The sequence below is a fragment of the Urocitellus parryii genome, assembly GCF_045843805.1.
Source record: "Urocitellus parryii isolate mUroPar1 chromosome 10 unlocalized genomic scaffold, mUroPar1.hap1 SUPER_10_unloc_2, whole genome shotgun sequence".
In the NCBI taxonomy this organism is placed as follows: domain Eukaryota; kingdom Metazoa; phylum Chordata; class Mammalia; order Rodentia; family Sciuridae; genus Urocitellus; species Urocitellus parryii.
In genome coordinates, this window is record NW_027551755.1 from 74,672 (window position 1) to 363,029 (window position 288,358).

The window sequence follows — 288,358 nt, forward strand, 5'->3', positions numbered from 1 at the left end:
AGTCTTACTTGAGAAAATGATGTATACTTCTCACATTTAAATTTAAAATGTAGTATTAACATTCAAATAACTTTTAAGACTCCTACTCCAAGCATTCATCAAGCATTTTCTCCAAAAGTGAAAAATATTAACCAAGATCATATTATTCCAATTTAACTTTGATTCTTACTAACAACTAAAGGCATATTTGAGTGAGCATCTTAATTAAAAGCTACATGCTGTTTCCCAAGATGGAGACGTGAATTCTCTCATTGAAGATTTACAGCCTCCCTAATTACCTCATCATGTAAGCAATCCCTCCCTGTACTAAATTCTGTTTCAGGATTTTGTTTTAAAAAATTATTTAACTGGGTATATTTTTGAGTTAAAGGAACAGCCATAAAACAAGGAAGTCCTCAGTATAAAAAAAAAGGAATAATTCATTGTTAGTTGTACCTTCAAGAAAGCATTATCAGAGTTTTAGATATAGTTAAAAATGTATAAAACTAGAATCAGAAATCAACTCTAAGATGTGTAGATAGGCACTGATACCAGAGTAGGAAAGGAGATGTTAAATATCAATATTCTGACATTTATGTGTGGATATCCTCCTATGTGATACCTTTGATAAGTGCCACAATGATATATATTTATGAAGACTCCACTAATGAGTAATTTAGAGACCTTAAAATGCCTTGACCAAAGGCAAGATGATAATTAGCATGCTGAATTTGTGAGTCTTGTAAGCTGTTTCTTAGACATGTGTTTAGTAGGGTAACATGTACTTTGAGTTTGTAAAGTAAGGAATTAAGTAATTCAAATTAATACTTCCATATTCTTTGTCTTTATATTTGTTGTTTTATGGCACATATTCACATTCCCTAAGTTTCTAGTAATCATATGCTCTCTATTTTCATAAGAACATTTCTCTAATCTTCAGTGCAATATAACTTGCATACACAGTCATAATTTGTTCCTCTTAAAAAGAGAAAAATATATATAAGCAAAATATTTCTCATCTCATTGAAGTTTTGGCTCCAGTTTTTAATTTTAATCAATTAATACAGCATTAAATACCTAAATGAAAGAAACCTTTATTTCCAGTGTACATTAGAAATTTAGGCAATTGATAGTTCGATAAAAAGAAAATAACATTGAATTTAGACTCAGTTGTACCCATACCCATGATGATTTAACTGTAGGTATTTAAAAAAAAAAATATATATATATATATATATTTTTTTTTAAATCACATCTTCTTTTTATGTCAGCAGTTCTTTCTGCTACAACTTTATTCGTAAGAATCTAAACCTCCAAATTTCTTTCACAAGAAAGGAATTAGTGAAGCTCATAATTTTTGTTTGCTGTATGGGTGGCTTTATAATGGTACCAAGTGCTGCATTGTTTTTTATTGATTCACAAATCTTCCTCAGTGAATGTCATCAAATCATATGTTTCTTCTGTCAATATCGAAGAAAAACATTATGCAAACAGGACTTTACCTTTGATCACCTTTAACATATTAGTAAGATGAATCTATTTGGCATTTATTGCTAGACACAACAATTAGAATCATGTGGGTGCATTGTTGTAGCAGTCAATAATGGAGGTAAATAGCCATAATTAACTGATGAATACCAGCGTGGGCAAGAAGAAAAGACACGGATTGAATGCACAATGAAAATAGCTTTCTCAAAGTCCGATGGCACTTTGAAGATTCTACATATTAAATTTACATATACATCTCTCATTAATAAAAAGTTCATGCTAAAGCAGACAAGCTATCAAAGAAATCTCCTGAAATGAAGAACAGGTATCTGACTCTGCCAAGGTGCATATATTTATAACATAGCTAGCAAGATTGTAAAATCTGGGATTTCTATCTAAAAAAAATTTAGATTAGTTTGAAATATGTGATTTAGAAATAAAACAACATGGTTAGAAAGGCAAGTTTGCTTTAAATTCACTAGAAGTAAGATTTCTAAAAAAAAAAAAATGAATTTACTTGGAAAGCTTCCATTAACTATGGCAAAACCACAACTTTGTATGATGTGAGAATTCTTTGAACCAATAAGTAAAAGAAGTTGGGATTTAAGAAAGGTTAAGATTTAGATTTTGACAGAGAAAGTGCTATTATTGTTGCTAAATAAAATAAAATAAAATTAGATTAAAGCCACTTCTTTCTTTGCCCCAGACTTTGAGCCATGGCTAAAGTCTCAATGCAGTTGGTCATATTGCAATGCTGGAAAATGACAAACAGATAAGGAAGAGGCAAAGGGAACCATTTACTACAAACACAGTATAGGTAATATACAACACTGGGGATTGCATATTGACCTTCAGGCATTTGATCTCCATCAGCATGCCATGCTACAGCACAGGGACACAGAGTCATGTTTACAACACAGAGCTGAATTTAAGAGACTCACATAACTGCCTAAGAGAAGATACAGGAGCACTTCCATAAGCCGGGCCCTATAAATAAAACACATTTTTTTTCCAGCAAATGATGTCAGCATTTGTAACAGTAGGAAGTGGTGGAAAATTTAATAAAAATGAATAGAAATATGAAATCAATGAAGTTTTGGGGGCTACTTTAATGAAAGAAGGTCATGAGTTATTATATTTGACAGACAAATATATATTAAGGTAGTACTGGTAAGAAATGAAGTAAAAAGAATACACCAAAATAAGGAAGTAAAATTAAAAAATGTGACAAAAGATAGAATCATTTAACTTTGACAGGAAAGAAGTTTGTGAAAAATAGAACACACGTGATATTTATGATGTGGCCTCCTTACAAAGTAGGTTCCCTTGCACCAAATTCTTAGCTGATACAAACATTGTTTTTTTTCAAAGCCTTTTATACTGAGCTGTGCATGGTTATTGCTCTTTTCTTTTTCTATCTCAAATGTTATACAAAGGAAAAAAATAGACTTCAATAAAATTGTCCTAATCTTTATACCAACAAAAATTGATCATAGAGAAGCAGTATAATTTAACAGGAAAAGTTATCAAATGAAAACATTAATTGTGTATGATACCAAAGTTAGAATGACCACATAATGAGTACATGCATTATCCCTCTTGTTAACAATGTTCTTTACAAACACACATTGCAAATTAAGTTGTATGTTTTTATTGCTACCACTGATCTATGACACAAAATTATGTTATTACTGTAACTCTAAGAGGTGTTTTCCACATAGTAAGTAAATAAGAATCTCTGTAAAAATCAATAGTTCATTGTAAATATAATTCACAAAAGAAATACTTTTCGACAAAGAGTAGTATTTATTAAATATTTTCTCTGTAGAGTCCCTATACTCTGCACAAGAAAAACATTATCTCCACAAGTTCCCACAACAGTCTCTGAGGTAGTTACCATTTTTTACTTTTACTTATTTATTCCCATTTTGCTGGTGAAAAGGTCTTTTAAGATTGGTCAAGTAACGTTAGACTCAGTTTAGAATCAGTTAGAAAATAATACAAGTATTTCAGACTAATTAAGTAGTTCTGTCACATGATCCCTCTTGCTGGAATTTAATGAATTTTGCTTCTGATAAAGGATAGTAAAAAGGAAACAGGACATATAAATGTCTTATTTAATTTTCCTTTGTCCAAGAGTATGTTGGTATCTCTGATGGGTTTGGGGAGAGGCATGTCCTTTTGAATATATTCAATTGGGATTTGCCTGGGAAAAGCTTAAATAAATTTTACTTTACATAGCAATTTTGTGAGGAAATTCGATCAAAGATTTGCCACCTCCACTTGGAAGAAATCATAGTATTCCAAAAACTTGCTACAGAAGCACTGGGTAGAATTAGAATATTTATTAGTACCATACCCATCAGTCACTCACCTGCAAAAATATTGAACAATTCAAGATGGAATTTTGAATACACTGATAGTTACTAAAAATTATTTCCAAGGCCTGAAGTCTGTTAGGGCTCATATTTATTAGAGATTTTACTAGAGAAAGATGAACAAGTTCATTGCTGAAATAAACCAGAAACAAACTTGATACTATAGTAAAACGTAAAACATGGGAATGTAATATCTTTATAAAGCCCTGAGAGAAGCTAGTCAGTCTCCTAATTTCTAAACTTCAAGTTTAGGATAATTCACAATTAGGTAAACCCACAAGAGCTCAATAGAAATATGACAAAGAAAAACTTGGCTTTAAATTTTTATATAAGGTCTCCAAACAATTTTATGCATGATACTTTTTCCTAAACTATAAAAACAGATGTCTCATGATCTAGGTCCTCCAGATTTCTCCCCATATTACAATTCTCCCTTCCAGTTACCTATTTCTGCATTAATTAAGATTCTTTTTGACTGTGCCCTGTGCAGGTAGTAGCTTTGTATTTGTGTTTTTCATTACATTTTCAGAATAATTTAATTAATTTTATGTTTATATCAGTGGAATGTTTTGCGATTAAAAATGTCATCCACATAGCACCATAGAAATTGAAATTTCCATTTCCAAAATTTTCACTTATTAGATACAGACTTTATAAACTAATACATTTACGTCAGTTAAGAATAAAGGGGAGAAAATATGACTTTTTTCCAAGTGAAATGCATTAAATTGATTGGAGACTTTATATAAAAATTTAAAGCCAAGTTTTTCTTTGTCAGATTTCTATTGAGCTCTTGTGGATTTACCTAAAGGAGACATTACCAAAAGGAGATTAATAATTGCTAGAAAAAGAATTGTGCTTGAGAAACTGCTTAACATAACAAATTAAGAAGATACTTAAAGGAGATGTGATGACTAAGCCTACTTTCTCCAGGTTATTCATGGTTTTTTTCCCTAAATTATTTTATTTCTGAACAGTTGATTTTTAAAAACCCATCTATAATTTGAAAGTGTCAATTGAAACAAAATTTAGTGATATTTATTGTATTAATGAATCCAAATTAAGGCATAGAACTACATCATCCAACCATGGTAAAGAACAAGACAGTGTTCACTTGCAGGGGCTTAATAAATTCAGCAGAGGAATACTCTACCAATAGAGTTGTTTTCCTTTACATATATATTTTTAACAAGAATAGTATAGTTCATTGGTATCATTATCCTTATTTAAATAATAACTTCACAGTGCTTTACAATATTCTGGGAGCTTATTGCTTATGTATTACTGTATTAACATATGCCATTATTTCCATAAGATATAATGTCATTCCAATTCTCACAAACGGGAAAGATGAAGAATCAAAATATATTTCCCTGGCTACAAAACCAGGACATGGCATTGACAGGCATAGAGCTGAGTTCCTTGGGCTCCTAAGATCCTGGAGCTTACCTACCAGATGCTAAGCCTTTAATACTTTAATAGATCACCTGAATACAAGGACAGAACCACAAAATGAGAAGCTATTCTGGGAATTATGTGCATGTGGTATTTTTGTTTTTAAACTATCTTAGTTGTAAACAATACCAGAAATTAACCCAAGATTCTGGAGCAAAACAAATATGAAAACCAGAAAGAAGGCAATAATCACCTTCTCTCTCTCTCTCTCTCTCTCTCTCTCTCTCTCTCTCTCTCTCTCTCTCTCTCTCTCTCACACACACACACACACACACACACACACACACACAAATTTGACAAAACTCCTTAATACCTTCTTAATCCTCTGGAAGCATTTCATAAAAATAGGTTTTAGGCATAGCTCAGAATATAAATATAGAAAAGAAGAATGTACAGTCTGGTAGGGATAAGAGTCAATACCATTTTTTACCTGGGAAAAACATTAAAATAAAATCTCAACCATGATTTTTAAATGAGCACCCATTCACTGTCTTGAGGCACACATACAAGCAAAAAATGCTTTACATGGAATATAAATATTAATATAAGAAAACTTCTAAATCCAAATATCCAAAAGCCTTTGGGCCAAGTGTTTTTCAGAATTCAGAAGTATTTAGAATTTATAAAATAATACCCCTAGCTAAATGTGGAGTGGAAATAATCAGACATTAACATTTCTAGAGCAAAAATATAACCCCATTATGATAAAAAACTGTAAACAACTTCTTGTCAATTCAGATCAAGTCAGATTTGGCCACCAAATAGTTCATAAAAGAACTTCAAGTTTTCAAGGGATTTTGTTTACTTTTTCTTTTGAATCTCAGACTTGTAGATAAGATATTAAAGGGCTATCTTTTATTAAAAATTACATAATTATAACCAAAGAGGAGCATGAAAGTATTAGAGTTTTAATTACATTACATTAAACCCTCGTAAAGCTAAAATTCTCTTGACAGTGAAGTAGTTTAGAAACCATTTATTAGTTCAAAAATATAGTTGTTTAAGATTGTTTAAGCATTGAGAAGAGTAATTGACTTCTGAAATGATTACTCATGAATAAAAGGAAAACTTGGCCTTGGTACCTTCATGATGTGTGTTATGTGTGTGTGTGTGTGTGTGTGTGTGTGTGTGTGCGCGTGTGCACGAGCGCGCGCCCGCACACTCACACATGCATAGTAGGATTTAGTTAATATAGTTAATATCACTATTTTAGATGTTGAGAATGATATGACTTTTAATAATGACAAGACATTTATGATAAATATATTGACATTCTTATGTTCTTTCATGCTCTTTGGTACAATTTATATTCAAACTTATAAGAATAATGTTTCAAGATTGAAGTCTCTTCAAAGCTAATTAAGATACATGGGTTAATAATTCAGGAAATACGTCATTTGTAAAATAATTGCCAGTTCCTTGCAATTGCAAACTACTTGAGTGTGGGTATTTTAGTTACCTGGGTTACATAAGAAATGACTACTAATTTTGTGCTTATTTATATTATTGCTCTGATATTTATTTTAACCCTTAAAATAAAACACATAAAAATATTATTTCTCTTGAAATCCCTGTTGAGACATAGACCTGCCTAGGCATGGCTTTCATTTGCCACATTGGTTGACATAAATTGATAAAGTCATTTGCTCATTAATCAGACCAGGCAGTGTACAGAACTTGCAAGGCAAAATGCTTTAAATAGACTGCATGTTTTGTACTCAAAACGTTATCTTTATAAGACCAAAAATAGTGTTAATCAGGCTGAATTTCTACTGTTAGCATTTCAGAGCTCATTTCAACAATAATTCCTTCACCATGTTTAAAGGTACTGTATTAATACTTGAGATGATATAGTGAGTAGGATTTGGTGTTAGATCTCTTAATTACCAGAAAGGGAGAAAAATGAAATGAATAAAGAAAAAAATATATAACATGGATACTTTTCTTTATTTTTTCAACAGTCTCATAGAAACACAGAAACAAAAAGTTGTAAGAATAACGATGAATCACATCTTTTCAGCCCCCCAATAATGCTGTTATGTCTAACTACTTCTATTTCTATTAAGAAAAAAAAAACCCACAATGAAATGAATAAAATTGAAAGCATACCCTTTTTTTATCTGCCTCTAATGGTATTTAGCACAATCACACACATAGAAAATAAAAATTCACTACAAATATTTTAACATTCTCCTACAAATTTTCATATCATTAATTTTGAACAGTGATAGTTTTATGAGATCCATATAATTGAGCTATGTAAAATATATAAATTTTCTTATATGAACTTAGTTTTAAATTCTTTTTTCTTTTCTAAAATAGCCTCTTCAAAATGATGATTCTTCTGCAATTTTAAAAAACACATCTTCAACTATTTCTTCAGTAAGGAACCCTGGAAAGAGGGAAGGAACTCTGATGGTACACTGAGAATTGAAATGCAGTATCACCCATAAGGAAAATATAAATTCCTCCTCGTACTTTAGATCATTTTAACTTATAATAGTAATCACAACTTACTGTATTTCCTGGGGATTTCCCAAGGCACAGCCAAAGGCAATCAGTTTCTCCTAGCTAGTCATAAATGTCCTGTGTTTCTTTCATTGCTTAAATATTGCCCTAAGCCCTTTTCTTTTATTATATCCCTTTGAAATGGAGCGAACCATTTCCCAACAGACACTTATCAAGGAGAAGTTTGACATTTGCAACAATAAGAAGCAGCATGCACTGTGTGTAAATATGAGGGCCTGAAAGACTTGACATGCATCCCTCTAATTATTTTAGATTTCTCTTCTCTGGTTCTGAGTTCATTTAGTATCAATAGAAATTAAAGTCCATTAAATGTCAGTGTTTTTCACACTACACTAGGAGGGAAAATAAGTTAATGCTGAGGACAATATATTGAGGTTTTATGTTCTTTGTAGAAACAAACATTCACTTGAAACTTATTTTTTCTGCAAAATTAAATACACGCACATATGTGTGTGTTTATGTATGTATGTGTATATATACATACATACAACAAGATTCACACATATATATAGGTGTATGTGTGTACACACACACACATATATATATATTTGTCCTTCTAAAAACACACCTGACATATGCAAATGCATCCAAAAACCTTTAGTGACTCACCAGGAATGGTAGAATTCCAAAAACTTTGCTTGACTCTCAGCTTTTTATGTAAGCTTACCTTTATCTGCTCTTTAAATTTATCTATCACTTTCTAAATAACATTCAAACTGGTTGTTAAATAAAATAGGAAATGGGGAAATCTATAGACTGTTGCAGATAGAGAGGAAGGAGATCATTCTGCCAAGTTTGTTTTGAGAGGCTAAATTTGACTCTATCTGATTAATTTCATATATTGAGGATACAGTAATACTCCGATTATCAAGACTCTGGTATCCAAAATATTCAGAAGCTTGAGAGAAATGTGGGAAATGGTCCATAAGTAGAAGTATGAAAAAAAAAATCTCATCATTGCACTATTTCATGGCCAAAGAATAAACTTTCTTCCGGTTATAACATTACATAAAATACATTAAATCAGTGCCCTCTCATTTGACAAGATGAGAACCAGCCGGCCACTAGAGAAAGACTATAAAATCAGGCATCATAAACCTTCATTTCCATATGTTAAAACATTTTAATTTAAAATACATAGAAGTACTTTCCTTCATCTATATTCTAACATGGGACTGAGAGCTTTTCTGAGTGAGGGCTTTCTTCATGACTCTTTCCTCTTTCTTGCATAGTGACAGAGTAATATATCTCCCTCAAATTTCAGTTTAAGTTAAAGAGGTCCTAGAGCTTTAATTTCCTTGAAAAGCAATGTGGATATTGATTCTTTTTATGCATTTAATTATTTTACCCTGATTTTTCCATGTTTTAAATACTTTCTAAAACATTTGACTTGACTTTGTTTTTTCTTTTTACTTGTTTATTTCATGTATATCTAATATTGATCTATTTTACCTAATAACAATAATATTTAAAATTACAATTAAAACTAGAATAAACACATATTGGAAAAGATCTCAAGAGACAGACATAAGCAAACCAACAGGGAGAGGTGGGCTTATTGCTTCAGTGTGGTGACCTTACAGAGGAATCATGGCATTCAATCAACCTAGTAAGTAGATTAAGTGGAGAACCCCAATGCTCTGGAATGATCAAACAAGGGTTAACTTTGCTCAATGATTTGGTTCCTTTTTTTCCCCTGTGGTACCATGACTGAATCTAGGAGTGCTTAACCACTGAGCCAGGTCCCCAGCCCTTTTTAGCTTTTATTTGGAGTCAGGATCTCAGTAAGTTGCTTAGGATCTTACTAAATTGCTGAGGCCACTTTGAATTTGTAATCCTCCTGCCTCAGTCTCCAAATCTTAGTTCCCTCATTTTTTAACATCAGTATAAGTTAATGTGGGAATATATTTGATCAAAATTGATTTTCCAATACTTGTATGATAATTTTAAGTTACCTGGAAATTTCCCGTAATGCATAGTACCTCAACCCTTGTGATGGTAGATATTAGTATATTTTATGGTTGTATAAATCACAGTTAATTTAATGTTAATTTTAATTTTCAAATCAGTTTTTAAGTAAAATATTCAATAATATATTCAATAGCTTATGATTCATTTTTACAGAGTAGTTCTAAATTAATAACAATTTCAAAGAATGACATTAAAGACCAATATCCAAGTTTAGTATTAGTAAGTGAAATTAGTTTGTCATTTCTCTCAGTGACTAAAAATTTAAATCAGTGGCTATTGAAAATTCAAATACAATTTTGAAAGAAATGTCATTAAATTACTTCTGATATTTCTTTCTTATGACTATTCATATCAATAACAAGAAAAACAATTCAAACACAACTAAAGCTAATCATAAGATGTCATTATAACCAAACCCCAGAAAAATAAACACATGTAGTAAAGAAATATTAGAAATATATATATTAGGTATGCTTACTTTCATATTGATGCTATCATCTATAAAATTTCAGGGAAATTCTTTATGAATCAGGAAGTTGCCCTCTTAGTCATAATCAGACTTTACTTTCCATAGCCACAATCATGTGGATAGTAGCTAAACTAGTGAACAATCTTTTCAATATTCTCCTTAACAAACAATGATATAATTTTAATAATGATCCTGTTAAAAAGATATAGGTCTCACGATTTTACTAAGAGAGTTTCATGGGGAAAAAATTCAGGATTGCATAAAGGAATAAAGGAAATTTTAAGCATTAGAGAACAGTGGCACAGTTCTTTTCAGAAAATGCTCTATTCATTGAAGGACAAGCTAGTTTGGAATTACTCTATGTAAACAATAAGGCATAGTCACTTATTACTAAAACAAAGCCATATATCTTTAAAATGTTAGAAAGTAGAAAGATGACAAACTTTATATCCAATGTTAACTACAATGATGTATTTATTGTGCAAGCAACTATTCTTTACTCATTATGTTTTAAAATGATAAAACTGCAGGAGGCATTTAAATTCTCAAAATGAAAAGAAAGAGCAGCACTTTTTTTTTTTTTTACAGTTCTTGGGTAATAAAAAGTAATTTGTGCTCTCCTGAGAAAGACATTCTATAAATGCAATATAAATGTGCTTTAGGAAAATTACCAGACACTCTAGCTCACCTATCATTAGTTTTTCATCCTGGCGGTTTGTTAAAGCAGCAGGGAGCATATTTATGGTTATGGTACATGGTAGTGTAATTATTTCACTCTTTTCCTCATTTGTCCATGCTAATACACACACACACACGCACACACACACACACACACACACACACACACACATGTCTATGTATTCTTCATTGGAAATAAGCAACATCCCTGTGAAATTGATGACATTAACAGGAATATCAAGTTGTCATTTTATTTTAACAATATAGATTTTAAAATATATACCACCATGCTCCAATTTTATACATACTAAGGTGAAGGTTAAAAAAAGGTGGGGAGTTTTCATTTCTAGAATTTTCCAATAATTGAACTAGGAGAATTGTTCCAGTATTTATTTTAGAAAGGTTTTACAATTTTAAAGATTATCATCATTATTTTTCTATTAGACTTTGCTTTTCAGACTAAACTACCCTAGATATTCTACTTTCTTTTTATGGATATGAGCTTTCAAATCTTCTAATGCATAATATTTAACTCTGTTCCAATATATATCAAATGTCATCTTGGCTCTTAAAGTAGAAAAGTAGAAGCAAATTTAGACTTAGATAGCTAAAAGACTCTGCCAGAGATGTGCATTAGGGTAATAGCTATAAAAATGTGGGTCAGTTATTTTACAGAACTCAGGGTCCTCTGAATTTGCAGTCTGTGTGCTCATTTTATAATATAACTTTCAAGTGATATATATATATTTAGGAAAATCAATAGTTTGAGATTGTACTGTAGGCAGATGAAGCAAAATGAATATACTTGAATTTTTAAAATTGGCAGTAGGCTATAAAAACTTAAGGGCAGAGTGTCATAATTAAAATTAACCTCTTCTGACCCATAACAAGGAGGAAATGCAGATACTTTTTTTCTCATATTAGTTATATTTGAAGCAAATAAGCATTCTAAAACAGTCACTATCATAACGTTCAATCAAGTTTATTGAGGCTATTCTTTAAACATTGGACAAAGCCACTTTAACTAGCTTTTGTCTAGGATATGCTTAGACATGCAGTAATTCTCACATAGTTTATCATGTATGCATGTATATTTCAGGACATTTTCACATTTGCAACTTCATTTGCTTCTTAAAAAATCCCCATGAGCTAGATAATATTACCCCCATTTTTCAGATAATGACATAAGACCCAGAATAATCAAATGAGTTGGGGAAAGTTCATGAGTTAATAGTAGAGTGAGTTTGATGGTAAAGGGATTTGGACTATGCTAAACTGAGTTAAGTTGAGCAATTAAGTGAAATTTTTTTTTCATGTGATAAGAGCCTCAAGCTTAAATCATAAAGATTAAAGTTTAATTATCATACTCTTCTATAATTTTCAGTGAGTTTAGAAATGTTTTTGAAAATTTTGCCCCACAGTATTGTCCTTATTCAGGCATAGTAAGAATACTTCAAGTGTGGCTTGATACTCATAAAAAGAGAGTAATGAGATTTCTAATTTTTTAAAACTTTGTAATTCAATTGGAATTTAGTTTGAAATTTGGAGTGAGAATCAAATACAAACATGGTTTCATGTTATACTCATTAGCACTATGAAATAATACCAATATGGAAAAAAAGTAAATTTTAGTTGAGGGAAGTTACACACTTTTACATCCATTCACTCATTCATTCAACTTATCTTCTTAAGCACTTAAAATCCACAGGTACTATTTGATATTTTAGTTATGTGTTCAACTATGGGCACCCTCCCCTAAAACGCAATATATGCTGCCATACCTTGAATGCCTACCAAGTGCCAGACGTCTGCATGTCCACTAAAAACTGTTATAATGTAATAATAAAGATAGGTGTTACCGTTCATTGAGATAATTATTTTTCACTAACTATATTAAGAGAATTATTTTAAACTCACAACACACTTAATATATACATATATAAACATATATATATATATATATATATATGTTTTTTGCATCCCTATCTTCCAGTAAGGAAATACACAGAAAGATATTGAATAATTTGCCAAAGTTTCCTCAGAGCCACAAACTACAAGTTGAGATTTGAAACCAAATAGTTCAACATCAGATCCATGTTCTTAACCACCATACTCTGTGAGTTTTGATCATTTACAATAAAATCACATTTTATAATATTTATTTTAATCTTCACAATAATCCTCTGAGGCAAATATTACCTTCATTTTACAGCTTATGAAAAGAAGCTTAAGTAAGAGTTGAAATAAACAACTTTCATGAAGTCTTACTAACCCATCCTGCTCTCAAGTCTACCATACACATTTACATTAGGACTATTTATTCTAATATCACACAGGAGCATATTAATCATATTTTGGGGGCATAGGCAAGATAAAGGTACAAAAAAGGCCATATACATTTTAAATATTGTATTCTTGCTGTTTAAAACTTCAAAAATCATCATTATCATCAATGGAGAAAAAGACTATAACTTAATTGGATTTCTTGGCTGTCATTGTCTGGCTTAGTATCATTTTGATTTGAATTATATTTGTAAGGGGTGGAGTAAGCAAAAATGAAACACTAGAATTTTCAGTGCTTAGACCTTTCAAAAGTCTTACTCATATTCTGTTTATCTCATTTAATAGTTACAGTCATCAAAAATGAGATAGTATTACTTGTGGAAGAGAGGAAACAGAAAATTCAACAGCATTATTCAAGTTCACAAGATTAGATAGCAGTAGGTATGGAATTTCAGGGGATTATGACTCCAAAATCTAAATTATTTCCTATATATCATACTAATAACTAGTTTACTCAAAAGAAAATTAGTGGGATAATGTGGAAACATAAAATCATGTCATAAGAGACACAGTTAAGAGAAATAAAAATATTATTTTAGAGAAGAGAAAACTCAGGTACTATAAAACTGACTTATTATCCCAAATAAGACAGGGTAAGCAACAAAAGATGGATGAGAACAGTACCAGATTTTGAATTAACCTAAAATAAGAAATTTATTGACTGTCTAAGCTATTATCAGTTAGTTGTATGGGGTAAAGACTCTAAAATCACATTGGTGCTGTAAAAAGACTATAAGAACAATTATGGAAGGAAGGACAAGGCTTCTAGAAAACTGGCTTTCAAAACATGATTATATTTTGGAATCATCTGGAAAAAAAAAAGAAAATACTCACACCTACATACCACCTCCTGTTATTTTGACTTAGTTGGAATGGGGTATGCCCTAGCCATCAGGATTTGAAAAAACTTCCCAAGTATTCAGTTCTAATGTTTGACAACCACTAGACTAGAAGTCCTGTGAAGTGTTTATAACCATAGGGAGTCTTCTGCCATAAGATAACTCAAATCTAAGTAGAACTTGGTGAAACAGCACTTTTGAAAATTGTTTTTTTTTTTTTTTTTTTTTATTGTTGGTCATTCAAAACATTACATAGTTCTTAATACATCATATTTCACAGTTTGATTCAAGTGGGTTATGAACTCCCAATTTTACCCCGTATACAGATTGCTGTATCACATCAGTTACCCTTCCATTGATTGACATATTGCCTTTCTCTTGTCTGATGTATTCTGCTGTCTGTCCTATTCTCTACTATCCCCCCTCCCCTCCCCTCCCCTCCCCTCCCCTCCCCTCCCCTTTTCTCTCTCTACCCCTTCTACTGTAGATCATTTCTTCCATTTGTATTATCTTGTCTTACCCCTCCTTTCCTCTTATATGTCATTTTTGTATAACCCTGAGGATCGCCTTCCATTACCATGCGATTTCCCTTTTCACTCCCTTTCCCTCCCACCTCTCATCCCTGTTTAATGTAAATATTCTTCTCAAGCTCTTCGTCCCTACCCTGTCCTTGTTTACTCCCCTTATATCAAAGGAGTCATTTGGTATTTGTTTTTTAAAGATTGACTAGCTTCACTTAGCATAATCTGCTCTAATGCCATCCATTTCCCTCCAAATTCTATGATTTTGTCATTTTTTAATGCAGAATAATACTCCATAGTATATAAATGCCACATTTTTTTTATCCATTCATCTATTGAAGGGCATCTAGGCTGGTTCCACAGTCTTGCTATCGTGAATTGAGCTGCTATGAACATCGATGTTGCAGTGTCCCTGTAGCATGCTCTTGTTAGGGCTTTAGGGAATAGACCGAGAAGGGGAATAGCTGGGTCGAATGGCGGTTCCATTCCCAGCTTTCCGAGAAATCTCCATACTGCTTTCCAAATTGGCTGCACCAATTTGCAGTCCCACCAGCAATGAACAAGAGTGCCCTTTTCCCCGCATCCTCTCCAGCACTTATTGTTGTTTGACTTCCTAATGGCTGCCAGTCTTACTGGAGTGAGATGGTATCTTAGGGTAGTTTTGATTTGCATTTCTCTGACTGCTAGCGATGGTGAGCATTTTTTCATGTACTTGTTGATTGATTGTATGTCCTCCTCTGAGAAGTGTCTGTTCAGGTCCTTGGCCCATTTATTGATTGGGTTATTTGTTATCTTATTGTCTAATTTTTTGAGTTCTTTGTATATTCTGGTTATTAGGGCTCTATCTGAAGTGTGTGGAGTAAAGATTTGTTCCCAGGATGTAGGTTCCCTGTTTATCTCTCTTATTGTTTCTTTTGCTGAGAAAAAACTTTTTAGTTTGAGTAAGTCCCATTTGTTGATTCTATTTGTTAACTCTAGCGCTATGGGTGTCCTATTGAGGAATTTGGAGCCCGATCCCACAGCGTGTAGATCATAACCAACTTTTTCTTCTATCAGATGCCATGTCTCTGATTTAATATCAAGCTCCTTGATCCATTTTGAGTTAACTTTTGTGCGCGGCGAGAGATAGGGATTCAGATTCATTTTGGTGCAAATGGATTTCCAGTTTTCCCAGCACCATTTGTTGAAGATGCTATCCTTCCTCCATTGCATGCTTTTAGCCCCTTTATCAAAAATAAGATAGTTGTAGTTTTGTGGATTGGTTACTGAGTCCTCTATTCTGTACCATTGGTCCACCCGCCTGTTTTGGTACCAGTACCATGCTGTTTTTGTTACTATTGCTCTGTAGTATAGTTTGAAGTCTGGTATCGCTATACCGCCTGATTCACACTTCCTGCTTAGTATTGTTTTTGCTATTCTGGGTCTTTTATTATTCCATATGAATTTCATGATTCTTTTATCGATTTCTACAAGATATGCTGTTGGGATTTTGATTGGCATTGCATTGAACTTATATAGGACTTTTGGTAATATCGCCATTTTGATGATGTTAGTTCTGCCTATCCATGAGCAGGGTATATTTTTCCATCTTCTAAGGTCTTCTTCTATGTCTTTCTTTAGGGTTCTGTAATTTTCATTGTATAAATCTTTCACCTCTTTTGTTAGGTTGATTCCCAAGTATTTTATTTTTTTGGGGGATATTGTGAATGGAGTAGTTGTCCTCATTTCCGTTTCAGAGGATTTGTCGCTGATATACAGGAATGCCTTTGATTTATGCGTGTTGATCTTATATCCTGCCACTTTGCTGAATTCATTTATTAGCTCTAATAGCTTCTTTGTAGACCCTTTTGGGTCTGCTAGGTATAGAATCATATCATCTGCAAATAGTGATAATTTAAGTTCTTCTTTTCCTATTTTTATGCCTTTAATTTCTTTCGTCTGCCTGATTGCTCTGGCCAGTGTTTCGAGGACTATGTTGAACAGAAGTGGTGAGAGAGGGCATCCCTGTCTTGTACCAGATCTTAGAGGGAATGCCTTCAATTTTTCTCCATTCAGAATGATGCTGGCCTGTGGCTTATCATAGATTGCTTTTACAATGTTGAGGTATGATCCAGTTATCCCTAATTTTTCTAGAGTTTTGAACATAAAGGGATGCTGTACTTTGTCGAAAGCTTTTTCTGCATCTATCGAGATGATCATATGGTTCTTATTTTTAAGTCTATTGATGTGGTGGATAACATTTATTGATTTCCGTATATTGAACCAACCTTGCATACCAGGGATGAATCCTACTTGGTCATGGTGTATAATTTTTTTGATATGTATTTGAATCCGATTCGCCAGAATTTTATTGAGGATTTTTGCATCAAGGTTCATTAGAGATATTGGTCTGTAGTTTTCTTTCTTTGAAGTGTCTTTGTCTGGTTTCGGAATCAGGGTGATGTTGGCCTCGTAGAATGAATTTGGAAGTTCTCCCTCTTTTTCTATTTCCTGAAATAGCTTGAAAAGTATTGGTGTTAGTTCCTCTTTAAAGGTTTTGTAAAACTCTGCTGTATACCCATCCGGTCCTGGGCTTTTCTTAGATGGTAGTCTTTTGATGGTTTCTTCTATTTCCTCTATTGTTATTGGTCTGTTTAGGTTGTCTATATCCTCCTGGCTCAATCTGGGCAGATCATAAGACTCAAGGAATTTATCTATGCCTTCATTATCTTCTATTTTATTGGAGTATAAGGATTCAAAGTAATTTCTGATTATCTTCTGTATTTCTGAAGTGTCTGTTGTGATATTGCCTTTTTCATCCCGTATGCTAGTAATTTGGGTTCTCTCTCTTTTTCTCTTCGTTAGCATGGCTAAGGGTCTGTCAATTTTATTTATTTTTTCAAAGAACCAGCTTTTAGTTTTGTCAATTTTGAAAATTGGTTTTTAACAAGGAATAATTTTCCTAGTATAATAGTTTAGACCCCATATTTGGAACCATACTGAGCAGAATTCCGCCTCTGCCAACAGTCTCTCGGAGGCTCACTTGTTTCATCTACACAGGGGATACCAGTATTTCTCCCCTTACGGACTAGTTAAGAGGATTAATGTAAGATCTAGCACAACACCTATAAAATAGTTGTTATTACTTACATGATTAATTCCAGTGAGGTAGAAAGTACTACTGAGGACCTTTTACTCCTCTTTCAGTGCCCAAGTATGAGGGTGCACGTGTATCCTGGGGAAGTGATGAGAACCCTGGGGGATGCTGTTGGATAATTAGTGATTTTTTTTCTCCTCAGCACTCTATTGCATATTTTTCATGCCCCTCAAGCTTGTAGAGTGTGCTATTATTTTTAAAGTGACAATGTAAAGCTCATTCAGGTGAGCTATTAAAAGTAATAGTATATAGGATCTGAGGTCATAAGTACCAGGCTGTATATCCACATCAACCCTAGAAGTTAATTCTGCTATGAATTGTATTAATTTGGAAGTTTATGCTCCTGTGACTCTAACACATAATAATATATGTGAAAGCATAAACATATTTGAACATTTATCTATCCTTACTTATATTTTGGAATCCTCTGGAAATTAAAAAAAAAAAAAAACAACTCATGCCTACATACCACCTCCTATCATTTGGACTTAATTGGTGTGGGATGTGTCCTAGCCATCAGGATTTGAAGAAACTTCCCAAATAATCAGTTCTAATGTTTGAAAACCACTAGACTTGAAGTCCTGTGAAGTGTCTATGATTATAGGGAGTCCTTGGCCATGACATAATTCAAACCTTAGTAGAATTTGGTGAAGTGCTTTGTTTTTATTCTTTTTTGCAACTTCTTCCTTTTCCAAATGCTTCTAAGTTGAGAAAATTCTCTTCTGTAAGAATATCAAAGTCTTCTTCAAGTTTGTAAAGCTCAAGTCCTTTAAAAAAATGGGCCCACATAAATGCTGTGAGAGCAAATATCCATCCCATTTCATCTAAGTTATTTAATTAAAACAAAATTATGAAACTGATGTTTTTGTTTTCAAAGAAAGGAACATGGCAATTGATTTGCCAGGTAGCTCAAATGTGTGTCTTTACTATGACAATCATGCAGAGCATTTCATTTCTCTCATGATACTTTGGAAATTTGCTTCCATGTATTTTAACTTTCATTTATCTTCATATTATTTATTATTTCTTTATAAATGCTTTTTTCTTTATTTTCCCAAACCTCTCTCTCATTATTGTTTTTGTAGCAGGTTTAATTTAGATTGTATTTGCATATTATTTTCATAATCTAAAACCATTTTAAGTTATGGTTTTAATAAGGTTCTTATTTCATGTCTTATGGAATGAAGGAGAGAAGTATTGTGTTACAACACATCAGTTCTGCTGACTCTACCTGTGCTATGTTGGTGACCTTTGTCTAGTTACATTCTTGCTTAAGTTTCCACTTGTAAATTAATTAAATGAATAGTGCTTGTAAAGTACTTAAATTATTGTTCAGAATTTAGTAAGACCGTATAAATAAGCACGATGGTTTTATTTCTGTACAGAGGTGCAGGCCCTGACGTGTAATACACGTCTATGGATAAATACGAGGTCAGTCACTTATATCTACAGTTAATTATTTATATGTGATCCTCAATTATCACAATCTCTTTGAGCTTCAATAATCTTACCCTAACCACAAAGATAATAACACCTGCTTTATCACAGGATTTCTATGATCATTGGTCAAATATTGAAACTATAAGTGAGACCAGTTTTTTAAAAACTAAAATGTTCTACATATGCAAGCTCTTATTAATATTAACATTAATTCAGTTTATCTGATAATGCATACAATGTGTTTTCATGTATCATGTAAAAAGACTTTGCTTAACTCAGGGGACACAGAATTGGGAACCACACAGTTCCCCTCGGGAGGTTATGCCTTATCAACAATACTGTCTGGAAATATTGCTGACTTTTATTTTTAAACTGCATCCTATTATATCTTACTGTGAACAAATATTAGCTACCCAAAGTTGTCAAACGTAATGTCATGCAATTTTGTGTGTTTTATAATTTTTTGTATGGTTTACCTTTTCACATTGTAATAAAATATATTTCTACTCAGCTGATTCTAAATGAGCATAAATTCTGAATTAGTGACATCTACAGTAGTAAAATTATTTGAATAATCACTGCATTTGTTTGCATAAAATGCATAAAGTGATAACTGATGTTTATATAAAAGTATTGTGTATCATATTTCACATCCCACTGAAAATCTCACCAATTTCTTTTTTCTCTTTTGGAAAATGATGTCTTACTAAGGCAAAATCATTAATCCTAAACAGCCTCCAGTTAAATGCTTAAATATTGAAATAAATCTTTTCTTTCTACAAATAATTCTCAGAGTAAAGTTACAGTGCAATAAGGAAGAATCTTAAGGTTAACATTAAATATATTTTAACATTAAATATTTTTCTTCTGGTCTCCTGGCACTGGCAATGCCTATAAAAGTAGCATTTGCATGCGTTTTTCTACAGTGGGATCTCAGAACTAAGGTGAATCATTCTAATTCAGAATAAGCCGAATTGTTTCTTTGCAAATACAAAAACCTAAATTTAAGTATACGGTGAAGTCACAACACACACAAAAAAGGATTATTTTGATTATGTACCATTTGTCCTTTTTATTCTTAGTAAGATCCTTTTTTTTTTTTGGAAAAAAAATTACTTGCTTAATTTTAGAAGGTCATTTAAACACTGTGTGATAAAAAGCCTGCTTCATGTTTTGCTTTACATTGGAATATGATTCTAGGCATGCAGAAACATTTGTGTGTATGCATGTGTGTATTTCAATGAGGTATGCAAATTAAAATGTGAATGTTAAAATCTATTTTTTCATGTTGAGCCTAGCTTGATGCTAAAAAATTTAGGATTAATAATTGGCTGAATTTTCTTTTTAATAAATAAAGCAAACATTGAAGTGTACCATGTGAATTTCACTTTATCAGCGGGATATTTAAGAACATGCCAACATTTATTAAGATAGTACAAAAGTTAGTGAAAATTTAATTATTTTTCTAGCATTTCCAATTACATGCTAATAACTCTTTGAGTTGCAAATTTTTACTCATGATGTCATTTTCTACTTTACCTAAGGTAAACAGTGTTAGTGTTTGGGGGCTACTGTGATACTTTCTAGCCACATATGAACTTGGAAAGAGTGGGGAAAGGTTTTACTCTTAAAATATATAAATAGACTGAAATAATGAAAAGTCTCCATAAAGTGACAAGATGATTTCTAGGCCTTTAGGACTATGTCATGATTGACTATATAAAAATATCTAAAGCAAAAATGTGACAGAAGGGAGTTTATTTTTTAGTCCAGGAAGCACAGCATTGTGAAAGACATGAAATCCTCCCAGGGATAGGGTCTTCTGTTTTTGATGTCACTGTCTTGCAGGTTTACTTTTAGCATAATTCTCCTTAAAACAAAAATCAAACAACTGAGTCCTTAATCAACATACACTTTAGGCCTCTTATACTCTAAGATGGCTTTCTCTATGCCACCTACAAGAAGACACATTTGAATAAATCAGCTGCTTTCCTAATTCAGTTAGTGTTCTAACAAAAAATGATTAAATCAGAATCTTGAATTTATACATCAGTCACATAAACTCAGTTTTTGTGAGTTTGCCTGTGAGTGATGGATTTGCTCCTGGAATGCTAAAAGTAGTTGATCATCCTGCAAGGTTGACAGACACTTCAACTTTGGAAAAAAACCCTTCTGACTATTACATTCACTCAGTAATAATAATACTAGTAGACACTTACGTAGGTCTAACTTGTGAAACACTGCTGTACTTCTAATATATTCTGTGGCCATTGGAGTCCTGTAAGTTAAATATTTTTTATTAAATCCTCTTTTTGGAGGAAGAAACTTAGTTGTAACAGTAAATAGTGGAGGTAGGCATGAAACCCAGGTACTCTGCTCCCCAAAACTGTGTCCCTGATGTTTGTGTACATAAGAACTTACAGAGTACTTGTTAAAAGAATCAATATTATTCAATGTCTATTAATATCACATTAATATTATTTCCTTTTTTATCTTTCATCCTGTGGTTGTTTTCAGAATTTTCATATAGCTAAATTTAGTTTTATAAGAAGGCTAATAAAACTTAAATTTTCTTTTTACTTTAATGGGTTCTAAAGATACTATGAGATTACACTTTCAATCAGATACTAAAATTATTAGAAAAAATAAAAATATTTTGAAATATTTTTAGAATAATTGGCTGGCAAGCATATTAAAGTTACAGAAATTTCAAGAATATAAACTTCCTGTATTTTGCTCAATTTTAAAAAAGTGTACTAAAGTATAACTGAAAAATTACCATCTTGAACTTTTTTGATTGCAGAGTTTAGTGGTATTAAATACATTCAAAATGGAAAGCAATCACCAGGGCCATGCATCTCCAGAACCTTTTCTATCTTGTGAACTGATCATCTGTACCCATTAAAGAATAGCTCCTCCTTCTCAGTCCCTAGAAACCACCACTCTACTTGCTATTTAACTACTTAAGTATCACATTCAGTGTAAGCACCTTTTATTTGTTATTTGTTACTGGTTTATTTTCACTTTCATATAATGTCCAAAAGGTGAATCTAGGTCATAGCATGTCAAAATTTCTTCCTTTTTTTCTTTTTTATTGTACATTGTAATTATACATAATAGTAGGATTTATTATGCCATATTCATGCATACACATAACATAATGTGATCAGTCTCATTCCCCAGAAAATTTACTTTTTTCCTAAGGCTGCCTAATAATACATTGTATGTGTATACATATATAATTCTGACTTAATTGTCAATTTGTTTTAATCCTATCATTTCATCATATAATTCTTTATAATATGGGTTTAGTGGTAATGAAATACCTCAGATTTTGTTTGTCTGGTAATGTTTTAATGTCACACACTTTTGAGGAAATATTTTCCCAGATGAAAAATTCTCAGTTGATAGGGTGGTTTTTTTTTGTTTTGTTTTGTTTTTCTGCCCTTAGTTCTTTGAATGTATTCATCCATTGCTCTTTGGCCTCCAAAACATGAGAAACTGCTGATCATCTTATTGCAGATCCCATATATGTAATATATTACTTCTTTCTTGCTGCTTTCAAGATTTTTTTTATTCTTTTGAAAATTTTATTCCAATGTGTCTCAGTGTGGGTCTCTGAGTTTATCTTTGTTGGAGTTCAATGAACTTCTTGAATGTTTATATTCACATCTTTTATCAAATTGGGGAAAATTTTAGCCATCATTCCTTCAAATATTTTCTCTGCCATACCCCTCTCAATTCTTCTTCTGTGATTTTCCTAATACATATGTTAATCCGCTTGATGGTTCTTTAGTTTATGTTCAGTTTTCTTCAGTTCTTGTATGTGTGTGTTTTCTTTGTGCTCAATAATATCCATTTTCCTATTTTTAATTACACAGATTCTTTTTTAAATCCTTGTAGTGAAACTTTCATTTTATTTATTGCATTCTGAGTTTCAAATATTTAATTTTTTAAATTTTAGCTTTTAGGAGTTTTTCAGGTTTTCCATTTCTTTCTTGATATTTCAGTTTATTCTTACATGATTTTCTTGAATATCTCCAAATGTTGCTGTATAACTTAAAAAACAGTTTTTTAAAATTGTGTCTAGTAAGTCAATCCATCAGGCCTTTCATAGGGAGTGTTTATGCTGGTTTATTTATTTCTTTGAATGGCTTATAGTTTCCTGTTTCTTTCTTTTTTAAATATTTTTTTTAGTTGTAGATGGACACAATACATTTATTTATTTATTTATTTATTTATTTATTTATCTATTTATTTATTTATTTTTAATGTGATGCCGGGGATGGAACCCAGTGCCTCATGCATGCTAAGTAAGCACTCTACCAATGAGTCACCTATGGCCCTCCTGTTTCTTTTTAAGCCTCATGATTTGTTGTTGTTGTTCAGAAATGGGCATTTGAATCTAATAATGTGGAAAATCTTGAAATCAGATTGTTTTTCTTCCCCAGGGATTTCTGGGTTTTGTTATTATCTATATTTCTATAAACTGTTTGTGTCAAGGATCAATCTGAGATATAAACTTAAGTCCTTATCAGATCTTTTCTGAATTCTCATTCTGGGAATGCATGGTCACTTTCTAATTTTCCCTGTATATATGGTTGCTTTTGAATGTCTCTCAAATAGTAGGTGTTTGGGTGGGTGGGGGATAAAAATGAAAATGTGGTTAAAAAAAAAGGTTTCTACCCTTTAAAGTGCTCTGACAGTCACTACAGATTTAGGGATAGGAATTTGCAGTTATAAGGAAGTGTAACTGTGATAGCCACTCACTTCTTTGCTAGCATGTCTTGGATGAGGAGCAATAATTGGTGACAGGGTCCTTTTAGCTCGCTCTGACTCCCAGAAGCTTCATGTAAGCTCCTCTAAAAACATGTGTATAGCTAACTGTCATGTGGCTGAGGATGGAGGATGGGTAGTTGCCATTGTGCTAAGAGCTGAAAATCAACTAAAATTAATCATATTTTATCATCAAAAAATTTCCTCTGGAAATTATAAGCTTTCAATAGACTACAAAATTCCAAAATAATTGCATTAGACAGACTCTGCAGGTGCAATGTTGTCTAGCCAGGGTGACAGATTCCTTCTGCTTCCTGCTCTACCATCTTCTCAGAATACTCTTAGTATTTTTAAAAGGATTTTAAAACCAAACCTTCACCCACTGTAATGTAGTAATTATATAAGCTAATATAGGAAATTAGAACTTATCTCCAATATGATGTTTTCTGGGGGTGAGACTTTGGGATATAATTAGTCATGAGAGAGGGGAACCCTTGTGCATGGAATCAATACCCACAGAATAAGGGACATAAGAATGATTTCATCTCTCCACCTTGTGAAGATGCAGCAAGAAGGTAGTAGGTTCAGGAACCACGAAGAGGACCTTCACCAGAATTCATCCATGCTGCATGCCTGGACTTCTAGCCTCCAGACCTGTGGGAAATGAATTTCTGGTGTTGAAGCTACCAGAGCGTATGGTAGTTTTATAGCAGCTGAACTGACAAAGACAGTGACTTTGACAATTTCTCTGTGCTTCAGCATTCTCATCTCTTTAATGAAAATAATGACTGCACCTAATTCAAAAGATTTGGGGGATAGCATCAGGGACAAATAATGCTTAAATGTTCAGCATTGTGCAAAGAACAAAGGTTTCTATAAATGTCACCATGTTTACAATTATGAATAAGATATTACATGCCTTTGTTTTGACCTTGACCAATTATAAATGCAAATTTGAAGTATCCCTTTGATAATCCATGTGATATTTCTTTTTTTTTTTTTTTTTGGCTTAACAACAATGGTTTAGAATTGCTTGAGGAGAAAAATAACAGTAAATTTTCCAGTACCACTTATAGGTTTGCATTGCTTTTCTTATTTCCTCAAGTTCAGTTTTATCACTTTGGAAGATACACTGACAACTGAACAACAAGAAAATATGATGTAATTAAAATATGGAAGATGCGAGCAGTGCCTAATTTCTCATTTGTTGGAAAAACCTGTTTCAAATCCAGACTACACAAAATATTAAGATTTGTTTTTAAATTTGCTTACATATTTAAATCACACTTCTGAATTTGGGGGAATTTAAATGAATGAAATGTTCCTATTTGCCTAATTATGTCTATATTTCACACACAAAATGATGTCTGTAAAATTAAACAGGAAAAAATAAGAAACCATATTGAGACTTTACTTCACTTTAATTTTAGTTCATAATTTTATTTAATTCTACTGAACTGAGTGAACAACAATAAACCCATACAAACCCACACTTCTATATTAGAAGTATACAAAGTAATCAAACGTAGAATAGTGTGTTTTGTAAACCACCAATATGAAACAAGAATACAACCTATTTATTAAAAGAAGGAGAAATTTTCGTTTTTTCTTAAGCCATTTGGATGGATGATAGGAGGAACCTGAATTTCAAACCAGTATTAGACCCATGTGAAAGGTTTGTGCCCTATTTTATTTTTTGATCATGTAAGACAAGTTCATCTCAAGGGCCTTCAGCAGCTGAAAACAGACAACTGAAAGGCCAAGAAGTTTAAGGAAAATCATACCCTGAGAGAAAAATATGTATCATGAAGCCAGGAAAATGAATAATCTTTGAAAATTTTTCAGTTTTGAACATTTGCATTTGGAAAAGAAACTCTTCTCTATTCAGGACCAAGAACTCATTTTTTTTTTTCCTTCTCAGAACACTTACTACATGCCAAGGATTCTTCCATGTCCTAGAGGCTAAGATGAATAAGAATGTTCTTCACCTTCAAGTAGCCTACAGTTCCTGCTGAGAAGCCTTGAGCAGATGCTCAGCATATTGAGTATCTGATGCCCAGGAGAAGCTCAATAAATATTTGCTTACTTAGTGCAGATTATACATAAGCTACCAAAAGATCAGAAGGTAGTATCATCCAAACTTAGGATGCAGAACTTTCTGACAAAGATGAAAACTGATTTGTGAAGGAAACAGATTTTGAGACTGAGGGAACAACTTAAGTAAAAGCCTAGAACATAAACTCTGGTATGTGCTGATCGAGCTGATTGATATTACAATGGTATTTTGTAGGGTAGGAAAAAGTCAAGTCTATCTTTGGAGACAGATAGTGAGGCAATATTGATGGACAGGTAGTCTAAAAATGCCAGTTAATCTACTAATGGTAATAGGAAGTGAACCTCAGAGCGCCACGGTTTCATTAAATTTTGTGTTTTGAGAATTACTTAGAGTGGGAGCATATGTTCTCATATGGCCACATTTCCCACAATTCCCCTTAGTAAGTAAAACTTAAATTATTGAGAAAAAGAAAAGAAAACCAGGGGCTAGGGTTGTGGCTCAGTGGTAGAGAGCTTGCCTAGCATCATGAGTTACTGGGATTGATCCTCAGCACCACATAAAAATAAATAAAGGAATTGTGTCCATCTAAAACTAAAAAATATTAAATAGAAAAAAGAAAGAAAAGAAAAACATTTCTTTCTCTTGTAAACAATACTAGTACTCTTACCATCTTCCAAAACCCATGACACTTGATGTCTTAAAAAAAGCCAACCAACTCAAAACTTCAAATTCTAGAAAACAATATAAAAACTATACCATGGGTTCTTTTTAAAAAAATGTTTTATTTTAGAATAGTTTTAGATTTAAGAAAATTTCAATCATAGTTTCTACTCTATTTACATGATTTATAACATAAAAATTGAGTTTTTAAAATTCTACAGTGTATTAAGACTAAAGAGCAAAATAGAAAATTCAATTTATAAGTAGATCTACTACCAAACCATATCAACCTAGAGTACATAAGGGAGTCTTTTCCATCTTCATCAGAAGTTGTAAAATTTTTCATTAATATTACCATAGATTTAGATTTACAAAAAATAAAAATAAACATGATGATAGTACAGAATTCCCAGGGACCCCACCTCAGTTTCCACAATTAACAACATCGTACATTTGTATATTTATAATGATTAATAATGAATATTGATATTCTATTTATTATCTAATATCCATATTCTATTCAGATGGTTTTTAGTTTTTACCTTGTGTCCTTTTTCTGCTCCAGGAGCACATTCAGATTATATTCAGTCATCAAATCTTTTAGGGTCCTCTGGCTGAGATAGTTTCTCTCAGACATTCTGTGATTTTGAATGACTTGATGATTTATAGGAGCTCTCTTCAGGCATTCTGTTGATTATACTCTCATTGGGATTTATCAGATGTTATTTTCATGATTGGATTGAAATTATCATTTTTTGGGGGGAAGAAAAACCATAGAGGTGAAGTGCCAATCTCACTATCTCATATCCAAGTATGCACACAACCAATATGACTCATTTCTGTTGATGTTGAGGCAGTGATTTCCTGGTTTCTCCATTGGAAAGTTAGTCTTTTTTACCTTTTCCATACTGTACTCTTTAGAAGGAATTCCTATGCATAGCTCATGTGTAAACATAAAGTGTGAGGTCATTGTTCCACCTCCTAAGGAAGAAATAGCTACATAAATTATTTGGAAATTTTCAGCACGGAAATTTTCCCTATTTGTTATTCTTTATTTATATGCATGTGGATTTATGAGTAATTATTATTTAGATTATAATCAATACCATTTTCTTTGTTCTGTAAATTGTTTCAGCATTGAGAGCTTTTTCCATTGGCTCTTGTGCCTGTTTAACATGCTTAAAAATGTGTGGTTTTATATTTGAATGCTCCCTGAGTATGGCCTTACTTTCTGGCTTCTACTCTATACAAGATGCTGCAAGGTCATCTTGTATTTTCCTGCCTAAGTTGTACCTAGAGTCAGCCATTTATCCAAGAATAGAATTAGAATCCAAGCTGTGCCCCTATTGGAGTATTGTTGCTTCTAAAAAGTAAGCTGAGAGATTAAAGAAATACATGTGTTTCTAGCATCCTATCTAGCTAAACATGAATCATAGTGATGTTTCCAGCCCTGATCCATTACTGGCATCCTTCCTCGCTTATTTATTTCCTCCTATTCTAAGTAAAAATCCTGGATTCTAAAACTTTATCCATTTATTTAATGGTTTGATGCCAGTATACATGTATCATGGTTTCAGAACTGTTAACCTTTACATCCTTGTCTGCAAATGATACTAACAGGTTTCAGACTCCAGCCATCCTAATTGGTAAATAACAGGTATGTCATTGTTGTTTAATTTTCATTCCCCTAATGTGAAATGACATTGTCTTTTGTGTGCTTACTTGACATCTGTATATCTTCTTTTGTGAGGAAACTTCAGATCTTTCTGTCCATTTTTTCAGTGGAATTTTTTCTAATTATTATTATTATTATTAAATTTAAGACTTCCAAGTAGAATTTGGATTTAATTACTTTCTCAAGTGTTATTTTGAAAATATTTCCCCTAGTCTGTGGCTTGTATTTTTATTAAAAATTATATTTCACAGAGAAGATTTTTTAAATTATTTAATAAAGTCAAAATTACCATTTTTTTATTTTATTGAATCATGCTTCTAGTTTTGTATTTAAACCTAAACTCTCTGTGATTTTCTCATAATTTCTTTGTAAAGTTTTAAAGTTTATCATTTAGATCTATGATTCATTCAGGAGAAGTTTTACCCCAAAGGTATAAGGTCTAACACTGAATTTTAAAAGTGAACCTATATGAAAGTAACCAGATAGTACAAGGCCAACCATTTATCATTTAATTTAAATTTGTTTTCCTCTTCTTATGTTTCATTCTTTTGGATCTTATTCCTTATATTTCTTATCAGGATATATAATTTGCAAATGTATATGCACACATGGAAAGACTTGGATATGTGTGCTTATATTAGTATAATTTGTGCAAATATAGATATACAGAGAAAAAAACTTTCTTTATGCTAAAGTATCCATGGTGCTGTGAATTATGATTTTTATTACAATATATGCACTGCCTAGTTAAAAACCCTAACATTTTCCAGAGCTTCAATATGTTTTTATATAATAATTAAGTCAATCTACACTTCACTTTAAAATGTAAAGGGAAGGTTTATATGTAAATAAAACTTAAAATGAAAAAAATGTAGACAAAAATTATAAAGAGCAAAGCCTATGAGAAAACAGTTATGAGAGTAATTACATAAAAATATATAAAAGATTATTTTATGAGTTGAGATTTAAATAGTCAAACTTTCTGAATCAGGCACATAGCATTAATCATTAGCAAAGAGTGAAAAAAATATATACTACAAATATTTGCTAACTTAGTGAGAAGGCCTCACTGCTTTAATCTAATAAATTGGCATATTATCCTGAAGATAATATTAATAAAAATTATTCTCTGTGTGTGTCCTGACTCTTTTGACAAATTGATTTTTTCCTTAGGCTCATTATTTTATAGTCAATGAAATCTACAGAATACCATGACAGATAATAATAGCTCATAATGACAGACTAGATAGTTCTAAAATAAGAACTATAATGAATCACATATGTATTAATGTTATATTTTACTCATAACAAAAATCTCCAATACTGAAAATCTTGTAACATGCCATTCCCTGTGAACCTTTAGTAATTTTCTGTCAATGTAATTTCTGATGATAGCCATTCAGCACATAAGGCCTTGTAATTTTTCATAAAGTTCCTCTATAAACATTCATGTTCAGAAGCAGTGATTTCTTTAACCCATATCTCTGAAACTTTGCTGATGAGAGCTGTCATTTTTGTTATAGGCACAGCATCTCAGAATTATTAATCATGAGAATTATGAAATATTTCTTAAGTAGTGTGAGAAAATTTCATACACTGATACCTCTACAACTTACCAGAGAACTAAGGAAGCTGCCTGACTTCACAATATGACATTTGAATATGTGACCAGAACTTACTTGTTCAATAACATTCTGCAAAGCTGTTTTGGGAGAGGCAATATATAAATGTTTCAACACACACACTTCAAAGCCAGACCTTGAGAATTCTCAAAACCTAGTGTGGCTCCCTAACTTTGTGATCTTCCACAATTTACCTTCAAGCACAGAGACCTTAGGGTAAGGTCTACGATGAATAGATAAGTTAATTTATGAAAATGCTTTAAATGGTATCTACCACTTAGTGCCCAGTAAATCCTAGCTATGATTATTATTCAATCTACCTAACTGGGGTACCAGATTTTGAAATGACTTGGTTAAAAAGGCCTATTTTTTTAAGAGAGAGAGAGAGAGAGAGAGAGAGAGAGAGAGAGAGAGAATTTTTTTAATATTTATTTTTTAGTTCTCGGCGGACACAACATCTTTGTTGGTATGTGGTGCTGAGGATCGAACCCAGGCCGCACGCATACCAGGTGAGCACGCTACTGCTTGAGCCACATCCCCAGCCCCAAAAAGGCCTATTAATGAGTACTCCATATCTGATAATTACTGGGCAACCAATTGGACTCTATTCATTAATGATTTTAAATTAAAACAATAACAACACAGAGAAAGCAAGTCACTGAGAAAAGATCATGGAATCTTCTTTAATTTCTGTGTATCCAATTATTGCAATTTCCTTGGCTTAAAAAGAAAAGATTTATCTCACAATTTCTATCTGGGTTCTTACTCATAGTCTAACAAAGCTAAAATCAAGGTATTGACTTGATGCATTGGCATCTTTTGAATTTTGAAGTAATGAATAATTTTGTCAGATTTTGGAAGAACTTATTTCCTTAGAGCCACATACCTGATGTTCCCAATCTTTCCTATCTCCTCCAAGGACTGCTGTCCATAATTACATGCCAATCTGAGGTTCCAGTAATGAGGCTCCTCTACTGACCTTATGCTCTGAATCTCTTTTTTAGGAAGGAATTTATCCCTTTTAACCATTATTCTGATTGGGTCAGGCCCATCCAGAACCACCTCCCTTTTGATCACCTTACAGTCCACTGATCATGGGCACAATATCCCATCATGCACTATTCTCAGGTCCTGCCCTCACTCAAGACCAAGGGCACAAGTCAGTTGGCTCTTGGGTGAATCCTGCACTACATGAGAGGAGCACTTTGCGCATTTTACTGCTCTCTCTATCCCCAGAAACTTCCTGCTACATAACACACACAAAGGAGATTTCTAGATTGTATGAAAATTAATTCAAATGTCAGTTGTTCTCTTTTGGAATGATTTTACTGCTCTTAAATAAGTTTACTGCTCTCAAATAAATTTTCAAACACTGGTCAAAAAATAGAATTTTCTAAAGATGTCTTGGGAGGGAATGAAAGGATTTTCTGTTTGTTTTTTCCATTAGTTCCTTTTAGCAATGCATACTATTAGGGTTCATTTTGTCATAATTATGCCAACATGGAATACAATTTTCTTAATTCAGCTCCTGGTATTTACTCTTACCCTCTCCTCCTCCCTTGCCTTATTCACTTCCCTCTACTGATCTTTCTGCTATTAACTTAAAGGTTTTTTTTTTTTTTTTTAATTAGTGCCTTGTAGATATACATGGTGGTGAGACTCACTGTGGTATATTTATATATGTACAAAGGAAAGTTAGGTCAGATTCATTGTACCATTCCTATTTTCCTGTGTGCCTCCCCTCCCCTTGATCTCCTTCTCATACTCCACTAACTGATCTCTCTTTGATTTTCATGGTGTCCCCCCACTCCATTTTCTTTTCTTTATTACTTTTTTCTTTCTTTCTTTTATCTTTGTTTTCTCAATTTTGGTCTAGCTTTTGTATATCAGAGAAAACATTCAACCTTTGATTTTCTGGATATGACTTATTTTCATTTAGCATGATGATCTTGTTTCATCCATTTACCAGAAAATGCCATGGTTTCATTCTTCTTTAAGACTGAGTAATATTCCATTGTGTGTATGCCACATCTGTTGATGGGCACCTAGGTTATTCCATTGTTTGGATATTGTGAATTGTGCTGCTATAAACATAGGTGTGGCTGTATACATATAATATGCCAATTTTAGATGTTTGGAATATATACAAAGGAGTGGGATAACTGGGTCATACGATAGTTTCATTCCTAGTTTTTTGAGGAATCTCCACACTGTTTTCCACAGTACTCATACTAATTTGTAGTTCCACCAACAATGTATGAGTGCACCTTTTCTCCCACATCCTTGCCATTTATTATTATTTTAAAATTAATTTTTATTTGTATATATTATTATTGGTATTCATTATTATTTCTATGATTATTTACATTCTTGATTCTGCCCAGAATGACATGAAATCTCAATGTAGTTTTGATTTGCATTTCCCTTGCTGTTGAGATGTTAAACGCTTGTCTCATATATTTATTATCCATTTGTATTTTTTCTTATGAAATATTTCTTTAGCTATTTTGACCATTTATTAATTGGGTTATTGGTGAGCTTGGGTGTTAAGTTTTTGGAGTTCTTAATATATTCTGAATATTAATCTCCTATCTGAGGAGCAGGTAGTAAAGATCTTCTCAATCTGTAGGCTCTCACTTCATGCTCTTGATTGTTTCTGCCATGCAGAAGCTCGTTAATTTGATGTCATCCCACATATTGATTCTGGTTTCATTTCTTGACCTTTAGGAGTCTTGTTAAGGAAGTCGGTGCCTGTGCTAATATGTTCAAGTGCTGGGGAAAGGCCTTTCTAGTGCACAGTTCAGATAACTTCTTTAAAACTCTTTCATATTTCCATTAGTGCTTCTCCCTTTCTCTATTACTCTGTCCCCTTCCCAGTTTTGTCAAAATCCTTCAATTGGGTTAATGGCAGTGCTCATTCCTGATCCTCTAAATGGAGCCTTGGCATCTATCTCCTTATAGTGTTGTCCCCCAGGATTTCCAAAGATCTTTAGTAAAGCTATGGATTTGCTCTATCTTGGCCTCTATGTTCAAAAGTTCAAATAAGAATAAAAAGAAACGAGTTAAGTGAAATAGGAAAGAAAACACAAAAGTGAGACAAATTAAATGTCATACACACTTACAGGGATGAAATAATGTCATATATACTTTCAGGAATGACAGGGCTTACCTTTGAAGTTGACACCTTGATTTGCTTACGTTCTCTTGTTCTTGAGTAAGGAGTGTTACAGTAAGTCAAGCTTATTTTTGTGATATGATATATAAAAGTAAGTTTTATTTTTGGTAATGTTTTCTCAAGTTGGTTTTCATAGATCAATTAGAAACAAATCAGTATTGTTTCTTTCACTAATTATAATAGATTTCTAAATATCTTGTCTTCGATTTCAGAAAAAGCATTTAATTTATATCAAAATATAAACAAATTGCCTTAAGCACAAAAATTGATGGGCATAAAAATAGTTAGGATGAAAAAGAATGAACATATGATATTCATTGATTATGATTAAAAATATTAATGACTGTATGATAAATATGATGGGCTTATAACCTAAAAAGAAAGTAAAAACCTTGAATTTAAAACAGATTCAGTGAGAGCGTTATATGATTGAATAGCAAGTAGAGGTCCAAATAAAAGTACTAAACAATAAAGTTAAAAATCCTCATCTAGAATTTAAAACTCCTGCAAAATTGGGCCTAAAGCATCTGGTATTGCTCCTGTCAGTGACTTTGCAGAGGTAAAACCAACCATTTGAGTCTTTGCTGCTTTATTTCAACACAGCCTAGATTTCAGTCTAGCATGTATACCCAACGTTTCACAAAACATTTCCAATTCTGGCCATTTGAAACCTTTCTATTACTTTTTGAACATTTTATATCAACTATTATCTACCCTTCTCAAAATATAAACAAATAATAAGCTCGGTAGGCTCCCATTTCTGTGAGAGAGAAATTTCAAGATCTCCTGTGGATGCCTGAAACTGTGGATAGCATGGAATTCCATACTTTATTAAATATTTTCCATCTTAGCTGAACACTTAAACACTCACTATAATCAAAACTTTTGTAATTTGAGATGTGACAGCAAAACAAGTGTGAATTTCTTTTTTCTTTTTCACAATTTCACAAATTACAGATTTGTTCTGATAGATAGATAGATCTTAGCAACCCTGACATATGCTTTTTTTATTTTTAACTTTTTTTCTTTGATTCTGGAACTTACAACTTTTCTCTTTAGAAAAGAACTTTACAGCTTCTTAGCATACCTGAATTGCCAACACCATTACTCTTACCCTTTGCAATTGTTAAGTAAAATAAGGGTGACTTAACTTAATAAGAACTGTGACAATCTACCTGACATTCTTGGCAGTGTGAAATACTGGACAATAGGCCCCATTCATCCCAGACCGAGCAGAGTGAGTTGTCACAATATTTCATTATGCTACTCAAATAGCATGCAACTTAAAATGTATGAACTATTGGTTACTGGGATTTTCCGTTTAGTATTTTAGAACACAGTTGACTGCAGGTAATTGAAGTCATGAAAATCAAAACGGTAGGGAAGGGGGAATTACTGTACCATATATAAACTTTTCTTTTTAAGTTGTAGATGGACACAATGCCTTTATTTTATTCATTCATTTTTATGTGGTGCTGAAGATTGAACCCACTACCTCACACATGCAAAGCAAGCACTCTACCACTGAGTGGACAACCCCAGCCCCTATATATAAACTTTTAAAATATAAATATGTTTATGAAACATATATAAATACATATGAATGTAAAATATTTTAATATATATATATATATATATATATATATATATAATATTTTTTTCAAAACTAGAGAATAAGTTCTGCAATTTTATTTATGAACTCATTAGATAAATATGCAGCATGGAGCCACTGTTTATTAGGTAGGGAAAAAAAATTCAAAACATAATAAGTATATCAGTTTCTTGGATTTAAAGTCCACCTCACCTATTCCCAAATTATGCATTATAATATTATGCAAACACTCAATAAATATTTTTGGTTATCAGATTTAATAAACATGAAACAAAAAGAAACGAGTACATATTTTATATTAAGTTCCCTAATGGTTTTAGATAAGAATGCAGTAAATATGCTTATTCCTATAACACTCAAATAACTCAATCTTTATATAATGATTTTAGTCTCATAGTATATTTTATCATTCATTCACCCATGTGATTTTTTTTTTGTCTTGGAGTACAATAAATTATGATTGCTTCAACAGACAAGTTTCTAAAACTCAAAATTCATTTATCATTGTCCATGCTGAAGTTATCTTAAGAAATGGGTCAATATAAAATCTATGATAATTGTGTCAGTTAAAAACTACATTTAGCTTTGAAAATAGCTTGGCATTTTATATATTTTTCCCTGTGGCACCTTAATGTGCCACATTTGAAAAATGACCGGACGAAACATCATGAGATTTGGTTTAAACTTGGCTGTGGAAATTGTGTCACTGTGGGCAAATCACTTAGTTTCCTCTCCTGTAAGAGATACATTTGAATTCAAGGTTATTACTCCCCAAATTATAAAACTGATTTAATGATGTTAAAACACTTCCTGGCTGAGAACTAAATACCAGCCTCTATTCATAATAAGAGAACAGCTCTTTGATTGACTTGGTCTTCTTACTTGTCTAGAGTGGAAATAATCACACAACTTGTTTAAACTTTAAAGTTCTGACTTCATTTAAGTCATTCTTATCCATGAGTAAATGTCATTTAAAAAAAATTCACTAGCAAGGCAGCCTTCAGAGGGATGATGACAAATCTGACTTCAACTTGTAAAATCACATATTGTGGATGAGATTAATTATCGAAAGAATTCCTTAGGGGCAGCATCTCTCAGAATGTTATCTCTGGTCTCTTTCCCGGAACAACAAAATCTGGGATAAACCCCCCTGGTGAATCCAATTTGAAGTCTGAGGAACAGTGTTCCAGGAGAAAGGTTTGCCTTTTAAACAATGGCAGAAGGGACAAACAATATAGCTTATTGTCTCATCAAATTCCTGAGGTTAATTCTGATCATTTAAATTTAAATATCAAAAACAATTTTTCAAAAATTGTCTGACTGAAAACTAGAAAAGGGAATCCAGAGGAGAACACTATTGACAGGGGAGAGCTTTATGTTATTTGACAAGGGATTCTATTTTGTTTTACAATTATACACCTGTATGAAAATGAAGCCATGAGGTTTTCTTAGCTCAGTGTCTTATCCTTTAAGTTCACTCAAGTGAACTTTACCCAATTACTTATACTCTGGAATCCAGTTATCACCAAATATGCTCTTAGATTTTTCTACTGATATGAATGTGCTAACATAGCACATTAGTGCCCTATTTTTCTTAGCAGTAATGTCCCCAAATCAGTACTTTATGAGCTATAATTACTTATGAGTTTGGTTATCATGAATTATTTACAACAAAGTGCCTGAGATTACTTACAAATTGGAAGAATTGAACGGGGACTATGAAAACCCATAAAGGAAATTCCCTCTAGGCTTTTCTTTTCTCTAATAATTTTAATCCTGATTAACTTAGCATACTTATTTTAACTTCACACACCTCTCAATATCCAGATACAGTGAAGCCTCCAAATATTACAGAAGAACGTCCTTATATTCTTTCTCACCCTTGCCCAAACTAAGGGTGAAATTATGGTTATTAGAACCATTGCTTTGTCCTGCAAAAACATGTTATTTCCTTTCATACACATGCAGGACAGGAAGTGAGCCCACTTGTTCATTTGTCCTTAAAGTTGAGGGGGAAAAAAGATTTTGGACAGAGTGTGTTACCGGGTCCCTTTCTGTATTCTAACTGCTGAATTTACAGTAATTTGACAGAAAGCTTCAGGAATGTACCATATCATCCCTTTGTCTTTTGCAAGAACTTAATTTATAGGCTGAAATATAAATACTTTAGTTTCATTATTGGTTCAATATCCATTGTTAATTCATCTCACCTCCTAAATGACACATTCTTACATGGTATGTATTTCCTGATGACTTGACGACTTGAGGAAATATATTCCGTGTATACGGAAGAAAAGATACCTAGAATCATGACAGAAAATGTGCTAAGATATTCAATTAATGAATATGTTCAGGATTTCACTACACTTGTCAAGTGGAATATATTTTTCATATGCTTTGTTGTTTTGTTGCAGGTCAATCTATTATTAAGAAGCAAATACTTACATAGTACCTAGAGCAAGACATTTAATCCCATTGGCCCCTTAACTTAGAAATACTTCAGCACATTCTGTGTAAAACAGACAAACTATGAAATCTATAAAGCAATTTACGGGAATACGATGACTTCTGCTTTCAACCCCTGACTCAAGTGCTGATTCCTTTCATTCAGTAAAGTTCCAAGAGTAGAAAGGATTAAAGGAGCCCTGCCATATGCCCAAAAGCCCTTCTCTAGCATCCACAGTAGCCACATTTCCTCAGTTGTCATGCTACATGATAGCCAGTTCATCAAGCCAGGGCTAATTTGAGGGCTTAGTTTGCTTGGATTGCTTTGCTTTAGAAAGGCCCAGAACTATTGTATGACAATAAAGTAATCTTGAAATTACCAACCCTCTCATATTCATGGCACCAACATCACCTAAAGCATGATAAATTGTGCATGCAATGAAACATGTTCTCCATGCAAACTCTAGGCACATCACAATGATTAAAATAAGTCTGGTACCAAATGCCAGAGTCTGATATTTCCATTTTAGACAATTATTTAACTTTGTTTTTTTTCATGGAGAACAATCCACATGTTCGTATTGCAGTCTAACTTCAAGACTGTGATGAAAAAAAAAAGGGGGGGTATCATTCAAGTGGCTTTTGTCTTTTCGTATAAATTTCCTGATTTAGAATTGACCAAACAGGAAATGAAAAAAATAGGAGAAGGGAAAAGATAATAGCAAGAAGTGATGATATCAAAAGACAGAAAAATGAGGAGATGTAGTCTATAATTTATACACATTTACTAAGTGAAAGTATTTTTATATATAGAACAAGGCTGAGATGGATGACAAGAAGCATGTGGTCAAAGTGGAACTTAGTGTGAAGTCTTCTTATTCGATTTGTGAGTTATTTAAGAGATGCATGAGTTTTTTGAGGGGGGGTACCTGCATCAATTCTTTTCACCTATACATATCATTTAGGAAAAAATATTTAGCCTACTTTAATAATTTTTATTCTTGGTTAAATAATGCCATGCAAAAATGTGACTAACTCAATTAAAGAGAACAATTGGTACCATGGCAACTGAAGTAATCAACTTATTAATAGTAATTATGATTCACTCACCATAAAATAAAGTTTTATTTTGATGCAGGAGCCCCAGAAATAACATTTTTTTCTAATAATTTCAATCATTCTATACTTATACAATGCATAACTATATATAGTTCTGATAGTTAATATTACTCAATCGCAAATGGAATGCATTGACACAAGTCAAAAAAAATGCTAATTGACCGGATTACTCCCAAATGACCTCAGTACAGTTTCTACACAAGGCCTGTCCCCTATTAATAAAAAACAAGGCTACCCTACTTTGAATAAGTAGAGGACATGAACCTTTATTTTAAACTATAAAAAGATACGTTGGTTTTCGTCCCAATTTAAATCTAATCTACCAGAAAGATACAACAGTGCTACACAAATAAGATCAAATAAAATAAACTCTCTGCACTGTTTTACTAAAATTCAAGAGTGAATAATTACCAAACCCAGGCTAGAGCAGAAATGCCTCAAAGACTTCAAATGAACATAGATTGGAAAGTTTCTTTCACTTCTTTCACACAAATTCAGTTTGTTTTCAATGGTTCTTATATAAAACACCTGAGAAAAGGATCCCGGGTGTACTAGAAATTCATGTTAAATATGCTACAAATTTTAGCTTCTGTTTTACAAGTATATCATCAGTCAATATGAATATGTTTACTTCCATTCCAATATAGGGAAAGATGTATTCTTATTTTAGCCTAGATTTAAGGTAGAATGTTTCAGACAAAAGATGAAAAGCAGAACTTGCATAGTGTGTTATGTACTGAACATGGCTGGATGTGCTTGGCTCATATTGATCATGAAGGTTTTCTTCCACTTTTCAGATTAAGAAAACACGGCTGGAAATAAATGATCCAAGATGCAAAGCCTGATTTGAGTTGGCAAGCTCTTAATCTCTAGACTATCTTGCCTATCAAAGGGTAGGCTAATGTCCTGAAATTGTGGGCTGATCATACCCCCAAAATGATTATGGAATGCCACATGTTATAATTTAACAGGGGCATTGACTATATGAGAGTTTCTAGGGACGGTAGGTAAAAATTCTAGAAACCATGCCACTGAGTATGAGGAACTGGCAATATTCACATTATTTTAGTCAATTTTTCTCACTGCTGTGACTAAAAGACCTAATCAGTGCACAATTGTAGAGGAGAATAATAGGTTTATTCTGGGGCTCACAGTTTCAGAGGTCTCCATCTAAAGACAGCAGGTTTCATTCCTTGAGGCTCCGGGTTAGACTGAATATCATGGTGGAATATGTGGCAGAGGGAAGCCGTTCACATGGTGATAAAGAAGCAGAGAGAGACTACACTTGCCAGATACAAATATATACCTAAAGCCAAATCCCGATTCCCAGCTCCTCTAGCTACATCCTTACCACTTTAGTTACCATTCAGTTAATCCCTAAAAGGGGATTAAATCACTGATTGGGTTAAGACTCTTGCAACCTAATAATTTCTCCTCTGAACTTTTTTGCATTGTCTCACATATGAGCTTTTGGGGGACATCTCCACATCCAAACCACAACACACATTTTGAAATGGAGGACATACAGCTTTCACATATTTGAAATTAGATTTACTCAAAATATAATGTGACTAAGATAAAATATTTTACTTTATTCCTATAAATTCTCAAAATTATATCTGGACATTTAAGTAGCAAAAACACAGTTATATAGTTATATAGATATATATATAGAGAGAGATATAATATATATATATATATATATATATATATATATATTTATATAACTGTGTATTATCATATCCCATAAATTATTTTATTGTGTTTAAATTTAGTTCCAATTACATAAAATCCAGCCTACAATCTGCAAAATATAACTATTTCTGTCTGTTAGGTTATTCTATAATCTCTGCTCTGGGGTTAAGAGTGTTTGCTTTTTGTTAGCAAATCTTTAATTGAACTATCTGCTCAGACCCTAGGATTTATTTTTAATTGAAACATCTATTAGAACCATAGCAGAATAAGAAAAATAAAGCAAATTGATGAGTATCTTAAGGAAATAAATTAGAATCAGGGTGAATGTTGAATGGCAAGATTGAATTTTAAATATTTACAGCTCTTGTTTATCAAAGCTAATGGAAGAAGAAGGATGACATTGCAATGAACACTGAGAACTGACTGGAAAACTAATAATGTTACACTGAAATTCTCATGGCATACTGACAGGTGGATTTTATACAATTAAAATTCAACATTATATCCTATTTTCTTTTGACTTTAATTCTGTTTTTGTCTTCTTATATAATGCCTCCAATGTTCATGTTTTTTTGTCTATTATTGAAAATATTTTTAAAAATCATAAAAGACGAAAACATACAAGTTAATACTGAAAGAGTTCATTGAATACCCTTTAAAAGAGCATATTACCTTCAAAATATAAGGAATTAACAGTTTATTTTGAATAGATTTGTAAATTTCACTAAATTATAAATTATTTTTGAAGACATATACTTTTATTCTTTTACAAATGCCAAATGTTGCATCTATAAAAGAAGGTGAAAAAATAACACCTCAAAATGTACTTCAAATGATGAATGTGGATCATTAAACTGAATTTATATCTTAAATAGGCCATCTGTTGAGACCAGAGATACATTTTTAGTGTTTTCTTTTGTTTAGCTTGTTGACTAGAGTTTGGTTTTAGTACTTAAGTGAAAAGCTTGGGTTTAAATTATCAACCTTTCTATAGGACAGTATTGTTCAATGTTTCAAATTAGTAAAAGGAAAAGTTAGCAAACAGAAAAACCTTAATAGCATTTTAATGGTGTATTTTGGTAATGACCTAATTAGCATTTTACACAAACTTATCCTTTAAATTAGGCATTAGGTGTTGTGCTTGAGAGAATTGAGGAATGCATTCCATTCAATAATTTAAATAAAATCCACACTCAGCGATTCTTCTTAAATCCCAAGGAGATGTTCTTTAGTAAGGGTACTTCTCTGTAAATTATTATTACATTCGGTCTTTCACTTTCGCTTCACTGTTCCAAAGTGGTATCTCTATTATGCATATTTATTTAAAAAATGATTACTTTAACAAAGACTGCCACTGACAAGAGAAACTGATCTATCAGTTACTTTCAGAAGTTTGGTCTCTTAGATAATAGTACTTTCTCATTGTTTTGGAGTAGAAGAATTCATTTTCTTTCTCCTCTTCCCTCCCTACCTTCCTACTTTCCTTTCTTTTTAATAAAATGAAAATATGGGCTGGGGATGTGGTTCAAGCGGTAGCGCGCCATGCCTGGCATGCGTGCGGCCCGGGTTCGATCCTCAGCACCACATACCAACAAAGATGTTGTGTCCGCCGAGAACTAAAAAATAAATATTAAAAATTCTCTCTCTCTCTCTCTCTCTCTCTCTCTCTCCTCTCTCACTCTCTCTTTAAAAAAAAAAATAAAATGAAAATATGGCTATATTTTAAAAATTCAATTGAAAATGATATGTAGTACCAATAAACCTCTCTCCCTCTAATCCCCTTAATCTCAAGTAGCTGAGTGCCACTCCCCAGAGATCACTACTTTTAAGACTTTCTTGAGTGCCCTAATTGAATTTTTTTAATGCTTATGTATACCAATATTGTTAGTCTATTTCCAATTATTGTACTGTTATCCCACATTATGCACATAGTTATATTTGAGCATGTAGTTTTTCTAAGTACATTTTATCTAGTATACTTACAGTAATAACATTTCATCTAATTAGTTATTTTCATTATAAAATAAGAACCCCCTTCACTTTCCTAATTCCCTTTTCTCCAAAATCTTGTAAGTAGTTCTATATTTTCACTATAGTATCTGTGTATATGAGTATTCTAGAATCACAGACTTGTAGTTCTTGTTCTCCTGTTAAATGGATTCAAACTCTATGTCATTCATTTGGCTATTGAATACAGTTTCTCTCTTCATCCCTTGATTGACTTAAGTTTATGCTCTAGAACTTTCTTATCAGCTCATGAGACGTTTTCCCTTCAATTTTTGAATGTTCAAAACTATCGCTTTAATGTTTGAATGAATGTGCTCTGGGTGCAAAAATCAGATCAACTTTAAAAAACTTTGTAAGAATTAGTTTTCTAAGTTATATAATGAAATTTCCCCCAGGAAGAATAATACAATTTTTATCACCTCAGGTCTCTAGAGAATTTTCCCTAAATACTATTTTATATTTTAAAATTTCTAGTACTCAACATATAGAAAGAAATTATGTATTTTTCATCATTTGAGTTCTGTTTATTTATTTATTTATTTTGATAGGGGTTCTGATACTGTTACCGCTGTTGACCGGTGATGAGTTCTTGCTCCCCGATGTTGAAGAATAACACCAAAGAAGCACACCGAGGCAAGGTCAGAGTAGAAATTAGAAATTTATTAAAGGACAGAAGAAAAGACTTCTCCCGGAGGAAGAAGGGGACCCAGAAGGTGGAATCCGTGGAAGTGCAGTTGTCTCCCCTTTTTATAGTTCTTTCAATGATGGAATGTAGGTTGGAAGGCCTGAGGGGTGGGACACAGGTGGGCCAAAGAAGTGGTCTGAGCAGGAAGGACTTCATTATCACTCCTTTGTGATGGGCTATCTTCAAATCGGCTGGGGGCTATTCATTAATACTTCTTCCAGGTGGACTTTGGCCTAGGGCCTCTTCAGGACTTCATTAACATTCCATGAATTGTCCTGTGTTTTCCCTGAGTCATTCCCAGCATGGCCTCCATTTTAGATTTCACTCGGTATTAGACCCGATTTACCTAACTACACTGACTACCTAACTTTAAATCTGGCTTCATTACCAGGGTCATATTTCTCACTAGCAGTCTTCCTTCTATTTAATTTAGAAGTTGCATGTAACACAGGCTCTGTGTGGGAATGTGTTCTTTTAGCCTTTTTTATCTTACTCAACAGAGATTGGCAGCCACCTGCTGCACAAACTTCCTGTGCCTTGCATTTGAACAACCAAAAATTCAAGGAAAATCTTCTCAATTGGGTTTTATCATCAGTCTATTCTGTTAAGATTGTTGTTTGCTAAATTAGTTCTAGAAAGCTCCCCAAGCTATCCTGTTCAGATTCCTGGCATTCCAAAATAAGGATTGCTTTCTTTCCAAGATTTGTAGCATACTTTAAAATATTATGCTTAGCTTGCTTTATCTAAGATAAGTACCCCAGGGCTATGTTAATGCTGTCCCTATAACCCTGTTAACATTCAAGATATTTGTCTGCTTTCTCTCTCATATTTCTTGCTTCACTGATACACACAGACTTTGTTTTATACATATTTGTACATAAATTTCCTTGTTCCTATTTTTTGGCTATCTTTTGTAAATAAAAGTTATTTGTAAAGATAAAAGCACTTTTTCTGGTATGAATGGAAATTAATATAAAAATGACCTTATCCTTTCTGCTTTGCAATGGGTTATGCATATAATTTATTTGAGGCATATAATGCCTTTAAATAAAATCTATTTAAAAGAAGTATAATGTAAAAATTGTTTTTGTTTATTAAAACATTGATATATTTGGGCTGGGGTTGTAGCTCAGTGGTAGACCACTTGCCTTGCATGTGTGAAGCACTGGGTTCAATTTTCAGCACCACATAAAAATAAATAAAATAAAGATCCATTAACAAGTAAAAAATATTTTTAAAAACCCATTAGTTTATTTGACTAATCTGTTCACATTATGTTTTTGTAAATCTTAATGGTGATAGAATTTACACAAGAAGATGAAAATTATGTTTAAATTTTCAGTATGTGTGTTTCCTTTGTAAATAATTTTAAAAATCTTTTTTAAAGCAAGAAATAGTTGTTTCTGCCAAAAATAGATAATATAATTTTTATAAAAACATGTTTACTAGTTTTCAAGAACACTGGATAATTACTGTATTTAAAATTCTATCTTACTTTAAGAAACTAGTAGGATTCCCCAGCATATGTTTATCTAAATTATGAAAATCTTTCAATTCTCTCAAAATATTTTTTGTTTATTGCTCTATTCAAACTATGGTTCCATGGTTCCTTTTATGATTGAAGAGGAGCAGGAAGTTCCCTGAGCAGGTGAATGGATCTGTCTAGGAGAGAAATGATTAAAAAAAAAAAAAAAGTCATAGGACTGCATGCCCAGAAAAAAATGCTCACTGGATGCAATTTTATATACTGAAAATGAAAAGCAATTACATGGTGAAACTACATTTCTTAATTTTAATTTTTTCTCTTTGCTTATGAATACAATCTCTACTTAATAGTGCACATCAGATTATAAAATACATAATCCTCAATCCCCTAAATTTAGAGTAGGAGTCAACTACAGAGTTACAGAGTTATAGAGTTATTTCCTCAAAACAGACAAGATTTCAACCATAAAACCCCAAAATGCATAATTCCAATTTTTAGAATCAGTAATTTAAATATTTTATGAAATGTTCTTCCTTTGCAAAACATTATTACAAATAAAAATATTTGGGCCTTTATAAATTCACGCATGTAATTAAATATTATTAGATCAGAATGCAAATTTAATGTTCTGAAGAACAAAAACTACAATAAAGAAAAACCACTACATGTTATTTTTGTACCCTATTTTCTGCTTGCTGGATTCTTTTATTTATTATTAAATATTGCTGTAATTTTAGATTATACCTATTTTTCAACTCCTTAATATTAAAATTTATTTCTGAACTGCTATGTAAACCTAGTATCATGTATTGTATGCTTTAGATAATTAAAATAAATCGTAGAATACAGTTTTTTAGTACGTTGGGGTCCCTTATACAACAGTCTTAAAAAGATAAACTAATGGGTATATGTTATGGTTTAGATATGAGGCTCTCCCAAAAGCTTATGTATGAGACAATTCAAGAAAGCTTAGAGGTGAAATGATTGGGTTCTGAGAGCCTAAACCTCATCAGTGCATTTAATCCTTTGATAGGAATTAACTGGCCTGTAATGGTAACTGCAAGTAAATAGGGTGTAGCTGGAGGAATGTGTCATTGGGGGAGTATGCTTTCGGCATATATTTTGTCCATGGAGAGGGAAGTACCATCTGTTTCCTGATCACTGTATCTTGAGCTGCTTTCCTCCCCCACATTCTTATGCCATGATGTTCTGCATCACTTTCAGCCTAGAGCAATGAGCCAATTCTCTATGGACTGAGATCTTTGAAACTCTGAGCCTCAAATACACTTTCCCTTTTCAAGTATTGTTCTAATCAGTTCTTTTGGTCAGAGTGTTGAAAAAATTTGACTAAAATGGTATATCAAATAACATTAGATGATAAGAATAGAGGACAAATTTGAGTATGCAGATACATTGAGGATGTGATTATTATGGCCATTTTATAGATGATGGAACTGAGACATTAATTTGCTCAAGGTTTTATGGCTAGTAACTTTTACAGTAATATTCCAACTGATAGAGTCTTAACTAAAAGTACATAGGGGGAATGGGGTTGTGCTTTGGTGGTAAAGCATTTGCCTAGCTAGTGCAAGGCCCTGAATTCAATCCTCAGCCCCACATAAAAATAAATAAAATAAAGGTATGGCATCCAACTACAAGTAAAAAAATAAATATTTAAAAAAGAAAGAAAAGTACATAGGACTCTATACCATTGGACCATACAATGTTTTTTATTTTTATTTTTTGTATTTAAACTGCAAATTCCATTGTGCATTTCAAAGGTACTTAGATTTTGCCAATAAACTCACCACAAGAAAAAAAAACAATACATGAATTTTATTCAAAATCACACAATATGTTGAAATCATGTTTGTACACAGTTGTACTCTGAAGTGCATCGTGCCTATATTCACTACACTATAAAACTATTGAATGTGGGTATCTGATTAGGAAACTCTTCCAATAGTCTAGTAAATGCTTATTTAGATTTATCCAAAAAACACAATGGAATTTTGATCTACTAGATTTTACATTTAAAGAAATAATCTTTCCTTTCATTCACTAGCATAATACTTTCTCTTTTACTTTAGTTTCAGATTTTAAAAACTTTTTATTTTTTGGCTTTTCAAAATTCCAAGGGTACACACTAACTATATTTTACAAATAACTGCATATAATAAATAAACGTCTCCAAATGAACCAATCCATCTTTTCTTATGTATTGTGAATCTATCTCTGAATCACTATCATGTATTATCTTAGTCTTTCCTTGAGCACTACTTTAACATATGTTTCAGTTTCTTCTTCATTTATTCTTTTTCTTCCTTTAGTGAGCACACAAGGATTAAATACTCATATTCTGCCTAAAGAATCATCTATGTTCCTGTTCTCCTCAGGTCCCTTTCCAAAGTTTTCTCTGAATTTTCAATGTTACACAATTTATTCAATATCACAAGATTGAAAGTAACATAGTCACATTTCAAATAAAAAATAATAATCACATGTGACTAGTGACTATTGATGGAAAATGTAGACATAAACTATTTCCATTACGGAACATAGACCTACCAGACAAGCATGAAAAGAACATGGAAAAGAATTAGGATTTAAAGCAAACTCTGACTATAAAACTTGAAAATACATATATTAGAGATAGAAAACTAATTCTGATAATGTTATAGCAACAAAACTCATATGTCAAGGCAGAAAGAATTAGACTATGGATCTTCCATTGTGGGTATTGACAGTATTTGATTACAAGGTTTAATATCTATGTTAAGAAGTATTCTAGAAACTAAATAATACTTTACAAATTATAGGCATTATGAATATACATGAATTTATAACTCATAGCATTGAAATATTATTAATTTCTTTTATATCTCTTGCTGCAAGATAAGATATTAATACCATTTGGGGGGGGTACTGAAGATTGAATCCAGGGATGCTTAACCACTGAGCCAAATTCAAAGCCCCTTTTTAAAATTTTGTATTCTGAGACAAGGGCTTGTCAAGTTGGTTAGGGGCTCACTAATTTGCTGAGGCTGGCTTCAAACTTGTGATTTTACTGACTCAACCTTCTGAGTCCCTGGGATTACAGACATATTACACCATGCCTGGCAAAGATCTTAATACCATTTTAAGAATTCATACTGGCATGAGCTGCAAAAAAACATTGCTATTTTTACAAATAAGATCAAGACAACAGAATATTATAAAATCGTTTGATCTGATATAAAAGATATTTCCAGGAGGGAAGCCATATTAAAGATGACTTCAATAGATAACTTTGCAGATATTTGAAATTGCCTCATCTAACATTAATCTCTTGTAAGCATGTTTCACTCTTAATCTCTGGGATTCAACATCAAGTCTATTGTTTAAATTTGCTTTCTCCTGTGGTCTCCCCCAAGGAGATAATTCATAGTTGAAATTTTATTTTACAGTGAGAAAAATGCATATGGACTTGAAAATACTCTCTCTATTTAATGCCTAAATCATTTTAACAGGGATTGAGCACATTTAAAGGTGGATATACTGCTGTTTATTAAGACTATTACATTACTAATTTCAAAATGTACACCTGATCCCTCAGATTTCCTAATTATTAATACTTTTATCTTATAAATATGAATGGATCCTCAACAAATACAATTTGATAGTATAGACAGTTTAAATTTAAATTAATTAAAATAAAATATTCAGTTAGCAATAGTAGTCACATTTTTAAAAAAGTAATCCCTTTTGACTAGTGACTCTTGATAGAAAATGTAGACCTAAAATATTTCCATTACTGAATATAGACCTACCAGACAAGTATAAGAAGAACATGGAAAAACTTTTTTGGTTTTTGCTATTTAGTCACAGAATTATTGTAAATGAACATTAACCACAGACTTATGTCTTTGCCTAAAGGTAATTTACAATTTTATTTTCTTTTTTCTTGTTGGGCTACTGCATACAATTGCATTAAAATACCAATTTATTAAATATATTTAAGCAGCATGGTACATAAAGGCAAATTGGGTTGAAGAGTAAATTTGCAAGCAATGTTAATAGGAAAAGTTTTAGTAAACTTGTTTTCTAAGCCAGGTAAAGTTTTTATTTGTTCTTTCACTCACATTTGTTGCAAGAGCTATTTTTAGGAATACCTCATTCACAGCACTGTATCTGCCAAAAAAAAAAAAAAAAGCCACTTGACCAACTTATGAAGTGGCTGCAGTTCAGGCTTCCTTCCAAATACAAAAATGTTTAGAAAGCATTTTTTAGTTATAAAAAAAGTAGTTTAACATTAATATTTTATACCTAATAAATATTTTATTTTTAACAGACAAACTTCATTGCTTAGACAGAGTAAGTCCCAGAAAGTATTAGAATTGACCAGTACCTCTAGAATTGACCATTTAACAGATCCAGGGCTTGTCAGAATCTCTATCATGGGTCACTTAAGAATGATTTCCTACAACTCAAGTCAAGTTTATTTTGTTTTACAAATAATGAAGTATAAATTCCTCAGTCGCCCTCAGTAAGTTCAGTATGTTTCCAGTCTTCCTTCTTTAGAATTTCCACAGCCTGTTCCTATGTAGTCCTATAGATTTTCTCAGTACCCATCCTTGGCTGTTTTCCCTTCCAAAAGTTCATTTTTCCACCTTGAAAATTTTCTAGGTCCTACCTAAATTTCTTTTGTGCTTTCTTAAGCCACTTGATCCCAGAGTGGTTTTTCCATTTTTTGAAATTATTGTAGCACTTACTGATTTTGCTAAATCATTCATTCTCTATCACATGGTTATAATTATTATTTGCTTATTCTAATCACTTTTTAAACCAACTTCTTGAGATGAGAATGATTGTCTAAAATGCTTCCCAGTTGTATTTAACAATGACGTATTTGACAAAATATCATGTGCTTTCAGACATATTTTCAATATTTGTTTTCTGAACAATTATATTTCTCTACAAAATAGAAAGCCCTTATCTTGGCTTACTGTTTGATAGTTTTTTTTTTTTTTTTCTGTGTGTATGTGCTTGATTTGTTTTGTTCTACCTTTTGTTTTTGTTTTTTTTCAGTAAAACTAATATGACTTGAGATTGGAAACCTACTTAGGGTTTCTTTGAAGTTTTTCCATACTTTTGAGTACATGATAAGCTAAGGAAAAAATGACATTGTTTTGTGATATCTGCTTTAAAAAAAAAATCTCATAAACCAGGGAGACATTCAATGCCCACAAGAAAATAAGAAAGAATTCTGATTTCTGACACTCAACATAGTAATGATTATATCACCACTTTTTGCAGGTATATTCTAAGTTTATGTTGTCTGTCATGAGCCCCAAGCCACATGAGGGTATTCAAATTCAGATTCAGGAAAATTAATTAAAGTTAAAAATGTAGTCACCTCATCACAATTAACTTCAAGTGTTCAAGAGTCACCTGTATCTAGTGGTCAGCACCCTGGACAGCATAGAATGAGTATTTTCATTATCATATAAAGTTCTATCAAACAGCAGTGCTCTTGGAAAATATTCTGCAATTCAAAGCAATTTCTTCTATCAGGTCAGCCTCCTCAGAGACTCAAATGCAGCAATCTAACTTTCAAGTTGAATTTAGAAATGTAGGTCTTACATTCAAAACCATTAAAATACTAGATGGGAAAGATGTTTGAGATTGCTAAGGAAGCTCATCTGTACTCTGTTATCAGGCAGCCAAAGGGACAGTACAAGGAATATATAGTTTGTAAAAAGTACTGATTTCTATTCTTTATTTATTGAAAATATTTACCTGTCTTAGTTAAAGCTCTTGGGGCTACAAGTAGTAGAAAATAAGTTGAACTAATGTAAATAGAAAAGTGGCAGATTAAAACTTCAGGAAGTTTTCTTTTAGACCCATACCAAGCCCTCAGCCTCCATTTCACTCCAGACTACACCACTCTTTGCCTCTGCTTTCTATCCTCTGTGTATTATTTTCTCTCAACTTGGAAGAGTATCCTGGATTACTTATTTCACAAGACATAACCAACCAGTGGGCAGTAAGAGCCCTGCCTTCCCTCACTTGCATCTCCTCTGCTTACCTTTATGTGTTTGTGTGTGTGTGTGTGCGAGCACACACGCGCACACGCACATGTATCTGAGAAATACAGAAATAAACGTGATTTTTCTGCTTATCTTTGCAACTCTTTTATTGTGTGTATTTTCTTCATAGTAAAAACTTAAGAAAACATATTTAATAGATCCAGAATATTTACATTAGAATGCAATTATTTATTATGATGTATTATTTAATAATTTTTCTATTGAACAAAGCTTTATTGCTATTTTTTTCTTATAAATAATGATCTACAATATACCATATATCTCTTAGCATACACTTATCACACTCTTATACACTCTAGTTGTTTAAAGATTGTTTCCAACATTATAATACGTATAATGAGTGCAGTCACAGTGTACAACTTGGTCATGTCTGAACCCACAATGTTTGTTAGTAAACCTGAACATCTTCTTATCTCTGTTTTAAATGTACAACTAAAATACCTGTGAAAGGCAGTAATTATTTTACTTACATATCAGTTCAAATACACGTATTTGGCCTAATGAATGAAATGTTATGGTAATAAGAAGTAAATGAAGTTATTATAATTTTATTACTGATAAACATTATTTTGCTTTCTAATGCATGTCTAGATACTTTTATTTCATTGACAATATACAAATCTTAATTTTATTCAAACAAGTGTAACTTTTTATTTGAAGCTTTCAATGTTATAAATCTGTTCAAAAAATATATGTGATTGGATCAATACTATCCATGTACTTTAAGAATGGAGATAACAAAATCAGAGATACTGACCAGGCTTTGCCAAACAAATGACTATATATCAATAATTTGACTATTTCAAAAAAAATTTGATCATTAATTAAGAACTATTAATTTATAGCAAATGGCATAAGATAATTTCTTATGTGTAAGTTGACTCTATTGTCTGATTACTGTGATATTTAGAAGAAAACAATTATATGACAAAAAATACAAATTAATACAAATTAAAAGCTGCTGTTAATTATTAAAGGCTGACATTAATTTGACAGATTACATAAAATGCTATGTATTCCAACATAAAATTCTCCCACCATATCTTTAATTATTTTTATCTCATAGAATACTAGAATGTCAAATTATAATAGGAGTAGTTTAATTCTGTAGAGATATAAGTTTACTTACCTAAATTAAAATATATCTGTATTAATTATGTTAGTCAACTTTTCAGCCACACTCAATCTTTTCTACATGCTTTATACATTTATTCAATAAAGGATGAGCAGCTGTTTCAGCAAGGGAAATAGCTTATCCACAATCTAAAGCACTACCTCTTCAAAAACCTGAAACAAAGGACTAGGTAGAAAAATATTTCCTATGGATAGAACTGTCAAGGTATACCATGAACAGTCCTTTTACTTCTCAACACTAATGTTATATTTTTGAAAAACAATAGATAGTCCATATCAGTTTTATTATCTGACTGTGTGTGTGTGTGTGTGTGTGTGTGTGTGTGTGTGTGTGTGTGTGTTTGGTGTGTAGATGTGAAGGAAACAAAGTTTATACCATCATGAGATCTGAACAATAGAGACAGCATTAAAATCTGTCTGGGTGACAGAGGAGGAGAAACAAAGTGTTCCAAGAGAAGAATCTTGAGGACACTGGAAAGAGAACTATATCATCTAGTTGGTAAATTGATTTAAGATTTTCTGTGAAGAATGGATTGTGATCCACTCAATAGATACCTATACTGTATGATGATAATTTTAGAGATGGATTGTTTTCTAAGTTGATTCATGTTGAGAACAGATGTTGCAAACCATTCCAACGACTATGATTATTCATGGATGGATAAAGTTTATCTGGTCAGCACTGGTGTGAATAACAAAAAGCCAAAGCAATACAAAAGCCCCAAGGTTTACATTTTGAAAAAATAAGTGAAGGTGGTTCTCAAAAGGAAGAATATATTGGACACACAGAGAAGTAGAAGAAAATAAAATACCAGGACTCTCTCCAAAGACAAATGTACCTAGGTTTTTATTTGTTACTTTCTATTTCCAGGTCCTGGTCCATGAAGCCTACTTCATTTCCTGTCCCAATTGTCCCTGAAACTTCCCACAGAATTATTACTATAAACTCATCTTATTGTCTGAGAAAATTTGAGTGGTTTTCTGATTTTTTTAAACTTGAGACTTGAAGAAAAAGAATATCATCAGGAAAAGATTAAGAAAATGAAGTTTGATTAGATATAAAAATGAATTTTCATATACCAAGTCTGGGAACTTCTTTATACCACCATATTCCTTGACATATCTTTCTTCCTTTATGATACAAACAAAAGATGCTTTATAAGATACACCCTAAATTTTGTCATGTCTCAGAGTCAGACAGTAACATAAGCTTTGTAAAAAAGACATTCATGATTAATATAATTCAGCAGCAGTTGTACTCCTTGGTATTAACCCAAAAGACTTGAACTTTTATCCACACTGAAATCTGCAAATGGATGTTTGCAGCAGTTTTATTAATAATTTTCATAATTTAGAAACAAACAAGAAGACCTCCAATAGTGGAATGGATAGATAAAGTGTGGTAAATCTACAAAGAAAATATTATTCAGTAATAAAATAAACGAGGTAACAACGCTCAAAAGACACGGAGTAAACATAAATGCATATACTAAGTGGAAAAAAGCAGTTTTATAGGTTAAATACTGGATAAATCCAAGAACACAACATTCTTGAAAAGGCAAAACTCTGGAAACAGTAAAAAGATAAGTGACTGATAAAGGTTCAAGTGAGGGAGAATGAATAAACATAGCTCACAGGATTTCAGGGCAGGGAAACTACTATGATACATGATTCTATAATTATGGAAACACAGCATTAAAAGCATGTTCGAATCCATAGTATGTATAACACAAATGGTGAACCTTCGTGTAAACTATGGATGTTGAATGATAATGATGTATTAAAGAAGGTTCATCAATCATTTATAATAAATGCACCACCCTAGTAGAGGGTGTTGATATTGAGAGAGGTTATATAGATGAAGGGGGTAAGCAGTATATGGGAAAACTTTATACTTTCTCATCAGTTTTACTCTGAACCTAAGAAAAGTACTATATTAAAATGTATTCAAGTATCTGTCATAAAAATGCCACACTATTATGTTATTGATAAAATATGTATAATAGATAATTTTTATCTAACTCAAACATGCTATTGCAAGGCTACTAAAAATCAACTTTATTTACATACTGTCAGAGTATTATCCCAGAAACTTAAACATGGTTCTTATTTTTAAATAATTTAGGTTTATTTAACAGTGAATACTGATTTTGATTTCTCATTTTAAATCAGACTCTTAAGAATAAAATACATTATTAATATGAAAGAAAAAGGAGGACTGAGTCAATGTTGACTCATGGGCTTAGATATTCACTGGTTTCCTTTGGTGTAGAGCTATAATCACCTGAATCATCTCCTCTAGATTAGCATACATTAAGAACACATTGATTATCCATAGAATACTAAAGCCAAAGAAAATTTTATAATGATAGATAGCATGCAGGTTGAGCACTTTAGGGAAAGGAATTATTTACCATATCAATGGTTCAAAAAAATCAAATATCAAAAATAATACAGCAAACACTGCCACTCCAAGAAAACTTCACTTGGATTAGAAAACATTTGTATTTTGGCATTATTTCTTAACAATTTTTTAACTCAAGAAGTAGAAAATAATAGGGAAAGCTTAATTTCATTTTTATTTTCATTCCCAGTATGAACAATCCCCTCCCTCACCTGAAAAAATATTATCAGAAATATGGATTGCTTCCTTCTGGTCTATGTTTCACTTTTTACCTCATCATTTCTCAAATATTTTGCTTCTAGAACTCCTTGACTCAAAATTATTAGGGAATTTTAAGTGTTTTTAGTCTATGCTGATTATATCAACATTTATAAACTAGATTGTATAAGTATATATGTATTAATTGATTTAATATAAAATAATAAACACATGACATTACCATACCTAGAATTTTTCTGAAAATAACTATTTAAAATATTTTGGAAACATTTTAAATATTTGCTTAAATATAAGAAAGCCTGCTTTCTTATATTTAAGAATCCTGTTCTTGTATCTGTTTATGCAACAAATCCGCTGTAGAATGTGGTTCTTGTCAAAATTTATGAAGAAAATCTGGCTCAGCATAGATGCATAATAGGGAAAAGAAAGATTTCTCAGACATCAAAATATCTTAAGAGCCCTAGAAGTTCTGTGACCATGCTTTGAGAATTTCTGATTTAATTATTTATACATCTCTTTTTGAGTAACATGAAAATATTTCTTTGTATAAACAGTAGTATAGTATATGAACCATTATGAGAAAAATTTGAGGTCTTTTCATTGATAAATTTCTGTATTCATTTATTTTAACTGTTCCATGATAACTCACACGCCATTTTATTTCTGGAAGGACAGATGTAGGGGTTAACGGAACAGAACACAGAGCCCTGAAGAAGGCCTAAGTTTATGTGGACACTTGGTGTATGATGGGAGAGTGATGGTCTTTCCAATTAGTATTTATAATACTTAGCACCCAGGTGCTCAATAGCTATCTGTGCTAATCATTAAGAAAGATCACAAGAGGTAGACTGCTATAAAAAAAACAAATCTAAAATATATCAGGTGCCTGGAACAGAAGAATGAAAATAAGAAGGGAAGAAGATGAAGCTTCTTGATAAGATTAGCATCTTTTATTGATCAAGGCACTACCAGACATCTAGCTCCTCAGGCAGTAAATAGTCTAACCTACACAAGTCACTGCACTTCAGCGTCTTTCTGGGATTTTTAAATTTGTTTTTTATTTGTTTTTATGTTTAAGGTGTCTTTCATGTTTTGATATACATATAGTCAATTGATTATTACAATTAAGCAAACTAACATATTCATAATCACAGAGTCCCCTCCTTTATCTTTTCTTGTCTTTTATTTATTTATTTTGTATGCTTATTTATTTTTGTATGTGGTAAGTGTACCTAAAATCTCTGATGGCATATTTATTTCTAGCTCTTCCTTTAGAGAGATTAACAGCAAAGTAATGTGGAGTAAGCCAGAAACAAGAAGGAAATACTGTTGCAGTTTTGGGACTAGTAAATTGCTTATGGAACAGTAAACTACTTACTAAAGTAAATTTTGTATGCCAATTCCCTCTAACCCACTCCATTTAGTTTAGATGTTTCTGAATTATCACTGTATTTTTGATGAAGACGACAGCTATTCCAAACCTCTATTGTATTCCAGCTTTTAGTAAACAATATTTTTAAGGAGTTATTCTCATTAGTCACCTAATCATAAAAATCAATTCTTAAATGTTTCATTAACTAGGTGATCATTCAGGCAGAATAAATTCTTTGTCCCATCTGTCAGATCATTGCCACCTTTTCAGTGAGCAGAGCAGCATGCAAGGAACTAGCATACATTTCCAGAGGCAATTATTACTAGAAAAACAAAACGAAAACCTGTTCTTCAATTTGTGACATTGAAAGAGATAATACCCAACCCCATGATGAGAGGGTGATAAAAATACACGACCTTGGTGCAACAATAATCTCTTTGACCCTTCCCTTTTATGCACATTTAAAAAAATCTCTGTGGATTTGAAACAGCTTCACTGAACTCTTGTGTCTTACCCTAAAGTGACTCAGCAGAGAAGGGTGAAAAGGGCAGAGCCATGGTTCTCCCTTTCTCACACCAACCAGACCAATGACAGGAACTTAACTGACTTATGTATGCACCTTTGGGAAAATTTAAACACTAAGAAAGGTTTTTTTTTTTTTTTTGCCAAAAGATAAAATAAAATTATTAAAGATGTTGGTCAAACAGATATAGGAAAATCATTCTATATATTAATTTCTACCTGCATGAATTTCTTCTCATAAGTCAGATATGAATGACAGTTACAAAGGCTCCTAATCATAGGCTTGTTACTAAAATTAGTGGATTCTTGTTGGTAAAAGTATATATTCTCCATGATTTTTATAAATAGATTATCTTAGAAGCAATAGTTCTGGTTAAAAAAAAAAAAAAAAAGACATGCTAAAAACAAGAATCTGTTCCCAAAGCTGTTGTGGCCTAAGGAAAGTTGTTGAGAATATTTTCCTACCTCTCCCTTCTGACAAAATCTAAATAAAAACATTACTATTTAAATGCAAAATGGGAACATACAGTCTTTACTCTTAATTGTTCAAATAAAATGGTCCATGTAGGGATCATATGTTAGGCTGGACATGCACTGTCTTTGAAGACAGTTATATTTGAAAATAGATTTTGAGCTATGTTTTGAACAATGATTGAAATAAATTTAAGAAACCATGTATTGTAGTTCAACAACTCCAAAGAATTTAGGCTAAGAAGACTCATAAAACTGAGATGTCCAGGAATGTTTGGACTGACAAGATTCAGGATGGGAAAGATGTTATTGGAACTTCTTTCTTCATATTCTGCCTGTCCTCCTTGCTTAATTTTTAATCAGATCTGTGGTGGTTTAGATATGAGGTGACTGCAAAAATCTGAAATGAGAGACAATGCAATAAAGTTTAGAAGTGAAATGTTCAGGTTTTGAGAACCTTAACCTAATCAGTGCACTAATCCACTTGAATGGATTAACTGGGTAATGGCTGTAGACAGGTAGGGTGTGGCTGGAAGAGGTGGGTCACTGGGGACATGCCTTTGGTTTATACTGTTTGTTCCTGGTGAGTGAAGTTTAGCCTGTGCTGCTTTATATCATGTTCTAAGCTGGTTTCCTCAGGCATTCCTTTGCCACAGTGTTCTGACTCACCTCCAACCCTGAGCAATGGAGTTAATTGCTCAGGACTGAGACCTCAGAAACCATAAGCCCCCAAATAAACTTTTCCATCTCTAAAATTGTTCTTGTCAGATTTTTTTTGGTTGCAGCAATGAAAAAGATAATAAGGTCTTCTCTTTGTGATTCCAAAATGGTCAGAGCAGCTATACTGTTGGCAAGATAATTATTGATTATGTAAGTTTATCACCAAGAGAGGGATTTCTAATTGGCTTTGCTTGGTGTACCTGTCAGTCCTAAATCCATCACAGTTGCTAAAGGTAATCTGTTGGGTCAGCATTGGTCATTTATGTTAATAAGGAGGACACTATTACTGAAATTCTTATCTTGGGGGAATTCAATGGTGTCCCAAAGAAAGAGAAGGGTTCTGTCTTCAGAAAGGGGGTAAAAGAAGGCTAACTCTCTAGGAAGAGATTAATCCAACAAGTCAATGAAATTGCTTCAAAGTATTCGAGTGTAATATATCATTAAGTTCTAATTATTAAGCTTTTATAAGAATCAGTTTTATCAAGGTTTAATCCCATTTAAATCCTGGTTCAATTTATTTATTTAGTATATGTGTATGTACATGTATATGTGTGGGGGGGGGGGTGAGAGAGAGAGAGAGAGACAGAGAGGCAGAGACAGAGAGCATTCCAAAGGACAATAGGCAGATAATTAAAAAGATGAAATCCAAGCATGTAGAATTTGTATATTTGCCCCTTTCACTTACTCATTCATTTATTCATTCATTGATGAGACAACAAATGAGTAAACCAACACATGCATATTTAATTATAGCTCATAAAAAGAGAATTATGAAAAAAGAAACAGGGCTAAATGATATAGGAAAGAATATATCCTATGCATAGTAATAAAGAAAGTTAAGTGAAAAACCTTTTTGAAACATAAAGAATGAAAACAGGACATCACAAGTCCAGATGGATAGATTAGTGTTTCCCTGCTCAATTGCACCATGTTACTTCCGTAAAATTATAAAAGTTTTTGCACACTGGTATACACTGTCATGAGGGAATCAGAGGCTGACTTTGAGGCTGCAGGTGGGAGAATTCCCTTCTCCTCTAAATCATATCTATCCAGAAGTTTAGGTTAGATGCCTCATTTGAAAAAATGTTACATTGTGGAAATATCTAAGAAGAAAATAAAGAATGAATTTAGGGGTCAAGCGAACATTTGTAACCCCAAGAAGCAAAATTCTTGAGAAGAAAAGAATAAATGGAATGTAGAACTGAGAACACTTTTCACAGAGAAAGAGGAACAACAAAAAGGAGTCTGATATTTGAAGTCTGATGGAGAAAAATAAGTCATTTTCAATCCTCAAGTTTAACTACTTCAAGAATCTTTAGGGTAATACAAACTACTGCTGTTTGAGAACTATCAGAGGATTTTAATAATTGCATTGATCTCTGTTGGGCTCTGTCCAATTAATAACTTTTAAAAATCTGTACAGTATTTTTTTAAAGGCACATATCTTTTATCCAGCCAGTGGAGTTTTTCAAGGGAAATCCAAGTGCAAACACTGTTTATCAATTGTTATTACCTCATTCAAAGTGGTCCTATGATTTAGTGTTTGAAAAACAACTTTAGAAACCAACATTTTTTTTTAACCAATGCTCACCAAGTGTAAGGTACTAAGGTATACCTGTGATAACATCGGTGATGTACAAAAAAAAGGTGAATGTTCTCTTAAACAAAACTGACATCCTGTATTTAAGAATGGATTACTGATAGACAAATATGTTAAATAGCTACATTAAAAACCTTAAGACTTTATCAAATCAATTTTCATTTTCTGTACACAATACATTTCAGAATCTTTCGATTTCTCAGTATGTTCATTGTGAATTTAAATTATATTATACATCTGGAGTTCCAGTTATCTGAATATATTTGGTTAATGAAATCTCAAATAAGAGGATTTCATTGAAATGACCACAAAAATTTACTTAAAAATTTGTGATTATTTTTGAGATATAAACAGCTTTTTCTAATCTTCCTTATAGCAAAAGAAGTGAAGAAATTTCTTTTTTTTTTACTTTTGAAAACAATCAGTTCTAGAACAGAAAATCTTACTCCATATAAAAGAAACTGATCTTTCTTTGTTTTTGTTTTTGGTACTGGGGATTGAACCCAGGGACACTTAACCTCTCAGCCCTTTTTTATTTTTTAAGTTCTCAGAGTCTCACTAAGTTGCTGAGGCTGGCCCCAAACTTGCAGTCTTCCTGTCTCAGCCTCCCGGAGTAACTGGAATTTCAGGAATGCATCACTGCCCCCAGCTGAGACTGGTGTTTTTATTCATTCAAAATAGTGAGCATGCTCTCCTCTAGGCACATTTTAAACAGTTGTTTAGATGTGAAATAGAGACAAAGTCTCTCATGAGTTTCTTCATTTCAGTCGAAGTGGAGAAATAAATACAAAAAAAAAAATAAGAAAAAAAGTAAGTTAAAAAATAAGACAATTGCAGCTAACACTAAGAGATGTGAAAATAATAAATTATCATAAGAGATGAACAGAGTGGTTTAGGAATCAGTTTAACTAGCTGGCAATCTCTTCATAGGGGCCAGTACAGAAATTGTGTTTGGATATGGAATGTTGCGCTGGGTTTTTTTTTAAATTAATCAATCTCTAATTGCAATCTATTACAAAAATGCATTGTGATTTCATTAAATACATAGGTGGGTAATCTTATTACTTGGTTAGGAATGTAGGATAATTCAAATCAGAATAAACTTGCATGAGATCCCTCACTGACTTCAATATTATAATATGTTCTTATATAACCTCTGGCAATATTTTGGTAAAGGAAGTGAGGCAAAATACCTAAGAGTGAAATTTATGTTCTCTTTTAGAACCCAAAACCCCCAGCAAACAATCTAGCTCTCTAGGTAGAGGAAAGGTTTGTTTATGATTCAAGTTGACAAAGCCTATCTGGCATCTCCATAGAAACAATAAGGTTGCTATGTGAGACAATATAACAAGCAAAATGGTAAACAGTTAAGGCTTCCCCAGGGAAGATTCCCTAACAAAGTGGTAATCCAGAAGTTGGAGATGGCATGATATACCAACCCATTAAGGATGAACAATTAGGGTAAAGCTACTAAGGTTTAGAGACTTGACTTTCCTAAATTTCTTAAAGGATCATATGGCATGTGCATGGACGAATATATAACAAACCCCACCATTATTTATAAATATTATTAACAAATAAAAATTGAGGAAGAAAAGGATCACAATGACTCCATTGTTGCAACAATATTGGTGTGGAAAAAACTGAGATTTATAAACTCAAGTTGCAAATACATCCCATTGTCTTTCTACTACCTTGATTATTCAGGTTAATCCCCAGATCAAAAGCATGAGCAGGGTAAGAGCCTTTTCTCACAAAAGACTTACACTTCTAGAAGTGTGCCACAAATCACAAATAAGAGATCCATTTTATAGAGGATGAGGATAATTTATTTTATATTTATCAAGCCTAAAATTCACAGATTAATTTATAAAAATCACATAATTAGGAAGAATTTCAAACAGAATTTTATCTGCTACATCACTATAAAACTACTAGGTATCCTTGAAGCTGGCAGACAGACTCTAGGCTTCATGAGAATGAAATGTAGCTCTATAGCTACATTTCCCCTGGTTCTAAGGTAAGTGCCTAGAATACATAATAAATAAATAAATAAATAAATAAATAAATATACATATATCTATATAAACATTTGAGACATTTGATTTTTTTTAAAAAAACATTCATAAAATATTTTAAATCTCTTTTTTGGTTACTTAAAAAGCTTGGGTAACTTCCACTGTTATTTCCTTTTACAATTACAGTTGCTGCAAAGTTAAGTATCAAAAGTTAATGGACAGAACTGAAATGATTCTTTCTATTTAATTCTACATGTTCCCTCTTGCTCTATTAAAATATACCATCCTGTTGGTTCTGAATTCTCAGACACAGGTGGCATTCCTGCTGATATATCAGGAGTGAGAACAACACATCAGTCATTAGGAAATTATATCAGACATACACTGGAACCACTTAGCAGCTGAAACACTGAAGGGACAGCATTAGAGAGGAAAGATAAAAAGGACTGGCAGAGAGAGAATGTGGATGCATCTCCACATTCCAAACCACCAAGGATCTCAAAAGCAGCTAGGCAAGAGCTTAATGGGGTGCAGTTCAATTTTACAATTAAGAACAACTGTTTTCAAACGAGCCCTAGCATAATGATTAGGCATACTAAACAGAGAATACAAAATTAGATTAGGAAGGAAGGCATTGAAAAATGTATGTTCTGTTCTAAGCAACAAGAACATTCACCTCTCTGGAGTGAATATTATACCAAACACTTGCATCAAAAATTTTGGAAACACAGAAGTAATTTAAAGCAATAATCCTGAGCCAATGTAGTATTGGAAGTTTTAAATATTTTCTTCCTTTCAATTCAAGAAAACTACAGGATATGTGCATAATTTATGAGATTTGAAAATGTTATTAGCTATTTCCAAAAAATTTCAAAGCTAATTCTTGAGAACAATTTACATATTTCTTCCATTTTTTTCCACATACTTTTAAAATTAAATAATTGCTTAAAACTTTAAGTAATTTCTTCAGTTTTTTTTTTTAAAGAGAGAGTGAGAGAGGAGAGAGAGAGAGAGAAAGAGAGTTTTTAATATTTATTTTTTAGTTCTTGGCGGACACAACATCTTTGTTGGTATGTGGTGCTGAGGATCGAACCCGGGCCGCACGCATGCCAGGCGAGCGCGCTACCGCTTGAGCCACATCCCCAGCCCATTTTTCTTCAGTTTAAAACAAAATCATCTATTAGAAGTTTGGGGTACTATCAAGCAAGGCTTCTTACACAACTACTTACTACTAAGGGCAAGTTCAACAATATGAATGTGTAGTTTAATATTGTACTTTGCATTTCCAATTAATTCTTATGCAATTCTGTGACGTGGATACTACCATTATCCCACATTTTGTTTATGAGGACACTGAATTATTAGAATTTGAGCACCTTGTCCAAAATTATAATTAGCCTAGCTAAATGTAAAATCATTTCTAATAACATAATATTTACTCCAACCACTGTGCTATTACTTCCCTCACTCTTACTTACAGAAACGATAAGCAATATCATTGTCAAAGTTTTTGTAAGAGACATAGTCCTATAATTTTTGACTCGTTTATTTCTCAGTAATTCTAATTATTTTTCAGAATATTGTTGCATTATCATTTCACGACCATTTAGTTGTGGAAGAAGTACTACCAAAAGGGGAAAATGCACACGTTAAAGACAGCCATTGAAATCAATGCCTGAGGACTAGAAAACCTTTGTAAAAGCTTGAAGTCATCTTTGATAACTTTCTGTCTTTTTTTCATACTTTTTATCTAGCAAGTTTTGTTGGTTATCACATTGAAGATTCATATCCAAATGATTCTTACTACCTCCTCCATTAAATAGCTAGAGCTCAAACCACCATTATCTTCCTCTGAATGGTTGCAATGGCATCTCAACTTCTTTCTCTTTTTTGACATTTGTCCACTCTTCATCCTCACTGAAAGCAGCCATCATGTTTATTTTCAAATACAGGAAAATCATTTAATCCCTGGAACAAATTCACTAATGGTTTCCCATCACAATTCTTTTTATTCAATTTGAAATAAGCTTAAATATACATAAAAGTGCCAAGTCTAATACTAAAAATATTACTTCTTCTAAACCATATTGCAAGCATCATGCTATCTCACACCTGAATATTTAGTTTGTCTTTCCTTAGAAAAATTTAAAAAAGGACATAACTACACACAATCATCAATATCAGGAACTTACATGACATTGACGTTACTGCAATCTAACCCCTAAGAACTCATTCAAATTTCACCAATAGTCTAAATAATGTTCTTTAAAGCAAAAGGTTTTGCCTGAGGAATCGTATTGCATTAATTAATTGTCATGTCTCTTTTGTCTTATTTGGTCAATTTAGTTCCTCAAGTTTTCTCAACTTTGATGTCCACAACATTTTCCAAAATTTTGAAGTTATTTTGTGAATGCCCCATTAGATGGTTTGAGTAATTTTTCTTTTGTTCATATTATGATTACTTGGGAGGAACATTTCAGAGAAGACCATGTATTGTCACCTGCATCCCTTTAGGTGATAAACAGTTTGATTTGTCCCATTAGCAATGCTGTCACCTTGATCATTTGATTAACTTTCTCCTGGTAATGCTACACTTTTATCCTTGAAATTAAGAAATGTTTTATGAGGAGATACTTTGAAACATTGTAAATATATCACCCTTCATCAAACTTTATTTTTCCCTTTCCTTCTACCAGTGTGGATTCCTGGTTTCCTATTTCTTCAGTGGACTATAATGTATTAATATCACTTATTAAGGGCTTGATTTGTCCCACATTAGGCAAGTTGGAGCTCTTTTGAGCAGGGTTCTATGTCATTTGCTATACCCCCACCATCATTTAAGTGTTTATTTGTTTAGTAATATTAGATATTCCAGGATCATCTTGTTCTTTCCATGTCCCAATTCTGGAATCAAACATTTCCCCAATAATTCCTTGTTTCAGTAAATAAATTTAGAAATTAAGATAATGGTGCTAGGTGTCCTCATTGCTACTGAGGTATTGCTATTCCCACTGTCCTCAATGGACAGAAACAGAAAATGTTTTCTACATTTGTTCTCTCCACACCACTTTGAGCTTTTATATCCCACACTGGGCCATCACTTCATATGGAAGCTCAGCTCAACCATTTGTGATTCTCACCTCATTATTATGGTTCCTGAATACTACCCATTTGTGTAGATTCCTTTCCTATCTCAATTGGACTATGATACCCACACATTATTCATTGCTTTTATGGGGACTTATACTTGTTTGAGCTCCTAGGCCTGATCTGATTCACCATAGCCTACTCTTCCAGGTGTGTGGGCCTACATCACTCTACTCCACATAATGATTTTGGAATAGAAAGGCTCAGGAAGGGAAGAAGAAGAAGACAATAAGCTTCAGATAGCAATTTGATTAAAAGACAACACTATTATTTGAATCTCTAAGATCTCTCACATACTGAATGATATATAACTTTCCAAATCATTTTTTTACCCTCTGGTCACAAAGTTCCTCTTGCTGTATACCTTGAACACAGTGAGCACAATTTTGCCTCAAGATTTTTGCAATTGCTATTGCATCTACCTAGAAAATGCTTCCAATATTCCTTTAAGTCCCATCACCTCGCCAGCTAACCCAAACACTCTTCATCAGCTTACCCTAATTTATGGAAAAATATTATACTTTTCATTCACTTTTATGCAATCTTTTAATTGTTCATCTCTTCCTTTGAACTAGAATATAAGTATGCACTGCGAGACATAGCTCCTGTTGTTCAATTTAGTGCAATATTTTTAGCATCTAGAAGAGGTCTGCTATAAAATATGTATGTCTCCAATACCATGTGTAAATAGGTAGGTGACATATGGGTTTTCAGCCCCTGCCCCTGCCCCTGCCCATTGAAGATTTTTATCTTTGAACTCTTACTATGTACTTATGGTTATTGTATCATTTTTCTATTCATTTACAGCTGTGAGATCTGCCTTTACTTCTATTTTTGCTTAAATTTGCTTAACTAATTTGTATGCCCAGACTGAAAACTCGAATATTTTTTTAGCATATTTATGGTCATCCTTGAACAGCCTTAAGTCATTTTTATCCCCAAGTAGTAAGCAAGTCAGGTACTGAGCTTTGGCCTGGAATAAATAGGTCAAATCATATCTACAGAAGTTTACTTTCATTTTCTTTCCATCATTGCATTAATTTATTTCAATATTTTGTTTAGAAAATTTCTATTTCCTTAAAAAGGAAAGCCTTAAAAAGGAAATTCTGACAATTAATACATCTTGGATCAACCTTGAGGATATTATGCTAAGTTAAATATGCCAATATAAAAATGACAATCAGTGAGACCCTGTCTGTGATTCTCCTTGGTGTGAGGTACTTCCAGTCAAAATAAGACAAAATAGAATTGTGGTTGCCAGGGAATAGGGAGTTAGTTAAATGGGTACATACAGATTTTTTGTTTTACAAAATGAGTTATGAAAATGAAATAGTGATGGTTTCACATTATGAATATGGTAAAACACCACCAAATGTATACTTAAAAATGGTTAAGTTTTATGTGTATTTTACCATAATAAAAATTGAAAAAAAAAAGAAAAAAAACTTCTATTTCCTTATTGTTTTAATCAGCTTATTCACTGCTATGACTAAAAGATCTGACCATAACAATTTTAAGGTAGGAAAAGTTTATTTGAGGTCTCATGGTTTCAGAGGTCTCAGTCCACCGAGAGCAGGCTCCTTTCCTTGGGGCTGGAGTTGAGGCTAAACATCATGGATAAAGAGTGTAGAAAAGAAAAGCAGCTCACATGATGATCAGAAAGAATAAGATCCACTCTCCAGATATAAAATATATACCCCAGAGCCATGCCCCCAATGAACCACTGCCTCCAGCTACACCCCACCTGCCTCCAGTTACCAGTCACTTAATCCCATGAGGGGTTAAGGCTATAACCCAATCATTTCTCCTCCAAACTTTCTTGCATTGTCTCACACATGAGATTTTTGGGGCCACCTCACACCCAAACCCTAACACTCATTTATGTGCAAAATAGAAGTGCTTGTCAGAAACACAAAGATTAGTTTATCAAAAATCTTATAATATCTTAGATTAAGAATGACTTCATTTTCCTCCCAGATAATCAGTTTGGGCTCAAATAGTAATATAAGAACAAAATGTTTGCATTAAACATCATTGTAATGAAGAAACACTGTTTCCCCACTTCCAATATTTCTCATTTTATGCAGGAATAACCTTTAGTGTAATTTCTGGCAAACTTCACCCATTGCTCTCTCAAGAGAAAGCAGACTGAGCACATGAGTGGAACTTGAGAAAAGTTAACCAATTGTGCTTATCTCAACAGTGTGTTTCTTTTTGAAGGATTTGATGGTCTTCCCATGGAAGGAAAGTCTTCTCTGACTGAGGATGCCAACTATTAGATGGCTGGTTTTCCTAGTTCAAAAAGTTAAGTATTAGGAAATTTAATTTTTACTAGTTAATGAAGGTACTATTCTGGCATTTAACACAGTTCCTTCATGTATCTCACATTGTTAAGACCTAGACCTGGAGCTCGCCATGAACTTTTCTTGTTCTAGTGGTTCTGATTCTTAGTTGAAAATGAAAATTAGGTAACTGCTCAGAATACAACCTGGTTTACGCTTAGAAAGAGACCTATCACACACAAAAAACCAACATATAGCAATTTCTTCCTGTGTGCATTTTGAGTGTGCTTCTTTTGTCTCTGCAAATATATTACTGTGGCAGGTGGCAGGATAATTTACTTACATTGTGATCTTCTTGCTACAAGGGATTTGAAATAATGAAAGCTATTTTTTTCTTCCTCAATAACACAAAGGTGGCTAGGCCTTGGTCTGATAAGCATGGAGATCCCTGCTTCAAAGGGTTACTAATGGCTTTTTTTTTTTCTTTTTAAAATCAGAGATAAAAAGTTACTAGGCACTTGACAGTAAGGGGCAAAACACTGACAGTGTAAGAAGAGAAGCCATAAGTGGCTGGTCTGAGGAGGATAAAGTGAATTCTATTGCTCAACAGGAAGAGTATAAAAATGTAAAGATTTCATCAAATGATGTGTGTGAGTGTATGTGCATGTATTTTCTTTTCTCTTTTGAGACAGGTCACTATGATGTCCAGGCTGTTATCAAACTTCTGGGTTAAACCATCCTCCTGGCTCATTCTCTCAAGTATTCAGGATGATAGCATATACTATTATAGTCTTGCATATTATATTATATTATATTATACAATCTTGCATATTGCATAAGCATATGGCAATTGCCAATCATATCTGGACTCATCTATGATCTCACTGAGGCAATGGCACCTCCAAAAAAGATAAAGGATTAGGTTTTATGCCAATCTGGTGACCAGAAAGAAATATCATAAATATGCAGGAATCTGAGCCCTCTCATTTTATTAATATCATGTGAATTCTATCAACATTGAAATTATCTTCAGGAATGGGGAAAACTTCAAAAAAAATTACATAATTTTTTTTTTCTTTTGCCAACAGAAGGAACTCAAATTGAATTTAAAACAAAATACAATAATATTCCTTCCATCCAAACACTGTAAAGAAAGTCTATCATTATTTTAAATCATTTTGTTTATAGTAATTTTTAAATTTTGAAGTAGAATTTATATATGATGGAATGTCTGTCAATAACCAATACTGTTGTCACAGGATCATTAGATGATATGATGTTGTTATCACCACTCCATGAGTTCTTCAGCCCATGCCCTGCCCCCATCCACAGGGACCACTATGGTTCATTTGTTTGTGAACAAAATTGATTAGTTCTACTTGTTCTAGAATTTAGTAGAAATGAAATACAACATATAATCTTCTGCATATGGCTACTCTCACTCAGAAATATGTTTTGACATTCATTTCTGTTGCCTCACACTCCAGGGTTTCATTATTCTTTATGCTGAGAAGTATCTCATTGTACAAATATTTCACCATTTATTTTCCATTGTCCTATTGATAGACACTTAGTCGACTTTCCATTTCCATGATGAATAAAACTGCTATAAATATTCTAAAATGTATTTGGAAATCTAAGGTTTCGGGGATTGTGTGTGGAAAATGTCTAAGATCAGATTTGCTTAGTAATAAGTTCTGTTTTATAAGAAACTATTTAATAATTTTGCAAAGAGATTGTGACATTTTACACTTCTCCCAACAATGTATGAGATTTCTGCTTGTTTACATTAACACCGGAATCTGGTGTCCTCAGTCTTTTTAATTTTAATCATTCTGTCAAGTATTTATATTGAATAATAATTTAATATAAGCAAATTAAAATAAACTAAAATTTTATAATAAAGCCTTATATGTTCTTATAAGAAAGAAACACATCTTTTTTTTCTTGTACTAGGGATTTAACCCAAAGGGACTTAACCATTGAGCAACATTCCCTTCCCTTTTTATTTTTTATTATGAAACAGGCTCTTACTAGGTTGCTTATAGGCTCACTAAGTTGCTAAGATTGTCTTTGAACCTGCAATCCTCCTGCCTCAGCCTCCTGAACTGCTGAGATTACAGGCATGTGCCACCATGCCCAGCATGGAACATACCTCTTTGGCTCACCATCAAGAAAGGTGTTGCCTGAATTGCTGTGCCTGTGCACAATAAATATTTATTGAAAAATAAAAGAAATATCCCTATGCCAGCTAAAGCCCCAGAAGTGAATTTTGACCAAAATTTGCTGTGTTGTTCACTTTACAAGAATCTTTAAAAATCTTTAAAAATCCTCCTTTGTTTTCCACACCTTCTAGGTATAGAAAGCTAACTGTATCTCATAAACACAAAGACAAATTTACTCATTAGAAGTAGGGATTTTCTTATGTATACAAGAGTGATTACTGACCTCTTTGGGTGAATATGATTTAAATCTGAATCTTGTCTTCTCAAAACCAAAAATATTCCATTGAATCTTCAAAGAGCATTGTTATAAAGCCTTGGTAAAATTCTTCTGTTTATTCAATGAGCAATGTCTTTTTTCATACTTTGAATTCTCTGTAACGTTTCTTATATATTTATCTATTTCTTCAGATTTCTCTTTAAACAACTTTTCCAAAGTTGATTTTGATAAGTGTATTAGTTTTTTTTTTTTTGATGAGTTTTCCTCTAATTCTCTATATTCTCATCTTGTAAAATGTTACTTTACTTTTATTTCTTTAAAGACTGTTTTTATTGTTAGGGTCTTACTGATCTTGTCCTTTGCTTTATTCCCAATACTTTTCTACAGTACCTGGTACAGAGCTATACTTTGATAAATGCTCATAGAAGGATTGAGTGAAATGCCAAATAATTCTTTAAACATATAAATTGTTATATCTTCAGCCCAGAAATTACATTATAGAACTAAAGGAGAATCAAAGAGGGGAATGTATAGGGTAAGAGAGAGAGAGGCAGGGAGGGTGGGAGGGAGAGAAGGAGGAAGAAAAGAATGAATGAAGGAAGGAGGAATAGAATGGGGCAAGAAGATAAAAGGAGGGAAAGAAAATAATCAAGGCACAGATTTTGAATAATAAAAGTGTCAGTGAAAATTTACAATTCAGATTGCATTTTTTCAGTTTTCATGAAAATGATAAAGATTCTTGTCACTGACTGTTTTCAATATCACTCCTATGGAATGTACTTAATTTTTCTGACCTCAAGTTAAAGAGGCATGGAATGTCTGTAATTAAAGATAATACTTATATTTCAAGCATCACTAGAAACACTTATATCAATAAATAAATTAATATTAGTAATAATTGAGGTCATGCATTTCCTCATAAAACAATGTGTGTGTACATTCCATAGATACTAGGCGACCTACATGCTTTTTAATGAGTAAAGTTGTCAGCTAAAGATTTTAATTCAATTTTAACTTATTATTTGAGAGAAACTTAATTACTAAATTTTGTCAAGTCTTTTCAGAATATCTCAATCACATGGTTAAGAGTATTTTCAGATTTCATTATCAGAAAATATTTTGATATTTGATTTCTAAGTAAATGATCTGATAAAACATTTTATATAAAATAATGAATACCATTTTCATTTATCTGTATGAAAAATTTAATGAAATAAGCATGCTGAATTAAGCAATATTGAAACTTTATATCCATGTGAGTTTTTAAGTGTTGTCCTTTATTTTTGTTAAAATGTCATACAAATGTTTAATTTAATTTGAAGCTAAACTAATTTCAGTATTTTTTATCAGGAATTATGTTAGAAGAAAACCCATGTTTTAATAAGTTTATTAAGAAAATATCTGGCAAACTAATGATGATGAACATTTTAGGAGAATACATGTTGTTCATAATATTCATAATGTGGACAAAAAGATAAATTCTGCAGAAAGAAAAGTGACTTATTTTCATGGGAACCTGTTCATGATCAAAATAGTTGCATTTTTTTCATGTAATTTACTTGTATACAATTGCATTATAAAGCAAAACATCCATATCTGGAAAAAAATAGTTTTAAAGAGCTGATTTTTAAAATTAGCCAGAACAGATGTTTTATATACTATGAATCTTTTATATTTGGTTTCAAATATAAATATTGTTAAAAAGACAGTAATAAAAATAGATTTTTGAAGTGTAGGGAAGGGTTTTCTGAAATGACACATTAACTGAGACCCTCAGAAAATTTACAGCAAAGCAGAATGAAGTTAAAGGTTTTTATGTTATTTTATGGTTTAAATCAATCTCATTTACTATTTATGCAAACTCCTTCAGGAGGTCAAAAGTCAGTTCAAAGGTCTCTGATGGATTGCTTCCCACAAACAGACTTGCATACTTCTCTGTTTTTTCTTGCTTTGAGCCCCGAACAGGTTTCTATTATTGCCAAGGTAATGTTTTACTGTACTAACTTCTTTAGAGTCACCCCCTTGAGGAAACAGATCATTCCTATGCTTTATACTCATACTGGCCAAATGACTAAAGTGTCTGAGGTTGTACAATGTGGTTATAATGAAGCTGGTAACCACATTATTTTCTGTCCAAATATTTAGTGATTTAATCATAGTTATAATAAGCTATATCCCACTCAATGTTTCAATGTATAGAACTACCTAAATATTAAATTCTTATAAAATGACCATAAAGCTTTTTATGAAGAGATGTCAAATTCTGTTTTTCCTCTTTATTAAACATTCCACTAATTAATTTTTAAATTAATATTTTAAAATATAAAATTTACACATAATAGTGGTGTGTCATGTGGTAATTCAATGCATATATATTTTGAATGATGTTTAAATCAGGTTAAAACACATGTATTTCCTTGAACATTTGCCATTTTTATATGGTGAAAACATTCAAAGTCTTTTCTTGTAGATTTTTGAAATACATGGTACTTTTGTGTCATCTATATTCATGCCATTATGTACCTATGAAGTTCTTAGGGCTATCCAGCTGTCACTGAGTAGCTACTGGTCACCCTTTTCTTATCCCTCCCTCTCTGCTCTGCCCCAGCCACTGCTAACTTCTACTCTACTCTCAACTTCTATAATATCAACATTTTTTTTGTTCCATATTTGACTGAGATTATGCAGTACTTTTACTTTTTCTTTTGACTTCTCGCACTGTGTTGTCACAAATGACAGGATTTCCATTTGTTTTTTATGGAGAATGGTGGAGATATATATTTGTGTGTGTATATAATACATGTATATAAACTCTTGCATATATTTTCCACATTTTCTTTTTTGTTTCATCTATTGATGGACACTTGTGTTGTTTTCATTTCTTGGTTATTGGACGCAGTGCTACAATAAAGATGTGAGTGCAGATGTCTTCTCAACATACTCATTTCACTTCCTTTGGATGTATGCTCAGTAGTGAAATTATTGAATCATATAGTAGATATATTTTAAATATTCTGGAAGAACCTCAATACCATAATCTATAATGGCTATATTAATACCCATTCCTACCAACAGTGTGCTAATTCCCTTTTCTCCACATCCTTGCTGCAGTGTTTTAATAATGGCCATTCTTGGTAGGATTAGAGTTACCATATTCCATCACTTTAGAAAATTCTGTTCTACGATTAGACAATGATGTTTAACTGCCAATCATTACTGAACTCTCAGTCTACTAAATTTCAGATTGAGTAAACAGTAATAACTATGGTCAAAACATCCCAGAATTTAGAAATGACTTAGTATCAATCCTTCAAAATCTGATCAGATCTTGTAGTTGATTCACAATGTTTCCATTTTCATCAGGTTTCATCTTAGAGGTTCATTTATCATCCCTTTATCACAGAGGTTTTTATTCTCCTACACAAGCCCGTGGTTTCCCACCTACTCTTTCTCTTAACATAGCGCATCTGCATGCATGTTTTAACATACAATATATCTGTTTGTACGCAATATGCATGTATACACACATCTCTGGAACAGAAAAATAGCACCAATCAATGGATATTTGTTTAATGAATACATAATAGTTACAATAATTTTTGAAAATTTCTTTCAACTGGAACAGTTCCTAACTACACTTATAAAACGCCTCTTAATTGAAAAAAAAATTCTTCTAATTTCATCAGTTAGTATTCTGTAGTAATAGCAAAAGTCTAGCAATAGAAAGTTAAAATAAACATTTGTACTGCTTTAGATATATGTATATGATAGCTATTTTCCAGGATCAAATGTTAAAATTAATTTATATTAAACTAACAAATGTATTGATAGGTAGTCACATAATATTGAAACAGTTAATCCAAAAGAACCATTTTAAAGCTCAATTGTCGGGTTTTTGCTTACTAAATCCAACAGCATGCAATTCTTAAAATATTTTTCAACAAATGCATACTGAAATCCTTTCATGGACATAATAACCAGATGGATTACATCTGCCCAAAGAATGTAGGGTATTTTTTGATGCTAAGAACAATTTAACAATCTATTATGATTTAGATAAAGATTTCTCCAAAAATAGCTCTATTGACATTTTGAGCCTGATATTCTTCATTGTGGGTTGTTGTGGGCAGTATAGGATGCTCAGCAGTATCCTTGGGTTCTCTACCTGTTATTTGCATGTAGTATCTCTGCCTCAGTTGAGATATTTGAAATTAAACATGTGTCCAGACATTATTGAATATTTCCAAGTGTGAAAAACCTCCCAAGTTGAGAATCAACGGTTAATGAAAATAATCTTTTTTTCAAGAACCTTTAAGCCACAAGTAATCTAGGATTACTTAGAAAATTCTATAAATTTGTCCCATATTATTATATCTTTTATAAAGTTCTAATTAAAAACAGTGCCTTCTAATATTTATTTCCTTATTCAGGAACCAAACCATTATTCTTGATCACCATTTGTACAGAGAAAAAGGTTTTTCTTCATAAATAAATGAAAACTATGAGGTAAAACATAACTATATATGAATGAAGGTATAAATGCATATGTGCATATACATATGGAACAAACATTACCTCCTACATATACATACACATGCATATATATATGTGATGAACATATGTATAATGGGCACTAAATTCCAGTTTACTTTGACTCTCACTTCAGTTTTACCCTTTATTTCCTGTGGATCCTTAATGACATCAGGGACTTCCAAGGCTATATAAGGGAGAGATGAAATTGAAGAAAATTGGCCTGTCATTCCTAGCTAGGTAAAATAACTTCATCTTTAATAGTAAATGTCTGTCAGTATATTAACAAGATAGTAAAGTGGATACAAATGCTGGTAAATTTTGTGAGGCATTATATAATAAGCACTAATCACCAATGAAAGAAGAATTTTAAAGGCATTAAAAAAAGAATAAATATACATATGTATTATGTATGTATATACATAGAGGCATATATGTATATACATATATATATATATGAACATTGTTATATTTTATGCAGTAAAAAATAAAATTATAGGTGTGTATTATACTCCAAGGTTTGCCACTCTAATGTGGTCAATGGATTCCAATATGAATTTAAGACCTGTATAAACCTTCGCATTGATAGTGACACCTTGCCTTTCCATGTGCAAGCAAGCACTTTATTGAATTCATCTCTCTTACTTAAATCTAAAACTGTTTTAGATTGTGTGACTGTGCCCATAAACTTCAACATGTTTTTTTTTTTTATTTGGAGAATATTTTATTTTCTCATTGTAATATAATGGTAAACAGTTCACCTCCAGCATACTCTCTCCCCCATCACACACATACCCACACACATGTACAAATGCAAATTTCACAGTTTGCTCCCAATAATAAACATAGCAGACTAGGTTAATTATGTGATCCATCCCTGTTATTCCCAACCTCTTCTTTCAAACTGCCTTTTTCTATATTGTCCTCAGATGACAAGTATCTCATTATCAAAGATCCCCACCCACTCTCAGTTATAGGAATATTAGCTTGTCACAGTTGTTTTGCCACGTGATACCAATAAATTGTCAACAGAGGTAAGAACAGGTAAACTTTGTCTTTTACGTACTAAGATGATCCTAATACACCAGTTGTCAAATGAATTTATTTTTCCATTAATTGTAACTCTCTTCTGGCAGGTGTATGGCAGATGAATGTCTGGGTAAAGGGAGGAAACTCCACCTAGGCAGTGGCTGCCAAAGACAGATGGAGAAGGAAGGGAGAGAGGAGAAAGATGGGAAGGAGAGGAAGCAAGAAACAGAAAGACAGAGAAAATTAGAATTTCCAGATCATTAGAAACTCCTTACATGGACATTAAAGCTTTTCTCCAGTCCCAAGGCCCTAAAAGGCCTCATATCTTTATGTACAATGAGCATTATTTCTCCAAGATCCATGGCAGTGATTTTCAACTAGATCCTGGACATGTAAACAAAGGCTGTTCTCATTTATTGGTCTAAATCCTTCATTACTAAAGATATATACAGGATAAAATCAAAAGAGATGTTAATTTTGAACAATAGCATACTCAAAGAAAATCTACAATATCAGTTCATTTTAACTATAAAACCACTTAGTAGCACACATATCTTTAGGAGTGGGGGAGTCTTAACATTCAACACTCATTCTGACTCCACTCCTAAATAAGCAATGTATAGAGATCTTTGTGATTTTCAAAGATTGCATGTTACCAAGAATAAAAGGCTGATAGTTTAAATCACTTTCTATAGACTCACAGTTTTAGATAAATATACATATCTGTATAAAATAAATACAAAAATAGAGTATGCCTTTGTCCAAATAACGACTTATAACATTGCAGAAAAAGTACTTCATTGGAGATATTTTGATGACAGTATCACTGGTAACTTAATATCCCTACTGTTATGCTTTCAATGAGGTGTTCCCCAAAAGCTCATTTGTAAGATGATGCAATGAAATTCAGAGGTGAAACTTCAACATGTTAACAGAATCTTTCATTCATTTATTCACAGAAGCTGAATTTTCAGGTCATGTCTACAAATAAAACGGATCGTCCATTCTCACTCTGCTGAGCTTCAAGGGGCAGGATTGAGCTAATCAGCTTCAGGCCTAGCAACTGGGTTAGCAGCTCCCTGGAAATACAGGTACATTGAATTCTTATAAAGTATGGCATGCAAAAGTATTTGGCAAGCATGTTATTTATGAGGATTCTAGAAGGTGCTACATAAACAGATTGTTGTAAACATGGACTGAAACTGATACACCCAGGGTTTAATCCAGTGTCAGGTGCACAGTAAGTGTCAATAAATATTAGTTGTAAATTGTTCTTACTATTTTTGTGTTCCACTTAGCCAACCAGGTTTTTAAAAAAAATATTTATTTTTTAGTTGTAGTTGTACACAATACCTTTATTTCACTTATTTATTTTTATATGGTGCTGAGGATCGAACCCAGTGTCTTGCACATGCTAGGCGAGTGCTCCACTGCTGAGCCACAACCCCAGACCCAACCAGGTACTTTTTAAATACCTGAGAGTTTTTAAATTAGAATTTTGAAATTGCAATAATAATTAATAACTGATAGGATTTTATGAACTATATGATGCCTATTAAACAGTTAAACACAATCTAACATTTTATACATTAATATATAACTCAAATATGAACCTGAGATTAAGAAGAATTTAATATATTCTATATTGACTACAGTTTTTTTTGGCATGTGGATAATCCAATTTTTATTCCTTGCTAATGTTCTATTCACTGTACTTATATCATGTCAGGGTAATAAAGTTTTTTCTCATATATTACATACTGATTACATAAAATCAATCTTTCTATGATTGGTTAGGGATTATTTTTATTATAATATTTTTATATAATAAAAATTATTTAGGGATTAAATTACAAAGTTCTCAGTAACAAATTTTCAATCTAACTCTAGCCTTTAAAGCTTTTATTTGTTGAGCTACAATGAGTTCTATGAAACTGTTGAAGACTTACTCCTTGAAGTTGCCTATCATTTATTCCAAAATGCATTCTTTCTTGCCTCCCAGATCTGAGAGAAATTTAAAGATGATTTGTATGCAAAGAGAAAGGCCTCTGGATTCTGCTTTAATTTGAGATATACCCAGGGCTGAAGCTGTAGCTCAGTGGTAAAGAGCGTACATAGCTCATGAATAGGCACGAGGCACTGGGATTGATACTCAGCACCACATATAAATAAATAAATAAATTAATTAATTAATTAATTAATCCATGTAAAACTTAAAAAAACTAAATTTTTAAAAAAGATATACTCAAATCCTGCAAGGTTTTCTTTTCAATCCCTGCCACCATACACTAAGTCTACTAAGAAGCAATGTGCTATTTGATGACTTCCTTTGTCATTTATAAATGACTCATCCTATCTGCAGTATTTATAGTATCATGTTTGACTAATACATCTTTACCCCATGCAGACATTTTAAAAGAAATATATTCTATTAGCTTCACAAAAATTCATTGACAAAACAATCCTTCAGAAGAAATATTGTAAAGTCAATTTAAATAATAATAGATATAAATGCCTTCATTAAATACAAAATAATTTTAAAATTATTTCTTTCAAAAATATAAGATTGACAGAAAACACACAGAACACAAAGAATGATGGCTGAGAAGTAATAAAACAGTAAGGAGTTCAATCACATGTATTTGTCAAAATATTTTGAAAATGTAACTTTGAGGAGGAAAAATGTGTATTGACCCAATAAATTAAGAAACTCTGCATCTAGGAACATTGATGCACTTGTTCACTGGAATGCAAAATCCTCAATTATTATTATTGACTCCATTTAGAGTTACTTCATGCAATATAGTTTTTTAAAATGAGTCACGATTAAAGAAAAAGGCAAATCAATGAGTCAGAAATAATTCTTTTTCAAAAAAAATCTTAGTATTTTTTTTAATTTTAGGTTTAGTTGAATATCATGGCAATTTATTAAATGGGAGAAAAATGTATCCAATTTCTAATTAAAAAACAAATAATTATTGTCATGTATCATTTCAGACATTTCAGATGAAGTGGGGTGATTTACTGTCTGCAACATTAAGAATGTTATTAAAATTCATATTGATCTTTAAATATGCTGTTTTTTCAAATGTATCATAATTAATATCCTACAATCTGTAGTAATGATTCTTAAAACTATTTCTGTAGGAGCATCCTTATAAATAGTACAGAGTAAAAACATTTTCCAGAAAACTGAAACTTGATCTCAAAACAAGCTCCAAATGGTTTGAAATTTTTTCTTATCAAAAAATTTTTAATTTTATTTTTATGTCAATCATATGTTCTTATAAATTTAGCAGAAAATAAAGGTTAAAAATACATTCAGCCCATTTTTGTTTATTCTAAGAATTAACAAGTACTTGAAATTAGAAACTAAAATAAGAAATATAGTCATATATAATAGATTAATTTTCCCAAGTAAGATACAGTCAAATATTTCTTCATTTATGTTTAAATTTTAATCCCTCTGCTATGGACACTTATTTTTGATTATTAACCTTCTATTAACCATGATTCTGTTAACAGCTCTCAGTTATTATTTTCAGAGAAAGGGAAATCTCTCCCAGTATAAATTTCTCTTTTCTGTGGGGCATGGCAAGTGGTCATTCTCACAAGTGTGCAGTATACAACAAGCTTTATACTTAGATTCTTCTGATCTCAATGACTGGTTCTGAGTTGGGCATGCTACCCAAAGGTAGAGTGAGTTCTAGAGGTTTTTTATTATTATTTTTTGACTTACATCATCTTGAAGATGGTGCAGCCATCCTGCCTTTTGGAGAGAAGAGCATACATGAGGATTGAGCCAACTTAGTGGAAAACAAGGTAGGGAATGAGAGAAGAGGGGAGAGAAAAACTTTTGGTGACATCATTTGAACCCTGAAGTCTATTCATTTCTTAAATCCTCATTGCCTCTTTTTTTATTATTAAATCAACCAATAAATAGCCTTTTGCTTAAATACACTTTTATTTTTTAAATAAATATATTTCTTGCTATATAATTTGAAATTTATCTCTAATTATCTCATCACCCTTCTAAATAACTTTGGGGAAAAATCATGTTCCTTTTAATATTACATTCATCCCCTAACTTCTGAAACTACCACCTTCCTGTTTCTTCCCTTGTCCCACACCTTTCTGTTCATATGATGTATAGGATGGCACAGATTCTACTCTATTGTTACTCTTACTAGAGCATCTAACAAATAGCCTCCTCCCCTACTTTCATAACAGCATAAAAATGTTGAAATATTTTCTACTACATTTCCTCATTAAACAAAACCAAACTTCCAATTTGAGTTAATTATTTTTCTCTTTGTTTTGCAACAGATATAAAATGAGGTTTTAATCTCTTATTTATTCTAAAATTAATAACACTAAACTTTCTCTCATATTGAAACAGAAAAATATAATCTTTAACTCCCTGAGAAATTTGTTGCTGTGATATTGTTGCATCTGTATGGAAAACTATTTTTAGAATTATTATGCTGTCATGGCACCTCTAATGAAAATTTTGGGAAGCTCTTGTTCTTATTTTCTGTCTCTACTTAAAAAAAGTAAACCAAAGAAAGTAATATAATGTGTAAAGGAAAGGTAAATTCAATTATCAGTCATTTGATATTTAAGCAATGGTTAAAATTAATAACAAAACTCTAACTTATTTAGAAGTAATGTATTGATTTAAAAAATAATAAAATCTCAACACAAGATTTACCTTAAGCTCCAAAAGTTTCTTGCCCTTTTTCATAAAATATATTTTTAGAATTAGTTATTCATTCATTCATTTAGCATAATTTTATTTCCTTTTCTATGGGTAATGTGCTAGGGAATCAATGGTAACAAAAACACAGCATTTCCACTCATCATTTTACAAGCTAGAGGACAAGACAAATATGAAAGTAATTATGACTAAAAGAACTATGTGAAAATGAAGATTAAGGAAATATCGACTACTATGTGAACATATATAATACGGTTTAGCCTAATATATGGGGTTAGGGTACCACTGTCTCATAAGAAATATAATATCTCATATTTATAGTTTTAAATTTTCCCATAAATTTTAAAAAGTAAAATGTAAATGCATGTTAGAATTAAGCTGTGATATTTTATATGTTGAAACACTTCAAGTGAAACAGTTTTCTAAAACAAAAAAGTTGTATTAAATAGGAAACAAACATTTTTACTGATTTATATTTAAAATTTAAATTAATTAAGATCAAACAAAGAGAATAATTCAATTCTTCAGGTATTCAACCCACATTTCAAGTACTCAGTAGTCAAATGTGACTCCAGACCAACATAGGACAGGCTTAGCAGATTATTTGAATTGACTCTCTCAAGCTGAACATAGAAAGCCTGAAACTCTATTTTCTTATCTCTCTAGAGGCTAGGATGGGTCCTTTCAATCAAAAGTACTTATATAATAATAATGCTTGCATGCAGAAATGAATTATGGGGATGAAAGCAAAGACATATGGCAGCTCTCTTGCTGGCATGGATCATGGTAGAGGCTGTGTAGTTCTGGGTCCAGATGCTTTGGTGGTGCTTCGTGATAATGAAGCTTTTTGACCTTGACAGAGGACACAGCTCCTTGGACAGCACAGTTCTCTGGTATGGTTCTGGGACTTGTTCAGGAAAGGTTAGTCCAGAGTCATCTACTTCAGTTAATCACATGTTTTCAAGGGTTATCAGTACTCAAATAAATCCTCTGATGTATAAGATTATTAGGGTGGATTACCCTTTCAGAATTAAGATCCCTGACCAATACAGGGGCTAAAGAAGGCCTCCCAGAGAACTGAATTTTAAATTTGTATCTGAAGAATAACAGCTCAGTCTATTGAACAGTAAGAAGAAGTGGATTTTAGCCAAAAGGAAACTTTTAGTAATGCTAAGTAAGAGTGAATACTAATTAGAAGAGCCAAAGAAATTGAATATGGTTAGATTTCTAAAGGAAAGGGTGAAATTGACATAAAAACTGGCTTTAGTTCAATGCACAGAAAGCCATTTCCCCAAATAGGCAATTCACTGAAAGCAGCATATCACCAAATGACCCGTTTCTTTCAGTTATTTACAAAGCTTATGTAATGTAAAGTAGATGGCTTAGTAGCATGTGGGCAGGTAGGTTGTGGTGACCCTTCAGACTTTTCTCAACAGAAGTGAATTACCTTCCTCCTGTTTTCCTTTCTTTTTGCAAAACTATGTTCATAAAGGAATGTTTTTTAAAGAAACAAATCTAATCTCTCTTCCTTGTTTTTATACAAATTGAGCATGTTTTCCTTCTTCCATGTTGAACAGATTATTGGTTATATAATCAAGAAGAATATTTCTAAGTTTTGAGTAAATGGGCAAATTTGGTGAATTTAGAAAATTGGTAAATTAACCCTGTAGCTACTTTAGCCTTGGGCAAGAAATGAGATAGAAGAGAATTATTTTTTTTTGAGGGGGGTAGGGGTTGTCTTTTTAAAGAACTGGTGCTCATCTTAAGATCAAGGTTGAGTTTTACAAGAGTCCCAGGAAGAGGAATGGTGTAGAACACTGCAGAGGAAAAGACTGAAGGGGGGCATCTGGGTATTTGATGAAGGTCACCTGGCTATGACCTCTGGCAATTCACAGGGTGGATTTGACAGGTAGATATAAAGTAGAGACAATATTTCAGTGTTTTCTCTTTAAGAAGGAATATGAAAATCACTAAAATTGAAACATTACAAAGACCTCAAGCTGTAGAATGCATGAAAGTAACAGAAAGTATAAGAATGTTAGGCATTTTCTAACTTCAGAAGATAGTTTCTTTGTGAAATCATTTTCTTCTACCTGTTACTCATAGGTTTTATTAATATTCTTTAGTAGACCTGGAGGAAGATTGTGTACTATCATAACACTCTCCCACAAAATTTCCCCTGAAGTTAGTAAAGGCTGATTATATCCTTAACTCCTGGCAGATCTCTAAAATACCAGCACTTTATATATTTGATTTCTATACTAGTGAGAATTTGAGCCATAACCACAGGGATCACTCAAATATTTTAAAAGCATTTTAACATTGGCCACCCTTGCTTTAAAAGAGCACATCCAATGATAGTCATCTCCCTACAAACACATTTTTTTAAATCTCTATTTCTACTAATTGGCATTGCAATGTTCTGAATTGCTTAAACATTTGCATCAGGGTTAAGTGTTAATAGCTCCCTCAGCACAGATAACCTATTTCTATTAGTGAGAATCATTATTACTGCTGGCTATTCACTGATGCTCAAAAACATGGACTTCAACATCTATTTTAAAATATTTCAAATTCTACAATTAGGCAAATAAACATACAGCAGCTTCAGTATCACTTTCTTCCTTTATTTAATTACATTCAAGTGAAAGTTTTTAACTAATCCTATTTTCTGTAGATATAGCCTGTGAGATATTTATTAAAAGTAACAAAAACAATCAGATTTCCCTCTGGTAAAGACTCCATTGAATTACATGAATATGTGCAAGCCATGCTTTCACAGAGGGTGAAATGATTTGTACATTTGTCATTACCTTATATGATGAAATCTTATAATAAGATGCATCATAAATTACATTTAACAATGAAATCCAACTAATGTGCAAAAAAAAAAAAAACACCTTCTAGGATGTGTATATGTGTGTGTGTGCACGAATTTATGTATTCAACTACACTTGTCTAAAGTTATTCTTGTTTCACATTCATGTGACATGATTCACTGTGCTAACAATGCTTATGACAACCAATAAATTTTCTTTTCAATTTTTACTATTCATCCCCAAATACCGCCTCTTTCATATGAAGACTTTTATTAATGTCACTATTTACCCAGATTTTATTTCCCTCTTTCTGAATTCTTATATCATTTTTACTTTTTATTCACATTTACTAAATTCTTTTTTGATGTGCTATTACATTTGGATTTGATGTATCCTTCATTCCTCTTAGGTGCCATCATCTACTGTGTCCAGACATTGTTAATTTAATATATAAATATTGGCTTAAACTGGTTTAGAATAAACATTGATTCAAAATAAGAATAGGAATTAAAGTTTGAGTTCCTTTTGACTCTGTGAAGAATGCTCTCAAACTAAAATACAATAGTAAAACCCCTACTTTAAAAAAAAACAAAAACCCTATTACAAAAAACAGCAATCATAAGGGTAGAATTAGGCCAGGAGCACCTAAAAAAAAATAATGAATCAAGCAGAAGATGATTCGAAGGTATAAGTGAAAATATATAACAAGCTGGCACTGCACTCCATCCAGGGGTCAGGACATCTGAAAAGTGACATAGAGTTCAGCATAGGGACTTCAATAGGAGCACAAATTTGGTGGCAAGGACAACACTGAATGGTAATCAGAACCACACTAAGTGTAATATTGTATGTCATAAAATATTTGTGGAACTTTTTGTAGTGCTTTTGCCTATAGTATCTTTTTGAACTTTATAGGAATTCTGGTGTATTTGCCTTTGTTATTACTGTAGATAAATTTATAATAAGTTACAACTAGGTACAGATGTAGAACTAGCCCAGGATTCCATCCTTCTATACTGGAAAGTAGAGCCCTTTATTAATCATTTCCTTCCCTTGTCATCCAGTCTGTGTGTGTGTGTGTGTGTGTGTGTGTGTGTGTGTGTGTGTGCGCGCGGGCGCATGCGTTCGTGTATTTGGGATCTAACAAAGACCTTTGGGCAATATAAGCAAGTGCACTGTATCACTGCGTTACATCCATAACCCAATATGTGATCATTATAATGTTCACAATATTAAGAAGAGAAACATAGTTCACTTTAATTTCCTATGAAGAAGTGATGTGAAACATGTCTTACTTCCAGAATTTAAGGAAGACTGTGTCATTGCAGATTTTTGTCCTGGATTATAATTTTGTGCCAAGATGGAGCATACAGAGAAAATAAGCATATGTTTCTCTGGACAGAAATTTACTTACATATAAAAATTAACAAATGACACAGTGGGAAAGGCTCTGTGTTTAGTATTATAGAAGAAATAAGGATAAGATGAAATACAGTTCAGAAAAAGATATAAGTATTGTAAATTCATTGACATGAACTTTACATGTATAATTAAGAGATGTCTCCAAGAAAGAGTTAAGTTCCAAGACAGAAATTTATACGTCCCTGAAAGGTTGATGAGGGAAATGAAATTCTAGTCTAGAAAAACAGCTTGAACAAAAGATGAAGGCTAGATAGCAAAACCATATTTTAGGGACATAAATTTTACCAACATAACAGAGACAGTAATCCATGATAAACAGAATTAGAAAGATTAAGACTATAATCCCAGGTATTTAGGAGGCTGAAGCAGAAGGATCATATGTTCAAGGCCAGCCTCAGTAACTTAGTCCCTAAACATCTTAGCAAGACCCTGTTTTCAAATAAAAAATAAAAAAGGGCTGTGGATATAGCTCAGTGATAAAGCACCCCTGGGTTCAATCCCCAGTATCAATAATGGTAAAGAAAATTAAGTTTTGAAAATTAAGAAACATTTTGTAAATATTTTTTGCTATATTCAGTTTTGAAAATATTAAGACTTCTTTTGTAAAAACAAATATTTTTTATTAGGAAAAAAATCATTACAACTGTATTTTAGGAGGTTAATGTTTGCCACAAGTGGATTCAATAAAAAATCAAAGTCAGTAGGGGATAAAATGGAAAGTGAAGGAAGCATTTCTCAGCTCTAAGTAACTGAGAATATACCATTAACTAAAATGGAATATCTCCTAGGAGGAGCAGGTTTAGAGGGCAGGCCCAGTTTGGACCACATTAGGTCTGAAATATATATGCTACATATGGAGTTAGTCAGTAAGCATTTTGAAATCTGGGTATGCTTTCCAATTAAAAAACAAACAATAAACATGGCTTATGAGATGGAATTGGAAACATCAAAGAGAAAACAAAATTTGTAGGAGCAGAATTCTTCTTCTAAGGAAAATTGTAATAATATGGTGAGAAAATTGGCAAAGGAAAAATCAGGGAACACAACCACAGTTAAAAGGCAGACCCATGGAAAGAAGAAAGAGGCATATTACTGGAAATCAGGAGTCAGAGGCAAGAAAAGACTCACAGAAGAAGCTAATATTTTGCTGGAAGAAATAACCAATGTTATTGTCCTGTGTTACAATGAGATCTGTATGATTAGAAGGGTGACTTTGTTATTTGGCATGGTGAGGTCACTTCACCATGCAAGAAAATAGCTTTGCTGCAAAGGAAACCTAGTTGCCATAGAGTGTAAGGTGGAACAGAGCGGGGAGGACATAAAGCCGAGAAAATATGCTGTTCTTTCTTATTTCAGTCAGAGTTCTTGGCTGTAAGCAATAGAAACTAACCTGACTGTTTGAAAATGAATTTATTAAAAGGATGTTGAATGGCGATCAGACTTGAAAGAAGGACTGGGAACCAATCAGGGCCATGCATGCCATGATAGGGATCCCTGGAGGCCACAGTGACATCATATATTAGCATTCAGTAGTAAAGTTTGCACTTTTAAGTCAATCAGCTCTACACAAACAATGGTACAGTTATACTGCTGCTACCACTGCCCAAAGCCTTAAACCTCCCTGAAACTGTGAAGACTCCTTTGTAAGTAGTTGCCTGTAACTGCATCACTAGAATATGTATATCAGGTTGAGGAAGCCTGGTCCTCTGCCCCCTCTCCAGTAGTAAAGGAAACTGGAGAAGTATCCAGCCTTTTCAGCTACAAGTGAAGTGAGAGACACTCACTTACCAAGATTCATAAACCATGGTAACTCTGCAGAGCTAGTAAGTGGTTCAAAGTCTGGGCAATAACAAAAGTACCTATGTTCAATGTATATTCATGAAGTTTGGCAGTAAGAAGAAGAAACCCTGAAGCAGAAATTGGCAATTTCTTTAGAACAGTGGAGATTTAAATAAAGGAGAGTCAGTGAAAAGAGAGTGTTATTTGAATATGAGCTGTCCTGCAAAACCTTCTGCTAATACAGGAATATTCAGAGGTGAAATGATTAGATCATTAGAACTGTACACCAATGGGTCCCTCCTAGGTTGCATGGACTGATTGGGCAGTAACTATAGGCAAGTGTTTTAGTTAGATTTTTTGTTTGTTTGTTTGTTTTGTTTTTGCTTTGACTAAAAGATCTGACCAGAACTGTTAGAGTCTGTAAACAAGTCTGGATGGCACCTGGCAAAATGCCAGAGGGAGTGGTTTGTGAAGTAATGCCAGCTAGCCATTAAGTGTGGAGATTCCTTATTGGTTGACTGATGTGTCTAGTTTATGCTAATTAGATAAGCTGTGTGGAATGTATAAATATTGCTCCTGTCCTACAATAAACGGCTCCTACTCCTGCTGTATCAATCTACACAAGTTGCTTGTCACTCCCCGGTTATTTTGCTGCAATTTTAGATGTCTTTTTTTTTTTTTTTTTTGACTACGGATTGAACCCAGAGGGGTTTAACCACGGAGCCACAATTCCAGCCCTTTTTATATTTTTATTTAGAGTCAAGGTCTCACTGAGTAGGGCCTTGCTAAGTTGCTGAGGCTGGCTTTGAATTTGCAATCCTTCTGTCTCAGCCTCCTGAGCTGCTGGGATTACAGGCATGCACCACTGTGTCCTTCTTTTTTTATTATTATTACTTACACTATACCAAACCTTTTTGTACTTATTTTTACTCGTAGTTGAACACAAATACCTTTACTTTATTTATTTATTTATTTATTTATTTTTAGGGAGAGAATTTTTTAATATTTTATTTTTTAGTTTTCGGTGAACACAATATCTTTATTTTATTTTTTAAGCGGCACTGGGGATCGAACCCAGCGCCTCACACATGCTAGGTGAATGCACTAACGCTGAGCCACAACCCCTGACCAGAACAATTTTAGAGGAAGAAAAGTTTATTTGGGGGCTCACAGTTTCAGAGGTCGACATCCATAGACGGCAAGCTCCATTCGTTGGGGCGCCAGGTGAGGCAGGACATCATGGCAGAAGAGTGTGGTAGCGGGAAGCAGCTCACATGATGTTTAGGAAGCAGAGAGAGAGAGATCTCCACTTGCCAGATACAAATATATACCCCAAAGCCATGCCCCAAGGCCCCACCTCCTCCAACCACACCCCACCTGTCTCCAGTCACCACTCAGTTAATCCCATCAGGGATTAATTCACTGACTGGTTTAAGGCTCTGACAACCTAATCAATTCCCCTCTGAACTTTCTCACATTGTTTCAATGTGAGCTTTTGGGGGCCACCTCACATACAAACCATAATAAATGGGTCACTGGGTACATGCCCTGAAAGGAGAGTTCTTCCTGTGACCCATTCCTGTCTCTGTCCTTCCTGACCCCTCCATGAGAGAAGCCCAGGAGTTTCTACCCCAGGAGTTTCTACCTCTCCTTAGGCCCAGAACAATGAAGTCAGCTGTCTATGGACCAAGATCTCTGAAACTGTGAACTCCAAATGAACTTTTCTTCCTCTAAATTGTTCTGTTGGTTATTTGGGTCACAGTAATGCAAAAGCTGATGAAAATAGGAAGAAATGGAAGACACAACAGAAACAGCAGAGGTTTAATGACACAGTCTATGTAGGAGTCAGGAAATCATGCTTCCTAGAGAAGAGGTAAGGAAGTTGGCTTTAAAAGGAAAGGAAAACAAGAGAGGTAAATAAACCCCTCTGGGAGAAATTTCTGAATGTAACTATGATGCTTGGGATTTACCTACATCTTAACCTTACTAATCAAACAGCATGATTAAGTATTACACATTAAATTCTCTCCCTATAGTAGTGTTAATAGCATATGTTGTAAAGTATCTCTTACTTTCAGATGGCATCCTAGCTAACTCATTTAATGCTAATAACAACCACGTAGCCATTGTTATTGACATTTACACAGGAGGAAACTGTAGTATCAGAGTCTTTCTGAGTATTCATGAAGTTAGAATTCAAACTAAATTTTATAGATTCTAAGACTTGGTTTAAGTGTAAAATAATAAGTAATACACATTTAGAGGGGACAAAAATTTGAAACCACGAAACAAATTGCTCTTTATTCATTGCAAATCATATTGGCCTATGGCACTTCCCTCCCTTCAGCTCACTGGTATTCATTTTTGAAGAAAAGGTATGTGAATACAGTTTCATACAGAAAGGTCATTGCACAGCTCTAGGTTTCAATTTAGATTCTTTTTTATGTCTTTAAAAGATTTCATCTTGAAAGTCAGGCTTTGTGGAAAAGAAAGAATTCTTATGTTCAAAAATTCCTTTTACATATCAAGAGCAAGGCTTAGATGTCTGCATTTCCAGTTTTGCTATAAGAAACAGCATTGAAAGGACAAAGGATAGGATATATAAGAAGATATGTAAGTTCTTGCCTCATTGAAGAGGAAATACTACTTTGGTATTCCAAGGAGCTTGCTGAAAATTGGGAGAGATCAGAGTAGGAAAAAGATGATGCTCAGGTCCCTGGGGGTAATAGCACTCAAGATAAACCTAGTAATTGGAGATAAAATCCAGTAGCATGATTCTAGCATGTATACAGTAATATGAAGCTGACTGGGCAAGTTTTCCCGAGAGTGTACATCTTATTCATCTTCATCACCTAAAAAATGCTGGCAGAGGAAGCAGGTGCACTATGTGAACCTGTGGACATGAAGCGAATACACTTAGGATCATGAAATTCTGAGTGCAGGTATCCATCCAGTCAACAAAGGCTATGAGGCAGGAGCCACAGTGAACGCCTGGGAGATGTCCACCAGACCTGCGGATATCTGGTGCAATAGCATGGACTCAGCTACATAGCTGCTCAGGGACCTGCCTATAGGACAGCAGAGGACACTCTTTTGTTGCCAACAGAATATTTCCAGTTTTAGTAATAAAAATAATTAAAATAGTTCAAAAATAAATAAAACCTCTCATTTAAATTTAAATGTTAATAAATTATTCACCACAACTTAAAATTCAAACAATGAATGTTGGAATTAAGTTTGACATTAATTTTTAAAATCCATACATCTATAAATGAACACATAATCTTTGGGGAAGTAAAAAATTATAAATTTAAAGAAATTAATTAATAAGTAACCAGAATTAACCAAATGGCATTTCACTGTGGTTATGAGATTTTTCATGTGGATTCACAGAACTATTGGGCCAAGGACATGGGGATTATTCAGACAGTTTCTAAATGTATTTAGAGAGGCTTGCTATTATCAATGACTATAATTCAAATGAGGTCATATAGAGAAATTTTCTCAAATATTCCCAAATTCAGGTTAGACAATGACTCCAGGCCACTGGAGACCAGATGCTACAGGAGGAGAATTATTAGCCTTATCACTAAGTAAGTTTTCAGCATCTCCTGTCCTAATTAAGCATGAACAGAGACGCATCAAAATAAGTACATCTATGTGCTCTGAATCTGATTTTTAAATCCAGGGCACAATACCTCGTGGAACACTTGGATTCTATCTAAATCTAATGAATAAAAAGAAACAATTACAACCATAAATAATTTTTTGTTCATAAAAACAAGATTGTAATAACTTGACTATTGAGCTAAAGATCTGGCAAGTTTATGTACCACCTTTTTTTTTAACCTGCTAAAGAGAGTTTCTAGAAAGGTGAAATTCTAAAAAATAATGATTCTAACAGTGTAGAATTCTCTCTATCCATAACTCTTTTGCCCTATTGCTTCAGCAATTCAATAATTTTTTTTAATTTTTGTTATAGTTAGAGACCGACCCATCTACCCTTGTGAAGCACATAAAACAAGTAGGCATTTGGCTCTAACATTTTCAATGTTAATAGCTATAGGATGTTAGTGTTGTTCCAAGGGATACACAATCCAGTTAACATTTTTCTGGGCTTATGTTTTCTCAGTATGTGTATAATGCTTGAATCACAAATGTATTATGCATACAAGTAGTTAGATCATTTGTTCAAGTAGTAGTTATTGAATATTTCCAGAATATGTACTCAATGTAAATTTACATCCTTGGATTCACCAGTGAAGAAAACTAAATCACTGCTCCTGTTCTATCTAAGTCCAGGGCTGAAAAAATATTTCTCACTAATTATGAAAAGTATAGTGACAAAATTTTACCAAGTGTTAGCTATTCTTATATATTAATAATACTTTTAACAGGTTCCCATTATCATATTTTCCCATAGGAGCTCTAAATAAAATCTTCCTTAATCTTTAAAGACTATCTTGAGAAAAGTGATAATAATAATCAAAGTGGTAGAATATTTATGATAAATTAGTTAGAAATACAATTAGGATACCATTATCCAAAAAAATCAAAACACCTTAACATCAACACTAAGAAATGATTATTACATAAAAATATATAAACATATATTCATAAAGTATATGAAATCAAGGAAATTATTTTTTCAGTACAACTCCAGCATGCAGAATACTGTCTGACATCCAGTAGGTACATAATAAATAATTGTTGAATGACTAATAATGATAACTATAACTATCAAATACTCTGCTAACCAGCTCATAGAAAATAATCCAATTAATAATCACACACAAAAATGAAATGACTCATACAACTAAACATACACAGTATTTTTTATAGATAATGATTTCTGAAAACTGAGAAGAGGATAAACATTTGGTAAGTGCTATAACTGAAGTATTAAAACAAAAGCATTTCCAACTTTCACAAAATACTCCAAATATGAGACAAGTTTCTACACAAAGGTCTATACAAGTCAATAGCTACAGATAATGAATCATAGTAAATGTTGTCTATGTTTATGATTTCTTTATGAATATACATGCACATATATTTGTTCCTTTTCTAGGATTGCTTAAATAATTTTCTTATAATTTTGACTCTCTTCAACTACATATTTATATTAAGATAGTTGTAATAGGAAATTATGAGGATAAGGATAAACATTGCACTCTTAAACAAATTAGGGGAAAATCTGTTCTCATGATTCAAAAACATGTATATTACATGAAATTTTCCTTCTCTTTTGCCAACCTGAGTAAAAATTTTGATTTTATAGATAAGGCTAAATTTCTTGATATCTATGTTCAAAATTCTTATTTTGGAGAATTTATCAATCAAATTTCTGAGGAAACTGCTTAAGATCTCAAGAATTTTGTTTTTATTATAATTCTTAATAAGCAAAATGGCTCACAATTTTGAAAATTCCTCCAAATTGAAATGTCTATGATTACTATTACATATGTACAAATAAATGACAGAAACATGTTAGAGAAGAAAATCAATTGAGCTTGGGGACCTATCTCAGAAGAGGTGCTTAATAAATGTTTGAAATAAGTAAATAGCTAAAGGAAGATAATACAAATCACACTCAGATGATCTGACTTTATCAATAGCATGACAACATTAAACATTAGATGGCAAGATAATAGTTTAAAAATGTTTATTTTTAGTAGTACAGACTATGAAAAACTTTTTAAAAAGTGTTTGGTTAAAATTTTTGTTCCACATACCATCAGAATATTTCTTTTCTTTCTTGGGGGTGAGGCTTTCTGTTAATTTTCTTTCACAGAAGAATTGTAGATCATAGCTCAATAATAAAGCATTAAAATTGTACTAAGTGAAGATCACAATGACAATATGAAATAAATGCCCTAAAAAATAAAGAGTATAATCTTCAAATATGTTTTAAAAAACGAAAGAAAGAAAGGAAAAACATCACTCAAAATACAGCACATTATTTAAAGGGTCAGATGGTTGAACTCCTTAATTTCAAAAAATTTTTAAAGTGAGGAGGTTTTAAAGTTCCAAATTCTCATTGGTATTATGAGAATTATATGACAACTATAACAAATTCTCTTTGGAATTCTTAGGTACCACAAGACTTTCATTTACTAGAGAATATACTTGGTATTAGAGGTAGTTTCTTTTTATTTCCTAATTCATCTTCAGTGGAAGAAAGTCTACTCAAATATACGAATAAAAACTGCAATTTTAAGTGTATTGAACAACTAACAAAATCAAATATATGTTCAACTTGTGTTTTGCCATGTAATACATTTTAATTCATTCAAAGTTTGTTGAGGAAATGGTTAGTTTAAATTTATTGGGTAGCTCTATATTAAATTATTTCCCCCCTCTTCCTTTTTTTTTCACCCTTTTTGAGTGAACAAGGAAAACAGAAAGTGAAGGTAGATGTGCCCTCAGGTGTGCTCAGGAAGGGAGCCATTAATAGCCTCTTCCCAGGCTTCAGAGAATACCTAGAGGTATACCCTCTTGTTCCCTCCAGAAAAGTCCAGGGAATATAGATGCCTCTGAAGTTCTCACCACTTGTCTATATTTCCGTCTGAATTTTTCCTTTGTTCATTTCTGTTTTCTACAGAGAAACAGACTAGAGTCATTTGGGTAAACATTCAATGAATTGCTTAAAAGTCACTTGGAATAACTTTATCCAAATCTTCATTTTAGACTCCTATTTACTTAGCATAGAGTTCTTTAAACACAGTCAGTAAATATATGTTGATTCCATGAACATTTCATTTTGAGGATCAACAACCGGATAAGGTAAAAGTAAATCCGGTGTTCTTTTTAATCCAATCTTTATGGCTTTCAATAACATAAATCTACTATTAACTTGTATAAAAATAGTAGTAAGTCAAATATTAAAAATAAGCAAAATACATTCTAGAGACAGAATTAAAATAATAATACTTGTATAATTCTGTATTATTATTTTATTTCCCTTTTGTATTATTGATATATATTTTGGAGATCAATATGCTTAATGTTTTAATTCATTAGAGTAGCAAAATTTGTATTTTTAAAAATTAACATAGTATATTTATTGACAGAATTGCGTAGACCCAAACAAACATAAGACATTGAATCACCTAAACATTTTATTTTCCAAGTTCTCTTTTAGGAACAACATCCCTAGATGAATTCAAAATAGCCTTAAAGTATAAAAACTGCTTCTGCTTCATGTGTGATGTCTATTCACATCAGAAGAGTCTGAGATGTTATGATCACTAAATAAAGCATTGGGTATAGAATGCTCAGCAAAGCATCTGGTACATGAGATAATGTTGAATTAATATTAGTTATTGCCTACAAGGTCAAGGAAAGCTAGCCTCAACCTGCCTTTAAAGCCTCAAGTTCTGATTTTCTTACCTATTCAACCACATAGACTGAGCAGCATTTCCCAGAACTTTCAGACTTTGGGGGCTCTACCCATGCAACTCCCTTCTCATAGAATGCCCTTCTACCAATGCATTCATTAGGAAAATCCATGAAGACCCAGCTTCAAAGTTGTTTTTCTTTACCTCCTCCAACACTCTGGTTACACTAAATTTGGTTCTCGAACTATGTTTATTATTTCATATTGATTCTTTAGGTAAATAAACAGTAAATTTAGATAATAGAACCTAGAATTCTGATTTCTAACCTCAATTCTATTAGTAACATGTGACAAGACTTTGTGAAGGTCATGGATTTTCTTACATCACTACTTTATTTCATATGACATTTAAAAATAATATCAATTTTTACTGATGGGCTGCTATAAAATTTGGTAAAAATTCAAGGTGCTTTTTAGTAGGAATATTATCAGAACCTAGAAATTTTTATTTTATTTGGATATAAAGAATATGAAAATATTTGGGGGGAGAAAATATGTACCAAGAATTGAAGATTAACCCTGATTTATTTTTTTAGAGACAGAGAAAGAGAATTTTTTTTTATATTTATTTTTTAGCTTTCAGCGGACACAACATCTTCGTTTGTATGTGTTGCTGAGGATCGAACCCGGGCCGCACACATGCCAGGTGAGCGTGCTACTGCTTGAGCCACATCCCCAGCCTCAACCCTGAATTTTTTTAAGGAGGAAGAGAACATCATAAAAATTTAAATGGAGTGAAATAATAAAATAATACTAAAATGCATTAAACCTACCCTATTCAAAATTATTTTTCATGGTGACAGTTTTATGATTCATAGGTTAACAAAATAATTATGTATATTAGATTATTTTATTACAGGCAATTGTCAGGTGAATATCACATTCAGATTTTGCCTAGATATTTCACTCTTTTATATGAGATATATAATTTAGATTAAAAAATCATACAGAGAAGTGTCATATTCCTTAGAATGAAAAATTGAGCTCAGTGGAATCAAATTATGCAAGGCCTCCAGTACTATGACTATTTAGAAAAAACTCTAAAACAGAAATTCCAGGATGCTGTGTGTGTTTATAAAGTTGACTAGGTAGAAAATAAGTTAAGCTGACAATTAGTTAAAGGCCCATTTCAGAAATATTTCTCTGACTTAATATTTCTGTGACTTCAGAATACACCAGTTTATTTTGCTTACTTTGTGACTCAGCCAAATTTCACCATTAATTTAGAAAGCTAGACCACTCAAGAGAAATCTCTCTAAAATTAAAGCAAACAGATGTTTGCTGATATAATTTGGTAAGTAATTATTTATACTAAACAATTAGCTGGACTTGTGTAAACAATAACTTAGACTTTTAGAGCTGTAGGCATAATTTTGTAGTGTAAACCTCCAGCTACATTATTTTATCAAATATTTAGAGATGAAATATATTTTATAAAATTTGTGTCCATATTCAGATTTTCTTTCTACTTGTAGAGTAGAAAGGAGTCCTGGTTTGAATGTGATAAAAACAATCACACTGATTACTTAGCAAAGATATTTTTCTTCTATTTTGGAAAAAGGTTATTCATCAAATAAATTTGAGACCTAAATTTGTACATGTGTTGTGTGGCAGCACTCAGAAATCCTTTATGAATCAGGAGAGGCCCTGTAGCCAGCAACTTCTCCTGTCACTTATGGATGGCACCCATGGTGCAGAAGTTGAGTGGTGCCTCGGAAAGATCATATAACTTTATCCTGTCCAGTCAATGGTATAGCATTAGCTGGTGCCTTAGAAAATGGTTATTAATTTCCTAGCCCAGGACACCATGGCTTGCTAGCAAGTTGGTAGGAACCAAGCTTGTGTTGTACAGTCGATGATATGAACTCTAACTCACCAATAAATATCAGTCATAGGAGATAGTGTGGATGCATGTGTGTATAATTTTTACAATAAGTACCTCTTAAAATCTTCCTAGGAAAAAAATGGTTTTGAGTGTACAAGGAGAAAACTTGGAAAATAACAACTTAAAATGTTGCAAACTTAGAACTGTCTTGAATCAAATTCTATTACAGGCAAAACTTCACACCCCAAGTATGAGAGATTTATCTCTTTCTTATAGGGGTTACCCACCATTCTTCTCATTTTAGTAAGATCAGTAAATATCACAGTGTTTCCAGGCACAAGTATGAATTCTTCTCCTTGTGTTTGTTTCTGTCCTTTTTTGTTGTTGTTACATTAGTATATACTTTTCTTGTTCTTTTTTTCTAAATTAATTTTTATACAGTATATGACCACCATGCACTATATAACTACATTTAAGTATTGGGTTTGTATTAATGTAACAAAATATCCAGATTATAGGATATCATACAAAATAGAGATACTTCTCTCTTTAACATAAACTGAAGTCTGGAAGTAGGCTTCAGATGTCAGGGGGAAAAATTCTTTTCAATTCTTCCATGACTGAGTGCACATGCCTGTAATCCCAGCTACTCAGGAGACTGAGACATGAGGATTGCAAGTTACAAGCCAGCCTGGGCACTGGAGAATTTAGCAAGACCCTGTCTCAAAACAAAATAAAAAGTGCTGGGTATAGCTAAATGGTAGCATGTTTAAGGCCCTGAGCTCAATCCCCAGTACCACAAAGGAAAAAACAAAATAAAACTTTTTTCTAGATGATAGGTGTACCTTTAACCATCATGACTACTTTTATGCAGAAAAAAATTTAAAAAGGTACAGACCAATCAATATGCCTCCATTTTAAAAGCAAGTTTCAACTTTTATTTAAGCACAGTGATGATAATAAGGGAACATGCTCATATTATCTGAAAGGGAAACTCAGATAGAAGTGTTTTTAGTTGAGGATTCAACTTTATCAACTCGACTGAGGTCGCTGGGCACAGTGGTGCACACCTACAGTCCCAGCGGCTTGGGAAGTTGAGACAGGAGAATCAAGAGTTCAAAGCCAGCCTCAGCAAAGGCAAGGCACTGAGCAACTCAGTGAGACCCAGTCTCTATATAAAATGCAAAATAAGGATTCGGATGTGCTTAGTGGTCCAGTGCCCCTGAGTTCAATCCTGTTACCAAAACAAAAACAATTGAGGTTTATCAAGTAAAAAAAAAAAAAAATGGGATAGGCAGCTAGCAATCTCTTTCCCAGCACTCACAGAAACAAGAAAGTTTGTGAGATGAGCAGTTATAAAGTAATTTGTTTATTAAAGCATACCATTTCTTATTTACATTGTGTCATTAGATACATAATAAAAAATATGGCAAAGTAGAAAGAGACCCAAATTCCAGTTTGGCTCCACTCTAAACTAGCTGTGTGAATTCAAAGAAAAAATACATATAAATTGAACCTTAATTCTTCAGGTATAGAATTTCACACTTCTATCTATAAATTTTAAACGAACATTTGAATAATTAAAAAGGTAATAAAGCTGTATACAAGATGCATATGTAATCACAATTCAATTTAAATATTTAGAGTAAATGAGTTGTGTTACAATTGCTTTGTATTTAATAAATAAAAATACAACATTGACAACTGTCATAATTTCCAAATCAATTAAAATGAATGGATGAAATATTGAAAGTATCAATTTTAAACCCATGAATTCTTATCATATAGTTAATTTATATAATTCTTTAATTCTGAAAATAATAATATCAACAAATAGAATTATTGGTAAAACTACAGTCATACATGGGACAGTTTATTTTATAGACATCTGTTATCTGTACTTCAGAGGGTAAAAACTACTTTAATATAAAACACTAGTATTTTCAGCAATGTTGCCTTTAATTTTCTTTATTATATGCACCACTACATATAAATATAAAGAAGTTAAGGCATGGAAAACTATATATCAATAATTATTTATAACATTATATTATGTAATCATATATAATTATGTATAGTATGTATTTTGGTCAGCTTTTTCACTCCTGTGTCTAAAAGACTTGACCAGAACAATTGGAGAGAAGGAATATTTATTTGGGAGCTCACGATTTCAGAATGTCTCAGGCCATAGATAGCTGACTACATTCCTCTGGGCTCAAGGTGAGACTGAACCTCATGGCAGAAGAGTGTGGTGGAGGGAAGCAGCTCACATGATGATCACAAGAGAGCCTCCACATGCCAGATACAAAATATATACCCCAAAGGTATCCCCACCCAATGCCAACCTCCCCCACCCACACCCTACTCAACTTTAGTCAACATAAATTAATCACATCACAGCAACAATTGACTGATTGGGTTAAGACTCTCATAATTCAATCATTTATCTTCTAAACCTTCTTGCGTTGCCCCACACATGAGCTTCTAGGGGACACCTCACATTCAAACTGTAACATTCTACCCCTGGCCCCCAAAAGCTCATGGTCATCTCACAATCCAAATACATTTTGTCCCCATAGTCTCAATAGTTCCAAGATTGCCCAAAAGTTCAACTCCAAAGTCTCCTCTGAGACTCAGGGCAAGCTTGCATTGTAAGCTCTTGTAAAATCAAACGTGATTTAAAAGGATCCAATATATAAAGGTACCTAGTAAACATTTTCTTTCACAAATATAGGGTCATAGAAAGAAGGGATGGGACCAAAAGCAAGACCAAAATCCAGCTGGGCAAACAAGTCCTATAGATCCACATACACATCTGGGCCATATTACAGGGTCCAAAGGGATTGTGTGGCTTTGCACCTGTGACTTTGTTGGTTGCAGCCCAAGTAGCTTTGCTCTTACTGTGTCTCTGTTCAATTCCTGCATCTTTCCTAAGACAATGTCCACATAACTGGCATTTCTTAATCTCAGAAATCTCCAATGAGGCTTCACCTTCCTCTTTGCACAGGGACTTTGACCCTGCTTGCACTTTGCCTAGCTTCCCAGGCCTTCCTTTGAAATATTAGTGGAAGCCTCCATGAATCCCTAACTCCAGAATCCTGCATTCCTGTAGAACCAGCACCATGTGGTTGACAACAATGTCTGCTGCCATCTCAAGCAGGTAGCCAATTCTCCAGAGACCCTGGCTGCAGCAGCCTGAGTGCCTGAGTAGCTGGGTACATTGTAAAAACTTCCTAGGCCCCCTTGTTCAAGACAGGTACCCCATGGTCTCAAGATAAATTTTTACTTTTACCCCCTGGAGTCTGAGGTGGATATGATCTTGCCAAATCCTGAGATGCCCTCAAGCCATCTTTCTTATTGTCTCTGAGCAAAATCTTTAGCATTTCTTCAGTGGCATTAATGTCTTTAACAACTGCAACTTTCTTAGCCCCAGTTTTACTTCCACTTTTCAAATCCAAATTTTTCAAATATTTCTGCTCAGCTTTCTACTCATGATCATCACAATAAATTTGCCAAAAACTGTCAGCAATACCTCTACCACTGCCTGAATTCTGTCTAGAAATTTCTTCTGCCAGATTAAAAAGTCCAACACTTTTAAAACAATCCTCACAGAAAAACTCAGGATATGGGCAATGCAGACAATTTCTCAGCAAAAACATAACACAATTAGCTTTTAGTCCGACTTCCAACAGAGTCCTTCTCTGAACACTCTTGAGCCCTGTCTTCACTGACCACACTCCTATTGGCATTCTGGTCTTCTGAGCTTCTACCAGAATCATCCATTAAGCTCCATTCACAACGGTCTAAAGCATCTCCAGTTTGCATTACTTAAGCATCTCAAAATTTCTCTCACCAATTCCAAAAAGCTCCAAAAGCTTCTGAAACACATGATCAGATTAGTCATAGCAACAACCCCACTTCTTGGTACCAACTTCTATTTTAGTCAGCATTTTTGCTGCTGTGATCAAAAGACCAAGAACAATTTTAGAGGAGGAAAAGTTTATTTAGAGGTGCAAGGTTTCAGAAGTCCTAGTCCATAGACAGCTGGTTCCATTCCTTATGGCTTGAGGTGAGGTAGAGCATTAAGGCAGAAGAGTGTGGCAGAGGGAAGCAACTTACATGATGATCATCAAGCAAAGAGAGCCTCTACTTACCAGTTACAAATATATATCCCAAAGGCATGCCCCCAATGCCTAAGTCATCCAGCCCTACCCTACCTGCCTTCAATTAGCACTCATTTAATCCCATAATGGATTTAATTCACTGATTGAGTTAAGACTCTCATAATTTAGTCATTTCTCCTCTAAATCTTCTTGCATTGTCTCACACATGAGCTTCTGGGAGACACCTCACATCCAAACCATAACAGTATGTAATTTAATAAATTCTACTCTCCTAAGTTTGAAGATGGCTGCTAAAGCTTCAACCATCATGTCTTTGTTCCATACAGAAAAGAGATGGACATATTGAAAGTCAAAAAGGTTCAGGTCAGTCAAATGTTATATAATTGTAATTATATAATAATTATATAATAATATAATATGAATTAATAATTATAAAGCAATAATATATAAACATATATATGTTTATATATTGGAATTTGTTATAAGGAAATGTTTTTCATGTTTTCTTAAAGTTATTCCTGTATAATAAGTGAAGAAGTGAACCAAAGTAAATGAAAGATTAAAGCAAAAATGAAAGCATTAAATTCATATTTCCATGCAAAAACATGAAAAGTTGTTTTTACAAAAGGCTAGCTTTTGCATTAATTATTTTTTCTTTTTCTTTTTTTCTCCCACAGAAAAGAAAATTGAACCCAAGAGTGCTTAATCACTGAGCCACCTCTCCATTTCTTTTTAATATTTTATTTAGAAACAGGATTTTGGTAAGTTGCTTAAGGCCTAGCTAAGTTGCTGAGGCAGGCTTTGAATTCGAGATCCTCTTGCATCAGCTTCCTGAGCTGCTGGAATTATGCATGCATTAAAGACATGCATCACAGCACCTGAAAAATTTAACCCCTTTTACTGATATTTTCTAACTATATATAACATTGTGATACATTTTGACATAATCACAAAAGCATGGAATGTAATTTTCTCTAATTCAGTTTCCAGCACCACCTTCCTCTTCACTCCTCCCTCCTCTATTCCCCTCCTTCTACTCTAATGATCTTTCTGTGATTTATTTCTATTTTTTTTTAAATTAGTGTCCTGTGGGCATACTTGATATCAGGATTTACCATGGTATATTCATGTATGTGCATATAAGAGTTCAAAAGTTCAGTCAAATTCGTTCCTCTGTTCTTTCCTTTCTGTCCCTCATGGCTCCCCCTCAATCATCTCATTGTCTACTCTACTGACCTTTCCTCTATTTTAATGGAACTTCCTTTTCCCCCACTTTCTCTCTTTCTTCCCCTCACTCCTCCCCATTGCAGAGAAAACATTCTACCTTTGACTTTTAGGGACTGCCTTATTTCACTTAGCATGATGATCTCCAGTTCCATCCATCTACTTACAAGTGCCATAACTTAATTCTTCTTTATAGTTGAGTGATACTAAAAATGTTTTAATGTACATTTCCACCAAACATGTTTTCTCACCCAAATTTGCAGTGTTAAAGACATGCCACAAAGTAGAAAACATGTTGTTACTCCAGGAGAAAATATAACTTATAAATCAAAATAACTTATAAATCAAAATGGTTACTAAATATGCTTTGGTGCATGGATATAAAAGCCTCATTTTAGATATAATTTTTTAAATTAGGTACACATAAGATATTACTATTCATTATTTACTTATGGTCCATTGAAAGCTCTTCAGACTTTCTGTCTGGGCCATATTCTTCCCAACAGCAATAACATCAGTTTAAAATGAATACTTGGTAACAGCAAAGAACATGTCTGTTTTTATCACCAATACATATCACAGTAGCTGGCACAGTTGAGGCTTGACAAATATTTTCTGAATTAATGAATAAATGAAAATTTATAGGATAGGAAAGATTTTGATTTTTAAATGTTATATTAATCTTTTTGTGAATTAATACATCCCTTGCCAAAATCACTAACAATTTAAATACAACAAATTTTTTTATTATTGTATTTAATTATTGAAGATTACCTCATTTTTTTGTATGAACTCAGTAATAAAATTGTAACTTTAAAAGCATCTCAAAATTTTAGCCTTCATGATTGTCTAAAACTCATGGTTATATAATCATAAAATTATTATAGTAAAATCTTTTTAAATTTGATTAAGTATGCTTATTTTTTTGCATTAAAATTATGTTGTCATCTTTGCAGAACAGAAAACTTCTAAACCTATTCATTGATTTCAATTTTTTGAAATTATTCTCTCCTATACACTTTTGCTGATAAATCACTAAAGAATGGTAGAAATACATGTGTGTGCGTGTGTGAACATATAAATAAATCCAATAATATCTTTACCCATATTAGTAATTAATATTTCAAATTTCCAAGTTTATTTTAAAAGGTAATATGCACTATTAATAGTCAATTATCATTTTATTTTTAAGATTGGCATCTCTCTAATTTTTTAAGTTATTTCCTATGAAGTGTACAATGACAAGAATGTAAGAGAGTGAGACAAGTTCCATGTGGAACATGAAATGAGCGTTAACCTGGTTTCCCATTTCTTTGGGGCCAAATGCTTATAGCATGGCAGTGATTTTACATGGACATTAGAGAGTGGTGGAGAATGTGACAAGCAGAATTCCAAAGAGACACATTCTAATTAGAGGAAAGGGGTATTGCCAAAGTAGGAAAGTGTGGGCTGCTGATGTCCATGGAATATATGGGAGAAAGAATTGTAAAGTATGGACCTACCTGTTAGTAATATCTCAAACCCTAAAATTCAGACAAACTCTTAATTGAACAGGCAGTAAGAAATCTTAAGGGAAGCAATATGGTCTGAGATATCTTACAAGAAGTTTAAATGGCATGAGAGCCCAGGATGAGAGGAAGAGGAGGCAACGAAAAAGTTAAAAGCTATTGTCTTGGTAAAAGTGTAAAGGACTTAATATTTCTGATGTAGCAAGCCATTGTGCTTCTGTTCTTAATAATGTGTAGGTCCTAATTGTTTTGTGGCTATCCTATTAATTGTTTTAATTACTTCATGAGAATCACAAGATTGAGCAAGGAATATGGAGTCACTATTCTACTTTGAGATGCAAATAGGAATTACTGAGACTCTTACTGAACAAAACTAAAGTCTTAAAGTCTGCATACTTGAGTGTGCTTGTGTGTGTGTGTGTGTGTGTGTGTGTGTGTGTGTGTGTGACAGAGAGTGTGAAGGGGGAGAGAGAGAGAGAGAGAGAGAGAGAGAGAGAGAGAGAGGGAGAGAGAGAGAGAGAAAGAGAGAGAGAAAGGGAAAAAAGGAGAGAAAGGAAGGGGAGGGAGGAGAGAGAGATTTTCTAAATTTCTAGTTTTTTCCCATTATAAATCATAAAAGAGTTTTGGTAAACTGTGCTCATGGGTTTGTTATGTGCCACTTGGTAGAGACAAATAAGTATATATCACCAAATTATAGCCAGATTTTTTGTTAATGATAAAAGAAAGTTTATTTAAAATTTAATAAATGTGAATATAATAGTTCTAGAGTGAAGATTATAGATTTTTCTGAGAAGGGACCACATTATTATCTCTTCCCATTCTTTCAAAAAGAAACTACCTTGCATAGTACTCTGTGCTAACAAGGGTAACACTTAAAGAGCAAAAAAAAGCATGATTAGGCAAAGAGAGAACATCAAATGGTACTATCGGTTTATTTTAACCATCAAGTAGCACATTTAATATTAACTGATAGATATTCCAATGATTTGAAAGTGCCAAGTGCTACTCCTTTCCTCCCTTAAGCAAAAAGCATTCAACCCTGGAGCCCCTAAATCTAACATTTTGATATTTCATCTAATCTAAAACAAATCCTTTTTTTTTCATTTCACAAAGACTATAGGCTCAGTAGATGCAAATATCAAAATGAATATTACATCTTACAAAATATGACCTTCTGAGACAAGGAATATATTGCTTTTATTCCCTGCTTTGTAATTTATTACAAATTCAAGCAGAAGCAAAGAATAAGATCCTCCTATTAGCTGGGGAAAAAATGCTTTAATAACTTTTAGAGATCTCTTTTGCCTGTTCTCCACTAAATATAAGAAGACTTTGAAAAAGGACATGGACAATTACAAAGGTTTCTGAGGGTTTATTATGCTACCTGCGAAGTACAGCTCGAACAAGCCAGGGAGATAGAGCTCCCAGACTGGGTGCTGTACTTAGACCATCAGGTTTGACATTTCATTTGCAATAAAAGTTACAAATGCTGGAAAGACAAGACTCAGCCAAGTGGGAGTAGGTTCTCTAAGTGCTATCCCTGACATTACCATATAGATGGAGATATAAATATAAATGAAGCATGCTATCACCTGTTGGATCACATTGTATGTGATGTTCAGACAGTTTTAAGATTTCGGCATAATGAATATCAAAGTATAATAAAAAGTATCTATTATACACATTTAAGTCAGAAGTGAAAATCATTATTGGAGAGATGATAATCCTAATAATTATACCAGGATAATATTTAATTAGATGAAGAGAAAATTCGTCATAATATAAAGCTGCTGGACTCATATGAAGCTAAAGAAAACCAAAGGTATTATCTTACTCATTAAATTCAACTTACAAAATTAAGCATTTTCTTTCTCAATATTTTCTCAAAATGACTATTAATATTCAAGTTCTACAAAATAAATCATGTTTTGAAAAAGAACATAGGGAAAACTTTTGACTGGTCAAGGACATTACCATGCACAGATAAGTTAGGACTACTCTGTCTACAGTTGTTTATTTTTCCATCAGTCAGCATTATGGATAAATTCAAGTGAGGCCAAAGATGCAGAAGGCCTGAGCTGGTGATGGGTCGACTGGACAATTCGTCTGTGCTGACTGAACTTTCTCGTAGGAGTTTACTTTCATAAAAGACTGAAATTGAAATAAGATCGATGTGATTAAAGGGTAAGTTGTATTTCATTGAAGTAATGTGTGGAAAAAGATACAGAGATGAGAAAGAACTTTTTTTTTCTTCTTTTTTAGCATTAGGGCTACAGTATTATGTACTATTAAGAAGAAATCAGAAAGAATAAAGTGAAGATGCAGAAGAAGAACCGGTAAAACAAAATACATCAGGGAAGAAGGCAGCAAATGAAACTTAGAGTTTAAGTGAAGAAGCAGGTGGAGGGGCACGCCTTGCATATTACAAAAGGGAAGAGAGAACTCCTGTACAGATGTAGGGAGATTTATGGATTTGGTTTCAGAAGGATGAATTTTCTATTCTACAGCTTTTATTTATGGTCAGTCATCTCAGCTGCATACGCATCATTACACAATATTTGAGAAAGTTTTAAAACATTCCTTAACTTTAAAATATATTATTTAAAAGACTCTAAAAATGCCATGAAAAAAATGAAGAATACATAGGTGAAATTTTAGTGAGACAGCATTCATAATAACATAAAAATAAGTTTTCAAGCATCAGAAAAGTTGTAAGATTTTTTTCAAAAGTAATAAATGTTATTCTTAGAGAAAGTGAAAACTAGAGTGAGTGAAGATGTAGCAATGACTTTGCAGAGCAGAAATAAATATCCTATGTTGATCAGACAAGATAACAACCCAGGACTATTTCATTTATTATATTTTAATGTTTTATATTATACTGTAATCTGTTTTTAATTCTTTTATTGGAAAACTCCATGCATATGCATTAGTAGAATAATATAATGAACCCCTATTTGTTCATCACCCAGTTTCAACAATTACCAATTCGTGAACAATATTATTTATCTCTGTCTCCAACTTCTTACTCACTGTATTATTTGAGATACATCCCAGACACTGCATTTACTTATCCTTAAGTATTCAAAATTATTTCTAAAAGATAAAGATCTTTAAATTTGGTTCTTATATCTTTAAAATATTAAATTTAATATTAAAATATCAATTTTTTGTAATATCAGTATTCCATTTTTAAAAGTACTTTTAAAGAGAAGTTTCTATGATTCTAATGAGAAGGATTATTGGTATTTAATATTTTACTAGAAAACTGTCAGCAGTCCCAAATTCTATAAGGTAATATCTCTATAATTGGAGTAGTTTTTCCTTCTCTTCAATGTCCTGTTCCCCTTTATACCCTACTAATTTTTATCTTTTGATAGCTCCATCAGGAGACTACTAGAATAAAGGAAGATATGATTAAGGATTTTCAAATATATAAAGACATAGCAAGTAGAAGAGAGATAATTTGTTCTATGTCACCCAAAAAGACAAAATTAGGATCATTAGATGGAATTGACCAGGAAAGCTAACTTTTCTGTATGCTTCTGACTTCCAAATTGGACCCTTATCTCTGACAATTCAACAGAACTAAACACTCATATTTTAAAACTTCTTGACATCTCCAAAAGTAGTCATCTCAAATATATCATGACCAACCCTCAGGAGTATGGGATATTGTTTAAAATCTCTATGCTTTAGAATTTTTTTAATGCCACAAAAGTACATACTGCCTTAGTAATATACATGTGCTTTGGAGGAAAAAAAACTGCTTAGGGTCAACTGAATTCTGGCCTTGCTACTTGACAGCTGTGTAATTTCAACAGGTTATATGCCTCTCTGTGCCCCTATTTCTTCATCTGTAAATTGGGGATTGTGTTAACAGAGTGCCAACAGATGAACTCTTTGAACTTTAACTGACACCAAACAATACTTTAAAAAATAATAAAAATCAGGCAACAATAATTTTTATATGACCTGATTTCAATTTGCTAGAAAGCTTTTATCATAATCTGGTATTTGTCTTATGCGTATAGTTCTTTATTTATTAAAATTTATGTATGTACAATGGTTGACACCATATGCTTTCAAGAAATACTGGTGAAAATGAATGATTTAAAAATAAGCTCTATGGGGTGCTAGGGCTGTGATTCACCAGTAGTGCACTTCCCTGTCATGTGTGAGACACTGGGTTCGATTCTCAGAACCATTTATAAATAAATAAAACAAAGATATACCAACAACTAAAAAACATAAATAAATAAGCTCTATGGTATGGAGATTCCTTAGGAAACTTGGAATAGAACCACCATTTGACCCAGCTATCCCACTCCTCAGTCTATACCCAAGGGATTTAAAAACAGCTTACTACAGTGACACAGCCACATCAATGTTTATAGCAGCACAATTCACAATAGCTAAGTTGTGAAACCAACCTAGATGCTCTTCAGTAGATGAATGGATAAAGAAACTGTATGTATGTATGTATACACACACACACATACATACATATACACACACACACACACATACATACATACATACATACACACACACAATGGAATATTATTCAGCATTAAAAGACAACAAAATTATGGCATTTGCAGGTAAATGGATGGAATTAGAGATTATCATGCTAAATGAAGTAAGCCAATCCCAAAAAACCAAAGGCCAAATGTTTTCTCTGATTAGTGGATGCTAATTCATAATGTGGGTTGGGGAGGGGAGTATGGGAGGAATGGAAGAATTTGAATAGGATAAAGGGGAGGGAGGGGAAGGGAGGGAGGACTGGGATAGGAAAGATGGTGGAATGAGATGGACATCATTACCCTAGGTACATGTATGAAGACACAAATGGTAGGACTCTATTTGTATACAACTAGAGAAATGACAAATTGGGCTCCATATGTGTACTATGAATCAAAATGCATTCTACTGTCATGTATAACAAATTAGAACTAATTAATTAATTAATTAAAAGAAATAAAAATAAACTCTACTATTAACAGAGTCAAGCTTCTTAAGGGTAAGAGCCCAGTCTGTGTTTCCTGACAACATCCCAATTCTCAGAGCCATGCCTGATATATCTTAAGAACCTGATAAACCTTTGCTCAATAAATAAATGAGTCTCCATTGAAGAGAAGACTTAAGAGCAATAAAAGGTGCACAAAAATGAATTAGGCTGCCTGGTGATATGCAGTAATCCATCACTGATGCAGGAATTACCTTTAATGATTGTTATGGTAAAGCTTTTTCACTGTACATGTTACATGACCATAATTTACATAAATTAGAAAGACATTATAAGATCACCTCAATTTATATTGTATGATATTACTTCTGTTAAGCTAGAACAAAGCCAGGCATTAAAATAACCCTGAATTCTAGGTAGATACACACTTGTCTGTATCTTCAAATATACTCTACCCGTACTAAAAAGATGTATGGATGGTGACAGAAAACATCACTTTTAAGGAAAGAAGCAGTTGTATGTGAAACTATCCTGTCTAGGAATATGTTGTAGCTGTTAAAACATAAAATATCCCTTCAATTAATGTTTTTATCTACCATTTTGTTCCTCATGACAGAAACTATGTTTTGTTATGAATATATTTAACCATTTTCTGTTATGTTTTCTGGATATCATTTGGATTTGGGGGAATGATTAAAATGGGACTGAAGTAGATAGTCTCATGAATGAAGGACTACATTAGAATGTCATGTGGGGATGGAGTTTAACCATCAGTGGCAATCAATACATGATTCATAACTCCTAAATTCTATTGCCAAAAATGATGTCACTCTTGATAAATAATTTTCACTAGGAGGAAGATGCAGATTGTATGGAATACTTAATATTCTCTCCTTATTAAAACATGATGGGTTAATGCTTACTTATATTGCAAAAGGTAAAGAATTTGCTTTATATTTTTATAGACTCAGACAACAGAAATGCAAATATATTAGAATTTCAAAAATATAGAGTTATTGACAATATATACATTCCAAAATTTATGCCAAATCTAAAAAACTAAAAAGAGCTTAGAAAATTGTATTATTATAGTTCTAAGGAACTATTATTAAATAATATTACTAGTAAAATGCTATTTTACAAAAAAATAGTATTTTGAGAACAGTCTAAGTAACTCTAAACATAAAAATCATTTAATTTTCTTCTTCCCTATTTTTTATCATTATTATACTACATTTTCAAATAGTAAATGATGTGGCATAAGAAAAGAATAACTTTGCCTACTATCCAAAATGAGCATGATGTATAAAAAATAATTTCATATACAATATCTAAACAATCATTAGGAATTAACCATAATAGCAATGAGATCATTTTTCATTTTGTCTATACATCTACAGAGAAATCATTTAATAAAAATCATTTCATCTTGACAGCATTCAATAAAAAATATTTTATTTATTCCTAGGATACAAGTAATTTCTCTTCAGTTAACTCTTTCTCATGACCAAGGACTTTCTCTTTTTTCAAAACAGGAGGCTGTAAAGAAAACTAGTCCCAATGGGCCAGCAGAAAATAAGTAGCAGCAAATTTATTTGAAAGCTTTCTGGGAGTCAATTGATGCTGCTCTTAATTTTAATCATGGTTCTTTGGCTGACCACAAATCTATACTACACACCAGTTCAGTGTCTAGTTTAATACTACCTCTAAATGTAATTTTTTTAGATTGCACTTATCAACTTTACTCTTAAAATGTTACCTCAAATATTTGTAATATTTTTCTATGCATTTGGCTGTAAGCACCGAAAAAAATAGTTGTATTAATCAGAACACTTCAGGACTGTAACTAACCCTTATTCTTGCAAAGATCCAACTACAATGAATAAAAGTGTACCTTTTCTGCATTCTGCTACCTCTTGTATTTTTTCTTTTTTTGTTCAATATGTGCCAAGAGAAAAATGCAAATCTCAGATGGTGCAGTAAGCAATAATGAAGTCTCTTGTTCTAATTTGCTTTGCCCACAAATTAAGGGAAATAAATCCTTCTAAAATGGTTGTTCTGAGGAAGTAAATAGCAAAATGCTCAGCACAAAATAGACAATAAATAGTATTTGGGCCATTTTCTTATATAATTGAATTTTATTCAATGTCTACCAAATTTATCTGCATTTATGGCCATTTTCCCTAAACTCTTCCCTACATAATAGGTGGAATAGGGAGTGTCTTATGAAAACATTTTTTAAAAGTATATTCTACCCATCAATACCTCTCCCAACCACTTTTCTTTCCCAAGACTGGTGCCTTACAGCCCATATTGCTTTATAGCTCTTAAAAAAAATGGAAGAGAGAAATAGAAAGAGAGGGAAGGGCCATGGGTCCAGCTTTAACATTAGAGATTTTAGCATAAATGAAATTAAATATATATGTACTAGAATGTGCTCCAATCTTATAACTTTAGTCAAAATTAATTTACAATAAAATTTGTTTGAACAGACAGTAACAAGGTAAAAATGCCTATTTACTATGCCTTGACAATTTGTATTTATTTGAATTAAATTTATTTAATAAAGCAGTGAAACATTTTAAATTAAAAAAAAAACCCTTACAAACTTAACAGTAGAAAAGAGGATATACCTAACCAGTTATCTATTGCTAAATCTTGGGCATAGCGAGATTTCCTGGGTATTACTTCCATTAATTGGCAATTTAATGTGTGAAAAAACTTAATGAACACAGAGAATCGTGATGAGCTCAGGTATGAAATTTTGGAGATCCCTTTGTAATTTGTCCTCTTGACTACCACAGGAATTATTAAATATCTAGGACTTGTGATTCCCAATGTTATGCTCTCCTAAGCCCATTAATTTATAATGAATTAATAATTACATGAATTAAACATAATAATAAATTAAAATTATATTTTAATTAAAATTCCTCATCATTGAATCAATAGGTCATAAGACACTCCCATTTTAGAAACTAAGGTATGGAGACAATAAATAACATGAAGAATTTGTAAGAAAACTTTAAAAAAAACTGAAACTCAGCTTAATTTTCATAAATTCCAACATTGTGATGATATAAGAATATGCAAAAACACACACTAGGCCCACAGATATTTAAGGAAAGTATTAGCAATTAGCAGTGAAAAGGTTTTGTATTCTATTTGATGTATTTAAATCTTAGTTCTGTTTATGGTGTTAGGCCAGAAAGCTAAAATAGTAATAATACATTTTAGGAAAATATAAATGAATATTGGAGAGAAAACAGGAGGACAGAAAGGTAAAACAAAAAGAGGAAGATTGAAAAAAGAGACATAAAAGTAAAGGAAAGCTTAACTAAATAATTTATAATCTTTCAAAACAAAAGTTATTTGCCTTTAATTCAATATTTGTATAATCTTTTAAAACAAAAGTTATTTGCCTTTAATTCAATATTTGTAACACATTAAAACTCCATGAAGATGGATACAGAGATTTATAAAATTTATAAGGATATTAGTCTGTATTTGGCGAATAAAGGAAATCAATATATTAGAGGGAGTTATATGAGAAAGTGTTGTTTTAGTAGTTTTTAACCCAAAGAAGCATGAGTTGGAGAGTGGAAAAATAATCACCCACAATCCTATTCAGTAGAAAGTATAAGAGTTTCCTCAAATAGAAAGATTGTGGATAACTGTTAAAAGTTTCCAGCACGATGCACCACAAATTTACTTACAACATATTAGTTTTAATTCTCCAAGAATATAGTATTATTTGAAATCCTTTCCAAATGCATTCCAGTGACAATAATAATATGTCACATAGACTATTTACATAAAAGCCACCACTTCTTTACAATAAGGAAATAAGATGATATACTCAAAAAAAATTAACAGCACTTGCATTAATTATAATTTAGAATCTGTTTTGAACTCTCCATTAAGTCAAGGTTTTTAGTTTGGGGCAAAACTACCTAATTTTAATTTTTTAATTATAAAAATTAAGTGTGCAATAAAAATTTAAGGATAATAGACAGTAAAAATGGAAAAACCAAATCACAGTTGTTACTACACTGTGTAATTTGATGTGAATTGTGACCCAAAATAAGAAACTAAATTCACAAGTAATATGATAAAAACAAAGAACAACATTCAAAATGAAGAAGTAGTTTTTGAATAAAGAAACTCTACCTTTATTATCTATGATATCTCACATGGAGAAACATTGGGAAAAATATGCTTTTTTTTCTAGGTACAATTTTGTAATATTACCTTACAGTTTAAATTTAAAATATAATCAGAAAACAGACAACATGGAATTCTCCTAATGTCAGATAGTGTATTTTTACATACACTTATAGATTTCATAATGTATAAAAAGATTTTTAGAGCATCTCTTCGAGGTTAGATTTAGAGATGGAGGAGATGTAGGCTGCATAAAGACACTGAGATAAAAGATGTTAAACAAGCCAACAGGCTGGTGGCAACAGAGCCACTAGTCAGTTAAGCCACAGTTACCAGTGCTGAGACAGGTAATCACTCAATATTGGTGACAGGAGCACAGGTCAGTGAAGGACACAAGCCAGGGAAGGTCATATGAGGATCAGTGAAAAAAAGACATTGTAGATAGTGTTTGAGAGATGTGAGGGGTTGTTTTAGTCAGCTTTTTTTTTTTTTTTTTTTTGCTGCTGTGATTAAAAGACCTTCCAGAACAATTGTGGGGGAGGAAAAGTTTATTTGAGGGCCCACAGTTTCAGAAGGACTGCTCCATTCCTCGGGGCTCAAGGTGAGGCAGGACATCATGGTGGAACAGTGTAGCAGAAGGAAGTGGCTCATAAGGTGTTCAGAAAGCAGAGAGGTCTCCAATGTCCAGATACAAATATACACCCCAAAGCCACGCCTCAATTCCCATGTCCTCCAACCACACCTTACCACTTCAGTTACCATTCAGTTAATCCTTATCAGGGTATTAATTCACTGATAGGGTTAAGGCTCTTACAGCCCATAGCTCCATCCCATAACTCAATCATTTCTCCTTTTAACCTTCTTTGCATTGTCCCACACATCAGCTTTTGGTGGACACCTCACATCCAAATCATAACAGAGGTGATGTTCTGGTGGGCTGTACAATGATCAGTGCAGGTGCAGTCAGAAGTTTACCTGGGATGGAGGCAGATAATTGGAACAGAAGGTCCAGAAATGTCAGGTGCTGAGGAATTTTGGATGATAAAACATATGGATATTATCATCTAGAAAAAAGTGTTAATGAACTAAAATATTGTACCATAATCAATTATTATTTTGAGTAATAATAAATGTCAGTGATAAAGATAGAATTTTAATGTCCTGCAACATTAAACAGGTATGCTACTAACCCAACATTTAAGTCCATTCAAATATCTGGACATTTTATTCAGGTTTACACTTTGGTCTACTTATGAGTTATTTTGTGTAAAATGAACTCATAGTAAAGTCACAAATAACTGAGTAACTTCCTTTTCTAGGACACATACCTTCTACTTGTCAATATATTTCCACTTTGCTTCTCATTACCTATCTTCTACCTTTCTTTCTTTTCTCTTTACTTAATGTGTATGTGTGTGTGTGTGTGTGTGTGTGTGTGTGTATGCATCTAACATTTCTTATTTAATTGAATGTAAGTTGCAGATAAGATATCATATTAGCCCTAAAAATTTAGTGTGAGTTTCCTAAGGTAAAAGAATATTTTCTACATGATCATAGCACAACCATTTAAATCAGAAAGTTAACATTGAAAATAATCCCACCATGTAGACTATCACTCAGTACATACAATCCAATTATCCCAATGATTCACTTTTTTGATGCTTTTTTTTCCTTTTCTTGTCTAAAATCCAATCCAAGATTATGTCTCGAATTATTTTCTTTTTTTTATTGGTTGTTCAAAACATTACAAAGCTCTTGACATATCATATTTGATACATTAGATTCAAGTGAGTTATGAACTCCCATTTTTACCCCAAATACAGCTTGCAGAATCACATCGGTTATGCATCGGATTATTTTCAACTAGAACAGTTCCTAAATCTTACCTTCTCATTTGTAATTTTAATACTTGTTATAAAGAGTATGGTAGTTAGTTTATAGAATGCCTTTTTATTTGAATTTATTAAATATTTATTGATTATTAGTTTCAAATTCTGCAATTCTATCACAGACACACACAAAAAAGATATCTACTTGTCTAATTACTAGTGAGCATTCAGTTGAGATGATAATAGTTTCAAACATCATTGCAAATGTGCTGGGTATTTTTTTTTCATTTGAAATTAAAAATTGGGGTAAAGGAACAATTTTTAGACTGTAAATATTCTGTTCTCAACAAATTTCCACTGTCCAGTTTTAGCATCCATTGAGGATTGTTGGCTGGTTTTATTATCTTAGTTAAGGTTGCCAGAATTACTGAATGAAGACCCTCCAAAGCTGGTTTCCACTTTTTTAGGGGGTGGGGATTAACAACCCATCAGATATTGACTACAACCTTTACAAGCATGATATTTTGGGCTTATGTTGGACTTCACTGCCCTATTCCTATAACACTCATTACTCTAACAGCCCTGTTGCCTTCCAGAGAATGATATTTAATATTCGGGTACTTGGTAGAATCATTACTTATGGGATACTACTACTATTTTGACTCCTTAAAACACACAGCTAGAAAATGCATGTGTTATGAGCATGCACATATACACCTTTCTCTACGTATATACAGAGGTATATATGTTCATATATATGTGTGTTTGTGTATATATACACAAATACACACATACATATACATCAGAAAGCTAACACTGATGCGTCTAAATCTAATCCAAACAAGAAGCTTAGTATGTCTCTAGTTGCAGATCTTCGCCAGCAGTTAAGTGATCTGATACACAATATATAACATTATCATGTTATATATTTACTAATGTTCTCTTTTCCTTTGTGACCCCATTAGCTATTCCTCATACCAGTGTTTCTCAGCCCACACTCATTCATGGCATCTCTTAGTCCCTAAATCCTGTATTCCTAGCTCATCAAATCTTACTTCAAAAGGATGGAAGAGAGAGGAGGAAAAGGAGGAAAATGTAAGAAAAAGGAAAGTGGAAGAAGCAGAAAGGTAAGAAAAGAGAAAGGAAACAATTCATACATTTTTAAGAAAAGAATGGAGAATAGAAGGTTAAGAACAGAAGACACAGAAGAACAGAAAAGAGGAGTTTCTTTGATAATATTATCCACAGCATCTCAACCAAACATTAAAAAACTACTTTTTGAAAAGTTGCAGTTAAGCTTCAATGTGCTAGTGAACTTTCTTCACCCACAGATGAAGTCCCAACCAAATCAGGAGGCAAGCATTTTAAAGGAGCACAAATCTAATGTTTACTAGGAAGAATTATTATAGTATATATTTTCTTATTACTTTTGACCTTATAAAAATGAAGAGAAAAAGAAGCTTAAGTCTTCAAGGAGTCATATAGTTTTAGATAAGAAATAGTTTTTTTTCCCCTCTAACATTTGAAATTGTCTGTTCACAACTAAAAGTTATATCTCAACTTAAATGCTTCTACTTTCACCAAAGTTTTCTAATACTCCCAGTAATGTCGATAAGCTGTTTCAAAGGAGCATTCAAATTCAGGAGTTAACCCAAGGAGGAAGATGTAATTGACTATGGAGAAAGATGTGAACTCCTTGGAGGTAAGAATGTTCTTCTCATTTGTTTTTATATTGCAACACTAATTGAGGGCTTAGAAGATAAAAGGAGCTCCACAAATATATGTCTCAGAATGAATGGGTCAGATCTTCAGATCTCATTTTCATTTCAGGAAGATTGTGAAGTCAGTCTAGAGTGCAGAGGGCATTCTCCAGTGCTGGTACATAAGTACTTCCATATCTCAGAAACTTCCAAACAGATTCAGCACCTTGTTTTTTCACAGACTTACATTTAATGTCCTCTATGACTTTTTGTACACCTTAACAATCCTTATTCATCTTTATTGATGTCCTAAATTAATTAACTCTGTACTAGTCACCCCTTGAACTCCATCTAATTTACAGTCACCAAGGTCATTTCAAGTATGCAAAATTCATTTCTCTAAATGAACAACAGGATAATTTATACTTCTGTTATTTTCCAAATGATGGACATCTTTTTTTAAATTATTTTCTGAGTCTATATCTAAAGTATTAGAGTGTACTGGGCTTCTGGGTTGAAAAGAATCTGTATTTGTTTTGATATTCTGTATCTTTTCTGCTTTGTGAAAAGTTTGCATTTCTATTACCATTTTCAGTCTTTTAAAATATTATGAACTAGGCATTATCATCTTAATTTCAAGGAAATCAGATATTTTCAATAATTCATCCAAAATCATACAGCCAGCTAGTGATGAAGGGCTACCTGACCTTAGCATATCAACTCCATGTCACAGCCTTTCACTATTCCAACCCAGTGGTTTTTGTCAGTTTTTTATTTTGAAATAGTTCAGAAAAACAGAAAGACTAGTTCATGAATAATTTCTGTACCCTTCATCTAGATTCACTAATTGTTATTATTTGCTTTTTCTCTCTAAATTTGATTCTTTTTCTCATGCTCTCTTTGGAAATGTTTGGATGCAGATATATAGCCAAATGGATTTTTTTTCTTTTGCTGAAGTATGTGGAAGTAGTTGCATTCATTTTGATGCTTCTCAAATAACTCACCATGTATGTCCTGAAAATAAGGCATTATATGCTTTATACACACCACATGTGTAGTATGTTTGCTACAAATATTTAACCTGGTTCAAATAATGAAGAAATGGTCAAAGTAGATTAAATGATGTTCTATACACAATAAAAACAAAATCTTTGAAAACACTGATATCAAAGAATACCAAAAGAGAGAGAGAAAAGGTAAGAAAAATTAAATATTGTGAAACCTAAATACAATGCATTTGTGATGGTTAATTTGAATTGTCAACTTGACTGGATCAAGAGATACCTAATATTAACAGGCTTAAGGAAACAAGCTGATTTTTTCCTAACAGAAAAAAATATTAACAAAGAACATGGGAAAAAAATTCTATTATTTTAGGACATTATTGGTTGATAATATGATGCTTGAAATTAATTCAGCCATTTAGAAACAATGAGTGGAAGAAGAAGAGGTAAAGCTATGTTTTCACTGAATGGTTGAATTCACCACACCTGGATCCACCTTATCACCATGCCTCTTGTTTTGTGAGATAATAAATGCTCTGAATTTTCTTTCAGCCAGATCTTCTGTTACTTGAGGCATAAATACCTTAATTCCATTTAGAATGCCTGATGTTGTCCCTAATTACTCATAGGAGAAAATTTACAAGGTTTGGTGTAGAATCCAGGCCTTCTTGAATCATCATTTTGGCTCTAATCTAACTCTGTTTTTCATATGACCACATTCCTCTCAGCTTGGCATCACACAGAACATTCAGAAATTCGGAGTCATGGGTCCTTACACTTCACTGCATCTTTTGTACTGTTGCCTGAGTGAAAGATGTCTGCTGCCTCACTTTCTCCACTTCAATGCCAAGCCTTGCATCATTCCCTGGTTGCATTTATTGTTAAATTTTATATCTCCAAAAACAAGTTACTTATTTTTTTTAACTTCACAATTACATCATGCTTGCATTTAGTATCTCCTCCAGTTACACCACTAGGATATACTACTGGTTTGGGGAGATTTTTGTTCAGCCCGAAGAAAAATTAGAAAGACAATGGTGAAGTGTTGGAGTTTACAAGTCATTGTAAAATTTGCAAATTATTTCTTTTAAAGTTGAAAGAATTGAATTGCATATAATAGCCACTTGAAATGAAGAAAGCCCTAAGGGTTATGAAAAGATGTCATAGATTTTGCTTGTTTTTGTTTTAGTGACAGAATTCAGACAGGACAGGGAGGCAGAAATTGAAGGGACAGTTTCAGAAGTAGAGGCAAGGAGTAGCCTGAAACAGACTTAATTGGAAGGTGACATCAAGCAGGAAAGCCTTCTTGCAGCAGAGTTCTGATTACTGACATGACAGGTCCATGGTAGCACACAGACACCAGCAATAGGACTAACAGAATCAGACGTATGGTTAAACACCTGAGACTCTCCAGGGCTTGCCACAAGTATGTCATGAGGAGACTTTTCAACAGGATTGAGAACCTGGAAGAGCTGTAGGCACAGTAGAAATTTGAGCCAGAATGTTAATATGACTTGGTTTGTGCTCAAAAGAATCACATTTGTCATTTGAGAAATATTTATATTATACTACATCATTTCCAATGACTTACACCTAGAAGGCATGTAAAAATAACTATTTGATGATGAAACTAAATAAAGTTCTCTAAGTCTTTAATTAACCATGATCAGCCTTGGTTATCCAACTTATCCTGAGTTGGAAAATATTTTCTTAACATCAAAGCAATTTTACAAAACAAATGCACCTGTATAATGCTCACAAAGGAACTGAGGATAGTGATAGTTTTCCTTTCTCTGTTTTTCAGGAGCAATATGTATAATGGTAGTAAATGTAGTAAAAGATGTAGCAAGGCCACTGGAAATCTCCAATATGTTAATTTTTTTTAAAATTAACATACTGCAAATGCAAATTTGTGCCTGTAACAGTTTGCTGTCAAAAGAAATTGATCTCTGTATGAATGATAATCCTTAAGCTTGTGGCCTCTCTGAGGAAATGCACCTGCAGCAGAATGACAAACGAGGGGTGGTGGTTATTTGGCACATGATCTCTACGGTTACAGGAACCTGTTTGGAAATAGAAAAAGCACAATTTCCTGAACAGTAGAGCTGATTAAATTCATATTTTTCAGGGTCTCTCTCAGTTCTATTTCATATATTGCCTGAACTTACTTTATCCATAGTGTGTCCTTGGCAATATCTGAGAGGAATCACAGGGATTTGTAGATTATTTGCAGATTCAGATTTAAAGCACCACAGCTCTTTGGCCAACCATACCCCTCTGATTGCCCTTTTATGAGATGACACATTGTTCAGCTAGTTGCTATCCAGGAGATGATGACAGAGACAGGGACTAAGTCAATTTCAAAGAGCTCTTTCCAATCTGAGGATAAATAGCCTTTGTCATAAGGCATCTTCTTAGATACCATTGCTTTCATGACTTTATTTGCCTCTTGAGTGACAACAAAAATATATCCTGGAATTTTTTTATACTATCTGCTTCAAGTTTCTGCATACAGGCTCTATGTCTTCAATCAGATAGATAGATAGATAGATAGATAGATAGATAGATAGATAGATAGATGGATGGATACTTTATCATCTGTGCTCATTATTTTGATTTTAAGCACATAGTACTACACAGTGAATGAATATAGTATATTTAATAATTCCAAACTTGTACCAGGCTCTAAAACCAGTTAATTCAGCCTTTCCTCCATAAAATTCACATGAAAACATCCATTTTTATCTTGTCTATTCAGTAACAGATTATGTAACACATTTTAAAAAACTCTAACATTATAAATTATGCCTAACAAATTTAATGGCATGCATTTCATCTTATTGAAAGACAACATAATTTTATGCTTACAATCTTAATTAATTTTTCTTTTATGACTAAGTTATTTACAGTAAGTAAATTAGAGAAATATTTGTGTAAATTTAATGTGGACATTGACACATATTCAGATATTCTTGTTATTGGGAAAGGATAAAAATACAAATTGTATGATCGATCCTGTGCTGTACACACACAGAAAGGAAAGAAAAATGGAAAATGGAAAACACTAGTGATCAATTTGGTTGTGTGCTCTGAGATTATGGTTTGTTTCTTTGTAGGCAAAACAGGCAAATAGAAACTCACCTCCTACTTATTAAAGAGTTAACCAGGGTATCTTCAATTTCACAAATATTTCATTGACATTTTTATTTTATTTATTTTGTTTATGTGAATTTTCTAAACTTATCAAGATGAATTTAAATTACTTTTATTATTTGAAAATGATAGCATTAAAACATATCAAAAAGATTTTTTAGATGGAAAAATATGCATAAGTCTCTCTGTAATTTATCTATAGCTTCTTTATCCTATGAGCAAAATAAATGATATACCAAGCGATTATATAATGAAATATACTTTCAGTCTATTCACTATCTAAAATGTCCATGAAAGCACTTTTCCTAAAAAAGGAGAAGATATATTTACTATATTGTGGGCTGAAACCCAGAATTTAATTAGGCTTCTTATGATTTAATGAAATTCTGAAACTAAAAAAAAAATTTAAAAGAGCTGATTCTCTTGTCTCAGTAAAATGGACTTCATGGGGAGTCTATGCAGATTGTTTTTTTAAAAATTATAATTATGTATAACAGTTATCTAGGATAAAATGAAAATTCCTACCTTTTTTCTAATTCATGTTTATTTGTAAACCATAAAATAGATACATTCTCTATGAGTCACCTAGCTCATTTAACCATACTTATATGACATGAGAGATGAATTTCTGAAATTTTTGTAGTATCATTTTGCATAAATCTTGGTGTTTTGTAAAGACACTAGTGAAACTGGATAGATAAGAAATATTTTTAAAGCAAAAAATGCCCTCTTCTAAAGGAAATATGTCTTCATCTGCTTTTAAACATAAATGTTCATACAATACTTATTTTTAATTTTAATACACTACTTATTTCTTATGGATCTCTGATGCTGGATAAATTTTGATATTCACTATAGAAGTTATTGATATGTATGTTTATCAAAGTTGCCAAAATAATAACAATAAAATTGCCATGAGATATGGTTTTGGTAGTAATTATGTTAGATTTTATTGCAAAGCAAGCTTCTCTAAATAAAGTTCCTATAATGAATTTATTCTGAAGATGTACATTATTACATACAGTAAGCAATGCCAATAGTACATAAGTAGTAATTATCTCATAACTCCTGCAGAAATGCATACTTCAAATTTTTCTATTAAATTTAACTGGTACATAAAAACTTAAACGTTGTACATATTAATGAGGTGACCTGTGATACAATGCTTTTAAAAAATGAATTTAAATATATGTGTTAATTTGACACAGTGATTAAAGAAGAAGCAAGTTTTAATCTCATGTAATAAGTTTAACAAAGAAAACAGTTTTTAATTTCATTTTACAGAGAATCTAGTCCAAATTTAATATTTTATTTACATTATCAATCTATAAAGGATTTACTTTCTAAGAAGTTTAAAAGATATATTAAGCTTACTTTAGCTTAAAAGCAAGTGGCATGTAAAGAAAAGTAGTTTTTAAAAAGTAGAAAAGGTAAAGCATAATCGTTCAAGGTAAGTGAGGGAAAATGTTTAGAGGTGGTACGGGATGTAGGTCAGTGGGGAAGTTCTTGTTGGGGCCTGAAGTTCAACATATACATGTGTATATATAGATATATCTATATTTTTTTCAGGTCAGTAGGATATATTTCATAGGAAAATATATGCAGCATTATTCTTTTTTCCAAACCAAACATAGTTTTTAAAATAAACAGGGAGAATTTCCTGTTGCTATATTTATAGTATCTCCCTCCTAAAGAGGATTAATGACAATATCTGAAATTTTTTATGACAACGACAATCTATTACAGTTTCATGACATTTAGAAAAAGAAATGCATTATTAAGTGGTATACAGCATGTACATCAGGAAAAGACACATTATTTTTACTTTAGAGTAATATGAATACTGTATTTTGTCCAAATATATCAGTATTGAAATACATCAGAGTCTTGAAAAAGACAGATGCTAACATACAAAACAGTTCTATTATTGAACTTAATTTGTGCTAGAGTGTTCTTCTCACAGTGAATATGAGCTCTTTTTAATGGTATATAATTAGATAAACCAAGAATGGATGGCAGAAAATATTGAGACAATGCCAGTACATGAGTTCTGGGTTTAATTAAATTAGGTTGACACTTTGTCAATGTTAGCTCTAAAATAAATACATAAATCTGTCTTAGCTACATACTGAAAATTCTAAGGTATTTTCCTTTTGTAAATTGTTGTAGAGACAAATTGAATACCTAAAGTTAAAGTTCTTTCAACTAATATTAAAAAAAAGGAAATAGAACCAGGGATATCACATGGTTATTCTGAAAGAAAATCTATATTCCCACAAATGCACCAAGTGATTAAAAAAAAAAAAAAAACTTACTTCCTGAGAAGTTAAACAACATGCCCAGAATCAAAGTCAGTATTTAGAAAATCAAGAAATATTTAGTGGATGCCTATTCTGTGCCAGAATTTGTGTCAGATCCCAGGCTTCCTGAGTCCAGACTTTTACCAATTGTAACATGAAGTTCCTGAATACCTTCATTACTTAATGAAACACAGAGATGACTGTATTGATCAGCTTTCTCTTACTGTAACAAAACACTTGAGGCAATTGAGTGCTATAGAGAAATGGCTTCTTTTTGATTCATGATTTTGGAAGTTCAAGTCCATGAATGGCCCTATTGTTTGAGGCCTGTGGTAAGGTGGCACATCATGGTGGTAGCACATGGCAGAGTAAACCATTAACCTCATCAGTCAGGTAGCAAAGCCACAGGAAGAAAAAAAGGAGGAGCTGTGGTCACACACTCCCCATCAAGGGCATGTCCCTGTGACCTAATGACTTCCCTCAAAGTTTCATCTAATATTGCACTGACCTCCCAACAGCATCAAGTTAGTGTCCAAATCTTTAACATATGAACTTTTGGAGAACATTCAACATCCAAACTACAGCAATTTCTATCTCATTTTACATTAAATAGCTTCCCTTATTTACTAGTAAAACTCCTATACTCCTTTCAAAGTTCTGATCCCCTGAAAAGCACTAAATTGGAAAACTAATTGAAATACTTTAGTAAATATTTTACTGATTGTTTTGTAGTTTTTGTAATGAGAAACTCATTGAATGAAAGCCATTTCTAAGCTGCAGTGCTGTAATGATCCTAACTAATCACTCTGTAAAGTGAATGATGAGACAAAATATAAAATATTTAACTAAAATATAGACTTCCTCGATATGTTCCTTGGAACAGATATAATAAAAGAGATGAAACAAAATATACTTGCTTTTATTAAAAAGATACAATTCAATAAGCATGATTGTAGCTTAGTCAAGGCTCAACTATAACTTTGTCCTACTGTTGCTCTAATAATATATTCAATGTAATAGTAGTCTCCTACCCCATATAAGAATTGGGTAAGGTTGCATAAATTTTCTGCTAACAGATAAAGTCATTTGAATTAACACAGTAGCCTTGATTCAGAAAATAAAATTGTGTGCTCTAAGCTGTTAATTAAGACTACAGTGTTAGGTAAGATTTGCTCTCTCCCATGTTCAGAACAGACCTGTATTTAGTGGCTGCAACCCTTCAGGGGAGGCAGGCATTGGGTCCTTACCCTTTTTCATACATGCCATCTGTCCTAACATGCTAAGTCAAGCACATGCAAAAAAAATATTCTTTGTTTTCAACATTCTTGATCATTATGTTAAAGATGCTAAATCTTTGGAATGAAAAGGCAAAAATAAACCTACTACAAAGGAATATGATACATATTTGTAGTAATAGGTTGTGGTTATCACTTTCCTTAAATCAATATTTGAGAGGTTTTTATTTCTTCTAGTTTTGGTAGTTTGTGTCACTTAAAAATAGAAACTCTTGAGAATCATGTTTAACTATGAGAAAATATGTTTGACATTTGCATAATGTTTTTCAAATTGTCCATGACTGAGGCACCAAAATATGTGGAGAGTTCAGAAAACAATGAGGAAGTTGCTGGAATATAATGCACCTTAGTTGTGAATTATACCTTCAAAGAAATGTTGAACATTAAGCCCACAAATGGGCATCACTAGTAAATTACCCTAAGTTTGATCAATACTCATTTTAGCATATACAAGTCTGCAGAATTAACAGTGATTAAGAGGATACATTGATAGTATCAAGAGGTTCATTTCTACTTACTATCGACATTTCCATCGAAATATTGACCAATCAGAACTCATTTTTTAAAAATAACATTTAAAGACACATATTTTCCAAAGCATTGCTAGTTCATCAGAATCCAGATTTCACTTCAAGTACCAAAGATGATGTGGAAAAACAAATCACACATTTTCTTCATTCTCCCTGAAAAAAGAAATTTTCTTGTTGTTGTTTTTGCTACCGGGGATTGAACCCAGGGGCACTTTACCACTGAGCCGCATTCCTAGCCCTTTTTTATATTTTATTTACATACAGGGTCTCACTGAGTTGTTTAGGGCCTTGCTAAGTTGCTGAGGCTAGCTCTGAACTTGCATCCTCCTGCCTCAGCCTCCTGAGCCCCTGGGATTACAGGAGTGTACCACCATGCCTGGGGAAGTGAGAATCTTGTACAACAAACAATTTCTTACATGTAAAATTGACTGGAGTGACATGTTTTTTATATATTGTAAATCACAATTGATTTAGAAATGATCAATTTGTGAATCACAAAATAAATCCAGTAAGAATTATTTTATGTGGAAAAGATAACATAATCAAAATAATTTTAATGCTAACAAATAATTTTTTAAAATTATTTTCTTTTTAAAGGACAAGATTATATTTTTAAATAGTATTTCCTGGTGTAAATTCATTCAAAAATTTAAAATAAGTAAGTAGACTTTGGCTCAAAATCCATATTTATGATTAGATACTAAAAATAATAATGCATATTTTGAAAATCTGAAATTTTCATTTAGTTAATAGAGATATAGCACATTACCTTAATATTTCACTTTGTTCATATAGTATGTTATGTTTTTTAAATGATGAAAGTAATTATTGATAACAAGAGTCTTCCACTATAAGGGAAGAAAATGTGGAAAATTTACCTTTAGATACCTACTTTAGCTAACACAGCAGGTAGATTCTTATAGACTTTGATGAAAGTGTCAGAGTTCTTTTGATCTGTATGAATACCGTAATATTATTAATATTTGGGAATGTGGACCAGGAACGAAAACAAATCATATATCATTATTACTTTGCCATCAGGAAACCAATCATCAAATTGGTGGATAGTAGAATAAAAGTTGTAAGAAGTAGCTTGCTTTGCTGATCTTGGTGATGATGTAAATCTCCAATAGGGAGTGAGAGTCAGGAGACATATTTAAAGGTTTTACAGGAGGATGAAAGATGTTAGCAAATACTGCATGTAAAAATCTATATTTTAGTTGAAGAAGTCCAGATCTCCTAATTTAAACTATTAAATGCTTTTATTAAAATGTTTTTATTAAACACCTACTTCTGTATGGCCTTTTTTTTCAAGAAAGACTAGAAGGGAAAGAAAGGGACAGAGGCAGAGAGAATTTAGAATATAAAGGATGGAAACAGGTAGTGTAGAGGTGCTCATTCTTTCCTTTCTCCTCTTTCTTTCTTTCTTTCTTTTTTTATATTTATTTTTTAGCAGTAGTTGGACACAATACTTTTATTTTATTTATTTATTTTTTTAAAGAGAGAGTGAGAAAGGAGAGAGAGAGAGAGAATTTTTAATATTTATTTTTTAGTTCTCGGCAGACACATCTTTGTTGGTATGTGGTGCTGAGGATCGAAACCCGGCTGCACGCATTCCAGGCGAGCGCGCTACCGCTTGAGCCACATCCCCAGCCCCACAATACTTTTATTTTATTTATTTCTTTATTTTTATTTGGTGCTAGGGTCAAACCCAGGTCCTTGCACACGCTAGGCGACTGCTCTACTGCTGAGCCACAACCCCAACCCCCTTTCCCTGCTTTTTTGAAACACTTACCTTGATCCTGGTTTCATTTTAGTTTCTAATTGGTATTTTCCTATCTCCACCTTAAGTTCCTTTTCTTGCTCATTGTGCACTTGTAAACATTGTCAAAACCCCATCTATCGTGTGACTTGGCTGCTTTTCTTTTACCTTAAAAATCTTATTTTCCCTCCAAGATCCCACTGCCTCCTGTCTGTAGCTGACTTACCAGAATTTTCCCCAAATTGTCATTTTCTGACAGATTCCTCTCATGAAATAAGCAGCGAGAATTTCTACTAGTAGTTACCTTGTTATCTTTTTAAAAAGTACAAGACGGAACTATTATCCTGCATTTTAACTTTCCTCAGAGCCTTCTTAAACTTTTCATGCAGTTAGCCCTTTTCTCTCAGACTTAAAATTTTGCAATAATCTTTGCTTCTTCCTTTGAAGTGTCTGAAATGTGTCAAGCCATTCATTATATTAACTCTGCCCCCACTGTCTTTCCATTTTCATCCTCCTCATGTTGATGTAAAACTACAAAATCATATGGCAGAACTCTCAGTCTCTGAAATCTGTCTCACATAACTACCTCCACAAACCAAAGGTGTGCTTTGCTGCAACTAGACTTTAGTCAAACATCAAATTCCCACGTTTACTTGACTCTACCTGAGTTCTTTGATCACAGTAAGAATTTAGCACTAAATGGAAACTGGTATAGTCATTGGCACCTGAATATGATACACAAATTACCATTATTAAATAATATAAATATCTTTCCCCCATCCTGTTGGGGCTTTAAAATCCACATATTAAAACCAAACTATTTCAGTGGTTATGTATAAACTAAGTTGTACAACTCACCTTTATGATCTTTGAAATTATGTAGGTAGAACTAGATAATCTGTGAAACTCCATTAAGTGTGAACATCCTCCAATTTTCTAATACATGGTAAATTCTGACAATTTTTTTCCATCATAGATTACTGAGGAATTTTAAAATCAGAGTGCCTGCAAGCGAGGCGAACCTGCAAGCCACAGGCGGGCGGGTCAGGCCCAGCAACCAGCCAAGTGACAGCAGATACATGCGCCTGCAGGGAACGCGGACCGGACCCACTAGGACAGGTCCAGCGGACGGCTGAGGGCTAGGCCCGTCCCCTCCCCCAGTGTCTGCAGGTAGGCGGGGGACTGTGAACAAGAGCAGAGCGGGCCCTCAAGGAGCTTGATATTAAATCAGAGACATGGCATCTGATAGAAGAAAAAGTTGGCTACGACCTACATGCTGTGGGGTCGGGCTCCAAATTCCTCAATAGGACACCCATAGCGCTAGAGTTAACAAATAGAATCAACAAATGGGACTTACTCAAACTAAAAAGTTTTTTCTCAGCAAAAGAAACAATAAGAGAGATAAACAGGGAGCCTACATCCTGGGAACAAATCTTTACTCCACACACTTCAGATAGAGCCCTAATAACCAGAATATACAAAGAACTAAAAAAATTAGACAATAAGATAACAAATAACCCAATCAATAAATGGGCCAAGGACCTGAACAGACACTTCTCAGAGGAGGACATACAATCAATCAACAAGTACATGAAAAAATGCTCACCATCGCTAGCAGTCAGAGAAATGCAAATCAAAACTACCCTAAGATACCATCTCACTCCAGTAAGACTGGCAGCAATTAGGAAGTCAAACAACAATAAGTGCTGGAGAGGATGTGGGGAAAAGGGCACTCTTGTTCATTGCTGGTGGGACTGCAAATTGGTGCAGCCAATTTGGAAAGCAGTATGGAGATTTCTCGGAAAGCTGGGAATGGAACCACCATTCGACCCAGCTATTCCCCTTCTCGGTCTATTCCCTAAAGCCCTAACAAGAGCATGCTACAGGGACACTGCTACATCGATGTTCATAGCAGCTCAATTCACGATAGCAAGACTGTGGAACCAGCCTAGATGCCCTTCAATAGATGAATGGATAAAAAAAATGTGGCATTTATATACTATGGAGTATTATTCTGCATTAAAAAATGACAAAATCATAGAATTTGGAGGAAAATGGATGGCATTAGAGCAGATTATGCTAAGTGAAGCTAGTCAATCTTTAAAAAACAAATACCAAATGACTCCTTTGGTATAAGGGGAGTAAACAAGGACAGGGTAGGGACGAAGAGCTTGAGAAGAAGATTTACATTAAACAGGGATGAGAGGTGGGAGGGAAAGGGAGTGAGAAGGGAAATTGCATGGAAATGGAAGGCGATCCTCAGGGTTATACAAAATGTCATATAAGAGGAAAGGAGGGGCAAGACAAGATAATACAAATGGAAGAAATGATTTACAGTAGAAGGGGTAGAGAAAGAAAAGGGGAGGGGAGGGGAGGGGAGGGGAGGGGGATAGTAGAGAATAGGACAGACAGCAGAATACATCAGACACTAGAAAGGCAATATGTCAAGCAATGGAAGGGAAACTGATATGATACAGCAATTTGTATATGGGGTAAAAGGGGGAGTTCATAATCCACGTGAATCAAACTGTGTAATATGATGTATTAAGAACTATGTAATGTTATGAACGACCAATAAAAAAAATAAAATCATATTATATGTAAATGTTTATAAATGTAAAGTATACAATATTCAATATGTCTTATACGCCAAATTTTGTCCAAATACATATCTATTCATGTATATACCTTTATATAGGAACTTATCATTAATTCACTAAGCTCTATATACATTGAAAGTAGTCTATACAGTAAATAAAATAACACATCTTAATTTTTTTTCTATTTACATACATCTAATTTCAAATGTCTTCTTAGCTTGCATATAGTTAGCTTGAGCCTGAAAATTGACTTAACCAGCCATTTATTTTTATTTTAAAAGTATATTGTGAAACTGTTAATTTACTATGGTTTTAACTTAGTAGATTTTTAAAGATCTTTTAAGGTTTTAAGCTTTTTATCAAATCAAAGAAATCTATCTGTGGCTATGAGAATTCTACAAGAGAAGATTAATGTTAAAAACCAATCAAATCCCTTAGAATATTCATGTATAAATAATTTTTATTGTCTGAAATACTTTTGAACTGATAGTTCATTTAGTCTTAATTCTATGAACTAAAGTTTGTAAGAGAGGAGAAACTAAAAAAAAAAAAAAGTGGTTGAAAGAATGTGACATTTCATTCTAAATAGCTAACCTTTCTTTCCTTTGTTCACCAATGGAGTTTAATCAATGTTTTCCTGAAACCTTCTGCCAAGACTTAGCAGTAACCATATTCATCTCTGAATATAGGGTAAATGTATTATGGGTATTATTTAGCAGAGAAGAACATCTGTCCTCTTTTGTATATGAATATTAAAACTGCAGATTACAACTTGAATAGCTCATTCCTTCCCATCGTTTTTTAAAAAAGGAAATTTAAGTTATCTTTTAAGCAGTGACTGACAGATTCACTGAGAATCCTAAAGCAGATTTTCCTTACCTAGACTGCCTGTGGAGGAAATTTTTCTATATTATAAAGGTTTCTAAATTTGAATAATTTGTCTAAATTTTACTACAGCAAACATCTACAAAAACTATTGGAAAATGTTAATTATAATACTTGTCTTTGGAATGACACTTTCTAACACTTGGAACAGTGAGAAAGTTGCAAGTTAGATATTATGCAAAACAGCCAGAAAGAGCACTGTAATATAATTATGAAAAGCTTTTGCTGAAACTGTTGTGTTATTGAATTTTCCCCTATATATTTGTATTACTCTTGTATAGTTGCAAAGTCTCCTGCGCAGGCACGGGCAGGAGCTCTGCTCCTCCTCCAATTGGGGCAATGTGCCTACAACACAGGCAGGCCGCTGGTCCTGTTCTGCTGGTTGGTAGCTGGTGCGCTTACCTTGCAGGCGCGGGAGGTGGCTCTGCCCCTCTGCGGGTCACTGGGCCTGTTCTAAAAGAGCATGCTACAGGGACACTACTGCTACATCGATGTTCATAGCAGCACAATTCACAATAGCAAGACTGTGGAAGTAACCTAGATGCCCTTCAAAAGACGAATGGATAAAAAAAAAATGTGGCATTTATGCACAATGGAGTATTACTCTGCATTAAAAAATGACAAAATCATAGAATTTGCAGGGAAATGGATGGCATTAGAGCTGATTATGCTAAGTGAAGCTAGCCAATCCCTAAAAAACAAATGCCAAATGTCTTCTTTGATATAAGGAGAGTAACTAAGAACAGAGTAGGGAAGAAGAGCATGAGAAGAAGACTAACATTAAACAGGGATGAGAGGTGGGAGGGAAAGGGAGAGAGAAGGGAAATTGCATGGAAATGGAAGGAGACCCTCAGGGTTATACAAAATTACATACAAGAGGAAGTGAGGGGAAAGGGAAAAATAATACAAGGGGGAGAAATGAATTACAGTAGAGGGGGCAGAGAGAGAAGAGGGGAGGGGAGGGGAGGGGAGGGGGGATAGTAGAGGATAGGAAAGGCAGCAGAGTACAACAGACATGAGTATGTCAATATGTAAATCAATGGAAGTGTAACTGATGTGATTCTGTAATCTGTATATGGGGTAAAAATGGGAGTTCATAATCTGCTTGAATCAAAGTGTGAAATATGATGTATCAAGAACTATGTAATGTTTTGAACAACCAACAATAAAAAAAAGAAAAAAAAAGAAAAAAAAAACCTGATACTTTTAATAATCTTTCTTTCTTTAGAGACAGGGTCTCATTAAGTGGATTAGGGTCTCTCTAAATTGCTGAGGCTGGCTTTGAATTTGTGATCCTCCTGCTCAACCTCCCAAGTTGCTGGGAATACAGGAGGACTCCAACATGCCCCACTTAATAATTTTTCTTTTCTGCCTTATTGTATTGGTCAATTGAGGCTATTGGAAATATCCCAATACAAAGCTAATTTACAAAATTGAGGTACTTATCAGAGAGTATATAGCTGTGTGAAAAATCTGATAAACCTCTAATATGTTTTTAGAATATGGTTTGGGTTCCAGCACAGTGGTGCATGGCTATAAATCTCTTGACTCAGAAGGCTGAGACAGCAGGATTGCATGTTTTAGGTCAGCCTCGGAAAATTAGTGAGGGCCTCAGTGAGATCCTGTTTAAAAAAGAAGGGGGGCTGGGCTGTAGTTCAGTGGTAAAGCTTTCCTGGATTCAATCACTAGTACCAGAAATGGGAAAAAAAAAAAAAGAAGAAGTTTGGTTTGGGCTTCTTGAACTCCACTGAATCTAGTGTGCAAAAAAGTACTTCTTTTTGTATTACAAGCATTTACAGAGCACATCAGGTACTATTCCAAGCATTTTATAAATATAAGCTATTTAATCCACAAAATCTTTGAGGCATGTATTAGACAAGTAGTGTGAGGTGTGAAGAAGTTATATAGTTTACTTATGGTCAACTCAACAGCTAGTAAGAGGTGAAGTTCAGGTAGACAATACAATGCTCCCTTAGGAAACTTTCACCTTTGCTGATCATACTTATGATATCCAATTATTTTCTAATTTGGTTAAACTTCAGGTTCATTTATGTGAAGCCAAGATTTATACAAATAAGTGGATGCTGCTGTTAAGAATGCTACCTTATTGTTTCCATTTGTGAGCTTAGACTAAAGGCTTATCATTTCTGGTTAGCTTTTGCCTGCAATTGGTACATTCTGCCAATAGGTGGTACCTTCTTTATGGCTTCTGACCTGAATGGAGGTTTCTTTAGGTATGATTTAATGAGACTCATAAATGAGATTTGTATTTAATATTTCTTTAAAGCAAGCAAATATAAAAGCTTAACTATATTAAAATAGATAAGTGTAATAATTTTTAATTTATTTTTTATTCTAATTTGTTATATATGACAGCAGAATGCATTACAATTCATATTACGCATAGCACAATTTTTCATATCTCTGGTTGTATCACACCATTCATGTCTTCATACATGTACTTAGGGTAAAAATTGACTAATCTAGCCAGGTGCATAGGTGCATACCTGTAATCCCAGCGGCTCAGGAGACTGAGACAGGAGGATCCTAAGTTCAAAGCCAGCCTCAGCCACTTAGCTAGGCAGTAGGCAACTCAGTGAGACCTTGTCTCTAAATAAAATGGGGCTGAGGATGTGGCTCAGTGGTCGAGTGCCACTGAGTTTAATTCCCAGTACCAAAAACAAGAACAACAAAATCACTAATCTAACATGTAAGCTTAGGAAAGATCTTTTTTTTTTTTTCATTATTTCCCTTTAGAAATTTTACAAACAGACAAACTTCCAAAATTGCCTACTCAGTGAATCTTATGCTTCATGCAGATAGGAATGAAAAGGAACCTGTGTGTTTTGTTTATAACTTGGGTACAAAACAAGGAAACCTATTGGATCTGGATCCTTTGTTTCTAACCTCTCTGAGCCACACACATTTCCTTAACAATAGCAACAAAAAATAGCAGCAATAACAATGGAATCTCTAAAGCATTTACATAAATTACACATTGTCCTAAGGGATTTGCATATTCTGACTCATTTAATCTTCACAATAACCCTCTGAGATAATATTGCTCATACTTCCCAGCATTAGGAGTTGGAACTGAGGCACATTACTGTTGTTAATGCTTTGCTATGTTATTACAGGAATTAATAAGTGATCTGGCTGGGATTTGCTCCTGGCATTCTTGCTTGCTAGACCACAGTATGTCACTACTAGTTCCTCCTGTCTGTCTTCTGCCAAATCAGGCCTTGCAACTTGTGCTCTGTGGATTCCTGGAGTTTCCTTGGTGGTTTCTCTGTGTGAATGCCAAGGATGGGCAGGGCAGCAAGAGGAAGAAGCCCTAGAGAGATCACTAAATTTTACTCTGTTTTTGATTTATTCAACTATTCATTATTCATGAATTCAAAATTTCTATACAATTTTCTTGAGTATGTACCCCATGCTGAGCAAAAGATAAAGAGGAAAGATGGAAGGCATATCTACACAGAGCATTTACCTAGACTTTATAAGTACAAAAAACAAATGTTGATGTTTTCTAACCAGAAAGCAGTAGAAACTGGGCATTTTTTATTTGAGAAACATGTTGCTAATTGACTGCTTTAATTTAAAACATATAATTCAATGCAAAGTTGATGGGGATTTGAGCTTACTTCCTTAAAGACATCCCTTTGTATAAGTAACATAGCACAATTTCTTGTCACAATGGCCCTTTCACTATGAGAACATGCTATTCTTTATGCAATGTCATATGGGAAGTTAAAATTATTTCTAATATTTGAAGTGAATTTTGTCTTATTTTATATTGCTAACTTTCAAATTCTTATAATTTAATTTTACACAATATACAAACATACCACATACCTACAAAATATTAATAAGGGAGATAAATTGTTCCCATGACTGCATTAGTTCCTTATCTTTTAAAATCTGTGGGGAAAATTTTCACCTTGTAAATAAATATACACTCCTAACTTAGTTGATGGGTTTTAACTTCTTTAAATAATTAACAATAGCAGAAGCAAAAATACTAACAAGGAGTGAGTTGGTGGAACATTTAAACAGTCTAATATAATGTTGAAATTGAGTAAATGAAAGAAAAGCCGTAAAATTTAAGAAGAGTCAGGAGCCACCTATCTTCCTTTTATTTTTCTTTTGCATATTGGCTGCCTATTTTTGTGCCACCATCTGCACAAGGCAAGAAGGCAGGACTGACTTAGTCCAAACACTGCATCCAGACCTCAGCAGCATCTCATCATCCTGTCTTAAAATGTTCTGACGGGAAAGAGTTTCTACTTGAGTTACTCCTCAAGTTCTGGGTCTCATTTGAGACTCTTCAAAGACACAGTTAAGAATTACAAAATAAGATGACATTGCCCAGGAAGAAACATAGTGGAATGTCAGCATACTTAGGAGATGTGCTTCTGTGTATTTAAGATCAAAGAATACATGAGTCCCATTTTCTAAGAGATTAGTATCTATGGAGGCTTTTTGATTCCAAACTCTTAGAGTAAATATACCCCACAGTAAGAGAAACTTTGGATCAAGGAGACATCATAGGATAAATAAATTGCTTGAAGGTAAGAACTGTATTTTATTCATGTGTCCATATCTAATTACAAGTTTATCATCTTAGAAACAGACATCCAATGCCAAATGGAAAATAAGACTTTAACAACAACAAAATAACAATATAATAGAAATTTATCTGTTCCTCCTTAAAACAGATATTCTTATGTTTAATTAAAAAGATTTCTCTGAATGGTTATTTGTTTTATACTCAGTATAAACATTACATTAACCAAGTCATTTTTTACTCAAAGGTTGTTAGAATGTGTGGTCCGATAATAGTTTATTTTGTCAATAAAAATGTGTTTGTAAAGGTGACGTATGATATGTATAATTTTTAGGCCAGAAATTCAATCATCACAAAAGAAACAGAATGTAATTGGCACTATGGGAAAATTCTGGATCAATGGCAGATATTTAGAAAATTTAATTCCACTTCCACATCCTACTTGCTATATAAAATAGTAATGATTCTAAGCAGGGTGGAATTTTGATAGTAGGGTAACCTCATAGAATTCTTCAAAAGGGCTTGGCTCATAGTAGGGCATCAGAAAAGGTTAGTTCTTCTTTCCTGAAGCTCACTATCAGAAATGTGCTAGTGACATCTAGTGGTATCTTCTGCAAACCTCAAGAAGGTCACCCTTGAAACAAAGCTTCCCAGGCAGTGTCACACATCAACAGATGTTTATTAAACATCTTCTGTGTTTCAGGCTCTCAAAAAAATTCTCAGTATTGAAAAGGTGTAAAGGACACAGTGGCTACACTAGATAGTCTCTGCATTTAATAGAACAGACACATGTAAGCCAGTTGCTATTATAAATGTAATCATTTCTACACCAGCAGTGAGAAAAAAGTGCTAATGTATTATAGAATGGGTAACTTACTCTGCTGAAGAAGATGGTAAGTTAAAGACTAAAATTCCCTCATAATTAATTAGAGCTGAAGTGATGAGGAAATTTGGAGACGTGTTTCATGGTAAGTTAAGGACTATTGGCCAAAGTCTTGGTTGATATGCTAAAGAGAAAGAAAATAGCATTTTTTTTTTTTTTTTTTTTTTTGCTTAGGAAGTTTCATAGTTATATTCAGGTAACAGCATGAAGGATAGATTAGAGATGGAAGAAAACAGAGGCTGGAGAGTTAGCCAGGAGTCATCACTTCAAGAGATGGAAAGCCAAAGTCAATCAATAGAACTGGCAGAGACAGAAGAAAATATAACTGTAAGACTTCTCTGAAGTCAGGACTGCATCATGAACTTGAGGATGTGGAGCATGAGGAAAGAAAAATGAGGTTGCTTCTGTGTTTTCTGGAATGAGTGATTGTTAACCTCATTAAAAAAGAATACTGAGCAGAAGAAGCTGTATGGAGAAGTGAAGAGAAGAAAATCAAGATTCTGTTTTCATTCTATTTGTGTATATTTTTTAAAAATAGAATATTTAAATAAAAGTGTACAGTAAGTAAATAAACACATAGGTCTGGAGAGTGACCTGGAAGGAGACCAAAACTTAGGAACAATTAGCACACATTACAACCACAATGGATGAGATTATCCAGAAAAAAAAATGTATGAAAAGAGTAAAGGAGAGAGAGACAAGGTGAGACCTTGGAAACATCATTATTTAATGAGTATGCCCCGAATAAGAACCAGATTTACTGTCAATTTGCTCAGAAGGGCCTATGAGTTAGTTAGAAACATGCTTAGACTGCAGAATGGCTTTGGAAATTGCATGGTGACAGAAGTGTCCCAGAAACATCAGAACATAACTTTTAAAAACATGTTTAAACTGACTTTAGGGTTTAAAAGCAGAGCTATAAAGTGTTTTCCTTACAGTTCCATGGAATAAGGCATATTTGAATTTTCGTCTCATAATATATGCTTTAAGTCTTTCCCCAGGTCAGAGGCAAAGCTTTATCTGACTGCATATAAAATGCACAGCTTTTCTACTTACACCATTAAATTTGGCCATCTAGTTTTTTTTCCTTTTTGTTTTATTCTCTCTCTCTCTCTCTCTCTCTCTCTCGTTCCCTTTTCCTCTCTTCTGATGTATGTATTTCTTGCTTCAGCGATTTTCTGGGAGAAGAGCCCACTTGGTTTAATGTTTATTATTACAGACTACCTCACAAATTTAGGATACTAACTCTACAATGGTAGTGTCATCCTCTTGGAAAAGGAGAATTATGCATGCAACTTAATACCTACAAATTTATGACTTCCAAATATATATAATGTGTTTTATTTTTAACATTCAAATTATTCTCTTCTCTTGCACCTTTTATCATGTCAGGAGAAATGATAAAATAAATTATTCTATCAATTAATTTTATTGCCTTCTGAATAATATTTTTAATATTCTAATGCTCAGGATCTCTTGATTTTCATATTCATATATCACTTTTGTGTCAATTTAAAGAGTGACCTTTTTTAATTATCACAGATTAGTTTAAATACCATTTAACTATGCCATTTCAAAATCCATGTACTAAAACTGCATGCATTATATAACTTTGAGCAATTAACACTCTCTGCACCTCAATCAACCTTATTTATTCAAAAGGGAATTATGGCTCAGGGTAGTCACATTAGATGAAAGTGATGAGTACCTAAAGACTTTGCATAATTTAATCCTGATAAAGGAAAATGGGTAATTTAACCAGTTAAATGAGTCCCATCCTAAAACAGTCTAATAACACTTTAAAGTTCACTTGGATCACCAGCTTTTAAATTAAGAAAATTGGCAAATTTCTTTTTTAAAAAAACCCAACCATATGAAAAGATTTTCCCTTAAAATGATTTATAGAAATATTTGTTTTTCTTACTATTTCAATTTTTTAACTCAAATGTATCTAAAATATGGTCAAGAATTATTCTTTCATTTTAAGTGCAATATAATGGCAATAAAAATCAAACATACCTAACTTTTATATTTAATTATAAAGAAACCTAATATATAGTAATTAAATATGTGAAAGGCAAAATGAATAAATCAATGAACTACATAGAAAGAAAACAGTGTAAGTTGCTCTGAACCCAAATTTTACTGATCTAAAAAGAAACAGTAAACAACATTGATTAGGTGCTTATTATATATTAGAAATTATACAGTGTTTATGGATACAAGTTGAATAGGATTCTGTTTTTCAAGAACTCATCATCTGTAAGACAAACTGACAGATAAACAAAAAGAATCATGATACCATGTGATGAGCATAAGTATATGATAGAACAAGGCATCCAGAACAATTTTTGCAACTAGAGATCCCTGGGAACTTTCTCTCAAACAGTCAACATTTGGCCTGAGATGAGGTGCTGGGTAAGTGGCTTTATATTCAGAGTAGTGTATCTGCTATCTTCAATTAAGTCAAGGGCATGGTAGCAGTAACAATGATATACTAAAAACCTGCTTATTGAGTATTTTTATTGTCAGCAGACATTGAGATCATTATTTATCACATGCAATTTCATTTTGTCTATTTATAATAATACTGTAAGGTAAAGTACAACTGCTAATCTTACTTTTTAAAATAACGAAACTGAAGCACAAATGAGTTAGGCGTTTGCTCAACATCACATATCACCCGATATCCAAATTCTGTTTTCTGTAACAAATCTGCTGTGTTGTCTTGACTTATATGATATACTCCTTCCTTGGTTTAGGGGAAATTGAATGTGTCACATGTCTTTCTCTACAACAAAATACAAATTTATCACAAACTACTTTATGATACTATTGAAACCATTAGCTCCATTAATACCTAAATCATGTGCAGTTTTCTTTGACGTCAGGATGTCTCAGTTATACATAAACCTAGCTACAAATTACTCCATTTTCAGGAAATGAATAGTGAAGCTATTATGTTCTCCAAGAAGCTGCAATCGTTTTTAAATTTCTTTCACTTGTTAGTTTCTTAAATATGCTTTCTCAATTCATTTTCTTTTTTTTAATATTTGTTTTTAGTTGTAGGTGGACACAATAACCTTTATTTTATTTTTTTATGAGGTGCTGCAGATCGAACCCAGTGCCTCATGCATGCTAGGCAAGCTCTCCATGGCTGAGCCACAACCCCAGGTTCCCCTATTTTCTTGTTGCCAACTCTTCAACTCTTCTCAACATGACTGTCACCTATTCCACTCCTTCAGATGTCATTCACTGAGATTAATAATGTGCTTTACAAGGCAAAATTTTAAGGTGGTTTGCTTTCCTTGATGGCTTTGGACTTCTCTACACTCTTGTTGTTTTGTTGCAACTACGTACTACTTACTTACTCTCAAAATACCTTCTGACCTTTATTTCAAGGCAATGTACTAAAAACTAGTAAGTTACTAAACCTAACTTGTCAGAAGAGAAAGTAAGGAAGTCTTTGATAGGCCACAGTTGGAAGCAAGAAATGGATAAAAATCATTTCTTCATTTTTTGGAAAAGGTGATGAACACTTTGCACACAGTGTGCACAAAATCTTAAACTTAAACCCGCATGTTTCAACAAATGTGTTAATTTTCCAGGACTCTCTATCACAAAATAAATCTATATTTCCATTATTTTTTATATAACCAAGCATGGGAAAACTCGATTTAGTTTGACAATCCTCTCAGTTAATAGCAGATGAGTTGAAATTACAAAATTTCATTAATTTATTCATCTTCAATCTTAATACCTTTGAGTATTTACAAATAAGAATACAAATCCAAATAAACTATATATTTTCCCTCAACTATTATAAAGAATAGTCTTCAAAGTCCTATTTGGGTCTCTTTAATGCTGAGGCCATGAAGAAGTGGACAAGTAAGTATGTTATGAATTTTCCCATGTAAAATGTTGTCGGAGCTCCTCTACTTTGTCTTATCAAAGAAACGTGCAGGCCATGTTTAGGATATGTATTTCAGGAAGGATTTAATTCAAGAAATATTTTGGATCACATATGCTGTGAATCAGTGATATCTGGATAGAAAACTTTTAATTTGCTGTGTTGCCAACATGGGTCTTCCTCTATAGGGTAAGTCATTTTTAGTAAACAAAAGATAAGATTCCCACTCCACTCTAGTTATAATAGACATGGAGAAGAGAAATAATTGAGAAGCCAACTTTGCAATGATGATCAGAGCTTAGTTGAGAAGAATGGGAATGAAGAGCAAAAGCTACTAGATTTTATAAACTGCTGGTTTCAGACAATTTCATATTTTCCTAACTCTATCTCTTTTAATTGAAAAATTAAAAACAGAAAGTTGTAGACAGCAGTCTTAGTCAGCTTTTTATCTCTGGGACAAAGTACTTGACATAAATGACTCAAAACTTGAAAGATTTATTTCTGGCTCATAGTATCAGAGGTTTCAGCCCATGTTTGGCTGGCTCCATTGTTTCTGAACCTGTGGTGAAGGAGTAGTAGAAGGGCATGACAAAGCAAAGATGCTCATCTGATGACAGAGAGGAGGCATCGAGAGCAAGGGGTCAGGGATTAAAAAGTATCCCTCTAAAGGCACAGCCCCATTATCCTACCTTTCCCCATAAGACCTCCTAAAATTTTCACCACTTCCCTATAGTGCTATCAGCTGGGGGAAAAGTCTTCAAAATATGAGCCTTTGAGGAACTTTCCAGACTCAAACTATAACATCAACCTTCATTTGGTAGAGGTAGTATATGTCCCCTAAAAATGAGTGCCTTAGTAAGTCTTTCCCAAAAACAAGACATCAGAATTATGAAAATCTCCTCCCATTCCCTTGGGGGTAAATTAAAAGGGCTAAATGGCAATTTTATCATATGAATCTTTTCTCCCTTCAAAAATCAAAAAAACGAGGAAAGAAGGAAAAAAAAAAGAAAATATAGGCCCTTTTAGAAATCCTAGTTCCTGTTGCCAAACATAATTATTTGATGGGAACATGTGGCTGAAGCAGGGGAAATCATACCACACTGTCTAAAATCAGAAATGATTGTCCAACTACAGAGTAAGTAGCTGAGACAATCATTTGGAGATGGTCATGAGGGACAAAGGGTTAGCAAAAATTAAAGATGCTATATAGCTTACACAAAGCAGAATGGCTACAACTGGAGAAGAGAGAAATAGAAAAACAGAACAGACTGTTTTCCATTTTCCAAAAGAACAATAAATCATCCCTGAAAACTGATGCACTTAACACTATCTACTTTGCCTGAATTTTTAAGTAGGTTTCTATCCTTTATACTCAATCACATAACAAAATAATAGATACAGTCATATCTCAGAAGAGATAACACTTATATGCAACTGATAGGTAAACAAGAAGATAGATCAGGAAAGAGCGGGGGAAAAAAGAAAGAATATAAATGTTTAGTAAGTGGAGATTAGCTAATTCCCCTGAGAAATACCAGAAGACCAAGCTATCCAATTGTGTCCTACCTATTCATTTCTTTCAAGTCATAAGTCAATGTAGAAACTTGACTCTCAGGTTGTATTTCTTACAACTGTATTCTGGCCTCACTGCTTACCAATATAAGACTACTGGTAAGTTATTTAAATTCAGACTTTATTTTTTTATTATTTGAAATGAGAACGCTATGTTGTTATGAAGATTAAATGAATATGTGTAAGTGCTTATTACAGCAATACCTGTTTTTCTAATTGTTTAGAGTAAAATGTGTTCTATTAAGTAACTGTGATTTCTCATCCATAATTCTTAAAGTCAAATGTAACTGGCAATTCAGAATTAATTTAATATTAGAATAGACATATAGAGCATATCCCATATCTTTTGAGTGTCTCCATTAGGGTCTGGTAATGCAAACTGTACAAATACACCTTTGTTATTTCTGCAACAAAACACATAAATGTTCATGTGAAGTGGGAAAAACAAAGACTGTAAATAGGTCTTTTAGTCAAGTCAAATAAAATTGAGCCTTCCTTTTAGAAAGAAAAATCAGTTTTCATAGAACTTAGAATATCAGAGTTGCTGATAATATGCTGTTTACAATTTTTAAATAATAATTCTATTTATTGTTGATGGTTAGAATTTAGGTGTAATCAAATTTCAAGATTATAAAAGAGAATATGTTGAAGTCCTGATCCCTAGTAACTCTATTAATCAGCTTTCCCTTACTATAATAAAATATCTGAGATAATCAACTTATAAAGAGGAAAGGTTTGTTTTGGCTTACAGTTTTGGAGGTATTATTGCTTTGAACCTGTAGTGAGGGAAGTGCAGAGTTGGGAATGAACTGATTAATTCATAGCCAGGATATGAAAAAAGAGAGGTGAGGAACTGACCGGAGTCTCCCAAATCACCTTCAAGGGTATGGCCCCAGTGACCTAAAACCTTCCTCTAATCCTCACCTGTTAAACTGTCCCTACTTCCCAATAGTGCAAAGCTAGGGACTGAGCCTTCAAGGTATGGTCCTTTGGGAAACATTTAAGAACAAAAATATAACAACTGTAAAATATAATTACATTTAGGAATTAATATTAAGATAAAATGTCACCTTTATGAGGGGTCCTGATTTAGCCAATCTGATTGGTGTGTTCATGAGAATAAATTTGGACACACAAAGACATACCAGGCATACGCATGATCAGAGGGAATATCATGTAAGGACACACCAAGAAGACAGCGGTCATCTGTACACTAAGGATAGCAACCAATCTGCCAACACTGACACTGGCATTAAAGACATCTAATCTCCAGAACAGTGATAAAATAAATCTCTGCTGTTAAAGCCATCCCACTCTGTGGTACTTCTTCACAGCAGCCATAGCAAATTAATACACTATGTATTAGGAAATTGTTCTTAGAGCTGTTACTTTGAACAACTAATAGTATAAGACTGAAAGTCTCTGATCCTTGAATTTTTAATCTAGTTCAGATAATTTTTATATGATACTTTGATAGCACAATGTTTCTTAAGAGCTAAAGAATTATAAATACATTTTTCTCATGTTAGGTAATCTTTACTTACAAGTTTTAGATTGCACATGGATAATGATGCAGAAAGCACTAGCAAGGGACTGAGGTGTCTTGGGATAACAGCAGAATTCACAAGAGGTACTCACCTTCATTGGGCTGACTGGGCTTTTGATGTGTGCACAATTGTCTCAGAGTGGTTTGAGAAAAATATATGGACAATGAAAAGTAGGACAAATAACTGTCTTACAAACAGGAATGACCACAGGATGAGAAGAGATTTGGGGATCTATTTCTTAGCTTAGAGAAGAAAGAGCAGCAAATTCTGCAGAGAATAAAAGCAACATGTTCCCATTGTAGATTTATAGGAATAAAATATGATAGCCAGTGAAGCCAATAATTAAACATTTAGAAGTTTGAAAATATAAATCCAAATATAAAAGATAATTTCTTACTAAGTTATGGGTCATCATGAAAATAATGAAAATATTTTTATTTCTGTATATTTTTGAGGTAGCAATTAGTTTCTATTCTTAAGAGGGGAATCATAAGAGTTCTTCACTTATGTAAAATTGAATACTTCTCTAATGAAAGAACATTGAATCAGTTCAACCACCTTGATTAGTATTTTCCTTTTACATTAATTGACACAGTTAAGGGGCAAGAGATAAATGTATAATCAGTTGCATACACAAATAAAAATAAGAATACAAAAAAGAATCTGTAATAACTTTGTTTAAGAATATACTGTCAAATAAAAATATAATGGAGAAAACACAATTTTTTAATGCCTTTTCAAAATAAAATAATTTCCTGGTTCAACTGATTCTAAAAACAATATATGTTCCTTGTAAAAACAGAAATCAAGAGGTAGCGCGCTCGCCTGGCATGTGTGCGGCCCGGGTTCGATCCTCAGCACCACATATAAACAGAGATATTGTGTCCGCCGAAAACTAAAAAATAAATATTAAAATTCTCTCTCTCTCTCTCTCTCTCTCTCTCTCTCTCTTTCTCTCTCTCTCTTTAAATAAAAGACTTAAAAAAATAAAAACAGAAATCTAACTTTTATTGATTAGAAATTCAAAGTCCTTCTACTGTAATCCCTCTAGCCTTTAACTCCTAGTAAAATGAACTCTAAAATAATAAGTCCTTACTTATATCCAGATTGTTTTTTAAAAATATCAAAGCAAAGAAAATATCTTGCATTCAAGAATCTTGGAATCATAATCTCTATTCATTTCATCTTGCTGTTGAAAGCTGTCATGTCATAAAACCTGCCTGATGGCTACTACTCCTTACAGTTCAATGACCTAGGCTGGGCTTCAACATAATGTAAATATCCTCTTCTATTTCGACACTTAGCGACCTACAAATCAATCAATTGTTCTTTTTTATTGCATTGGGTCTACTAAATTTAGCTTTGCTTGATTTCAATAGATTTTTTTTTCTTTATGCTTTTGTTTTTTTCCTAAGGTCAATGGTCAAGCATCCTGGTGATACAATGGAGTTGTAATTGGATCCCCTCTGCAGCTTCAGAAGTTCTTCTGCTTGAATTACTTTCCCAGCAGTCTCTAAAGTCTCCCATTCAGCGGTTCTTCTGACTATCTGACTACAACAGTGAGGTCAATCCTGCTGGAGGTCTGTCTATCTAAACTTACTTTCCTTTCCATCAATCTCCCCAATGCAAAATTTCTGCCTCCTAATTATGAGAAAGATTTTTAGTAACACTTTGATTATCTAAGCAACTGAAAATGCTTACATTTAATGAAAACCTTACTCTGTTATTTACAACACTACTGTTTGACTGTTTTGTGACTCTTCTAGTGAATCAAGAAGAGGAGTCTAATGCTGATCACTCCAGAGCTCAAAAGTCTTGTCATACTGATGTCCTTCACAAAAACTTTACTCTGATTAACTTCCTGAAACCTAATTAGGATTTTTCTCACTCTTGTCTTCATTTTTTCCACTTAGTTTCATTTTGCTTGAAGGTAAACACATTTTAGGCCTCCAACCTCATGGTTGGCCAGGTTCTTAAAACAGGAGATTGCCCTAATTTTCACATTTATTTGGTCCTTTAGTAAACTCTTGCTTAATTTATATGTTAAATCCTCCACAGACTTGCTAAGTGGCATTACTCTGCCCTCTACCACAATCTAAACTTGCTGAATCCATTTTAGGGAATGATATCAGGAACATAATTATTGGAATTTTTCTTAATAGAATTCAAACTACTATATAAAACTGTTGTAAATATTCTTTTATTGTGATGGTGTGTGATAGATTTTCTATCTTTAAGGCTTCTTTTATCATTCCACAGTGATGATTTCAAATCTGTCAGAAGCTGGCTTCCTCTCAGTTGTTTCCTTCCCTCCCCACTGCCCGCACCCCCCCCTCTTTTTTTTTTCCTCTGCATCTCTTGGGAAATACTGCTCTGTCACTGCTGTAAGAGTGCTAGAAAAGATGAATGGTTTCCTTAACATTTTAGTGCTTAGGGTAGAACAGAGGGGGGTGGGGGAAATAAGGTGAAAATTTGGCTAAATTGTGAAGTCTTTCAAAGGAAAGATTTTACACTTCTTTAGGCAAATGCTTACTTATATACCAGTTTGGGAGACAAGGCATAAAATTTATAAAATAGTAAAAACAGATAAAAATGAAGTTTCATGTATTCTTTAAATTTAGCCTTGTATCTGCTTTCCTTTTCTCTATCATTTAGAAATGCAATCAGGAAAAATGGAAAAGAATACATATATGTATTGGTATTTATATTTATTGCAAATATTTTTAAAATATTTCACCACAAAGAAATGATAAATATTTGAGATAATGGGTATGCTAATTATCTTTATTGGATCATTACACAATGTATATTTGTATCAAACTATCATATGGCACCTCATAAAATTTTACCTGTATTATGTGCCATTTAAAAATAAAGTAAAATAACTAAGTTTAAAAGCATGCATTTTTTTTTCACATGGCTCTAAATAATTTAACATGGCTTTGAAAAATATAAATTTAATGTTTTTCACTATGCCATTAAGAATTTTTATTAAAGTATTTATTTATGAGGAAAATATGAATATCTAAATACCTAACTCAAACTACATGTTTGCATTGGCATGGACACATCTACCAAAAGAAAAAAAAAAAGGGAAAAACATGAGCTGTAAGAAAGATATAGTAGACTTAAATACTGTGTTCTAGCATTGTATTCTTCAATTAAGCAACACCTTGAAAGTGCAATAACTAAGTTATTAGTACATTGTTCTAATTAGTACATTGTTCTAAGAAAAATATAGGATAAAATTATTTCCTTTGTTCACAGCATTTATGTTTAAAAGGTTTTTCAGAGTTGAAAAAAAAAGCTATCACTTCGTATATAAAACTCATTTCTTGAATAGTTTTTATGAAATCATAGGAAAATAAGTATTTTCTAAGCCCATTTAAAGTAAAAACAGGCATTACATTGTTGTCTCTAGAAAAGATTGTAGAATCAACTGAGTAAACCAGTTATTTTTGTATAAACAAATGGGAGCCTGGCTTCTCAAAACAGAAAATCATCAACATTTACAGAACACCTCTTAAAGATCCTAAATTCCTTTTTTAAAGGACCTAAAAATATTAAAATATTTTTGTCACAAGCATTGAATAAACCATTGCTTTGAACTCTGTAGCCCTGGACAGTGAGACTCTGCTTCTGGGATTGAGAGAAACGCCCATTGGCAGGTGGCCACTGTTAATGGGATAGATTCCAAGCCTGGCTTGGAAATTATGGGTTCAACAGTTTTGGGTCCCAATGCCAGCTGCCCAGAGGTAGAAGAAACATGGGCATGCTCATAATCTTGAGAAACAGGCTGGCTGGAGCTAGAGAAGACATCTGCAAGCTGCTCAGCCCCTGTTAGTCTGTTCCTGCTCACAACCTCACTTTGGTTTACCTTGAAGAAGTTTTCTCACAATAAATCCTTTTGATGTTAAAACCTACATAATAAACGTGCAGAGTCTCACTATTTGTTCAGTCAGACCCCATTAGACTGCCTCCCAATTGATCATGCTTTTACCTATTTTTGTCTTTATTTCTTATTCTCCCTATATTTTCCAATCTTCTCATCGCTTATATATGGAGAACTCTTGGCTACGGCAGGTTTCTTTAACCTGAAAATTTAAGCTAGAAGAATTCTGAAGTGGCATTTGTGCTCATGATTTTTAGGATCTGGGAGTGCTTCTGAATTCCAAATGATGGGTTTAAATATCTTTCTTTTGGTGTGCCTGCCAACAAATTCCATAATATCTCTCAATATAATCTTTATTAAAAATACACTACATGTAACAGCTCTTACATGTCTGTCTTGAAGATTAAATGAGATAGCATATGTGTAGCACATAGCAGAGGGTCAAAGTTTCTACCAAAATGATAATTATTGAGTTTTTCTTCTCCTTCTTTGTCTTCCCATCCTCCTCTTATTATTAATTTTATTATCATTATTATATACACAAAATATAAACTTATAAGGTCAATTTAAATAAAACAACTCTGTTTTTATTTTATTTACAGAATGCATATTATGTTGAGAATATTTATACAAATAAACAAAGAATATTCATTTTGACTTGGCAAGTTTTAAAATACTTTTTGCACACATATTCTTATTTGATAATTTTCTGACAATTTTTTGAGGTATGTGTTAATTTTATAATACTTTTTGGGGAAAATGGCCATTATTTCTTCAATCTTTCTGTTCCTCAGTTTTCCTACCATCTATTTCTGGAAATTTAAATGTTAAATTGCTTTTTTTTTTTTTTGGTCCCATGTATCTTTGATGCTATTTACTTTTAAAGTCTTTTTTTAGTGCCTCATTTTGTATATTTTCTCTAGTGGCACCTTCAACTTCATTGATCTTTTATTCTGTAGTGTCTAATCTGTTGCTCTTCTCAAACAGTGAAATTTTTATTTCACATTTTGATACTATTTTGTATTTTTCTCATCATAGTCTTACTTTTCCATAAATCCTTGGCATATTTATATTTATAATGGTATTTTGATTGTCTTTTCTATTAAATTTATAAGCTGACATTTCCAGGCCTGTTTCTATAGATTGAATTGTCTCCTGGCTGTAAATTTCACTTTTCTATTTCTCCTCCAGACCAGTAATTTTATATTAGTTGACAAATGTGCATTTGCTTAGTACTAGATTTGATTGAATCCCCTTAGAGACAGTTAGAAATGGTTCTTGCAGAGGATTATGTTTCTTGTGAGTCAGACTGACTATTCTGATGTTGGTTTTAAAAACTATGAAGGTAATAAATATGAAATGGTATCTAGAGTTAATATATCACTATTACTAAGATTTGACCCTTCTGTGCCCTTTACTGAATACCCCATCTATCAGTGAAGGCTCACTACTTTGGCTATTAGGGATTCCTAAGATACCCTAGACTTGTGAGAACTCTGGGGATGCTTCTACTTCCAGTTCTCTGGCAATTACTGTTTTGCAGAAGATTTCCTTCATATTATATATGAATTTCACACTATATATGTGGAGACTACGATTCGAACAAAGACCCCAGCGCCCAAAACATAGACTGACACAGGGAATTCCTTATAAAAATACCTTTCAGTAGATGAATTGATAAAGAAAATGAGGTATATATACACAATGGAATATTACTCAGCATTAAAAGAGAATAAAATCATGACATTTGCTGCAGGTAAATGGATGGAGTTGGAGAATATAATGCTAAGCGAAGTAAGCCAATCCCAAAAAACCAAATGCCAGTGTCATCTCTGATATAAGGATGCTGATTCATAATGGGGATGGGGAGGCATGGGAGGAATAGATGAACTTTTAGATAGGGCAAAGAGGAAGGAGGGGTAGGGAGAGGGGATGAGGGTAAAAAAGATGGTGGAATGAAATGGACATCATTACCCTAAGTGCATGTATGAAAACATGAATGGTGTAACTCTACTTTGTATACAACTAGAGACATGAAAAATTGTGCTCTATATATGTAATATGAATTGTATTGCATTCTGCTGTCCTATTTAACTAATTAGAATAAATAAAGTTTAAAAAATTTAAAAAAATTCTAGAGCTATTAGTCTGAGTAATTTCTCCTCTGCCCCTCCAAATCCTAGTTGCCTTCTTCTCTCCAAACTCAGATCACTGTCTTTTCAACTATAAAATTTAAAGACCATAAAATCCTATTTTAGATGTCTCTCCTTAGACCATTGCCCCCCAAAATGCCTTTGGGCAGAAATCCAGGGATTGTAACTTTCTCTTTATTTGTTCCCTTCTTTCAGGGAATAGAGTGTTTCATCCCTGTTTTTTAATGTCTGAAAATTGTTTCATATGTTTAGTCCAGGTTTCTAAACATTATTGTGGTAGGACAAATCTCACTGGCATTATTCTCATGAATAAAAACAGAATTCAAAGTAATAATTATTTTAAGCTTATTTTTTGAGGGGAAAAAAATGAAACTTATGAAATTCTAAGTAAGTGACTAATTACAGAAATAAAACTTAAACCAATATTTTCAAGACTTAGATTCCTTAGTTCATCCTTTCATCCTCAGTGGAGTTTCTTCAAACTCACAAAAGTCAAAATGTTTATTCATTAAGACAACACACAGTGACTAACAGTTCCTGGGTACTGGGATTTACCAAAACTTAAAAAAGAAGAAGAAGAAAGAAGAAAGAAGAAAGACGAAAGACGGAAGAAGAAGAAGAAGAAGAAGAAGAAGAAGAAGAAGAAGAAGAAGAAGGAGGAGGAGGAGGAGGAGGAGGAGGAGGAGGAGGAGGAGGAGGAGGAGGAGGAGGAGAAGAAGAAGAAGAAGAAGAAGAAGAAGAGGAAGAAGAAGAGAGGAAAAAAAAGCCTACACGTGTGGCTTCCATATGGGTTACCATGGTAGAAATGACACACTATATAAACTATGTAAAAAGCTTGATCATAATTTTAGTCACTACATTATTGAAAGACCAAACTTCATGTTGAAAAAAAATGAGGTGGAGCTTCTAAAGGCAAGAATTTGGGAGCTATATATGGTCAAAGAATAATGATCTACATGGATTATCCATTCTGTAACACTGCCTTAGGCAAGATAACATATCAGTGGATAAATCAAATGATCTAGGGTGTAGTGAGATTCAGTAGGGATTCTTGAGGTATGATTTGGGAAATGTGATGCCCTAGCTGGTATTGGGGACTTAGTCTGAGTATTATAGGAAAACTGAGTCTTTAATTTGGAAGGTCAGGTGGCTTGAATGGGGAAAGTTATTAGGGAAAATATCATCTATGATTTGCCATCTCTACAAAAAAATTTATAGCAACCTTGATTTCTGTAGTCTCTTACTGATAGTGAATGGGTCAATTTGCTTTGAAAGATCACAATGTAATATCATCCCAATTAACCAAGTAACAATATTTAAGGCAAGGGATATTTTCAAAAGAAATATTAATCTCAAAATATTGAAATCCTTTTTCTATGTCATTTACATATATAGCACATAATGAAAATCTTTTGCATTTTTATATTTTGTATAATTTCTGCTAAAAGACATATTGAAATAATTTAGATACAAAATGTTTTAATTTTTTTAACTAAGATAATCTGGTTCTCAGAGTTGCAGTGAAAAGATAGTCAAATTATTCATGTATATATGTTTAAATATGTATATGTATTGATTGACTCTTAAAACTTATTTAAGATTACAAAATTTTAATTGATTTAGAATCCACTTCATTATTCTTTAGTAGTATAGATATAATATTTATGCAGCATGTTTAAGGAAAATTATATTTTAAAATACTCTGGGGATATTGTTGGGAAAAATACAGTTTCCTTACTATAAATATTTTCTCACCAGAGAATATAAACTCTTTGCATTGATCAAAATTAATCACCAGAGACCAAACCAAAATGTTATAAATTGTAGGTAGGGAAAAAATTACCCTGAAGCAGTGTGCTAAATTAAGATGATTTAGAAAGGCATTAAGAAGGAAAAGCTATTAACTGAAAATATAGAATTTCCTACCAAAATCTCTCCTGCATTCAGACATTTGCCTGAACAACCCAGTGACTTTGTTGGGTATGGGGTCATCTCTAGCTAAAGTATGAATGTGGGGAAAGATCTTCCTCTTTATGATTATAAGTAAACCTTCCCAATTTTCTATCTGGTCATAAGGATTTCCCCTACTACCCTGTAACATAAAGTCAGATACATACTAACCAATATCTTGGATTTGATTGACTTATTTTTATGATATGGAAAAATATGAAATGGAAAAGTGGAATGGATACCTTCTGTCCAGCACAGCAGAGATTACATTGGATAACTTTTCTTAAAATGGAGAAAGTAATTATGATTTAACTATATAGAATTGTAATTAATTATTAAACACTTCAAATAACTGTGTGATTTTCTAACATTTAGCTTCAGCTTTGGAGACACTTGGAAGAACTAGAAGAAACTTTAAATAACTTATAATTCAACCTTTAAATTTGACAGAAAAGGAGACTTGCACCCAGGGAAGTTGATTTATATCAGGTGGCAGTTTCAGAATTCAGACTCTGGTCATTGAGTGCCAGATCCAGAACTATCTTTGTTTAACCAAATTCTTTTAATATTTCTATCATAAATCATTGTCTTAAAAGCTGTATGACCTTTGGAGCATTCATTAACCACTTCATGTGCCACATTTCACTGCTTTAAAATTGAAATAATTTTTAAAATAAAAATCCATTATAAAGCACCAAACAGTGCTTCATCCACAGTTAACTGCAGTACAGACTGAATTTTATTAGTAGTTTAAGATCTGACTACTCATGGTACTATCCTATTTGGATAATATCCTATTTAGCTAAGATCAATTGCTACTACAGTTTTAAAAATACCTATTATTTTTAAGTATTGTCTATGAACCAAGTACTGTTCCGAAAGTGTTTTACCTGGATTTGTTCTATTCTTACAATAACCTTATTAGATGTTATAACAAAATAGTTCTTTACACATTGGGCTGAAATAAAAATTACTTTCTAGTTGTTCCACTCTGTTTTTGAACTGATTTCTTGAGACAAAATAAGACACACACATTATCAGTTCTTTTTATTGTTAGTTTCACTTTTCAGCTATGGCATGTTACCCACTGTAATGACAGAACTGTCTATAAACCATTCTGACTGCCCTGCTCCTACCGCCAATGTCTTCATTTGCGGAAGAGAAATATACCCCAGGAGAGTGTAGATAATGTTAACTCTCTGGGTCTTGGTTTACCTATTATAAAAATGATGGTAATGAGGAGGGAGAAGAGGAAGTTGTAATGGAGCTCCATAGAGCTTTAAAATGTAACAACTATGCTACATTTTCATTTTTAAAATAGGTAGATTATTTATTATAGGTTCTTTTAATGTACCTTTCTACCTAGCATGACTTCTCAGTTAAACTTATGAAACTACTCAAGAAGTTAAGAAATTCCAAGGTTGAGCACAGCTTTCTATACACCTACTGTCAGTTTTATCGGGTCTCAAATTCAAACTTTTTAAAATTTGGACATCTAGTTTTCCTTCTATTAGCTTGCTCGCAGCTTTATGTTTAGTATTAATTTTAATTTTTTAATAAAAACATTCCTTGTATATATGAATATCAAAACTTAGCCTTAATTAAGATTCATTTTGTAAGTGACAGTATTGAGAGGTGACAAGTTATAGGCTTACTGAGTTGACTCATGAAGTCAGTTTTCCAAAGCTGCTTAACCTAGTTGTAAACTGCAAAAATTCACTCTCACATTTAATTTCTAGTAAAGTTAACAAACATAGTTTAAGTATCTTTGAGATTCCCCTCTCTCTCTTTTATCTATTATATTTGATTTTTTTCTTACACAATATCCATTGAAATTATAAGTCACCTGGATATGGTGGTGCCATCCTGTAATCCCAGAGGCTTGACAGGAATATCTTGAGTTCAAAGCCAGCCTTAGCAAAAGCAAGGCACTAAGCAACTCAGTGAGACCCTGTCTTTAAATAAAATACAAAATGTGTCTTAGTGATCAAGTGCCCCTGAGTTCTATTGATGATACCTCCCTCTCAAAAAAAGAAAATTAAAAAAAAATTAGAAGTCATAGATTTATAAAAAGCACATGTTGGAAAACTTTATGAAGTTCATAAGCATTTGGGTTTTAAAATATCAAAATTTGTCAAATACGATTTTATTGGTACTTTTTAGTTATACATAACATTAGGATTCATTCTGACATAATTTTAAAAGCATAGGATATAATGTGTTCTAATTCATTCCCAAGTACTTCCCCTTTCCTCCCCTCCCCACTCTCCCTGTTCCATTTCATCTGCTCTACTGATCCTTCTGATATTTATTATTTACTTATAGTTTATTTTTTAAATTAGTGTCTCTTGGATATACATGGTGAGATTTGCTGTGGTGTATTTATATATTTGCATGGGAAAGTTAGGTCAGATTCATTCCAGTATCTTCCCTATCCCTTCTCTTCACTCCACTTTGTCTACTCCACTGCTCAAATACTTTTTTTCTTTTGTCAAAGTAATTCTAATTACTTCCAAAAGCCTATATCATAATATCTATAATCCAGTCTCTGGAAATTCTGAATTACTCATCCCCCTTTCCAAAAACGAAGATATGTCATTATTTTCAGTCCACCATTCTTCATGATTAAGTTCTGTTTTTATGTGGTAAATGGAAAATCCACACTTATTGTCTTAAGCAATATTATATCCATATCACAGTATATGTAAATAACAAAAATAGTTACATCTATTATCTAGACATATGTGCAAGGTACATACATGAATGAGCTTGTTTTTAATTCAGAATTATATTATGTGGCAAGTGATGTTGTTAATGCCCATTTTTGTGACAGGAAAATTGAGCCCAATAGAGGTTAATTAGCTTACCTGCAGAGGCACAGCTGAAAGGAAGTAATTTGAATATTAAGCCTAGTATCTCATTATACATCTCTTTCGGCAATTAATACATATACTACCTCCAGAAGTAATTACTACTTTTATGTGTGTTCAGATGAATATCTAATTTGAATTAGATAAATGAGTTTAATGAATGGATGATTGAATAACTAAATGAGAAACCCTAATTCCAGAATTAAATTAACATCCAAGGAATAAAACCTAAACTATGTCACTTTTACATATTGAAGAAGTAAATGGAAGGTAACAAATTATTGGTTTTGAAATCATTTGAGATTTGGAAATAACAGTTAAAAAAAAAAGTTAAGGAAATGACATTGGGTTCCAGAGTCCTCAATTTGTTGCAAAGAAATGTGAAATTCAATTGAAATATTTCCTGGGGCAGACAAAGATTAAAAGAAAATTAATGTTACTGTATGAGCACAAATAACATTTCATAGAGTTTGTGATCACCATTGCTCTAGGCTAACCAAAATATTAAACTAGTAGAGTACTTCCATGTCCCCAGTTTTCTAGTTGTTCTCATCTTGCTCTACTGCGTAAGTTAAATTTCTTCTGCTTCAGGGGTGTGGGTCCTCATGCATTATGATACATTTTTGCTGAATCTGGATTATTTCCAGTGTTTCTGATGTTCACAGCTGTGTGGTCAGTGAAGCATATATTCAATCATGGTGAAAAAACAGTCTAACAATGAATTTCAACATGTAAGGACAGGATGAGCACCTATATGTGTAGCACATGATAGGTATCATGAAAGGTAATTATGTTACTATTTGAAAACCCATTTTGATGATACCAAGCTTATTGAATTGGTTTATCTATTAAGCTATTTTATTCATACCATCGAACATAAAAAGAGGGGTTGTACTAAAGTAGTTCAAGAGAGGGTTGACTAGAATATAGGTATTTAGCCACCATCTGTCTGTCACCTCTGACCCATCTCCTTCTATACCCATCCCCACCACCCCATGACAACAGTCTGGTTCTCTTGATAGATGCCACACATCTTTCACCACAGCCCTTTGGGATAAATGTTTATCCTGCCTGGAACTCTTTTCACCCAACTAGCTGTAGCACCAACCCTCACAATTTCTAAAGTTTTCACTTATTTCTCACCTTCTCAGTAAAGCCTACTTCGATGTCCCTGTTTAATATTACACTCTACTGCCTACTTCATTTATAGGCAGACTTAAAATATTTAAACATATAGCACAATTTATTAGTATCATATATTATTTATCTATACATGAAATAAGGACCACAAGACAGGGATCTTTGTTTTTCTGATTTTTGAATTATATTAATTGCTCAGATAGTACTTGGTACCTAGTAAGGGCTAAAAAAGTATTTCAATATATGTTGAATAAATAGAACATGTACTTTTAGACTGTCTATGAATTTAATGAGTTCTACCTAATTTGTACTGCACTAATTTATAGCTGAAAGTAATATCAGTGGTATTGACTTTAGTGATCTATCAGGTAAAATAAACTTATATGCTCCTATTAAAACAAAATATAATAATATAAAATATAAACTTTATTAATTTATAAATATAAATTTAACTTAAAATTTTAGGAAATTCAACAGTTTCTTACCACACTATAGCTGATTAGAACACCAAAGAAAGTCTGCCATCTTATTTATGTTTTTGTTTTGTGTGAACTACTAGGGAATGACCCCAGGGGCACTTCCCTACTGGGATACCCACCTAACACCTTTTATTTTTTTATTTTGAGACAGATTCTTGTTAAGATGTTGAGTCTGGCCTTGAACTTGCGATCCTCCTGCCTCAGTCTCCCTCATTGCTGGAGTTACAGGTGGATGCCACCATAATCAACCCATCACTTATTATGTTGTTATTATATGACTAAGACTTTATAAAAGGAAAATTGTTGATTTCACATAACCCATTAGAGCACGATTCTTAATTGGACAGGGTCCCTTTCTATCAAACTCTTGATGATAATTTCAGGATTGAAATTAAGCTAAATATGCAAAATTTAGTAACATAAGTTGAATTCAAGTATAATAAAGAGCATCGTTCACAGGAACTTATCACAATACTCCCAAGTACTTATCTAATTTTAATTATGATCTAAGAAATCAAACAGGTTCTATCATAAAGACTGAGTCTATATAATAAATTGAGGACAGTAATTTATAAAATCACAAAATTACTTAAGATTCTGTACAATAAATTCTAAATGACAATTGTTGGGGGCCACCCTGAACAGGAATTGAGCATGCCCCCTTGGCCTTGAGTAATGGGGGTGTGGAACTGGCATCACATGCAGTGCGAAGCAAGTGGACCTTACCTTGGCTTGGCAAGGAAGTGCAGTTCTGGGATTGGGCATCACCCAATGTGAGTGGGCTACACCCCCATTTGTTGTAACACAATCCCTTACCTTATTTCGGTGGAATATTCCATCACATGTCTTTTCCCTAATAAATTCATGGATTCAGGGTGCACTTGCTCTCTTGCCTCCCTTTTCCTCTTGCCCTCAAGTGTGGGAGCTGACCCCTGAGGTCCCAGAGCCATCCCTGACCCCCCAAAAAGGTAATTTGAGTTTGTGTGGTCTTTTTGTTGCCAGCCTAATTCATGCAGAGTGACCCTGAATCCATCTCCCACGAGGGACTGGGTGATAAACAATAGGTTTCAGATACTGAGAGATGTTTCAGATGACACTGTCAATTACTTCTTGTTAAAGAGAATCTCTTGATGAAAATTCAAAAGTGGCTGAAAAATTGGTTCTATTTAACTTTTCTTCCATCTTCTTGACTGACCTAGACCAAGTCTATGTTTTCATCTTCTTTCCTATGTTCCTAGTCTTTCTTCTCTCATGGTAACCTGTGTTACAGATGTATGTTCTCTTATCAGGTCACTATTATTTGCAGAAGCCTCCACATCTGCAGTTCCTCAGAGTTCCCTTTATACAAGGAGTCCATGTAAATTGCTTACAGAGGTCCACCACTTACCTGCTGCTACTTCTTTGTTGCCCAGTCTAGATGTCTCATGACTGACTTGTTAAATGTTTCCCATTTTCTGCTGGGTTTGCAGGATCTGTGGCCAGTTTCTCTATACCACCTCTGTTTCCTTCATTGAACCAACAGAAGGAATTCACATGCTGTTTCTTTTAGGAAAAGAGACTTACTCATTTCAAAGCAAGTAAAAAAGAAATCACTGTTGTACAAAAACATAGATTCTTCCATACTCAAATGTTTACCACTGTTAAACATCATTGAGGGTTGCTGCAACTTAACAATGGTACCTGCCTATACATTGCACAACAATAATGGAGATTACATGTGCAAGAGCATCACTTATTTGCAAGACTCTCTTCTAGGCTCTGGGATACAGCCATGAATAAAACAAATAGCAACCTTACCCTTATGGAGGTTACAGTGTAATGATCACAATTATATCAGTTTGTGTTTTTATATTTGTAAATTTTGTGCTCAAAATCATTTTGTTATTTCACTGGAAAATGTTTATCGGGTTCCTGCTTTCATTTACATGAAAATATAGTATATTTAATGAATCTATTCTTCTAGTATCAGATTTGAGAGCAGATACCAGTAATGGACTCATAGTAGATTCATAAATCGCAAGATCTATGTGGGGAAAATTTTAGCTCCCTTCTTTTATTTACCAAATTACTAAATATTTACCAAAATATTTAGATGGGCACATTTTTAGGGACTTAGAAAAAACAAATAATCAATTATGAATTAATTAGTAATAGTAGATCCACATTTTTATTTACATTTAAAAAGCAACAAAATATGGGGAACATTTCTCTTCTTGATTAATTGCCTTTCAAATATTTATAGTAACTTCAGTACATTGCGTGCATATGTTTAAGTGAGTTAGTTGTCTCTTTTATTACTTATTAATTTACTTTTTAGTTATGCACACCCTAAAACTACCAACTAGAGAGCTACTTTAAAACCAGTAACTGCTTAATATCATGAGTACATGAGCATTTCTTTGAAATTGATCTTGTGAAGAAAATATTACTTTTGCTAGTAAGATCACGTCTAAACAAACCAAAAACAACAACAATAATCCATCATCCTTTTATTCTTCAGTGTCACACATTATTTCTTCACCATTGGCAACAATTTTTTAAAAGGCTTTTTCTCATAAAATGCAGCTGTCTTTTAGAAGCATTTGAAATTCAAGTACAATAATGTCTATGTATTTTATTTTCTGAAGTTGCCATCTTTTTAATGGATGGTGCTATGGTTTGGATATGATTTGAATGTGTCCCTCAAGAGTTGATCTGCTTGAAGCTTATCTGCAATGTGGAATCATGAGAGGTGGTACAATCTCTAAAAGATAAAACTTGATAGAAGGTAATTATATCATTATGGAACTACACTCAGAAGAGATTAATGTTGGGCTTATGAAGTAAATTCACTTTCACAAGGGTGAGATGTTATAAAAGACTGATCATGACCTGTGAATCTCTCTGGCTTCCTGTCTCACCATGTGGTCTCATCAGCATACCTCCTTGTCATTATAATATCATCCACCATGAAATCTTACCAGAGGGTGAACTGATGGCACAGTGCAGTCATGGACTTTCAGCTTTCTATAAGAGTTAAATAAGGCCTTTTTCCTTTTTAACTACTCTGACTAGGTATTTTGTTATAGCAACAGAAAACAGACTAATACACATGGCTTTTCTCACTATTCTCTTTTACTTTCTGTAGTTATGTCATTTCCTAGAATAACTAGCCCACAGACACCAATCTGGTTAATGCCAACATATTAGTTCACTCATACTTACATACAAAGAGATTTGGGTAATTTCAAGCTTTTAAGCTAATGAAGTTTAAGGGACTCTTGGATATTTTGGATTTGGGCATTGAAATGACCATCATTCTTGAGATGAGAATTTTTGGTTCATACAGTGAAAAGAATTTATCCAAAGACATATAATTATATACTTTGAAAATCCATTTTCCACTTCAAGTGCTACCTTTCCACAAGATGTATCTTAGAGTACACTACTTACACATCTTCAAAGATAGTTCATCTCCTCCCAAAGTTTTTCTTGAGTCCTTAATGATAACAGGGACTTGAATATGATGCTTATTGTATAAGACAACTAATAATGCTTTGGGGAGCTTCTCACAATTACTCTAAAATTTTCATCCAGAAAATCGCAGACTCAGGGAGGCCCTCATTGTCTTGAGCTTGTCACTTTTCTACTTCAGTTTCCCTCTTATTTCTTTTTTATACAGCTCAGTATCCAAAACCTATCATTTTCATCAGGCTGATGCAGAGACCTTTCAACTCTTTGACCCTTTCTTCCTCTGTTGTACTTCCCTATCAAAGCCTGAACTCTGGATATCATATACAAAAGGTATTAAATTGTAAAACAAATATTTGTTGCTGGAGAAAGAGTATTTAGGGCCACAAATTTCAAATTTTCTCTCAACATTTCTTAAAATCAATCTTTCGTGCTTCAGAGATTTTGTACCAGCTGTTCTCTTCTTCTAATGTCTCTCCCCACACTCTTCATGGGATTATAAGGTTATCCCCTTGTCATTCAATTCTCTGTATAAATTTCTTATGTCAGAGGTTTCCATGAACATGGAATTAAAATAGACCTTAACTTGCTTACTGTTCCATCACCCAATTTCAATGATCTGCTTAGGAGTTTCTACTAAAATATTTTTTTTTTTATTATTTTGTGTACTAGCAATTTCCTTCTACCAGAATGTGAAGTGAATGACAATAAACACCTTGTCTGTCTTATAAAGCTATACCCCAATATTTAGAACAGTGTCTGGCACTTAATTGGATGTTCACCTTCTGATAATGTAAGTTAATAAGCTCTTTTTCTTTTTAACTCCCCCAATTTTAGGTATTTTGTTATAGTAACATAAAATTAACACAGATGGCATTGAGTAGGTGCTAAGATATTTATTAAATCAACTAAATGAATAAACTATTATAATTCTTATAAAACAGATATTATTTACCTTTAAATGAATATGTAGATTATAATATTTGCAGTTCAATTCATTCAGAAGAAAGAGTTCTTTTTCTTGGACAAATCAAATCATAACTGAGAACACATTCTTTTCTATGAAAGTTGGAAAATTGCATTTCTTTTATTATCTCTAAAATTTTGGGATTATCTATTCATTTAGAAACTTCAATTGTAATATTTGAGCTTTGTTGTATAGTCAAATTCAGTACAAGAATTTTTATTAAAAAGTGTGGCTTTTGCCTATGTCAAATTAGTATCTCAATGTTTTACTTTAAAAATATTCCTTAATTCTTCTAAGAGGTCTCCAAAACAATTAATAAGTAACCAGTGGCTGTAAAAGACTGCAATATTTAATGTTTCTTTTATATACTTTGTATTTTAATATTATTACTCAATACAGTGGCAAAGCTTTCTGTACATCCATTTAAAGTCCCCATTTACAAATGTAGCATTGATAATGTACAACTCCATATTGTCTGAGCAATGCTATGGAAGCCTCAATGTTAAACAAATAAATAAAACTGTGTCAAAATTCACTATCCATAAACATGTCTAATTATATCATTATCAATTTCTATATATATCAAAGCAGAAAAGGAAAATTAATGTATATGGAATCAGATTGCAAGTCAAAAGTGCACAAAGGCTTAAATTTTCATCTGACAGATCAATATTCCAGATTATAATTTAATGCTCAAACCCAAAGACTTAAGTTAAAATAAAATGACCACTTTCATTTCCCTATAGCATCTACTCCAATTTAACAGAATTTGCATCATGAATTTCTGGAAATTAGATTTCTCTAGGAAATCCATGATCAGTAAGGAGAGAATGCTAAAGCTAATTGAGTATATTTTAACTCTCCCAAGCTGATATTAGCATAACATCTTTAAAAAGTCAGTTGATGTTTTAAATTCATAATTTGCTATCATAGGCTTCATTCAGACTAGTACTTTTATTCATTAGAGTATGAAGGAACTAATTAAATAAATTCCAAGGCTACATTTAGTAGGGGTTAGTCATGAGATACCAGTCCCATTAATAGATTTTGAAATTAACTCTGGATATTAACAGTAAGGATGCTATTCTTTGATTTGTGCAACTTGAAAGTATATCCATGGAAAAGGTAGGAATTATTCTTTACTCAATAGCAATTTGAAGGTTTGAAGTTCTAGTTGCCTTCTATGCAGAGAACTGGTCAGAAAAGATTTCTTTAGTTTTAAAGTCTTCAAACCACTTTGTAGCTTTTCCAACCAGAAATATGCAAACCTGCAAGAAACTTTAAAACTCCCTGAGAACTCTCTTCTTACCCCTTCCCTGTTCATCATCACCAGTGATGCAGTTTATTTAAATAAATAAATAAAAGATAAGCCAGGCACAGTGGTGCACACCTGAAACCCCAGCAATTTAGCTACTTGGGAGACTCAGGCAGGATGAACCCAAATTCAAGGCCAGCCTCAGTGAATTAATGAGGCTTTCAGCAACTTAATGAGACCCTGTCTCAAACTACAAAATATAAAGGTTTGGGGATGCAGCTCACTGGTAAAGCACAACTGGATTCAATCCTCAGTACCAACCCCCCCAAAAAAAAGAAGAAAGAAAAGAAACCAATAATTGTCTTAAAGCAGTAATGTTTGTATTTGTATATGGGATCCTTCTACTGATAGTTACTTACACAGCAACCTTTCACCTTTATCTCCTGACTTTTTCATTCAGTAAAAATTGTACTGACTCTGAACAGTAACTGTTCTATGTGCTGTCGAGGCAGAGGGTTGATCATGCTGCTTACATTAAAATATTTCACAAGTATGTCCTTCTAGATAGACTTACAAAACATGATCATTAAAAAATGGCTTATTTCATTTATAAAATGCCCCCTTTATTTCATATATGAAAAAAACTGGGCTTAAACAGGGCTTCTGAAGATTATGTAGTTAGTTAGTGAAGGTCCACAGTATATACGATGCCAGCATCTTCTCATAAGCAGAAGTATGATCACAACTGCTTTGTAAAATGTTCCTTTCTCCTTATTTTTTTCACTGTATTCTGGTTATTCCTTCACTATGACGTGGATGACCTGTTTGAGAGAGCTACACTTTCCATTTTGCCCTTTTCTGAGTCACCTTCAATTTCAGGAGTTTTAATTGTTGTCTGACACCATAGGAACAATCTTGGCTGCAAAGGAGGCCAGGTGAATCCCCAAGGTTTACAGCTCTGTGCTTCATTTCTCTTCTGTCGCTAACTGTGAGGCCATTTGGCAACAGTTGACTCAGAGCCGTGAGATAATTAGCTTTTTCTCAGAATGGCATGGATTTTAAGGAGGAAAGTACACAACATTTGTTTGAAAACCCAAATCTATCATTTGTAGACTGTGACCCATTTTGGGGACTCTGATATGCTTTAAAATACTTAACATGAATAGTGTCCTTGATAAAGTGATATCCTTATAGCTTTGCTTCTCAATTATTTCTAGTACCATCCCAAGCACATCTTGTTCCAATTGAAGAGAAGTAGAAAAAAACTTGATAGAGAAATATAAAATACTACAAAATGGATATAGAATGCAAAGAGAATTTTAATTAAAGTAGATGAATAATCTTTAACATAGTAATTGCACACTTCATATAATTTCATTTTCATAGATATAAGTATACTTAGCACTTACTATTTAGAATAAAGTACTACATATTGAATCTATCAGTGTTTTCCTAACATTTTAATTCAGTTATGATAATGTAGGAAGACATATTCAAATGAGTTCTAAAAGGATGACTATAATTTTTAGTGTGAAAGGGTAAATATTAACAATTTCTACATATATATGCATATTGATAATAATCTAAGTCCAAAGAAGTCACAATATTTTTATTAATAAATGGGAAAGAATTCCTCAAGGAATTTGTCTAAACATACCAGAACAATTAGATCATGTCTTGCTAAAAGTTTTTATTATTTATTCTATATATATTAAGTCAGAAACCATGTCCACATTAAACATTAAAAAATAAAAAAGGGCTATCACAGTATTTTATAACATTGTTGGAAATCATGTGCTGCCTAATAGCAATTGAAAGTTTTCCCTTTATGATGGAATAGGTCAACCAATCCCTTTGTTATGGCATTTGAAAACCTTGCAACTTCAGATCAAGTCCTACTTCTGACCTCATTTGCAACTAGTATCAATAATACAACATGATTATAATATCATAACATTAATATTACACTAATTTATATAATGTCTATCATTGAATCAGATTATATTATATAAAAAAGCTCCATGTTTCCCCAAATTCTGTGCATTCAGTTCTCTTTGTTCCCAGTAACAAGAGTGTCATTGTACAATCTTTGCCATAGAAATCTTTAAAGATGTCAGAGCTCAAATGTCAATGCTTGTTGGATCTTTTTTAGCTTTTCTAAAAGAGGATTCACATTGCCTTTCTTTTCACTTACTAACTCTTTTCAGCACTGACTAAAGTATGTGACAGGGTTCATTCTGTACATTAAACCCATGTGCATACCTCTCAATTACTATGGCTTAAGGTTTTAAAAAAAAACTACACTTTTTTTTTAATGTGCTGCACAAAATGGCAAAAAAGATCTTAATAAATATATTATTGAGTTATATTTAAGCATATTGATTTTTTGCTGTCTTTATAATATAAATAAAATTCTAAAGAAATTTTGGAAATTTAATTTTACTCTCTTGATCTTTCTCTTGATAACAGACACTTATTACCATTAATTGGTACTCTTTCTCTTACTATTGTTGTGTATCTTGTTTCAAAATTCTGCCCCACATCTTCACACTGAAAAACCTACAGGAGAGGGTTAACACAGTGTGTCCAACATTGTTCATTAGAGGGGCTTGCGTAAAGGGCAACATGTTGGCTGATGTCAGGGAACTTGGCTTTTGAAGTTCCTTATGCTGTTTGCCTGGGACATTGAATTAGCTTTTCTAGATGTCTGATTTATGGTAAACACCTGCTTCCTTTCTGAGAATGTGGAATTTTGGGGATTATGTCTTATCACACAAGCAGAGAGTGCCTGTATGACCAATCCTCCACAAAATGTTGGGCTCTGAGCCCAGAGGAGAGTTTTCTGGGCAGAAACACTCTATATGGCTCTTTATACTTAGCTGCTAGAGGAAGGATCACATTCTGTGTGGCCCCTTCTATGAATAGATTCCTTTAGATTCTGCCCCTGTGAATGTATCTTTTCCAAAGGTGTTCCTGTTGTGTGTCCTTTCACTATAGTAAACCATGGCCATGGGTACAGTATCTTTGAGCTGTGTAAAGTCCTAGTGAATCATTCAACATGCAGAAATTCTCGGGACTCATAATACAGGAGGAAGTTACTTAAATGGCCTCTTGGCAAACTTTTTACAATCCTTGGTACTCTTATTAAAAAAGATGAGTAGTCCAGTTTCACACAGAAAAATTAATTTCTCTTTTATCTTCTAACATTTCACTCTTATATTAGCAAACTCCTACTTGTTCACAATAATACCATGGTTTATACATGGTTTTCGCATTTTGAAAGATGAGAGTATGAAAGAAAGGTGAAGCAAAATGTGTTTTTTTAAGATTAAGCTGTGTTTTTAAAGATAATGAGGAGATAATGCAGTAGAAAAGGTACCATCACCAGATTTTATGATCAACTTACTATCCTCCCATCTCCCAGACATGAGACCTTAGGGAAATCATTTAACCTTGTTGGAAACCAATTCTGAATATGTGCAATAGAATAATAAATCTTTCCTATCACTCTTATAGGGATGCTGAGAAGATCAAATAAGTTAAATTGTGTGAAATACAGCTTAAACATTGTTATATTTATTTATGATATGCTTTCTTTCATTTCTCAGTTTTAGTCTTAAACCAAGGAAGAATCAAGAAATGTAGTTCCATTCAAGTCTGATATTTCCCTGCAAGATTAGAAATATATAGGTTCTGTACTCTTACTTTAGCTAAAACGAGGATGTATCAGAAATACGAAAAGGAGTTAACATATATAGTATTTGTTCATGAGTAAGAAAATAAATTCTAAATATCATTTCTATAATGCACCAGCAAGCTCCATTAGAAAGTATCTAATGAAAAAAAAAAACAGTTTCATAATTACTATGTAACAATTCTGTCTTTATTTTCATTTTCAAATGTATATGTTAGACAATAACGATGATAACAATAAAAGTAATAGTAACAATCTTCATTGAGTATGTTTTAATCCCGAACTCAGTTGCTAAATGCATTTCTTGCTCTATCTCATATAATCCTATGTATCATGTTAGAGACCCAGACCCAGAAGAGTAAATATAGAGGGACTTTGTAACACAATTTCTTTTTACCAAAGCTGTAACATTTTTCTTTTCCTCTGCTTTTGCTTGGAACACAAAGATTTAGTATTTTCTATTTTATTTAATGTCTGTTCATGTCATAGCTAAATATCAGTTTTCAGTATTAGTATTTTCATAATGTGAATGTGAATATTATTTGATCTCTTGGTGTAGTCAAATAGAGTACAAAAATAGGCCTAACAAAATCATTGGTTATTCCTGGAATTTTTCATTTCAAGCTGCCCTTTCCACATCTACAGTAATTTTTATATGTAAACAATAAACAAACAAACAAAAACAAAAAACAAGTTCTAATAATGTTAAGGCAGACTTAGTATTTGGAAAGCCACACTAGAGATTTTAAGTCTTCTTCAGTGAGAGTTGACAAAAAATTATTGTAAAGTTACTAATCATAGCGGCTTCTAAACAGTGTGTCAAGAGTCAAGCCTTATAATTTGCTCTTACATGAACAAACTTGACATAAAAGAGCTATACTTGATTAAAATGATAATAATAACTAAAATGAAAATAATAACAATGAGCTTGACTTCTAGCTATGGGTCAGACACTCAAGAGAGGGGAAAAAGTGCTCTGATGTGGTATACACTCGAAGTGTTGTCCAAGTTAGCACTCGGGGTCCACCTATTGAAGGGAGAAGATGGTACAGGCTTTGTACAAGTTTAGGAATAAGAAGACAAAGTATGAAAAATCTTCACCTAAGATGTGTCTTAAAGTTGTTTCTCATAATCTGTGAGGGACAGAGTGAAGCTATACAATGAACTAGATCCATAAGCAACAAAAAGGGTCTATTGGATTGTGCATAATTGGTATCAGTGATTGACAATGCAAGACAATAATAATCGTTAGATGGATGAGAAGAAAAATTCTAGTTTTCCCCTCTGCCTGGGTGAAGAAATCAAATCAATCTTTTTCAGGGCTATAAATTCTGGAGTAGTCTGGATAATCAATAGAATGGCAAAGTTTAACACAGAGATTCTGAATTTTAAGTTGATTTAAGAAAAATATAAGATAATTTTTGTCTTCTAAATTTGATAATGAGTAAATATGGTGCACTTATGACTGTTACATGTATAGTAAAACCTAGAGAGATAAGGTATGAAAAGTACCAACATAATGAATGACAAATTATTTATAGCTTAAATAATTCCCACTGTAAATTCTGGGCTTAGAAAGAGTTGATAGCCTCAAGTACCCAACTGCACCCAAATAAAATACCAATTTCCATATGAAACTAATTATATGAACTTCCTCACTATTACTTACTTCACAATCAAACATTTAAATGCCTACTACATTCAAGGGACTTGTCTATATTGTGCTACACAGAGGAACAGAATATTGCAAAGCATCTACTCTAAGGATCTTATATTCTAAATATTTATTGTTTATTATTCCACTTATACATTGTTGTGAAGAAGTCATAGAAAAGCCTATCTATGTTAGTTATTTGTTACCATAACAAATATATGAGGTATTCAACTTTAAAAAATAAAAAGGTTATTTTGACTCAGAATTTTGGAGGTTGAAGTCAATGATCAATTGGCCCAGTTGCTTTGGGCAAGGTAGTACACTATGGCAAGAACATATAGCAGAAAAAAAAATGTTCACCTTGTAACCGGGAAACAAGAATGAGAAAAAGAGGAAAGGACCAGGATCCCACAGTCGGCTTCAAGGGCATGTCCCCAAAGACTTGAAGAACTCTCATGAGGCTCTACCTCTTAAAGATTCTGTCACCTCCCAATAGCCTCTTCCTAGGACCAAACCATTACTCACATGGACCTTTGGAGGTCACAGCAGATCAAACCATAGCATCAGCAATACGTAGGACCTCTTTGCCAACATGAATTAAAATGGAAGTGAACATGAGACTGAATACAGGTAATAGGGGTAAATGGAGTTTGTGATAATTTTAGAAAATTTAAGTTTGAATCCTAAGTTAGCCATAAAGAGAGACAGTCTCATCCCTTGGTCATTTCCTTGAATTAATCAGTAACTTCTATATTATTTCATTCTCAGTCCAGTAACAATACACACACACACAAAAAAAAAAAAAAAAAAAAAAAAAATAAAGACCCATAGTGGAAATAGACAAGAAAGTTTCAGGGAAGTCGATCTAGATTTGGAAGCATTGAATACATTCAGTCTTGGGGGTGGGTATATAGCTCAGTTGATAGAATCCTTGCCTCACACACAAGGCCCTAGGTTCAATCCCCAGCACTACAAAAAAAAAAAAAAGAAAAAAAGAAAAAAGAAAAAAGAATACACTTAGCCTTAAAGTTTACTTCCCATTTCATGTAAACTAATACATTTCCTTATTATTTATGTAAGATTGACTTGGATTTTATTATTTCCAGTTGAAAGTTTCTGAACTGACATAGTCTTTCATAAAGTCATTTAACCTCATAATATCTTTTTCATTTACCATGTCAGCCCTAAGGATATAAGAGGTTTATTATGAATATCTAATGAAATGATGTTTGTCATTGTGCACTGTAATCTATAAACTACAAAACATTGCAAAATCATTATTCAGGCATATGCACAAAATAAAAAAAATCATCAGATTTATATTCATTCTTTATAAAGTCATTCCTGTGCCAACTAGCAAAAATATGCCTGCATGTTACCTTTCATATAGAAGAATTAAGAAACAAAAATTATCAAAATTTTTTATGGAAACTACCAACAATATAACTGGACCTTTTATGAAAACTTTCATTTCAAAATGTTTACTCATTTACTTTGCAAGATGTAGACAACATCACTGAGGGGAAATATGTGAAAAACTATTTTGAAAACTTATAGTAGATAAATAAAGATGAATTTTTTCCTATTAATGTACCAGATATTAGCATATGTAAATATTTATACCATCACAAACCCATCTTAAATTGTTGAAATAGGAAACACACTACATGGATGGATGAGGACATAGGGCCTAGCATTTCGGTTGGGTAAGGGAAAAGCAAACTTAACAGAACAGAGCAACTAATTAGTCCTGAAGAAGACCTACAGTTTGAATGTGTTATAATAGGCAAGAACAAATGAAGTAGAGCAGCTCAGTTGTAGAAAAAGCTGGAGAGGTTAAGAACTCATTCAATGACATTTCGAAAGAACTTGCTTTAGATAATTTCCCAGTACATACATAAATTCTAATGCCAAGTTTGTATTTTATCTCTGTAACTTTGAAAATTTTATGCATTTTCCTTTTTAAGGAACATCATATTTATAATGCACATTAAATTATCACAATTTGTCTATGGGCAAAGAATAGAGTTATATTTTGAAAAAAGAATGTCTGATTCTTTGTTTATTAAGTATAAATTTTTTAGCATACCCTAATAAATACACTCTGTCATTTATTTATCTGTACTTAATAATGCTTAAAGCTCCTCAACTAAATTGCAAGAAAGAATATAAATTTTAACATCATAATGAGAGCTGGTTTAATACTTTATTAATATTATAATAGTTCATGAGTAATTTCAAATATATTTAACAAAAAGAGAAAATTTTCAGAATTAACCAAATATTAGTAAATTTTCATAGATTCAATACTGACACCAGGAGGGGAGTATAAAGAGTTTTTTAAAGGACCATGACTAAAAGACTGATTGAATGATCACTCAGTAGACTGAACTATGGCAAGAAAATTGATCCTAGAGCAAAAAAGCAATTACTATTTTTGTTGGCATTTCAGCAGTGATAGAGAGGTCTGTGTGAACCTGTCACTACTCAGACTAATGAGGAGATTTTTAGAGGCCTGTAATACAGGGTTCTTTGAAAATCGTGATTGTCCTAAAGCATACAAACACATTTCATTGTGGTACTGGTCATGTCTTGTATAGATGTCTTTGGGAAAAGCTTGCCAGGTGTAAACTCATCCTAGGTAAAATTAGTTTTTCTAAAAAGGGAAAAACAGTCACATAAAATGGCAGTATGATTGATGGACTTCTAAAACAATTATCAGTTGTTGGAGTGCTGGAGGTTATTGTTTGAGCTAATTATTGACTGATGATTTTACTTCTTTGTCTATCTTGCTAATAGAATTCCTGTTGTATGGCTTTTATTTTAAGAAAAAAGTACACACTTCCATCTTATCAATCATATTTTTTGCTCAAATTTTTTTATTTAAAATATTAAAAGGCATAAAATTATTACCATAAATAGAGAGATATTTAATATTCACCATTCTGATTAGTAGTTTGGAGATTATATATATATATATATATATATATATATATATATATATATATATATATATGTTTAAAAAGTACACAAATCAAAGCACTCATTAAAAAATAATGGTCCTTAATAAAAACAAACAACAACAACAACAAAAGCACACCTGTTTACATTATGTGTAAGCAAAGCCAAGAACTAGTAGGGTTTTAAGTAAATTCCTGATTAATGTAAAAAGAACATAAATCAAAGTAGAATGTGACATAAAGTAAAAATGTTACCAGGCTGGTTGTTTGTCCATTTTAAAATACTATGAAAGTAATATAATATTGTTTCAAACTCCATGAGTTTTTCATTTTTCACTTAAAATACACATATATCACTTTCTACCACCAGCACAGCTTTTCTCATTTTAAATGGGGAATAGTTCTGGTATTCTGTATGTTGCGGGGGCAGGGGAAGATTAGGAATTATAGAGCAGGATACAAATTATGATAGATCAGTCTTCTAAACTCCTCACTGCAAATAATGCTTTTGAGTTTGAAGAAGGCATTTTTTTTTCATACTAATTAAATATAGTTCAATTCTCAAATTGTCCACTTAAAGAGCAATATGCCCCAAAGCAAGCTACTTAAACTTTATAAGTGACAGTGCTCTTACCTATAAGAGAGGAAAAGGAGTAGTAACTGAAAAGTTTTTCACAAACTAATATGTTAAGTTCAGGCATCCAAAAGCCTAGAGCAAAAGAGACTTAGAGAAGAAATGGAGAAAAATATGCTTTCTAAGCTAGAGAGAGAAAAAAAATAGAATAATAGGAAGAGAATAAAACTTCTGGAGGTAAGAGTGACAAAGTTATAGTTGAATAAGAAGATAATACAAGATTGGAACTCTGGCCTAAAACAAGAGTCATTTTGATTTTTCTTTTTTTCATCAAGAACTTGTTTGACATGAGAGATAGCCTGTCTCAATACCAGATTATAGTAGCCATCCTGTAGAACACAGACAAGGGTGAACTGCGTAGGCTATGAAGAAAGATTTTTGAGATGCTGGATTTTTATAAGAAGCAGAAGGGGATGTGGATGTTATAATCAGATGAATTTAGCATGAGTGCTACCTTATCCATTGTTTAATGTGTGCTAATGGTAAATTTACTTAGGCTCATAATCCCCCAATCTATTTATTAACTTATCTTCATAGAGTTGTTTTGAGAAGATGAAAAAAAGCAAAATTATTACAAATTCACACATACGTATTGTGATGATGTAATTTTCATTGAATAAACTGATAGTTTACTGTCACTTTTAAAGTGATGGTCACTTTTTTATTTTTATTTATTTGTTTTCTTGTACAGGGGATTGAACCCAGGGACACTTAACCACTGAGCAACATCTTCAGCTCTTTTTAAATATTTTATTTAGAGACAGGGTCTTGCTGAGTTGTTTGGGGTCTCACTAAGTTGCTGAAGCTGGCTTTGAACTTGGATCCTTCTGCCTTAGCTTGTGGAGCTGCTGTGCCACTGCACCCAGCTGTTATGGTCACTCTTAACCTAGATCTATCAAATCATAAAATTAGGACTACTCTGTGAAACAGAATTTGAACTGTTGGTAAGCTGCTTCTTAGAGCAAAACTCAAGAATTATCTACATGAACATTAATGAAAGAGCAGCCTCAAGCAAAAGAGAGCATTTCAAACTCCACTTGCCTTTCAGTGAAGACCACAAACAACTACTGCTGCTTTTTGTTATCATTCTATAACTTCCTGATCATTTTCCACTTATTGTAGCCTTTTTTTTTTAGGATTTCTCTGAGACTTCTAGCAATAATAAAATCTCAATTCAAAAAGAGCAGAGAGGGTAGGAATCTGGAAAGACTGCAGCAATTATTCATCCCACCGAGAAAGCAATTATATTAGCAGAATCTGTCTGATGTTACAGTTTTGAAATTTTGGAGGGCATTGAGCAGACAGTTTGGAGAGTTAACTTCAGTAAATTTCAGCTCTTACATTGGTGATGGCTAACTATCACACACCCATATCCATCCCCAAGCCAAGCAGTCATGTGTGTCTTCCTGGAACAGCTAATACACAGTTGACAGGAGCCAGAATGGAAATAAGGACTCCATTCTCCAAATATTAGTAATCTGTGTTCTAATTGCTGATTGCTGCTTCTGATCATGGAGCAGCAATGAGGTGATTCATCATAATTTTTGGATTTCTAGCTCATTGTTGCAAGATCCTTCCTCCACTGGATCAAGAGACCACCAGATGATTTAAAGGATAGGCACTTTTTTCTCAAGTTTAATTTCCTCTTTTTTCTTCTTTGAAGAGACAAACATTAAAGACTCATATATTGAAAAGCAAGTGTTTACATATGAAAATTAGAAAGTCACGAAACATGCTCAGAGAAAGACATAGGTCTGGGGAAGGAAAAAAAAAAAAAACTGACAAGAACTTAACATTATGCTCCAGGATAATCCTCAGCACAAAGATAGCCTATAGCAACAAAATGAACCAAAACATCAAACTCTGGGGAAGGGGAACAATCTGATTTATACAGTTACCACATTGTTATATTTAAATATAACACAATATATTTGTTACATATATTAAATATAGTATAGATTATATATAAAATTGTTAAATATAACATAATATTTAATTGTTATATTTAAATATAACTGAGGTAACTGTATAAATCAGATTCTTCCCAATAAACAAAATCAAAGGCCATATGTTATGGCCCCAATGCGACTGTGTTTCAAGTGTGGGGAATGTGGGCCTTTGTGGATGTGTTTAGGTAATAAGGATTCTGCCTTTACAGATCAATTAATCCTGTTGTAAAAGAGCCTGTCAAAGGGAGTTTGGTTTCTCTTACCCTTCCATCTTCTGCTATCTGAAGATACCGCATTCCTCCCTCCCTAGTACACAGTGCTCAAGGTGTCATCTTGAAAACAAACAACAGCCCTCTGCAGATGCCACTGCTTTGATCTTGGATTTCCCAGACCTTAAAACTCAGAAAAACAAGTTTTTTTTTCTTTTCTTTCAAAATTACCCAGTCTCAAAGAATCTGTCATGGCTACGCAAAATGGACTAAGGCAGTATATAAAGAAGTGGTGAAGGTGAAAGAGTAAAATAAATTGAAGTTAAAGTGTAAAAGACCGGGTATTGTAAAGTTTCTAAGCTGCAAAGCCTGAGTTAAAATGTAAAGGACTAGGTATTGTAAAGTTTCTGAACTGCACAGAGAACCTGAAATTCCAGAGGCAGTTAAGACAATGCCCGGTACTGACCATTTAGTTGTTAAATAACCCGGACCCTGTGCAGTTTGGCACATAGGCATTCAGGGCCCAAACCAATCAGTTTAAATATATCCCCCTCTTTAGGAGTGACCTATCACCCCAGACCGACCTGTTCCTGCCAATGAATGTGCTAATCATGTTTGAGAGTTGTTGTTTGATTTTTCCTGCGGTGTATGATGATTTGTTAAAGGGGACCCTGACGTATGTAAAGTTCCTGCCCTCCCTAAAAAAGTGTACTTAAGCACTGCTCAACCCCTGCTCGGGGCTTTTGGCGGCTCTCCCTTCTTGAGTGAGACTGGAGCCCCAGCGCGCTGGATTGGATCCTCAATAAATCCCCTTTTGCTGTTGCATGAGCCGGTCTCTTGGTGGTCTCTTCCTCTGACGTTCACCGGACCCTTACAAATGTATAGCCACTCAAACAAAAAATAAACCAACAGTATTGTCTGTAAGAGAGATGATAGCAGTCCTTTAGAAAAATACTTTAAAGGAGTGGCCTTAAAGATACTCATATATCTAAAGAAGATATGGAGGGGTGGGGGGATAAGAAAAACCAGGAATGGTCAAAGTGGAGGATCAATAAATAGATTTTTAAAAAAAAACTTCAAATATAAACAAAAAGAAATTCTAGCACTAAAATGTATAATAACTGAAATGGAAAAAAGATGACTAGAGGGATTCCAAAGCATATTTGAACAGGTAGAAGAAAGGATCAGTAAACCTGAAGGTAAACAAATTGAAATTATGGAATGTGAAGAAAAGAAATAAAACATCAAAGAAAATGAACAGAGCATAAGGTGCCCATGGGATCCTATCAACAGAACTATGTAAGCGTTGAAAGTTCCAGAAGAAAAGGAGAGGGAGGGAAGAGAATATTTGAAAATAAAATGACCAGAAATTCCCCCAAATTTTCACAAGACATAAATATAAATGTTCATAAATTTCATTTATCTCCATGTGGGATAAACTCAAAAAGACACAGTGAGACACATGATACTTAAACTGTTGAATGACAGAGAATCTGCAAATAGAGAGCAATTCAACTCCTACCAAAGTTACTTAACAAAAAGCCCAGAAGATTTCTCAGCAGAAAGTTTGGAGGCCACAAGCCAGTGGGATTTACATGAAAGTGCTAAAAATAAAACCTGTAAAACTAAGAATTCTATATGTAGCAAAATGTTCTACATAATTTAAGAGACTGGTGCATTGAAAATACACAATTATTTATTAGTGCTTTTGGACACACATTTTATGAAGTTGTAATTTTGAGACATTAAACACTGACAGACTTGGAAATGTGCCTGTATTCGAATGATCCCTTCAGCAGCAGCCATTTCCCTGAAAGGACAAAGGAGCTTTGGGTTAGCAGGTGGGAGGGCCTAGTGGGACTGGGTGTGGGAACTGACAGGAGAAGAGAGGAGTGAGTGGGGGGAGGGGAGGGGTTTGTCAATAGAAGAGGTGAGCAGAGCTGGGGAGGAGGAGCTGTGTCAGCAGGAGAAGGGGGAGGAGGCTCAGAGGGCCTCCTTGATGGGAGTGGGTGGGGACAAGTCAGCCCTCTCCTCTCCCTCCTCCTGCTGACACAGCCCCTCCTCCCCTGCTGCTGAAGAGATCATTCTAATACACATCCCATTCCCACTTCAAGTCTTTCCCAGAATCCAGATGAAAATCTAGCCTTATTTCTCAACTGCCTTACAGAGGCCCTAACTAAATACAATAAGCTGGATCTTGAGTCTCCCACCAGGGATACAGTGTTAGCAACCCATTTCATTACTCAATCGGCTCTTGATATTAATAAAAGCTCAAATGAGCTAAGGAGGGCCCTCAGACCACTTTCTGAGATCTGATGAAAGTGATCTTTAAAGCTGGCTCCATTACAGAAAAAGGTAACACCCTAAACCCAGGCCTTGGCAGTGGCCCTGAGGCCTATATCTCCAACAAAAGCTTCACAGGGGACCAGCATTCCTCTTCACCAAAGGCTTGCCTCAAATGTGGATGCGAAGGTCACTGGGCTTGCCAATGCCCAAATGCACAGCACCCCTTTTCGAGGCCATGCCCCACCTGTTAGTAGAGAGGACATTGGAAGAGTAACTGCCCCCATGGCTGGCCCTTCCTTGGCGCCTCTATGTGGGGGTATGACCAGCCAGGCAGTCCCTTCTTGAACTATTGCGGTTCGCAGAAAACTGAAGGAGCTCACACTCAAGAACCCCCATCTGTTGAGAGCCACAGCCGAGTCAGAATGATGCCTGGCATATTGCCAGAGGGAATGGTTGAAAGGTGACACCAGGGAACCATTGAGATGATGATTTGAGTTAAGCTGTATATAATTGCTGTGATGCTGGATTGATTGAGTTGTATATGGGCCCTGCTCCGGGAATAGGGCAGCTCCGGGAATCTGCCTGGGCACCTGCTACTTTGGAGTTCTGGTGGAGGAAGCCACTGGGTGGCATTTGGGAGAGTTCCTGGGGAGTGTGTGCAAAGAGTGCTGGTGGAGTTCGGGCAATAAAGTTTCCTGTTTGAAGATACAAGTGCTTTGTGGCGGCTCATGATTTGTGCCCAGCCAGACTGCGGCACCCATCACCCTCGAGGAGCCCATGGTAACACTTCAGGCAATGGGTAAGTCCATAACCTTACTTGTGGACATGGAGGTTACTTATTCTGTCTTGCCTGTCCACTCTGGGCCTCTGTTTTATTCCCAGGTCTCAGTTATGGGGATTGATGGCAAACCTTCCTCCCCAAACCGAACTTCTAAGCTGGCCTGTGCCCTGGAGGGACACTCTTTCACACACTCTTTTCTGCTCATTCTATACTGTCTGGTTCCTCTCCTAGGCAGAGAGGTTCTACAGTTATTAGGAGCCACCCTCCAACTACACCCCAAGAATACTATTACACATCTTCTTCTGTCTCTAATCCTTACTCTCTCTAATAACCTGACAGTATCTACCATGCTGTTGCCCCATGTCCCTAGTCGATCCTCAGGTCTGGGACATCTCCATGCCGTTCATAGCTTTCCACCATAGTCCATATCCAGCTGGAACCCCAACTAAATTTCCTTCGCGTCCCCAATTTCCCATCACCAAAACCCACAGGGAGGTACTTAAACCTATCATAGACCAGTTACTTGCCCAGAGACTCCTAATCCTTACTGACTCCCCCTGCAACACTCCCATATTGCACCTATCACTTAGTCCAGGACCTCCACCTAATTAATGAGGCAGTTATTCCCATCCACCCCGTGGTTTCAACCCTCATGCTTTTCTTTCTCATATCCCACCTTTGACCACTCACTTTACTGTCCTGGATCTTAAAGATGCCTTCTTCACAGTGCCCCTCCAACCTGACTCTTATTACCTCTTTGCCTTCATATGGGAAGACCCTACATCCTTTAGGTCTCAACAGCTGACATGGACAGACATACCCCAAGGCCTCAGAGACAAGCCTTGACACAGGATCTAACTGCTTGTAATTTGGGGTATAGCTCTCTCCAGTTGGATAAAAGCCTTTCCTACCTCCAGGGCAACTGCTGACACCATTGCCTCAATCCTCATGGAGCAGATCATTTCCAGGATTGGACTTCCTACCTCCAACCAGTCTGACAACCGTCTGGCCTTCACTTCTCAGGTTGTTCATCTAGTCTCCAAAGGCCTCAACATCACTTGGAGGCTCGACATCCCCCACCAACCCCAATCCTCAGGTAAGGTTGACAGAGCTAACAGCATTCTCAAGAATCATCTCACTAAATTTGCAATTGAACTCAGGCTATCCTGGCAGCCCCTAGAGCCCCCTCAGGCCTTACCCCTTTTTGAGCTACTCTATGGGTGCCCTTCCTTGATCAACCAAAGCTTTCCAGTTATTCCTCCTCCTCCCCTTGTATCATCCTACCTGCTCTATCTCATACTTCTACACAAACTCCTAAAGGAACACACAGATTGGTGTCTTCCTGTGCCATCCATTACCTCTGTCCCATATCCAATCAGGAACTGAATCAGACCCTCTTCAACCGAGTGACGCAGTCTTACTTTGAGAGCTGCATCCTCAATTATTAGAACCTCGCTGGACAGGGACTCCATACAGTCATACTTCTATCATGCTAGGGCCCACCAAACTCAAGTCTTCTCGCCAACCCTCTCCTTCTCTTACTAATCATTAATCTCTCTCAAGCTTTTACCCCAACCCACAAATGGTGCTTCTACATCCAAGCAACATGGCAACAGGATGGCACCACCCACTCTCAGTTTATGGGTAAAGGCAATTGCCCTTCCACTGGCTGCAAATGGGCGGGCATCCTTAACATTACTGGATTCAACCAGTCCACCTCGTCCCACTTATATTCAGCAGTGGTGTGCTTCATAGCAGACCAAACTGAGGAATCCTGTAAGTGCTGGCCTGACACTTAAGGCAGGTGCCCTTATATTTCATGCAAGAAACGCTTCCTAGATGAGCCTTGCTATAAGAATCAAGCATACACCAAATTAATTATTTGGGACACATGGGACCCGAAATGGGCTTCTGATGTTGATGGCAAATTTTATTCGTAGGGTTTTGCAAAGAACCCCTCAGCTTCTATCATAAAGTCCTCTCACCTTTAAGACTTGGCCACTAGAGTTACGCTTATCCTCCCTTCCCCTCTCTTCTCCCCAGCCCTGGGAGTCTCTGGTCCCTCCAGGAGGGGTCCTGAAAAGCCTTGGCCAAGGTCTCCCACAACTCCAGCCCCGTCCAGGATGGGAGCCTCGACTCTGAGGATTTGGTGATGACCAATCTCTGTAGCTTGAACCTGCCACTGGGTACTGTCTGACTTTTGGCTCTAGGGGGTATGCTTTTGCCAATAAATGAGTTCCTTCCCCTTCCCTTATACTACGTTTGTGACATGGGTAATGTGTCCTCTCTGCTGGTCAACTCTCTCTTACAATGCCTTTTAGACAACCTCAAACCCTCTCCTTGACAGCAGACATCAAAATACAAGTGTTCCCTCAAATTCACATAACCATCCAGGAGCAAGGGAAGGAACTCCAACACCAGCTGGATGCAGTTGCCCATCCTAAAGCTCACCCTTTCTCATGGATGGCCATAATACATCAGGGCCTTCAGCTTCTCAATTTATCCAAAGTTAATAACATTTCAGACTGTTTCCTCTGCACAGGTTTGAATCATACTGCGATTCCCATTGAGGAAGTACTTCTGTTTTGTAACTCATCAGGGAATTTCCCTTGCTGCTACACTGCCTCTGGTTCAGCACCGTTGACCAGGTCATTTGAATTTCTTCCCCAAACTTTGTTCCACCAGGTTTCTTTTTCTGGTGTAATGGTACCCTAACAAAAATCTAACCACAATTCAGAAGCTTAAACAACAACTTCTGGAATAGAGGCATCTGCTGCCACTCTCATTTCCCTACAAAGGCAAATAAAATCTTTGCTCAAGTTTCATTCATTACAGAACCATCGAGCCCTAAACCTTCTGACAGAAGACAAAGGAGAACCTGTCTATTCCTGAGAGAAGAAAGCTGGTATTATATTAATGAAACTGGATTAGTTGAAAAAAGTTCAACACCCTCCATCGATTCGGTGAAAGGCTTAAAGAGCAACAATCAAATGACCCTTAGCCAGGCTAGCTAAACTCAACCTCATTACGTGGCTGACTCCCATTCTCACTCCTATATTATTAATAGGACTTCTGTTAATGATTGCTCCCTGCCTCCTCAAATTCGCTCAAAAGTGCATGAGTGAAATCGCCAGAGTGACCTACAAACAGATGCTCCTACACCCCTACAGTTGCCTACCCACCTAACCGACAACTGAGCCATTCCCTTCCCCCTGGTGCCCCTAAGCTAGCAAGAAGTAGCTAGATGAAATTGTCCACCCTATATCATCAAAAAGGCCAAATTTCAGGTTGGTGGCAGTGACTTAAGACAAAGCAGCCTGCGCGGGAAAGAAACATCAATCAGGAACCAACAAAAACGCCTGTCAATCAGCAGCATCTCCTGACTAATGCCTGTCAATCAGCAGGACACCCTGGCCAATCCTGGGGTTCTGTCAGCTCCCCTTGAACAACTCAATGGGACAAGGGACTCTAAAAACACCTTTTCCTGTCCCAAGCCCTTCCCTTCCTGCTGTAAGCCTCATGAAAGTCCAGTCTGGTTAAGCTTCCACACAGTTTCTCCTCAGACCCTTCTCCTGTCCACTCTGTCTGATTGAGTTCTGCCTGGGAGTGATATCTCAAATAAAGCCTCCTTTGGTGGCCTTTTTAAATCTGCCTCCTTCAGTGCTACCTGCCTCGCATGATCTTACACAGATGTTTTTCACTCATGCTCTTTCCATGGTGGACACCACAGCTGAAAAACTGAAGTGGAGAAAAACCCTAACCATTTCCCACTCCTTGAACATGCACAGCCATGAGAAGAACTCACCTGGCTTTGGCTTTTCTGGATCCCAATTGCTTCCTGATAGTTTAGCTGAAAGGGTCATGGAAGATAATCCTTCATTTTTCCCCATTCTCCAGGCTTTCACAGCTGGTGAGGGCCCCAAGGTCCTACTCCTTGGTGGACACTCACACAGAATTAGCAGAGAAGCATGCCACAGTTCCTACTACCACCATACCTATGTGGTTCCCACCACCAGAGGTACCTGCCTTTTGTCTAACAGTGCACTGCTGTGAGGACTGTGTGTGAGCACCACAGAGGGATATTGTGGTTCCTGCCACTGCTTCTCCCCATGCAGCACCTGGACCCATACCACTGTTTGGCCCACATCAATGGGACTGTGCTTCAGGCCTCTCACTACTACTAGTGAAGCCACTGCTGGAGACCCTTATAAGAAACAGAGCAAGCACCAAGAGTATCTGAGGAAATCCCTACATCCAACAGGTGCCGTCAAATCCATTGTAGTAGTAGTTATGCAGTGTACAACTAACACACTCAACTGAATTATTGGTGTCTGTACTTTTTAATGGACAATGGGTCTCTCCAACTCCAACCTGGTATGTGCTATGCTCAAACTAGGCTTGAATTCAGTGATCACAGTCAAAGCAACTACAGGGAAACTACACTTTGGGGCTCAGTTAGAAGCAAATCCAACACTGCACAACAAACTGCTTTGAATACAAAGGCGAATGGAACAAATATCTGGGATTCAGACTGAGGAGGAACAGAATGAATGTGAAGTCAACCTAGCACCACTCAGGAATCCCCAGGTTTAGGAATGTCTGTATTGATTCCGTAATTGTTTGCCAAAATAATACAATCATTTCTTGGAATTCTGATTATTAAAGCGGGATACACAGATTTGAAAAGAAGATTTTAGTTTGTTTGTTTGTTTGTTGTTGTTGTTTGTAATTATTTCTCACTCCATTTCCATGTGTCTAAATCAAACAAAACCTAGCTGGAAAGAGTAACCATCTTGCTACAGTTAATAGCAGGTCTGGACAGAAGTTTTCTCCATTATACCTTTATGTGATGGTACAATTTTAGTCATATGCATAATTAGAAAAAAGGTTTTTTCAAAAGACTACAGCTTCTTCAAGGGCATCTTTCCCCATACATTTGTTCTCAAACTTCTTTTGGTCCAATGTCAATGTAACAAATGAAAACTATTTTGTTTATATATTCATTATGATTCTATTTCAGCTTGGGTTGTTTTCCACTATTTTAATGATTTCTATATGCTAAACAACCTTGCTAGAGAGAGGAATACCTATGTAGTCCAACTATGAATTTAATATACTATAAATACATTAAGCTGTATGGAAAGGCTCTTCTATCTTATTTTCAAAGATTTTAAAAGTCATGCCATGTGTAAAGATGTAATCTCAGGTATTTAAAAGGAGGTTTGAAGACTTGATAATCAAAATTTTATCTTCTAGTACTGTCTTGAATAGATTAAGTATATCTTTTATCCTACATCAAGATTCTTTTATCCTTCTTTAAATGGAAAGGAGAAAATTTACAGCTATTCTTGCCATATCATATTAATTATCAATCTTTATCTTTATAAATAGATATCTTTATAAACAGAGACAGGTAGATATAGATGGATGTTTATGTCAAAAGGCACAAAATTTCTTTTCCATTAAAGTTTATCTCCAAAAGTCTTTTGCACCCTTTGCTGCCAAAGTATCCAGGAAACAGATTTTGGGTCCTCAAGCGCTTCACAGCAGGAAGCAGTGTGCAGTCTGAACTATTTGTCATACACAGATGATCAAATAAAGCCTTCTGGTTACCATTAAAGAGCAAGTATTTAATAATCATCATGAGTCTAAACAGTTTTCCACATTTATGAAACCAGGTTTTATCTAAAAAAATGGTTTTTTTTAGCAATAACTCTGGAAATTATATGAGTTGGCTATGTAGATATCATCATTGCATTTTAAAAGTTTAAAACATTTTAATATTAGAAAAGAAAAGGATGGTCAAAGAAAGCAAACAAGTTTATTGTGTTAACCTTCATCATAGTTAGAACATAAACAATGCTTCCTACCTCCTAACACCTACTTGTGTAACATCCATGTCAACATAGAATACAAACCTATGAGGTTATAGCCAAAGATCTTAATTTGATTCAGTGGCTTTTGAGCTCATTTTGAAGTTATGCCTGAGGAAAATTATACAAAGAAAAAGAACAGAATATGCTTTCCCATCTACTCCTGTAGCCACAGAATATGCTTTCCCATCTACTCCTTTAGCCACTATAATATTTCAATTTAAATCAAACTACATTATATATCTTAGACTTCACCACCTGATATACTATCTACACTTCAGCACCAGAAATACTTTTATCAAGTTTAATTTTAGTGTAGGGACTTTTAAAAAATAGCATTGATATAAATAATGCCTATAAGGAAATTAGTCTTGCAATTTCTATTGGTGGTAGTGGAAAACAATTTTTTTAGATTGGTATCTTATTGGAGGTCTAATAAATGAAAGATTGTTTTAATTCATTGTCTTTATACATAGTACCTGTGTAATTATACGATTTAGAAACAAATCACTTGAAAAACATTTCTTTCTTTTGAATAATTACATGCTCTCCTTGACTTATGATGGCAAAAATATTCCAATAAACCCGTATAAGTTGAATATATTGTTGGCCAAAAATGTATTTAATATACCTAAACTACTGAACATAAAATCTTAGACTATCTTAAACATGCCCAGAACACACTAGAGAGACAGGCAAAATCGACCTATCTATTTTGTAATAAAGTATTGAATGTATTATGTAATTTATTGAATACCTATATCCAGAAAAACTGCTGGCAACATAGTACACTGAAGAATACTGATTACCCCCTTGATTAATGGTGGCCTAAGAACTGCAGTTTGCTGCCAGGGCCCATCATCACAAGAGTATCATACCTCATATCACTTGCTCATGAAAAGATCAAAATTCAAAATTCAAGTATGGTTTCTACTGAATGCGTATCACTTTTGCACCTTTTTTTTTCCCCCAGTGCTGGGGATTGAACCCAGGGCCTTGTGCCCTCTACCATATCCCCAGCCCTGCACCATTTTAAAGTTAAAAAAAAGTCATAAATCAAACTATCATAAATCAGAGACCATATGTAATATGTTTCCCCTAGGCACTGAGGGTTAGTGTGTTCATTATGCTTTCTACTCTTTCTAGATCTATAACATACAAACTTCAACATATAACGATTACAAAACTATGTTATCATAAGCTGTTTCAAATGCTATTTGTAAATAGAAAGTATGTATTATAAGTTGAAATCAAATCTTAAACAAAGATAATCAAAAATTTCAAGCACATACAGAATACATATAAGAGTTTAAAATTTTCTTTTAAGAGCATGAAAAAAGCATGTCCCAGGAAAATAACTTCCAAAATTTTTATAATCATGGAAGGGTCAGAATTGTGTGTGGAATATTAATTGCAGCATTAAAAATATATTGTAGCCTTAAGTATCACGATAAATTTTTAAATTGTTCTTTGATTTTAAGTTTATACCTCCTTCATTTTAGTGTTCTTTAGGTATTTCTGCATTGCAAATTTTATATCAATATCATCATAAAAAAAGTTTTTTACTAGAAAATGTTAGCAACTTAAATGTTTATATTACTTTGTAGTAATTCTTCAGTATATAATATTTATCTTGATATTCCAGGAAACACTCAGCCTTAGAAATAATCCAATAACTTAAGTAGAGAATGGTAAAATTAAATACAAAAAATCAATTCTGTTATGCTAATCTTTCTAGAAGTTTATTTCTAAAAAATTATATCATATAACTTGTTAAAAGTAAGGGCTTTATTCCTGTTCAATTCAATCTATGCATCAATCAGAACTGAAATCAATTAAGGAATATCGTATTACTTTCCTCAAAAAACTAGTTTCATAAAAATTATATTAAGAATTTATTTCAAATAATATCTTGTATTTTCTCATAGGCATTTTAAAAAATTGGGTTTATATTTTCTGATGAAGCTTAAAGAAAAAAAAAACTGTGTGTCTTTTCCTACAAACTGAATAATCATACGTAGTAAATTTTAAAACATGATTATTCAAGTACAATATTAATTAGAAAACATGTCTGGTAGAATATTATTAACAATTTTATTACTATCTTTAATTTGTAATCACTGATGTTTTAATATTTACATACAATAAAGCAACATTTGTGATATAATACATAAATCAAAATATTTATTCAATAATTGTGACATGAAATAATCAAGCAATATTACATTGTGAATGTATATAATATTACATTGTGAATGCATACAAATCTCTTAAAGAAAAATGTCCATTCTTCAGAAAACTAAATGCCTGAGTTCTGTCCTTCCTCTTAAGCTGCATTATATCCCATGTTCTGAACCCAGCACAACTTGCCAAGATATTCAAATACTAATGAACCATTAATCCATTTTAATCTTCCCACTATACAGCACACTGCAAATAAATAATTGTACATACATCTCTGAGTATCTGTGATTTAACATCTACATGATGATTCTGAGGAGCAGGTTCCCAGGTCAAATGTTGAAAAAAACACTTTTAAAAATGGTTTGTGAAAATTCAAATTTTACCACCAACATATGAATTTTTCCTGCATCCCACACATAAATTGATGTTTCTGGCTTTTAAATATTTTTGTTTGCAAATTTAATGAGTAAAATGATAACATGTAACTACAAATAGTATTTTGATAACTAGTAAATTGGGTTCTTTTCATACTTATCTTCTATTTGAATGTGTTTTCTTTGATTTGTGTGTTTATATGATTTGAATTCGTTGCTTTGTCACTTTTTGCATGCCTGGGAAGAGATCTTTGCCTGTTATAGATATTAACACTCTGTCTTCTCTGTTTCAAATATTTTTATCCAAGCACTACTATACTCAAAACAGATAGAAATATGTAAAATAACACTCTGAATCATGAAGTTTTCCTGTCTACGAATCCAGCCCTATGTGCCTTAAAAAGAAATATCTTAAGAAAAAACAAATAAGATCAACAGACCTTTAGCCATGCTAACGAAGAGAAGAAGAGAGAGAACTCAAATTACTAACATACGGGATGAAAAAGGCAATATCACAACAGATGCTACAGAAATACAGAAGACAATTAGAAATTATTTTGAAAACCTATATCCCAATAAAATAGAAGATAGTGAAGACATCGATAAATTTCTTAAGTCTTATGATTTGCCCAGTCTGAGTCAGGAGGATACACACAATTTGAACAGACCAATATCAATGGATGAAATTGAAGAAGCAATCAAAAGACTACCAACAAAGAAAAGCCCAGGACCGGATGGGTATACAGCAGAGTTTTACAAAACCTTTAAAGAAGAATTAATACCAATACTTTTCAAGTTATTTCAGGAAATAGAAAAAGAGGGAGCTCTTCCAAATTCAGGCCAACATCACCCTGATTCCGAAACCAGACAAAGACACCTCAAAGAAAGAAAACTACAGACCAATATCTCTAATGAACCTAGATGCAAAAATCCTCAATAAAATTCTGGTGAATCGAATACAAAAACACATCAAAAAAATTGTGTACTATGATCAAGTAGGATTCATCCCTGGGATGCAAGGATGGTTCAATATATGAAAATCAATAAATGTTATTCACCACATCAATAGACTTAAAGATAAGAACCATATATGATCATCTCGATAGACGCAGAGAAAGCATTCAACAAAGTACAGTATCCCTTTATGTTCAAAACATTAGAAAAACTAGGGATAACAGGAACTTACCTTGACATTGTAAAAGCTATCTATGCTAAGCCTCAGGCTAGCATCATTCTGAATGGATAAAAGTTGAAGGCATTCCCTCTAAAATCTGGAACAAGACAGGGATGCCCTCTCTCACCACTTCTATTTAATTTAGTCCTTGAAATACTAGCCAGAGCAATTAGACAAAAGAAATTAAAGGCATAAAAATAGGAAATGAAGAACTTAAATTATCACTATTTGCAGGTGACATGATTCTATACCTAGAAGACCCAAAAGGGTCTACAAAGAAACTACTAGAACTAATAAATGAATTCAGCAAAGTGGCAGGATATAAAATCAACACACATAAATCAAAGGCATTTCTGTATATCAGCGACAAAACTTCTGAAATGGAAATGAGGAAAAATACTCCATTCACAATATTCTCAAAAAAAATAAAATACTTGGGAATCAACCTAACAAAAGAGGTGAAAGATTTATACAATTAAAACTACAGAACCCTAAAGAGAGAAGTAGAAGATCTTAGAAGATGGAAAAATATACCCTGTTCATGGATAGGCAGAACTAACATTATCAAAATGGCGATATTACCAAAAGTTCTCTATAGGTTTAATGCAATGCCAATCAAAATACCAATGGCATTTCTTGTAGAAATAGACAAATCAATCATCAAATTAATATGGAAGAATAAAAGACCCAGAATAGCAAAAACAATACTAAGCAGGAAGTGTGAATCAGGTGGTATAGCGATTCCAGATTTCAAACTATACTACAGAGCAATAGTAACAAAAACAGCATGGTACTGGTACCAAAACAGGCAGGTGGACCAATGGTATAGAATAGAGGACACAGAGACTAATCCACAAAGTTACAACTATCTTATATTTGATCAAGGGGCTAAAAGCATGCAATGGAGGAAGGATAGCATCTTCAACAAATGGTGTTGGGAAAACTGGAAATCCATATGCAACAAAATGAAACTGAATCCCTTTAACAAAAGTTAACTCAAAATGGATCAAGGAGCTTGATATCAAATCAGAGACTCTGCATCTGATAGAAGAAAAAGTTGGCTCCTATCTACATATTGTGAGGTCGGGCTCCTAATTCCTTAATAGGACACCCATAGCACAAGAGTTAATAACAAGAATAAACAAATGGGACTTACTTAAACTAAAAAGTTTTTTCTCAGCAAGAGAAAAAATAAGAGAGGTAAATAGGGAGCCTACATCCTGGGAACAAATTTTACTCCTCACACTTCAGATAGAGCCCTAATATCCAGAGTATACAAAGAACTTAAAAAATTAGAGAATAAGATAACAAATAACCCAATCAACAAATGGGCCAAGGACCTGAACAGACACTTCTCAGAGGAGGACATACAATCAATCAACAAGTACATGAAAAAATGCTCACCATCTCTAGCAGTCAGAGAAATGCAAATCAAAACCACCCTAAGATACCATCTCAGTCCAGTAAGATTGGCAGCCACTATGAAGTCAAACAACAACAAGTGCTGGCGAAGATGTAGAGAAAAGGGTACACTTGTACATTGCTGGTGGGACTGCAAATTGGTGTGGCCAATTTGGAAAGCACTATGGAGATTCCTGGGAAAGCTGGGAATGGGACCACCATTTGACCCTGCTATTGCTCTTCTCAGACTATTCCCTGAAGACCTTAAAAGAGCATGCTACAGGGATACTGCCACATCGATGTTCTTAGCAGCACAATTCACAACAGCTAGACTGTGGAACCAACCCAGATGCCCTTCAATAGATGAGTGGATAAAAAAAATGTGGCATTTATACACCATGGAATATTACGAAGCACTAAAAAATGACAAAATCATGGAATTTGCAGGGAAATGGATGGCACTAGAGCAGATTATGCTTAGTGAAGCTAGCCAATCCCTAAAAAAACAAATACCAAATGTATTCTTTGATATAATGAGAGCAACTTGAACAGAGCAGGGAGGAAGAGCAGGAAGAAAAGATTAACATTAAACAGAGACATGAGATGGGAGGGAAAGGGAGAGAAAAGGGAAATTGCATGGAAATGAAGGGAGACCTTCATTGCTATACAAAATTACATATAAGAGGTTGTGAGGGGAATGGGAAAATAAACAAGGAGAGAAATTAATTACAGTAGATGGGGTAGAGAAAGAAGATGTGAGGGAAGGGGAGCGGGGATAGTAGGGGATAGGAAAGGTAGCAGAATACAACAATTACTAATAGGGCATTATGTAAAATTGTGGATGTGAAACAGATGTGATTCTGCAATCTGCATTTGGGGTAAAATTGGGAGTTCATAACCCACTTCAATCTAATGTATGAAATATGATATGTCAAGAGCTTTGTAATGTTGTGAACAACCAATAAAAAAATAAAAATAAAAAAATAAAAAATAAAAAAAAGAAATATCTTAAAATGAAATAAAAAGCCCTTTGTTAGAGAATATCATCAGCAGCGAAGAAAAAAAATCCAGGGTTTTCCCTACTCTTTTACAAATATTTTATGAGAAAAAAATAAAATGTTAATAAACAGGGGGTGTTTTGAACTTCTTATTTGTTGAAACTTAGCTATTCAAGAAGGATACACACCACCTTTAAAGAAGAAGCTGTGGGTTACCTGCCCTAAAAAAAAAAATGGGATTCATAGAGCCTCAGAAGATAATTCACAAGTTATATCCTTACCCAGTCTGATTTTTGCTGCTTTGTCTTTGTAAGGTAGTTCTTTAGGTTTCTTTCCAAAGAATGTTCTGCTACACTAATCAAAGCAAAGGAAGGCTAACTAGAATGGCAAAGTGACTTTGCTAAATATATGCTTTTGTTCCTTTGTAAATTTTTTTTATTGTACTGAGGATTGAAACTGGGGTGCTCTACCATTGCAATTCTTAGGCCTCAACCTCATGATAGCTGCGATTAGAGGTATAGGCCACCATGCCCTGCATTGTTACTTTGCAAATTTAATGTATCTAACATAACATTTAGACTATCAAATCAAAGAGTTTTGGGCAGTGAAAAATATTACTTCAACATTAGTACCATTTTAAGTGAAGCTAAGCAATTTACACAAAAAGTAGCAGGGTATAAAATAATTTCGTATATGCATTTTTTTGTTTTCAATTATATGCATACATGTGTGTGTGTGTATGTGTGTGTGTGTGTGTGTGTGTGTGTGTGTGTGTGTGTATGTACTCTTGTCTTTCGGTATCAGTAGTGGATATGAAGGAAGTATGGTACTAGTGGATCCAATAAGATCCCCCTGAAGATAATGAAATCTACCTATGCCTAAATCCTAAGCATGGTATTGGCAAATAAACTACTCATATACTCTTGCATATTTTAAATTATCTATTGATTGCCTATTATACCAAAGACAATGTAAGTGCTATGTAAATAGTTGTCATACATTTTTTTGTTTAGGAAATAATAAGAAAAGACTATTCCTGTTAAGCACAGACACAATTTTAAAAATATTTTTGATCTATGTTTGGTTGAATGCGTGGATGCGGGACCTGTAGATATGGAGGATCAACAGTATATGCATATACAAATGCGTGTGCATACAAAATGCCCCACTGGATCAGGAAAATGAACCCAGGACCTAGGTAAAATGAAAATTAAATGCCTAATTTCACATTAGAGGACAGATACTCAAGTTCAGAAAGGTAACTAACTAGTTAATCATCAAAAAGTGAATGAGTAGGAGACTAGATGGATGCCCCAGGTTATGGTCAATTGATTGATGTTCTAGACATCTAAGATCATCAAGTTATGATATAAATATGCAACTGGAAAATGATTCAAAAATTAGAAATGAAGCAGTGGATGCTTTTGCTGTCTAGGAGGAGTTCTTGGGATAAGACTTGTTATTGCAACAGGCAAAATGGTGTCCCTAACTGTCAGGGTGCAGCTGGTGCTCTAGTTTGCCAGGTCCCCATGCAGAATAATGGTGAAATTTGTTTCACTCACATAGAGTGATACTACTTAGTGGCTTTCTTTTTCTCCACCAACTTATATTGCTCCTGTAGTCCTACAAGTAACTTTATTTTGTTTACTTTGGCATTTTACTTAACAAAGAATTAATAAATAAAATAACGGATGAGAAAGGAGAAATACCACTAAGTAAGGTATCATAGTGTCCTTAAAAATGCAAGACCTTTCCTTTTTGTGTTTGTTATCCTCTATTTCCAGAAGCTTCCACTAAATTCAGGCTGGAATCTGATGGCCAAAACTAAATTCTCAATGTTACCATTTATTTGTTATGTGACATTCCTTAAGTTATTTAACCCCTCTGATGTTTAGCTTTACCATAGGCAAAAACTCATAGGGTTTGCTACATTAAAGACTCAACAGATACATTGAACAGACCTTATATCAACATGTCTTACAACTTATTGCTAATGACCTCTATTTACAACTCTACTAACTACTGAGAAAAGTGAGTGATAAATAATATAGAATAGACTGAAAAGTTAAGGATTAATGATGGTACATTTCATTTTAAATTATATTGGAGGAAGGAGGAAACAAAATGAAAAAAAAAGATACAAAGGGCTGGGGAGAGAAGGGTGAAAGAAGAAAAAAAGTAGGTGAAAAGGAGAGAGATGGGAGGGGAATGGGGAAGAGAGATATAAAGATAATTCAATTAATTGAATAATATGTGAAATTAATTTGAACCATGAAAAAACAAACAATATGGAAAGACACAACAAAACACTTTATATGGAACAGCTAATAGAAATAATCATTAAAAGATTAAGTCTTCTTCAGGAATTTAAAATGGAGACACTTCTTTTGCATATCCTCATACAGGTATAGATGGCCCTTGGAGTTTTCAGGGCTTTGGAGAGGCAGCACACAACACAGTTTGAGGTTTCCTGGCAGCTGAGGTAAGAGATGGATGCTGGGTCTGATGTGCAAAGTGGAGGCTAGGTTATGGGGTGAGGGAGGATGGTTGGGGCATGGTAGGAGCAGGGTGGCCATAGGGGTAAAAGTCCTCCCTAAGCACTGCCCACTCTTGCAGATATACACAGTGGAGGTCACTCCCTGGGAATTTCCTGCACTCTGCTCTGCTCCATTAGACTCCCATTGCAGACACTAGAGAAAGTAAGTGAGATCTGTTTTCAGATCATAGAGATTTCACTACATGGGTTACTTAGTCAGCCTGCTTCAAAGGTATCCCCTGTGCTATTAACTGGTATTTCTAGGTGAGATAAGACTGTAGCAATTTAATCTCTTCTCAGTCTGTAAGCTTAGATGTAGTATCTGCAAAATGGCTGCCCACCCAGCTCTCTGCCACCAACTTGAGAAAAATAGAGCTCTTCTTATTTACCACATGGTTTTCAGCTCCTATCCCATCTTAACTCAGCCTGGCTTTCTCTTCTACCACTGTTCCCTAAGCAGGCTTATCAGTTTGGCCTCTCCCTCCAGACCAGCCCTGATGTTGCTTGTACTGATTTGGGGTTAACAAATTGTTTGGGGTTAACAAATTCTTTCCTGTTTTCTGTTCTAGTAAGCAGAGTTCTTGAATCCCTCCGAATCTCTGACCTTCCAATATTGTGAATCAGTTCATTCCCTCTTTCTTACCCACCTCTCCTGATAAGCTGTTCCTTCACTGCTTTGATCCCAAACTGTCCAGTAGTTGAATTCTGCAGCCTACCTCATTCCTGCCATCTTGGATCTCGACTAAGATCTTTGTTTTCAAGAACTTTATTAGCTGCCCTAGATCTTCCCAAGTCATTTGTTAATTTTTCCAAGAAAAATATTACCTCTTCCAGTTTTTTTTCTTCCATACTTTTTTCCTTCTCTGTGTTAGATTTCTAACTGCTAGAAACTGTCCTCAAATGAAGACCACCACTGGTTCAAAAAATAGCTTTTCAATTAGTTTTTTTTTTTTAATTTAAAGTCTCATGTCTTACGGTGATATCCTTCAAACCTAGAGTTTCTAAATCACATGCCTCTCTGGTGCTCTACAGTTAGCTTATTCATTTCTCAAGCTACATGGTTCTCTGCCTATTCAATAGGCTTCCAATGTTCCTCACTCTTCCTGGAACCATGCTTCCATAATCTTCTATTTTCTAGAAATATATTATCTCCCATATTTGGAGGGCACTCAATGACTCTATGGTAGTTACAGAATAATACTCTTTTAAAAAATTATCTTACTGCTATTTCAAAGGGACCCTAGGAATGTAAGCAAAATTTAAAAAACTGTTAAAACAAAAGTCCCCAAAATTCCAGGTGTCTTGCAGGAGAAATTGATTGGGTAATTGCAATATTTAACAATGTGGCAACATAGGAATAGGAACGAATTTTAGAAGATTATGTACAGAACATTAGGAAAAGACTGGGATTACCTTATATTTTCATTAATGCATGTAGAGACATGCTTTGTAAACCTAATAAGGAGGAATCTAGTTGATTTTACCAGTAAAATTAAGTACTTTTGTAAACAAATCCACCATAAAAATTAAGGCAATATATTTTTCTTTCTTCCAGTTTAGATTCTATAGCTTAATGTAAAAGATCAGTTAACATATCCAAAGATAATAAATAGCTGCAAAAGCATATTTTCTGATAAACAAAGAACTCAAAATTGTATCTCAGATGTGACTACTTCAATCAGTCAAATGATGACTGCTCATCCTCAGGAGCTTGGCAAAAATCCACACTGCTGCTCAAGTACCTGAGGTGCATATGAGTGATTTTTAAGAACAGAAGATGTGGGAACATTATAATTCATGTGAACTGAAACAGGTTGTTTAGTCCTTAGTTAAAACAGCTGGAATTTACTTTGTTGAAATGTAAGCCAGGCATTTTATGCTAGCAGAATCTGTTCTGCTTCATTTGTGAAGGTGCTTACATTTTTTCCCCCTTTTACTTCAAAAACAAGTAAGCCTGTAACACCTGGTAGCTGTCATGTCAAACTCAAGTCTGCAAGTGATGGCATCGTCCATATCTGGGGATCTGTTGGGCAAAGTCATGAAGATTCTTTGCTTCTAATTATCTCCAAGTGATGCATGTCTCTTCCGTAGTTAGAACTGAGCATCAGAAGTGAAAACGTAAGCTTTTCAGAGATTCTCCAGTGTAAATCACAAAGCAATTCTAATTCATAGAGTATTCAAAAAGCAAAAAAAAAAAAAAAGTTATCTAGAAGTATAAAAACAAGATTTAATTACACAGTTTATCATTTCTAAGGTGGTTGAACTGTCACTGACCAAAATGAATAGTGGGGAAAACAGTAAAAGAAGCAAACAACTGTTTAAACAAAATTCAAATGACAAGCATAACATCTTACTAAAGTAAGATGAGAACTGTGGACCCATGGTTCAGATAGCTTATATCATACAATACTAAAATTCTATAAGGAAATCCTTTGCTTTCCTTAATATTTTTTCCATAGTCCATCTAATTCTTTGTTGCTGGACAAAATTCAACAATTCAACACAAATAATGTTTACTAAGTTTGCTTCTCCCCTCTTCAAATACTTTTAGGAGTATTCCACTGCAAAGTATAAAACTAGCAGTGAAAGTTCTGAGGTCTGGCTCTATCCTGGGTTCCTAAATGTTGTGTCCTTCTTTGAATCCTCAGTGTTCCTCCTAGTATGACAAATCATTCTCCAGATTATGGTTTTTCTCCAGTTAGGAAACCCTTGCTTTTTTGCCTCCCCTCCCTCCATCCTACATACCTAACAGTTCTCTGAATCTAAAAGCCCACTGAAAAGTTCCAACCCAGCCTATATTGAACAATTTTGGGGAAAATGTTTCAAACATTATTTGTATTCTCCTTTCTCCTTAAGATGATTGGTGTTTTTTTTTTGTTTTGTTTTGTTTTGTTTTACTGCTCTGGTTTTTATACTATTAATATTTGGTAATTGATTAAAGATTATATTGTTCTTACAATATACATTCATTACAGACTATGTGGTACAGGATATTAGCTCTTTCTGGTTACTCAGATCATCAGTTGTATATGAATCTTATATCAAACATCTTTGTTTGGCTATTACTATATTGTCTATGACTCCAAAATCAACAATTTCTAAAAAAGGCAAAATTTGTTTTTTTTAAATTTATTTCAAAGTTTCTTTTGATTAAAATAGTAAATAAACAAAGTAAAATCTCTAAAGGTTGGAAAGTATTAATGCTACTTTAAAAAATATTTGTAGTGATATTGCTATTATTAGCATTAAAACTAGTAGTTGTATTTGTGCTTCGATATTCTTATATATGACATTTATTTCTGACATTGGTGTGCATATCTATAGAGCTGTGACCATGAGCAAATAGTATTTAATTATTTAAGCTTTGAATTTCTTACTATAAACTTGTATTCCATTTTAATTCCTTTCTTCACAACAAATTCAACCGACATCAAAGAATGAAACAAAATTTTAAGTAATAAAATATTAGAACAAAACTAGAGTTGTTTTAAATTTTGGAGTAAAGTAAGTCTTTCCATGCATGATAACAAATATAGAAAACAAATTAAGTTGAATATGTAAATATTTTCCAAACCTTAAAGAATGTATACTCAGCACAGTAATTTTATTTTAAATAATTGTTCCTATTGACACACTGCTCAGATATATATTTGCATTTATATATCACATTATATATACATATTACATATATAATTTTACTTTAAAATTTTCTTTACACATATATCAAGGATATATACATATATATGTATATATATATGTATATATATATATACACACACACATATATATGTACATTTTAGATATATAGATATCTCTACAAAAACGTATTATGGATATGTGTGATGCATGTGGTGTACACACACACACACACACACACACACACACATATATATATATATATATATATATATATATACATATATATACATTCTTTATTGACTACATATTTCTTTACTATAAAGTGAATGTAATGAAAACTTATTTCACCAACAATAAACTGTAGACATTTAATAAGGACAATCTGTACTGCTTGCCCACATAGGGGCGATGAATTCTCTATGTTAGTGGTAGCAATATATATATATATATATATATATATATATATATATACACACACACACACACACACACACATATATATATATATACAGAAAAACACAAAATTTTTGTATCATTTAATAAATGTAACCAAGTAGAAATAACCTAAATACCTAAGAATAAGTGAACAGACAGATATAATTTTACTATTTCCATACAATTAGCTATTGTACAGTTATTAAAGAATCAAATAGGCTTTATGGACTGGTATCAGAGAGATGTCCAGAACATATTCTAAAAACAAACATTTCATCTTATACCAGAATAATCCTTTCATAGAACAGGATCCCATGTTGGCCAAAGGATATGAAAATGATACTCGGTGGAATTGATTCATAGTGTGGAACTAACAAATTATAATTTTCAAAGATATGAGTAGTACTAAGGTTAGTCTTTTTAGGTTTCCAAGATCCAACTACCATTTCTTTATGGCTGTCTATTGACCAGCCCTAGCTTTACTTTCACTACATACTCTCCCTCACTATCACAAGATATTTAAATCCCATCTTATGCTTCACCCTTCAGGAAACATTCCTTCTATATCATCTACATTTTCACTTGAGACTGTAAATTAAGCAAAGAAAGGACTGTACAATAAATTTGGAATAAAAGTGGGAAAATATGTAAAGATGAATTTCTCTTATTTTATATGGGCTAATCCAACAATGTTTGAATCAAATTAAATTCTAAACCATAATTAAAAGATATAGTTTGAAAAATAAAGTTAAAGATCAATTTTTGTTCAATTATAATTAATTATTGCTGATACTCTTTTGTTTTATATTTACCCCACTTAATGAGGATAATAAATTAGATCAAATATTTTTAACATCAGAAGTATGTTTTGAGAAATTTATTCTATTCATTTGAAATGTTCCCCACCCCCATACCCTTATGCTTTTCTGTTAACTGAATATTTGTATTCTGAATGACACATTAGCAACTATTTTGAACCTCTTACTTAAAACATAGTCTACTTTAATCACATATTCTTTTCAAGCACTTGGAAACTTTGTAGTTTTTCATTTATAGAGTATTCAAATGATCAATATTTCTTTATTGACTATATATTTCTTTATTATAAAGTGAATATAATGAAAACTTATTGCACCAACAATAAACTTGAGACATTCAACAAGGACAATCTGTACTGCTTGCCCACACAGGGGCGATGAATTCCCTATGTTAATGGTAGCAATTGGCCCTCTGGACTTCCTGGTGAAGAATCTCCAGTGAACACAGTATTATTCAATTGACTTTATTGGTGTGATACTGTTGTCAGGTTCCCCATTAAGGAGCTGAAATATTGACATGTATCTATTTTCTTAATTCAGAAGTCAGTGTGTGTTTATTGCAAATATGACATACAAAGAATGGTTTAAGTAAATTTTTCATATTTCTATTATCCAAAGATACAACATGTTGTATATCAATATATCTCTCACAAAAAATAATTCATTGTAAAAATATTACTCTGAGATTTCCATATTCCTTCTAAAATATTTTGTAATTATTAAATCAAGATATAACATTTATTTTTATCATATACTATATCTAAAATGAAAGAAATACTTTAAGTGACTTATAAATATATGTATTTAAAAACATGCACATCACTCTTTGTTCACGGAATTGTCTTTCTTTTCATTTTCAAGAGAAGTAGAGAGAGAAACAAATGTGTTAAAATAGTCAAAAGAAGGGGCACATTGGAAAGCAAGAAGGAGAAAGAAGAGACTGAGAGAAATATGATAGTTAATCCGAAAAGACTGGTACTAAAATGCAGGTGAAAGTGGAATATGATTTAAAAAATACTTCAAATAAAATCTATCAGCAGAGAGACAGCCTTTGTCACTTCCCAGAAGTTTAATTTTCTGCAGCTACGTCTGAGATGCCCTATGGGGTAGAGCAGGCGAAAGAGTGGCTCCTGCCCACTAGCGACAACCCTCCCCCTGCTACTTGGGGTAACAGAGGGGAGGTAGGTGGCCTGGCTCTGACCCAAGGCACACCTGTGTGGAGAGCAGTATGGAAAGAGAATGCAGAGGCACTCCTTGGTGGACTGTTCCAGTAGTTCAGCTGACAGTTTGTTTTCAATTTCAGTTTACCCTCCATTACCTTAAATTTTGGTCTTCATTTTTCTAACTCATTATTTTCATTTTTGCTTCTATTCTAATTTTTTATCCTTAAAAAGTCTCCATCTTTCATATTTTTGGTTTTATGTTTCATACCATACCCTCACTTTGAGTTTTCATCATTTTGGAAATGAAATGAGGGGACTATATATTGTAGGTGAATGACAAAATTTAGGTCCATGCTTTTTGTTTTGAACACATGGTACAGTTCCATGTACCAAGGTAACAGATATTCCAATTTGGGGAAACAGGAGTTTTGGCAGAATGTAAAAGTCTGGAATTTTATTTTGGATACATTCACTTTTTCATATTTTTAAGATATTGAATGAAATATCAAGAAGAAATCTGCATTTTAAAATCAATGACCTTAAAGAGAAGTAGTAATTTTAAAACAATCACCATTTTGTATTTTGTAAATAAGAATGCTACAAAATTCTGTTTCATGTCAAATGATCTTTTTAAAAATAGTAATTCTCAATGAAGGAAGTCTGGCATTTTAAGCAGCACCAATACTTTTGTGAAATTATCTTATATATAGTAGCACTTTTAACATCCTCGGTCCCCGCTTACCGAGCACCAATGGTCCATTCGATCTGTGTGGTGACCAAGGATTCCCTTCCTAAACATATATATATATATATATATATATATCATCTGATGCCCCCAAGAAAGGGTACCTGCCTATTTCCACCCCTGTGGATGAAACAAAGTCCAAAATGATTCTTTACTTCAAGACTTTGAAGGTTTGATAAATCATGTGTACTGTGAATTACCAGAATGATCTATAGGTTGCATTCTCAAAATCTATCATTGAATATTTTGTGGCATTCTATTAGTGAGTTTTAATAATGTTGTGTAACCACTGAAAGAGAACATGAGGCCCTTGATCAGACAATAAGTTGACTGTTAAGAAAACCCAAAGTTACTTACTACTTTGTTCTTTATTGCAATTTGTTGTGGAGTTCTTTAAGATTTTATTTTTAGTTTTTTTCCCCTTATTTTTTTTTTGCAGTATTAATTAACCTCTCTGTTGCATATTTTCTTCATCTGTAAATGAAAAAGATGAATAAAAATACATCATTCCACTTTAAATGTCTCTTTTATGATTATACATTATTCTTTTAGACATATTTTTATTTTTATTGTATCTGTTTTGCACAATTGTTTACAGCAGTTGTCTAATCTTCAAGGGTCACATATTCTGTCCTCTGAAAGTTCAGACTGTCGACCAGCTAGCTATCTCATAAATATTTGCCTTTGCTTATAGGAAAAATTAGAAGCAATAGTATATTTCTAGTGCAAAAGTGTATTTCTTTTAAGAGACTGAAGTTTCAGACCTTTAACTGTGGCTTATTACTGTAGTCTTCACATATTATATTGCATGGAAATGTTGTCTTATTCCAATTTTTGGAGGGAATCCTTTCAATTTTTTCCCATTTAGAATGATGTTGGTCTTGGGTTTAGCATAGATAGCTTTTACAACAGCTCTGCAAGCCATCACCACAGGGGCTCATTATCATTGAAATATATGACTTTCTTAGAGTGGCTTAATCAAAAGACACACTTTAAAAATGTCCAAGAAAAAAAGGACTGCGTGTTTTTTCAGAAAATCCACTATAAGTTTTGTTGCTCTAGACTGAGCTTTTGATGGCTGCTGTCGAGTGTTTAATGTGATGGCAAGTGCCCTTTCTCTGATCTAAGGCCATTTGATTTAATGGTCAGTCAGGCAGGGGCTATGATTGACAAGCTGTGACAGATGCCCACATTAAAGCCCATTACATTAAAGGAGCAGCAAGGGAAAGCCTATGTTACCCTAGAAACAGAGCTTTGGAGGGAGCACCCCTGAGAAAAGCTTATTGGTCCTTCATTTCTCTAGAAAGAAAGTGACTTCTAAATGAATCTAAGATGGAAAACCAAAATAGGAAGAGTGTATGGAGGTCTCAAATTGATTGCCATTAAGGTCATGTTGGGTGTGTTTAACTACAAATTCTCAGATTCCAGATTCTCTGGGAAAAAGAAAAAGAAAAAAAGAATTAATTAACCCATTGCAGTATTTCATAAGATTGATCCCAGGGCTTTGTGCACATGAAGTAAGTAAGTGCTTTACCAGTGAGCTACCACCCCAGCCCTAGAAGATTTTTTAAAGATTAAAGCTATCCATTATTTTGGAAATTCTAGCCAGAGCAATTACACAGAAGAAGAAATTAAAAGAAATACTAATAGAAAAAGAAGAACTCAAAAAAAAAATCCCCATTTGCTGACAACGTGAATCTATATTTAGAAGATCCAAAATCTACATCAAAAAAAGAAAACTTCAGAAATTCATAAATGAATTCAGCCAAGTAGCGAGATATAAAATTAACATCCATAAATTGATTGCATTTCTATATATCAGTGATGAATCAACTGAAGGGGAAATTAGGAAATCTATCCCACTACAATAGCCTCAAAGAAAATAAAATATTTGGGAATCAATATAACAAAATATGTGAAATATCTCTATAATGAAAACTACAGAATAATAATTATATTGTTCACCTACAGTTCACCACCCACTGCCTCACCATTTGCCGGAAGTTTCTTGGTTGTTAGGTGAGTCCTGAATATCACTGCACTTGTGTTCACAGGACACTTACTTTACTTAATAATGGCCCCAAATCATATCAGTAGTGACATGTGCTCCTCTATGTGTAATCTAAAGCCAGGTTCTAAGGAAGATAATCATAGAATTGATGAGTGATGAATCTGAATATTAGCTTCATTCATTCTTTATTTCAATACTTTTTTGTTATCATAAGTAAAAATTGCTCTTTCCTTTTTTATTACTTAGCAATAGTTCATGATTTAATATGAGTTTGTTTATCTGTTCCCTGTTTATAACATTTTGGGTTGTACCTAATTTTATTGTATTATAAATTAAGTTGATTTGAACATTTTAGCCCAAATCTTTGCATAGACATGCTTCTTCAATTTTGATCAGTAAATATTTATTAGTAGGTTTACATGAGAATAGGAAAGATGACTATCAATTCTTTGTTCATTAAGAAAATAGAAATCATTCCCCAAATATGATACATGTTTATATAGAAAAAAATGCACGTTTAATTGTCTTTTTGCTCTAATTATTAGTAAATTTAAAAGGATAGAATATTTATTTGAAAATATTTCTTTTGTAGCTAAACAAATGAAGTGAAATGTCTTCTAGGGGTATGGTATACAGATCTTTCTTGACTTCGACAGTTACTTTCTGATGAAACCACTGTAGGTTGAAAATATTTAAGCCAAAAATGAATTTAATACAATTAACCTACCAAACCTATTGCTTAGCTTAGCCTACCATTAATATGCTTAAAACACACACATTAGCCTATAGTTAGGCAAAATCATCTAACAAAAAACTTATTTTATAATAAATTGCTGGATCTCTCATGTAATCTATTGAATCTATGAAAAATGCTGACAACACAATACACTATGGAATGTCAGTTGCTTATCCTTGTGATTACATGTGGAGCTGAAGCTCACTTCCATTGCTCAGCATCAAGTCCAGGAAAAGATCAAACTTCAAATTTTGAAGTAAGGTTTCTACTGAATGCTTATCATTTTGCATCAACATAATATTGAAAACTTGTAAGCCAATCCATTGAATGTTTGTGACTGTCAGTATATATTTTAGAGTACCTGTCCTGCTCAGGTGGGATGAGCTTAGTAGTAATGTTATAGGAATGATAAATTCTCCTTCTTCCTAATGGGGAAAATTATTACACTTCAATTTATCCAGTGCTTAACAAAATATATGTGTATTGAACAATTAGATCAAAAATTTACACTTTGCAAATTATTTTTTTTAAATCAGGTATTGTCTGAAGGTCAGTTTGAAATGCTTATGGTTTAAATAATCAACCTAAAATTTATATGTTTTTTCCAGTGTATCATTTCCCACATCTGTATTAAAGCAACCTACAGAAATAGTTCTTGATTTTTATCACATATACTCTCTTGGAAAGTTACATTTCAGGCACTTGGCACAATATGTGTTGTTATTTCTCTTTCCTCCTAATGCTGACTTAGAAGGCAGTGAGGAAGAAGGAAGCTAGGTAAGTAGAAAGAGAGAAAGGGAGGGAGGCAAGAAGAAGAGACAAAAGTTAGATATTTGCTTACTTATATGATGAGAAATTTAAAAATTGCCTCATATAAGGTTAAGAGCCAACCTCACTCATTATTCCTCTTATCTAAGATTTAATTTTTAAAAGTCAGTTGCTTTTTTATTGGCCTAATCTCTTAATGGAAAGATGTTACCTATAAAAACTTTTTTTTAAGACACTACCTTAGAAGTAATTCATTTTCTTAAAGATGGAATGGAATGTTGGTAGCAATCTGGATTACTTATAACACAAGTGGTTTTCTGTTGCATTAGGTATAACGTATGGTACCATCATGTTTAAATAAGGCTCAAGTCCTGAGACTTAGTTACAAAGTAGAAAAAAAACTGAGATAAAATAAAAACAAAGAAAACATTAGATACTTTCCTTTGATAACAAATTAGAAAATAAATGTGACCTAAAACCAAATATATTTTAGTCACTGACAAACTACAGATTTCCTAGTATCTGATTTTTTCCTGTTACAAAGTTGGTAAGTGCTTTTAATGAGTGGCCTAGTATTTATTAAATTCAGATTAAAAATTAGAACATACTTATAAAAAGGCCACATGTCATTTTGGAAACAAGCATGTATATCTTTGCAAGGAATATGCAGTTTAGAGCAATATTAATCACTTCTAGTTTTATATGAAAACTTAAATATAAAATCCTCAAACAAAACTCAATCTTAAGCAAACATTTATATTTGAAGTGAAACTTCTGAAAACTTTTAATCTTGGTTTCTTAATACCTTTTCTCTCCAAAGAACTGTAGGTACACTATAATTTTAACTCTCAGTAAATGGTAGCTCTAACTTTTCTTTAATTAAAATTCATGAACATTTCCATTTTTGAAAAGTCTCATCAGTTTAAAATATAAACACACACAACACACACACACACACACACACACACACACACCCTCCCCTTGGAAGCTCTTAGGTGAATATTCAAAATTTGTATACAGTAACCCATAATTGAAAAAGCAAGTCTAAAAAAACCCACTGAATGACAACAAAATTACTTATTTACTTATGGGAAGAACCATTATGCTGTCTAAAGCTAGTCTGACATGTACTATGCCATAAGGATGCCATTTATCAATGATTTCTGTATCATTTCAGAAGGAATTTTATTGTCATTCATTTCTAATGCCCATGCCATAGGCCTATTCTGAATAAGCTACATACATTTCATTCATTGTTATTGATTACTCTTCTAGTGATAAGTAAAAGATGCAAATCTATTTATGAAAACGAAGAAACACTGGGTGTGTTTTCTTTTAAATCATCATGTGGACTTTCAACAAACAAAAAATAATGCTAATAATGTTAATTTTCTATGCTCTTGATATTGAACAACATCCACAGTCATCAAACCAAACTCTAATGAATAATTCTCTCATATATTAAGTTAATATTATGTATGTGTTTCAAATCAATAAGACATGATTATATATTAATAGAATACTAATTATTAACTAAAATGAATTCTAAATAGTTTTACATACAATCCATCAAATTTGGAACTAGCCAATCTAGATATTTTAAGTGAAATGCTCTGTTAATAGTTTGCATATCATGTTCCCCAAAGACTCAGGTGTTAGAGCATTGGTCCACAATGCAGTAGTGTTCAGAGGTTTAGGCTTTTAGGAAATGATTGGATCACAAAGATAATCACCTAAACTGGTTAGTGGATTAATCCGTTTGATGGGTTAGTAATTCAAATAGATTATGGGAAAGTGGTGGAAACTATCCAAAGTCAGGCCTAGTTTCAGTAAATGAGCCACTGTGGGGTATGTTTTGGGAGGGTTAAATATTATTCACAGCTTTCTGACTGCCATGAGCAGAACTGAAGAGCTTCCATCTGCTGCACCCTTCTGTGATATTCTGCCTCACCTCAGGTCCAAAACAATGGAGCCAGCCATGGACTGAAATCTCTGAAACCATGAGCCAAAGTAATTTTTTACTGCTTTAAGTTGTTTATGCCAGATACTATAGTCACAGTAATGAAAAGCTAATTAATACAGAATTAGTCCAAAATTGATTTTATAAATCAACTTAAATCATCTGTAGAGACACACTAATGACCTTGTCCCCAGATAGGAATAATTATTGAAAGGAAGTATGTTAACATAGCAAATTGAGAGAAAAACTGAAATTAGGAACAGTAAAAATAAAAATATCCAATATCATATTTGAACTGAAAGTATTCCAGTCTTTACTTAATAGCCATTTGTTGAGAGGCAGGGCAAGATATTGCACCAAATGATGGAGAAAAGCAGATAGACTGTGCTTTTACACAGAGCAGTGTAGTAAGGCAAACAGAAAACTAAACAAGTTATTACCACAATGACATCAGATAAATACAATCAAATGGGGAAGTGTAGAACACTGCAAGAACAGAGAGGGGCAACCAACAGTTTCTCAATAATCAGAGATCTCTGTTGAAAGTAGCATTTAAATTACAGCTGTACAACAAGTAAGATTTGGCTCAGGTGAAGGTAAGGATTTAAGAAATAATGTACCAAGCTAAGGTAGCCAGCATGAGAAAAAGTCTCAGAGTTCTAAAAACTTGAAATTGAATAAAAGGAAAAATCTGTAGATCAAGAGCTTAGCATACAGGAAGTGTCACAAGCAATGAAGGATGGGTAAATGTTAAATTATGGAGGGTTTCATAACCCAGTTAAGGAGGGATATTTTATCCTGAGACCAATAGAAATCTGCTAAGGACCTAAAACTAGGTATAACATGAATGAATGTACTTATTAGTAAGATAATCCTGCCCACTGAAGATGGCAGAGAATGGGATCAATGGAAAATAAATAATTTAGAAATTCCAGTATTCCAAATAAGAGTTGAAACTGAAGGTATATTTGGAGTTAAATTCAATAAGACCCAATAATTGAGTCAAAGCAGGGAAGCAAGGGGAGGGCAGTGGCATTCTGGCTTCAACTGTAGCCACTTATTTGGAAAGAAAATACTAGAGAAAATGCAGTTTTGTTTTAGAGAAGATAAATTTAGTTTAAGAGATGCTGAAGGTGAGAAAAGCAAATCAGAAGCTTGTGGTAGAGGCCTAAGCTGAAGAAACCAATGAAGGAATAGGGAAGAGGATTAATCTATAGCTAAAACCATGGCTGTGAGTGAGATTGCCCAAGGAGAAAACAGTTATTTGATAATTTTATATATTTTGTTTATTAGGAACTTTCTAAGAGAAACTACTTATTTCATTTCCTTCTCATCTAAATACAAAATTAAATCACCATAATAATGGTTCCCCTCAATGTTTTTTTATAAAAGATTATCAAACCCCTGATCAGAGTGACCTAGACTAGACTAGAAACCACAGAAAAGAGTTTCTCCTCATTGCTACCTGAATTTATCTGTGACAAGAATTTAATAAGTTAATAACCCAGTAGTGCTGGCCTTAGGACATAGCAAATGTCGGATTCCAGGATATATAGCAAACTTCAGTTAGATAATTTGCTGATTGATGGAGTTTCATCAAAGCTATCCAGATGTACTTCACTGACTTTCCCGAGCCATCCTATTTAACTTTTCATCATATTCTCATACAAATTAGAAGTAAGGAATGTCATTTGTTCCTATGGGTAGAACAACCTGAACTTAATAATCCGACATATTCATTTGACAGGTAAAGAATACTCTTCCTGCTTAAATTCAATCTATAATTGACAGAAAAAAACTGGTGATTTGATGTGGTAACGTAGTGGTGGTATATAAAGATTGGGTGTAATGTAGAATGTCATTGGTAAATTCCTAATCTTTCCATATCTCTCTTTCTATTCTTTCCCCCAACATTACCACTATGTTTGTCTCCAAACTTATTTATTTTCCTCAGGCCTCTACTTCTTCATCAGAAGAAGGGTGGAAAGAGTTAAGAGGTCTTGAGAGCTGATCTGAATTTCTGATTTCCTTAAGAAAATATTGTCCAATAGGTATAAAAGCCCTCAATTTGTTTCCTTCATTATAGTAACCAGGCTCTTCCCTAATTATCTTATCAATTTATTCACTTATTCTTATACTCTTGGGAGAGAGGGACTTCAACAGGGACCAGTTTCCCAGCTGGGGATCTTTTATCAGCTATTTTCAAATTCTTTTTCCTCATTACTGTTTTTTCATTGGTACATAAAAATGATTACTTACTTCAGTCACCCTGTACAGACAAAACAAACTACTTAACTAACTAAAGCAAAGCAAAGAGCAACAATTAAAAATCTTTCTTAATTCTTATTTTTATCCACTAGAGACTTATTGGAGTACACACTTAATCAGTGCGTAAGAAAGCTTGCAGCAAGATAAGAAAGAATCTACAGAATGTGATAATAAAGCAAATGGAGAGGGGAAGCTAGCCAGGTGTTGGGGTAACCATTAATCAGTACCTAGGAAAGCTTGCAGTGAGCAAAAAAAGAACTCTAAAGAAAGTTCAGTAGAGCAGAGGGGAAGGAATAAAGTGTGGGGAGAGGGGAAGGCAAGGAAAGGTACTTGGGACTGAATTAGAATGAGATACATTCCATGATTTTATAAATATGTCAAAATTGATTCTACTTTTGTGTACAATTACAAAGAACCAATATATTTTTTTTAAATTACAGATAAGTAACAAACTTTAATATAAGTATGTTTCATTGAGTTTTGGGGGACATACATATTTAAAAAAAAAGAATGTGATGAAAATGAAAATGAAGAAAGGAGTTGCCCTTGTCTCCAATCTTTAGAGGAGGACCAAAGCAAAGTGACCTTGGCTGTAAAGTAAAAGAATACACTCCCATAAAACATCAGAGAAAATCCACCTGTGTGGTGGGCACACAACCTAAAATATATATTCCCTCTGCTTGCAGATGCAGTATGGCCCTCCCATTGTATTTTGGCCTGCCACCAAAAAGGAGCACATGGGAAATAAAATGTACAAACCCCCTCTGGTGAGCTCTCCAAGTTCTTTTTTGGGGATTGGTAAACAATATTCTTGAGATATTTTCAGCCCTGGAGTTAAATAACACTAAGCAAGAAGTTACTCAAGTGTAGGGGTATACTATTTGTATCTGCAGGTAGAACATCTAGGATATTACATTTATGCACCTAAGAGAAACTCCTTATTTCATTTCCTTCTCATCTAAATAAAAAATTAAATCACCATAATAATGGTTCTTCACATTTGTTTTTTTTTTTATAAAATATTATCAAACCCCTGAGCAGAGTGACCTAGACTAGGCTAGAAACCACAATGCAGGTGCATCTTACACTCTAGCCCTGCCTAAGACCCCACACAGCACCTGAGATGGGTGTGATCTGCCAAGATGTCAATCAATCTGCTGACCACAAGACGTCACAAAGCAAGACTCCACCCTGGAAAACTTATCCCTGCCTCTGATGTCCCTGCTATAAAATAAATGAAACATGGGCTCACACTCTCTTTCCGGTGCTCTTTTTCCAGAATGAAAGCTGACCCTTAAGGTCACAGAGCCCTCTGCGCTTGATTTGAAAAACTTATGTCTGTTTTGTGCGATTTTTCACTGCTTTCTTAATTTAATATTGCAGCCAGCTATTTTAAACCCAGTTTGTCTTGTCTGTGTGGGTCGTGGGTGATACACACCCGCATACACACACACACACACACACACACATGCGCACACACACACACACACACACACACACACATATATATATATTCTTCCTGTTTTAAAGAATATCAATATCATGAAAGCTATTAGCAATAGTAGTTGGAGTAAAAAAAAAAAGATTAATTTTATTTGCTGCCTTGACTGGAATGGGCAATAACTATTATCATGTTCATAACCGTGGTAAGGGTTACAGTAAAAAATGATGATGACAATAATAATCATAATAAAAAATATGACGTTGATTATTATTAAATTGGTAATTGTTTATCAGGCTGTTGTATGTTCAGAGAATACATGGGGATTGAACCCAGAGATGCTCAACCACTGAGCTATATTCCCAGCTCCCCACCCTTTTTTTTTTTTCCATTGAGATAGGGTCTTTTTAAGTTGTCCAGGCTGGCATCAAATTTGTAATCCTCTTGATTCAGCCTCCCAAGTCACTAAGGTCAGAGATGTGCACCACCATTCCTGGCTAAAATCGGCAATTATTTAGAATATATATCTGAACTCTGCAGCATATTTAAAACATGTAAGAAATAACTATTCTATGGCTTATTCAGTTGAAATAATCATGTTTTAATTTATTCTGCTGGTACATTCAGGATGAGTTTCAGGAAATTTTATACACTTAAAATAATATCAAACTTTTAAAAAATACATTAAGATTAAATTTATTTTGTTACTATCACTTTTGAAAAAATAAAAAATTACATCTTCATAAAACTAAGAGCTATTCAACAATATTCAGTCAACTTCAAATAAAATTGGATAGATACTGAAATACTTGTTTTTTAGAAATATCTCCTACTTTTTAAAACCAACAATTTGAATAAATTACATGAATGCAGACAGAGGATTCTTGATCCAAATAAGAAATCTGTTCAGTAATAACTATTTTTAGAAGAATGAACATAAATTTTTTTGGTATATTTGGCATATTATTAAATCAAGTGCCAAGAGTGCGTATATAAATATAATATTTTTCATGTTTAAAAACATGATTAAATTTGTTTTTTAACATTTTATACTTGCATAGTTCTAAGGTTCTTGTAATTGTGAAGTTCAAAATATTCTCATAATATGGAATATAACAAATAGATTATTTAGCTGTGAATCTTTTCAGACACTGAAATTAAACTTTATTCTGATTATTACTGAATTGCCTTGAATACACTTGGTTTAAAACAAAGTTCATTAGATTTTTGCATGAGTAAAGGCAACCTTTCATAAAATAAATCAGCTACTAATATTAGTACAGACTTTTTAATAAGTACGTTTATAGAGATATAAAACTGCATTCTTTCAACCATAACCATCAATTTTGATAATAATAAGTCAACTATACTAAAATAAAATGAACATGAGAAAAATTAACCCTATAACTTAAATAACTTATTTTAAAAGATTGGTTTAACATTTATAGTTTCACATCCAGAAACAATGTGCTTCATGTTTTTTCAGGCCCTTTGTCAAAATTAATTTCTTTTCTGTTTTTCTTCTGTTTGATTAAATAATAAGGACCCAGACTCCTTGTTATGAACAGAGATAACAGCTAGTCGCCCACACCAAGTTGGTTAAAACAAATTGTTGAAACCTAAGTATTGGAAAAGTAGATTAAATTAAATTTTTATTATTATTATTGTTATTTCCCTGCTATAACTTTACTTTTACTAATATAATAGAGCAGATAGAAAGAACTTGGCTTGTATGTAGTCTACCTCACTTGAAGGTAACATCATATATTTTAAATGAACATAAAATTAATCTTTCTGAAATGTTATTATATTCACATTATATAATGGTAAGATGAGCTATAGTTAAAAAAATAGATGTACAGACTACCATCAGATGATAAATACTGGATAGATATAATTACAAATTATTAATTTCCCTCAGAAAATGCTTAATTGTGGACCAGTGAGCTGTAAAAGAACTTAGCATTTATATTGTACTTTTTCCTTTAAAATAATAAAAAATTTTGAAGAGCCATTTTCCTCACAATTTTCATTAAGCTAAACTGTGAGTTTAATTCTCTCCAAACTTGAAATTTCTGCATCAAATATGTCCTTCCAATCCCACTTGCACAGAAGTTAATTATGTTTAGTGGGATGATGCTAATTTTGAGTTACAGGAAACAAAAATAATATGCAATAAGTGTTTACAATAGTTATTAATTTTAGAAAAAAAGTTATATCAAATATTTGATTTTTACCAATCTCCAATCCAGTGTTTGGTGTGAAACAGAGACATACTTATATTTTTAAATGCATGCTTACAGTTGTTTTGACCTTGTCAAGATACAAGAATCTGGCTTCCTTAAAGAAAAATACAGCAAGAAATTTTTTGCATCATGCAGTGAATCAAACTCTTTCAGGAGAGGGTATTTACAGGAGCTTATATGCATAGTACTCAAAAGAATTCATTAGGCTATAAAATAGAACACAACTATTGTAGAATATAGCACTTGAAGAATGTAGCAGCTTTTATGACACAAATTTAGAAAGGGCTAGTGCTGGTGCAGAGAAGGAGAATCAGGAAGAGTAAGAGAGGTAGTTCAAATATAGGTGAAACAACCAATTATAAAGAAAAGGCTGATGTCATTTTTGCTTTCACCAAACCAATGAGAATCATTTGTCATAAGTGTTTCTTTTATTGTTTCATATGGCAATATTTGAAAGTTTTAATGTTCATTAAAAATAGCTATAGATTTCTATGGCATGAAGGAGATTAGAAAAACTAAATAAAGGGTCACCAGGATCAATCCTCCATGTTCATCAGATATAATAAGGGATGAAGAAAAGTTCCCAGAAAATATTAAAAGCCTTCCATAGAACATTTTTCAAAGACTTTACTCCCTTAGCAGTAAATGACATCCTGGCTTATATATTTATGAAAGATATAACATGATGGACTTTTGCTAGTGTATGTTTTTTTCAAACTGGCAGCATTAAATTTCAGATGGGAATGACAATGTCTCACTACCATCAGGAAGAGAAAGAAAAAATAAATCAATAAAAAACCACATGACAGCTGAGAAGGCTTGTTAGTTAACACACATGGGATAAACTCCAAGGTTCCATAAAACCCTGTGGGTGGCTTTAAATGGATCTGTAGTAGGGTGAGAGTTAGTGAGAGTCGGACGAAAGTTGTATTTCACTTGGTTGAATTTCTATTAGCATCACTCCATTTTCTCTCCAGGCTATTGGCGCTTGTGTGATCTTGATCCACTTACTTAACTCTTTGAGGTAAACACATTCTCTCTCAGGGATTCACCTATGGATAATTCCTCCTTTCTCCTAGAGGTTAATCCTTCTTTAGAAAGATCCTAGCAATGACATAAAAAAGATGCCAGAGTAGGATGTCCTAGTTCTCCCTTACCCTATAGAGACATCCGTCCAACAATGATACACAATACAATGTTATGAGAAACCCAGAAACCAGTTTAGGCTCCTAAGAACAAAAATTAGAGTTTGAATGACTTTGCCCCTTTACCTCATTCCTCATTGCCCCTTTACCTCACCTTAGACAGAGTAAGCGGGAGAAAACTTCTGGTTTCTCTCTGAGAAGGAAAAGAACTGGAGTGTGTGCACTCAAACTCCAGCATTTGGTAGGGTTGCTTGAGGTTTTTTTTTTTTTTTTTTTTTTCTTTTTTTTTTTCTGTCTGACCTGACTCAGAGCAGCAGCAGGACTGTTGTATATTCTCCATGCCTGGAGGACATTGAAAATAGAAAAATTCCTGAGTGGTTTACTACCCTTCTAGAAGACCTGCACTGTAGATGACAGAGGGGATACAGCCTCTTTCCTGGGGAGTAAAGGGAAAAATAATGTGTACATATCACCTTCTAGCATCTCAAGGTGCTGTCTGAAGAAATAGCTACATTTGCCACTGTCAGAATACTCATGATTCCCAGAATACTCCAGAAAAATGAATAAGAAATACAGAAATAATAAATGAAGGCTGAGGAATTCATTACTATTTTATAGGAAATGGTTAAAGAAGTTCTTTTAGTTGAAATGATAGAAGATAGCACACAGAAGCAGACAAAAGTATAAAATGTGCTGGAAAAGAAAATATATACACAAATTCAGAATACAGTAATGCTTAATGATGATGCAAAAATCAATTTTTTCCCTCAGGGATAGAGTTTTTTAAAAGTATCAAAATAAAAATGCTACAAAATATATTAATAAATACAAAATATAAAATATTTGTTTGACATCAATAGTATAGATGTGTGTGGTGGGGAGGATAGCAGAATTTTTTATGCTGTTGAAGTTAAGTTGTTACAGCCGAAAACAGATTATAATGAATATGAGATATTTTACATGAGCTCCATGAAAACTACAAAGAAAGCGCTTATAGATATACACCATAAAAGAAAATTAGAAAGGAATCAAAAGGTCACTACAAAAAAAAAAAATCAATGGAACTCAAAGGAAGATAATCAGACAAGAAAAGAAGAACAAAAGGAATTATAAGATATGCAGATAAAAATGACCAAATAGCAACCCTAAGTCCTTTCCTGGCAGAAATTACACTCTCCCCCCCAAATTAAAAGTATAATAAGAGTAATAAACAAAATATGTCCCAATATATGCTGTCTCCAAGATACTTCATACTTTAGGACACATGTAGGCTTAAAGTGTAAGTCCAAAAAAAAAATTCCTTATGCATAGTAACCTAAAAGGGGTAGAACTGGTAATAGTTATATCATACAAATACATTTTGGTGAAAACTGTCATAAGAGGGGAAAAAACCTGATATTACATTCATAAAATGTCATATTTCCAGGAAAATGTAAGAATTATAAATAGTAAACATACACATGTATACTGATCCTTTGGGTACCACTATGAAACAAGCATTGACAGCATTGGAGAAATAGCAACATAATACACAGTAGTTGGAGATTTGAATACTCTAATTTCAATAATGGTTAGGAAAAAAGCATTCAAAAGATCATAAGTTAACAGAGGAATTGAAGAAAACTCTAGAATGTACAAAGCTAATATATGTAAAGAAGATTCTACCCAACAAGAATAGAATACGTATTCTTCTCCAGTGAACATGGAACTTCAAGACAGATCACATGTTAGGTTACAAGGCAAGCCTTAACAAATTTAAGGTGCTTGTGATCATATCAAATGTCTTTTTGACTAGAATGGAATGAAACTAAAACTCAATAGCAGAAGGATAATTGGAAAATCACAAATATGTAAAAATAAATCCACACATTCTTAAACAAAGAAGAAATCCAAAGGTAAACTTAAAATTATCAGAGATACATTAAACAACAAAAATCCTAAATATATGGGATGCCGCAAAGGCAGTACTAAAACACAAATTCATATAAGCACCATGTTAAGAAAGATTTCAAGCAATCTAACATCACAAACTATGTGAACAAACTAAGCCTTAGGGGCACAGAAAGAAAGAAATAATGAAGAACAGAGCAGAAATAAATGAAATCGACAGCAACAAAAAAATAACAAGAGAAATCAACAAAACTTGGATCAATTTTTTTCTGGAAAGAAACAAAATTGACAAATTCTTATCTAGGCTAAGGGGAAAAATGAAAGAAGATTCAAATAAAAGTAGAAATAAAAGAGAAAACATATAACTGATGCCACAAAGATGTAAAAGAATGTAAGAGATCACGATGAACAATTTATGTACCAAAATTTAATTAATCTAAAAGAAATGAGTAAATTCCTACCAGCACTGAATCATTAAGACAGAGAAAATCTGAACATACCTATAACCAGTTATGATTTGGACATGAGGTATTCCACAAAAGCTCATGTGTGAGACAATGCAAGAAGGTTTAAAAGAGAAATGATTGGGTTGTGAAAGCCTTAACCTAATCAGTGAATTAACATTAACAGAAGAAGGGATAAAGTCATATGATCAACTGACTAGATGCAGATAAGGAATTTGATAAAATTTTATCTTAATGGTAAGATAAAACACTGAACAAACTAGTAATAGAAGAAAATCAGCTCAGCATAACAAAGGCCATGTACCACAAGCTCAAAGATAGCATCATACTCAGTGGTAAAAAATTCAAAGCTTTCCTGCTAAGATCAGTAACAAGATAAGGATATGCACTTGAGTCACCTCTATTGAACAGAATACTGGATGCCCAAACAAGCAAAGTTAGGCAAGAAATAGGAATGATTATGCATGCAAATCAGACAGGAAGAAAAAAAATTATCTCTGGCTTCAGATATCAGGGAATTATATATAGAAAACCTAAAAATTATACACATACACACACACACACACACATACACACACACACACACATACACACACACACATGCCCTGGATTTAGAAATAATAAATTTAGAAATTTCAGGCTATTAAATCAACATATATAAATCAATCATTTTTTACATACATAATATTGAATGAGAACAAAAGATATTAAGAAAATTATACATCCTACCAAAAAGTATTTATAGATTCAATGAAATACTTATCAAAATCCTTAGTATTTCTTTGCAAAAGTAGAAAATAATTTTAAAATTCACAAGGAACCACGAAGGATACAGAAAAACCAACATCTTGAAAAAATAAGGTTGGAAGTTTCACCCTTACTGAAGTCAAAACACCACAAAGCTACAGTAATTAAAACACTGGAAAAAAGCAGACCCATATGGTCCAATGGATCAGAATACACAACCTAGAAATAATTCTATATTTTACTTTCAAGTGATCTTCAACAAGAGTGACAAACCAATACATGGAGGAAGAAATAGCCTTTACAAGAAATTGTGCTGGGAAAACTGGATACCCATGCACAAAATAAAGCAACTGGATGCTTCACTTGACACTACACAAATAAATCAACTGGATTTGAGATAAATCAACTGAAGTAGAGACTTAAATGTAAGACCAGAATGTAAGACCTTATATGTAAATGTAAGACCTTAAACTAAATAGAAGTAGTCAATAGAGGAGTTGTTACCAGGGACTTGGGTGAAGGAGAAATGGGGAATTTTGAGTGATGGGTATAGTTTCAGTCATGCAGGGTGAAAAACATGTACATAGTGAACTATACTGTACTGTACATTTAAAAAATATTGGATAGATTTCGTATTACATATTTACCACAATAAAAAAATTAAAAACATCCCAGATTGCATGAGAGTGCATTGGTGTAAGCCTAGGAGTTCTTTGGGTTCTTAACAATTTGAGGCTTTATTCCCATCTTGCCAAATTCTATTATGAGTTGTGTGTGCATATGCATTTCTGTGTGTACAGTGAGTGGTATGTAAAACACAATAAAATAATAAGTTGTCTTAATATGCCAGTTATCCCATAGTTTTCACTGGAGACTAACCCAAAACCTCACAGTGTAACACTAACAATATTTTATTCTCTCTTCTGACAGAAGGCCCTTTCTTTAGTTTCATACCATTTATTAGGCTGTGTTAACTCTTGCCATAAGTTGAGGTCAAGTGACCTTCATGGGTATTGACTTGAAAGGTAGATAAATTTGAATAAAAATGTTATTTCCTAGGGTGATGCCAGAATTCAGACATAGAAGATGTCTGATGCACAGTGTTCAGACTGAATTTAAAAAGAAGTCTTCAGGACTATGCTCTCTCTCATGCTTCTCTTTCCAAGTCCTTTCTCTGGTTGATATAGGACACTATAAATGTTTCTCATTTCCATTTGTACTAAGGCATAACAAGAGGCAAGACCTCAGATAGTCTATGACTATTTCATCAACAATCTAGGATGGTTTCATCAACCAAAATAAAGCTGTAAAAAAATTAGAAATAATATCTATAACTAAATAAATAAATCATAGAGATATACAAAATAGAAATATCAATGATAAAACATTTTCACTCATGAGAAAATCAGGCAATACTTAAATATTAAATCTAGAACTGTTAGAAAATCTTTTATAAGTACAAATCTTTAGTGTTTGAAAGCTCTGATCACAGGTTTTTTTTCTCATAAAATTATATTTATCTACACATTGGCTTGAATGCTCAATGTTAAAACAAAATTACATTTCAGATGCCTTTTGGGAATGTTCCTAAGTCTAATACTTTATTTTTCATTTGACTGATGGAACTCAAGAAAGTAATTACACTGGCTGAATGAATTTTGTGCATGTACACTTGATCTTGTTATGAAAAAAGGTGAAAATTATTTAATAATTTTTTAATTATTGTCTTTTTACTATAAAGTTCAGTTCAAATGTAGTTTAATGATAGAGTGGCAATGGCCTTCTGTTAAAAATTAGATAGATTTATACAGAGAATTGTGGTCACAAAATAAGACTTTATAGAAACCACTTTATAGAAACCACTCATAATTAATTATATATAATTAAGATATAAAATCAGGTAGATTTTTTAGAATATCATATTCTTTATTTATTATATAGTATAAGAGAAGACTCCTGACATTCATGATTAACTTATAATTTGTATGGATATTCTCCTAACACCTAGGCTTGCTTTATTTATGAATAAAAAGGGTTAAGAATCTATCATTTATTGGGAAGTTTAAGAAACTGCAAAGATGTGTCAATAGCTATTAAATAAACAGAAGAGGGGAAAAAATGAATGCACCTACATGCTAGATATGTTGGATATAAGGTTTCTCCTGAAAAGCTCATGTTAGGCAATGCAAGAGTGTTCAGAGGTGAAATGATTAGATTATGAAATCTGCAGTGGATTGATTCATATTGTAGATTAATAATTTGAATGGATTACTGGGTGGTAACTATAGATAAGTAGGGTGTGACTGAGAGTAGTAAGTCACTAGGGGTGTGCCCTTAGGAATTATATTTTGTCCTTGAATATCCTCTCCCTCTCTCCCCTCTCCCCTTTTCTTTTCCCTCCCCCACCCCCCACTCTCCCTCTGTCCTTCTTGGATGACAAGATTTTCTATGATGTACTCTTCTGCCATGATATCTAACTCACTTTGTGCCCACAGCCATGTAATAAGCCCACCATGAATTGAATCTCTGAAACCATAATCCCAGAATAAATTTCTCATCTTCTAACTTGCCCTTGTCAGTTGGTTATAGTGATAAAAACCTGACAAACAAAAGATGTTTCCATTTTCATCACTATAGAAACAAATAATCAATTTCTTATTATGCTCCCAAATTTTTAAGTAAGAAAATATAATCACTATATATTTTAAATGATCTTTCAAACTGCATTATCATTTATAAATTCTGATCCATCTACTCAGAAAATGTGCTCTTTGAATTTTTTTGCCTGGCAACGGCAACAGATTAATTTTACACCATGTCACTCCAACAATAAACCACTGTCATTATTGTAAACTAAGTTATTTTTTAGATAATTTTCTGAGTTAAATGTATAGTGTTGCAAATATAAAACCTAAAAGATCAAAAGACAATAGATTCTGAGTCTTTGACCTTAGGACCACCAGTTTTCAAAAGTTTGCAATGATTCAAGCTATGTTCATCACTCAATGCACTTCTCAGTTTTGTCCATAGTGTTTCTTCTGTATATTGTCATGACACCCATTGGTAATTGCCATTATCCAATTCAATAATGACGAATCAAATAATATACAAGAATAACTTATTTTCAATAAAACTAATAGGAAAGAAAAGGCAGCTAAGCATTTTGAATGCTGAGGCCAAAAGGAAAGGGGCCAGAACTTACTATGTTGGTTACATTATTTTTAGGAAGGTTCCATTATGCCAGGACCACTGCCTGTCACTGAATTGGTGGTATATGGTACAACTCTAAGGCTGTGCAGTACACAACCAGCAGTACTATATGCAATGACCTTGCTTGTTAATGCTGAAACTATTAAGATGAATGTATCTTTGGGATAATTTTTATAATTGTTAACTGTAACCAATGCCTACAGTAATAAGGGTGGTATTTGATTTGGAAAAGCATTATAACCTGAACCCATGGAAAGAATAAAAGTTCAGAAAACTGCTTTCCAGGAAAATGTTATTCACTTATCTTTCCTTTGTCATGGTTTTTATTGGAAAACAAGAACGAACTGTTGCTGTAAAACATCTTCAGAATCAGTAATAATAAAATCATTCCTTTTAGAATTAAAATATCTGCTCTTCATTACCAAATGGTAATGTTGAATAGAAGCTGGATAGTTGGCTCTCTACTTATTTGTATTTAGATGGAAAGAAAATACATAAAAAAGTCCAATAGTTCAGGTCGTGGTTCAAAGTCCCATTACCTCCTCTGAGAGGTTCTACCCCTTAACAATGCTGATGTGCCTATTATGGGAATTACGGCTCTCTGTGGTAATTTTTAGATAGGTTTCTGTCTCCATGAATAGAATGTTCTTCTAAGTCACAGACTGGTTCTTGTTCAACTTGATATGTCCTCTAAAGACTATGTTTTAAGAAATATCTAAGAACAAAATAAATATTGGAGAATGAGTCATAAATGTGCTTTTGAAACACTTTCCTAAAAGTTTCATTTTTTATTATATGCCAATGATATTAGTCATAATAATTCTTGCCAAAGAATGATAATTTTATTCAAGCATGTCTTGACAAATACTTATTGCATATCCTTTTTGTACCAGCCTATTTGTCTAAGGCCTGAGGTAAAAAATTAAAGAAGACATGTTGAAATTCTTCTACTAAACAGATTTAATTATAGATGCAAAAGAGGAATTATCCACTAAGCACAATAAAATGCTTTAATACCTATGACAGAGGTCGTAGAGGGTGCTATTTGAATATGCAGCAGGGAGAACTATTCTAGAATGAGAAAGTCTGAGATGCAGAACACAAGTAAAAATTGCCCAAAAATAAAAGGTCAGGGGAGAGGAAAAGATAAAAATATTCTGGGTAGAAAGTTAGATGTGAGGATGTAAATCTATGGCAAACTGCCTTAACATTTTAAAATATAATGCCCAAATAATAACATTGTTTCCAAAATTTAAAGCTTATTTTTAGAGCAACTGATAACAGATTTTTGCATATTTTACAGTAATCATTTTATTTTTGCAAATTAAAAAGTTAAAAATGAAGCATGAATCCCCTTAGAAAATGTAATTGAAAAGTCAATATAATTTCACAATTTTTCCTAATGATTTGAAGAAAATGTGGGAAATAATTTAACATGAAGAAAACTTTTTGAGAGGAAAAAAATCTGTTGAAAATATAATAACTGGTAATTACCTCATGCTCATTTTATTCAATATGCAAAATTTCGGTTCTGGGATACATGAATAATTTGGGTAAATGGAATTTTTGGACTAAAAAGAATTAATTTATTTTTAGTCCATCTGAAATGTGTCCTTTCTTATCTAAAATAAAGAAAAATAGACTAGGTTTCTCTTGGGACTGAACCTTGACTTTTTCTTGAACTTGATCCTGGTAACAATTAATCAGTGTAATGATTTATGTTAAACCTTATGAACTTCAAGAAGGACTTTAAACTGCACAAAATTGACAGAAATAGAACAAAGCCAGCTGGTTTAAACAGGAAATCAATTGATAAGAATTTTCCTTAATGTACTACAAATAATTATACAGGAATCTCCCAAACCTTCTAATCTGTATCACAGAAAACATTGTAAAACATGTATTTTTAGTTTCTGTGCTTTAATAATTTTAATACAACAACAAAATCACCTAATTAAAAATTCATTTATGTAATTATTCAGTTGAATAGAATTATTAAAGATTCTATCTAGGTTATCTCATATTCTATGCAATTATTTTAAGGGAATATTATTTATTTTAAAAATTGCTTTCAGAACTTGTTTTGTGAAATAATTTTGATCTTAAAAAAGCACTTAAGAATTGTAATGCATTCTGCTATCATTTATTTTTTTTAAAAAATCAATAATTAAAAACAAGCACTTAAGTCTCAGGTATGTTTAGTCCAAAACAACTGAAAACATTTAAATTTTTATCAAGAAAAAGTGATTCTGAAAATAAAACAAAAATTAGTAAATAGAAGTTTAAAGCAATTTTCCTTCCTAATAAGTAAATATTAGGGAAAGTACACTGATCATATTCTATTATTTTCCCTAAATACTAAAGTCATATTAGTAAAATGTCTATTCCAAGCTGGACTTTAATATTATGTTCTCAGCTTTTATTAGGCATCACTGTAAGAAATAATCAAATGAAACATCCTTTGTTTTCATCATACAATTACAGTTTACTTTCTTTTATTATATCTTTCATATAGTTTCCATTGGAGACATTTTCTTAGCAGTTCAACAACAGGCAAAATTTTTCTTCCTTTCAAGAATATGTCTAGTTCCTTCCCTGGGATAATTAAAGTCACACAACTTTTGTGTATGTTCCCCACATTCACTTGTAAGTGTGCAGTGTGTGTGTGTGTGTGTGTGTGTGTGTGTGTGTGTATGTGTGTGTGTGTGTGTGTGTGTGTGTGTGTGTGAGAGAGAGAGAGAGAGAGAGAGAAACTCTAAAAAGCTAAAAGTCACAAAATGTATAATTATATTAACTTCAAGATCCTTCTACAGGCCTGTTTTCTACCATGCTGTTAACTATATTGTACATATTTTCTTTTTGTAACTTGGATTTACATGAAAAGAAGGAAATATATGTGTACATTCATACAAAAAATAGTAGAAATTCCATGACATTTTAAAAGATTGCTAAATATTTTCAAAGATTCTCATAACACAGTCATATGACTTATAAAATTAACTATGAATAATGATTTGATTGACAAGGACAAAGAAAACAAAGACTAGTGTGTGTGTGTGTGTGTGTGTGTGTGTGTGTGTGTGTATATAATACACACATATATTCCATAGTTTTCCATAATCAATTCAGCAACTAATTAGTAAAATTCCCCTTCATGTATCCTAAGGGAATTTGCCAAAAATGTCATGTTTTTGGTTTAGTGAAGAGAAATTATATAGTAATTCTAATATGCAACAAGAGGGTTGCTGAAAATTATAGCAGTATGTCATAGTGCATGAAACAAAACCCAAGAGAAAATTTACTATGTAGAAACCTATTTATTTGACTCCAACAATTTATGAATATAATTTGTCAATTATCCTACAATTCCTTTAATAGATTCCCAGAGAAATTCAACTGCTCTAAGAAACAGCAAGAATAATTCAAGAATAATTTACTAAATCAAAAGCCATATGGCACATCAAAATAAAGAACTTTAGCTCTGTGTGAGACCATGTGAAGAGGCAAGAAGACTTCAGACTAGAAGAAAAGATTTGTGAACTACATAGATAATAAAGGACTATTATCTAGAAAAATATATATGCATACATGTACACACACACACTCACACACACATACACACATACACAATCATATATTCCATACAGAACTCTACAGTTAAAAAAAAGCACCACACAATCTAATTAAAAATGTGCAAAAGACATGAACAGACATTTGACTAAAGTCAGTGTATCAATGAAAAATAAAGACATGACAATATGTTCAACATCATTTGTCATCAGAGAATTGCAAACTAAAACCACAATGAGTTTAGTGCCAATGGTCAAAGCTGATGAGAATGCAGAGAAACTGAATCATTGATATATTTGTTACAGGAATGAAAAAATGGTTGTGTTACTTGGGAAAACATTTTCCAGTTTCTCATAAAACTAAACATGCTCCTACTATCTGAGGTAGACCGAATAATGCCAATCTGTCCTCCTCACCTGCAATCACAAAAACCATGTCCACACCCTAATCCCTGGGACCTGTGCATATACTGCTGTGCTTAAACAGGGGATTTTTTTTTCCCAAGTGGTTAGAGGAAAGATCTTGAGATGTGAAAATTAACCTGGATGATCTAGGTGAGAGCAGCATGTTCACAAGGATACTTACAGGGAAAGAGGAAGGCAGGACAGTCTGAGTCAGAAAAGAAGACAACAGCAGAAGAAAGGAGAGAAAGAAGGAACAGAAGGAAATGTGGGATGTCATGCTGCTGGCTCTGAAGATGAGAGAAGGGGCCATGGTCAAAGAAGGTTGACAGCATGGAGGAAGGGGAGAAAGCTAGGAAGCTGATTCTCCACCCACACCTTAACTTCAGGCCAATAAGATTTATATAATTTAAGCCAATGTAGTAATTTGTTATAATAGCATTAGGAAACTAGTTCACCACACAACCCAGCACTATACTCCTGGGCATTTAATACAGAGGAATAATTCCACAAAAACCTGAACATGAAATTTATAGCAGCTTTATTCATAATATTTAACAACTGGAGACACCCCAAGTGTCTTTCCACAGGCGAATGGTTATACAAAGTATGGCATATATACATACCATGGAGTACTACTCAGCAATAAAAATGAAAAAAAAATTATTGACACAATCAATCTGGATAATTCTTCATGGGATTGTACCAATTTTTAAAAAAGAGCTACCTTTGTATTTTTTAAATATTTTGTATCTTTTGTTTCTAAAATATCTTTGAAATGACAGTTTTGGAATGGAGAATGCATTAGTGGTTGCCAGTTTTTTGAGGTGGGAAGGGAGGAAGCTTGGTATGAAGTTTTGGTGGAGAGAACTTTTATAAATCATTAAGAGAAATTTTACTGGCAGAATGACTATGTGTTAGTTCAACTGATGAAAGTCATACAGTTCTTTAGCTATTCAACTGGAATTCAAAATAGCCATACTTCTAGTTATATTGATTTCAATATCTTCTTCTTATCTTCTTTTCCAAGACAGGTTCCTCTGGTACTTATAAATGGACAGACGGTTTCAAAAATAAGAAATCAACGGAATCATCATCTACTGATGTACTAATAGAGCACCTGACTAGGAAATTAATAATTAAATTATATACCCCAGAAGATTTTTTAAAAATACCCTGAAATGGCCCTAACCAATCCTCTACAGTAGTTTGTAAAAGAAATTGAAGAGTCCCTAATGAAAATGTTATTCATTATAAATTTTATGTCTAATGCCTACCTTCTTAAGACCCACATTTGCAAAAAGATTTGTCATGATCATCAGGTAATTTAATATTTGTGTATAAACTTGCCATGACTAAAAGGACATTACATATCAAAATTAAATCCTACTTAATATTATCCAGAATTCTCTTCTATATTGATTTATTTTTCTTATTTACAGCAATATTGAACTAGCTAAAAGATTATTTCCATCATAATGATTTTGACTCTAAACCATGCATTTAAATACAGATTGAAGAATATTTTGAAATCTGAGCAAATTGGACATTAAATGAAGAGGAAATGCACAAAACATGTACTTTTTACTTAAATTAATAATTTAAAATAAGAATGAAAAAAGATCCAGAAAAATGTATCCTGTTTAGGGCCTGCATATAAGAAGCTACAAGTTTACTAAGGATCTTTTATAGTTCTAAAAACTCTACCACTTGGTACAGAACATATAGTTTTAATTTGGTTCTTTGAACAGCAACACTCTGAAATAATATAGTTCTTCTTAATTATGTTATTACGCTATGCATTTTGGTTTGAGTTCATATTCATAAATAGTAATGTAACTTTAAACAATTTTGTAATAATAACTCTGATTATGTTCTAACTGTTGGCTGTGAGTAGAACATAATCTCAATGTAATTAGACACTTACTTCTACATGCTAAATTAGAGCTACATTACAAAATAAAAACTTTTAAATTATATAGTGAAAAAATCTTCAAACATAATTACTAGAATCTCTACAGGAAGATATAATTACTGTGGGCTAAATTCTTTCTTGAGTTTCATTTCTGCATCTCCCACAGAAGCCAATAGAAACAAACTGCTTACATATCTAAGGGCTGAATATCAATTTACTGTGAATTCTTCTGAGCAAAGTCCAGAAACTAATGGAGGATGTATCATGAAAGCTTAAAATAAAATTTTCAACTCTGTATGGTGAAGTCAATGTAAGACACCATCTACTTTTTAATTTTTCTTAAGAAGTCAGGATCCAGAATGCTCAATGGCAACCTTGATTTTCCAATCATTTCACTCTCTGCCCTTGAAGAACTTATTTAATTAGTCTATGTCTAACTTTATGCATCTGTAAAATGGAGATAATAAATATTCATTTACCTCATAGGATGCTTGGAGAATTCATAACTGTAAGACACAAAAAGACTAGTGGATGAAAGTTACATATCAAAATGCAGATGGACTGTGTCAGATGTTCAGCTCTGCACTGTGTCATTGTTTGTAAGCACCAAGCACTTCATGTAATAACTGCGTTTAGTATAACCATCAGAAGTGGAAACTTGAATATAAAAGGTTGTTGAACAATGTGAAAAGATAACTATATTCTGGGGGAGACACATGATGTGACTTCTGATCCTCCTACAGTGGATAAATAAATCATCAAAGAGGCTACTCCAACAAAGAATAAAATAAGTATACTCAAGACATAACAACTTGAGCAATATAGACATGGAGCTGGAAAACACATGTATAGCAGACTGGTTAAAACCATGAGCTTTGAATTTTGGCAGACCTAGTTTTAATTCAAACACTACTGCCCTACAAGTGATTTAAATTATCTTATTATACTTACCTAATCAGTAAAAGAAGAGTAGTAGAATTGAAAATAGACTCCATAATTTTGTGAGGATTGATGAGATGATGTATACAAAGCACTTTGAATGCTGATATACAATAAATAGTGTTTATCACCCCACCACTCCATAAACTAGTTTTTATCACTATGCTAGTCAGTTTTTGCCACTATGACCAAAATATCTGTGTCATCACTCTGTCAAAAACAACTTGGAGGAGGAAAAATTTATTTTGGCTTATGTTTTTGGAGGTTTCTGTCTGTGTTTGGTGTTGGTCTGCAGGCAGAAATACCATGACAAAGAACTAGGTGGTCAAAGGCTTCTCAACTCATGGTAGCCACAAGGAGAGAGAAAGACTTATAGACAGACAGACAGGGAAGGGGATGTCAATGATAAAAAACCCTTGCAGGAAGGAGTGACTTACTTCCTCCAACCTTGTCCTGCCTCCCAGTAATCTATTTAGATTTTTAAGTCACCTAATGGATTCATCCACTAATAAGGTCACAGGCCTCATAATCCAATTATTTCCTAAAAACTCCACCTCTGGATATTGCTGTGTTAGGAATGAAATCTTTGATTACATGAATTTTGGGGGGACATTTCAGATCTAAATCATATCACATGCTATTTGTCAATTGTAGTTACATTGGTGTTTAGTCTTTTCCCCCTAAAATCCATACATTGAAGTCCTAATTGCTGACATGATAGTATTTGGAAGTAAGGCCTGTAGGAGATAATTAAGTCATGAAGTTGGCCCTATCTGGATGGGGTTAGCACCCTTATCAGAGACTCAAGATAGATGAAATCTCTCTCTGCCATGTTAGAGTGCAGTTAGAAGGGAGTCATCTGGAAACCAGGAAGAGAGCCCTCGGTGAGAGCATTACAATAGCATTTGCAATTTAACTTTAAATGTCTGTATAAGCAGTTATCATGCACAAGCTTATGGAAAGTAATACAATTCTTCCTCTTGGAATGTCTGCTTTGAGTAAAAGTTCTACTCAAGAAAATGATAGGAACATTTGAAGGACAAAGAACAGTAAGTTCCCTCTAGTTAATGATATAGGTTTTGTGCTAGTGATTCTAAAGTTACATTAAAATTATATGTAATTTTGGTAGAATTTTATCTGATACTTGCTTTCATTATAACTTCTTGGGTGGCTATAGTGATTTACCAAAAGAAAACTCAAAGTCATAAACAACCATATTGACTTCTGCCAGTTTAAATAGAAATAGGCTTCCAGAAGAAAATACTCAATACTCTGAAGTGCAGTACAGATATCAGGGAATACAAGAACTAACAAGTGTTCTTCAGACTCCTCAGTTAAGACTTCAATAGCTGCTTTAGAAAGAATAGTTGAAAATGGTGGTTGAGTCTAAAGCCACATTGCAGTAAATATGAGGAAAGAAGAGAAGTGATGAGTACAGGCTATTTGTTCTAGAATCTTAGCTAAGGAAGAAAAGAGAAAGGGGGAAGTAATTGGATTGCAACATAGTTTTGTTATGGATTGAATGGTTTCTCTGAAAAGTTATTTTGAAATCCTAACCTCTCACACCTATGAATGTGATCTTATTTGCAAATTATATTACAAATGTAATCAAGTTTAGATAAGGTCACACTAAATAAGAGTAGGCTCTCGTCCAAAATGAGTGGTGTCCTTAGAAGACCAGGGAAACATAGGGGAGAATGTCATGGAAAGATGCAGAGACATACGGGCACAGCAGGGGTCTACCGTGTGAAGACTCAGGTAGAAATTGAAATTATGGTGCTGGAAGCCAAGGGATGCCTGGAACCACCAGAAGCTGAAAGACATGAAGAAGCTGCTGTAGAACCTGGGAAGGAGCATGGCTGATGACACGTTGATTTCAGGCCTCTAGCCTCCAGGATGTGAGGTGATAAACATTGACTGTTCTAAGTGCCCAGTTTGTGGGCCATTTGCTATGTCAGTATTAGGAAACAAGGAAAAAGAGAAATAATCTTAGAATTTGACCGTTTTAAGTTAATTCAAAGTGAGGTAAAGAAACAAGGGCAACAGAGAAGGAGAAAATTCATTAGGAAGGGAAAACCTAAAAGTACTAATATTCTGGAAAAGATAGAAGGACAGAATGGAGTGGAGAGTTCACCGTTTCCACCCCTATCTTGCAACTTAAGTGCTTATTCAAAAGACAGTTCCAAGGTCCCCAGCCATGCTAAACGTTCAATCTCTGAAAGTAGTACCTGGAGTTTGGTGAGCTTACTGGGATCTCATTGCACTAAAGCTTAGGAAACAATCAGAGTACAGGCCATTAAAGCATGAAGTTTTAGCATTTGAAATTTTAAAATCACACTAGCAATATCTAGTTCCAAACTCAAAACCAGTTTTGTCTTTGACCAATATTATTCTTGTTACTACAGATGTCCAATTCACCTTAATTTATATATTTATGGTGCCTCCTACTCACCTAGGTAACATAACACCTCTTTCCAAACTTAAGGTCTATTAGAAAGATCTGGGGATCACACTGTCTTCACAGGTTCTTAGGTTCTCAGGTTCTCCTCTCAGAGATTCTCTTTCAGCACATCTGCACCAAGCATCTGCACCTGCAGGAAACACTCCATCTGATTCTGAAACAGGGGCAACCTGGACATGATTTCCAGAAACATTCCTTGAGAAGTATTCATTGCAAGTTCAAAATGCTTTCAGGTTTCTGATAAAGCAGGCAGACATGCTAATGAAATCTTTGGCAGCATTAAAGAACTTTCAGCACTCAGAGCTATGATATTAAGATAAAGGAAGGTAAGTGTCTATTCCCTGCAGTGGCCAAAATGAACTTGAAATACTGTGCTTGGCTAAGCATGTCATATTTTTTAAGAAGAATACTTGTTATGTGTAGTACATTTTGACCCAGGGAGTGCAGTTCATATCCCCTATGCCTGTGGGGGACACAGTTCACGCCTTTGTGGATGTGCTGTTCCTATACCTTGTAATTGGAACTATTTGTCAGAAACTTGGAAAACACTGAATTTACTCCTCACTTTCAAGCACTCTTTGAATTACATTTTAAAGAAGGGATTCACATTAAAAAGGGAATCATTAAAGCATTCAATTTTCAGGAAGTGTTATAGAACAATGAAGGATATATCTCATAATGTCCCACAATTTCTTAAAGCTCATTAAAGATTCAAGATGCCATGTCAGACTGAAAAGCTCAAGAAAAAGACATTTTGGGGGTATCTCTAGGTATCTTACATCAATAACCAAGTGCTAAAATCATAATTTCTGATGTTTGTAATATTTTTTTAATTCCCCCATCTTCTGTCTCTGTCTCTCTCTGTTCTGGCAAATCTAAGATGACTTTTCCCCCATTTCAGTAGTTTTCAAAACTTCTAGAGATTAGAATCAACTGGGAAGCTTTTATAATACTAATATCTAAGACTCCAACCCAAACAATAAAAGCAATTGCCATAATTTTAACAACAGGAAATCTCCATTTTTAGTCTTATACCCATGAAATTTTCAGACATTCCTGCTACCCTTTAACAAGGAACTTTGTTCATCTTATTCTAGAACTTTTTTCTCCCAGAGAGTCAGTCTTTTCTTTATTCCTAAATTAGAAATACCCTCAATCATTCGCCCTTTCAAAATGAAATTGTTGCCAGTGGCTCAGGAGGCTGAGGCAGGAGGATCACAAATTCAAAGTCAGCTTCAGCAATTTTGTGAGGCCCTCAGCCACTTCACAAGGTCCTCTCTCAAACTATAAAATAAAAAGGGCTGGGAATGTGGCTCAGTAGATAAGTACCCATGGGTTTAACCCACAATATCAATCAATCAATCAATCAATTGTTACTCTCATAAATTTTTCTAGATGGTTTAGTTTCCCGTTTTTCCCAATCCTCTGCGTGGAGATGGATAGAGGGTATTTTAAGTGGGTAAACATACCTTCTCATTTTCTTTCAACTTACACTCCAGATATATTTCATCACTCACATAAAGGACTTTAAAATGTTTTTGTTTGTTTTCTTTAAAAAAAAAGCACAAATATCCATATGGATTACACTTCCTGGGTATTCAAGATGTTCCATATGGAGATGCTTAGGTTTAGTTTGCCAGAATATTCAAGAGGAGGCTAAAAGACACACATGAATTCAATGATTCTTAATTGTTATTAGGTATAAAAATCTCTTTAAGCAACAGGAAAATGCCTTTTGAATACAAAGATGGTTTCATAGTCTGGGAATTTCAGACTATGCATTACAATAGCCAACCTCTAGTAAATTGTATAGAATTTTTTATTCTGATGTCATGGAGTTGCTACATGGAAGCTTTGGTGAATTTATAGAATATATATTCCATAGTTTATCCCAGTATTCAATATTTTATTTTGCAACTTAGAGATGTCGTGTCTAGATACAGATATTGATGAGTTTGCCTTTAAGAAGAAAACACAACAACAAAACCCCAGGCTATTGATTTATGCCAAATGTTGCACGAAACTCTCATTAAGTATTTATTTATTGTAAAGTCTTCTGATTTTACATGTTTTGACAAAGTTTCAGATTTGTAAAGTTTAGCAACAAATAGAAAGTTGAGAATTCAACAATGGAAATGGAATTAGCCATCAAATTTATCATAATTCTATTTATATTTTAAATTGAAAAATATAACATGTAAAATTTTAAAAATTCACTAGATACATTGAACAGTAGAATGAATATGACAGAGGTAAGAGTCAGTAAATTTGACAACACGTCAATATAAATTATCCAAAAAGAATAATGAGAGAAAAAAACAAAAAAAAATCTTATTACATCTGTAGAGATTTTCAGGCTAATATCAAAAGGTCCAATGTTTATGTCATTGAAGTCCCAAAAAAGAGGAGAAATAGATTAGTGTAGACAAGCATTGAGGATATAATAGCCACAGACTTCCCATATTTGATGAAAGACATATTTATATATTCACGGAGCTCAGTGAACCCCAAACAAGATATACCAAATAAAAATTATGCTCAGACGTTTTATACAAAATATGAAACTCAAAGATAGATCATGAATACATCTTGAAAGCAGTTAGGAGAAAAATAATGCATTACATTTGGGAAAATAACTACTGAATTGACATGTTATGAGAAACCATGGGGAAAGAGAATAGTGGAAAAAGTTTTTATTTTAATTTTTATTTATTTATTTATTTTTTAAAAAATAGGGCAGAGGGGAGAGAGGGAAAGGGAGGGGGCAGGGGGTTAGCAAGGATGGTGGAATATGATAGACATCATTATCCAAAGTACATGTATGAAGAAACAAATTGGTGTCAACATACTTCATATACAACCAGAGATGAAAATTGTGCTGTATTTGTGGAAAAAGTTTTAAAGGTTTCAATAAAAGAATTATTGATCCAAATTTTAAAAATAAATAGGCATTAAAAATATGTGTAAAATAAAGACAGCCTCAGATAGAAGTAAAGCAAAAGAATTTGTTTCCACACAATAAAAGAAACACTGAAGGAATTTATTCAGGTTAAAGAAAAATGACACCAAAAGAAATTATAAAATTTAGAAATGAAGGGATAGCAGCATAAAAAACTTTTTTCCCTCTTAAATCCTTTTTTTTTTTTTTTTGAGCACAACTTTTCATTTCTCTGGTTGTACATGATATAGAGTCACACTATTCATGCAATCATACATGTGCCTAGAGTAATGATGTCTGTCTCATTCCATCCTCTTTCCTAAGTCCCCTTCCTCCTCCCCTCCCCACACTCCCCTTTGCCCTATCCAAAGTTCCTCCATTCTTCCCATGCACCCCACTCATTGTGGATCAACATTCACTTATCAGAGAAAACATTTTTTTGGGAGGATTGGCTTACTTCGCTTAGCATGATATTCTCCAACTCCATCCATTTACCTGCAAATGCCATAATTTATTCCCTTTTAATGCTGAGTAATATTCCATTATATATATATATATATATATATATATATATATATATAGTATCCATTATATACATACATATATATATATATATATATATATGTATGTATATATACCACAGTTTCTCTTTCCATTCATGTACTAAAGGGCATCTAAGTTGGTTCATTAGTTTAAAAACATATTAATTATAATTATAACTGGCATCTTTCCCAAAATAGAATAACATAATTTTGAAAGTAGAACTTATTATTTAAGAATATGTCAAGCACCACCAGCAATCATTGAATTATTTTTGTATGACAAAAACTCCCTCCTGGCATTTCACAGAATTATGACTTTTAGGCATATAAAATGCAGGATTAAAAACAACACCAACATCATATTAAGTACCAAAATTAATGAGTGGAATTGTTACGTTTGCTTTTCTTTATGTCAAACTAAAAAAATGTGGCTATTAGTTCTATTTTTAGGCAGCATATACTTTCTAATAATTTATACTAAAATATTGACTATATCTGTTAAAATTATGATACCTGAATATTTCAAACATTAAAGATTATTAAACCATATAAGCTCATGTAAATAAATTTTCTTTTATTTAATAATACTGATCCTTTTGCAGAAGTATTTCTTAAGATTTTCCTCTGGAGTACATTAGTAGCAGAGGACAATAAATTTGCAACTTCGGAAATCTATGGGACTACTCCAACACAACCTACTATGACACAAGTACAACATATTTTCAAGTCCAATGCCAAAGATAAAAAAAGGAAAAAAAATCTGGGAACTGTGGCGGATGCCTATATTACAAGTTACATGGGAGGGTGAGGCAGGAGGATCACAGGTTCAAGGTCAGGATTATCAATTTAGTGAGTCAGTGTTAAAAATATAATAATAATAATAATTACTTTTTTAAAGAGAGAGAGATATGGGGATTGTAAATGAGTGGTAGAGTGTGGCCTTGCTTGCATGAGACCCTGGGTTCAATCCCCAGTACCATCAAAAAATAAAATGAGGATAAAAAATCACAGTCACTTCACACCATAATAAATACATGTTGAATGGAAAAAATATTTTCCACAATTAGTCACACCATAATAAATACATGTTGAATGGAAAAAATATTTTCCACAATTAGTCTCCAAATTTTAAATGGTTTAATCACTGTAGTATTCCTAAATATGAGTGCTTTAGTATAAAAACAATAGGTTTAAGATACTGGGCATCTCAAAACTGAGGGAATTTACATTCCAGAAGGATTTATTCAGAAATTTTACAATGGTATACTTTGAATAGATAAAAAAAAGTATTTGAAGGAAAAGAAAAGTCTAGAACAAAACCAAATAATCACTAGGCAAATCTGATAAAAAAATGAAATGGTTTAGCTTGGCATTTTAGTGAACTGTAAAATATTAAAATGAAGAAAATAAAAGACCTATCTTAAGTTCACAAGAAGGATTGTGAATAAAGATTAAATTGAAACAGGAAAGCACTGTTCTGATTATTCAGTAAGAAATGAAAGGTAAAACCATAAAAATTCTACTAGAACTTGAAAATTAAAAAAACATGTTTCCCCAAGACAAACTACCTACCCTCTAGTTTTCTTAGCACCAGCTCACACATACATGTTTCCAGATATAACCTCAAACTGATTTAAAAGATAGCTCCACAGACTACGGGCTCACCTATTCCAAATGGAACACTAGGGACAGTTTCAACAACTTATCTAATTCACAAATTCCTACCAGTGCCCAGATGTCACCTACCATTTTCTACCCTAAAACCAACATGTGACTAATGGCAGCTCAAAAGACCCTATCTGACTCTTCCCCTGCTCTCCCTCTGCTAAGGTGGGTACTCTCCCTTACCTACCAGGTTTAATAGATTTAGCTTTCTATGATCCACAGAAATTCCTGGTGGTCTTGTTAGGGGATCTTGATACCTTTTAATATTATTTCAATTATAATTTAATATTATTTTAACAAATATTAGCATGCCGGTGATTTATGCTTTGTGCCATGCAATTTAAATTTAGCTCTATTCCCATGTCAAAAAGTGCTAATCCTTCTATAGCCCAATTTTAACCCAGTACCACTTTACATTTAATAGATTCATTCTTTAATTGTTAGTATTCTTATTTCCCCTCATGACTGACTGGGCAGGACTCTATCTGATGCACTCCCCCTTTCCCTTTCTGGTTGCTTGGCAGGTTACATTGATTTAAAGATCCTCCCTCCAGTTGATCCAGACATACAAAATATTTAAATACAGGTTCATGTATACAATCCATTTTTCGCTAACATTTTGTTCCAGAAATAATTAGGAGTTTTAAGTTCAGTTATACTATTGAGGACATTCAGAGTTTTAGGCTATCTTATTTGAACTTACTCTTGCTCTCAAATGGAAATATTCAGAACTATTAGCTAAGAAGTGTATTAAAAAGATCAAGATTAAAACTAGTGGATATAGTCTTGGATATGAAACATCAGTGAAAATCTTCCTCCTATAAGAGATAAAGGAAAAAGACAAAGAAAGCAGGACTCCAAAAAAGTTGATCCTAAAATTTCCTTTGGAACTGTTGAATGTAATGGGCACAGGGAAACACAATTGATTTTAATAAGTCTAATTCAGAATTATTAAAGTCTTATTAATTTTCAGGGAAAATTGTCTGAATACAGATTATTTTAATTATAAAATTAAGACAAATTTAACATATCTGAAATGAAATACTATTTTATACATCCTACTCAATTTATTTCATATATTTAACTAAACTGTTGTATGAGTTAGAAGAACGAAAGAAATAATATTAACCCACAAGATGCTGACCCATTTACTTAATGTCCTTAAATTACAATTACGGACTCATTGACAAAAATTGTTTAATAATAAAGAACAAATCCTATACCTGATGCATTGGTTAATAGCTTTAAAATTATTTCTGTCATAAATATGGTCCCTATCAGTTTTCTGCCATTGTTAATTAGACAAAGTCATTCTTTTTTCATTTCTTTTTTCCTTTCCAATTAGGAATATTTCTTATGATTTTTTATATTATTATTTATTTCTGTCTTTAAATTGTTAGCCTCCTTGAATGCAGCAAAGCCTTTCTATACCAAGTTCTGTTGGGCTCTGAATTATCAGTATACAGTATTAAAATAGGACTCTTATGCTACTTTCAATAATAAACACTTCTGGAGAGAGTTCAAGAAAGATTTGGGCAGAAGATCACAGAATTTCAGAGAAAGAAGAGATTTTCAGGGCCACATAGCCATTTCTCAACCCAAATTATTTACTGTGAATATCACAAAATAACAGTGCTGATAAAAATATCTCTTTAGTATGTGAAAAGAAAAAAATAACACTAGACTCTGGGACTGAGAGTAGAAGAAACACATCTTTTTAGACAGGGGGAAGAATGATGTATATAAAAAAAAAATAGCCAATAAAAGACAACATGAAACATCCTCTATAAAAATATGACACTACTGATTACCTTTATCCAAGGGCAAAAATAAGAGGAATTCAAAACTCCTCAGCCTCTTTGCTTTTATTTAAAAAACATTCCCAGTTGTTAAAAGGTTATGATAGTGATTCATGAAGGAATGTGCTTAGGTCTCTGTGCTGGAGGCAGGGTAGAGGAATATGAACCTCACAGGCTGCTGACAACTTGGAAATCAGAGGGTGTGAGGAGAAGGAGATGGATTAGGTCATGGAAAACCTGAGGAGATGCACTTAGATGCACTTCCATAACCATCCATCCATTGCTGAGCCTGAGGGTGAGAGTGAATGTAGGTCCAATGGTCTACTTCTAAGAACTCTGCTCATTGTTTGTTTGACTTTGTTTTTGTTATGGCTCTAGGGTCTCAAGCCTCAGGAACTTATAACAGAAATCTTATTAGAGGAGATCTTTTCTTGCTTTTTCAGTCATTTAGATTCAAAAGAATGGTCCTTTTTTTCTTAGTGGAAACAGATAACTTTTTCCTCTTTTATGATAATGGTTTTTATATTTCAGACGTTAAGTTCAGTATGTTGTCATATATCATATTTTGCAGGATTAATTTTGTTTTGTTTCTATGTTTATCATTTACATGTTTAAATATGAAAGGAGGATATGTCAGTATTGCCCCTTTATTCCCCATTGGATCTAGTCCAGCATTCTATATTTTTCATTCTGTTTTCAGATTCAAGCCTTTGGTTGAATTCCCAAGTATTGATATAGTCCTGTAAATATATCCTCATTGCTATGAACTGAAATTTGTGCTCCTCCCTACAATTTGTATGTTAAAGTCCTAATTCCTAATGTACTGATTTATGGGGATGGGGCTTTGGGAAGGTAATTAGGTTTAAATGAGTTCATGAGGGTAGAACCTCCATGGCATATGTTTTCCTAAGAAGAGGAGATCAGAGCTTGCTCTCTCTGCCATGTGAAGACACAGCAATTTATCTCATACAATCCTGAATTTACCATCACCTAGATCTTGGATTTGAGTCTCTAGAGTGAGAAATAAATATGTGTTGTTTAATTATCTTAGTTTATGGTGTTTTAGTACAGTTGCCTAAGGTGACTGAGACATTCATTTTTTAAAAGTCATTTAGCTGGGTGCTGTGGCACATGCCTGTAATCCCAGCAATTTGGGAGGCTAAGGCAGAATTGCACGTTCAAGACCAGCCTCAGGAATTTAGCGAGGCCCTAAACAGTGATACTCTGTCTTAAAATTTAAAAAAAAAAAGGTGGGGGGCTGGGGTTATGGATTTGTGGTTAAATGACCTAGGTTCAATCCCCAGTACTCCCACTCTCCCTCAAACAAAGGAAATATTTAGACTTACAAACATTCTTGAAAGTACAACTGTATAACTTTGCTTAGCTCTCAGGAATTCAAGATTATGCCAAAATGAAGGAGACAGTAAAGCCTGAGTTGCTTACTTTAATTCCTCAGTTTTGGGACTGTGAATAAATTGTATTACTTCTCTTAACCTTAGTAAATCCATCTATAAAATTTTCCATAAAATCCACATCATTAATAAAACAAACTATGCTGATACCTTCCTAAACCTGAAAAACAACTTCCCCCTCAGATGGAGGTGAACAACTTTTAATTTAAGTGTTCTTTCCTCATCGAGTGCCTGTATATGATGGACATTGTACTAAGTCTCTGGAATTCATCAGTAAATAAAACAAACCCTTACCTTTATTATGTCCCAATCTTATATTTAAATGCCTGTTGTTTCTTCTTCGAATAGCTCCCAACTATGAATATCAGGTCTTTTTAAAAATTAAATGCCATCATCTTTGCAACATTGTATTTATGACAGATGATTTATTTTCACAGTGTCAAAGCTTACATTTTACTTTTGAAAATGTTAAATGAATTTTGTTCATGTATTAACTGTATTTTGGTTTTCTTAGAAGCAGGCCCTGAGTAAAGGATTGAGTACAAATAATTTGGAAGCTGATACTAGGAAATACCATTTGGGAGCAGAGAGGTGAGAAAGGAAAATAATAATAAAGAAATAAAGAGTCCATTATAGAAATGTTACCAATCTGGACAATTGGGGCTTAATCCTACCTGGAAACTCTAGGTGTCAGTGCCAAACTTAGACTTCAGAGTTCTCTGCCCAGTACATGAGGGAGCTGGGTTATTTGTCTACCAACTTCTATAAGTGACTGTTTGAAGATTTCCTGGAGTTAATGATGCCCTGACACTTCAGCCCTGCTGCAGTGTCTAAGGTGATGGCTGATTGGGAGTTGGACCCACAAGAATAAGTAAGGTAATCTATCAGGATGTCCAGGCAGGACACCATAGCTTGCACTGCATGAATCTTAGATAATGCCCACTGTAATGAGAGAATAACTGTGAAAGAGTATGGTCCTTTAATATAGCTCAAAGCCAAAATATGCCCTGGACTGCAGAACAGATCTTACTTCTCATTCTATTTTTTTTTTTTTATTTCCACCTGGCATTCCTTCCTTCTCCCAAATTAAATCTGCATTTCCTGACCTCTTCTTTCTGTCTAACCAGCCACAGTCCCTTCCTCTCACAACCACAAATTCAGAGCAAACCTGTAGGGTCAGTCTCTAAATGTTCTTTCCACATATTTTCACCTCTGTCACAATCATTCAGCGTTGCACTAGCCTCTTGCTTCCTCCTTTCTTTCGCCTCTATAGTTAATGGTGCACCAAGAGTTTTCAAGTGGTCTTTCAAAATCATAGGTCTAAACATGTTGTTTCTATGTTCAAACTTTCTTCTTTCACGTATTATTTATTGTCAAAGCCAGTCCTTACTGTCCCTGCACTCACAGGACTTTAACATACACATCTCCCACAGTCCTCCCCCTTGCTCAGGCCATTGCAGGCACAAAGGACCCTGTGCTGTTCATGTGGAGCCTCAGAACCTCCACAGTTCATTGTTGCTTCAGATATTTGCAAAAACTAGTGACTGGTGGGCTCAGGTCTGTTCCCACAAAGTTTTGTTTCAGAACCTGTGTGCCCATTTGCCCTGAAGGCTCTTGCCTTTAAAGTCAGGTCTCTGATTATGTATAACTTCAGCAGAAATGACTTTCCAGGACACTCTTAACTAAAAAGTTACCACAATCTTTGTTTCGTTACTAAACTGTATTTTATAGCACTTAAGACATTTATTATTGTATTATAAATGGATTTGTTATTATTTCTAAATTTTTAATTCCATCACTTGAACATACATTTAACATGGAAAGATACTTTATCTGCTTTACTCACAAGTATATCCTCAGCACCTAGAATGATGCTCTATCAGCCAGCATAGGCTTGGTTATGTCTCATTAACAGAAGAACTCCAATAGCTTAAAGATGATTTAACAGTGAAATACTCTTTCATCTCAGCCAACACACCCATAGTGTGAATCTAGAATGCAGCTCTTTTTAATCAAGGTCACTTAATCACATAAATTAGTAGAGGTTCCAATCGTCACATATTCCATGAGGACTTTGATGTTTAAATCCTTTTAGAAGGGGCTCCCACTTACATATAGTTGGCTGCATTAAGTCACAGGACAGGAGTGGAGAAGTGCAATCCTATCAAGTGTTCTTGTGAATGGCCTTAATAACTAATAGAAAACACTTAGCTCATATAGAAAATCAATAAGTATTTATAGAATTGATAAATAATGTTTCTTAACATCTGTCTAAGGAGACAGAAAAATATACTACCCTTAAAATCTAAAATCTAATTTTATTAGAAAACCTTCATGTATTGTGACCTTATCTGATATATTAAAATCCCAAGAGCAGAGAAGCTCAATACTTTAGATGACCTCAATAAATCTTTGATGAGTGGATGAATGAGTAATGGGAGAAATATGTGTCTTTATAGATGTCTAATTGGCTTGCTTTCAAAGACAATATTTACATATATATACATGTATACATAAATATATACACACATACAAATACAGAATTTTAAATACAGTATACCTATGTAAAATATTACACATATATACAATAATGAAACACTGATAATCCTTTCACATCAGAAAGTTTGACAGGAATATGGAAAGATGATGTGTTTTCAAGATGCTTGAAAAGAATTGGCTTTTATCCTTCTGAAATACATTTATAATTTTATTTAATATTCAAGGTATTTAGGGAGAGAATTAACCTTTCTTTTACTGTTCAGAATATTTAAATTAAATTTTTTGTGACATTAGTAAAGATTCATGCTAAAATAGGAAACTGCACTTAAAGAACTGTTTCTAAAATGAACCTTTATGGTAGCTGAACTTAATCACAAGAGATCTCCAGAATCTCACATAAACATCATCCTTCAATGACATCTTGACCAATCATGCATACAAAATATGTGAACTTCACCATGTTTTCCCAGGGAACATCATCTAAGATAGACTGAATTACAGTCTATAGACCCTTTCATCACAAAGCTAATTCTGAGATCACAATTTCAATCTCCCTCAGACTCCTCTTCATTTAATCTCGAGAATTATTATTTTCATATTGATAAGCTATGTTGGGACACTCAGCACCTATTCTAAATCTAAATTAGATTATTGTACAAATGTATTCATTAACTGAAGATTTAATGAAGCAACAGAAAAGAAAAGTCACAATGGAAAGTCTTGAGAGGTATTTTTAAAGAGTCAGATTTGGATCTAATTATGCATCTGGACTGCAAGCCATTATTTATAAATAGCACTTATTGAGAACTTCCTATATTTCCAATATAGTTCTAAGAGCTTTAGTTGTTTTAACTTTTTAAATTCTCCCAATAACTCAACAAGGGAAATGATATAATCTCATCCGTCTTTTTAGCAATCAGGAACCCAAAGTATAAGTGATTAAGCATCTTGCTATAATATACTCCAAGCTAGGTGTTCTCAGGTCTGTGGCAACTCAGAGCAGCTATAGAACTTACACCACTCTTGCTGGTACAGTTCTTGAGAAAGCCTCCTATGTAATTATTTGAAAATATCCTCTTTGAATCTAGATTCTAGAGCAATAAGCATAAAGGTCATATTTTTGATGTAATTTGTAGTTATCAGAAACCCTAATATGAATGTATTAATAGGTTGTCAATTAATGAATGACATCACTCTTGTGGTTTTGCTCATCTGTCTTATCTATCATCTATTAAATGTATGTAAATGATGATTCAGATAAGATCCCTTCACAAAAAGAAGAGATAAATGATTTTGTTGACATTCCTACTTTTTGCTCTGTTCAACTTTCCTATTACTTCATGATTCAGTGTCAAAAGGTGGTATGAGTTTAGGAATTTATCCATATATTGTATGTTAATCACACTGGTGGCTTGTAATTAATTGTTCATAGTCATCTCATATGAGCCTTTGTATTTTTGTGGAATCAGTTGTAATGTCTCTTTTTTACATTTCATATTTATTTGAATCCTGTCTTTTTATCTTAGTTTGTCAATTTTTGCTTATTTTTCCAAAAACCAGCACTTAGTTTCTGCCTTTCTTATTGCTGTTCCAAACTCTATTCCATGTATTTCTGTTCTAATCTTAATTTCCTTCCTTCTTTTAACTGTGTGTTAGTTTCTTTCTCTTCTAGCTTTAAGCATATACTTAGGTTGTTTATCTGCTGCCTTTCTCTCTTTGTTAATCTGGGTGTTTATTGCTACAAAATTGTATTTCTTTTGTTGTACATCTTAAGTTTTAGCATGTTGTACACCTCAGTCTTCCTCATCTAAGGTAATTTCCCACTAGATTTTATCTTTGGACCACCAGTGTAACAAGAGTATATTCAATCCCCATATATTTGTGAATTTTCTAAATTTTTCTCTTGTTACTGGATTCTAGTTTCATAACAAAGTAGCTAGAAAAGATAGTTGCAGCGATTTTAGTTTTCTTAAATTTGATAGAGCATAAATTGGACCAAAAAGAAAGTCCTATCTTGAAGAATAATCCAGGTAAGCCTGAGAAAAATGTCTTTAGTCTACTGTTGGATAGAATGTATGCAAGTGTCTATTAGGTTATCCATGTCTGCTTTTTCCTTATTGATTTTTTCTGTATAGATTATATAGCCAATGATGATAGTGGGATCACTATCACCCACAATGATTGCTTTACTATTTCTCATTTCAGTTATGTTAATATTTGCTTTATGAATTTAGGTGTTCAATGTTTTGGACATATATTTTCATAATTGTCTTATTCCCTTGATGAGTTAAGTCCAGTGTCATTATTTTGGAACAATCCAATCCCAGTGTATAAGGACCAGCCACAAGGTACCTTAAGACTTTAAAAAGAGGCAGATAGAACCAGGATTGTACTGAGTGTGATTTATCAGGGACTTACTGACCTGAGTGTGGTCCTAGGTGTCAGTGAGACCAGTGAATCTCTATGATTTGGGCCACAGAACTGGGACATATAGAGTAATCAGGATGAAAGCAACTTCATCCAAGCCAGAACACATGTGGTTTATTTCAAGCTAATACCAAAGACTTCAGGCACATTTCTTGCATAAATTCCTTTATATTTACTCTAATGTTTTTATCTAGAGATACTGGGAAACTATGTGGAGAAACCAACCAGAGTTTCTTTGGGGCAGTCATGGTGGTTATGCTGCCAGATGGCTGCAGTCAATCAAGCCAACCTCTACAGTCATCAGTAATGACTTTGTTTGTGAAAGTTTTTGATTTAAGGTTTGTTTTATCTAATAAATTTAGTCACACCCTTGAAAATTAGTGCAACTGCTCTAGAAAGCAGTATGGAGATTTCTCAAAAACAAAAACTTGGAATAGTACCACCATATGACCCATCTATCTCACTCCTTGATATATTCCAAGACTTCAAATCAGCATACTACACATACATACACAGCCACATCAGTGCTTATAGCAGTATAACACAAATAGCCAAGCTATGGAACCAATATAGGTGTCCGTCAACAGATTAATATATAAAGAAAATATGGTATATAGACACAATGGAGTATGACTACTCAACCATAAAGAAGAATGGAATTATGGCATTTGGCAGTAAATGGATGGAACTGGAGACTATCATGCTAAGTGAAATGTCAGTTCCAGAACACCAAAGGTCAAATGTTTTCTCTGATATGCAGAAGTTAATCTAAAGTGAGGGGAGGGAGAGAAAGAGAAAAAAAGGAGAGGGAATTTCATCAAAAGAGAGGAAAGATGAGTAGAAAAAGACAATTGAGGAGGAGGAAGGAGGGATCAGATAGGGGAAGAAGAGTGGAATGGATCTGTCTGTCCATGCAGAAATATACCACAGTGAATTTCAACATCAAGTATATCCACAAGACACTAATTAAAAAAAAAAAAAAACTACAAGTAAATTACAGAAAGATCAGAATACAGGGAGGGCAGCAGAGGGAGGACGAAGAGGGTGGAGAAGTGCTGGGGACTGAATTAGAGCAATTTTATATTCATTCCATGCTTCATGATCATGTCAAAATGTATCCTAGTGTTCTAAATAATTAAAAAGAATCAATAAAAAATATAGTCACCTCTACCCTCTTTTTATTATGATTTTTGATTGCTTATAACATTTTTCTATCCCTTCACTTTCTGCCTATGTCATGCCCTTAAAGTGAAAGTGATTCCTTTTAGGTGACATATTTTTGAACCTTACTTTTGTATCAATTCATCCACTTGATGCACTTGTATTGAATATTTTAAACCTTTCACATCACAGAACAGGTAAGGACTTACTATCATTGTTTTCATTGTTCTTAGGATTTTGTTGTTCCTTCGTCCCTTTCTTCCTCCCTGGCAGGATTCCTTTGTGATCTGATGATTTATATCGTGGTTGCTCTGATTCTGTTACCTTTAGCTTTTGTGTATCTACTAGAGGCTTTTAGTTTATAGTCATGATGAGTTTTACACAAAACATTCTGTGGTTATTAATATTCTGTTTTCAGTTGATAAAACTAAACTTCAGTTACATATCAAAAGTCTATTCCTGTGGGGTGGGGTTGTGGCTCAGTGGCAGAGCACAGGTGAAGCGCTGGGTTCGATTCTCAGCACCACATAAAAATAAATCAATAAATAAAACAAAGGTCCACTGACAACTAAAAACATGTTTAACAAAACAACAACAAAAGGCTATTCCTTTATTTTATCCCCCTTCTTCTTGTGTTTTTAGCATCAGCATTTATATAATTTTTATATTGTGTATCATTATCATATTATTTCAGTTGTATTTATTTTTAATACTTTGTCTTTTACATTTAGAGAATAGTTTAATGAGTTTATAAATCACTACTACAGTATTATTGGATTCTGAAATTCACAATATATTTACCTTTACCATTGAGTTTTATACTTTTCATAAGTTCATATTATTACTAATCAATATGGTATTATTTGAATTTGAAATTTTTCCTTTACCATTTCTTCTAAGGCATGACAACATGTCTGGTGGTGATGAACTCTCTTTCTCTCTGTGTATGTGTGTGCGTGCCTACATGTGTGGTGCTGGTGCTAGGGATGGAACCCGGGCCTCATGCATGCTAGGCAAGCACTCTACCACTGAGCTACACAACCCGCCCCCACCTCCCGCAGCTCATTTACCTGAGAAACGCTCTTTCCTTCTGTAACACCCTTTCTCTGAATTCTTCATTGATACAGTTTTTGGTTGCAGCCCTTGGAGTATATTACCCATTATCTCCTCCTCACCCATAGTCTTATAAGGTTCTTTTGCAACTTCTGACAAGTTGCTAATGTCTTACTATTTTTAAAATTCTTTGTATTTTTTTTTTACTTTGGAAAATTTCATTATAATGTGTCTTTGTGTAATCTTTGATTTGTATGGGAGAAAATCTTTCTCACCTACATTTGTAATAGGGAGTAATTTCAAGGATATACAAAGAACTCAAAAAACTAATCAACAACAACAAAAACCTCAATCAATAAATGGGCTTAAACTTAAAGGAAAACTTAAAGGAACTAAAATTTTTGATACACTTTAAATATGTGAACCTAGATGTTCATATCCCTCCCAAGATTTGAGAAGTTTTCACCCATCATTTTGTGGGGAGGTACCAGGGATTGAACTCCGGGGCACTTGGCCACATAGCCACAGGTTCTCACTGAGTTGCTTAGCTCCTCACTGTTGCTGAGACTCGCTTTGAAATCCAGATGCTCCTGCCTTAGCCTCCTAAACTGCTGGGATTACAGGCATGAGTCACAGCACCCAGATCATCATCTATTTAATAACTTTTTTTCTTTTTTCTTTCAACTCTTCTCCCGCTGAGACTCCTGGAAAGCATATATTGTTTCAGGTGATGTTGCCTTGTAAATCCCATGTCTTTCTTAGGCTTTTTCATTCTTTTTTTTCCATTTTCTAAAATTTATTTTTTCTAATCGGTTATACATGATGGCAGAAGACTCTTTGATTCATTGTACACAAAGAGAGCACAATTTTTCACTTCTCTGGTTGTACACAAAGTAGGGTCACATCATTTGTGCAATCATACATGTACCTAGGGTAATAATATTCATCTTATTCCACCATCTTTCCTATATCCATGCCCCCTCCTCTCCCTGCCAAAGTCATTCTTTTTTCTTGATAATCTCTGACTTTATAATCTCAAATGATCTGTCTTTGAGTTCACAGATATTCTATTATTGGTTGAGTCACGTCTTAAAGGTCTACTTCATTTTTCATTTAATTTATAGTCTTCAGTTCCAGAATTTTCTTTGGTTATCTGTTACTATTTCTATTTTTCCCTGAGTTTAACATTTTATACACATTTTTAAAAAATTGTTAATTTGTGTTTCTTAAAGCACCATGAATTTTCCTAAAACAATTATTTTGATTTTTTTGTTAGATATTTTATAGTTATTTTGATTATATTATATTTCTAGTTCTTTTGATTACTGGAACATTATTGTATTCTGTGGAAGTGTCATGTTCCCTTGATGTTCTGTGTTTCATTTTTGTTTTGCATTGCTGTGTTTTCATTTACTGAAGGAGTCACCTCCACCAACCAGTATTCTCTTTGTGAATTTCCTTCACAAGCAACTTGTCTAGATATCCCTAGGGTATCTCAGACTCTTTCTATGGATGCCCCTTCTCTACACTTTTTATTCCCTTTTTAGGAGAATTATGAGTATTGTATTTTTTTAGGAGAATTATGAGTATTGTATTTTTTCTCAGTCCCACAAAACAAGGCTGATTGCTAAGAGCCTCCATTTACTTTCCCAAGGACAGTGTGCTATGAAGTGTTTAGGTTACATGTCTGTTTAGCACAATCCACCAAGGTGACTGTATATGCTAATGTAGTTTTCAAAAGTTAACATGCCACTTGTGGCGACTAGCTGTGGGGGGATCCTTTATAGGGATTGTGTCCTATGAATTTTGGGGCAGGCCTCTTGCTGAAGTTTACATAGGGCTGAGTAGAATCCATGGCTTTCTGTTGAGGCCTATGCCCTGATTTCTGTGAGACTCTCTCTTTTCTTCCTCCTCGCCATGTTCAGATCACTTAGCTCTCCTTACCCCTCAGCATTTTGTAGGAGATGAGAAAGAGTGGGTGGGTCTCTTAGTATCCTCCAGGGCTGGGAAGGCTGAGTGTTCACTGTTCTTTGTTTTCTTCCAAAAGAGAAATCATGGGCAGAAGAGGACTCTCTGGGCATGGAGCTTTGCTGCCTTGCAAAAGGAGTGGTGTAGGTAACATGAACTGTTCTTCCCACAAATCTTCAGGTTTCTGGAATCTCTCTACTCACTCTAGCTCTTCTACAACAGTACTCTCATCCATGAATGGTTCTGAAATTTTGTGTTTGTATGAATAATGAAGGCTGAAAACTCCTGTTTCATCATCTTGCTAATATCACATCCAATCCCAAATTATTGATTTTTGGTAAAAATCAATTTGCTGCTTCTTAAGTATGTTTTGATTGCTGTAGCTAAGAAACCATTGCCTAGAGGAATTCAGCAGGATATACACCTATGTTTTTTTTTTTTCCTAAGAAATTTTCAGTTTCAGGTATTACTTTTAGGTCACTGATACAGATACATTGATTTTTGCATATTATATAAGGTATTTTTCTGCATATGGCCATGCAGATGTTCCATTGAAAAGACTATTCTTTTACCATTGCTATGTACAGGCAAACTCTCATTTGAAATCAATTGATCATCAATATAAGTGTTTATTTTGGGCCATCAATCCTATTTCATTATTCTAACCATATCCCAGTAACAATGTCTGAATTACTGTAACTTTGTAATAAATTTTGATATTAGGAAGTGTGTATCTGTTCTCCAACTTTATTCTTTTTCAGGATTACTGTGGCTATCCTGGATGCTTTAAATTTCCATGTGAAATTTAGGGTTAGCTTGTTAATTTGTGCAGAGAAGCTATATAGGATCTTGATAGGGCTTAGGATGAATCTGTAGATGATCGATTTGAAAATTAGTTTTATCTTAGCATCATTAAATCTGTTGATCCATGAACATAGATCAGCACAATTTTATGACTACTGTTTTATGCAACTATATTATAAATCAGATAGAAGAAAATAGTTATAAACGCAAAAATTGTGGACTGCCTTTACATTTTTCCTGTGCGATTACTTGTATTACTTCCCTTTATTTCTTCATGGAGATTCACTTTACTTCCATCATTTTATCATAGCATAAAGGAGTTTCTTCACTATTTCTTGATAGGGAAAGTTTTCTAGATCAACTCTAAGTTTTTGTTTATCTGGGAATAACTCTATAGGTTTTTAATTTATCTGGGAATAACTCGATTTACTTTTCATTTTGGAAAGATAATCTGATGGACAAGATTTCTTGGCAGTTATTTTTCTTTTGGCACCATGAATATATCATTCCACTTTCTGCTGTCCTCCCTATTCCTGATTATAAATCAGCCATCTTTTGAGGCTTCCTGTGTAAGATGAGTTACTTTTATCTAGCTGCTTTAAAGATTTTTCTCTTTCTCTTACAACAATTTAACTATAATCTGTTGGTGTGTAGATCTCTTTATTATTTATTCTACCTGAAGTTTATTAAGCTTCTTGGAAGATAGATTATAATCTTTTCCATCAAATTTGGGAACACACTGGCCATTTTATTTCCAAATATTCCTTATCCCACTTTCTCTCTTCTTCAAATACTATCATTATGTGAATGTAAGTATAGCTTGGAAGCATTTCATAGGATTCTGAGGTTCTCTTAATTTTTCTTCATTCTTTTATCAATCTCTTCCTTAGCTTGGATAATCTCAATGGATCTATCTTAAATTTCACTGATTTTTTTTCTTTTCCAGCTCAAATATATTGCTGAGTCCTGTAATATATTTTAATTTCAGTTATCGTACTTTTAAGCCCCAGAGTTTCTGTGTAGTACTTTGAAAAATGGTTTTCTTTATATGACAAGACATCACTCTTATAGATTCTGTTAGTTCTTTAGATACAATTTCCATTCATTATTTAAATATATATAACATGACTATTGATTGTCTTTTTTTCCCATGCATGGGCTATATTTTCCTGTTTCTTTTCATGTCCTCTACCTTTTGTTGATAAGTAAATATTTTAATGAGATGTGGAAACTCTAGAAATCAGTAATCTCCTTTTCTCAGGGTTTGTTGTGAGATTGGTTTGGGTTTATAAAAAACAATTAATTTAAAAAAATATGTATTCATGCCATGTGTGGTCACTGAAGTTGATTTGATTAGCTTGGTGGTCACCTTATGATTAAATAGAGATTTCCTTAAAGGCATGGAAGAATAAATCTTCCTGCCTTTGCCAAGTGATTCTGTTTGTATGGGTTGTGATATGTTCCCAGTGCTCTGGTAGTTTAAAACCCATTTGTCCTTCATTTCCTACCCTATGCAGAATCTCAAGGTCAGCCAGAGAATTGGGCTTGTCTGGTCTTTCTTGGGTATGTGCATAGCCTTATATATGTATATACCCAGCTCAGGTGTATTGCTTCTGAGGTTCCCAGCAATAAATCAGATCATTTTAAAGACTTCTCCAGGCATCACATTCCCCAGATATATTGGAATTTTATTATTGCTTTTTATATTTCTCAACTTTTGTCACTGTGTCTGGCAACTGCAATATTAAATAGTTGTTCATTTTTGACAATGCCCTTGGGATAGGGTTGTTTTGCATTCTGACTCAGGTCAAATAAGACAATTCTGATAAGTGGGCCTAAACTATGGAGTTGCTAGACATGTAAAATGTTTATAAATCTCTGGGAGTAGAGTTTTTGTCTCCAGACCCTTAGACCATGTTAGTAGCCAAAATAGTATTCCTTTCCACAGTTGTCTTTTTAGCAAGGACACTAGTTTTCAAGACAACACCACATGAGATGGGGAAAGTTAAAATACCACAAAGTTTGCTGTTATAAGTGAGATTCAGCCATTTGTCTAATGTACATGCTTCAGTTGTTGAAAGCCTTTGATTGATTTCCAGAATCTGAAAAAAAAATGTTTTTTGACAATTTTTCCCAGACTTATTGTTTTAGTAGGAGCTGGATTTTCATATATCCTTATCTCACCATTTCAAAAGTACTTTATTTTATTACATGTTTCCTAGGGAAATTTTATCTCCACTATTTGGGGCAGTTCCATGTTAAAAAATATACATATACCTATTGTAATATTCATAGGCAAAAAAAGCACAATTGAAGGGAATGCTATAATTTGGTTGTTTTCCTCTATGACCTATGGTATGATAAAGACTCCTTCACAGAAATCTTTGAACAATTGCACTATTTTTTACTTAGGATAATTTTTAAAATTTGTTTTTAGTTGTAAGTGAACATGATGCATTTATTTTGCTTATTTATTTTTATGTGGTGCTGGGGATTAAACCCAGCGCCTTACACATGTGAGGCAAATCCTCACCACTGAGCACAACCCCAAGCCCTAATTAGAATAATTTTTAAAGAGAAATTTTAGAGTCAAAAGACATTAACATTGTTATAGCTATTGATAGAAAGATATGTCATATTTATATAATTTGCATCTCCACCAATAGTGTAAAAGGGACTTCTTGCCTTAAAATATAGCAATTGGTTTCCAATGATCTGATGGAAATTAGATTAATGAGAAGATAATATTTTTAATAGAGGAACTCCTGATCCTTAATTAAGAAAAAAAAAGAAGAAAGGAAAATCAAACTAAAATATCTGACAATCTGATAATAACTCACAACTTACTGAGTAGATATCTCTAAATTAAACCTTTCAATATGCTGTAAGATACTATGTTGGTTTGATAGGGCTGCCATAACAAAACCCTACTGCTTGAGTAGCTTAAATGCAGAAATGTTTTTCCTCACATTTCTGAAGAGAGGAATTACAAAATCAGGTTGATAGCACGTTTGGTTTCTCCTGGGGCCTTGCTCCTTGGCTTGCAGAACACCATCTTTTTGTTGTGGTCTCACAGGGTCTTTTCGCTGTGTACACATCTCTAGTGTCTCTTCTTTTTATAAGGACACACCCTTATAAAAATTAGGGCCTACCTTCACTTAAATGAATTTACTTAACCTTTATTTTCTCCTTAGAGGCTCTGCTTACAAGTAAGGTAACATTCTAAGATTCTAAGAACTAGATTTTCAACATATGAATTTTGTGGGGCTAAGATTCTAAGAACTAGATTTTCAACATATGGATTTTGTGGGGCTAAGATTCTAAGAACTAGATTTTCAACATATGGATTTTGTGGGGCACAAATTAGTATGTAACAGATATTTAAAAAATATACATACACCTATAACTATCACCTGCATATCGATTTTCATAATTCATAGAACCTGAAAATCCTGTACATAGGAACGTAAGTCTGGGATTCTTTTAGATCAGTTCTTTGGAGGCAGAGATGCTATTTAATAGATATGCAAGTCACATCTGTTGAGGATTTTAATGTCAATCTTAGTTTCTATAATGTCTTTATAATGACCAATATATAGGAAGATATTGGTAATAGCCATTCAATAGAACAATAACTATCCAGTTACAATTACTTATTTATAAAACCTATCTTAAAAACAACTGAATATCTAACAGTATATCGAATAAGATTTATTTTACTAAAGAATAATGACATTCAGATTTAAAAGATGATTTTTCTTTTGCTGAAATATAACTATCTACTATTACCCAAATCCATGTTATAATTTTCTCCTTTCATGCTACTCTGGCTGTATTATCATTAATGCTAATAAATTGCCTTCAGTGACTAGTAGAATTTTTCATTTTCTAAAGTGAATAAATGAATATTAAAATATCCCTATATTAAAAATATGCACACTCTGAAACCCAGTCCTGTTATGCCTGTAACATGAGCTGGGAGGTTAAAGGTAATACCCTGAGACATATCTTGTCTTTTGTCATTAATTAATATTCTGTCATCTATAATGTGCACTGCTCTACTAAATATTGCTTGCTTAAACATTACATATTTCAAAAGCCTATTATTGAGACCTACGCTTTCCCTGATGTAATGTGGTTATAATCAGTTAAAAATATTAGCAATGTGGGCCACTGAGGTACTCTGAGAGGCAAGTTTAGAGGGCATATAAACATTCAGAATTTCAGCTACTCTTTTATTTGACTGTCAAATTGAATTTATATTAAGATATTCCTATTAAAATTAAGCAAATGCAGTCAAAATAAATTCTTTTCATTGCTGTGTTTAAGTAGTATATTAAATAGAGAAATTAGAAATTCTTATGCAGTTTTGACTATTATTGGCAAAAGCCATTATTTCAGTTTTATAACAAAAGGAAAATCAATAATTTTGCCCTTTTCTATTCTCATGCTCAGATCTTACTCATTTTTATTTCTTATTAAGAGAAAGGATTTTCTTTCTCCATTGGCATTATAATTGAGAGTTTGAAGGAATGTAAATGGTACAGAGTGTTCAGAGATATAGCAAGACATGGGCCTGATTCCTGGCTCCAGTACTTACTAGTTATGTTAGTATGGACAAGACACTGAACATCTAAATCCAGTTTCTCAGCTGGGCAATGGCATTGGATGATGAGTTCAGAGGCTACAGGAACACAGCCATATCAATGTTTATAGTGGCACAAATCACAATAGCTAAACTGTAGAACCAACCTAGATGTCCTTCAATAAATGAATGGATAAAGAAAATGTGGTATATATACACAATGGAATATTACTCAGCAATAAAAGAGAATAAAATCATGTCATTTGCAGGTAAATGGGTAGAGTTGGAGAAGATAATGCTAAGTGAAGTTAGCCAATCCCAACAAACTGTTTAAATGACATATGTTTTCTCTGATATAAGGAGGCTGATTCTTAATGGGGTTTGGAGTGGGAGCATGGGAGAATTAGATGAACTCTAGAGATGGCAAAGGGGTGGGAGGGGACAGGAGGGGGCCTGGGGGTAAAAAATGACGGTGGAATGAGATGGATATCATTACCCTAAGTAAATGTATAAAGACACAAATGGTATGAATATAGTTTGTATACAACCAGAGATAAGAAAAATTGTGTTCTATATGTGTAATATGAATTGTAATGCATTCTGCTGTCATATATAACCAATTAGAATAAAAAAAATTAAAAACAATTTTAAAAGAAAATAAATAACTAAATAAATCTAGTTTCTCCTCAAATTGGAATAAAGTATTTCTCAAAAGATTATGAGAAATGAATGAGAATTCCCTTTAGCACAGAAAAAGTGCTCCATGTGCGAGGACATTAAATATTATTTTTTCCTAAAATGATATTATCTAATTATTGAGTGTATTCAATATTTTCTGGTTTTATTTATTTTCTGTTCTGTTCATGTCATTAGGCTAAAATAAAAATGAATAATTTCAGGAGACAGTCATCAATTTCTAGATTAGGAAAATTAACTGTTTTAAAACAATTCTACATTGTATTGTCACTCACGCTTTTTATATATAGTATATTCTAGCTTTTTTATAACTAGAATGTTTTTCTACCATGTTGGATTGATAATTGAACAAATATGCATAGGTTTGGTTTTATATTTATGAATATTAACATCTTTCCTTAAACAGTAAATGGACATTGTGATAATATTCTTTTGAATTCATATTTGTATAATCTGTCAATGATCTCTAATCTATCCTTAAGTTACTACTGGAGAAGTCTGACCTCATGTTAATATTCAAATATTGATTAGAAACTAATTGTTTTGCTTTAATACATTGAGCAATTTTCTGTAAGTTTCATCCATCTATTCTATTAACACAGCTAATAGAAATATGGGTATATACCTAAAATGCCTCATTAATCAAGTCAAAAGCTGAAAAAATGGGTCCAATGACATAATGGCTGATTCTACTTTATCATCTTAAGACATATATGTTTGAATATTTATATATGAGTAGAAAGGGGAAAGCTAAAAGGTCTATGTTGGAATTATGAAGAAACATTGACAGGTGCTGGATAGGTAGAGGAGGAAGATCTGAAAGTTCACCAGAATATGAACTATATTCGAAGAATGCCCTAGAAATAAAAAAGTTTGAACTAGGAGGGAATATGAATAAAAAAGGGTATAGGAGCATGTAGTATTAGGAAATCTTAGTTTGTTAGTCCACCCCAGTCTATAGAGCTGACAGTGTGGAGAACTGAAATTACATAATGGTTCCCCATCCAGAAGAGCACAGGTACCAGGGGCTGACAGGGCTACTACAGTGGCTGACAACTAAACCAGTAAGGACTGGGGGTGGCATGGTTAGGAAGAACATGGACATTGCTGGACTGCCTGGGTTATTTCACTTCTCTATCCCTTATTTCCCTCACCTATTGTATGGAGTCTTCTTTATAGTACTTCAGAGTCTTTCCTGCTGTGCCTAACACACATCAAAGTGCCAAGTAAGTTTATTTCATAACTTCAAAGAGATACCTAGACCCTGTTCAGAGTTGAATAATTAGTTAAGAATGGGAACATAATTCCAGCTCATGTAACAAGAGCCGAGAGTCAAGATTCCAAGTACAGTGCTTCCATTAATTGAATAAGAGCTAGTGGGAGAAAGCAAATGCATCTTTGGCACTGAATCAAAAAGAAAGCTCAGAGGTCAGCAGTGAGACATTAGTTCATTGAAAGATGGCAAGGGAGGAAGATACTACAAAACTCACCTGGACTGGAGATGAGCTGAGAGGGGTGCCAATCAGATCAGCCTGCTTCCCAATTCTGTCTAGATTGACTTAGGAATTGGGGGACAACTGAGGTTCCAGGGCTATGCCTGAACCTCATCATGTAGACTGCACAGAACAGAAACCAGGGGCAATGGGCAAAGACATAAGACACTCAGATGCAGGTGAAGGATTAAATGACACTATTGTGGGGAAAAGAATGACACAAGGATTAGAAATGAGGAGTTTCATTTTTCTTATAGAGTTTCTTCAGTGAGTATATTATTTTTAATGACAGAATCTATTTCAGAATAATGTCTAATTTCCATCTCTGTGTTCTTGAATTGTGCTTTACAGTGTTTTACATATAAAAGAATTAAGTGAAAATTTTTAAAAAGAATGAATGATTAATGAAAGTAATGTGAATAGACTTGCCCTGTGAAACACAATTTCAGGTTATCTTTCCATTCTAACTCATAGCATTAAATGTCTAATTATTACAAAGGCAAGCTATTTCCTTATCATGAGGGATACGATTTAGACCATTCTTGCTGAGCTGTTATGCTGAAGCATAATTCAGAGACAAGGACAGACAAATCTACTGTTGAAGCAAAAGGTATGAATTGGTTTAATTTGAAACAGACACAGTGATGTGGAAGTGAGGTGCAGAGTACAAAGGGCCTGAATGAAATGGCAAAGTTAAGGTCAAGAGCTCAGAAGCAAGAAGAGATGTATGGTGACTTAAGGTCAAGATGTGGATTGATTGAGGTACATAAGCAAGATAGACTGCTATCTGGTGCAACAAACTAAGAAGCAGGCGAAAAAAAAAAGAAAAAAAGAAAAAAAGAAAACCCCACAGAGGCAGAACTTCACCTGCATCTGTAGCTCTTTTCCTTCATCCGACCATCGATTATGTTAGAAAGTCCTGGGTAATGATATCTAATATATCTCTGGCACATTTAATCCTATTTCACCTAGTGTTTTCATAAAGTGGGGGTGCTTGCTGCTATTTTTAGGATTAAGTTGTGCAAGACCTATAAATTGTTAAGTGTAGTGCATAGTAACTTTAACTAATAGTAACTTTAAATAACAGAAAAAGAAAACTCAGGTTTACCACTTACTAATGGTGTGAATGATGGAAAACTTATCTTCTCTTAAGTCTCAGTTTCTTTCTAGAACAATTTACACAGTAGTTATTTGATTATTAGAGAAAAGTGTTCCTAACATCTAACCAAGTGCCTGGCGTAAAGTCAGTGCTCATGAAATAGAACAATCAGCACTATTATCACCTATTTATCAATATAGGGTATTACAATATCCCTTTTATGTAACATTCACCTGGGCAAATTCTTATCTTAGCTAAGCTGCACTATCTAGGAATTGGTAGGCAGAGTTTATGTCCTGTTTTGTGGATCCTGGACTTCACTATGAAACTTCCTTTGATCAAAGAAATGTTCTCAAATGTGATGCAATGACTGTGCAGTTTGTTATGGCTCTTGACCTGTGGTGACACAGCATGCTAAAAATACACCCTGGGTTGCACAAAGAAAATAAGGAAACATAGAGTTGGCTAGAACCAACCTGCAGACTGGAATCAAACTCAGTAAATCTCAATGGAACCTTGTACAGCCATAGTCACACCAAAACCTATGAGCAAAGAAAGAAGTATGTATTGCCACTGAGTTTGGGGAAGTTTGTTGTGTAGCACTATTGTAGCAAGATGATGAAGGAAGTGCCTAATGAGAAGATAGAAAGTGTTCAAGGAGGGGTGCATTGTATATATCAGGACCTCTCTGAGAGCTCACTCTATATTTGGTTAAGCTGTGGCCATTTGGGTCTGAGGAATACTTTTGTTGTTGCCTGAATTAATACCCAGGATACCTAGGAGCAAAGAATAATTAACTCAGGGAATACTACCAGGAATTGAACAATAATAACACAAACAAACAAAGAGGATTTCAAACACTAAAGATCAATTCCAAACATGGATCTAAAAATATGACAGCTTATGTTCTTCAAAAACAATTTCAAGGAGCTGTTTAAGGATATGTATTATAGAAACAGAAATACAATATAGATATTGGAAACAGGTAAGGAGAACATTAGATGTTCTTTTGGTGCAGTACTGGGCTTACAGTGTGATGCACTGACTTTTTCTAATTAAGCCATTTTATAATTCTGTATAAGCAAGTGCTAGCTTATAGATTTTACAGTAAAGATGCAAATAAATTCTCTCTGATGAACAGATAACCCCAGTGATCTTATTATAACATTTTATATTGCTTATAAATATATAGATCCTCAGATGAATTTGAAATAATTTTAACATTTTACCCATAATCTAATTAATTACCGTGTCATAAAATCTTTAACATATTCATTTTATGCTTGTATGAGTGTTACATTTTTAACATTTTGAAAATCCTACTTTAATAATCTAAAAACAAAGATAAAGACCTGTCTTAGTTGTTGCAGGGTGCTGTAACAAAATATATAAACTGAGTGGTTTGAACAACTTGTTTCTCCCAATTTTGGAGATCGGGTTCCAATGTAGCCTGCGCTTCCTGATTCATCAAGGCAGTCTTCCCACCATATCTTTACATGGAGATCAGAGGAAGCAAGCTTTCTCAGGACACTTATTTGTTGACAAATCCCATTCACAAGAACTCTAACCTCCTGATTTCATCCAATCTAAATTGCTTCCCAAAGACCCTGCCTACCAGTGCCATCACATGAGTGGTAGGGTGTTAACATAAAAATTTGGAGGAGTGGGGGCCTTAAGCTTTTGGTTCATGTGTTAGTCAGCTTTGCTTTACTGTGACCAAAATACCTCACAAGAACAACTTAGAGGAGGAAAAGTTTATTTAGAGCTCAGAGTTTCCGAGATCTCTGTCCAGAGACAGCCAAGTCCTTTTTTCTAGGCCCAAAGTGAGGCAGCACATCATGACTGAATGTCATGGTAGAGGAAATCTGGTCACTTCATGGCAGTTAGGAAGCAAAGAAAGGGGATAAAGGAAGGGGCTGAAGAGCACTCCCAGTGTACTCCCCTAGTGACCCACTTCCTCCAGCCAACCCCACCTGCCTATAGCTACCACCCATTCAAACCAGGATTCACTGATTAGGTTACAGCACTCACAATCCAATTATTTCACCTCCAAACAATCCTGCATTAACACAAGAGCTTCTGGGGAACACCTCACATCCAGACCATAAAAGTTTACAACAAGAAATGTCTGTAAGGTTCCCAAATAGGATGCAGCTGCTGAGGGATCTTCAAGGCAGCTTCCACTCCTCCCACAACACACAATTTGCAGAGTGCTAGTGCAGAGAAAAAAATCATGAAATGCAACACGAAATCAAGCAGAGGCACTCCAGCTGAAGGTCCCAGATAGAAAACCTCACCCAAGGAGTAGGTGGGTAGACCACATGGGATATAGCCAGAGTCACAACGCTGTGAAGAGTAAAACCTGTTACTCTGCTGTTTCTTGGCCCTTTGCAGAATTCAGAAAGGGGCCATGGAAATCAATACAAAGCTGCTTACTTTACTGTAAATTTTCCATTGTTTAAATTTTCCCCAAAGGGTGGTGACCAAGTTGGACCATGTTAAAAACTTGGTTCCTGTAGGGAGGTAGTGCAACCTTTAGGAGGTGTGGGGTGTTACCTTGAAGAGAATCATGGGATATTTTTCTTTTCTTCTTCTTCTTCTTTTTTATTGATTTCTAGCTTGGAATGTAAGCAGTTTGTTCTGCCACATAGACCCCACACCAATGCCATTCAGCAACCCCACTAGAGACTCAAAGCAATGAATCTGCCTGATCCTGGACATGAACCTCTAAATTTTGGACCAAAACAAACCCTTTCTGTTCATCAACCAAATTACCTCAGGTCTTTTTCCACATAGTAACAGAAAGCTAACTAATATAAAATACTATCAGGATAAGCTGGTATGGCAAAGATGGAGTTACTTTAATGTGTGCTCCCCTTCCATTGACCATTTTAACTAAATATAATTTTTTGGAACACAAAAAGATTATTTCTAATTCAGAAAAATGCAGGTGTTTTATACATTTAATAAAATTTGATGGGTAAAATAGCACATTTTCAAAATATCTCCATATGATTCCTCAACAATGTCTAATAGAATGCTCATAATTAGGTGCTAGATATTTTCAGGTTAGCCAGGAATCTCTCTGAAGTCACTCATGTAACCCCCTTCAAATTGGAACATATTATTCTCTATTTATCTTAATTTAGTGAATATGTCTTTTCAAGCTCTCTGAAGGTATAAAGTAGTAATTACTTTTAGGAGCCAATGCAAAGGGTCTTCTCCTTGATCATAAATTTAAATTAGCACATTACTTTTAGGAACCAATGTAAAGGGCCTACACTTTGATGAATTTGAAAATGTGATACGCTATTAGGTTGTTACCTAAATATTTGAGTGCACACAAACAATGATTCTCTACCAGGGTCATTGTTAGTCAAAAACTTCAGAACTTACATTTTTGTGTTATGCATATCAATGACCCCTCTAGTTTTCTCAAACATTTTTGCCATTTCCCATGTTCTCTCCTCTCTGTGTTTTTGTTATTTTATATGCTACAGTACTTCCCACTCTTTCCCCTATTTTGTTCTGACAAATTGCTATTCTCTTTTTAGATTCACCTTAATTAGAAATGTCAGATAGAATCCTTAGTCTGTACTTCCCTAAAAATGCTTGCCTAAACCCATTGCATAGCATCTCCTAAAGTGTCTGTTAGTTGCTTATTTATATGCTTCTATCCAAGAAGCATATATTTTAAGAAACTAAATTTTGAAGGCAGGTGTGGTGGTGCACGCTTGTAATCCCAGCAACTGAAGAGTCTGAGGCAGGAGGATCACAAGTTCAAATCCAGTGAGACCCTGTCTGAAAATTAAAAGAGAGAGAGAGAGAGAGAGAGAGAGAGAGAGAGAGAGAGAGAGAGCGCAAGCACATGCGCTAGGGATGTGGCTCAACAGTTAAGTGCCCCTAGGTTCAATTCCCAGTACCAAAAAAGAAAACACACACACACACACACACACACACACACACACACAAACAAAAAAACCTAAAACTGAACTTTGAAATAAGTACAAATTCTTTTCTGTATCTCACATATAGCATCTTTCCAGGAAAGAGATGCTTCTCACCTTTTATTTAATGACACGATAAATCAGCAAATGAATAAAGAATAAATTATTTTAGATTTAGATGTAAATACTTCCCATCCATCACAAGGGATTTCTTACTTGTTCATGCTACTAATATGGCATTTCATATGTAGTATTCAACTTCATTAAAGAGTCCTACAAGTTAAATATTATATCCAACTTTTTATATATGAGCAAGTAGAAACTTTCTTTAGCTAAAATCTGATCTGAAATCACCATATCATAATTCTTATGTAAGTTTTTTTCCACTGGAATTATATAGGGAAATAACATTTTAGCTATGGACAAACTTCTAAAGCACTTGGCAATTATCAACAAATACCTTTTTTGCTTATAGAAAATTAATTATATTTAATTGCTCATTTCAAACAAACATTTACTAAACACCAATGATGGGCCAGAGATTGTTCTAAGTGTTGAACATCTAGGAGTGAATTAGAGAGACACTCCTGCTCCCAGGCCAGGAGAAACATAGTAAGTGGAATGAGGCACTTGTTGGAGTGGGATGTTCTGGGGTAGTATCCTCTCCACAACCAGCTTTATCCTTTTACTCCAGTGGACTGTTAGGAGTTATCATTATCTATGTGCATCACAATGTGAAGGTTGGGCAGCACCTTGAGAGAGTGTCACTATTGGGACTTAGATTTAATGTGACTTAAATTTGCAGGCTATCTACACTGGTTTAATTTCCTTTAGTCAGGTAGCCTTATTCTGTGCTAATACTTGCCTGCTGATTACAGATTATATTTATTGGCATCAGATCAATATTGGTATCAGATCAATATTGGCATCAGACTTGCCATTTTAGTTTGGGAGCCATTTTATATAGAGGCTCCAAAGTTTTGATTCTAAGACAATGCTGCTTAACTTCCAAACCCCACCCCAGCTTAAACTCCTAAACAGCTTATGAGCAACCCCACCCCAGTTTATGACACAATTCCTAAGCAACTTATGACATTCCTCTTGCAGGATATATAAGGTTGCTCTGTGAGAGCTGACACAGTGCTCCTCTCCTTGGAGGCTTGTTGGTTTGCCTTGTGCTACTGATACTAAATCTCTTGTGTGAGATTCCAGTGTGTGGTGTGGTCTTTGGACTTTGTATGGACTCTGCGAGTATCCTTCAATATTAGGAGTGATTTTTCAGATCTTTAATTCCTATTAAAACTAACACAGGTGTGCAACTTTTGAGAAATGACATAGGCCTTGTATGTTGTAGGCCTCTGCATCTTTTATTCATAGGACATATGTTGAGCATCTTCCTGTGTGTGACCATCCACTTCTAGATACAAGTTATAGCAATTAAAAAAAAATGATTGACATTCCTGCCTTCCTTGACTTTATATTCAAATAGGGAAATGGAATAAACATGTATGAAAGCAGTTTATTATGTGGCAGATGCTGAGGAGAAATATTAAACAAGGAAGAAAAGTGAGACAGGAGCAAAGGACAGATAGTCAGTGTATAAACAACTGTTCTGAAAGGTGGAGCTAATTCAAAGAAACAGAAATGGAATGCTAATACCTCCAGAACACTTCCCTTCCTCTCAAGGTTACCTAGAGAAAGCACTCCTCCCAACATAGGAGTTGCTAATGAGTACCCTCCTCTGGGGGGCTTTTTTTCTTCCTTTTGGTCTTGTAGTCAAAATAGGAAGAGGAGTGCAGGGTTGGGGGAGGAAAGTAAACCTGCAATCTGTAAAGGGGCAAGACACTCTCCCTTCCCTTGGGCACCAGCTCTGGGTTCTGGCTCCTCTGGAAGAGTCTACTATCTCTGTTGTATCTCTTAAATAAAACTTGTTTTCTATGCTTGCCTTGGCATTTCTCAGGTGTCTAATCTTCAACATTGGGGGAAATAGAACCCTATCTTGATTTCCAAGACCAGTATCAAAAGTAGGGAATGGCTGATTGATAGATAATAACAATCATTTTTATGTAAAAAAAAATGCTCAAAAATATGAGGTACGGGAAGGTATTTTTTTCTGGTGGAAAATAGTTCTAGACAGAAGGAACAAAAGCCCCACGGCTCTATGTTTGGCACATAGGGAAAAAAAAAAAGCCAGTGTGGCAGTAGCCAAATGGCATGAGGGTAGCTGGGTCAAACTAAAAAGGTGTTTCCCTCACAGTGGTCTGGAGGTTACTGGAAGTCATCCCATCCCAGAGAGAGAGAGAGAGAGAGAGAGAGAGAGAGAGAGAGAGAGAGAGAGAGAGAGAGAGATTGTGTGGTGTGTGTGTGCGCGCGCGCGCGCATGCTTGTGCTTGCATTTTAGCAAAGAAAGTGCTCCTGTCTTCAGAAAAGTGTTATTATGAATGATATAATTACTTTAGTCACTGTTCAACTTGTAAAGTAGTAGTTTTAATCATGTTAACCATTTTACCACTCAGTAATCTTTACCTTTTAATTAATTAACCCTTTGACCTCTCCACGTAAGAACACATTTCAAAGCCATTATGATATAATAGTTGTCACTTTTCACAGAAGTGTTCACAAAGAGATTCTGCCTACTTCTGCTTCTTTATGTCATTCAGCCCATGTTTCCCTGGGTCCCACACTAAGTGGAGAGCACTGTCTGTATGAGCCAATCAGGGTATGACACTAAACTTACATGACCAGCTTTATCAGTGACTTGGGATGAGAACTATGTGAAGAATTCTTTTTCCTGTGATACACCAACATCATCATCTTTCATAGAATAAATACCCAGAGAGATATTGAGCAAACTATAATTTAAATGTAAATAAAACTAAACTATATACTTAGCTAGTTTATTCTCAAAATTCAATCTGATCAAAATGTTTACTACTAAAATGTTCTTAAAATAAAAAACAGTTCTAAGAGAAATACAAAAGCATTTTGTTAGTTGTATGGAATCTTTCCATTTTGATGTATGAAAGCTAGATCTTATGTGGAAAATGCAATATGACAATATTATTTTATGTAGTCACATATTAAGTAAGTGAATAATAAGTAAACTGTTATAAAAACAATATGCTTTCAAATGAGTCCTCTAAAATATTCTCTAAAGGGGAATGTTGCAGAAATCATGACTTAGTGGAAGTATTTATCAATAAAAATTAACAAGCATTTATCAAATTGGCTAAAATTATAAAGGATATATCTATTTTTCTGTGAGGCATCAGAGTATAATTAAATACAAATTTAAGAACATATTCTCTTATGATAACTCTACTAAGCTTTAAATTTTTCTTTTATTACTAAGGAGACTAGTGGAAAAGTTGTATGGATTTACAATATAAGAGATTATTTTTTATAAAACCTGTTGTTTATCTGAAGGCTTATAAGTATAAATAACTCACTGAAACCTATACTGTGTATTGAATTGTTCACCACAGGAGAAATAAATGTGAGTCAATATAAAATTCTTTATATACATGTATGCATTTATCTGTAAAGAATAGACAGACAACCTGTCCTCAACTAACAATGAATCTACTTATAATGTTTTGATTTTATAGTGTTTGTGAAGGCAGTGCATCCAGTAGAAAACAGGCCTTCAATTTTTGACATGTTATCTTTTCTTGGGTTAGTGGATTGTGGAATTAAACTTTCTCACAATGCTGGGCTGTTACAGAGAGGTGCAGCTCCCAGTCAGCCACAAGCGCTAGGGTGGACTGCCAATGCCCTACTGTAAACTAAGTTGCTAAACTATAGCCATCTGTAGACTGGGCAGATTAACTGTATTTTTGACTTAAATATTTTCAATCCATGTTGGGTTTATCAGGATTTAACCTCATTGTGAGTTCAGTAGTATCTGTGTTTAAAGGTACATATATACATAAACCTATGAAAATTTATATATAACTGTGTTAAATACATATGTGAATATATGTGCCTTTTTATGTACCAAAATGAATATAGGTTATTTTAAATATAATCTCCCCCTACTCTAACATTTATTTAACTATTATTTTAATCAAGGGTCATATATTGTGAAAGCTAAAGAGAGATAAGAGGGGAAAAAGGCAGTAGAAGAGAATCTCATAAAAATAGAAGAGAGAACAGTAGAGGAAGTGAATTGAGGAGAGGTATGAAAGGAGGAAAAATAAAATAAAATAGTATATTCTGAAATATTTCATGAAGGACAATTTATGCAATGCCTTGCCAATAGTAAATGATCAATGATTATCTACTAAATTAATATTGCTAGTAAGAAAAATTCCATTCTGTGATAAAATATTTTATTTCAACAAAATTATTCATTAAGATGACAAAGATTGAAATGCTTCTTTAATGAGAATTGCTTTCTTAAATTTTAGTTGAAAAAGATCTTCCTTGATATTTTAAGATGAAAAACTTGGTTTCCAATATTGTAATTTGCTGGCTTATATAAAAAATTTTATTACAAATATCCTTAGTCATTTCATTTTGTTTAACTATAGCAACAAAATCTAACTAGATAATAAAATTGCAAACAAACACACATACAAAACCTTTGTATAGAAAAATAATGTTTAAAATATGTTGCGGAATAAGATAAAAGAGGGAAAATATTAAAATAGCAGCTATTTAGATGACTTCTGTGTTCCTTAAATTTAGAACTTAGAAAACATTGTAACTCAAGATCATTATTAGATTTCTGTCAGTGTGGGTCTGAATGGTGTTCCAAGACACAGTAGTGTTATATCATCTTCTAGAGCCTAATTTGGGTGGGTAGAAGCACATGTAAAAACAGTCTATAAATAAAATGTATTTCCTCAGATACCTTGATTCAACCTTGTCACTGAAAAGTGATGGAATAAGAATAGAATTGTTCACGGGTAACTTGGAGAAAATGACAGGCTACCACCTTGAGTAACAGAGACTCATTCTAGAAGGGAACTAGAGAAATGAGTATTTAAAACATGGCAATATGTTCCAAGGCTAAATGTAATGCTATGAGATAGTGAGCAAGTCCCTCTGTTATTTTCCTGAAAAGTACTATAAAACACTTATTAGTAGTAAAGACTTAAGCATTACTAAAAACTACTATCTAGACCAGGGTTTCTTTGCTATGGCACTATTAACATGTTGGGGTGTGGACAGTAGTGTTGTGCATGTGGAATATTAAGTAACATATCTGGTCTCTCCCGACTAAACTCCAGTAGCACCTCCCAAGTTGTGACATTCAAAAATATCTTCAGACATTGCCAGGTTTTCCCTCAGGGGTAAAACTGCCTTATATTGAGTATCACTGCTATAAAAATGGTAATAAAAATAATTAACATGGGTTCCCTATTTTTGCTACCTCTACTCTTTTAGAGTTGGACTTAGTATTATCTTCTCCTGCGTTGGCTTTGCCACATTTTAAATATTTTCATGCTAAAACAATAAAAAGAAATTGCCTTCATCTCTGTTGAATTACACCTCCACAAAAAAAAAAAAAAAGATCCTTTACCAGCGAATTTTCTTGTAATGTAATATATAGTCAACTTTTTTTTACTGTGACCAAAATAGCTGACAAGAAAAACTTAGAGGAGTAAAATGTTATTTTTGACTCCTGGCTTCAGAAGTTCAGTCCATGGTTGGCTGACTATATTGTTCTAGGACAGGGGTGAGGCAGAACATCATGGCAGATGGTTGTGGTAGAGGAAAGCTTCTCAGCTCCTGGCAGGAGGAGCCAGGGGCAAAAGGCACCTAAGGCACTCCTGCAGTCTCCCGTTTCTTCTAGCCACACTCACCTGTCTACATTCACCACCAAGTAATCCACTCAAATTATTATTCCATCCACAGAATTAATCTGCTAATGCTGATACAGTTCTCATAATCTAATCAATTCAACTCTGAACATCATCATCTCACACATGAGCTTTCAGGTGATACCTCATATCCAACTATAACACTGATTTAAGTTTAAAGTGATTTTTTAAAAATAATATTCTACACCAAACTGACAATTCAGAGTTTTTTAACCCTTCTCATGATAGCAGTGTGAGAAAAAAGGCTGTGTGTGTGTGTGTGTGTGTGTGTGTGTGTGTGTGTGAGAGAGAGAGAGAGAGAGAGAGAGAGAGAGAGACTAACATTCAGAAAATTCCTATTTAGAAAAGTAGCCTACTATGTCTAGAGGACTTGAATATTAGGGTTCAAGTGAAATGGTCATATCAATATGTCCTTCTTCTTTACAATAATAATAAAACAGATTAACAATTTCAAAGTTTTTAGAATACATTAAAATTATAAACACTCACTGAATGTCTTTAAATGTGTCTCTCTGGGAAGCTAAATATTAAATCTTGTTTCTATTTGCATGAAATACCAGGAGTTAATAAAATGCAGTTTTTTATAACATCTCCTCAACATATTTACAAAATACATTGCTTATATTTTTTAAATTACATTGAACTTCTAACAAAACCTTGTGATTCTTCTACAGAATATGCTGCAAGTAGTGGAATTTATGGAAACTTTGATAGAATATTTATCTACACTTTCAGTACTTTCTGTCTCATGAAACATTTTATGAAAGAAAGGCAACTGACAAAAAAAATTCCCCACTTTTTGAAACATTCTCGAAGAAGGGGTGATGTCCTTCATAGTATTATTTTTTTCCCTTTTTTTAATTTTGGCCCAAAGACTTCTCTTCTCAAAGGAATTATTTAACAAATTCTTCAGTTGGAGTAATTCATTTAAAAGTAAGTCTCATAACTCCTTCATGGAGTGCAAGACTCAAAGCTGTGTGATAAAGCTGTGTTGTTATTTTCATCTATACTTTGCTAAACATGTAAATTCGAGACCATGGACAAATGAGACATTGGCTCATCAACCCTTGGACATGAGGTAGGAAGCTGTAAGAATTTATGATTTCAATGTTTTTGAGAAATCATAGTCCAGGGTTGATTAGTGATATAAAATTTATTTATTTTCTTAATTTTTGCCAATCCTGAGTAAAACGATTATGTTAATACTCCCATTAATTCTGCTTTAAAAAGTTCCTATCCTGGCATTTAGAGCCCAATGGTAGGAATTAATATTCTTTTAATCAATGGATTTATTTTAAAATTCAAATGACAAGATTTGAAACTGTGATAACACCTAGGCTCATAATATTTCTTTGTATTTGTGAATCTTTATTTCACCCTGTGTGACATACTGAAGTATAAATAGAAACAAAATATTGACAACAATTTAAAATGTGTATTTCTAACATTATTATTAATGTCTTTATCCCATTCAACACAATTGTTTTCTATATTTGAACAGGAAGTTGAAAAAAATGAATCAAAAAATGAGAACACCAATTTTATCCATATAGTGTACGGATATATAGACACACACAGGCAAGGTAGAGTAAAATGAATAAACTTTAGGGTGATGCTAACCACATCTTGCATTCAGAATATTTAACTATTTATTTTACTTACAGTGAAAATAGTTGAACTAGTCTAGTAGGAATCACCAAATCGGAAGCAAATAATATACAGATTCCACTTTGCATTAAACATGAAAAAAGTTATGCTGAAAGATGTTTTTTAAGAATTAAAATTCTGCCAGGCATGCTCCAACCTGCCTGGTGAAATTTTAATTCTTAATGTAATCTCAGGTACTCAGAAGGCTGAGACAGGAGGAACTCAAGTTCAAGGCTGGCCTCAGGAACTTAGTGAGACTTTCTGTTATGGTTTGGATGTGAGGTATCCCCCAAAAGCTCACATGTGAGACAATGCAAGAAGGATTGGAGGAGAAATGATTGGACAGCAGCCTTAACCTAATCAGTGAATTAATCCCTCATGGAAATAACTGAAGGCAGGTGGGGTATGACTGAAGGACATGGTTCATTGTGGGGCATGACTATGGGGTATATATTTTGTGTCTGGAAAGTAGAGTCTCTCTCTCTGCTTACTGATCACCATGTGAGCAGCATCCCTCTGCCTCAGTCTTCCGCCATGATATTTGGCTTCATCTCCAGGCCTTCTATGAATGGAGACTCCTGAAACTGTGAGCTCTCAAATAAACTTTTATACCCTAAAATTATTCTGGTCAGATCTTTTAGTCACAGCAGTGAAAATGCTTACTAAAACATCCTCAGCAGCTTAGCAAGATCCTGTTCTCAAAAAATAAAAAAAAAAATTCTGGGGATACAGCTTAGTGGTAGAGGACCCTTGGGTTCAGTACTCATTACCACAAAAATAAATAAATAAGAATTAAAATTCCAATAGAAAATTTTCTCATTAAGTAAAAATGTAAATTTTGTAAGGTGGGAATTGAAGGTTTCAATATGTTTATATCATAAAGGTCAAAAATGTAATACATGATTTAGGAGGTAATGTGGGAAGTCTTTTATATTAAATTACAGGAAGAAAAAATACATGATAACTATTGCTCTCAGTTGATGCAAATTATTTTGGATGTAATAAAGCATATAGTTTGGGAACAAGAAAGTCATTTTTGTTCACAAGCTACTTGGCACTTGAAGTCTTGAGATATTCGCAGAGAAAAAATTTGCTTAATGATAAGGTTGTTAGAAGGTAAATAACTAAAATAGTTTGCTGGAATAGCATTGTTACTGTGAATTATTCTGGCAAGCATAATAATGATGCTTAGATAACATATCATGTAGTATGATCATTTATTTTAAAATACAATAAGTTGAAATAGGACCATGGTAATACTACTAAATTCTGTACAACTCAATAGATGGTCTGTTGAGTATAAGCAATCAAAAAGTAGAAATATTTGTAAATCTGAGTAACTGAAACATACTTTGTAAAAAATTTTCTAAGTAACATGCTTACATCATACATCAAAAGTAGAGTTAGCTTTATGTATGCATAATATTTTAAGAAGAGTATTTGTTTATAAGTTAAAAATTTTGATTTTCCCTGAAAAACAATGATGGAATCAAAGGATGTTTATATCAGTAATGTACTATATGTACCAAGTGATAATTTTTGAACTTTTAATTCAAATCATATTATTGAAAAAAGATGGAGTAGTTGACATTGGTGCTTTTCCATTTATATTTAATTTTCCCTCTTCTGGAAATATATTTAGTTTTTACCTCCTTGTTCCTGAACTTGCTTTTGTTTTCACTAAGGAAATATGAGAATAATGTGTCACCTGTGGAATTATAAGATAGTATGTGGCATTCTCTCTCCCAGAGACTCCAACATAAAAGATGAATACTACCACATCAGTCTGAGTTTTAGAGTGAGGGAATATGGAAGAGTCTTGCTCCTCAGCTAGCAACAGTTACATAGCATAAGCAAGAAAAAAATATTTGATGTCAAAAGTCACTAATATTATTTGGGAATTGTTTTTTTCTGCTGCATAACTTGGCCTACACTGATTTGTGTAGATATTTTATTAGTATATCTGGGGAGGTGGGCGTAGAGTACAGGGTAAAGGATGTAAATATGGAATGCTGCTTGGATTCATATGCTAGCTCTGAAATGACTTGCTGGACATCAGCATGGGAATTTTACCTCACTTTTCTGTGCCTAAAATATTTCAACTGTGGAATGAAAATAACAATAGGATTTGTCTTGAACTGTTGTTGTAGTGTTTATGATTATACAAGTTAACACATAGAAAGTACTTAATGCTTTAAGCATGTAGCAGCACCCAGTAAATATTAGCCTCTATTCTCTCCACCCAGAAGAACTATGATTTTTTGCATTTGCTCATGTTTAAATGTTACTTGATTATTACTCATAACTATCAAAATCAAGTTAGAATTTTAGTAATTTATTTTTTGAAAAGTGACTTATCCTTTGATGATGTATATGTGATATCTCCCCATTCAACAGAATGTGTGATAATAATAACATTAGCAGTGTAATTTTGGGTAGGTCATTTATTTTGCATTTCAGTTTCCTTTGCTTGCAAAAGGGTATTCACAGTAGCAGCTACCTCACAGGCTTTTATGAGGATTAAAATATTCAAAATATGCAAACACTATCTGACAATGAGAGTCAAAAATGTTAGCCATTATTACACTGCAGAATGATTCAGAGATAGAATATGTTGGGGAGGAGACATATGGACCTTGGTTTTTCTCCTCATATCCATAAGCTGAGCAAAGAAAGAGCACTATGGATTAAGAACCTAAAGTGATTAAAGGCATGTAGACTTGAGAGTAGAAATAACATAGCCTGTTTGTGGAACAGCAACAGAGATAAATCAGGCTGCAAATATTGGATTCAGATTTTCTTATATGTGTTTTCTTTTATGGGAATTGTTCTACCATACTTTTGATACATAAAAAATAGAAGAAAATGAAATAGAACAGAGATTTTATAACTCATTAGGCAAAAATATATCTGAAATATTTTGAGACAGGCATTTTAAACTCAATAAAATATACAATAAGATATATTATGTAACTGAAAGAAAGAAACGTCATAAAGAAGGAATACAGTCTATTCCAATTACCAGAATGGATTATTACTCCAGTAGGAATAATTTTGTATAGATAGCAAAAGGGAAAATATTTTTAAAATTTATTTTTAAATAAGATATATACAACTGCCTCTTCTATTGATGTAATTTATTATTTTACTTTTTTACAATTAACCCAAAAGAATCACTTAATTTTTATTCTTCAGAAATCGTAACTGCAGCAAGTTAGAAAACAGTGAAAAATAAAAAGAAATTAAAAAGATAATCATCAAGAAAAGCAATCTTTTGACTCTTGATTCAAACTGTTTTGAAGCATTCAAAACACAGGAGAGAAAAAAGAATTGCAGTGTAGGTCAGATGATGTTTATCTGAAAAATGTTTCTTACAATGAAAGAGCAATGAACAACCCGGGACACTAGGTTTGCCATTCCATTCCAGAGGAATATCATTGTTGAGAATGGCAGAAATGGAAAGAGTTATATCTTTCTCTTTCCTTCATTCATTTTTATTTTTTTGTTTATTTATTTTTATGTTTTGTACCAGGGTGCTTTTACCTAGTACTAAGACATCCCCAGTCCTTTTTTTATGTATATTTTCTTTAGAGACAGGGTCTCACTAAGTTGCTTAGGGCCTTGCTAAGTTTATGAGGCTGGCTGCAATCCTCCTGCCTTAGCTTCCAGAGCCGCTGGAATTACATATATAAATTTTAATAGCAGTGAAGAGCTATTTTGAGGAAATGATTTAGGCTGTATAGATTAATGAGCATGTCTCCCTGAAAAATGTTAGAAGGTAGGACATAAAATACAGATGTTTCACATGAAACACCTTCTGCTATGTGATGTAAGCTCACAAAAAATTTTGGAGATCTGACCTGTTACTCTGGAAGAGAGGTGGATGCTCAGCATACAGGGATCCTTGTTATCTGAGCTTCTTAATCCCCAGAACCTTTGAGATGCTCAGTAGAGCTTGACATGAGGTAAGGTCTTTGATTTGTGTGACTCTAATTTGACAATCCAACACTCTATTTTAGCTCATCTGTATTCAATATTTTTTCATTAAATAGCAACAATACTTTTCCAATGTTTACACAGCATTCTGTTAGATGCTTTTCACTTTTAAAATATTTTAATTTTTTAAAAAATTTTGCTTTCTAAAGCTTACAATCAGGTAACAAAATATTGGAACAGTTATATATAGTTATATCTATGCATATATAAAGTTTGACTCATGCTGAAAATGTATTTTTGAAATTTACAGTATAGTTTTTAAGAGTCTAGGCAATTTTCAGTATCCTCTCTTTAGAATTAATGTAGCTATAACCAAAAGTCAATCAGTTATAGAGATTTTTTTAAGAACATAAATCATAAAATAAAGTTTCATAAAAATTTTTACTGGAAATAGAAATTAAATCATAAATCTACATTAAAATATTAATTTCTTAAGAAATAACTAAACCATGGTAAAGAAATTAACATTTATTTCCACATAAAGTTATTTGTTATGAAAGAGTTAAACAGCAGTTTTTTTTCAGATCAGAAATCTTGTCAGCCTTATTAAGAAGAAAGTGCTAGAAAGAGCCTGAGTATGAAGGTATGACATTTATTCACTCTCCCCAACCTTTACATTCAAAATTTATTAGTACACATGTCTTTTAGACTGCTTATGAAAATTAAACTACTAGCTATTTTCCATATAGGAGTAATGGAATCCTTCATCTTTGGAGTCATATTTTCAAAAACATGGAAACTTAAAAAAAAAACAAACTAAATCTTAGAGTGACTTATAGGCAGCATTGTTTTACCCTTGCTGCTACTAATGTTTTCCTCCATCAGAATCAAATTAGCATTCACTTGCCATCGTTTTTCCCCAGAGTCAGGAAACTTGCCCTTTCTTTTTTCTAAGACTGCCTATGCTTCCCAACCTGTGCTCCTCCTAATCAAGTTCCTTTTTTACAAAGACAACTTTAACATGAGAAAATTCTCATTTTGTGTGTGTAGTGTGTGTGTGTGTGTGTGTGTGTGTGTGTGTATACAGACTGACCATGATGTTTACAAATTAAAGATGCAAACAGCTTTCAGATAGTAAAAACAGTCATCATAAAATATCTTATTATCCTTTGGGCCTCTGTTGATTGACTTCTTGTAATGTGCATCCACATGCAACAAACCATAAAATAGATGGAGAAAAGCTTTTAAAAAATAGAGGTAAGAGGAGATGATAAAGGATAGAATTAAAATGATGCTTATATTTTTCTTCCTTTCTCCATTTTACAGCCTGTTTTATTCTTCTCCATTATATAAATCAAGATATACAACATGTCGTTTGGAACATAAATGACATTCTAATGCTCATTAGTATGAAGAACGATTCTTTTGAATGGAGGAAACATATCAATCTATTCACTGACATTTGGGCTTATTTTAACTAAATATATCAAATGAAATTAACATATGCTTGAAAATGAATGCTAGTGTTACTGTTTTGTTTTTTAAGGTGCCAACATATCACATTGACATTTACTGTTACCAAAAAGGGCATCAAGTGAGATATAACCCTTTTTGAGAATTTTTATATGAGAAATTAAAATTTGATGGGGTTTCATTTAGAGAATCAAATAAGGAGAAATAAGAATAAAATACAATGTGAAAAGCATACCTATGTTAAATCTGGAGATTCCTGCCTTTGGTTTTAAGTTAAACATGGAAAGAAAACTATTTTGTTTTGCACATAAATATTTAACACAAAATCCAATTAGGTAATTAAGGAAAATTAGTAATTTTGAAAACTTCAGCAAGTAAGACTACATGTCATAATAAAATTATACACACACACACACGCACACACACACACACACACACACACACACATATATATAACATATATTAGAGTCTCATTTAAAACTTAAAACATAGCTATATGTCATGAACCTAAATGAAAATTTTAAGTACCTACATTTAAAAATATGGTAACAACATTTAATAAGTTTATATTTAAGGACATGACTAGATAAATATTCAGAATGAGTTAGAATAATGATAAAATATATTAATGATTATTAAACGTACTAGAAATTGTGTCCATGGTTTTCCTTAATTCCTTCTCTATTTGAATAAATAATTCCCCTATTATATTATAAAATAATCTCATTAACACATATATTAAAGACCTTAGTTTGGCATAGCAGATATCATTCACATGATAAATGTTTATCATTGCAACTTTCCATAGTCCATAAAGAACATTTCAAAGAAATCTAACCTTTAATAATATATAATATAACACAAAATAATACATATGTGCATATATAACCAATACATACTTTCAACTGCATTCTGTAGTCATACAACCCATTGGCATTTTGAAATCAAGAAAACAAAACAAAACCCTGACTTTTGGTCTGGACAATCTATGGCTTTCTCTTGTTGGAAAAGTCATGTGAACTTGAGAAGGGCACTATACCTTTTTAAAGTTGTCTCTTTATTTGGAAAGTCAAGTTGCCTGATCTTTTACTTTGATTTATTGACAGTGAGAGCATTTTGAATGAAAATGCAGGCATAATCATAAAGCGTAATGTTTCCTTTGATCAATAAATACAGATGACGCACTACCTACAAAACCCTCAGATATATCCTCATTTCTCTCCTCTCCTTCCTAAAATAATTAACCTGTTTTGTTATAATAATAACTCTTACAACTTTTCTAGAAATAGTAGCAACAATCATGAATCCCTGGTTTTATCCACATTTTCTGTAATGACACAAAAACTTGCAAAACAACATTGTAATATTTAATGGAAAAAATGTATAGTTATATTACAATAATTATATAATAAACATTGCAAGAAAAGTTGAGAATATTTCCCCTAGAAATTGAAATCACTGACCCATAAGCATGCTCACTGATGTACATTCAGCATTGGTTCCAAAAGGAAGAAAGGGAGAGACGGAGATAGTGAAAAAGAGGTATATAGAGAGATCGTGTCCAAAACAGCAGCATAAAATAGTTTACTGGTATTAAAAAGCAGTCTTGAAATTGTACCTATGAGGTAGTTGGCTTATTTAGTCTGTATGACAGTTTATGTATGACAGTTTATGCTACCTTGTTTTTGTGAAAATAGCATTCTTGACTTACTCCTCTTGCAAATATGTTTTTATCCCCGTAGCCTAGTCAAAATATCATATTTGTATTCTTTCTTCTGCAAAAGACTATTGACCATTGAAATTAATCAACATCTTTATCTGGCAAATGTTTTACTTAAGATGATGGAGGTTTGCATTATCTGCACTAAAAAAAATCTCATACTAAAATAAGACAATTAAAAATGAGATAAAAATAATAAACTATGAAAACAATTGGAGAAATAAAAAATGTTTTTGTATCTTGGATTCTAAAAGGATGCTTTAAGGGGTGAAATCAGCAAAAGCACATATCTTGTGGTAGTATAAATAAATACATTTATAGTTTTATTTAATAGCATGGTTTATGCCCAGCATCTGATTATTCATATTATATGTTACATAATAACTCAAATAATTCAATAAATTGTGTATTTCTGAATGTTACCATCATGAACCATGGCTATTTCATGGCTTGTATGTGAAATAGAAAATGTGCTGTCCTGTCCTGAGCTCTTTGGCTCTCCTATTGTCCTGCACAGTTCCCACAACAGTGAGTCATTCTGAAGTGCCTTGCAGCCACCTGGCTGTTTGATAACTAAAATGAGCTATTATAGAAAGGCAGTAAACAGTAAACACAAAGAAATTGGGGAGCAATACCAAGTTCAGGATACAGACATCCTTTTATGACACATTAAAGAACATCTTTCAGTGTGAGGTCAGTAGCCAATAAGCATTTCTTCAACTCTTTAAGGTTATGAGTAGGATTTCTTTTTTTTTAAATATATACTATAGTTAAGACTCTTCAATACATATTCCATTTGAAAACACTATTTTTATATTAACACAAGAGAAAAGAGGTTTCAAATAAATTAGTTATTCAGTAGGAATTTTCCCACTAAGATGGGAGAAACTAAGGCAATGTTTTCAAACTAATCTACTCTTCATAGAATACATGATGAAAAAAATGAAAACTATCACCAGAGAGACAAATGATATGAATGAGAAGGTTGAGTAATAACATTTACTGCCAAGTGGAATATTACATTTTAGAATATTTGCATATAGAAGTAATTTCTATATAAAAGTATATTTTTGTTTTTAAAATAGAATAGGAATAAAACAGACATATATTAGTTGACTCTTCATCAAAAATTTGTGTGATTATTTACAAATACAAAAAGTATAAAGTATCTGGAATGAAAACATTTTTGTATCACATATTCTGAGAAACAGTTAACATATAAAATAATAGAAATATTGATTTTACTCATTGTTTAATGTCACAGATTAGTAATGCATTTCTTGTGGTCAAATAATGATTTAACCTAGGTTGAAATATGTACTGGTTTAAATAAAACTTCAGTGCATGTAGGATTCCACAGGGCCTTGAAAAGAAGAAAACAAAAAAAGAAATGAATGATAAATTAATAAAATGAAATGAAATTTTAAATGAAGATTTAAAACTTTTAAATAAAAACAGACCAACATAAAACCATTGTTAATGATTTTTCTAGTAAAAATTATTATTATTTGTAAAGAATATATTAATAATGTTTACAAACTCCCAACTTCTAATTAAATATATTTTACTACAAAACATAAGATGGAAAACAGAATAAGCAATATTTTATTTCTTTGGCTTTGTATGTAGGTTCAAAAATAACAATTTCACTCAACTCTTAATGCATTCCTCAAATAGAAAACTTCAAGAAAATTAAATAATATGTAAATCTCACAAGGCTCTCCTGATATTTCTGTAAAATACTGTTACCATTCAAAGTCCTAAATACAAAACTCCAAGAAATTTTTTTTTTATCTTGCAGGAATTATTATTATGATCCTTAAATCACTGAACTTCATCAAAACTGTAACAGGTAATTAAAACAATTCAAAATAATTCACTCTATTTTTAAAAAGAATTCCACTTTGAAAGGTAATATGTATGAAAAGAAATACAATATCTAAGAAGTGAATAGTATGCTGCCCACGTGCATGGAATGTGCAATTTTTGTTGGAGAAATATAAGTGAATATAGGAAAAAATGAATCATCCTATGTAGCAGTAGGTTGTCAAGATATAAGACATGTCAATATTTTAAAAAGAAAAAATGCATATGTCTGGTAAATGTAAGAAGGTAGGTCAAATATGACTGAAAGTTGATAAAGGAGATAAAATGGTTAAAAAATAAAGTCCAAACAACTGAAACAAAGAATAGCAGTCTTTACTGAAGCAGTTTAGGTGGAAGCAGTTTTGTTTGAGAAGAGCAAGAGATAAAATCACATAAATAGTAAAGGGCAGTATTCTAGTAGTCATGCATGCTGGTTAGAGGAATGTGGATTGTCTTGTAAAGCTTCCTGAGAAATTTTGTATGTGTGTGAGTTTAATTACAAGCACAACATGATGTTGTGTACTTGTGTTCATTTCTTTACAGGTTTATGTATAGTGCTGTGTAGATTGGAATAGACCTGTAAGTAAGAAGACAAACTAAAACCAATGTGAGGAAGCCCTAAATCGCCAGGCACTACTGGAAGGCCATCATTCTTGGTGACCTGATTTCCGCTGTCAAGATGCTCATTGTGGTTATGTGAACTGCAGCTCTATCTCAAGTGCAAGATCCTTAGAAAGGTATTCCTGAGCTTTTCTAGCCCCTTCTGTTCTCCCTTGTTGCTCATAATCTCACCTTCTTGCTTTCTATGTTAATGGTCCTTATCACTATGTACAATTCTTTCTTGGTCTCTTTGATTATTTTTCATTGCTTGTCTTTATTCACCATAATAAGAGGCTTTTGTAAACAGGTAACTTGTGTGTCTATTGTCCACTTCTATACTATCAGTTCCTGGACCATATTTTTTGTGACTATAAATGACGAAGAATGATATACTCAGGACCATAACCACATGTTACACACAGAGGTAGGTGTGTATTTGAAAACCAAACACATTCTATTTTTAAAATACAAAAACCTACAAAATAAAAATTATTTAAAAGTTAAAAGACTACATAAACATTAAGGTGATGCCTATTATTCAGTGTCTGTTGTACACATGTAATTTGAATAAATGTGAAAAGTCAGAGGGAATATATCACTCTATTCTTTTATGTAATTTAAAAATCAGGATACTCAGTTTCCAGTACATTTCAAAGTTCCCTACTATTCATATATTACATAAAATTTTAACCTGAATCCATCTTTTAATATAATTGAAAAAAGCTTGTAGAATGAAGGGAAAAATGCCATAATGGGTTGAATGTGTTCAAAGACACAAATATCACTAAAATACATGATACTAACATTTTTCTTTCTGTAAAAGTTTATAATGTTCTAGGATTGGCCACATAAGAAGGGTGAACAAGTATGATACTTCTGTGTTATTTTTAGTTGCCAAAATATGAAGAGGACTTCAAGGAAATATTATACCTTCACTAAAGAAAATAAACAGCTTTCACTGACTACTCCATATTAACAATGATAACTTGAAAAATAGGATTCCTTTTATGTTTAACTGCTCTGGGGATATTATAAATTAAGAAAATCAGCCAAAAATAAATTAATATTTGTGAGCTTTAAAGTATAATGCATTCAATATATTTTCATATTAGATACTCTCCAAAAATTAGCATTTATTTTTAATAATTTACTTTAGAAGACTCAAATATTTGTTTTCTCAAAAATTAAATACCCATACAAACATAATTTCATATTCCTTATAGCAACAAGAATTTGCTTTTTAAACAATATATTTTTACACTGATATTACATTTTATTATTTTAAAGGTACATATGTTCATTGAAAAATGTGACAAAAGAGGTAAGCATTAAAGGAGGAAACAAAATACCACCAAACAGAGATGATCACTATACCAACCTTTGTGTATTAATTTTTACTTATTTTTTCCAAAATAAGACCATATAGTGCAAGATGTTTTTTACATTACTGTACTTGGGTGTTTCCCTCTCTCTCTCTCTCTCTCTCTCTCTCTCTCTCTCTCTCTCTCTCTCTCTCTCTCTCCCTGTAATGACCTTTATTTGCCCATGTTAATAAGTTTCATCTAGTAGCAATTCTTGTTACAATTTCCTCAAATGTCCAACAAATACATGTTACTATTGGACTGCCCAACTCCAGATTTAGTCCAGGACTGTGCATGTTTTTAATTTTCCTGTAAATAGGGAAGGCTTTTCCTTTAATGGGAAAACTTCTAAGTCCTAAGAAAAATGGGAAGATGTGCCATCAATACCCACATAGCCCTCACCTAGTTTCACTAAAGGAATCCTCATGGCTGCTTTCTGTGAGCGTGTGTGTGCATGTGCACATGCATGTAGGAGGCTTACATTTGTCATTTTGTCTCTTCAATCCAATGGAGAAAGTTACCTGATTTTTAATAGCATTTTCTTTTAAAGGGGTTCCATATCAGTTGTTTCACAGAATTGCAAATCTTTTATCCATTCACCTCTGGGTTTGCTTCATGCTCAATGAAAGTTAGGCTTGTAAACATGAAATGGTTTCAGGACAGCAATTTTTAGCTATTGCTTTAGAGTCTTCCAGTGGACAAGGTTAATGAGTATGTGAGCTTTTGAGTGTTTTTTTATGTTTATTTTAGTATGTGAAAAAGGGAAAGGTGGAAGAAAAACAACTTTTAGAAATGTAGAAGACCACACAATCATATCATCTAAATCATGCTTATTTTATGGCGTATGTAAAACATAAATTCCTGTAGTTCCATATTTCAAAAGTCACAACAGTAAGCTATACTTCTGATGTTATCGCAAAGAAGAAAAGTTTGTCTTTCAGACTTAGTGTTTGTAACTTTCTCATTAATTACAAAAGACTTCTACGTAGCTTTTTGTTTGTTTGTTTGTTTGTTTGTTACAAGGGTTTGAACATCAGGGTGCTAAACCACCAAGCCACATCCCCAGTCCTTTTTTATATTTTATTAGAAACAGGGTCTTGAGGAGTTGCTTAGGACCTCTCTAAGTTGCTGAGGCTAGCTTTGAACTTGGGATCCTCCTACCTCAACCTCCTGAGCTGCTGGGATTACAATATAAAGCCATTTATAAAATTGTTTTTCCCTTTAGTGCTCTCTGATTATTTAAAATTCATCAAATTGTAATTTTTTATGAAATCATTTTGCATCTTTATTTTGAAACATTAATTATCTAAACATTTCAATGTGTTTTTTCCCCCTAAAATCAAATCAGATCTTTCACTGGCAAAACATCTAAACCGTGTATTCTTACATCCCAAAACATGAATCAAATATCTGAAAACCTTTTTGATGAACAAAAACAATTAAGGGGGTAATTCTCTTTACAGAAATTATCCCTTTTTGTGTTCCTAAACAAATCCCCAGTAGAGTTGTCAAAGAGAACAGCGTTCTACTAAACAGGAAAGCTGAAGGGAAAAATTAATTAATTAAATTTGACAGCTCACTGAAACAAAGGCTCAGCCATGACATAGCAGAGAAGCCAGGAATCAAGAGTAGTGTGAAAAAGAAAATAACTGTCATACATGTAACATGGTAAATTTGGTACTATTATTGTTTTAGAATGTCTGATAGTTTTAAAATTATTGCCTGTTGAAAGATTAATTTTTCTAGAGTTAAATTTGACTATTGTCTTTAAAATAAGCCACTTTAAAAGTAATTTTTATCAAGTATTATGAAGTTGGGCCATAAATATGCCCAGTCAATAGCTGTATAAATATGGTTTAATCACATTAAAATTTAAGCAACCATTTTACACATTAATGTGGTATGATCTTTTTATATTCATAGACAAATTAATAGATTCATGCCTAATAACTTCTATAATATGAACAATACAGCAAATAAAGTAGATTTTTTTGTAGTCCTATGTCATATCATACAGTTTTGTGTGTCTTTTGTACTTGTTTATTTACAGAGTATGCATTTTGATGTACATACATTCATGCACACACACATATTTGAGGTAATATGAAATATATATATCAAATACATATAATTTGAAATGATACAAATATATTTCAAAAATACATATAATTTGAAATATACAAACATATTTCAAAGACAAATTTGCTGTTGCAGATTTTTCTGAATATAGACCATATCCAAAGAAAATAGCACTTTTGATCGCAAATAATTCATATAAAATGAATCCACAGGGATTTACTTTAAACTTGTACCTGATCAAAGTCTTTGAACTATTTAATACCTATTCTAATTAGCTATTATTGCTTAACATACCATAAATAGGCACTGAGAAATTAGGAATCAATACTTTGTGTTTTTCCCCCAAAGAGGAGCAAAACTTCCTTCAGAATGGCCTCATTATGCAATGCCCTTTAGCACACTATTTACTGAAAAAACTTCTAAAGTCAAAGGAAATATTAGAATATTTTGGAATTAAATTTAGATTTCCTATAGAAGTAGAAGTCTATGATTTGGAATTAGACAAACTGGGAAACATTTCTTTTCAATGAATATATATGTTTTTTCCCCTCTATTACCAATACTACCACTAAATCAACATAGTTTCTGCAAATATCAATGGTTAATAGTTTAATCTATATAAAAATATTGTTGTATGTAGACTTTTAAAACACATTTTTAATCTACAAATCATAACTGCATACACGTATGGGATAAAATATGGTGTTTTGACATAGTTACACAATGTGGAATGATTACATCAAGCTAATTAACATATCCATCACTTCACTCATCCTTTTTTTGTGATAAAATAATCTTAGTTATTTTAAGATATACAGTACATAGGGTTGATTATGCTCTCTCAGCTGTGTAATTTCAAAACTTATTCTTCCTAACTGAAATTTTATACATGTTGACCATCAACTTCCCTATCTTCTCCCTTCCCTGTGTGCTTTCATTGTTTCATTTTAATGAATATTTTCATGATTATAAAAACTTTCATAGTTGACATCTAGGCTTGCTATTTTTTTTTCCTACAAGGATATCAATCATAAATTCTCTTAACAATATGTTGACAGTTAATTGGTACTCATTCTATGCAGTCATCACTGAATTCAAGATATGGAGGCGCTCCAGGGAAGACCAGGCTTCAAAGATAAGAGTTAGAAGCTCCCAGTGTGATGCTATAAGAGCAACCACATACTGACACTTGTGTTTTAAAATCACTGGTTGCTATGATGATCTGCATTTCATGCAGTTTTCTAAATTGCATACGGTAATCATTTCCAAGTAATTGTTGGATATAAAAAGTAATATAGAATGATAATATAACAGCAATATCCTCATCTGTATGATTTTTTCTGAATAAATCAAAGCATTCTGATTTGTCATAGATATTTAGTACTGTGAAAACATTAATCATTTATTTATTAGTTCATGTCACTAAATAACTATTGAGTTATTTTCATATTTGTGTACTTTTATTAGTACATCTTACAATAAGAAAGTACTGATATACAATGAGGTTGATTATACATTTAAAGGACAGTTGGCCCTCTGCATCCACAAGTTCTGTCTGTACAGATTCGACCAACAATAGATCATAAATAATCAGAAAATTTGTATTAAACATATGCAGATTTATTTGTTTATAATTCCCTAAATAATACAATTTAACGACTACTTGCATAGCATTTACATGTTATTAGATATTATAAGTAATGTAGAAATGATTTAAAGTATATAAGAGGATGTACACTGAGGGTTTGAGTATCCCATGGAGGTTCTTAGAATCAATCCCTCTTGGATACTGAAGGACGACTATGTATATAAATTCAACTTTGCCTGCTCTTGTTAAATGGCATATTCAGAAGAGAGCAAGGTGAACATAAGTGGGAGGGAGAAAAAGGGAGGAGGAGGAGAAGGAAGAAGAGGAAGGATAAGAGGAAACAGTACAAAAACAAATAAACATATAAAAACAAATGCATATATGCTGTGGTTGATCTTGCCCAGCTTTCTCCTCAGTGCTTTTTCCAAGTGAATATACATCAAGGCCTGAGTGTCGTTTTTCCCTCAGGGGGCTGTTTTTTTTCAAGCATGAGTCTGTTGATATGCTGGATCCATTTCTAGGTTTAATAGTACAGAATGCATTTTTTCACACTTCATAGCCTATAAATGAAGCTGACTATTCTTATCTAGGGATGTGGCAAAGGTAAAGCAATCTGTTACTGACTGAGGGGCTTTGAGGAATTTTTATGTATCACATTACAATTTTTTAATTAAATAGGATTTTTACTTCACCTCCTTCAAATTTTACATATCATCCTCAAACCTACTAAGATCACCCTGTTCAAATTTGATCATTGTCCTGACCCCTACCTGATACACTCCCAATTATCATTTCCTCATGTATTTTTCTTTCTTACATCGCACAAACGTAAGCACTTTCTAATGTATTAGATAATTTGCTTATTTATTATATCATGCTTATTGTGTAAATATGCCCTTAGCAATTGCAAACTCCATATGGGAGTATGTTGTTTTGTTAAAGAATGTTTCTAAATACCTAGAGAAGAAACCAGCTCCTAGGGGAAACACAAATATTGTTTTGAATTAATGCATGAATAGATATTCAAAAGTGATGCCCTTAGAACATTACTTTCGAAAATGTATCCATGCATTAATTCAACAAATATTAAGCCTAGATGCCTGTTACATGTCTGTGGCATATAATCATGTTAATATTTTTAATGAATGTTCTTGTCTAAAAGTTATCTTAAATGTAATATGAAAGATAATGTCCAAGAGAAAACTCAGAAAATGTAGCTCAGTTTTAAAATTTGATTTTTTAAAATTTATAAAATAAACAGAAACGTCTGAGATAAATGAATATAAATAAATGAAGTATGTGGAAAGATTTTTTTCCCTAACAAATGCCAGGAAAGATGATAGCAATAAATGAAACTTAAATAGAAAGCTTTAATAAACCAGTTTATTAGCAGCTGGATGAGAGAGCTTTAATTGAAAGTGATTTAGTTCTTAGAATTGGGCTTAATGCAAAGGCTAACATAAATATCAGCATAACAAAAAAATAGTCCCTTCTCTATCTAATAGCTGATAAAACAATTGCAATAAAGCTAATCATTTTTATTTTTTAATGAATAGGACATGATAAACTATTTTCATATTTTTAAGAACTCCCCATAATACTCTGTGCCAGAGCACATGCAAAATTAAATCTAATAAAAGTAGTAGAGATTGCAAAATACAAAGAAAATTGCATTGAGAATTTTGTCAATATGGGCATTCATAAAGCATATACATTTTATTATTATTATTTTTATTTTCCTAACTTATAAATAGAAGCAATAATTATAAAACAAATCTTTTTAAAAATAGTTTTTATTTGTAATGGGTATAATACTTTTATTTATTTATTATGTGGTCCTGAGGATCAAACCCAGTGCTCACATGTGCTAGGCAAGTGTTCTACCACTGAGCTAAAAACCCAGCCCCTGTGAAGTAAATCTTATCACTTGGAAAGTACATTAAAATATTTGAAAAACAAACAAAGGAATAAACGTCCATTACAAAATTGATTCATGCTTTTTTTAGACCTGACTGTGTGATACCACAATCTGACCAATTTTAAAGGGACACATAAAAATCACTAATGATATTTAGACTAATATAAATTAATAATAATTTACTATTTAATGAATTATCTGATAGCTTCAAAGCACTTAAAAAAGGTGAATAATACCTTTCAAGTTCAAGACTAGTGAACATTAAATATCAGTGTAAAACACTAATAATAAAAGTTGATGCAATGAAAGTAGGAAATCTCTTTACTTAAAACTAGCACGCTTGGCTTAAACAGAATTTAGAGATTTTTGTGACTATTCTGTCAAAGTTATACATTAATTGAAAGGAAAATTTATACTTAAAAGAATAAAATTTATTTAAAAATCTTCTATAAAACCTAACAAGCAAGAAAAATACTATTATTAACATGTCAAATTAATAAAAATAGTGGAATTTTCCTACTCTCAGGATGTAAGTTTTTCACTATAGTATTTTGCCTATTTTCTCTCAAATATTCTAATCAAAAGTTATTTTCAGTAATTCAAGCTATAAAATATTTATGAATAGCATATGTGCTATGTTGAAGCATATATAGTTGATGCAATCAGAAAAATCCTCCCTGCCTGTTAATGTAATTTTATAATGGGCAACATTGCTACTTGACTATATCTATCCATCTTCCATCATGTTTTAATAACACAAGTGACACCTAAGAAATTATTCTTTGATCTTTCAATAAACTAAGCCTGAGCAGACAGAGGAAGGTGAACAGAGTTAAATTGGCATTGATTATTTAAGACACATTCATCATTTATTTAACAATTTTCATCATCACAGAAGTATTATAATTATGGGCCTGTGCTGAGACACTTTGTTTTATAAAAAAATTGTACTAGGTGCTTTAGAAATCAGAGCATATTGTACACTAACATTAGTTTCAAAACTCCTCATAAATCTTTTTAGGACAGAAGTTTACTGCACAGACCTTTAAATTTACTCACTACAGTGGATTTTTAGTGAGTAAATTTTTCTTTGTACCTTATTCAAAATGTGTAGCAACAATGATCTTTTTAAATAGTGATATTTATGATGACTCTTAGTCTCATGGTCTCATATATGCTAACATTTATACCCTTGAAACATTATCCTGAATGATCAGTAAAGAACAGTTTATGGGCAATATTGGCAGCTTTAGAAAGACGATAAGGGAATATAATTACCAGTCATAATGAACAAGATTTCTACAAGACTTTTCCTTTTCTTCTTTTAAGCACTGCTTTTAAATTATAAATAGATATGATGCATATCTATATATACTATATTTGTGAAAATTAACATTGAATGTAAAAATTGAATATAAAATTAAAAATGAAACATTAAAACAAGATTATAAAATAAAATTATAAAATCAAAATCAAAATATAAATATATACATCAAAAATATAAAACAGTATGAAATTGAATGATTAATAAATTTTTATTTTTTATGTAGAAATATTCAATAATATTTTAGAAGTATATTAAATGTCTTCTGGTCATGGGAGAAATTATAATATAGATGAATCACATACTTCCAAATAGTAATGTAACTCATCATTCTTAAAGTATTTTACATATTTATAACTTGTTTATTTAAAATATTTCCCTCCCCAATTTTTTACATACAAAATGCCCTATTAATAAAGTTATATCCACTTGCCTTCATACATTTTTATTTGTTGATTCTGATTAATATGCCTTTGAATTCATCAGTAGGAAATGTGAAACATGAAATCTTTAAAACAGATTCCTATTCTATTTTAAACAACTACTCAAATAATAATATAGACTTATATAAGTGGGTTCTTTAAAGACTCACTGCCAAGAAAGAATTATTCCTTAATTTAATACAGTCAAATACATTAAGCTGTTACAGCTAGAAAAAACTAATATTTTAGGAAGAATACTATTTTCTATGGTTTAATTTTTCATTTTTATTTACATGTTTAGAAATATAAACACTGTTGACATAAGAAATTTTGTAGAAATGAGAAAATTATAAGGCACAGATGGGCACATTCATAAGAGGCTGCTGGTAGCTACAGTGTTAGGATATAACAGTTCACAGCTTAGCTATTTCCCCAGAAGTATCATCCATTCCTCAGTAACCAATCCTCACATGTAGTCACTGCTAGTGTTGCATTTTATATTCATGTTCAGTCATTTAGGAAGTTAGAATTCAGTCTCCCAAACTTCTTTTCATTGAATGGATTAAAATGGAATATTTGAGTTGACATGCACAGTGTGTTTCCTTTTCCTTCTTTTAAGAACATATTATTTTTTACACAGAGTGTACACTCTCACAAAGTTTATGCGGTAGTGGGCAAATGACGTCACCTTTGTGGAATTCAATCAACTTACATAAAAACTGAGGGATTTGAAATAGATGGATTCTAAGAAAACCTGTAACACCTGTTATGTTGGAATATAATTTGGTGTGAATTATAGTTTCATTGTTCTTACTGAACAACTCTCTGATGTGCAGATGTGTAAATTCATGGGCTATTATTATTTCTAAAATACATTTGGATTTATATTCTAGATACTGATATACAAATAGGTATTGAAAAATTTTTCGGTAGGAAAAAAAATGTCTTCCAAAAGAGATAAATACTGAATAACTTGTAGTAAATTCTCTTCAAACTCCATAAAAAATATTTTCTTTTAAAAATAATAACCAGGATCAGTAACCGTGGTGCATGCCTGTAAGTAATCCCAGCAGCTTGGGAGGCTGACATGCTAAGCAATGCAGGGAGACCCCATCGCTAAATAAAACACAAAATAGGGCCAAGTGCCCCTGAGTTCAATCCCTGGTACTCGGCCCACAAATAAATAAATAAATAAATAAATAAATAAATAAATATCATGACTAACATCATTTCATTAATGTGTAATGCTAGAAATCAGGATGCATTGTGGTCACAAGATAAAACAGATATTTACATTAAAATCAATGTGATGGAAAAATTCAAACAGAAGCATAACTTTAATGGTTTTTAGAAAAAAAAATATAAAGTCTGTAAGTATCTGAAAACAATTTGTGTCAGAATTTAAAAATTTCTTTTTTTCCTTCAAAAACAAGTAGTTCTATATTAACTTTATTAACACAGTATATTAATGTAGTGTACAGGCAACAGAAAAGTAACAATCACTTTTATGTTATTTCATACAGTGAGGATACACAGATAATGAGGATATATATCTTCATAAAACTTGAAATTATTTCTGTTCTACTTATTTTGTCAAAAATACTAAAAATATAAATAAAATTTTTAAGTAGAAGAGAGGGTTCTCTCAAGTTTTAGATACAAAATGACAGACAATTCCTTTATTTTTTCATTGAAGGAAAGTTTAACATTATGAATTCAGGCAAAATATGAATTTCATAACTGTGTTTAAGAAAAGATGGGTATTCAGATCAAAGATTTTCACAATCACCCAGTGTTATTAGAAGCAATGTGTATTAAAACATGTTTTACTGTCCTATTTTGAGAGTTCAAGTATTTCACACTAAGAAAAAATACTTTTAATTAAATTACTTTCTGTTTCTTGCTCTGAAGTCCAACAGCCAAAATATAGAGTAAATTTCTCTGTAAAGGTGTGTTTCCTTTTGTGTTCCAGCATGTAAAAAATAATGTTCTTGGCCCTTGGTGATTGCAGACATAAGAATTTTATTAAATTGTTAATAAATAATATAGCACTTTCTTAAAAATAAATTGCACTAACATTCTAGTATGTATCTTCCACATGTCTGCAATTTCACAAACCCAAACGAATGTATTAGAGATGTTGGTTTAAAAACATTAATAACACATTGTTATGCTAGTTGGTGCCTGTAATTATCTTTTTTTAGTTCTGGAAGGTATTTGGGGATTGTTTAAGAGCAAAAGACGAATGGTGTGCCACTAAATCCTGTTAAATCAATGCATAGACACAGCAGCAGCAGAGGTAAATAAGCTGTGGAGGTCTGAATACCAATAAAGAAGATAAAAATGGTTTTACATAGCTACTTACATCAAACTTAGAAGTTCAGTCTGTGTAGATTTATCTACTCTTGAAGCAAAAGCCTTCTGTAAATGCTGAACTTTTCCCTGCAAAATGAAAAAAAAATAATTGTATTGTTGGTAAGTCATGTGCTTCTATACTAATAGTCCCCACTTATTAAAATATGATTAGTATGCAATTCATTATCTTCTCAATGTGTACAGACAGTTGGTGGTTTTCAAATCAGCCTAAATATTGATAGCTTTAATTTTCACATCACAATTATCCTACCTTAGGTATGTTTTCTTCTTTCTAGTCTAGAAGATATGGAGTCAAAGTCATAGTTGATTGTTGGACACAATTTGCTTGAATCTAAGACCACCTGTTTATATTGTTAGCTGTTTTTTTTTTCAATTTTTTTTAGTTGTAGATGGACACAATACCTTTACTTTATTTGTTTTTATTTTTATGTGGAGTTAGGGTTCAAACCCAGTGCCTCAAACATGCTAGGCAAGTGTTCTACCGCTGAACCACAATCCCAGTCCCTGTGTTAGCTGTTTTTTCATAACTAAATTGATATGATTTTGTTGATCTCATTTCAAAATATTTAAATTTCAAAGCATTTTCAATACATGAGAGAGCCATAGGATTCAATTTAGTTTGTGTTAAAATTTTTATGCTTCTTATTTCTCTCTAGGAATCCCTACACATTTGGAAGTCTGTCTTAAGGAACTGACACTAACCCAACCCTGTGATAACTGGGTAAGAGGAGGAACACATGGAGGAAGTCTGGGGTTTCATATTTCAAATGCAAGGGTACTAATTCTTGATCTATTTATTTAACTGGATTTTGGTGTGTAGGCTTCTTTTCTCATTCCAAAACCTTTACATAAAATAAAACAGGATCATGGACTTAATTATTATGTAATGTATTTACAGCTGAGAGATTTGTTCTCTCATGATCACATCTCATGTTGGGTTACTACTGTCACTCTTCCCCCTGCTACCCTCCTACACCTACTAAAAGTTAAACCTAGTGACTAATAAGTCACATCCCCAGCCCTTAAATTTTGAGATGAGGTTTTTCCCAAGTTGTCCAGGCTGGCCCTGAAATATCAATCCTCCAGCCTCAGCCTGCTGCAGTAGCTAGAATTACAGGAATATACCACCCGGCCTGGCTTCTATTACCATCCATTTTAAAAAGAGAGAATGCAGCTTAAAAAGTTTAACTTAAGAAAGTTCCCAAAGAATTTGTTTTAGACTAGCCTATGTTTAGACTTCACTTTTCCTTTAGGAAAATTCCTTTCATTTTCTTTTCTTCTGAATGCTTAACAAGATAGTTTTATAATCCATTAATGATTAAACACAAAGCAAAACAAAAAAAATTACAACTTACTTTCAATTTTCCCAGGATTTTCAGTAGTTACCAAAAATCTCAATCCAGAATTCCAATTACATAAATCTCTTCCTTCCCCTTTCACTTTTTCCTCCTTGCTTCCTCACTTGGATTCCCTTTCCCTCCCCTCCACATCACTCCTTCAGTTCTGGGATTTGCAACATTACTTGGGATTTTGAATGAATTCTCAATATAATTTAGGTAAACAGAGTTTGTTTTATTGTAAAACAGAAAAGAAATATTATAGGTACTTTTAATGTCTCGTACTTTCTAATATCCTTAGTCATAAAAATTCTAGTGCAGCTATTCAGACAAAAATGAAAATTAGATTAGACAATTCAAGATGTGATATGAGGTAAAACTGATAAGTGTCTGAAAAATTTTAAGTGAAAATGTGGCTGCATTGTCCAAATTAAAAGGAGCAGGAGGGCTGGGGCTGTAGCTCAGTGGCAGAGCACTTGCCTAGCATGTGTGAGGCACTGGGTTCCATCCTCAGCACCACATAAAAAAATAAACAAAGGCATGCTGTCCATCTACAACTATAAAAGAGATTATTTTAAAAAAATGAGCAGGAGCACATTGTGTTTATTCAGATGTATATTAGGAAGGGTGTTGGAGAAGAACAGGGAGAGTTAAAAAATAGGTACAGAAAGCAGTATTGTTTGCTATCATTGAAAGGTTGCTCAGAAAAGTTTGATTATCTATTTTTGAGGTAGATGGAATCATAAACATCTGAAAAATAAATTTCCATAAGTATATAAACTTTGTGTATGAATTTGAGAGCAAGAGAAAATAGCTAGGAAAAGTTTCCATTATGCTTCACCTCACATTTTTATTGTTAAGGGCTTCCATCCTAGGATAGGAATTGGAATGGTCTGGTAAAGTCGGCCTCCTTGGGCTGAGTAATGAGTCTAAGGAAATTCAAAAAATATAAATATAAAACTCAAATAGCTTCATAACCAATAGCCTGATCAAAGCAAAACAACAATAATTTTAAAAATACCTAATGAGGGATGGGCTATAGCTCAGTGGTAGAGCACTTGCCTAGCATGTGTGACACACTGGATTTGATCCTCAGCACTACATAAAAATAAATAAATAAAGGTATTATATCCATCTACAATACACACACACAAACACACACACACATATACATATATATTTAAATACATATATTTTTAAAATACCTAAATAAAAACAATTACATTTAGACACAAATAAACAGACACATTTTCAATCAAAAAGTCATTATCACTCTTTTTTATATATTTGGATTATGTATTATGTATGTATATGTGTGCCATATTCAAATGTGGAGAGTAATTATAAGCTTCTAATAGACAACTTAAGTAACAAAAATAAAAAATTTAAAATTAAAAATCTATACCCATAACAATATATATATATATATATATATATATATATATATACTTGTCTTTAAGTTTCCCTTTTCAAACAATAACAATATCATTGGGATTTTTTTTTCTTACTTAAGATCAATAAAACATATACAGTAAAACAAAGAAAAAAGACTATCATAGTAGTGTCCATGAAAAAAAAATTACAAAATGGAAAGAAAAAGAAATTTCATGATGTTATTTTTGATGATGAATTATTGTGTGATCTGAGTATTGAATTTTGAATGTGGAAATTTTGAATATTATATAATATTGCTACTTGAACAAAAGTTAATGTTTTTTCTTAGCAAATTTCCAAGTTATTTTATTTGAGATTAAATGTGATATAATAACTATTTGTACAAAAAATCCGACTATCATAAATAAATGCATAAAGCTAAAGAAATATGAGTTACACATTTACTTGATTATATTCACATTTTCTTTCCTTCTGTAATCTTCACCACTATAAATATTACTAATAATAATGGATTCCATTGATAGACTGCAGGTTTTATGGCACTGTACCAGCAAAATAAATAAATAAATAAACACATAAATATACATATATATTACTTGTTTACATAGTATTTTCCCACTTTTAAAGAACAGGAAATTTATTCTTAGTAAGATTAAATCAGTTCCTAAAGATCATACAAGACAGTAGGTGGATAAAAGATGAAAACCTTAAACTGTGGTGCCAGGGCTGGGGTTAAGGTTCAGAGATAGAGTGCTTGCCTAGCACATGCGAAGCCCTGGGTTTGATCCTCAGCACCACATAAAAATAAATAAATAAATAAATAAATAAAGGTATTGTGTCCAACTATAACTAAAAAATAAATATTAAAAAATATATTAAAATAATAATAATTTAAAAAACTGTGGTGCCCTTTCTATATTCTGACTCTGGAAAAGCTTTACAAATGTTCTGTCTCCAAATCATATATGCAAAGAAACATACCAGAGGTTTTTATAGTTATTTCACAGCCAATAATTATAGGTGGTTAATAAAGCAGTATTCTTGATATTCACCCTACCCATAGTCTTTTGGAGATCTATTAAGTTATTTTACTTTTCTCTGGAAACACTTTAAGATTACTTAATATTTACTGATGTATTTCCTTTAAAGGTTACAATTCCACAAAATACCCATTACTATAAATATGATCAGTAATGCACTTTGGAGCATGAATGACTATTTGCACTATTACACAAAATTGGAAACAAGATGTGAAAAAGCAAACAAGTAAAAACAAATTTTGAAGAGGCATGAAATCCTTTAACAGCAACGATATTATCAGTTTAAAGAAGAGAAAATATTCTGTTTAAGCTTTTAGAATAGGGTCAGGAGTGTGTATGTATTATACACTGGGTAGTGATAGAATCTGTCTTCACAATACATGCTTTCCACATAAAAAGTTGTTCTTTAATATCTCTTAGGATTTTTAATTTAAATTTCATCAAAAATATATTTCTATTGAATGCTAGAGGGAAAAAATAGGTACCACTGGCTTGTGCACATTTTACATTTGTATTTGTATCAAGCACATGGCACCGAGAAAGTATTGAAGAGGAGGAAATGTGACATAAACAAAAATCAAGAAAAAATCATGACAAGCTAGTGAAACTGATTTTTTATATTAAGCTTTAATGTTTTTAAATTGGTGCATCATGATTTTACAAAGTAGCAGAATTCATTGTGATAAATTCATATGTGCACATAACATAATCTGGTCAATTCCACACCTGTTACATTCTCTTTCTCTCTCCTCTTTCCTTCCCCAATCCCAGTTCTCTCTCTACTCTTCTGATCTTGCTACTTTATTTTTTTTTATTTTATAAATACCATTTTCCCCTTTATTTCTATCTTTCACATATGAGCTAAAACATCACCCTTTACTTTCTGAGTCTGGTTTATTATGAAAACATATGACCCTTGACTTTCTGAATCTGGCTTATTTCACTTAACACATTGCTCTCAAGTTTCATCTATTTTCTTGAAAATGACATAATTCCATTCTTTGAAAACTCCACTGTGTGTATACTCCACATATTCTTTATCCATATGTCCATTAACATGCACAACTTGTCTATTATGAATTGTGCTGCTAAACCTGAATATGCATGTATTGCTAAAGCATGATGATTTTAGTTCTTTGGATAAATATTGAGGAGTTGTATAGCTAGGTCATAAGGTGGTTCTACTCCCAGTCTTTTGAGGAACTCCATACTGATTTCCATAGTGGTTGTATTAATATTAATCCCACATCTTCACCAGAAATTTTTATTATTTGTGTTGATGATTGTCATAAAATCATTTTTATTAAATGGCTTTGTCAAATCAAACTAAACCCTTGTCTCTTCACCAGAGACAAGATCAATTCAAATGGATTAAAGACTTAAATGCAAGACCTGAAACTCTGAAATTATTAAAATAATACAGGCAATATCTCAGGACATTGAAATGGACAAGGATTTTCTTGGACAGGACTCTAAAAACAGCACACTAAACAATAGTTAAAAGAGATAAATGGAATTGTATCAAGCTCTAAACCTTTGCCCAATGACTATATCAGAAGTTAATATAGGAAATTATGTGATAATGATTAAACACTGTGGTATGAACTTTGAATCTGAAGGGGAAAATGCATCTGAATTGTTATTCCAAATTGGCAAAATTTGGCAAATAGTAGGTTAAAAATACGCTTCAAATAGCATATTCCTAAATTTAGATCCTAAGTTATGAAGCTTAAAACTTTATGCTTATAGAAAGAGGAATTGTTGAAAATCTTGAAAATCTAACACTAAAAGAGGGTGAAAGCTAACCTTTACAATTTATCACATGAAAATTCACAGTGCTCTGAGTCAGTTTAAAGCTAGAAGTTAGGTGTGTCAAAAATAATTTGAACATCATTTTGTAATGGACTTTAATGTCAGTGGTCAATCAAATAAAAAAAGAAAAAGAAAAAGAAAAAAAAAACTATAGAGAAAAATCACTGGAACTGGTACTATGACAGCAATGCCAAGGATAAACTCAGGAATGAAAAGGTAACAGTACACAGATACCACTGATTATTTTCACCCACCTTTAATGAGCGGATATCACTGAAAATATCAGTAGAATTATAAAGCATCAAAACAGTGGCCAAGCAAACAAACCTCCTTATACAGAACTTAAAATTTCTGGAAACAAAGAAGTATGTGTTAAACTTTATTAATGAAATTCAGCCAAAAATAACAAATTCCCTCCTCTTCAAAGTTGATAAAGATGTTCTTCAGGAAGCTCGTAGAGAACCTAACCTAAAATGACCTTAAGAATTTGACAAAAGTCTCCCATGAGAAGAACCCAGTGAACAAGAAGAACAAGACTCCTGGACCTAGAAGAAAGAACAGTAAACACCTCTAACCAGACCAGAGCAACAGAAAACCTGGAAACTTACCAATCAGAAAATATCTGCAGGTTCTAGCCAGACTGCCTACTGAGTACAGGCTATTCCACCAAGACAAGTAACCCCGTATTTCCCTCCATTTCTTTTTACTCCAGACAGACTTGAGCCTGTCGCCTTGTTCAATAAAGCTCTTTCTTAGAGGACTTTTTACCTAGCATGTGCCAGGCCCTGGGTTTGATCCTGAGCACCACAAAAAAGGAATAAAAATAAGAACTATTTTCACAAAAACTTGTGCTATAATATTGGCTTCAGTGTACATGCTGCAGAGAGCTCTTGCTTAGTAACATTGATATTAGTTTTTGTTATGGGAAATTGCTAACATAACAAAAAATATAGGGCAAATAATAAAAAAGAAATACTATGCAACCATCACTAAGCTTCAAAAATTCATATTGAAATTTAAACAAGAAGTACTGATGCTAGCTGTACTTTTTCATAGCTCACTGTTCAGTAATGTCATCTGACTTGGAAGAAGCATCTGTGTTAGCGGACCCAGATCTGACCATCTCCCATGCCTCCACCTATGTGGACAGGATTTTGTCAGGATTAGGCAAGTGTCCCAATAACAGAGTATTCCTTCCTTCCACATCATATCCAGATATCCAGAACACTGGCACTGAGTGCCCAATTCACAGTGTAATTGGGTAAGTCCTCCTAAGGGTCAATTCAAAAATCATTCATGAGTATCTGGTTGGTGAGGTATGTGGGGGATCACACATGTGTTCATAAGACTTTGAAGGATAGAACCTGTGGTAGACTGAGGCTAGGTATGGCTAGAGCCAAGGTCTGCTCTCTTTATGTTGCTAAGCACCTGCTATGGAGTCCCTCAAATATGTGCAATTTGAACATTTTTTTTTCCAAATTACTAGCAAAGTATATTTGCCAAGAGAGGAGAATAGAGTAAATTTTATTCAACAGGTTTTTAAAGCATGATTTATAACCTTAATATGAAGACACATTCTGTAAACCCCTATTTACAAGGTTGGCCTGGGACTCACCAATGTTAGTTCTGTTACTGAGATGTGCTTTCAGGTGTTTTGGTCAACACACCTCAGGGAAAGCATTGTCAGGTTTTAAAAAGGTGTAGAAAAGTACAATGAAGAGGCTTATTTTATGTTTATACGTTAATAAATGGTCAGTATAGTAAGAGCAAACAGAAAGGTGAAATGTCAGTAAATCATTAAAACAAACACCTGGAAAACATTTATTTTCATTGGATCTTATGATAACTGAGCCAGAAAAACTGCCTGACATCTGCCATCCCCCAGAGACCACTTTCAGACTGGTTAGTAAGTGATTTTTACAAGAAATGAAGCTTAACTCATTACACAGCATATTTCACATTTATAGAATTTATAAGATTGCACAAACTAAAAATATTTTAAAATTTAAGAAGTGTTTAAGTCACTTAAGAAAGAAACAGACTGACCAAATGTAAAATGTAATGCTAATGTCTTTAGAGAAAAATTATGAGGAATATTTGTATCTCCATACCCTTATCCAATGTTCTCAATGCAAAGCAGGTGGCGTTACTTAAAACAGAATTAAACGATGCTTTACATTTCAATTCTAACATTGCTATTCTATTTCCAAAGTTTTTAGAGCACATTGCACTACATACAAACACCAACAAAGTTTCACTAATGGTGGATTAAACAAGTATTTATTTCATTTACTTAGTACTTATGACAGACTAAATCCATTTCTTCTAGTTTAATCTTCTTGTCAATGATGTAGAGCTAAATTTAGAAATGCGAAGGTGCTGGCTTTGAATTAGGTTCTTTAGAGGCTAAGAACATGAAATTTCAGGATAGTAACAGTGGACTTGTAATCACCAAACAGGAAAACGATGAGGGACATTGTAACTAGGAAACAGCTTGCAGCTTTCATTCTGTCACTGTAATATCTAAGACATCAGTAAATCACAACACTAGAATTCATTTCACAGTCACATCCTCCTTCATTTTATATCCCCTGCCCTAGTCCACTACCTATGTGGCGGGCAAACAGGAGAACAGAGACATGTGCTGGATTAAACAAGTACCACCAATAACTTCTGCTACAATACCCTGTGTATGGAGTAAACTCCTCATGGACAGGGAATGTTGTTCCCTCAAAATCTATACCACTTAGAAGCTATGAATGGGATCTGATTTGGAAACAGTGTCTTTGCAGAAGTAATTGAGGAAATGAATGGATAAATTCATGAATCTAATTTGCCTGGTATGCTTAAAAGAAAGGCACATTTGGAAAGAGTAATACAGACACTCAAAAGAGAAGGCTTTGCGAAGACAAGAGGTAGAGGTTAAGTGCACATCTACATGGCAAGCAACTTTTTTTTTTAAGGAGTGGGGTTTATTCGTGTGCGAAGAGAAACAGATCTCTGGCAAG